Source organism: Xiphophorus couchianus, chromosome 12 (genome assembly GCF_001444195.1).
Source record: "Xiphophorus couchianus chromosome 12, X_couchianus-1.0, whole genome shotgun sequence".
Classification (NCBI taxonomy): Eukaryota; Metazoa; Chordata; class Actinopteri; order Cyprinodontiformes; family Poeciliidae; genus Xiphophorus; species Xiphophorus couchianus.
The window spans coordinates 12,524,846-12,813,203 of record NC_040239.1 but is presented as its reverse complement, the minus strand read 5'-3'; the positions used below and the strand labels follow the sequence as shown (position 1 = coordinate 12,813,203).

General features: G+C 38.1%; 11 protein-coding genes across 15 annotated transcripts in view; 4 read left to right on the top strand and 7 right to left on the bottom strand.

Annotated features, from left to right (window-relative positions):
* Positions 1–114,882: 114,882 nt before the first annotated feature.
* gadd45ga (growth arrest and DNA-damage-inducible, gamma a) lies at positions 114,883–116,399 on the bottom strand. The gene is made up of 4 exons (XM_028035009.1): positions 116,283–116,399; positions 116,075–116,176; positions 115,751–115,961; positions 114,883–115,631 (listed from the first exon to the last, which is right to left on the bottom strand). Exons 1-4 carry the CDS (start codon positions 116,333–116,335, stop codon positions 115,518–115,520), a joined length of 480 nt encoding a protein of 159 aa, XP_027890810.1. The 5' UTR covers positions 116,336–116,399; the 3' UTR covers positions 114,883–115,517.
* Positions 116,400–121,122: 4,723 nt separating this feature from the next.
* creb3l3l (cAMP responsive element binding protein 3-like 3 like) lies at positions 121,123–126,933 on the bottom strand. Its single transcript, XM_028034279.1, has 10 exons — positions 126,780–126,933; positions 124,757–124,897; positions 124,266–124,671; positions 124,046–124,155; positions 123,784–123,876; positions 123,406–123,512; positions 123,199–123,267; positions 123,029–123,113; positions 122,845–122,935; positions 121,123–122,709 (listed from the first exon to the last, which is right to left on the bottom strand). The coding sequence occupies exons 2-10, from the start codon at positions 124,895–124,897 to the stop codon at positions 122,306–122,308; spliced, it is 1,506 nt and encodes a 501-aa protein (XP_027890080.1). The 5' UTR covers positions 126,780–126,933; the 3' UTR covers positions 121,123–122,305.
* Positions 126,934–127,953: 1,020 nt separating this feature from the next.
* nim1ka (NIM1 serine/threonine protein kinase a) lies at positions 127,954–138,063 on the bottom strand. Of its 3 annotated transcripts, none has more exons than XM_028034831.1 (7): positions 137,965–138,063; positions 133,774–134,276; positions 131,918–132,245; positions 131,630–131,742; positions 130,512–130,633; positions 130,284–130,430; positions 127,954–129,586 (listed from the first exon to the last, which is right to left on the bottom strand). In XM_028034831.1, exons 3-7 carry the CDS (start codon positions 132,202–132,204, stop codon positions 128,828–128,830), a joined length of 1,428 nt encoding a protein of 475 aa, XP_027890632.1. In that variant the 5' UTR covers positions 132,205–132,245; positions 133,774–134,276; positions 137,965–138,063; the 3' UTR covers positions 127,954–128,827. The 3 variants fall into 3 exon arrangements, with proteins under 3 accessions (XP_027890632.1, XP_027890629.1, XP_027890630.1); XM_028034828.1 differs by having other exon boundaries at positions 137,915–138,034; XM_028034829.1 differs by having other exon boundaries at positions 131,918–134,276; positions 137,915–138,034.
* Positions 138,064–139,139: 1,076 nt separating this feature from the next.
* On the bottom strand, positions 139,140–146,154 carry znf131 (zinc finger protein 131). Of its 2 annotated transcripts, none has more exons than XM_028034757.1 (9): positions 146,031–146,154; positions 144,695–144,842; positions 144,168–144,269; positions 143,695–143,836; positions 143,487–143,589; positions 142,120–142,278; positions 141,655–142,027; positions 141,386–141,516; positions 139,140–139,975 (listed from the first exon to the last, which is right to left on the bottom strand). In XM_028034757.1, exons 2-9 carry the CDS (start codon positions 144,825–144,827, stop codon positions 139,451–139,453), a joined length of 1,668 nt encoding a protein of 555 aa, XP_027890558.1. In that variant the 5' UTR covers positions 144,828–144,842; positions 146,031–146,154; the 3' UTR covers positions 139,140–139,450. The 2 variants fall into 2 exon arrangements, with proteins under 2 accessions (XP_027890558.1, XP_027890559.1); XM_028034758.1 differs by lacking the exon at positions 146,031–146,154 and adding an exon at positions 145,804–145,997.
* Positions 146,155–148,996: 2,842 nt separating this feature from the next.
* Positions 148,997–152,751, top strand: selenop (selenoprotein P). The gene is made up of 5 exons (XM_028032794.1): positions 148,997–149,128; positions 149,616–149,846; positions 150,606–150,818; positions 150,929–151,046; positions 151,139–152,751. The coding sequence occupies exons 2-5, from the start codon at positions 149,644–149,646 to the stop codon at positions 151,817–151,819; spliced, it is 1,215 nt and encodes a 404-aa protein (XP_027888595.1). The 5' UTR covers positions 148,997–149,128; positions 149,616–149,643; the 3' UTR covers positions 151,820–152,751.
* Positions 152,752–155,706: 2,955 nt separating this feature from the next.
* Positions 155,707–191,171, bottom strand: ghra (growth hormone receptor a). 2 transcript variants are annotated; one of them, XR_003597463.1, is made up of 11 exons: positions 190,849–191,171; positions 179,516–179,634; positions 166,782–166,911; positions 166,519–166,685; positions 164,787–164,965; positions 164,059–164,212; positions 163,447–163,537; positions 162,442–162,511; positions 161,403–161,623; positions 160,394–161,300; positions 155,707–157,311 (listed from the first exon to the last, which is right to left on the bottom strand). XR_003597463.1 is itself a non-coding variant. In XM_028032793.1 (10 exons), the coding sequence occupies exons 2-10, from the start codon at positions 179,628–179,630 to the stop codon at positions 160,565–160,567; spliced, it is 1,863 nt and encodes a 620-aa protein (XP_027888594.1). In that variant the 5' UTR covers positions 179,631–179,634; positions 190,849–191,171; the 3' UTR covers positions 158,540–160,564. The 2 variants fall into 2 exon arrangements, 1 of the variants encoding a protein (XP_027888594.1); XM_028032793.1 differs by lacking the exon at positions 155,707–157,311 and having other exon boundaries at positions 158,540–161,300.
* An 8,806-nt stretch (positions 191,172–199,977) lies between these two features.
* On the bottom strand, positions 199,978–204,181 carry fbxo4 (F-box protein 4). Its single transcript, XM_028034242.1, has 7 exons — positions 203,911–204,181; positions 202,934–203,208; positions 202,623–202,843; positions 201,698–201,773; positions 201,403–201,575; positions 201,118–201,311; positions 199,978–201,032 (listed from the first exon to the last, which is right to left on the bottom strand). Exons 1-7 carry the CDS (start codon positions 204,064–204,066, stop codon positions 200,949–200,951), a joined length of 1,179 nt encoding a protein of 392 aa, XP_027890043.1. The 5' UTR covers positions 204,067–204,181; the 3' UTR covers positions 199,978–200,948.
* Positions 204,182–204,271: 90 nt separating this feature from the next.
* rimoc1 (rab7a interacting mon1-ccz1 complex subunit 1) lies at positions 204,272–208,811 on the bottom strand. The gene is made up of 6 exons (XM_028034243.1): positions 208,659–208,811; positions 207,936–208,045; positions 206,406–206,552; positions 205,953–206,084; positions 205,372–205,483; positions 204,272–205,287 (listed from the first exon to the last, which is right to left on the bottom strand). The coding sequence occupies exons 1-6, from the start codon at positions 208,750–208,752 to the stop codon at positions 205,052–205,054; spliced, it is 831 nt and encodes a 276-aa protein (XP_027890044.1). The 5' UTR covers positions 208,753–208,811; the 3' UTR covers positions 204,272–205,051.
* Positions 208,812–210,369: 1,558 nt separating this feature from the next.
* On the top strand, positions 210,370–255,338 carry oxct1a (3-oxoacid CoA transferase 1a). Its single transcript, XM_028034376.1, has 17 exons — positions 210,370–210,749; positions 211,936–212,044; positions 212,707–212,797; positions 213,072–213,207; positions 213,387–213,536; positions 214,203–214,309; positions 215,333–215,393; positions 229,847–229,954; positions 230,186–230,300; positions 231,896–231,990; positions 232,602–232,650; positions 233,671–233,743; positions 235,279–235,354; positions 244,556–244,645; positions 245,953–246,033; positions 254,314–254,415; positions 254,795–255,338. The coding sequence occupies exons 1-17, from the start codon at positions 210,645–210,647 to the stop codon at positions 254,828–254,830; spliced, it is 1,584 nt and encodes a 527-aa protein (XP_027890177.1). The 5' UTR covers positions 210,370–210,644; the 3' UTR covers positions 254,831–255,338.
* A 4,247-nt stretch (positions 255,339–259,585) lies between these two features.
* plcxd3 (phosphatidylinositol-specific phospholipase C, X domain containing 3) lies at positions 259,586–278,585 on the top strand. The gene is made up of 6 exons (XM_028033444.1): positions 259,586–259,688; positions 271,159–271,415; positions 271,640–271,813; positions 273,615–273,790; positions 273,874–273,975; positions 275,034–278,585. Exons 1-6 carry the CDS (start codon positions 259,586–259,588, stop codon positions 275,194–275,196), a joined length of 975 nt encoding a protein of 324 aa, XP_027889245.1. The 3' UTR covers positions 275,197–278,585.
* Positions 278,586–282,987: 4,402 nt separating this feature from the next.
* Positions 282,988–288,358, top strand: part of c7a (complement component 7a) — a 7,838-nt gene continuing 2,467 nt past the window's right edge. The window contains exons 1-13 of the mRNA XM_028033443.1: positions 282,988–283,105; positions 283,246–283,304; positions 283,427–283,505; positions 283,600–283,741; positions 283,824–283,968; positions 284,311–284,449; positions 285,878–286,021; positions 286,145–286,388; positions 286,891–287,004; positions 287,096–287,262; positions 287,344–287,572; positions 287,677–287,851; positions 287,993–288,080. Of these exons, the coding sequence (XP_027889244.1) occupies positions 283,070–283,105; positions 283,246–283,304; positions 283,427–283,505; positions 283,600–283,741; positions 283,824–283,968; positions 284,311–284,449; positions 285,878–286,021; positions 286,145–286,388; positions 286,891–287,004; positions 287,096–287,262; positions 287,344–287,572; positions 287,677–287,851; positions 287,993–288,080 (1,761 nt within the window). The 5' untranslated portion in view covers positions 282,988–283,069. The remainder of the gene's footprint in view (positions 283,106–283,245; positions 283,305–283,426; positions 283,506–283,599; positions 283,742–283,823; positions 283,969–284,310; positions 284,450–285,877; positions 286,022–286,144; positions 286,389–286,890; positions 287,005–287,095; positions 287,263–287,343; positions 287,573–287,676; positions 287,852–287,992; positions 288,081–288,358) is intronic.

Genomic DNA, 288,358 nt, shown 5'->3' with positions numbered 1-288,358 from the left:
GTTCCAGCCCTGGTCCCAGAGATGGACCAAGAGATGGTCCCAGCCCTGGTGCCCAGAGATGGACCCAGCCCTGGATCCAGTGCTGGTTCCAGACATGGACCAAGCCCAGGTTCCAAGCCTGGTCCCAGACATGGTCCCAGCCATGGACCCAGCCCTGGTTCCCCGACATGGACCCAGCCCTGGTTCAGGAGATGGACCCAGCCCTGTTCCCGGACATGGACCCAGTCCTGATTCCGGATGGACCAAGCCCTGGATCCAGTCCTGGTCTCAGACATGGACCCTGCCCAGGTTCCAAACCTGGTCCATACATGGACCCTGCCCTGGTTCCAGCACTGGTCCTGGCAATGTACCCAGCCCTGGTCTCGGACATGGACCCAGCGCAGGTTCCAAGTCTGGTCCCAGACATGGACCCTGCCCTGGTTCCAGTCCTGGTTCCAGCCCTGGTCCCAGACATGGACCCAGCCCTGGTTCCGGAGATGTACCCAGCCCTGGTCTCAGACATGGACCCAGTGCAGGTTCCAAGTCTGGTCCCAGACATGGACCCTGCCCTGGTTCGAGTCCTGGTTCCAGCCCTGGTACCATACTTGGACCAAGCCCTGGTTCCAGTCCTGGTTCCAGCCCCGGTCCCGGCCATGGACCCAGTCCCGGGTCCGGACAAGGACCCAACCCTGGTTCCGGAGATGGACCCAGCCCTCTTCCCGGCCATGGACCCAGCCCTGGTTCCAGCACAGGTCGTGGCCATTGACCTGGTTCCAGACATGGACCAAGCCCTGGTTCCAGATATGGACCCAGGCCTGGTTCCAGCCCTGGTCCCAGAGATGGACCAAGAGATGGTCCCAGCCCTGGTGCCCAGAGATGGACCCAGCCCTGGTTCCAGCCCTGGTCCCAGAGATGGACCAAGAGATGGTCCCAGCCCTGGTGCCCAGAGATGGACCCAGCCCTGGATCCAGTGCTGGTTCCAGACATGGACCAAGCCCAGGTTCCAAGCCTGGTCCCAGACATGGTCCCAGCCATGGACCCAGCCCTGGTTCCCCGACATGGACCCAGCCCTGGTTCCGGAGATGGACCCAGCCCTGTTCCCGGACATGGACCCAGTCCTGATTCCGGATGGACCAAGCCCTGGATCCAGTCCTGGTCTCAGACATGGACCCTGCCCAGGTTCCAAGCCTGGTCCATACATGGACCCTGCCCTGGTTCCAGCACTGGTCCCGGCCATAGACCCAGTCCTGGTTCCAGCTCTGGTCCCAGAGATGGACCAAGAGATGGACCCAGATCTGGTACCCGGAAATGGACCCAGCACTGGATCCAGCGCTGGTTCCAGACATAGACCAAGCCCAGGTTCCAAGCCTGGTCCCAGACATGGTCCCGGCCATGGACCCAGCCCTGGTTCCAGCACAGGTCGTGGCCATTGACCCAGCCCTGGTTCCAGACATGGACCAGCCCTGATTCCTGAGATGGACCCAGCCCTGTTCCCGGCCATGGCCCCAGCCCTGGTTCCCGGACATGGACCCAGCCCTGGTTCCCGAGATAGACCAAACCCTGGATCCAGCCCTGGTCTCAGACATGGACCCAGCGCAGGTTCCAAGCCTGGTCCCAGACATGGACCCTGCCCTGGTTCCAGTCCTGGTTCCAGCCCTGGTCCCAGACATGGACCCAGCCCTGGTTCCGGAGATGTACCCAGCCCTGGTCTCAGACATGGACCCAGCACAGGTTCCAAGCCTGGTCCCAGACATGGACCCTGCCCTGGTTCCAGTCCTGGTTCCAGCCCCGGTCCCGGCCATGGACCCAGCCCCGGGTCCGGACAAGGACCCAACCCTGGTTCAGGAGATGGACCCAGCCCTCTTCCCGGCCATGGACCCAGCCCTGGTTCCAGCACAGGTCGTGGCCATTGACCCAGCCCTGGTTCCAGACATGGACCAGCCCTGGTTCCTGAGATGGACCCAGCCCTGTTCCCGGCCATGGACCCAGCCCTGGTTCCCGGCCATGGACCCAGCCCTGGTTCCCGGACATGGACCCAGCCCTGGTTCCCGAGATAGACCAAGCCCTGGATCCAGCCCTGGTCTCAGACATGGACCCAGCACAGGTTCCAAGCCTGGTCCCAGACATGGACCCTGCCCTGGTTCCAGTCCTGGTTCCAGCCCTGGTCCCAGACATGGACCCAGCCCTGGTTCCGTAGATGTACCCAGCCCTGGTCTCGGACATGGACCCAGCCCTGGTTCCACACATGGACCCAGCTCTGGTTCCAGACATGGACCCAGAACTGGTTCCAAATATGGAGCCAGCCCTGGTTCAATTCCTGGTCCCGGCCATTCTTCAAGTCCTGGTCCCGGTCCTCTTTCAGCCCTGGTCCCGGCCATTCTTCCAGCCCTGGTCCCGGCAGACTTCCAGCCCTGGTCCCGGCCTTTCTTCCAGCCCTGGTCCCGGCCTTCTTGCAGCCCTGTTCCCGACCACCAAAGAGCCCCTTCAGAAATTACAAACTTGAAAAAATGCAACAAGATTCGCAACTTGGTCCCAGCCCTGGATACACACATGGATCCAGCCCTGGTTCTAGTCCTGGTCCCAGAGATGGACCCAGCCCTGGTCCCGGAGATGGACCAAGCCCTGGTTCCAGCCCTGGTCCCAGAGATGGACCAAGAGATGGACCCAGCCCTGGTGCCCAGAGATGGACCCAGCCCTGGATCCAGTGCTGGATCCAGACATGGACCAAGCCCAGGTTCCAAGCCTGGTCCCAGACATGGTCCCAGCCATGGACCCAGCCCTGGTTCCGGAGATGGACCCAGCCCTGTTCCCGGACATGGACCCAGTCCTGATTCCGGATGGACCAAGCCCTGGATCAAGTCCTGGTCTCAGACATGGACCCTGCCCAGGTTCCAAGCCTGGACCCATACATGGACCCTGCCCTGGTTCCAGCACTGGTCCTGGCAATGGACCTAGCCCTGGTTCCAGCACTGGTCCCAGCCATGGACCCAGAACTGGTTCCAGCCCTGGTCCCAGAGATGGACCAAGAGATGGACCCAGATCTGGTACCCGGAAATGGACCCAGCACTGGATCCAGCGCTGATTCCATACATGGACCAAGCCCAGGTTCCAAGCCTGGTCCCAGACATGGTCCCGGCCATGGACCCAGCCCTGGTTCCAGCACAGGTCGTGGCCATTGACCCAGCCCTGGTTCCAGACATGGACCAAGCCCTGGTTCCAGATATGGACCCAGGCCTGGTTCCAGCCCTGGTCCCAGAGATGGACCAAGAGATGGTCCCAGCCCTGGTGCCCAGAGATGGACCCAGCCCTGGTTCCAGCCCTGGTCCCAGAGATGGACCAAGAGATGGTCCCAGCCCTGGTGCCCAGAGATGGACCCAGCCCTGGATCCAGTGCTGGTTCCAGACATGGACCAAGCCCAGGTTCCAAGCCTGGTCCCAGACATGGTCCCAGCCATGGACCCAGCCCTGGTTCCCCGACATGGACCCAGCCCTGGTTCCCCGACATGGACCCAGCCCTGTTCCCGGACATGGACCCAGTCCTGATTCCGGATGGACCAAGCCCTGGATCCAGTCCTGGTCTCAGACATGGACCCTGCCCAGGTTCCAAGCCTGGTCCATACATGGACCCTGCCCTGGTTCCAGCACTGGTCCTGGCAATGGACCTAGCCCTGGTTCCAGCACTGGTCCCGGCCATAGACCCAGTCCTGGTTCCAGCTCTGGTCCCAGAGATGGACCAAGAGATGGACCCAGATCTGGTACCCGGAAATGGACCCAGCACTGGATCCAGCGCTGGTTCCAGACATAGACCAAGCCCAGGTTCCAAGCCTGGTCCCAGACATGGTCCCGGCCATGGACCCAGCCCTGGTTCCAGCACAGGTCGTGGCCATTGACCCAGCCCTGGTTCCAGACATGGACCAGCCCTGGTTCCTGAGATGGACCCAGCCCTGTTCCCGGCCATGGCCCCAGCCCTGGTTCCCGGACATGGACCCAGCCCTGGTTCCTGAGATAGACCAAGCCCTGGATCCAGCCCTGGTCTCAGACATGGACCCAGCGCAGGTTCCAAGTCTGGTCCCAGACATGGACCCTGCCCTGGTCCCATACATGGACCAAGCCCTGGTTCCAGTCCTGGTTCCAGCCCCGGTCCCGGCCATGGACCCAGCCCCGGGTCCGGACAAGGACCCAACCCTGGTTCCGGAGATGGACCCAGCCCTCTTCCCGGACATGGACCCAGCCCAGGTTCCAAGCCTGGTCCAAGACATGGACCCAGCCCTGGTTCCAGACATGGACCCAGCCCTGGTTCCAGACATGGACCCAGCTCTAGTTCCAGACATGGACCCAGAACTGGTTCAGGAGATGTACCCAGCCCTGGTCTCGGACATGGACCAAGCTCTGGCTCCAGACATGGACACAGCCCTGGTCTAGGACATGGACCCAGCCCTGGTTCCACACATGGACCCAGCTCTGGTTCCAGACATGGACCCAGAACTGGTTCCAAATATGGAGCCAGCCCTGGTTCAAATCCTGGTCCCGGCCATTCTTCAAGTCCTGGTCCCGGCCCTCTTTCAGCCCTGGTCCCGGCCATTCTTCCAGCCCTGGTCCCAGCAGACTTCCAGCCCTGGTCCCGGCCATTCTTCCAACCCTGGTCCCGGCCTTCTTGCAGCCCTGTTCCCAACCACCAAAGAGCCCCTTCAGAAATTACAAAATTGAAAAAATGCAACAAGATTCGCAACTTGGTCCCAGCCCTGGATACACACATGGATCCAGCCCTGGTTCTAGTCCTGGTCCCAGAGATGGACCCAGCCCTGGTCCCGGAGATGGACCAAGCTCTGGTTCAAGGCCTGGTCCCAGCCCTGGTCCCAGACATGGACCCAGCCCTGGATCCAGATATGGACCCAGCCCTGGTTCCAGCCCTGGTCCCAGAGATGGACCAAGAGATGGTCCCAGCCCTGGTGCCCAGAGATGGACCCAGCCCTGGATCCAGTGCTGGTTCCAGACATGGACCAATCCCAGATTCCAAGCCTGGTCCCAGACATGGTCCCAGCCATGGACCCAGCCCTGGTTCCCGACATGGACCCAGCCCTGTTCCCGGACATGGACCCAGTCCTGATTCCGGATGGACCAAGCCCTGGATCCAGTCCTGGTCTCAGACATGGACCCTGCCCAGGTTCCAAGCCTGGTCCCATACATGGACCCTGCCCTGGTTCCAGCACTGGTCCTGGCAATGGACCTAGCCCTGGTTCCAGCACTGGTCCCGGCCATAGACCCAGTCCTGGTTCCAGCCCTGGTCCCAGAGATGGACCAAGAGATGGACCCAGATCTGGTACCCGGAAATGGACCCAGCACTGGATCCAGCGCTGGTTCCAGACATAGACCAAGCCCAGGTTCCAAGCCTGGTCCCAGACATGGTCCCGGCCATGGACCCAGCCCTGGTTCCAGCACAGGTCGTGGCCATTGACCCAGCCCTGGTTCCAGACATGGACCAGCCCTGGTTCCGGAGATGGACCAAGCCCTGGATCCAGCCCTGGTCTCAGACATGGACCCAGCCCTGGTCCCAGATATGGTCCCGGCACTCTTTCAGCCCTGGTCCCGGCTATTCTTCCAGCCCTGGTCCCGGCTCTCTTCCAGCCCTTGTCCCGGCCATTCTTCCAGCCCTGGTCCTGGTCTTCTTCCACTCCTGGTCCCCGCAATTCTTCCAACCCAGGTCCCGGCCCCCAAAAAGCCCCTTCAGAAATTAAAAAATTGAAAAAATGCAACAAGTTTCGCAAATTAGTCCCGGCCCTGGTTCCAGACATGGATTCAGCCCTTGTTCTAGTCCTGGTTTCAGCCCTGGTCCCGGAGATGGACCAAACCCTGTTCCCAGCCATGGTCCCAGACATGGACCAAGCCCTGGTTCCAGATATGGACCCAGCACTGGTCCCAGAGATGGATTAAGAGATGGACCCAGCCCTGGTGCCCGGAGATGAACCCAGCCCTGGTCCCCGGAGATGGACCCAGCCCTGGATCCAGCGTTGGTTCCAGACATGGACAGAACCCGTGTTCCAAGCCTGGTCCCAGACATGTACCCTGCCCTGGTTCCAGATATGGACCCAGCCCTGGTTCCAGCCCTGGTCCCAGACATGGACCAAGAGATGGACCCAGATCTGGTGCCCGGAAATGGACCCAGCCCTGGATCCAGCGCTGGTTCCAGACATGGACAGAACCCGGGTTCCAAGCCTGGTCCCAGACATGGACCCAGCCCTGGTTCCAGCCCTGGTCCCAGAGATGGACCAAGAGATGGACCAAGATCTGGTGCCCGGAAATGGACCCAGCCCTGGATCCAGCTCTGGTTCCAGACATGGACCCAGCCCAGGTTCCAAGCCTGGTCCCAGACATGTTCCCGGCCATGGACCCAGCCCTGGTTCCGGCCCCCAAAGAGCCCCTTCAGAAATTAAAAAATTGAAAAAATGCAACATGTTTTGCAACTTGGTCCCGGCCCTGGTTCCAGACATGCATTCAGCCCTGGTTCTAGTCCTGGTTCCAGTCCTGGTCCCGGAGATGGACCAAGCCCTGGTTCAAGGCCTGTTCCCAGCCCTGGTCCCAGAGATGGACTAAGAGAGGGACCCAGCCCTGGTGCACGGAGATGAACCCAGCCCTTGTTCCAGACATGGACCCAGCCCTGGTTCCGGAGGGCTGGGTCCATGTCCAGGTCTCGGACCAGCCGAGGTCCGAAACCTGGGCTGGTCTTGGACATGGACCCAGCCCAGGTTCCAAGCCTGGTCCCAGACCAGGCTTGGAACCCTGCCCTGGTTCCAGTCCTGGTTCCAGCCCTGGTCCCGTACATGGACCAAGCCCTGGTTCCAGCCCCGGTCCCGGCCATGGACCCAGCCCCGGGTCCGGACATGGACCCATTCCTGGTTCCGGAGATGGACCCATCCCTGTTCCCGGACATGGACCCAGCCCTGGTTCCAGAGATGGACCCAGCCCTGGTTCCCGACATGGACCCAGCCCCGGGTCCGGACATGGACCCATTCCTGGTTCCGGAGATGGACCCATCCCTGTTCCCGGACATGGACCCAGCCCTGGTTCCCGACATGGACCCAGCCCTGGTTCCCGGACATGGACCCAGCCCTGGTTCCCGGACATGGACCCAGCCCTGGTTCCCATGGACCCAGCCCTGGTTCCCGGACATGGATCCAGCCCTGGTTCCAGATATGGATCCAGCCCTTCTTCCAGTCCTTCTTCCAGTCTTGGTTCCAGCCCCCAATGAGCCCTTTCAGAAATTAAAAAATCCATGATTGTTTCTAGTTTTGCAACGTTCCAGATTCGTAGATGTCCAGAAAGGCATGCCCAATTTTCTGAAAAATCATTGTTGTAGGTGTCTCCTCCAACAACAGGGTCTCTTCTTGCGTGGCATTCTTTAAGTCCAGTGCCACCCTGGATTTCGTTCTGTCCATCTTTACTTTTAGAGCCACGATGTCCTTGTTGAGTTCATTATTTTCTGCTTCCAGCCATTTAATTTTGTCTGCCTTCTCTCTCAACAAATTCTTTGCATTTTGTTTTGAAATGTTGTATGTCCGAAGAAGGAGCACATTATTTCTCTCCATGGCCTCATATTTGGTTTTCCATTGCTCTACTTTCTCTGTGGCTGCATCCAAGTCCAGATCGAGACACCTGAATTGTTTTTTATAATGTTCGTTGCAGTTCGAAAGCATCTCGTTCACCGCTTGCCAGCTTGTGGCATTATTGTCCTTGCTAGCTTTTATCCTCTGGATTTTTCACCTTAATGATTCCACCATCTGTTTAAGCTGCTCATTCTCTTTCTGGAACTTCCCACAGCTCTTCTCTAAAATATCTATTTTTTCCATCAAGAAACGCTTTTCCTCCATTGTACTTGTATTCATCTCTCTGTGTCGAACCTAAAACTGCAAATGAATTTCTCTGTGGAATCTGGGAATACAGAGACAGTGACCAGTGATGTCACAGAGAGGATGAGTGACATCACTGTTTCACATCAAAGCTACAAGAAGTCTGTTGGATGTGGAGGGGGAGGGGGGCTGTTTTTTTTTTAAACTTTATTCACAGAAACATTTGTTATGCCTCAAGAAAAACAAATATAAACAGTATTCAAGAAAAAGCTAAGGGGTTTTGGTTCCCAACTGTACATTGAAAGTAATACAGATTTCAATTGTTTTAGTGGCTATTTTTTGTCAGTCTTTGATAGTCGGGATATAAAACTTAACTTCATTGTAAAATGCAGCAAGGCATGGCTTTCTCTACATGGAACAATGAATATGATATTTAGCTAGTGACACCACAATTTCAGCATTTTTCAAGACATTATTTGGAAGTCAGAGCTGTCTGAAAATTTTTCCAGGTGGGTCAAAATTGTCAAATTGAAAATACTCCAAGGAACACAATTAAAACTAAAAATATAAATGTTTTTTTTGTTTGTTTTACTTACAACTAACAATTATTTTAGTGATTAAGTGTTCTATCGAGTATTCTGATAATTTAATCAGATTTTTTTTTTAAATGGCACATTCTGCACATTTTTCACTTAACAGTTAAAGGCTATTTTGTGCAACAATAAAAAAGCAAATTGGGGCGTGCCATGGTGGCGCAGGGGATAGCACAACCCACGTTGACGTGGCCATCGCGGGTTTGATTCCCGGACCCGGAAATATTTGCCGCATGTCTTCCCCCTTTTCTGTCCCCCTTTCCTGTCAGCCTACTTTCATATAAGGGACACACAAAAGACCCCTTGGAGGGGAGGGGAAAAAAAAGCAAATAAACGAATTAATTCTCTTTACAAATGATAAAATAAACATTTTATTGCTAAAATGCACTACCAGCATTCCTTTAGTGTGCAAAGAATGAATATGTGCAACAAAATACTTCAGCTTTATTATGTGACAAGCTCAATGCTTTCTGCTCGACTTAGCTTCTATACAGTGTATGGCTGATTCTAACGTGCATAAAAGAAACAGAGTGGGTTTCATCTCAATCGTTGCTAATTGCGGCTGAGCCTTGCTTCTCAGGTAAAATGTTAGAAATTTGATGAGAATCAAGTACTGATTTAAAAGTGAAAGTAACTAAAAAAAAAACAGGAAAATTTCAGTTTTAGGGATTCTATGCAGGAGGTCACTGCAGTCTTTGTGGCAAGCTTTATGATGATATGCAGGAATTTAGTAATGTATTACTTTTTAAAAGTATTATTTATTGAATCAAATATAAGAATCATTCAAGGGAGAAACATAATTAACATAACTTTAAAAAAAAATTGGATATGAAAAAAAGTTGTAGTCTTTTGTTTTACTTTAATCTAATTCTGCCTGCTCACTGTCAGTCTTCATTTCTCTCTTCTCCCTATGTTCCTGCAACCTGATTACTTTCAGAGCTCTGATAAGAGACTGCTGATTTTATAAAGCAGGCAAAGACGGACTAAAGACAAAAGGAAGCCCTTCATTGCCGGCTGACCTTTTGCTGCACAGAGTGTTTCACCTTGCCTCATTTCAGCTGTGGTCACATTAGGAACAGCACTTTATTCTGACGTGGAATTCTTCACACACAGACACAAATGCACATTCCATGGTCTGCATGGTGGTTATTAGTTTGGCATGGGGAGCCAGAATGACATCATGATGCAAGGCGGTGGTAAACAGCCCTGATTGGTAGACAGCTGAGCCTGCCAGGAGAGTGGTTGTCTGTGTTGGTGGTCCATGGTCTACTGCTAAAATCCTTCCCAACGGTGACGAAGCTGAGTAAGTGAGGCCCCCTGAGGTTAAACGAGCTTGTACAGGACCGCTGGGACTGATTAGACCATGTGGGTTTGTTCTGTTTGTTTGAAAAGAATTACCTTGCATCTTTTTCATTTAAAAGCATTGTCTTGTAAGGGTTGACATGCGTCATAAATATGTGTTTCGGAGATTTTCGGTTGGCTTAACTGGGATTAAACTGTTTGCTGCTCTTATTTAAATAAATTAATGTGTTCATCTTGAGAGCTGTTTTGTATTGGGTAATCAGAATGCTGTACTGCAATATTTAGATAGGTGAAAGCAGGATTTTATTTCTGCGTGGTGTTTTATTGCATTGTCAATTTTACAAGCCTTACCTGCAACATTGTCTGGACAAAGACCAGAGAAGGTGGAAAGAAAAAACTGTGGACTGCTCAGAGAATGAACACTGTAACACTATATTCATACACTCCTGAAGATTTTACATATTTAGGTATTTTCACCTTTCATCTAGTATGATGTGCAAACATAAACAATCCCAGCTGCTAAATGTTCAGCTGATAGTGTCATCATCACAATGACTTAGACCAGAGCCTCAGAACATACAGATTGAACAATGTTGCATTCTGGTAAAGCCTAATTAACTTAAGCCAGGAAGAAAATTTTCTCCTTCAACTTGGAAATTTAACTTAATCATTAAACTGACTAATAACCTTATGAAATTTCTTCAGACATCTTCAACTATATCTTGAGAACATCGCCAGACTTCTCTTGATCTCTAAAGCCAGCATGACAAAGAGTTATATGTTTCTTGGGTCAAGTATTTTTTTTTACCATCAGCAGTGATGACTTCATGAGCTTCTTTTCAAATAAAACTGCTTCTATTAAAAAGATTTATGGCATTCTTTCAAATAATGTTGCTGCTATTCCATCAGATGTGGTAGGCTTAATAATAGCTCCTGCACCTGATTTCCCTTCAGACCATTTCAGTCCTGAACAGAAACAGCAGCAGCAGGAGGAAAGGTTCACAAGAAATATATAATTTCTGAACTTTTGAAAATCCACCAGCTCAGTAGAACTTTACTGTCTGCTGGTCAGTATTTGCTGGAGGTACCTTGCTCAAAGTGCAAACAATGAGGAGATCAGACTTTTTCTGTTGCAGGCCCATCAGCATGTAACACAATCATCTCCCTACAAGTTGTGTGCCATCTCTGAACTGGTCCTGTTCAAAGCCAGACTTAAGACATATTTATTTAAAAGGGATTTGATGTTTAACATTTACTATTTTTATATTTCTTTTCACCCTTTTTGACTGTGGTTGTCTTTTTAAGTAGCCTTGTTTTATTGTGCAGTGTATTTGTTTGATCTTCTGTAGCACTTTGGTCAATGCAGGGCATTGATGGAAGGTGGTATATGAATAAAATGCATTATTATTATGATGATGATTAGCCACTGAACAGAACAAATTCTTTACTAATCGTGTGTAAACAACTCTTAAGAATAGTCAGTTTTAGAGAGCAGTTAACCATTTTGCACTCCACCCCATTCTGTCCCTGGTTTCATTTAAATGATTTTTAAAATGGTATTGTAAAAGTTACAATATTTAATTTTTACTTTTACATAACAAAAATAAATGAACTGAAAACCTTGAGTCATAAATCCAGATACCTCTGACAAATACACATTTTTTTTAGGCACCTAAGTGTCTGTGCAGCTGTTGTTTGCTAGCTTGCTTATCCCTTTCCATGCCTCTGCCTTTGGAGCTTGCAGATTTTTTACCATTCAGAATTGTAAGACTGATTATCATGCTCTTACCTGTTTTGTGTTAATGAGGTCCAATTGAATTTCTGCCTGTTAAGGCAGTGTCTCTCTGCTGTCTTCCTTCCAAGGGTTTGGAGTGAGATCTTCAGCAGGTGTTTGTGGTTGGCTTGATTGCTGCCTGCTGCCACACATGCAGCATTTTCTTTCTCCCTCCTAAGAACCTCATTTGGTTTGGGTTGTATAGTATGGTTTACTTTGGTTTGACATGAGTTTTTGATTAACCCGGCTTCAGTTTCAGATTTTATTTCTTCAGTATGATCAATAAATTATCAGTTTATTACAAGTGAGGCAATCCTTGTGAATGAGTTTGGTGGACGCAACAATGCCAGAGTCATGCAATTGGGCTTTTCTGATCCTCCCAGGCAGGATGACTGGCAGTTTACCTTTTGTAATGCATTGTGGAGATCTAAACCCCTACTGTGGGGCTTTGTAGTTCAGAGAATTAAAATCAGACTAAAAGGTTGTGGAAAAAGCCTGGGAGATTGCGCTCTGTGGTGCACTGACAAAAAAAAAAAAAAAGAAAAGGGTGAAAGTTGCTCCAAATTCACTTTGAGCATTCTAGCTTGGACAAAAATTCAACTCTGCCTACCTTACAAGACTACAAGACATGGATACGTAAACTCTGAGTTTTATCCTTGTACGTCAATTTGAGTGAATTATCAACGCAGATCATCTGCATGCGTTTCAGAAAACTCATTAAGTTTTTGCGGAGACATTTGAGAATCGGTGATTAAATGCAGAAACAGTTTTGTACCTGTATAGTTTACATAGTGTGTGAGTGCTACAGTTGCCATTCCATAACATTTTTTGACATGTCCTAAAATTCATTGACATTGCTGCACAGCAAAGCAATTAAGGAACTTAACTGGTTTGAATGCTTGTTTAGTTTTCTGGACTAATCTGGCAGGGTTCTGTTTCTAATTAGTAACAAAAATGTAATTTAATATTTTTAAACTGGTTTGAAACCTGTATCTGCATCAAGAAATTCATACTTTTGTGTAAAGTTTGCACTGACAAGAGCAATGGAAGTTTAACAACTTATTAAAAATAAAAATAAAAATACATTGTGTGCATATATACTTATTCATACTTATTTTGGACAAGCAACAGACTTTCTGTCCTACTTTCATAATTATCTCTAATTAGCCCCCGCTCTGATGCAAATATCAAAACTATTTCCTGAAACATTAGACATACAATATAAATATGTTTTAATCAAAATCTGGCCACACTATCAAGATGCAGTGTTATTTTAAGATAAGAGTTTGGCCTTTTGTTTGCCAGATAATAATAGAGTAGATAATGAATCCAGCATGTCTAGACAATAAATGAAAGCAAATCTTTTAAATCCAATATACGATTCATAATCCAGAGAATGATCTATTGCTTATGTTTCTTTCAATTATTGCTCCAATAGTTTATGAGACCTAACTTTATTTAGCCAAAGGGTGTGATTTCATTTTTACTCAGAGAACAAACTCCTGTGGATGAAAGTCAGTTTTTAAATTCTGCAGCGTTTTAGTGCACAACAGTTTAAAATATGTCACAGTATAAACAGATTTTTTAAAAACGCATCACCCTGAAAACATCTTCCCCTTTGTGAAAGATTGTGATGGCAGCATCATCCTGTGGAAATGCTTAAAGACAGAGGTAATCAAGATTAATTGAAAATGTATATATATTTTTGGAGGATTGCTCTACGCTTAGCTAAATCTGTCTTCCAGAGACTGCAAATGACAGAATGACTACATTTACTCACGTACAATTAAAAGACAGGTTACCAACTTCTAGTGAGACCTTCCTGTCAAAATACACTTTCTACTTGCAGCATCTACTTTAAGGGGGGAGGGAGGAAAGTTTTATTTAATTTGTTACGTAAAACAAATACTCAAAAGTCTCAAGTACCTGCTTTGAATTTTTCTGTCTTTGCAAGTGCATTTTGGGATTGGATGCTCAGCAACCATGGGCTTGTAATAGTGTGTGATCCTTACATTTACATGGGCGTGTAATTGTTGAACTTAACAGTGTGTTCATTCATTAGTGAGTGCTTACCTCCTCGGTCTCTCTCCTCATCTCTCTACATTAGCTCTGACAGTAATGACTTGCCAGGCCTAACCTCTTAACTGGCTTGATGCATGGTTGTGGGAAATGCACTCTCACTGCTTAGTTAAAATGGAAACATGCCGGTTCAGTGTTTAATTTTTTCCCTCTCCAATCTTTCCCTTAATTTCCTTTCCATTTGAGCATTTTGTCCTTTGCTGCAGATATCTGCAAAAGTTATGGCAATAGCTAACTCAGGATTTTAGCTGCAGATAACAATTTATGTTATAGTCCTTAACTGATTGTCTAAGAATAATTGTACCAACACAAGTGATTATATGCTGCTTGTTTTAAAACTTAAAATTATCAAACATAAATACAAGACAGATGGAGATGCAGAAAGGAAAATCTTTTTGTTAAACACCCTGCTTTGTCTGAATACATTTCAAATCCGACGACATGGGATTACTACCTGCCAGTCCCTAAACTGTAGCCTAAGCTGACCATCAATGAAAAAGAAATGAGATTACAAAGTTTTGTCTAGTCATTAGGATTCTTCAGTCCTCTTTTAAAGTAATGCTGACGCTAATGTATGACATATGCTACAAGAAATCCAGGAACACGTTGCATGAGCAGAAGCAGAGAAAAAAGATATACTAAGCCACAAATTTATGAGAAAATAGTGTTTTGTTTTTTTTGCAAAATATACTGCTTAAAATCTGACCTCTGCTATTTATGCAGAGGTCATAGTAGTTTCAGAGGTCACAAATGTTAAACTCTGCGTTTGAATTTTACTTGTTTAGATAATACATGTGGGCTGTTGCAAAGACTGAAGGAATCTCACAGCTAATTAACACACTGGGCTGTATTAGCTATCCACACACTTTTGTTACTGGTTTCAGCCAATAAGATGAAATTTTGAAAGAAACACATGACTTCTTAATATTGTCATTACAAATCATAGCACGCCACTGGCACGATCTGAACCCAGCGCTGTATTGCTGCAGCTGTAAAGAGTATGACGGTAACCTGGCAGGTTAAGTCGCCACACTCACTAACTGATTTTACATTTAGTAGCTGTAACACCTAAAATAAAATAATTATTTATGTTGGAATTTCTTGTTGCTGAAAGAAAACACTAACATGTTATATCTATGATTATCTTTCACTTATCTGGAGTCAGATTGTATTTTTCTTTTTATTAGTAAAGTATTTTGAGAACCATGAATAGCTTTGTTTTCAGTTCAATATGCAATAACTTGCTATGCCTTACATTTTAACTGCAGTGGAATCTCGAGATTTATAGATATCCTTTAATATTAGACATATGCTGCAGAGTCAATCATATTCATTGTCAACTTTCAGCCTTTAATGCAATTTCACTTTGACGGATTTTATAAGGTGGGAAACACAGGTTCTGTTTTGTGATTTCTGACTGGACAGCAGAGATAAGAGAGCCCAAATAAATCTCCATCCCCTAGAATGGGTTCCAGTAGCAGTGGAAATAAAGAGGTTTTGGTTGGTCAGCCAGATGACTGATGTCTAGTGCTGTTCAAACCTCAGTGCCCAGTAGATAAACCCAGGATTAGGGAGATTATTAGTGCTGCACACGTGCATGCATACACTTTAACAAACATACGCATGTGTATTTATATAGTCCCATAAATGTACGCAAAATTAATACAATATTCACTTAATGCTCCAAAATACACATTTTAGAACATACTGTATATGTGAATGCTAACAACGCTAAATAAATGAGCATTAACGCCTGCAAAGTTGTAAATGTGAATCTAAACGTAATAACCTCTTGAATTGAACACAATGTGAATCTAAACGTAATAACCTCTTGAATTGAACACAATTCCCCTCTCCACCTTAGAAATCACTGTATTAAAGACATCCAACTTTTAAAAGGAGTGGGTTGCACCAAAACAGAGGGAAGAAGGCTAGGAAAACAGAGCAGTGAAGATGAAGGGACAGCCGGAGCAGAGGGTGGAGAGATCCTATCAGAGATCAGAGATTCCGTCTAAGCTGCAGATCTTTGTGCAATGTGAACTCCAGGTAGCCTGACCTCAAATGATTCCAGTCCATAAGTGACAGAAGGAAGGACATCCAAAGAGAGATAAATACACCATATGACTTCATAAAGCATATACCTCATTCTATATACTAAGGAGCAGCATGTTTCTACAGGTTGGTCTTATAGGATTTATGTGCCATGAAAAACAGAATAATAAGAGGATTTAGAAAAACATTTCCAAAGACAAACTCAAAACATATCTCTTCGACATATACCGTTATAAAGCTTACATTTGTTCCCATGTCCATCTGTCGCAAAGCTAAAGCAAACCACACCAGGGCCAGTTTCAGTTCTGTTAAAAAAGGAAAACATGTACTAATTAAATTTATTCAAATTTCAATCTAAAAACAAAAACACAAATCTGTTCTCCACAGATGTCACAAAAGCATCATTAGGAATCAACAAGCTCCTAAAGTACGCAACAAGCCTAATTATCATTAATTAAAACTACCCGGTTTCTCTCAAATGAAAGAGCCCTATCAGACTCTTTCTTTTATTTGTTAAAGAGTCTCTCACAAATAAAGTATTTGGAATACTTTATTTTTACTAAAAAAATTTTCAAACTATTGGATCAGTATCCATGTATACTAAACAATATAGCAAGGTATTATTCTGTGTGCAGAATGTTGAAAGTGGAAGTCACCAGACCAGTCAAAGTTTTTTTTATATATGTTGGTGGGTAGTTCTGATGAGCCCATGGGAAATGTAACTTCAGTTTCTTATTCTTAGCTAACAATAGTGGTTGCTGGCCTGGTATTTTTCTGCTATAGTCCACCCACTTCACCATATTATGCACTCAGAGGTGGTAATCTGCAAACCTGCGCTATTTTTGCCCTTTTGTCATATCAAACAAGTCTCTCCATTCCCCTCCCACCTGACATGAACAAAGCATTTTCATCCAAACTGCTGGACATTTTTAAAGCCTTCTCTGTAAAAACCAAAATAGTTATGTATTAACATTCTAGTCAATTAAATTATTTTTCTTTCTCATTCTGAAGCTTGGATTGATTTTCATTAAGTTATCTTTACCACATTTATTTGCCTAGCAGCTCTATTTGTGGTAACAAGCAATTGTAGAGGAGTACCTTAAAATCGCAGCTAAAAGTGCCTACAAGGTGGTTATTGAAAATAACCAGTACATTCAGCTTTTTAAATAATTTGATAAAAGTTTTCATACTGGCTTTCATAAAATTAGTGTAGTGTTACAAAACCTGTAAGCATCAATTCCTCATAAAACAAGCACAGCCCACCTTCTGCTTCAAAGTTTAAGGTTCTTGTGAAAGTGCAGCGGTGCACTTTACCCTTACAGGTAATCAGTCCACTTTTATACTTATGGTAAGTTTAAGAATACATAACATATTGCTATGATAATATTATGCAGCATGTTGCCTACTAATAGGGTTTACCAAAACAAAAATGAAGGCCAGCCTCAAGTGCTACTTGATCTCTTTCAAGCATACACCCGTTTAAGGACAGCTCTTCCTTTCACTATGATTTGCATGATATTGCTGCTGGCTGTTGATTATCCCTTGAGGATAATGTGAAGCAGTTATGCGAATGCTGCACCCTGGAGAATGGCCCTTATCGTCAATGGCTCTGCAAAACTCCAGCTGTTTTTTAATTGGTTGCCAGGGTGAGTGAACAACAAGTACCTCCCAGCAGTGCTCTGTTTGGTGATAGAAAGGGAGTAATGTGTGGCGTGTGGCCAGAAACTGTGAGGGGGCTGCCTGGGTCAGTAGACTCAATGCCTGCTACTGTTAGTTTTCAAACTTTTTCACTAGGGAGCAAAGATCTACATTAGAAATGTTGTGTTTGCCCTAACTGAATATGTGGGCGAGCAGAATATAAACAGAAATTATTTATATATTTCTTGCTCTAGGATTTTGGCTATCAACCAGCAAGTTCAAGAGTAGTCTGGGTTTCACAAAAGAAGCACCAATTCAGAATTTCAGGGCCAGTACCATCAAAAGATAGAAAACAAGATGTTTTCCCAAGTATAAAATGAATATTGAACATAGTTACTTGAATAAATTAGTGAGGAAAATCGTAGTTTTATATATATATATATATATATATATATATATATATATATATATATATAAAATTCCCTTCTCACCCACCGCGGGTGGTTCTTATCCTCTGAGCTCGGGTCCTCTACCATATATATATATATATATATATATATATATATATATATATATATATATAAAGAGACCCATTCAATACACCTCAATACAGTATATTAGAATACATTCATTTGTTTTAACATAGATTAAATACAGATCCCAAGCCTTTATCTCCATTAATTATGATTTTCAACTTACAACTAATGAAAACACATTTAAGATTAGAATATGACATAAGACCAACAGAAAAAAACTAATATTTTTAATATATACATTTGGGTAGTTTGCTTCTTTTTTTTAAATATGCATTTTATTAATAATAAATGTTCTTAATACTAATCATCAATATTAATAAATCTATAAACTATGAAAAGTTATTGAATTTATAAGGAATGTGTTTTTTGGAGATTTTATACAGAATATGACCTAGATTTAGCTCAAGCCAAGCCAATTCTGGCAAATTAGAGGTGTACCTCAAGGAGCCTTGTAATTAGAGACATATAAATATTGCTGGGGGTTGGGTAAATTGTTCACCCACGGCACTGAATGGGCTCAAACAGCTCCTGCTGCCACAGACCAGTACAAAAAACCCTGAACAACACAGAGCAGTGCCATGTTTGTTATACGTGAGAGTGTAACACATGAGGGATATAGAACTATGATATAAATTCAAAAAAGACTTGCAAGTACACACTGAAACATGAAACTGACCTTCTGAAGTTTTTCTCTTGTGAATCTGTGATCACACATGATGGCGCTATAATCGGTGCCTCACTTGGTTTCACCCCTAAAGTGTGCTAAGTGGAGCCCAGTGCTAGACGGTGTATCTGTATCTGTCCTATTTGTATGACTTGTAACATTTGATCATTTTTGGCATTAAAGTCTGTTTTTTTTTTTTTAATCTGAGCCAAATGTGTGTATCTGCTCATTATTTCTCAAGGTAATGACTCTGAAGGGTTCTGGTGGGGTCCCAGAACTGGTAAATGGCTTGCACAGAAGGGGAAATGGGTTCACTACAACAAGATTGATAGTGCAGGGTAAAAAAAAACTTTGCCCTATTTATATAAAACTCTATTAGTTGTCTGCATAAGCTGAAGTTGATTTAAAGCAGTTTTTGCACTGTGAGATTTGACACACTGAGATCTGCTAGAATAGTCAACCTGTTTTTCTTGAAGGATTATCTGCATGGCCTGGTGGGAAGCACTGATCCATTCTTGCCCTGACATTTGGTTCACTGTCAAACCTGTAAACTGAAAAGTCACTTTAACTTTCTAAAAGCACTTGTCACTTCAGGACCAGCTTTGTCGCTGGGACACAACTGCAGCTTTCATACACTCTGATGTCAGAAAGCCTATTCTCCCTCAAACTCACATTTGAATCTTATTCACCTGTCTGCCATAATGTGCTATTCCCGTTGCTTAGACGAGTGGGAGTCAAAATCGACTCAAGGGATAGCAGAGACAAATCGTGCTGCCCTTAGATACCAATACACAACTGCTGAGCCAAATGTGTGTATCTGCTCTGTGTGCACTTACAGACACACCATCTTCTGGATGCTAGGTAGCTAATTTCAGGAGGCTTGACACCTACAACCACTTTTGCCTTTAACTTCTCTCCCTCTCCCACTCTATTCCCCATTCTCTCAGTTCCTTGTTCTCCTCTTCTGCTTTAGCTGTCAACCCACAGAAAGAAAGTCATTCACAGTGAGGAAAAGGACCATTTGCAGGTGTGGAAAGAAGATCCCAGCCTGTTACCTTCTGTCATGGGAGCGATTGTAATTTTCCTAAGAAAGAAAGAAATAAATAAAAAATATGAAAGATTTGGACACAAGACATTTTTGTATAAATTATGTCTTATTTAATATCAAAAGATTCTGCATATTTCCTTTCATGAGTCAGCAAAATGCTGGCTCTTATGTGTAGCTGAAAAAGTGATGATCATGTCATATGAACATATGCCTATTTCTGTGAAAATGTTTCATCTTGCTACTCAGTAACCTTAAATAGACTTTCTCAACTGCATCAGTCTGTGCAGCATATTGCAAACATATGGCGAGTTTACGATGACTGTCCAGTCGCAGCCACCAGCCAATATCAACCAGTTTAGAAGTGAGGACAAGCCATCTGTCTCAAAACTGATAAGTGTTGCACTAGACTAAGCTTTTAACAGCCTTAGATGTTGAAACACAGTTTGTGTCGACTGCATAAAATGTGGTAAAATATGGGTACTATGTGCAGGGATTTGGCAGTGGGGTTGACAAAATGTGCCTAGAATAAATGTTAAAGCTGGAAGGAAAACAACATTAACAGAGGCAACAGAATTGTGGGCCTTATCACAGAAAAAAAATCTGATCTTCAGGAACAATGTTTGGTATCAATATATGTTGTTTGTCAAGTAAAATGACAAGTTTGTTTATTGAGTCCAATCACCATGGAGAAAAAAAAGATATAATTTAAAGGTTTTAAAGATTGAGGGAAGGAAAGCTAGACTTCTGTCTATTGCTTGATAGTTTTGGTTCAGTTATTAAATATATTAGGAGATTTTGGGCCTGCTAAAGCATGACCTGATACATACCCAGTGATAGTTGTGATTTGCTCCAGTCCTCCCACAAACAGTGTGTGCTGTAGCGTGAAGAGGATCTACAAGCAATTCCTTTTACTGTCCTGGTATAAATGCATCTAACTGGTTTTGGTATTTTCTTCTATTCTTTTTGTGTTTGGTGACTATTTGTTTTTTCACAAATGGAATAGAGAAATCATTCATCCAAACCACTATTTTAAAGAATTCCTGTTAAGAGTAGAATAATCCAATTGACATTGGCTTATTCTCATATTTTAGATGGTGAGTTAGAGATAAACAAGAACTTCACATTTAATAGAAACAGTTAAGTAAAACAGTTCTTGAGCATTTAGTTCTGTACTTCAGCATAATCAAGTCCATCATCGACCCATGGCACACGATTTTTCTTTAGGTTGCATGTCCCAACTATGATTTTTTTTCTTTTCTGGAGCACTGGTGTCCCTCCATGATGATACAGCACACTGGCAGGGGGGGCATGTCTATTGTGAAATTTCTGTAAAAGAATGGAACTCTCCCTTGTGTTCTCCAATGAAAGATAAAACAGGATAAAGTTATCAGGATTAGTGACACAAGTATTGTACAATTGTAATGCAGGTAAACTCAAACTGGAAACAAAAGAAAAGGTATGACACAGTTTGTCATGGAAGTCTGTATTAAAAAGTGCTCTTCCTCTGTCTGGATTGGACTTGAGCACAAATACACACGGTTACTTTGCTGTACAGTCTTCGGCCTTCCTATTATCTTCTGTAAGGATTGCTCCCTCACAGTCTGAATAAATCATTATGTAAAAAACGGAGTTCTCAACACTTGGTAAGAGCATCTACTCTGAAGACTGCCATCTGTGGGCCGATCGAAGTTAACATTTTTTACTTCACCACCCAACTGCTCAGCACATCTATGATCAACTCAATCCTGTCTTGGTGCTGGCATCAGATGACGGATCAGAGTCAAGATTATGGAACACCTTTTCCAGAGAATGAGCAACGTCTAAACTAATAGGAATTTTTAAACATAAGACCACTTCACTTGAAATAAACAGCACACACACTTTTTAATTCTAAAACAAAGATTTTTCTTAACAATTATGGCAGACACAAAATGGCAAAACACTAAAAATAAAAAATTGAGAATAAAATGAAATGGGTACACAAAAACACAACCAATAGTGCAAGAAAAGTTAATAACTGTAGATAAATAGACGTGGGAGTATGCCTTACTGCAAACCTAATAGCTACATCTGAGTATGGTTGGCACTTTAACTCTTGTTGTGGCAGACCAGGGGGGAGGCTCTGTGCTTAATGAGTTGTGTCTAAGGTGTAAATAAAACATTGTCCGTCTCACGCTGCTGAACTTTCATGGCTTCATTTAATCCTTATTTTCACCTCTGCTTGCTCTTATGGCCCCTTATCATGGCAAAGAGGGGATACTCTTCTCCTTCATCATCAATCATCACAGCCCATGCCCTGGCACCCTGGAGGCAGAGGTGCCCTATTGTTTTGTTCTGTTTTACTTTGCTGTCTTTCGCTGGCTCTATTTCTGGTATTTAAAGGTCTTGTGGCTTACAACACATAACAGCTCTGCAGCAAACTAGATTAATGTCTAGACTGATACACAGCACAGCTCTGGAAGTAAGTGGCTTTGTTTTGCCTTTAAAAGTCTAAAACAAGAAATAAAATGAAACATAAGATGTCATCTCAATGCAACAATGACAATCTCAAAGTCATTGTGATGGCAAGCCACACCGCATATGATCCACACCACATCATAATTTGGTTTCACTTTAGTTTGCTTTGTAGTCATTACTTTAAAAGTGTTTCTTGAGATCCAAAATCTTATCTTAATCTAGCGCAAGGCAAGCAGCGGATCCAGCAGTCCCAGGTCTTGGGTTGAAACCTGGAGCTCAACGTATCCAGTCCAGGCCTGCGGTGGTGTGCAGCTGGACAAGGTTCAGCTGCTGCACATCAATGGGGTTCTAAAAAAAACAACAACAAAAAAACAACCTGCATATATGTACAGAACTTAATTAACTATTAAAGTCCAAATGTATGCAGGAGCAATAAATCCCATTTAGCAATTTTTTTAAACTAATAGCAAGCTTGCAGAAAACATATCACACTATATGGCAACCATTATAGGTTTGTATATAGCAAAAAAAAAATGCAATACAGTGAAAATCATTTTATTGCTCCGACGTTACACATTTCTCCAATTGGTTTTATGTTGTTTGTTAGCATTAGCTTCTTTTCAAGTTGCAAAAACATATTACAACACTCACCAGAGAAAATCACAGCAGAAATTAATTTAACTGCAAGAATCACGTCACTTCTCTTCTTTTCTGCCAACCATTACCGGAATTCATCAGAGTTTATCATATAACGTGCTTTCTTTTCTCTTTGTATGAAATAGCTTAGCACAATATTTATATGCTGCAGACAGCAAAGCTTTCTTCTTCTGTCTTATTTTTCTCTGCTGTCTAAACCACACAGTGTAAACCTACAGGCCACCTACTGGCGGTTTCTGGTAGCAAATAAAAACACAAAATTAAATTACAAGACTAAAACCAAAAGAAACAAAAAATATGAAATACTACTAACAATAATATCACACACATATATATGGGGGTTACATGTCACTATGCCGTGACGGTATGGTATGACACAGATAAAATCAATCAGGTCTGCCACCTAACTAGAAACCAATCCAACCAATCAGAGCCTGGAGGCGGGTTTTAGCGTTTGTCAATCACAATCTTGTGTGGTGCCGCTCAACTCAATATGTTACACCTTGTATCTGTCAGCAGATCCTGTTGTGAATTACCATAAGAAAACGAAATTGGTAGAGAGGTTCTAAGTTTTATTTATTTACTTTTTTTTTGGAGAGGGGAATATATGGCGGTAATGCACATCAGTAAGTTGCTTGCCAACCGCCATAAAAAAGAAGAAGATCCTGTTGTGAATGATCAGGCTTGTTAGCATGGCCACTGATGACGAAGGTTAAACGGTTTGCCTTTAACGGTAAGTTGTTCCTCCACCATTAGCACATTGAACATTGAATATATGACATTGAGTGACAGCGGTAATTCCTTCTGCCTGGCTCTGATTTCTTCAGGCAACAGCATGTATATGCTAGTTTATTGTTTAATAAAAGCAAATTTTCCCTTGGTGGTCATGATACAAAAAGATATAAAGACATCATAAATAAAACGTCCTATTATTATTATCGTTATTATTATTATTATTATTATTTTTATTGGGTGCTGTCTTTCATAGTGGTCATTACAATAGCTGCATTGGCATTTATAATTCAAACATATTTAGACAGTAACCGTCTGAGTTTTGATAATGGCAATATGGCTTCCCAATTAAGGCTCCTTTTTGTCAGGAAGAATCAAAACAACAAAGATGCTATTTGTCCAGTGTGCCAAAAACAGGTTTTCTATTGCCCTAGGTCCTGTTCAGAGAGGATTAGCCAGCCTTCTGTGAGCTGTTATAAAAATATGGGAATTTGGCGGAAGGAAGCTAATTATGCTGAAGTTTGGCCTAAATAACAGTTTTACTGTTTTGTTTTGTTTTTTGTTGTTGTTTTTAAAGGAAGGTACAATCTCTAGTTCAGACTGGTAAACTCTTTTATTGATCTAACCATATCACAGCATTATAACAACCTTCAGAATCGCTGACACATTCAACCAAGAAGTGCTACTGACACTATCTAGCAGAGGTGTGTCAAAAATGTTTTATTCTTCAAAACATTTTTAAAAATCTTTTCATATCTAACATGTACAATTAGAGCTATTCTAATACTGTAAAACTGGACTGTTTTACACATATATTTCTTTGTCCCTGAATGCTCAAATTTACATCATCCTGCTGAATTAATCCAGAGAAGTTGGTAAAACACATGTGAACAAGTTCTGTGCTCCAAAAAACTTTTCTTCAACATGAGTATGGTGTATATTTTATTCTTTTGAGAATATTGTGAACTGACCTAGATCTGGCCTATTCTTAGAGGTAAAATCCAAGATGATCTTTTAAACTTAGTTCCATCTGAGAAGTTGGCAGTTTCGTGTTTAAAAACCCAGAACACTGGACATGCCTGGAAGGAGTCTTGAAGGCATGAAATCCTAATGTTACTGTTCCTGTTACAGTGTACAGACATGGCCCACCGGTCATCTCTGGCTCACCAAGATTAATGGCTTGTCTCACAGGTTGGATTCCCATTACATAGTTTGTCTATCGCCACCTCGTTACGGACACATCCCTCACTGTCAAAGAGAGCAGAAAAACACGGTCGAATGGTCATACCCTGCGAACCTAACTCACTTAAACCCGATACACTCTGAGCAGCACATGGGAAGACCGAGCAAATAATCACCCCTCCCTACTGTACTTCTCGCAAATGGTCAAAACACAATATCCACCTGTGAAGAACTGCAGGTCTTCTAGAAAGAAGAGAAGTTTGGTTAATTAAACTTTGGGTCACTTTACCCCAAAAGTATCTATGTAAAACCTCCTGACGCAACATAATTTTATAATCCTAGATGTAGTAATCTATCTTGAAGAGGTGATCTTTTCTGTTGTGTTAAAACATTGTAGCTTTCCTTTTTTTGTGAAATTGACCTTCATTTTGCCCCACTTTTTAAAATGCATTATAAGGCTAAAAACTTTCTGGAAGAACTCGACCTCTCATATCAAGATGAGAGACTGTAACGAATGGCCTCTTCTCACGCAATGGATAATGAATGGCCCCACATTTGCTTGGATAAATAGGATATGTGTGGGTGCATGTGAACACTGATGAATGATATGCGGTGCAAGATGGTGATGTGTTGTCATTTGTACTAGCACATGTGTTCTTGGCATCTAATCCTATGATTGGCTAGTCATGTGTGTAAATAAGGATGCGCCATAAAGATATTTTTCAAATATCCAATATATTTTTTTTGCCTCTCATTGCAGATGTATGCATCTCCTCTTATATCATACAGATGAGAGTAGCCCTGTTAATAATTCATCAAGAACTCTACACGTCCTCTGGTAAGTTATTGTGTTTTTGGCTGAGCCATTTGTCTTCATAGTGACTAATTTGCCCTGTGGTGAAATGGCACTGAGGGCTTAGTGGCTGTAATGGGAGTCAATGATATTTTCAGGGGATGTGAATGACCTAGCTTTTCATTTTGTCTCCCCACACAAATGCACACGCACATGGCACACTGCTGTATAAAACGAGTAGGGTTATAGCATTGATATAGTATTGTGAAAAATATAATTGGTTGTTTGGTTGTTTAATTCTGAGAAATTATAAATAAAGTATTTGAAAAAAATCATAAAAAGCTGAATTCCTATTTGAAAAAGTCTTGGTTTAGTTCATGGCACATGTGAGTCTTTTATAAATCTACTGGATAAAACGGTTGTTTCTGGTCTGAATTAAACCACCCCCATTTTTTTCAAGGAGACTGAATATTCTTTTTTTATTTCTTGTAAATACAACAGTTAAAGTGGTTACTGGAAGTCTTTCAGAATTTAATTGCTTTTTAATTCATTTTCTGTCCAATATCCGTATACAAACACAGCAGCATAATGTACAGTGTGTACAGAGAGATGTAAATTTCAAGAGTTACTGGAAAAAGAAGGTATTATTAGAGCTGAAAAGTAATTTGTTCAAGAAAATGGGGAGAGGCAGAGCGAGTGGAGTAAAGAGCCTGCTATGATTCTTCTGTTAGTCCATGACAAGGTTTAAGCTCAAAGATTTTCAGCAATCCTTTTTGAAGTGCTCAGTTATTTAAGGTTAGTCAAGCAGGATGTTCATCTGCCTATTCATTGTTTTTTGCTTGTTTGAGATTGGGTAGCAAAAATAACTGGCCAAACCTAAGTCTCCCCAGTGTTAGGTTATTTCAGTAGTTTGGATTTTATTATTATTTTGGTCATGATTAAAATCGTGTGATCTTGACAAGCCAGGAAAAGGACAGCTTTGCTTTTTGGCTCAGCTCTATTTTTATTATTATTATTATTATTACAACAGGCTGAAGATGACGTCAGTCAATCTACCCATCCTCTGCTCCATCCTATGATTATGCTGTGAAGGCATCAACAAAACCAAATCATCCTCAAAAGCAATGAGCATACGCTGAAGTTCAAAAAATAGTCACCATCATCTCAGTGCTATGCCTTGACATCCTTCTCATGAATCTGTATCCCAAAGGATTGGGGAAAAGGTACAACTCACACTCGGAACAAGGTTGACTTTGTCCCAGGAATTCAGTCAGTTCTTTCTGGGCTCTTTGTGCTTGGATAAGTCAAAGATGAGACCTAAATGAAAGTATGGAGGTACTGTTTTGAAAATGAGGAGCAACACAACTAAAACCTATTTTTTAATATCTAAAGAAAACCCAGGAGAAACACAGATTAAGATTTTATTTAAAAATTACAGCAACATTTGATTAAATAAAGTAAAGTCAAATAAATGAGGGAAGACTCAAGATCTTTGCACAGCATTGTAGTTTCAGATTTTTAGGCAAAACATTGACTCATAATGAAATAAAGTCAGGAAATGCTGACAGATAAAAATTAATTACATTAAATGACTATTTTGATTTCATTATTGCACACTAAACATAAGTATAAAGAAAATAAAAACTGATTTAATTATGAGGTCACACTTAATTTTTGAAAGCTTGTTGCAATATCTGCCGTGCGAAATCTTAACCTTAAACATAATTGGAGAATAAAGCCTTTAAATAAAGTACATCATCTTCAGTCTGGAAGTAGACACAGAAATGAAAATGCCTATGTAAAGATTAAGTAGCTGCTGACTGTATTCAACGGCGATGCTTAAATAAATGCACTCAGCTATTTTCAATTTATTTCAAGCACAGATTCTGTCCAGATTTGCAGGTACTTGGACTCAAAGTGCATAAGGGGAACTAATCTCCTTCTGTAAGCTTGAGTGAATGCAGGTACCCTATCCCTCACGTCCGTCCACCTATTTATCTAAGTAAGTTACATGTAAGCTGTTATTTATGATAAGACTCTACAGAATTATGTGATCTAAGTAGCTTCCTTCTCATTATAACCTTAATGTGCATTAAAGCATTAAAGTGAGCTGTGTGTTCTCCCCTGGTGTTTTTTTTTTCATCCATATTCATGAAGATGGGAGAATCTGGGGTTTTATAGGTTGTCAGTATATTAATCTTGGACACCTCTGTCTCTCACACACAGATCAGATTTGGAGTGAAGTAATAAACAGATGTCATGGGCTGTCATATCTCTATAATGTCTCGCTTTTTCTCTGGAAACAATTGACCCAGATGTATTGCAGTATAAACAGGAGGAGTGAGCCTGGAGAAATACTGAGCACAGAGAAAGGTGACATGAGGAGCAAGCATTTATGAGATCTGAAGTGCGTGATGCACAAACCCTCCTCCGATCCAAATTTGAGTTGTTTTTTTTTGCAAATGTAAATATGAACACCAAAAAAACAAAGAGAACTACAACATTGACAACTAGGATGTTTGACAAATCAATCAATCAATCAATCAAATTTTATTTGTATAGCACATTTCAGCAGCAAGGCATTTCAAAGTGCTTTACATCATTACAAACACAGAAACACAATGCAACATAGAATCAATAATCAAAACATGACATTAAGTCAAGTTCCATCATTAAATTTGTAATTGATTACAACAATCCTGTAATCAATATATAAAAATATATAAAATATATAAAACAGCATGCACCCAATGCTGCACCGATATCTAAATATATACATAACAAATAGGTGGCACCACAAATATATACAGATCTAAAAACTCAATATTGTGAGAATGTTCCATACTTTTCACCACTCATTTCCAAACGGGAAACTCATATAGGTTCACAACCCATAAAGTGAAATATTTTCCGCCTTTACTTCTTTAAGGACCGTGGCTTGCAAATAATAAAAACCCAACATTAAGTGTTTTAAAAAATTGGAATATCACACAACCAGACAAGATCAATAAAAAAGGATATCTTAATCAGAAATGTTAGGTTTCTCAAAATTACGTTAATCTATGTGCACTCAATTAGGTCTGAACCTAATTTGCAGGAATTACTGCATCAATATGGTATGGCACGGAGATGATCAACCTATTCCTCTTCTGAGATCTAATGGAAGCCAAGTTTGCTTTGATAGTTGCCTTCAGGTCATCTTCACTGTTGGCACTGTTAGCTTTTGGTACCTTTGGAAATGTGGGCAGGTGCCAAGTCCTGCTGGTTAATGAATTCATAATGTCCATTATGTTTGTCAGCAGAAGGAAGCATGAAGTATGCAAAATGTTCTGGGTAGATTGCTACGTTAAATTCTGTGGCTCTCTGTCTTCCTCCTCAATCCGGAAACAAATACAATACAAACTTTTATTTAAATGTGAAAGGAGAACTTTGGACCACTAAGCAACAGTCCAGCTTTTTTCAACTTTACCTCAGGTAAGAGGTTTCTGATTTTATTGTCATGTAAATATTTTGGATTTTCAATATTTATGAGCCATAAGCAAAATTACAACTTGGAACTAATGATAATTTCCACCCTAAATGTAATGAAACTCTAATGTCTTTCTTTGATGAAACAAAAAATATTGAACTTTTTCTCAATATTAAACTTTTTGGGATGTGCCTGTATTTTTTCTTGCACAACAGTGTACCCTAGTCAGTATTCAAGCTGTGTGTTTTCTCTGACAGTATTTATTATTTTAGGTATGTTTAGGAATAAGCAGCTCCCTCCCCAAACCTGTTTGAGGGGCTGTTTTGAACCTTCCTTCAATAGAGACTATTTTCTCTTTAGAAAACAGCAGTGAAAAAGCACGACAGGGGACGGATCTGCAGTAAAAACATGCACAAAAGGGCCCAACATATAGACTGTGTGCTGCCTCCCAAAGGAGAAATCAAATTTTCTAAAAGGTGTGAATTCAACAAAGGGACCATTTTATGGAGTTTGTGGCTCTTTCTGCTTTTTGACAGGCTATTTGCCCTCAAAGATTCCTTGAAATATGTTTTCCATAGAGAAAGATCACAACAGAAAGCTTTGAAATCCAAATGTACTCTTGTTTGTAGGCTTTTCTCTTGACACGAATTAAGCGTATATATATATACGTATATAGGATAAGCAAAGTTCCCGAATAAGTTTCATCTATTGGTATATACATTATATTTAGCCTTCAGTGGTAGATTTTAGCCCTGTGATGAAATGGCGACTTGTCTAGGGTGTACCACATCTCTTGCCCAATAAACCCTGGAGATAGGCATCTCAACCAGTTTTCTGGGTATATTGCACTGGAAAGAGAACCAGGGCACAACCAGATTTCGCTGCAGGGACTATATACAGTATATCCCTTTATAAATCCTCAGGATTCTCCAGAGAAAGATGAGGAGTGTTGAAGGGGTGAGGAATGTCTGGAATGTCCCTGGTCCTGTTACTTTCAAGATCTTTGGTATCTCCATATTTTGCTATATATATTTTTTTATCTTGGCTTTCTTTCAATCAAAATAAGTGTAATATATTGGAATTTTTTAAAACCTGGGAAACTGATGCAAGAAAGCAAACTACCTAAAAAAAAAATTATAAAACATTTTGTTTGATATGGAACACATTATAGAAAATAACAGACCATAGATTGAGTTGGCTACCTTAGCTACCTCAATGTTTCAAATTGGAATAGATGACAGAGATATCATTCACCTCTCACCTCCATCCGCCTGTCCCTCTCCTCTATCCCCCATCTCTCCTTCTTGCTGACAGAAATACATTAACCAAGACCCGCTCTCCTTGAAGTTCCTCCCTCAGCAGCTGCTGTCTCAAACACTTTATTGAATTATCGAACAGAGAATATATATGACAAATGGAGTCAACAGACTAGCTTTTGGTTTACATCCTTATCCAAACAGACCATGTTTACTCCAGGAAATCAAAGTATAAATCTGTTCCCTGCTTATGTGCGGATCAATAGCTTGCTACAGATACCTTCAGGTGTCTGTCAACAAACCTAAGAGTAACATAGCACTGGGCATAGAGACTTCTCTCCTTTTAGTTGCTTTAGCAGAAAACTCAAGGCTTTGCATAATCAACAAACTGACCTTACTGTCATTGACTTATGAACAGATTAAACGCCATTCTACTATCTTCTCTCAGATTAGCATCCAGATGTCTCACATTAGTAGGAGGCATGGAGACATGGAGCAAAATAAGGAGATGAAGGGGGTTTCACAAGCATAACTAAGGCTTTGATAGCCCCCCAAGTAATTGTGATAGAAAATAATTATGGTGCTAGTAAAGTAATTTGTATAATTTCTTTCATTTCGTAAATGTTTCAGATCATCAAAATCTTAAAGATTATCTAAGTAAATACAGAATGGTGGTTTCAAATGATAACAGGCCATGCTGTGGCATGCTAAAATATCTGCTAATATGTCTGAATTAAAGCAAAGTACCAAGCAAAGTGGACCAAATTTCCTTTCCAGTTAAGGAAAAATACTCATCACTCATTTTCGCAAACTCTTGATGCTGTTGACGATGACACAATCATTTATTAGGTTAAGGGGGAAAATAATATTTGGCCAGGTTCAGAAATGTTTTTCTCCTTAGTAAATTTAATATTTATTTAAAAACTCCATTTTGTATTTACTTACATTATCTTTGTCTGTTTTATTTATTTTTTATTAATGATCTGCAACATTTGGGTAGTACACAAGAGCAAAAAGAGAAGCAATGATCTGTATATTTTCCAAGTTATCTGTTGTCATAAAGTGTGGTTTAAAAGCTAAAATATAAAATCCATAGGGAACACAGGGAGCCACATCTGAACAAAAACAAGAATCCAGAACAAAAAGCCAGCAGGGATTAAACAGGATTTAGTAGGAGGAACCAGCAAAGAGTGAGAGGAGAAGTCTTAAAGTACTGAGATAGTGAATGTGAAACAATGGACCTGGGCTGATTTGCCAACTGGTTGCAGGTGTGAGGGGAGAGAGAAAGAGTAGGAAAGTGGGCGAGGGAACTAGGAAATAAATTTAACAATAAAGTATGAGTAAACATAAGGAACATAAATACTCAAAGAATAACTAGACACAAGAAATACACATAAACTAGAATCACTAAGGAAGAGCTGAACTAAAGCAAAACCAGAAACCAACCTGATCTAATCAAAGAACGAGACTAAGGAGCATGGAATAATAATGAAACTAGAATCAATAAAGCAATCCCCAAAACAACCCATGATCCTAATAACTGTATGTGATTGCTAATATTTTCCTAATTTATAATTTTGCCAACATTAGCAACCAGAGACTATTTTCTTAATGAGCTGAAGTTGAGTACTTGGGTGATGAACAAGGGGCTACTTCACTTATTTAACTGCTAAAATGAAAGCTTCAAATCTGATAGCAGCATCACTGTTACATTTTCCCACCTAAAACTATTGTGAACTGCTTTTAGAACAGAGTGATGAGGGTAGTTTTTAGCTGGAAAAACAGCTAAAGATTGCAGATTTTCTTCCTATATAAAAAGTCAATCCCCTCCCAGTTGTTGCACTATTAGTGTTTTCAGTATTGCACGCACTTAATGTTGAATATGGGCTGGGGTTTGTGTTGGTATTTATCTATTGAGCAAGCAGTGGTCATTTGAGGAGGTTTGAAACTCCTAAGACTCTCAAATCTGCCAGAATCTCTCAGTCTCATCATTCCTCAGGCAGATTGGAAGTCTGTCAGCGCATTGCTGCAATTTTCCTCCTCTGTCCAGAGGTTAAAGGAAATTCTGAAAATGGAGATATGAAGGTTTGACTTGAGTAAAAAAAAAAGAAAAAAGAAACAGTTCATTTTTCACACAGCAGGTTGACAGCTGCATCTTCTGATTGTGCAAAGTTCTGGTTGTTTTTATTCACTGTATAAATGTGATACCTGCGGACAAAAGGCTCCCTTTGTGTCATTATACCTTTCGACGAGTCAGCATGTTGTTTACTGAAGTTGTCTTTGGAGCAAATATGGCGTCTTGCACTCTTGAGTCCCAGCGTGCCTCATTAGCTGCTGCCATTTCAGCTCTTCGTCCCTTGTTAATCACCTCAGTCGATCACCTCTCTGCAATCAGTTAAATTTAATGATTAAGTGGAGAAAGTTGAGAAATTCATCTTAGTTAAGCAGTAACATGGGGAGTGTGAGTTTGCAAACAAACATGCTGGTATTAAAAGTGAAGGATATTACAGTAGTCGTTTTTATTAACACTGAGTCTGTGTTTTGTACTTACCTTTAGCTGCTTGAGTGAATTCATACAAAAGCAATCTGGAGGAAGGAAAATATACACAGAAAGTGTCTCATAACTGTAGCAACTTGCAAAGGTGTGGGAAAAGGATTTTCCACCAGCCAGGTGATGCAGCTGTGCAATTCTGCTCCAGCTCCTTTCCTTCCAGAGGTACAGTATATCAGGACAATACTTTTTTGTAAAATCTCTGTGGCAATGGACTTATTGATTTTAAACTGTGCTCGACACAAGCAAGAGCAGCAGAGGCATGAGGAGCACACTTTACAAAAGTAATGACTTATGTTGCAAACTTTATTGTAATCATGCCACACTGGTCTCAGTGGTCAAGAAACTTAACCTGACTGTGTGCTTTAAATGAGGGGAGCTTAGTATAGAAACAGGGTCAGGTCAAACCCTATTTCCATCATGAGAGAAGAAGTGGTGATGGTGGAGGAGTATAAATACCTCAGTCTTTATCTGGACCACAGACCGGACTGCAGACTCAACATTGAAGCTGTCTATGTTGAGGTTGTCAGGAAGGGACAGAGCAACCTTTGCTGCTTGAGGAAACTAGGATCCTTCACAGTTTGCAGCAAGATGCTATATATCTTCTTTAAGTCTGTTGTTGAGACACAACCTGATAAAGAAATTGAAAACTCTTAAATTATGGTAACAATTTCACTCCTCTCACTCTGTATCAACTCATAAACCCACACAGTTTTAGAAGATTCTGATCATTTAAAATGTGTTTCTTTTCATAAAACAATGTCTTTCCTCATTTGCATTGTTGTGAAGGCTTATTAAAGTTATTGTTATCACTTTTCTAAAAATAATAAATATGACCAATTGAACATTTATTTGGCTAGAAAGGTCTCCAGAAGAGAAGTCCACTTATGAATTCACTCATTTGAATCGATTTACTGTCCTCATAATGTCGTCTGTTTCAAGAAGTGTACCAGTTCCTCATGCAGCAAAACAGCCCCACTACATGACGCTGCCAACCCAGTATTTCACATTTGGGATGGTGTTTCCCTTTTTTCTCCTTTTTCTTTCAAATGTAGCAATGGTCATTATGGCTAAGCAGTTCTACTTTAGTTTCATCAGACCACTGCACATCTCCAGTGAAGGTCTTTGTCACTGTGTACATTTGCAAACTGTAACCCATTTTTATGCTTCTTTTGGAGTGGCAACTTCCTCTTTACTGAGTGGCCTTCCAGTCCATGTCAGCACAGCACATGTTTAACTGTGGATAATAACAGTATCTTACCAACTATAGACATTATATTTATACTTGCATATAATTGTTTGAACAGATGAATATGGTACCCCCAATCACCTGGAAATTGTTCCCAAGAATTAACCAGACTTTTCCAGTTCCACAATTCTCTTCCAGATACCCTCTTCACTTCCCATCATGTTAAACAGGATAGTATTGTGTTCCAGATCTGGCCTTAAGATACATCCATACATGGGTATGGATGTATAGACATACATGTGTACATCCACACGTACATGTGAATGTAACTGAATTGTCTAAGTTAACCTATTAGACATATCCAAAGTCATGACATCAACATGTGGGCTTTCCCTTTGTTTACAGATCATAATCTTTCAATATGCAAACTTCTGATTTTGAAGACATTAATAAATAGATATCTGACATATTCTCTTATTTTTGCTGCATTTCACAAATAAAAATAATTTGTTAATTCCAACTAGCCTAAAACAAATAATGTTTGATTTAACTTCAGACAGTAAGAAGTGTAGGCGTCTTTTTATTCATTGTACGTAAACTTCAGCTTTCAACTGTATGTACACCTCTAAAAATAACTACATACGGTAATTTTCAGTTCATGTTGTCATCTTTCATGTTATCTCTAAGCAATAATCTTCAGTTATTGTGCAGCAAATTAATAATCTGGCCAACTAGACTGAATAATCAGGATGGTTGGTGGCATCTTTCCTTTTTTATAAACATCGTATTTATGGTAAATGGTGACAGGGTATTATATCCAAATCACATTTATTTTCAGAATAACAATCTCCATTTACTTTTGAGGTGGCATTCTACTTTGCCACAAATATATTTTAGCATCCTGTCGAATTGTCTGATTCAAGGACAACCTGCTCACCTGTGTTTCTTCTCTGAGCACACATTCCCCCCAGCGAACAGAGCTGACCTCAGTGCAAATGCAGATGAACATGTGGCCGACGCCAACTCAAGATCAAGACCTTTTCACCCTTTGGTTCAAACATGAGGGGTTGTTTTAGCATCTAGTGCTGTTTTTTTTTTTGTTTTTTCTACGATTATAATTATGTTTGGGAACAGTTTTCAACTTCTCATCTGTCTTCTATCAGCAACCTGTCAATCACCAGGTGAATGTGGCAGTTCATGAGTCACACTGACCTTCACAAGAAGAGCTTCCTACTGATTAGCATTTCAATATTTTATGTTCAGGTTTATAGTATATAGAGTTTGATATGTTGCTTGCAGGTACAAATTTTAAGTGAAGTTTAGATTTTTATGGTGTTAACATACTGATTTAAGCTTTCATTTAAGCCCTGTCAGTCCCTAGTAGAGTTGCATTTTCTAACTTCAGCTGTTGTACAACCACTTTTGAGATTCAGATCCTCTATGGAACATTAGCCCTTCTGTACTCTGTGGTATTCATGTTATCTTCTTATTTAGACAAGCACACTAACCTTTTCTCAGCACAATGAGATAATACTGGACTTAATGTCACACGATCACATATTACAGCAAGACAGGGAACTCTTTTGGGGGCTACATAAAAGATTAAATTAAATCATTATCTGATAAGTGTCAGGAAGCTGATTAGAAAAAGTGCATGCTAGAGATGACAATGTACATATTTAAGAATGCCAAGGTACTATGGCATTAATGTGAAAGACAAGGCAGTTTGGAAGAAAACTGTTAGACCAAACCAAACCCTGCAAATGTTGGTGGAAATGTACTGTACCTTCCAACATCCTCCTGTGCATACAGCAATGCTACAATGGAGTGTTTTAGATAAAAGCATATTCTATAAAGTTTTCTTTACTTACTGTACTTAATAATTACTGCATTGTGGGTGGTAGGACTGTGGTCCATCTTCAGTGGTCAATGGACATTAGGCGACACCTTGCACATATCACCAGGCAATCAGAGGGCAACACAGAGAAACAGGGCCAAATTTCATGCACACACAAACACACGCCTACCCGCTGTTTAGCCTTAGGAGTCTGTATACAGGTTTATCGGCTCTGTTAAGCGATGTCATAGGCTTGTTCTGAGATCATATTAAATAATAATTTAACTTGGTGCATGGCCAAAAAATGTAGAAGTGCAGGTATAATCTTGGTGTATTTGTCCATAACACCAAGAAAAGAGAAAAAGTCAATGCATTCTGATTTGGAATATATCACGTTGGTAGATATTTAAATTTAGATATCAATATGGGATCGAAACTCAAATGTCTTGCATTGGCATAACTCCAATTTGGAGGACAAACAGACTCTTCTTTGAATTGGATCAGGATTTAAACACAGGTGAAAAGTGTAATTGTTTACCTCATGAAAGGACCAATTTCCTTCATCACATTTCATGGAGTAACTTCTTGCATGAGACAAATCAGCTGAAGTCTTAAATTAGGTGGGTCTTATGTCAGGTGGGTATGAACTCACAAACTATTCCAGCAAGTGTGTGGGTGTGTGCTCACTGGCCAGCCAATAAGTATCCATCCATCCATCCATCCATCTTCTTCCGCTTATCCGAGGTCGGGTCGCGGGGGTAGCAGCCCCAGAAGGGAGGCCCAGACCTCCCTCTCCCCAGCCACTTCCTCCAGCTCCTCCGGGGGAATCCTCCTCGGTTGCCAATAAGTATGTCAGTTAATAATCCAGGCTAGTTAGCATAGTGAATGCAGATTAATATCAAAAAGTGAATGAACGATTACATGGATCTGTAGATACAATTTGACGAGACGGGACCAAAGAGAAAAGCTTTTTTGTTTTCTTTGTAGTTCATCCCTTGAGGTTGTTGACTGGCAGCTGAGCAGGACAGACAGGTATAAATTGTTCTTAGCACTGGGATACTGTGAAAGATAGAGATGTGCAGAGAATAACTTAAGCTCTAAAAAAGAAAAGGGAGTTGAATAAGGAGAAAGACGAGTGGAAAATGTGCCTGCTGAAGCGTAAAATTAGCAATTACATTGGGTGTCATCAGTAATGACTATTTCAGTCCAGATATAGGGAGGGGGTTAATGTCCAACAGTGAGACTGTAATTCAGCTGTTACACCTGTGTTCAATCAGCCGGTCAGAAGAGACTGTGATGGAGCACAGCCCAGCACAAAAAAAATAAATAAATATATATATATATATATATCCTACCTGTGCACTAATAAACCAAGATGAGTGCCATCTGCTGGGAAAGCTTTCAAATGCAATTTATTTTTTAAGAGCCATATGCTGACCTTGGCTGCAAAGACCACATTTGTGTGCAATTTTATTGCAGATTCGATCATGTGTGTGATCATGTGTGTGTGTGCTTTACATGCTGAATTCTGCTATTTTTTCTCTGAGCTGAGTTAGGAAATTTAATTGGCTGGAAGAAGAAGGTCAGATATGTTGTGCAAGTGTGTAAGTTGAACACGACAGGTGGAGAGACAAATTTCCTTCAGCTCAAACTCTCAGTGAGAAAAAGAAAAACATACTGATTAATCCACCCACGTGAACACAATTAGTGTTTCTAAGTTCAGCCTGTTTGCCAAAGTGCATACCTAAACCTTGTTGCACGTGCATGTTACTGGCATTTCAAATTTCATATTCAAACAGTTGCTGTCATGTCTACCAAAATAGGCCCCCTCATTTACTTTGATTATTCTGCTGCTCCCATAAAAAATAACCATCTGTCCTTGGTTTACTGAAAAAGTGGTTTTTAAAACCCCAACACCTTCATTCATCACCATGATGTCACATTTATCACCGCAGCAACGGGAATACAAATGAGGTGGATGCGCACTCAGTGGCCTGCTGTAAATAATTTACTGTTATGTTTTATTGGAAACAGAGACACAACATTATTTTCAGCTAGCACTCCCCTTGGCCAAGGTCTGCGCACGCATTCATCCAGGGTGCATCACACTGAGAAAAACTGAATCTCATTTTATGCTCTTTATTACGTTTAATCACTAACCATTAAGGAAGAGTCTCTCTCAAGGCCTGGATGCACACTGGAGTGCCGTTAGCAAGATGGCATGATGTATCGCAGCTCCTCAGAGCCATATGGCAAAAAGTCTGACTGTGATGTATTTGTTATGCTTTCATACACCAGGTTTAGACGTCTTCTGTTGTCTTTTTCATAGATTTGATGTATTACATGTTTTCTTACGAACAAAGACGCCCTGTCACCAGAGAACTCACAAAACGCATACAAATACACACTCTTGCATGGTTGAATCTATTCAAACAATCAGCATGCACCATCTTCATCACCTCACCCTGCTGCCTATTCCATAAGTCACTGTGCCTCCATTAAACTGAACTCAAAAACATTTCTTTGCAGAACGTGTATTCAACTATTTGGAGTGTGTGCCTCCAACTCCAACTGATAATCCTTGCATGTCAGTTCACCTATCGTCCTGATTATAAAAGCTTTAATTGCACATGTATTGCAAAGTAGTGACAGCTTTAGAATGCTCCACTTCAGCTTTTAGATTTGCCAGTCAGAAGTAATCCTGTTGGAAAGGTGACATGGAGGATTTGGCTGGGCTCATTCACCGCACATTATTAACCAAATCCTCCTACGGTATAACACACAGTCATTATGAGTCCTCAAAATCCCAACTTTTATTTTTGTGATATTTCATGCTGTCCAAGTAATTAGTTTATTCTTAGATTTTTTACATTACTGTGTAATTTATAAATATACAATACATTTTAGACCTTACCCTGCTATTTGTGTCGTTTTAAAACCACTGGCCATACTTTTTATAAATTTGAATAAACACAAATTAGATATAGCTTGTCACCTATAAAACAGCATGCTTTAGTATTTTTTTTCTGTTTGGCTGCATACATAATTTTTGTTTGTTATCTAATCAAGATAAAATCTACCCTCCCAAAAATAATCTTCACCCTACACTTTGTGTAGGGTGAAGATGACGTCACTTAAAGGCATACAATTGGTTGGAGTTCATTTGAATATTATGTGTAATTTTCATTCTCTTTCTTTCATTATTATCAAGGCGTTTTGCACACTAACAAATTTTACCCTGGTGTCATAAATGTTTAATTTTTCCTCATAACATATAACAGAGCTGTAGATGAGCAATGCCAATATTTGGGCCCTTTAAGGTCCATAACACAGAAAACACGGACAGAATTGCATAAACAAAATGGAATTAAGAGCATGGAAACATGGAATTCTTAGTGTTTTGGCTGCTGCAACTCTCATAGCCACCATTACCTGGTTAGGCGGGGCTCTGATCTGCATCCGCTCAACTCTGCTCTCCACACAGACAGCATAAACCGGTCAGCAATGACGGAAAAACTCCTTAATTTCTTATAAAAAAAAAACCAAATATGCCAAAACTTAGATTTTAGACCAGCAAGTTTTATTACATAGCAAAAAACTTTTCTTTATGTTTTAAATAAGTTCGTTTTACATAACCCTCTCCCTACCTTCCCCTCCACACACACACTCAGTGCACCCAAATGAGTGTGTGTGACACACCAAGCGTGAAGAGGTGACCTTTCATCATTTGGTAAATCCAGTATCACTTGCTATGTGGTGTTTCATCTGCCAACAGCTTCAAGGAGAGAAATGTCAAAGTGTAGTTTTTAGTTTTTTAAATACAGTGAACCCTCGCTATATTGCGGTTCACCTTTCACGGTCTCGCTGCTTCACGGATTTGCATCGTGCATTGTGTTCTGTATTCTGATTGGCTAAACAGACTCTCCGCTTCTTCTCTACCTGCGTCAACAACGTTGCGGTTTAAAATGTACACGTACGTAAAATAGCTTGCCAAATTTAACATAATCGATGGTGGCATGTGGGTTTATAAGAATTATTTTGCCCAGAAGAAAAAAGAGCGACAACAACTACCGATAACTATGTTCTTCTCTCGAAAAAACACATCTGCACCGCGGGCATTGGAAGAAAAAGTAAAAACACTACAGAGCGGAGTCAGGATGCAGCGGCTCAGTCAGAAGAGCAGTGAAATATACACGAGTCACTATTTGTCCTACTGTACTTTGGTTTTTTTTTCATAATCATTTTTCATTTTCTCCCGTTCTAATCCAATGACTCAGGTCGCGGTGGGGCGGCGCCGATCTCCGCAATTCGAGCATGGGAATCCTCCTTCAGTTCGTATTGATGATTAAAATTATTATTTACAGTACAGTAGTTATTTGTAAAGAAAAAAATATTTATACAGTACTTTTATTTGTTAAACCAATGTTTGGGCCTGTAAAAAGGTTTTGTTCTTTGGTTTCAATGTATTATGGAGTAATTTATTGTATAATAATTGTAAAAAAAAAAAATAAAGGTTACTACTTCGCGGATTTCGCCTATCACGGGTTCTTTTTGAAACGTAAACCCCGCGAAAAACGAGGGTTCACTGTATTACTGCGGCTTCAAGAAAATAATTCTCCAAAGTGTCTCCTCTCAACAGAGCCTGAGCTTTCTCAGTTTCCCTGCAGTCAGAGTTGAATTACTGAAAAAATGTCAATGTACTTTTTCAAAATGAAAGTTTCAACTAGCCTTTGGTTTACAGTATTACCCATCTGCTAGTAAGATGAGTGTGCACTGATTTCAGTACAACAGATTCATAATAGTCTTTTGGCCTCATATAAAATCTAACAAAATTGATTTTATAGTTTGCCTCAGCAGTTCTCACAAATATTCTAACATGTACTGCTCCTTCTTCATTGGGGCCCTGTTCTGGATAAACTTTTACAAAAACACAATGCCAGCAGCTTTATGTTGCTTTGTTTTAGATGGGCTTTCAAGATGGCCTCGGGTTTAATCGCCAGCAGTGATTTTATTATCCAGAGTTTGTGTGTTTTCTTGGTACAAAGAACTTCTGTTTTTCCCTACATTACCAAAAGAATGTATATAAATGTTATTTTGACATTCAAATTATTCTCTGGAGTGTCTACTTGAACTGTCAAAGTTGTTGTCCCTGTAAGTAACAAGGTACACCATGTCACTTGACCTTTGAGTGCTGAAGATAGAAATCGGCTCTGAGCAGGAACAAAGAGGTGTAGACAATGGATGAACATTATTTATGTTATGTTATTTAGTAAAATTATGACTTTGCTGTAGTCTAACCTTATTGAGGTAAAGCAAATAATACTATTGGAACTGGATTTTAGCCTGTACTAACTAAGCATACACTCATTGGTACAATATGACCACTGACATGGAAGTGTGGATCACGTTTTCTCTCTATATCATGGCAACTATATGTAGGTGTAATGCATTGAAGAATTTAATGCTGGTTCTGTTAGAACTGTGTCAGAATTTAATAAACCTAAATCTGAATGAAGATCTATAGGAAACTAGATTGGACTGAATGGAACTTAAAGGACCACATTCACAGCTAACATATTCAGGAAGATACCTGAGACCCTGAGTTGATAGGGCTGTTTTTACAGTAAAATGGGAACCAAAACATTATTGGGCAGTGTTCATAGGCTGTAGGAGACCACTGGTCCAAGTGCAATTGTGCCTTCTCTACCCAAAGAAGCCACTATTCTAAAATTATCCACCCAAAGTAAATCAATTTGTCTTCCTCTGACGCATGCTGCACATCCATCACTCTAAGCTCAGAAAGTCCATAGGAGATTTTAGCAGCCTGAAGCATGAGGAGGAACTGGAGTGTTGTCTGTGAGCTAATGAGCATTCTGAAAGGGGGAGGCCAGCATGACCCCAGCTAACAGGCAGCACAAGTAAAACATCATTCGTAACAATTGTAGCAAACCGAAGGGGACAATACCTTGAACCCTGAGTTGTTTCTGTGGCAGTGAGGCAAAGACTCACAGAGATGTTCATGTTAAATTTTTGTTTTTTCATTTTTTCTTTCTGTTGATTAAATAAGTACATTTTAAATTAAACGGGAATATTTTCTTTTGTTTTCACTTACCTTGTTGCAGGATAAATGGCAACATGGCAGAAATTTATTTTTAAAAACTCACTGGTGGGGAACTGTCATTGTTAACATGCTAAACAAATAGTGATAGTAACAACAATAAGTAAAAACCAGTAACCTGAGAAATTGTTTCACTCTAAAACTACCATAAATATATAACAACATAAAAAGTAAATTCATATGATGATTTTTGAGTATGAACATATATTTGTCTTAAAAATCTGTTATTTATTTTTTATTTATTGTTACTCAACGTATCCCTCAGCTGATGTGTTTATATGATATAAGCCCCATCCTACTACTTAGTAACATGTTCTCTTCATCTTCAATAGGAGCTACACTGTCACTGTTATTATGTCAGGTTGTTATTGTATTATTATTTTTTTACCCCTCCAAGAGGGTCTTTTGTGGACTCTAGTGTCCCTTATACGAAAGTAGGCTGACAGGAAGGGGGAAGGGGAGGGGGGAAGACATGCGGCAAATATCGTCGGGTCCGGGAGTCGAACGGCCGCGTCGAGGATTCAAGGCCTCCAAACATGGGTCTCGCTATCCCTTACGCCATCACGGCACGCCCAGGTTGCTATCGTAAAGAACTCGTTAATTAGCTCACCGGATTAAATAAAGGTTGAATGAAATGAACAATCAACACTTGAGGAATAAATAAGGAGAGTAGGATGGAGTTTCAACAAAGATGACAAAAGTGGAGGGACACATGTCTTTTGTTATGTCTAACACAAAGTAAATGAAAGTGTTTGACATTTTAAAATAAATTATACTGCAACATTTAGCATCAACTCCACATCTAACCAATATATCAAAGCTGTGTGAATAAATTTGTGGAAATACACAGCGTTGTGGGTACAAAAATGCAGGTAAAATCCTATTTCACAAATGGAGCATAGCAGGCACAATGTGACATTGGCATCACCACAGCTAAGACTTCGTCTCACAGCTTAAGCCATGCTCTAAATATGAAGTCTTAACTAAATCTCCCAGCTTATCTGATGCCAGACACTTCAGGGAAAGTGCTGTGGCTATGAGTTTTCATCCCCACTGTTGCTGATTTGTTGGGGCCACATTCACCGCTGACACTGATGCTCTCCTCCTCTCTCCACTGAGCTACCTCGCCTTCCTTCCATCCACCCACATCTTCTCCTCCTTCCCTTCTCTCAATCCATATTACCATGGTCTGCTGCTTCCCATCTCCTGTGGGGATTAGCAGGCTAAACACAGGGAGAGGCTCAATAGCATATGGGAGTTGGTCCCCCCTCGGATCGTAAATTCAGCTATGATTGAGGAGACTAAAGTCACGCGCCTACTGGGCAAGGAGGAGTTCTAAGGCACCATATCAAGCAAACTGACCTCAAACTGACATTAAAGTGACCTTGAGTGAAACCTAATGTGTCAGCTGGAACATGATGATAAGGCTGCAGATTAACAGTGGAGACTTCATGGAGGGGTGACACAATCTTCTTGCAGTACAAGAGATTAGAGAAGAGAAGATGCAAGATGCACATGTTGCCTGCTCATGCACACATTCACACGCAAAGTTAGGAGCAAAAAGTGTTTGGTCAGCAGCGAGGCTATCTGCTGATTTACTTAAGGTGATAGTATATTCTATTTGTCACTAGCAGCTCATTAGGCGAGGTGACAAATGAAGGTGTAACCCTGAGAAAGATGGTTTAATCTGCCTAATGCAAAACCACTATTAAAGCCTTTCTTCAATGTGTCACTTGGGGCCAGAATTTGAACTTTATATTTCCCTCGTTAACAATAGTTGGAAGATCATCTAAGAGGAAAGTTTTGTAACTTGCTTTGCTTTTCAAAAAATAGGGGAAACTTATTGGAATAAGATAAATAGTTTTCATATCTACAGTAAATCAGTAGCTCTGCAGGATCTACATTTAACAATTTTACTGAAGTAATGCAAGTAACATAATTTTAGACCATCAGGTGCTCTATCTGCTTTTATCAGTTGTTTTAAAACTAATGCAGATAAAGCCAGCCAATGACAGGACCTGAGATTTTCTTTACACCAGCATTTTTCTGGTTTTCAGAGAAAATCTCCAGTGAGTCGATGTTGTGTGAACAAATATATCTCAAATCTCGGTGTCAGGGTAGAATGAGCCAACTAGTTCACAACAATAAAACAGCATCTTTGAACTCACACTGCATTGAACAACAACAGAAAACTGAATTGTACCATTGGAGAACTGATGATACAATTCATACAAGCTCAACAAAATTGGAAACAATCTAGAAAAATGTCTGACATGAAAAGTCTTGTTTTCAGCTGTTAACATTAGGCTTTCAGGGTTAACAATAGTCTTATGAAAGCATGTGCTCATTCTGCCTTTTATGAGCAGTTCAGGATGGTAGTAGTAGAGTTATGGTGAGGGGAATATTTTTTGGCCCAGTTTGGGCCTTTCAGTACCAATTGTTTAAATACTATAACATACCTGAGGTTGTTGCTGACAAGGTCCATTCCTTTGTGACTCCATCTACTGAAGGCCACTTCCAGCCAGATAATTCACCATGGTAGAAAGCTCAAATCATCCTAGCTGCTCTTCTTATGTGTGAATTTTTTAGAGTCCGGTTTTAGTGGCTTAGAAGGAAAATTGTTTTGAATGAGCCATATTTGGAGAAGAGATCACCTTTATTTATTCCCACAGCCATCTGAACACATAACTATTACTACCAGTAATTAATGACCTGGCTGGTTGTATTGTACTGTTTATTGTATATTGAACATCTAGTACTTTATCACATTTGATTTTATTTTGTTTTTACTGTATTTACATTTTTATTATTTTATTTTTGTGTTGCTTGGACAACAAAGTAATCTTGAATATTGAATTATTGGGAATCAATAAGGTAATCTTGAATTGTAACTCCCTATTGAGAATCTTTCTCTGAATATTGTTCAACTACTCAATGCAAACACATTGATATATAAACACAATGCATTTCTCTCTTCTGTCAAAAGCTATGCAATATTTGTGTATTACTTACCTCACATAAACATCTAAAGGGCAATAAAACGCTCCTAATATTCAGACTTTGACACATCTTTTTTTAAAAATGTGGAATCAATTTTGAAAAGAACGTTTGTTATATATTACATTTCTGAGACTATATTTCTACTTTCTTTTTAATATATTTATATTTTTACCATTTTATTTTTGTTTTTCTTGGACAAAATAATTTCTCTGTGGGATCAAGTCTTGAATCTTGAATCTTAACCCCCCATAGAAAAGTTCTCTTCATTTTTCTAAATACTGTTCAGTTACTCAATGCAAACACGTTGATATATAAGCACATGTCCCTCTTTCTTTAAGGAAAACTACCCACCATATGTGTATTGCTTACTCCATAGCAACATTTAAAATATAAAAAATATATTCCTAATTTTCAGACTTAGGCACATCTCTTTTAAAATGTGGAATCAATTTGTCTTTGTTTGATGCAGCTTAAAGGGAAAGCTACTGGGCAACAGTTAGAGGCTCTCATTAGAGATTGCTCCTTTTCTTGTTACATTTGTCTTGTGATGCTGTAGCCAAGCAGAAAAACATGCCCAAAGGAGTTCTCATCACTCACGTTTTCGCTGTAGCAGGACTGGCAAGCGGCAGCTCCTTCAAGGGTGCTCAGCAACAAAACATTTTTATTCCATGTTTTCCTCTGGAAACACAAAAGAGTTCCCCTTCACCTGTCAACATGATTACTGAAAGCAGTGTTTTCATCTGAATCTAAACTGGTGGTCTTACTTTCCCACATGGAGCTGTGTGGAGTCTTAAGATGTTGGACAAAGGAGAGGCAGTCCTGGTGGGATTACCTCATGCCTTTGGTCCCTGAAGTGGGCAGTCAGTCTTTTTCTCAACTCCTCTTAACAAACAAGCGACGAGTTGTAGTAAGTAAGTAAGGAAAGGTTAAAGCATCTGTTGGAAAGGAAGAGCAGAGCGTCGAGTGGGTAACAGCATAAAAGGTGTGGGTAGAGAAAAACAGTTCAAGGTCAAAACAAGGGGGCAAGAGAGGAGGGGTACTAAGTTTAGTATTCATTTGTGTTTGTATGACTAAGAAGGGCAATTAGTCCACTTTAAATAAAAGAGGCGGGGTGTAAAGTGTGGGACCACTGATTTGCATAATAGTTTCTTCAGGGAGCTGATGTGAACCTAGTTCATCCAGAGCTGATCTCACACACTTTATGGATTCTCGGACACTCTTCCTTTATGCAGTAATGTCACATTTGCTAAGATGACTGAAAATGTTTCCACAAAAATATTCAAAACTTTGGAATTTTAACATCTTATTAGGTCATATTGACAAACTTGAGTATGACCTGGGAAAGTAACTGGTGAAGTGGAAAGTAAGGGATGTGCGGTCTTCAAAATTGATTTACAAAAATAGGTGCATTGTGCATTTGTTCTGAGCCTCTGTGAGTTTAAACTTTTGCTGCAATTACAGCAGAATGGTTCACTCTCAGTCAGGTTGGTGAGCTGTTGATTAATTCCCAACTCTTGGACAACATTTAACAGGTTTTCATTCAGGATTGGCCTGTAATTAGCTTCTCCCATCTTCCTATCAGTTGTTACCAGCTGCCTTGTCCCGGTCAGAGAAAAGCTTTGCCACAGCATAGATGCTGCTATTGAGGGTATTTAACTGCACAGGGGTCCATGATAACTCTGACTGAGCTGTGGAGAGCCATAGCTTAGTTGGAAAAAAATCTGTCAACAATCAATTATCTGTGATCTTCTCCATAAATCTACATTAAGTCTTTATGGAAGGGTGACGAGATAAAGCTGTTGCTGCAGGAAAGTTAAGTTATGCTAACAATTTGTCTCTTACAGGGCTTGTAAGGACAACAATGCTCTGGTCAGATAAGATCAAAATAAAACTTTCTGGCCTGTATTGAAAATTATATGCTTTGTTTTATCCCAAACACAAATTCCAGACCATGAAACATATCCAGTGCCTTTGCTAGCCATTCAGGTGCCTTTAGTAAAACTGTTTTCTGGTGCATTCCCCCCCAGAAATTTACAATTATTCTCAATTTGTGAGAGCACAAGGAGACTGGGGATAGGAAATTTGTATTTCCTATAGAAATTTTAGTTTTGTATTGAATTTATATGATTTTTTTATTTTTAATATGTCATTATGAAAGAAATGTAGGGTTTGGGGTAATTTTTATTCTAAATTATTCCAAATTGTATGGTTTTCTATTTTTATTAAAGTTAAAATTGCATAACATTATAAAAACTTCCAGAAAATGATCAATCAACCTAATAACAGAATCAACCTGAAAAATTACACAAAATTTCGGATTTGTTTCTATATACTTTGATAATTCAGAATGTAATATCAACACAAAAATTTCCACTTCATTTGAAAAAAGTAAGAAATAAAACCCATAAAACGACAAGAACAGACAACCAATAAATACCCCAATTAAATTTATTAGCTGAGGAGAGGGGGGTACAGACACTCAATGAATTGATAATTAAGTTTAATAAAAGTTATTTTCTGAGTCTCATTTAGAGAAAAAAAGCACTTTAACTTGTGCTTTTATGCACTCATTTAATAAACTGAGCAATAAAAACCAAGCAAGTCTGCAGAATCATTAGGTTTATTTATGTAGGTGTATTCAATAATTTATTTATGTGGATATTTATACTCACATTGACAATGGTGGTGATGGTGGTAGGATTTGTCACTCAATTGTTGGGTGCAGGTTTGATTCCCACTCTGCCCACTTCTGTCATGTCTTTGGGCAAGACACTTCACCCGCCTCGCTTGCTCACCTACTGAGTCGGTGCATGGCAGCCTTGACTCTGTCAGTGTGCCAGTGCCTTGCCACCATCAGTGTGTGAATGTGAATGTGAATGACTGAATGTAGTGTGAAGTGCTTTGGGGTTTTCTGGACTTGATAAAGCGCAATACAATTACAGGCCTTTTACCAATGATTAATTTATAACCAGTCACCAGACAAAAATGCGACTATAGTCAAGACAGTTTGCCTCAATCCTGCTTCACTCCATATGGTGTTCTACAGCTGATTTAACCTAAAATTGATCAAAATAAAAAAAAAGTTAAGTTTTTTTTATCTTTTTTTTTTAACATGTTATTCTAACAAAATCTACTGTTCTGTCCTATAGTACCACATAATTTCTCTTTGGAAATTGAATATTTCCTCCATAAAATGTTAAAATAAGCAAAGCTGCTGGATTAAGTTAATGGAATGAATACATTTCTTCTATTTATACATCTGTACATACATGCATTAATTCTCTCATAATGTTGATTTATTATACATCTCCATCAAACACATCCTGTGCATATAAACAAATTCCGCACAATAACAGCAATTATAGTGCTACTTATTCCTCCCTCCTTTACTTTTTTTTTGCTTTAGTTTGCATACAGTTGTCTTCAAGTTATATTCATCAGTTTATTTTTTTATATTTGTTTAGATCCATATTTATTTCTATTGACACGTGTGAGTCCAGTCCTTCCCCCTGTGCCTCTGAGTTACTCAGAAACTCACTGGAGCTGCTTCCATCCTCAGTGACATCTGCCATCAGCAGTGCATGACTGTGGAGAAATATGCTTAACTCTATGGGGTTACTGGATTCAATGGTTCCCATTGATCTACATTTGCCTGACACTGTGACTGACAGAGCCAGTAAGCCTATCACGGCCCTGGAGACGGAGAGACACTCATTTTACAGGTGAGATGAGGTGGGATGGGTTTGATTGATTGACAGACTGTCACTGAGTCACTGGGGCATTACTAACCCCTCTCTATGCAGCGGGAGAAGCAAAAATGTGTTTGTGAATAGAAGTGGGTGCAAAATGATGCTTTTGCACCGATGCACATAAAGGAGGTGCTTGTGTATACTGGTGGTCAGATGTACAAAGATTACCTGTTCCACCTTGAATGTGGTGACAGCTAAAGAGTCATTCTGTCAAACTGGCCACGCCTACTTCTTCACAGACTGACAGAACTGAATAAACTATCAGAGAGACTCTGACAGGAGGCTGTTAGACAAAAGTCATATATATTCTAACACAGGCAGAGACCCAGGAATGTAAATCTGCCAGCAAAAGAATCCCTCTGTAAAACCAGCAGCCCCTCATTTAATAGCAGTCTCCTTCCGTTTCTTTTCCCTTCCTGCCTTTGCTCTGTGGTTTGCTTTGGGATTCAACAAAGCCTTTTGTTTAAACACATGCCATCAGGACTGCTCACAGTTGTTTGTTGTTTAATACTGTGCAGAGAGCTAAGCAAAAAGCTAAAATTATTTGCTTTATACCTTATTTATTTTTTATTTTTTTATTTTGTTTTAGTTTTTCAAAACCTTGAAGAACAAAGTCAATCTTGTTTAAATCTTCATATTAGCAGCTGGAGAGTATTTTTTTATATCCTAGAAAACTATGAAATACATTATTCAAAATGTTCTAATTACTTCAGAAAAAACATTTAAAAAGTTTGGTTTCATCACATTTAAATACCCAATAAATACCCGTTTTACAGCTTCTGCTTTCATCAAACTGTTGCTTTCTTACTTGAAAGGAGGATATTTGTTCTAGTTTGTTATACGTTGATGGAGCTCATCCCTGGATTTGTACTGCCCTCATGTGGCCTCTGTGTTTAGGTGTCTTTTTATGAGGGCAGTTCTTCTCAAGATTGGGATCATACTGGAAAGGGGAGGTCATAAAAAGACAAACATTTTTATTTTTTTTTATTTTTATTATTTCCTTTGGAAATCGTTTTTGAAGTGTTTAAAGGAATGTAATTCAGGCAAATAGGTTCAATAAACCCAAAAGACAATTTTTACTAAGAAATAATTGCTGCTGAAGGATGTGTCAAACCTTTTATGTGTAATTGGTACCGACCAAGAGTATGTTTTGTACCAACTTTGAAAAATGACATTAAGAAAACAATACTCCAGCTCAAAAACAGTTTAAATTACATAGAGTTACTTTGGTTTGATAATCTGAGAATTTACATAAATGAGAGCGTCATGCAAGCTTTTTATGTGACGTAAATCATACTATTTGAAACTTGAGAAAAAGAGAGAAAACTTTTCTTGCAAAACAACATAAAGGCTTAAACTCAAATTTTATATAAAATGATGAGACAGCAAGGACAAAGTTTTGCTGACTCTGTGGAGGTTTTTAAAAAGCAAATCAAAACACTTCCCAGGCATTTCCCCAGGCTTTTATGTTATGATTTTATTCTGTTTGTCATGCTTGTTTTATTCTTTGTACAATTTAACATTGAATTTTACTGTACAGGTCTTTGAGATTTTATATCTGTGAAAAGCACTTTATAGAAACTCAACAGCTTTTCCACCTACAGTGTCACATACGTTCTGTATAATTCAGCTAAAAACCACACAACAGATCTGTTGGATCCCTCTGTGCAGGTTATCTGTCTCATCTAAGGGTAAACATTTTCCATGATCAAAATTATTTGTCATGTCATAAATCTGACTTTTTACCAGGAGTGTGTAGACTTTTTATATTTCTTCAACACATTACCACCATCTGATTTGCTTGCATTGCTTCTTATGTCCCTGAGAGGTTGGCTACAGTCCCATTAAGATTATTCTTCAATATAAAACTGTGATATTCTTTGAGCTACTCAGTCAGCATATTGGTCTTCCTAAAGTAGACCAAGTGGTTGATGAAAGGCACCTGAAATTCATCAATGCTCAACAGCTAAAATGGTAACTATGATGCAAGTATTAATCATCTCTTTTGGGGTATTTGTCCATCCTCTTTTAGCATATATTTGTAAATAAAAAACATGATTTATTATCAGAAGTTTGTTTACTCCCACATACTCAAGATATGCTTGTCCTTCTGAGACTATTTCCTTTAATTGAATCTCTTTTTAATTGTTGTTTAAGTTAGCTGGAAGTATGTAAGCAGATTTCTCCATGGATGGTTCTGATTTTACAACTTACTTAAAGTCTTGTGTTTTATTTTTTTATTTTTCCAAAAACCTCAGATTTAACTTTATATAAGCTGATGGTGGAGACAACTACAGTCAAAACCCTTTTTGTTTTAAATTTGATTTGATATCTGCAGGACCTGTGAATATATAACTTTAGTATACAAATATTTATACAAAGCTTAAATTAATGCAAATGAAATAATTTGATTTAACTCTCTCTGCAAGTTTGTATCTAAAGTGTTTTCATCATAAATCATCTAGATACAGTAGTATGAGACTGGTTTAATGAAGAAGTCTGGTCTATAGCAGTAGTGCTGAAGTCGTGTTTATTTGCAGTGTCTCTTACTGGGTGGTCAGGTTCAGCGGGAGAGGAAGCTTGTGGCGCTACAGTTTTTTTTGTCTTGTGAGGTTTGTGTTGCGGATGTGTTGCTGACATTTCGCTGTCAAGGCAGCGGAAAAACGAAGAAATCTGAGGAACTCTTTTCTGCGGCGCACCTGTTGCTGACACTGACAAAATGCTCATTTCCTCTCTTTTCAGAAAACGGCAGGAATTACAAGGGGTCTAAATATGTGTTTTCCCCACACCTTACTTTTTCACACCTTCTTTCATTTTGCTTCTTTTCGCAGTAAAAACAAAAGGAGCGAAATCAGAAGTTGACCTTGGACATATCATAGCTGTGAAAAGAGGAAAACAGGCCAGCAATTTTGCCATTACTATACCACAAGGACCATTAGCCAACTGACAGATTTTCAGCCAGCACATATATTCTCCCTCTTCTGTTATTTCTCCCGTTCAGACATTAGCAGACAGGCCATCATGCATTTAGATTATTTTGGAACCCAAGCTGTTTTACCAAGTGTGCAAGCCCCTAAATGAGCTTCCCACCTTGACTTTGGCAGACAACGTTTCCTGTGAACTCCCCATGATATTAACCTCAGCACCAAGAGATAGTTATGTATCTTGATAAATAGATGTCAAATAGGAGGGAAAAAACTGACTAAAAGACAGAAGAATGTGAGAAAACTTCACAGCTCTTCTAAATGTTAAACCCACTGACACAAGATAGCATTAAAATGGAATATTTTTTTCTTCAACAAGACAAATTACTATCACTGAGTAAGAAGGCAATGAAGATTTGGTACCAGTAGATGGCAGTAATAAGTAACGTCTTGACATGGGAGGTTCTTCTCAATCTAAAATCCAACATTAACCTGTTTTTAAAGATGTATGAAGAAAAACTGAATATTTGTCAAAGAAAGACAATCTCCTGGCTTTTGATTGAACTTAATCTTTTTATACATGTGTGTAATCAGGCTAACTTATTTTTCTATGTTTTTATTTTAAAATATAAAACATGACAAATTATGTATTCGGTCTTCCATTTTTATATTTTTTTATTGCTGTACTTTTTATATTTTCTAAATGTGCTAAGATATATTAATTGAAAGGGTAATGTAGGTTTTGTACCTCATGACAAATAAGACAAAGTGAGACAAAAATGGCTCTTTGGACAGCAAATGTTAGGTATTAATGCATGATTGATGGCCAGTTGCTGGCAATATGTCCAGCTATTGTTTCTGGATGAAATATAATCTATTTATGCCAATTTGGCAGGTCAAACCCATGATGAGGTTTTGACCGACTTTTAGAATTTTTTTCTTCCAAGAAAATGAAATTACTTTTTACAATATCTATTTCTTATGTACGTATATGATTTACAGTGTCTTTGTCAAAACTGAAAGCAAAATAATTAGAAGACAATCAGATGTGGAAGTATTTTAATATAACAGAGTTTCCCTCTTTTTAAATTTATAACACAGAAAAAAAATACTATATTTCTAAAGCCATCTTTGACAGTATTTCCAAGAAAAAAAAATTCACTTACTGGTGCATTCACACAGTCACCACTAAAACATGCAGCGCACAGAGAGAGGAGATGGAGGAGCTCGATTTTTTCACAGATTATTTGTCTCAGGTACTGTCACGGCTTAGTGACAGTTTTAACAAATATGTCAAAAACATATTTTTCTAAAAGTTACATACTGCAGCTTAAAGCATAAATATGTAAGCTATTAAAAGTAAACAGTTCCTTCTGACCTGTGTTCTCACACATTTTATTTTTCATTTTTTGAGTGACAAAGTCAAAGTTTTTTTTACCCCTCCAGGGGGTCTTTTGTGGGCTCTAGTGTCCCTTATGTGATAGTAGGCTGAGAGGAAACAGGGAAGAATACATGCGGCAAATGTCGTCGGGTCCGGGAGTCGAACCCGCGACGGCCGCATCAAGGACTTAAGGCCTCCAAATACGGGTCGCGCTAACCCTTACGCCACCACGGCACGCCCAAAGTCAAAGTTTAGCTAGAGGTATACCAACAATAGCTGCAGATAATCTTTCAAAGATTTCACAAATCTGTGAATTATTCATCTGTTTATAGACTTATCCTCTGAACTCCTCCGGTTCACGTTAGGTTTTGTCAGCAAGGAAACAGAATGAAAGTAAAAACTGAAGTAGATGAAGGTGTATTGCATTGTGCTGATAATAAAGTCTTACAAATTTAGGAAAATTGTCCACAGTGCTGTCAGATTGCTAGAAAGCACACCAGATTCATATAAATGAGTAAGAAAAGCAATGTGTTTGACTATCAACCACTAAGCATTATGTTAACTCCTTCATGTAATAAATGTCTTGCTTAGATAATGTGATTATAAAACTTTGTCTCTTTTTTATTTAATCCTGAATAGTTTACCAGAAGACCTTGTAGTTCCTGATAAAAGCTGCTGTATAACGCAAAGGGGAGGAGAGAGTAGAAAACACATCGGCTGATCCATAGCGAAGATGCTGTTCTGGTCGACAATTGGCTGCTCGAAAGTTGGCAGCTTGCCATGAATCAACATTTAATGATTAAGAGGTTGGAGGATTCTGGGAAAGTGTGTGACAGTAATAGACAGGAGAACATCTTAAATATGCTGCAGTTTGAAGTGGATGTCTTTACTAGAACTGCTCTTTGGGCTGCAAATTCAACAAAACATAGTTTCATGATTCTGGGAAGGGAGCTAAGCAATTCACTTCTGGACCTGTTTCCATCAACACCAGTTACTGTAATAGCACAGACCGTGCTTTTTGAGGCAATTAGTTTTGAACCTTTTTGTTAAAACAGTTAAGAATTCTTAGAAAATATAATGAAAATACAATAAGAAGTATATTCACACCCTTGAGGTTTTTTTCATATTTTGTCTAATTACAGCTGCAGACTTTACTGTTTTTCATTGGAATTTCAGGGCATAAATCAATACAAATTGTGCATAAATGTGAAGTGGGAAACAAAACTAAGAAAAATCTAATAAGTGCATCGTGCATTTATATTTGGCCCTAAGTGAAATGCAGGACAGCCAATTTCCAGTCCCATGTTGGAATGGCTTAGACCTAAGTGATGTACATCAATGTTTCCATGACAATCTGAATACGTTTGAGCTGTTTTACAATAAAGATGTATGTCAGTCAGATGTATGTAGGCGGACACCCCCCCTATACTTGCAACTGAAAGCAAACCTTCAAAGGGCATATCCATGTTTGCAAGGCACCGCACAAATATATTCTTTCAAACAGAGCACATTCAGTCCGCATTCATAATAAGTAATATAGCAATCAAACAATCTGAGCATGCAACAGAGCTACTAAATGTTTGCCAGCAGAGGGCAGCAAATGCTTGGTACACGAATTGATTTCCTCTGACGGTTTCTTAATCAGTGCTCTTATCACAAGACACTACATCATGTTCTGCTCTCTGACTTCCACTTGTACTCATATGTTTGATAAACTGAAAAGATTAGCAAAGTTAGGAAGCCTGATACATTTTAAACAAAGCTTATTTATGACTTTCTCCATTAAATAAAATGGAATAAACATAATCGATTATTTAATTAGGAAATAAACGCAAATAAAATAAATTGTAGCAAAGTTTTTACATTACAAAGCAATGATGGAAATCCAAAACAGTAAACAAAAACGTCGACAATGTGCTTGTGAGAAAGTATAAGTCAAGTCAAATTGATTTATAAGAAACCATTCATACTCATACAGTGAAAATAAGTAATGTAAGTATCTTGTATAAGAAACATTAAAGTGCAAATATAAAACTGCAAAGCAAACTGTAATGTCTTCATGAAAATTCCTATCAAAAGTTATATTACTGCAAAATAAGTATTCCTCAAAAGTTGTTGCAACTGTGAAGAATCCAGTTTTTTACTTTTATTTACAAACAGAAAGCTGTTCTATAAGTAAAAATGGAGAACATATTTTTTGTCAGAAAAGCTGAAAAATGTGATATCTAACCTGCCTTCTGCATAAAACAGTGGACGACCTGTCATGCTTTAGTGCTTCTATGCTGGCCTAGTACTCTGGGTACACAAAATAAACAAACCAATTAGAAGATGACCACAAGATTTTGAGCAAAATATCTAATGTTGTGAACTTGTAAATATTTACAGTTGTGAACTTGTAAATATAGCAGCTATCAAATTCCAAAGTGCAGATCAAATGGTAAAAGAACGAAACTCAGAAATAAAAAATTACGAGGCTGTCAGAAAACTACAGACCGAGTCCTGGAAAACTTTTAAAATGTGCTGAAATTAGGCATTGCAAAAACGCATTGAGCAAACTTATGAAAACTGCAAATGATCCAGACACTTTCTGAAGACATGTTCAAGAGGATTTCCATTGTTGCAATAGTCCTGCAACCAAATTTCACTGAGCTTTACAAATAACTGTGTGAAAGGTGAAAGTGATGTCAGCCCACCACTGTACATCTTCTTATAATGGATTTTCCATATTGTCCCAGTTCTCCAAACTATGAAACGCCTCTCTGTCTAAAAATAACTGCAAACTTCGCTCTAACTGTTTATCTCATTCAAAGTGATCATGTCAGGATACAAATATGATCTACATCACTGCGTGTTCAGACAGCTGAAATTAGTACCATGATTGACAGCATGTTGTGACATGTCTTGAATAAGTATGGTAATTGAGGATTCTTAGGAAGCAGCATGCACGTCTTTCTTTACATAGTCAACATGCAAAGAATAGAAGAGAGAATTGTTAGGTCACTTGACCACAAAGACCAGATGAAGCAACATCAGGTACCTTGTTAGGGTATGATATTCTGCACTGCTCTTTAGAGCTGGATCCTCTCTGCATTGTAATGGTCATGTGGTGTTGGTATGCAGAGCAGTGCAGTCACTCACCAACTCTGGAGCACAGTGACATGCCTTTCTGTGACGTCAGTACGCTTAGACTTATGGCTAAAGGCGTGACTCTGTTTGGTGCTGCTTGAAACCAAATAAGGTAGAGAGAAAAAAAACTCATAAAAACCCAGAACATTTTGTGAGCTTCTGTGGAAACATGAGTGATAATTCCTGACATATTGCATAATGCCTCATGTGGCCTGTTTGCATTCCCAGCACCATGTAGTACACAATATTCTCTGCTGAATGAAGGGCAGCCTTCTGCCCTTTGTAGAAGACACGTGCATATTGTCACTTGTACACCTTCCCAGGCTAGGGTTGACTGAGGTCAAGCTAGTTTGCAAAATAAAATAAAAATACTGCTGAAAATTCCAGTCTCCAACAGCAGAACTTTGATAGAGACTATCATCAAAAGATTTGCAGCTGCAACTGCAGCAAAAGGTAGATCCACAAAGTATTTAATCAGGAAAATTTTTGTTTGTAAAAGACATTTTGTTTTGTGTTTTACATAAAACAAAACACATTGACATTTGTGATTTTAACATTTGTACAGCACCACACACGGCATCTTCCTGTAGGACAGAAACATCCAGTAATATATGTCTAGCATGATGTGAACATAGGTGACATTGCAACTGTTTGCAGTACGTGCATGCAGTCTTGGAATGTGTTGCTGAAACATACTGTGCTGGTACACTGGAGAGAATGCAGCCTTTCAATAAGGGTTGGTGTCAAACCAAAGTTCATAAGTGAGTATGTCAATTGTATAGCCTGAGTTGCACCTTGTATCAGTAAAGCAATGCTTACTTTTGCAAACGCTCCCTTTCAAAGATAAGAACTGCAAAATTCTTACTTGGAACAGGGAAAGTAGATTTCAATATTCTGGTTTTGACTTATTCAGTCACTGGTGACCTTTCGCCGCATTAAGGTCCCTCTTTACAGTAAACTCCATTCTGTTATCTACATGCCCTTTACCTTTAACCCTTTTTGTTGATGCATATGTTTTTAGAGCCCTTCATGGAACACTCACCCAATAACTGTGTCTTGGCTTCCAAAATCCCCTATGTCATTTACCAACTTTCACCTCCCCCACACAGAGAGTGGGTGCCGTACTCTGACTCACATTGGTGGGCTTTCATTATTGTTTATTGTTTATAAGCATATAAGCCCTACTTTTTAATCATCAGGGGTAGGTAGGAATCCCCAAAGACTAGTGCATCTCCAGAAATTAATATATTTGTTGTGCACAAAAGAAACATGTAACTGCAGGGAGCAGAAGAGATAAACATGTGAACAAAGAATTTGGTGCAGGACATTCTGACCTACAGGTGAAAAAAAAGCACATGACTGGAGTAGCAGGGGGTACCTCATTATGATGAGTGGCCTTTATGAAGGTGCTTTGTGCAGATTTTTGTTTGTTTAAAAAAAGCACAAAAAGTTAAGGGACTGAACTCATACATGTTGAACTTTTGCATTGTGAGTACACATAATGCAAATCTGCTTGCAATGTGTTGCAAGCAGATTTAGGCATATTTGAATTATCGCACATAGAAATCTACTCAAGTTTACACTGCTGGTGATTCTCTCCATAGAAGGCAGGAAAGGAGATCAATAGGTCTTAGAAAGCACTCTGGGATCATATTTCATCAGCTTCCCTGCAATGTCGGCATGCAATTGGTGGTTTCAGTAAAAATGCACTGATATTTATTTTAGTTCTAACACTTCCCAACACAGAAACAACTAGATATTACCAGTAATACATTTTCAGATTCTGCAAAACTATCAGGCAACAATATATCACGTCAAGTGACCAATGGCCAAGAAAAGATTTTCACAGCAGGGCAACAATGAGAATGTTTCTTTCACTGATTTTATGCAATCTTGAGCTAAACAAGAATCACAATTGTCTTGTGCTGGTAGAAAGATACAACTTGTCCTTGTGACCCCACATGCCTCACTTCAATAACTGATTTACAGAGGAGGCCTCTCAAAATAGCCTGGTGGAACAAGCTGTCTCTTCAAGGCATGTGCCTGAAACATATGTTCAAAAATGACTTCATTGAGATGCATCGTTTGGCTTTAAAAACAGCCCTGCTGTAACTGTTTGAGCAATTATTTCTAAAAGGAGACATATTCAGATATTTTATTTCTTTTTTAACAAATAGCTTCAGATTTCAGGGACATTATTGAAATGTTTCAGACATGCTTCAATCAAAGTGTTGATAAGGTTGTGTGCAACAGCCTTTGAAAAGAATCCTGCAGAGCAACAGCTATGTTTGGAGGTGGAGTGGGACTGAGTTGGTTGCGGAGATAAGTACTTACTCACTCCACCAGTTACTCCAGTTACTTTCTTTCTGAGGGCAGTGCTAACGCCCTCTTACTTTGCTTGCAGTGCTATTGCACATTTTCAGCAAGGAGCACTGTGTGTCCTTGCAAGAGTATTTCTTGAACTTGTGCACATTTTGTCATGTAACAGTCACAAACTTTATTGTAATTAGTTTATTTTATATTGGACCACTTATACAAGTTATGCAGAGTTATGAACGACTGTGAAGCTGAAGGAAAATTAAATGTATGGTTTTCAAATATTTTTACAAATATGGAAATTTGCTTTCTAATTTCCTTTAACATTTACACAGCTGACAGCTAAAGATATTTTTTTTAGATCATTAGAAATGAGTACATAACAGAATTAACAGGACAGTAGCTCCTTCTTCCAGTGTTAAACACAAAAAGATAGAATCAGCTGTATTGTCTACTGAAAGAGAATATGAGATTATTAACAGCAATAGCTCAGTTGCTTATTCCCTTCAGGAAGTTATCGGTGATTTTCATCAGGTTTAATATTTAATAAATATGGATGCTGTTTTAAGAACTATGGATAAACATCACATCTCACTGTTAAAAAAATCCTTTATTAAAAGTTGAAAAAAATCAGAAGAGCAAAAATGCATTGGTATCTAGAATGTCTCAGTAGATTTAAAGAGTTTGGCTCCTTGGTGAACGTGTGTATTAAATGTTATCACATTGTGTACATTTAAAAAAAAGTTATTCTACTCATTAGCACATTGCTTGGATTGGAGTATGCTATTTCTGATAATTCCACAGTATTCTTTGTTATACTTTTGTCTTTGTTGTACAGTATGTTATTCTTAATTTGTATGTATAAATATTTTAATACCTATTTAAAATATAGGTAACTTGGATTGAGTTATAATGTTAATTAATTCCAAGTTTAACAAAAGTGTCATAACTCAAGTAATTCACTGACAGTGCTCATGAAAAGATTTTTTTTTCAAATAAAAATGGAAGAAATGACAAAATATAACAAAATGTCTCAAGAAGGTCTGCTATGCCATTTTAGACATTCATTATTTTCCAAATGGTTCTAGAGACATTCGAAAGCAGAAAGCATGCAGATGTCCTATATCCAAGGTATGTGTTTGGTCTGAAGACATTTTCCTCTCAGCTCTGTGGTGAAATGCTGAGAAAAAGCAACATTTATTGCGAACATATAGCAGCAAAATCTACCAAACCATTTAATGTATGTCAATAAGCTGGTTCATGTGCATTTCTGATGGTTTATTTTCTGTAGGCCTTGAAATATAAACATCATAATTTATCAACACAGGAAAGGAATCAGACAGTCTAATTCAACTGCCTTGGGGAGCCGTAAAGGAAACTGTTACTTTCGCACCTTGTTTTCAACATTTTACTTGTCTTGAGAAATGCTTAGCCATAAGCCACCTCCAGGAAAGACTTCAAGAAATTCAATCAAAAATCTCCCAGATTCAATGTGAAACACCTTCAGTCAACATTTCCTGTTGTGGCAATAGTTGCATTTTTTTATCAACAGGAAGATAAAACAAACCTAAAGTGAAACTAAATGTAGAGATAAATTACAAGCTCATCTAAGTCATAATCCCCTAGAAATCCGACATCAAATAAAAACACCCACTTAGAATATTTGACAACTGAATCAGAGTCAGAATTCTGACTCTATTCCTGATTATTGTCTCTTGGGATATAAAATGACTATTGCAAGGATCTTTCTAATTGAGAAAAAACCCAAAATGATTCAAATCTTTACATAATTTTTTAATATAATTTTATTCAGATGTCGACCTACATTGAAAAGTGTTTCCATAGTATCTTGTTACATTGGTAAACATAATCTAATCATAACACAAATCTGAATTTTAATGGCAAGTATTAGATTAATTGACTTTACTGTTGTGCTATAACTTCCACACAGGTTTGAATGTAAAACTGCAGCAGTGAATGCTAAATAATATTTTGGGCAGTTATTATGCTAAGTAGTGATCTTCTACTCAAGTCTCAAGTCTTTTGCAGCTCTAGCATAATTTCTAATAGTTTTCTGTTCCATCCATCTTACCGTAAACTCCAACCAGCTTCCCAGTCCCTGCTTATTATAAACATTCTCACTCCATGATACTGCCTATTGTTTAAAAGCCCCATGGTGGACAGTCAGCATGAGGTGAATGGTTAACATGTAGCATGGTGACAGGTCAGTGGGTCAGAGGTCAGTCTCTGTATTGTTACTGTGTTTTCCCCTGGGCTGAGTCAGGGAGGAAAAGACAGCTGTCCTGCCGAGTAAAGGGACATTAGCAATGGTATAGCTGAACGTAATTTGGCTCTATAAAAATTAATCAGACTTCTACTGCAACGTTGTAATAGTATACATACATAAAATTACAAACTGAGTATAACTCTTTTTCCAAATGCACACAATCTCTTGTCCTATAGTCCTGATGAGGCATCAAAGAATCCAGTGGATGGTGGAGCAGTTAAAGGGCGGTGCTTTCTGTCCATTGCAGCTGCTGTCTCTCCCCATGGGCACGAGGAGAAAAAAAGGGACAAAAGGAGAGGATCACCGTCTTTTTACTGTCTGTATCGTGCTGCTGCTGCTGCTGCTGCTACTCCTTTTCTCTACCCACTACTCAGGTTTCACAGCCCACTCCACTGAATCATCCTATCACCCAAGAAACACACATAAGGCCCATTTGCACGCAGTAACAACAGGCACTAAGTCATACCCTCAGGAATGACTCACGGTTACCCCACTCACTCTCCCCTCGGGGAGCAGTGACTAAGGGTGAGAGGAGCAAAAAAAAGAGGAGAAGAAGAGGACAGGACAAAACACAGAAGTAAAAAGAGAGAGTGTCAAGTGCTGTAACGGTGAGCAGTTTGCTTCAGTGCTTTGAGGAGGCAGCAAGCAGACATAACTTCTGCTGAACATGAGCTTCATGATGCACAATGCCTGTCTTAGTCACCACAGCAACTGCTCAGCAATGCAAATATCATTCTGCAAACATAATTATGTGCTTCTAATTGTTTTATAGTGGCTGAATTCAAAAAGATCTTACACTGAAGGGCTTTTGTCTGGTTATAGTTATATAGTTTTATAGTTATAAAATATTTTCCTGAGTTTACAATAACAGTAACAACTAACAAGTAATCTTAGAAGGAATGTGCTGAAGAATCTGCCAACTCAAATATCTTGCCATGAGAGTCAGAAAAAAAAAAGATTCATCTCTGGAGAAAATTGGATACGATACAGTTGCACAGATAAGCACAAAAGACATTCATCATTCAACACTAAGTAGTCTGAAATTACAACAAGCAGAAAAAAAATTAAAAGAGCAAAAAAATAGAAGATAAAAATTATTTATTGTCATCATTACTGGAGTTATCTGCATTAATTCTGGATATGAGGTGGCAACATTAAGCGGAGTCTGAATCTTAAAAACAAACCCAAAAGTAATCAACTTTCAAATCTTAAGAGCTACTGAACATCTAGGTAACCAGGAACACTGTGAACCAGATAATTTAAAGTAGATGACTAGGAAAGAATGTCTAAAACAGTCACCACCCCTTAGTGCTATTCAATCTCATGCCAAGCTATGCCATCTGGAAAAAGACACATAAATACTGTCTCTTCTCTTCATGCAGCAGAACACTGTGAATTTCACGTTTGATCCCAAAAGACCTGCACTAATTGGAACATTAAACATTAAAAAATGCACATATTTCAGAAGCATGACAAGACTTTATCATATTAAAAATGCATTTCTTCAGATTTAGATCCACATAACCTACTGTACTTTCTTCAGTATCCCATCAGAAATGGTAAGATAGGGAACAGAGCAACTCCTGAATAAAGAGTGAAAATGATCAAGGTCCATATTATCATAAAACATATTTATACAGTAGATATTGGACAAAAGCAGCTACCAGTAAATAGCAACAACATTGCATTGAAAACTAAGAAGATACACAAATGCCATATTGTAGAGGTAAGCAATTATAATTTGGGTTGAAAATGTAAGTCAAGATCAGAACAATGCATCTTTATGCTGAAATGTATATTTACTCTGGACGGATGATTTAACTGGCTATCGTAAAAAATTCAGCTAATTATGAAGCCAGAGACTTCAAAGTCCCAAATTTATATTGTGCATAATTCATTTCAAACATGCCAGTCACAAATATGCTGCATGCATCTGTAACCCAAAGAAAACACTTCTAAGAGAAGGTTATCGGAAACTAAAGTGAAGACTGCTTCTCGTCTATTAGCTTTGCTTTCACAGTAATGACAAAAGATCCCTTTAACTCAGTGTTTCCTAACCCTGGTCCTCAAGGCACACTGTCCTACATGTTTAGAGGTTTCCCTGCTTTAATGTGCCTGATTCAACTGATTGCAGTTCAACAAACACCTGTTAATCAATCATCAATTGAAATCAGCTGGACTGAACCAAGGAAATACCTAAAGCATGCAGGGCAGTGTTCCTTGAGGACCAGGGTTGGGAAACGCTGCTTTAGCTGATAAGAGCTGCAGCACATATGTGCCAAATGGTCCCTGCTAGGTGGTATAGTTTTCTATGAACTTTGTGACCTTTTTAGGAAGATAAAGAAGATGAGTCACAGTATGCACACTGTACCATCCAACAACATGGCTAGACCAGATAGCATGGAGTTGTGAGAGAGGGAGAGAACCTCACAGCAATGAGGCGTATGACTCACTGAGTCTTTGTGAGACTGTTTCAACCCTTGCGAGTGCGGGTGGTAGGTAGGTGTGCGTATGTGGGCCTGTCGTTGTGCGTGGTGGCATGTGGTGAGCCTTTTGGTGTGAGGTTCTGGACCAGGAGGTGTGATCATCATCATAAACTATAATGCACAAGTTGCACGGCAATGTCACAAAATGCAGCAAAAGCGTAGACAATGTTAGTGTTTCACTGTGTTTAACAGTCGCTGTCATTGGTTTGTGAAAGTTTCCAGCTCATGGCGCCATGTAGGATGCGCTTACAGAAAAATAAACAACCTCCGCTGGAGAGCCCGTGATGTTTTGCCGTGCAGACTTGACTGAGCAAAATGGAGTTTCCTTCACGGGAGGAATCCCCCCAGAGTGGCGACCTGGTTTCTGTCTCTGTCTCACACATATCGCTCATTCACGCCCACACATGCCGTACGAAACACAGTTCAGCTGTTTACCCTTTGCTGTATGCAAAGGGTAAACAAAATAAATAATTTAATTTTCATCTTTCAGCAACTCTTAAGCAGCTTTTTAAAAAGGTAGAATTCTAATGTTTCACTTTTTTCTGTAAACATCTGTCAATTAGTTCAGCAAAAGGAAGAATTGAGATGAATCAGTAAATGTCCATTCACATTAACTGTAAAATTGCTCTCCTTTCATCTTTTGTCTCAAAAAACCAAGTCAATGTTTAATTCAAACAACGAACAGCTGCAAGTGGTGAAATGGCTTTAAGTATTGTCAGATCAAAGACAAGATGAAAGGCTGTTCTGAAAGAGTTTTATGAAGTATAACTCTTTGAAGTACTCAAACTCAATTCAAATGTTTAGACATTTTGAGTTGATTTAATAGACAACAAATCTACCTACTGCCATCGTCTCTCTATACATTTGTGGGGGGTTTGTCAGGTTTATTAGCTTTTCCAGAAGAAAATGTTTTAAAAATATTTTCTATAATAGTTCCCTCATCTTAATTGCTCTTGTTAAATTAATCTTAAATATGTTCTTTAAGTATAAGGTGCATTTGTAGTTATTGTTTAATTGGAAGCCATATGTTATTTGTGCATTTAGAAGAGGAGTTCCTCTGATTTCCTTCAAATGCACGAAATCAGTTACGTTACGTACCATATTTTGGTGTTGATAATTTACCAAAACAAATACAAGCCCTTTTGCGGAACTACTGTCAAGAGGGCCTCTCCCAGATTTTAATGACATAGTGGTGCCTGCACCCGTTAAACAAGACAAAGGTGACCCATAGGCTTGACCCCTCTAATGCAGTATGATGATCTCTGACCTGGCTGCTCACAGCCAACGCAAACTATGAGTCAGCTTGCACCTAATTGCTTCACCCCTGTCGGAAAAGTGAAAGCTGGTCCTGGCTGGTCCTGGATCAGCGGCTGTCACTGTGTTAGCCTCTTTGCCCCACAGTCACCGAGGCTGGTGGTATGGAGGAAGTGATTGTGGTGTCTGATGATCATCTGACTGACAGGAAACCCTTTTGTATGGAGGGTTATCTGGCTGCCTGCAGAGGAGATGACGTGAGCACTGGGGTACAGAAAGGGCATTTCTCCAGCGCTGTGTGTAATTCGGGTCAACTTCCTGCCTACGCTGCCACAACCAATCATGTGTTGACATATGACGTTTACACAGAATACTGATATCTTTTTATTGAGTTTTGGAGCTTTCAGATGAGCAGACAGCTAATAGGAGTCTTACTTACAGTAACTGATGGCTGGTGTCACTTGTTGCTGAGTTTCACCTGAGATTTTACAAAAACACAAGCAAATCCATTACCAGGACCCACCATGTCATGTCTTCTTGACTATTTTAGTTTACCTTTATGAGTAGTCTTGCTGTTTTAGTTCTTGTCCCTGTTTTTTTTTTTTTTTTTTGCTTTGTTTTTTTTTTTCACTTGTCCCTCATTATCTTGTTGGTGTTCTTTAGTGCAGCTGTTGGTACCAGGCATAAACTTTCTCAGAAGTGAGACCTCAAGAGTATGTAGTGAAAGCACTATTGTGGTCCAGAGCATGGGAGCCAATCCAGATTTTACTTCTGAGATCGTGTGTTTCAGCTTTGGTTTAGCCAAAAACAAACAGGAATAGTGCCTAAATGTAGATTTTTCACTTGTTACAAACTTTATGTAAATTTCCTCAGGGTTGGAGATTAAAGCAAAAAATATCTCAGGTTTATATTGGTTGGCATTTTCCAGTGTCTTTGTAAATGTTATGTCCCTGTGAGGATTTTCACATGTTGCCATGCTACAGCTACATACTTTAACATAATTTTATTATGATTTATTTTATGTAGCAGAAAGAAACACAATAGAAGTTGTAATTATATAAACAAAAATCTGAAAAGTGTGACATGCATTTGTATTCAGCCCTCCTGAGTAAGTTCTTTGCTGAAATTAGAGACACCAGTCTACATCCATCCTGACCAGCCTTTACATGTAGGTTTTATGCTCTTTATGATTTGTAAATTGTATGTTCCATTTTGTACAGCATGTTTCAACTATGACTGTAAAAATAAATAATTTATTTATTGTTGTCTCAGCTTGAATAGAGAACAAATTGTTAGGATTAGGGTTAAACCTATGTAAAACACTCATCTATTATTTTTTTATTTGAAGGCCAACTTCTCAAGCACCTGTAAGATCAAAGCTCTCTGGAAAGAAACTCATCTGACTCGCTACAAAGGATGACTTTTTTCATAGTAATGCAGCTTTTTAGAAACACTAAAGAAAGTGTTTGTGTTTTGCATCTGTTTACAGGTGTTTCTGTGGGGTTTTTAGTCAACACGTGAGCAATTTAGTCTGACACATACACTTCTTATATTTACTAGTCATGTTTTATGTGGTAACTGTGGTTTTTGTGCTTGCATACACACTGGACAACCAGGCTTACTGAGTGACAGGACAACTAGCATGTGCAGATGAGATTTTACTCATCTCTGTTTTCATTGGCAGGTGTGGTTATTATGTGGGCTGAGCAGCTTAGGTTTGACTCTCCCCACAAACAACACTGCATGTGATTTCAATGTTAGACATACAGCACCCACAGGTACTCAGGAAAAGACAGCAAAGCTTCCTTCTGAGCAGCGGGGTGGGCTAGTTTTCAGAAAAATCCCACAGCTGAGAGGTTGATTTGACCACACATCATTGCAAGCAGCTGTTCTGGTGAATTTTTCTTGAGAAAACAGATTGTCAGTTCAAGATGTTAGTCGTACACTCAATAAACTTTACCATTGTGGAAGTGTGGCAAGAAAAAAGTATAAGTGCTGCTTTCAGTTTGCCACAAGTCATGTATGGGCCACAGCAAACATCGGAAAGAAGGTGCTTTGGTCAAATGAGACCGGAATCAAATCATGTGTTTGAATGTGGCAGAAAACTAACTTTGCAGATCACTAGGAACACACCATCCACTATGCTTAAATGTTTTAGCAACATCATACTGTGGGGGTGCTTTTGTAGGTGAAAGAACAGGGGATGGCTGGACTTCGGGTGGCAAGTGGATGAAACTAAATACAGGAAAATTCTGCAAAGAAACCTGTGTGAGGCTGCAAAACACTTAAAACTGTTGTATGTGGCTTACATAAAAAAAATATGTTTTTAACATATTTGTCAAAACTGTCACTAAGTCGTGACAGTATAATATAGACAGATGATCTGTGAAAACATCAAGCTCATCCTACCTTCTCCCAGTGCTAACTACAAAAATTCACAGCACTGTATTTCTGTAGTTAGCACAGAAATACAGCGCTGTGTACAACAATCTGTCAATCATGCTCATTGTATGTTTTGCTCACACTCGTCCTAGCTTTGATTGGTTGTTTAGTCAAAGTCAGACCTATATAAGTCTACGTCCAGTTCTGAATCTGTGGCCGAATCAGTGACTTGAAAATTGCTGTTCACAGATACTGTTCATCAAATCTGACTGAGTCTAAGAAGATAAACAAAAACTTTGGTCTCTAAATGTAAACGTGAAGACTCCAGCAAGACATGAAGTGCTGAGAAGCAATTTTGATAGTAAGGCCAAAGCATTTAGGTTTGTGGCCTTCATCAGGGTCACAAGCCTTGACTGCAGCCAAGTGTTGCTGGAGTCCCCACCTTATCAGATCTTTGACCCTCTGCATGCGCCTTGGGAGTCAGGAATGTTGTGCCAGAAACATTTTGGATTTCAGTCTCTAGAAGTGCAAGCAAGTAGACAAAAAGATTTGCAGTTGTAAGTGCAGCAAAGCTTCTACAAAGTGTTGTTTCAGCATGGATTAGTACAAATACACACTGCACTATCCCATAACATTCTGATAATACTCAATAAAGTTTGTGGTTCCACTTGACAAAATATGAAGGAAAGAAAAATCAAGAGGTGTGAATTATTTTGATAGGAACAGTAAGGGCCTATTCATTCTAGTGTGTGCTGCTCTTGGCTTTAACTATTGACCTTTATGAAAATGTTCTCTTAAAGGTTGTGACAGTGGATGTATAATTTGGGTCATCTACACAGTTTATTCTGTCTTTCTGTTTCATGACTCTAACTTATTAGTCACATGGAAGCAGACATGCACCACCAGCCTGGTTTTACTTAAGCTAATGAAATGGAGATGTAAGACTGCAAGATGAGATGGGCTGACCTAAAAGACGTGCTTCTTTTCACCCATAATGCCATGGCAGGTTTAATGGCACACCTATTTCATTAACACATTTTGTTTTATCTTGTCAATAAGAACATATGTAATATAAGAATAAACAGAAAACCAGAAAAAGGCCATAGGTTTTGACTGGTAAATGAAACCAGTCCATTAACTGGTTTCATTTACAAATGCCCAACCAGTCTACATGTGTTTTGTGGACTTGGAGAAGGCGTTCGACCGCGTCCCTCGGGGAGCCCTGTGGGGGGTTCTCCGGGAGTATGGGGCACCGGGCCCTTTGATACGGGCTGTCAGGTCCCTGTATGACCGGTGTCAGAGTCTGGTCCGCATTGCCGGCAGTAAGTCGGGCTCGTTTCCGGTGAGAGTTGGACTCCGCCAGGGCTGCCCTTTGTCACCGATTCTGTTCATCACTTTCATGGACAGAATTTCTAGGCGCAGCCAAGGTGTTGAGGGGATCCGATTTGGTGGCCTTAGGATCTCATCTCTGCTTTTCGCAGACGATGTGGTCCTTTTGGCTTCATCAGATCGTGATCTGCAGCTCTCGCTGGATCGGTTCGCAGCCGAGTGTGAAGCGGCCGGGATGGGGATCAGTGCCTCCAAATCCGAGGCCATGGTCTTGAGCCGGAAAAGGGTAGAGTGCCTTCTCCGGGTCAGGGGGGGTGTCCTGCCCCAAGTGGAGGAGTTTAAGTATCTCGGGATCTTGTTCACGAATGGGGGAAGAAGGGAGCGGGAGATCGACAGGCGGATTGGCGCAGCGTCTGCTGTCAAGCGGGCGCTGTACCGGTCCGTCGTGGTGAAGAGAGAGCTGAGCCAAAAAGCGAAGCTCTCGATTTACCGGTCGATCTACGTTCCCACCCTCATCTATGGTCATGAGCTTTGGGTCATGACCGAAAGAACGAGATCGCGGATACAAGCGGCCGAAATGGGTTTTCTCCGTAGGGTGGCTGGGCTCTCCCTTAGAGATAGGGTGAGAAGCTCAGTCATCCGGGAGGGACTCAGAGTAGAGCCGCTGCTCCTTCACATCGAGAGGAGCCAGTTGAGGTGGCTTGGGCATCTGGTCAGGATGCCTCCTGGACGCCTCCCTGGTGAGGTGTTCCGGGCACGTCCCACCGGGAGGAGGCCCCGGGGAAGACCCAGGACACGCTGGAGGGACTATGTCTCTCGGCTGGCCTGGGAACGCCTCGGGATTCCCCCGGAGGAGCTGGAAGAAGTGGCTGGGGAGAGGGAAGTCTGGGCCTCCCTTCTGAAGCTGCTACCCCCGCGACCCGACCTCGGATAAGCGGAAGAAGATGGATGGATGGATGGATGGCATTTACAAATAACTATAAAACAAATGTAAAATTGCTCAAGTTCCAGTTGTGCACCTTGCAGAAGATGTGACATGTATTGAACATGTAACATATCATAACTGTAAAATAACTTGAACATTTCTTAACTTCAAAATGTCTGCATATGATATACGTTTCCGGAGCATTCTAGGGTGCAGAGATGTACGTTGTAAACAAGGATTGGTTGTGTAAGGTTTGTGTCAATCTACTGAAAAGGTCAAAGCAGGTCATCTTCCTTAGTACACACGCTCTTAAAATAACAAGAGTCAGCTGAGGACACTCTATCACTGCAGCTTAGATCTGCCTTCTTTAGTATGGCCCCGTTGTCTGCTGGAGTCTGTGCAGGGATCTGGAGTAGAGCGTATTTGTAGTGTTTTTGTCAGATTGCGTGTCTGTAGTTGAACATCATATGTCTGCCACGTGAACACATTTTCATATGCATACATGCTCATGCACCACCAGCAGTTAAAAAAAAAAGCATAAAAGTTCATGGATTTGCATGTCTGCATGCCAGGGTGTCTTGTGGATTTTGCATTGCCTGTTTTGATATTTAGGGGATGGGTGATTTACAGGTGTCTAGCTCATTGGAACCAAACTGATATTTTGTTCTTCACACACACCCGCAAACAGACTGTTCACAAGCCCGGCACGGACACAGACACACACCTACACACACGCACACACCCACATACTCTATAACAGATGGCTCACACACACCCACTGATGAATTTCCATTCACATGCACACCCTTTGCTCAAACAGCATGTTCAACGAACAAAACGTATAGCATATCCATTGTCTCCACACCCAGAAAAGATGTTTCTGTTAAAAGCACAGGTAGCATGTTTTCTTGTGGTTAGTTTTTTTTTTTTTAAAAATGAGTCTTTCTGTCTGAATCACAACTGTCCTCCACCCTGAAAACCATCTGAAGTGTCTACTCAAAGTCCAACAAAGACTCATACAAGTATCTGTAAAAGACAAAGTTGAGTAAACAACAGAAAACTAAAACTTTGAATCGGAAGAGTTGCAGACATACAGTCATACTGTTAAAAGGTGACAACTGACGCATCCTGAGCAGTTTTGCCACACTGAGCACACAACAGTAGCAACTCAGATGTACAGAACCTTCAGTTATTATTTGTAGCTTTTAGTAATAAAAAGACTATTGGTCAGGGCAAATAGTTTAAAGTTTTTAGCAAAACAAACAAGATGCATGTGATTGACATTAACTAAACCACATCGGCTGCATTATCATTGACATGTCCCCAGAATGACTCCTGCTGCATAACTAAATCACATGAGGACTCCAAAACCAGCGCAGAGTGGATTATACTTTTACAGAATTAGACAGTGCTCCTTTTAGAAACTTGGTGAGCCAGAGTTGGAAACTCTGTGTTATGTCTGTTAAACATAGCAGCAACAGTCTCTTTAAAAGGAATTGAGACTCTAAGAATAAACCTTTCCAATCCTGGTCAGGATAATCTCCCAGGAAAAGAACATATGGAGCAGCAAAGACATTGTAGAACATATTTACTGTTTTGTCATTGACTTAATGCACATGTGCCTTCTCAGACTGCCCTACATTCACAGTCTCTCGCCTTGTGCTGTGCAGACAGCTAATCTTGTATTCAGGTAAGGATTGCTCCCCTAGGATCTAGTTCTTTCTGGTTTGATCTGAGCACAAGCAGTATCCAAAGCTGGCCTGCAGTTGCAAAAGAAACAACAAGCAAAAAGGATTTTGCTGCTAATCACAGTGTTACTGTATGTACATGAACCTGTGTAACACGTACCTGTGTGCAGACGTGAATGTGCTTGGGAACAGCAGTCTTAAACATTTTTTACATTTTTTTGCTACCAGTAAAAAAGTAAAAAAATGGGTGGGGTTGCAGAATAACACTTGCTTAGATGCAGTGAATCAGCACTTTGACCACAATTTCTTTACAACTGGTTTTATTTATCCAGTTTAACATGTTAAGTGCAAAAAATTAACTTAGCAGAAAACATTTCTGCTAAAGTAACAGTTTTACTTTTCTCCAGTTAAACTGTTCTAACATGAGTTAGCATGTTGGCATGCTTCACTATGGTGAACATGTTTATTTCACCATAGTGTTCAGGAATGATGTGCCTTTGCACACAGTCCTAAAAAAGTCCCAGAACTTTAGATCTAAATTTAACTACCTCTGGGGTGGTAAAGGAACAAAATATGAATATTTTTCTGAGGCACAACAAATAAAAATGCTCTAGCCTGCATGCATTAGTGGCCGCTACCAATGCACAGCAGTTACTTGAATACATCGGGCCCCGATTCTGTCAAACTTTGATCAATGTAGTGAAGCGAAGCCTATCTTTGCAGGAACCAAACAATTATTGAAGGAGGTTAACACTCTCCTTGTGGAATTATGCAAAACAACGTGCATGATAATCTGAAGCTAAAATTCTTATCTATATATCTTCATCAATGCTTCTCAATATTCTCTTATTTTTTTCTGTCTGCCTCCAGGATCTGTTCTGTCTTTTTCTCTGCACTGAAACATGTTCTGTCCACCTCAGACAGAACATGCGGGTTCTGTCTGTCTTGAGGGACAGACATCCCTGAAGAGGGATGTTGGGAGTGTCAGTGGGGTATTTTGTTGTTAATCCATTTTCACCTGAAACATATCCTTTTCTGTTTTCAGTTGCACTCAAACACAAAGACAGTCATAACCCACACACACCCCCATAAACCTGAATCACTCTTTCAAACTTCCAACGCATCTAAAATGTGATTGTGTGTAGGTATCGATATTTGGAGTCTGGTTGTGTGCTTTGATAACTTGCAGCATAGGATATTTTCGAACTCAATCTTGCCTTGAGACTTTTCTTCAAAGAGGTGGATGACTAATAGCTTCACCTGCATTTAGCAGTATCAGTTTAAAATCTGCTCTCTTGGTAGTTTCGACCATCCGCATATAAACACTCCAAGCAGCTGACTCACCGAGTCTTTGCTCTCGTATTGCATATTCCGGATGCTTAAAAATGGTAAACACAGCTCAAGGCTGTATCTCCCGATTCTTGTCAGGCTACTGCATCTCCTAATGTCTCATTTCTGTGACATATGTGCTGCTTGGTCATATGTAGGTCAGAAAAAATCCAGAAATGGTGTCAAATCTTGATAAGCACGAACATGGAAGCAGGTTAGTTGTACAGTTATATATTGGCCTAGATGTTCTAACCTATTTTTTTCCATCAAAGATGGGACAACAGTTAAATTAAACAAACTCATTCAGAGGAAAGTGTGCTTTTGCACTACATAAATTTTGCACAAGATTTTTTTGACTATTTCATCCACAGAAAGAGCTTCAAATTGCTCAACATCCTTTGTTGCACAGTTGCTATGCGTTGTAGTGCATGATATTAAGGGGTGACCAAGATTGTGGTTTAAAGGAACTACTTGAGAAAGAGCACAAACATGATTTGAAAAAAACATTTTTGTTAGAATTAAGTCTGATAAATAAGTATTGAGTAAGTATGGCTAAGGTGTTTTTGGACGTAGCAACCTAGTGGATACCCAACTCTCAAAGCAAAGCAGGTAACATAGCTCCCTTTTTGCTTTCACAAATAAAAGATTCACTAATCACAAACTCATTTAAGGTATTTGTAGTCAGTGGAGGTGTAACAAGATATTATGGCACAATGTCTTACAATAAAGTTGCAACAATATTTCTTGTCAAAATGATGTCTGTCTTGGGAAGCATTATCCAGTTCTTGGCAGCAATGGATTTTAGATAAAATATATTTAAACCAGAGATGTCAAACTCCAGTCCTGGAGGGCCAGTGTCCTGCAGCTTTTAGATGTGCTGCTGCTGCACCACACTTGAATAGATCTATTAGGTCATTAACAAGGCTTTGGAGAACTTATCTACACAATAAGGAGGCAATTAAGCCATTTGATTCCGGTTTTTTGTACCTGTGACACATCTAAAAACTGCAGGACAGTGGCCCTTGAGGACTGGCATTTGACACCCCTGATTTAAACTATCACTATTTTCCCCTGATCTAGAGCTAAGCGCCTCAAGCTTGATACAATGCTCTAGCTATTTTGGAAACATATTTTGAAGTGCAAAAGAAAGAAACGTATGAAAACAGTGTATGTGAATAATCTTTATAAAGCTTTTCACTTAATGGATTGAGTTACTGGAATAAGTTAATTTATTCTGATGTATTAAATGAGCTTGCAATTAAATGTGGTCCGGGTTCCTTAATAAACTGCTATTGATCATTAGCTTAGCAGTTACAGCAATCTAGTGAATTTGATGTTAAGTTGCTACTTCAGTGTCATGAGTTACCTGGAGTGTAAAATATTTTCTTTTCGCTAAATTGTAAATCTTTTCTTTTTGCTGGAACTTACTTCTTATATTGGGAATGTTATTGGCCCAACACACAGTAACGTTTTGCTTAGCTTCCTTTTAGATCTTTTCCTATAGATTCTAAAGACAGTGAAAGCGCTAACTGCAGTCTAATGCTGGTAAATTAGCAGAGAAGAGGTTAGCACTGTTGTCCTGCAACAAGAAGGTCCTTCTGTATGGTGTTTGCATGTTCTTCCCTTGTATGCATGGCTAAACCAGCTTCCTCACAAAACGTCCTCAAAATCTAAGATGCTCTAAGACAAGAGTGCCCAAGTCCAGTTCTCAAGAGCTACTATCATGCAACGTTAGATACAACCATGCTCCCACACACCTGAATCAAATGATCCGCTCATTACCAGGCCTCCCAGAGCTAGAGGATGCTGATGAGCCATTTGATTCAGGTGTGTTAGAGAAAAGTGTCACGTAAAACTTGCAGGATGGTAGAGCCCGAGGGCTGGACGGGGGCACCCCTGTGCGTGTGGGGGTGTGTTCACTGTGATAAACTGCCGATCTGTGCAGGGTGTATTTCTCCTCTGACCCAATGACCACTGGAGATATGCCCGCCCAGCAATGCTGCAAGGATAAGTGGGCAAGAAGGTCTGTGCAAATGCGCTGTACCTAAGGAAGATCTATATGTTGTAGCTTATGTGGAAGGACACTTCTTGTTTTTGAAACACTAAAGTTGAAATGTGCACTGTCATCTTACATCCACAACTTCCCCTTCTGTTGCAGTTTTCCCTCCAGATTTTGCAGAGCAAGATCTTGGACAATTAATCTTAAAATAAGGTTTGACAACTGTTTCATCGCACCGTAATCAAGAACAAAGAAAGCAGCAAGTGTTTCAAGCCAGCTCAAAGCAAACAAAGTTGAAAACTGAGAATTATTTGACTCCCCTATAATACATAGACGATGTAATTAGAGAGAAGATGGGCTTTTAGATGCTGAATTGTCTTTTGAGGTTCTTCAAAGGCAAGCCACAGCAGCTGCTTTCGAGGTAAGTGGATACAAGCCCTGTTGTACAGTTGTTTGCCTCTGTGATAAATCACATTTGTATTGCAATGCTACATGATATGCTGTGACATTTGAAGCAATAAACCAACTAACATAAATCATTCCCTGTTGTATTTTACTTCAAAGACAAAGTTGAGGGGAAAATTGCATGTCTGAATGCAATGAATTGTAAACAAAATGAACTGTGCATTTGCAGTGGCTTAGAAATTTTTTGCAAATTAACATGACCGCTGGCGGGTTTCCTGTTGACACCAATACCTAACTTTTTAACCTTTCTTGTTGCAAATGCAATCTCATGCTTTGTTTGATCTTCACTCATTTTTGACATTCTTTTAAGATCAACCACACAAAAATATCAAATCTGTAATGCAATTATCTGTCAACAAAGCAATCTTTTTTTTTTTAAGTACGGTAACCTTTATAAAAGATAGTTGTTTGATAATAGCAACAATGCAGCTTTCTTTTCAGAACACATCTTTGATGACAAGGCCACGCACAGACATGTTTTAGTTGTTTTTGACCATCCCGCTTTCTACACCATGCGTTTGCACGTGTGGCAAACCCATGGTGCTTTTGGTGCATGCTTCATATCCACTCTAGGTTTCTCCTCTCCTAAAAAAAACGCTAATGATATGTGTCATTATGAAAGCTTTTTTACTAAAAGGGGAAAGTCACGTTGCAGCTTCGGCAGTTCTGAGAACACCTCACTGTGCTTTTACAGAATCAGATTGCTCAGCTGTTTCCCTATATAGACCTGAGCTTCAGTAGACCTGGATAACCACAGAGAACTGAGAGAGAGAAACAGCAATTTCAGAAAAACAGTGGTTCAACATGACATTTCTGTGGAGCTGGGAGGATCATGGTACCAGCAAGTGAGGGGATGCATAAGGCCTTTCGATTTTCTCAACAATAGTCGTGACACAAAATGAGACACATGCTGGTATGACTGGTCCCGATAGTAATTTACATGTGAGTAACAGCGTGCAGAAATGCCTCGGAGCATTATGACTTTATGTGTAGTCAGATTTATGGGTTCTGTTTAGAAATAGCTGGTTACTGTTCTTGATCTGAGAGTGAAAGTGCAGGTGACAAAAACTGAACATTGAATCCCCTAAACTTTAAACATTCTGATAGGTACAGTGGGTGGTGAATTATCAATCAGGAAATAAAAGATAAAGATGAAATATTTCTTCCATGTTTTTTGCATGTTCTTAAATACACTGTAATGTTGCATTTTTTTATATTTACAATGAATAGGTCAAAATGTTAAAAAAAAATCTAAAAGTTGGGTCACAAAGCCATTTCTATGGGATTCTTAATAAATCACAATACAGAAAACTGTGCATAGTGTTGAACCTTCCAAGAAGAAGCCAGTTTACCAAAATAATGCCAAGAGTGCATCAATGACTCATCTAGCAGGTCACAAAAGAACCAAGAATATCTAATATTTTCTAGGCCTCATGCCTTAGTTAAGGTTAGTGTTCATGATTTAATAGCAACAAAGACATCCATGGCAAATTTGAGGCTCTTGGCACAAGAAGATAGAGAGAAATATTGCTCACTGTTACTATTCAAGACCACAAATACAGGTCAGGGTATTTTCATTCTACCATGGGATGGACTGACAACCTGTCAAGGGTGTAACCCGCCTTTTGCCCGTTGACCGCTGGAGAAAAGCACCAGCACCTCTGGCGACCCATTAGGGATAAGCATGTAAGATAATGGACGAATGTTATTTTTATTTTGGCCTCTTAGAAACTTCACTTAAATGTTTGAGGCTATTGTCAAAGTCTAGTGAGAAACCTTAAAGGTCAAATCACCTTTTATCTAATCCTCTTATTTTGAAGTTTGATCATGTCAAGAATTTAAAAATTCAGATGCACTTTGATCTGGACTTCTTTTTATCTACACAGTTGTTCCTCTTGCTTATGCTGCAAACTGATTACTGATGTTTTCTTTGAGTGAAAGCAAATTCTTCATCATTGCAAATAAATGGACCCATGACACAGCAAAGATGATTTCTTACTGTCTGTGTATTGTACTGAAAAACAAAGAAAGTTAATTGTCAAAGTTAAAAATAAACAGCTCAGTGGATTTGCTGATGACAAAGTAGCCACTATAAGCTGTAAATTGGTATGTTTACCTACTTGCAGCCACTCTACCTCACTGCTGACACGAGCAGCGTCAAACCTGAGCACACAATACTGGACTTGTGATTTGTTGGAACTATTTATGTCGCCTGAGCTAAAAAAAGTGAGCTGCTGCACTAAAAATAGAGTGTGTGCCATAAACAATAGAAGCGAGGCTCCTGTTATTACTGAGCTTGGGTTCCATGAGCACAGCTAAGATTACTGGCTTTTAACACAAGAGGAGACTTAGAGGCATTATTAGTGCTGACGTGGTGCTAGCTGTCACAATGACTGCGCAGAAAGCAAGAGTTGGACACTATGCGGACCTGACCTTTAGCTCAACAGGAAATCCCGCTGCAGCTGGGGTTTTAGTTTGCTTTTCAAAGCAGCTTGGATAGATAGGGAAAGCCTGTCTAAATTTAGCCGAACAGACAACAACATGAGATGGGCCCAGCTGAGATTTGTTCTTATAACTTGATCAGAAGTGAAAGTAAGAAATGCCATGGGCTCTGCTTTTCAGGGGATTTCTTCTTGGGGGATTTCTAACTCTTCCAAGTTAAAAGATTTGTGTGTGTGACTTTTTACTGTGTATCCTGTTGCAGTTAATTACAGTTTTATACAACACGTTTCCTTATTGTGCTGTATGTTCCATCTCATAGGATTTAAGTCTGTATTTTTTTATTTAAAATCTAGTCCTCTTCTTCAGTACATAAAGTTTCAAACCTCTTTTGCTTGAGATTGGTTTTATGTTTCCTTTTTCCAAGTGCTCCTTGGCTCTTCATTTAAGTTATGAAATATATTATTTAAAATTATTTCTGTACAAAATAGAAAACATTTAAAGAAGGACATGTTGCATCAAATGTTTCAATTTTTTTATCTACACGGGTTCAGTACATTCTGCTAGAATTTACAAATGTAGCAGGTTAACTGGAAGGTAGCAGGCATTGACCTTTGATAAAATCATAGAATCAAATAATCCTCTTTTTTGGCATCAGAAATAAATGTTTCACAAATCACAGACTGTTTTACAGACTCTGTCATCAGAGCAGAATAGTTTGTTCATACATTGAGATTTTTATGCTTGTCTAATTTTAAAGTTGCCCTAACACTACAACAAGGCATTCACAATTCTGTTTTCAGTGCTGCATTATTTTTTGTTGTTGTTGTTGTTTCTTTTTCAAACAGAACGCAGGTTTTAGAAACCTCAGATAGTGTTTTCATGAATCTCTGGTCTCTCTGGAAAAGTGCAATTTGAGTTTTAACAGTGCAATTCATATAAGTTTGAAGTAGAAATGACTGAATGCAGCCCAGACCTTGATAACCCAGCCATTGAGCTTAGGAAGCAAAAAGAGAGATGTCAACATTAGTTATTAGCTATGGTTGGTTAGTTGTTTATTCTCCAAGTGCTTTTAAATCATTTGTATCCTTTGTCATTTGTCTCTTTGTCACCATTTCATTTTTTCCTAACTAGTAGGCAAAATGCTGCAGTTCAAAAACTCTTCCCGCTGTAAGAGTTCTTGACCTCTTACACTGATGGGCCACACAGTTTCATATGCATGGCCCATTTATCAGTTTACACTTCACCAGATGATGCCAATAAGAACTGGATATCAATGACTCCTATTAAGCCAGACTTCTGTGCAACACATTTGTTTTGTAGTGCAATATTAATAAAGTTAACCCTCATAGGACCAATAGTGGAAGTATTGGGGGCACTGAGATGAAATATGACTTTTAATTAACTTGTAAAAGGAAGAATCTTTTGGAAACTCATAAAAATATGTCTTTAAATAAGACCAGAATTCCTATTTTTGATAGCATCTGTGGATTAATCCTATTTGATCCAACTTGTTGTTATTTCTTTCTATTCTCATCTATTCAAATCCTTGATTAATGAGTTCAAAGAAGTCAGCATATGGGTGCTCAGATCAGATAGGGCCATGCTCACAACAAAACACACGTACAATCTGATAAACAGGATTTCAGGGTTAGTCTGTGTCCAACAGGATTTTAGTAGCAATGGCCTAATGGAGTGATTAGCAGAGTCCAGATGTTCCCAGCACTGGCCTTTTTTCTACTGTCAAAACAATCATGTGGCCTCTTAATGCACAGTTTTTAACCGTATTTGCAAGTTGTTTGAGTGAAATGGGATCCTTGTTTTGGTGTTAGATATTATCTGATGTTTTTAGGTATGTTTCTTGGTGATGATAAAAAAGGTTTTCCAAAATACCTGACCTGAAATTGGAAAAAACAAAATAAAATTTCAAATTAGATTTTACGATGCTGCAGTTGTTAGCATTGTTGCCTTGTAGCAAGAAGATAAAATAGTCTTAACTCCTACTCTGGATTTTTTCATGTCTGTGTGGTTAACTGGCTTTTCTAAATTGACCTTAGATACTGTATGAGTGTATGCATACATAGTTGTTTGTTGATGTGTCAACAGATTCTCTTATTTGAGCTATAGATCTTTGAAGCTCCTTCAAAATTATTTTTGGCTTATTTGCTGCTTTCCTGAATAATGTTCTCCTTGCATTAAGGAGCCATGACATGGATAACCATGTCAATGTGGGTTTACAGTTGTGCCATGATCTCCAGAACCTATAATATTGCTTTTTGTCATATTTCAGCTTTTCCACAGATTAATTGTTTCTCATCTTATAATGATGTTTATACATTAGTGTTGTCTGGATAAATATGCAAATCAAATGACAAAGATGTGGACTAAATGACTTATTAGGGCTGTTTACTTAGGATATTGAGTTTCACTGGCTTTTATTTTGGCATATCAGTGTAAAGTGAGGTGAATACAATGCACACCTCACTTTTCCTGTTTTTAATTCATAATAAAATGAATAACATATTTCAAGGGGTGTGAAAACTTCTGCGAGATATTGCATTTTACAAATTTAATATTAAAATGTAGTATAAAAATGTCCCTATCCTACAGATTATGATATTCATGACTGGAGCAGTGAGAGTTCACAGAGTGCATTGTGATCAGTACTAATCCACCTAAACCACATCAAGGGTTCTTTATTTTCTTCTCCCACATCTCTGGATAACATATCCCCTTTTCATCTTTTTCATGATTTGCAAGATCCAGAACACCTACCTCTCTTGTACATTCATTCTCCCTTGTTTCATGTTTTATTTTTGTGCCTCCCATATAGTGTATATGCCTGAGTCACACAGCCCAGGGCGTTGTGCTCAGCTAACGTAAGGTGGAAAAAAAAGAGGGCGAGAAAAGAGTGAGGCGATTCTGAAGAACAAAGACTATCATTACGAGTAACTCCACACCTGCAAGTCAATGACGGTGGCAAAGCAAAATCTGAGTCAATCTTCAAAAAGCATAAACAATGCAAACAAAAGATGATAAAGGAATGTTGGCTGCCATTTTACAATCAGAAAAATCACAAACTGAGTTTAATGAAATGCTTACATGATTAATTTCAAAGTCAACTATTGGTATGTGTGGAAAAAATATTAGATTAGAAGTCTATTTCTTCATTAAAAGTGTAGAGCAGTTACATACTCCTCAAAGTAGCATGTTGAGCACATGGATTCAAAATTAGGTCACTGTGTCTTAACAGTGAAGCCATTGAGCTTGTTGTGGCTTCACTCAAAAAGTCCAACTTTTATAAAAAAAAGAAAAAAAACTAATCAGGTGGAGTCACCTGATATCTGATTAATTCTCACCTAACAGGTGAAGAGATCAGCTGCAAAAATCTAAACACATCTGTGGCTGGAAAGGAGTAATCAGGGGAAATGCAGGAAGGGTTCCAATGTGATGCAGCAGAAACCCATTCCATCCATCCATACAGACAGCATGGATGCACATATAGACAGACACTTTTAAACTAATAAATCTTGTTTTCAAGTCTTGTTGTTACTTTAAACTTTGATTGTTGAACATGTTGCAGTAACAACAAAAATTCTGTTTTTTTTTAAAAAGAGAAGTTCTTCCAGTGGTATTAGAGGTTTAAAAGTGTAGAAATAAAGCACATTGCACAAAACTGTCTCTGTTTGCATGCAAACATCAGGTGCAAACACAAAACCACCCTGGGATCACCCGTCACCTCAAACCTAACCGACATTAAGATAGGGGTCCCCACTGTTTGTGCTGATAAGAGGGGCCTAATTGCACCACTTATTGCTCCTACTTTGACTAATGGCAGGAGTTGTGACCAAACCCAACTGAATACTGGGGTCATGGGTCAAAATGTGAGAGATAACCACCTGCTGGAGCAGGGTTTTTTTTTTTTTTTCAGTTTTGTTTGCCCCAGCATACATCACGTAGTTGGCAGGGTGCGGTTCAGTGGGTTCACTGATGTCATCTGGAAATTCTGATGAAATGTGTCTTTTCTCAAAATTTTAAAAACAAATAACCAGATGTATGGTTTGACATAATAATGAGCAAAGGGGTAAACATACCAAATATATCAAAAAATAAAGTGAGCTTTCAAATTCTAGCATTAATTGAACAAACACCAAAAAATAATCAACACATTGAATTTGAATTGCAATAATTTCTTTTTTTTATTAGTTTTTTCTTCTTTTTCAGGCTTTTTTCTGTATGTTTAACATCTCAGAGCAGCACTTTGTTTTAATAAGTACCATCACCAAGCTTTTCTATTCAGTCTGTCTCATACTGACACTTTTCCAACAATGACCATGTGACCGCCACCCAGTTAATACAGGAAGCGGGTGTTAACTAAATTGAAGGTTGGAGATAATAAAAACTTTGAAAACCCCTGGAGTGGGATGACAAAGACAGCTCTCACCTTGTCAATACAGATAACTTTGTGTCTAACTCCTCCACATAGCAAATGTCTTATCAGTCTGTGCTTCTTCCATCTGGGAAAGACATAGCGGAGCTATTGAATAAATGTGGTGTACTTTAGTTCCTGTAGCATAGTGTAGTAGTGTATTTCATGGATGTTGCTTATTATTATTATTATTTTTTATTTCCTTGAAATATTATTAGCATTTGGTACAGAATGTACAATTTCAAAGCATGAAAAGGACTTGAACATGTCCTAGACTACAAGCTTGGCTTTATAAAATCTCAATATGCCTGACTGTGAGATGGAGCAGCAGTACTTCTTACTGCTGCAGAAAAATCCAATAGAGATTGCAGTCCAACAGCGACTGGACAGCAATTTACTTATGTCAACATTTTAATGTTAGAGTCTGGCTCAGTAAAAAAGAGAAAGAATGATTAGGAGAAGAGAGAAGTATTGGCACTAGAAGTCACACTTCACCACTTTGCCAGAAAACATAAAAAAAATGGCTACCAGTTGTAGATCATATTTGGTAGAAGGGAAAACTAAATCGGTGGTCATCAAGACTGTCACAAACAGAGAGTTCACCACTAATTTTTCTTATTATCATTTTTTAATCTGCCACAACAAAGGTTTTATCCAAGACTGAACTCAGCTTAAGGTCACCTGCTAACCTATTCTTTGTGAGGACAGAGAATTTTGAGGCAGACAGTTTTATTCTCCCTTTTCTAGAGAGGTGCTTAGAGACACAAAATAATTTGTACAAATATCCTCACAAATAAACTGACTCCAAATGTTTCACTTACCACAAATTCTGTGCATTCTTTGAATTATACTACAAATGAGAGAGGGGGTATGTGCTATGTATTCTTGTTTTGAGGTCGGACCTAAACCAGACTGTAGTTTGGAATGAATGTAATGTATTTCATTTAAACAACTGCTGAAAATGTCTGCAAATCAACGCAATGACATCAGTATCATCATCAGTGGAGGATGAGTGCAGACAGAAGAGAATCAGGTTATGGATTACAGCTATGAAGGGAAGCAGGTTCCCCTTCATAGCTCAATGATAAATAGCTGGACTGGGACTCAAAGAAATAAACATTAGTAAAGGTGAACAAAATCCAAGAAGCACTCAGAACTAACAAATAAGAAACTAACATAATGTTAGTTGTACTAAAGAAATGTACCAACGTACCAAGATCTAAGAAAGTAAAACAAAAAAGAAATGATCAAAAACAGAAACACAAATAAAACCCAAAGCATAGATCATACCATTGTGTCCATTAATATTCCTGTAATTCAAATGATTTGATATAATTGTTTTCAGTATGTTGTTTTTCTCAGAAATCAAAACACCTCACCTGGGTTGGGGTTTATGTATATTTCTGGAAAACATATTTTTTGTTAAAAAGTAAAAATCAAGGGACTTAAAACCTTGACGCCATATTCTACTGTCCCTGTTAAATTCATTAAGAGGAGATAACATAAGAAGAGTTGTCATTCAAAGTGCATGGTCTGTTACATAATAAAGACAAAGGTGAATTAATTACTTGATATGCTAATATTCTGTTTAACAGTGGAGTTCTAAGAATCTCAGATGAATTAAAGTAGCTCATAAAGATACTCTGCTGAGAAAAACACATCACCAGATGATGCCAATAAAAGGGGAAAGTCACTACCAATATAAATAATTGAGAAATCCTTTTTTAATTACACTTGTGATGAAACTCTAAAAATCACGGCATTAAAATTGAGCAAACTAACAATGAGATACTAATCAGATGTCTCAGATGGGGGTGTAATTGCTTGGTCAGTCTTCTCTCATCACGACGGTCTGAAGATAAGTTGGAGGTTGGCTGCACAGCAAAATCATCTGTAATGCACAACAAGCTGTTATGCAGCTCATTACTTTGAGTGGGAGGCTGAGAAGCAAACACACACTGAGTCTGTCCTACACTGAATTGCTGCTCTCTGCACATAAATTTGTTTTAATGTTATGTTTAAAATCCCTGAAGACTTTATCATGTGTTATGTCTTGCATGTGTTTCTGCAGTTATACACCCAATAAGCTCTTTGATTATGGAGGAATTTTTCCTGGTATGTTACGCTAAACTCTGCACTGCGGACGTCAGGCTTTTGGGTTTGAGATGCATGCCACTGATTCCATTCATTTTACTGTGCACACATGGCCAGAGAGGGAATGAAGTAAATGAATCCCCATGAGGGCTCCTCTTCTTTGGGTGGGTTCTGACAGTTCAATGCAACAGCTGCAGACACAAGTGGGCAATGTCAAGAAAACCTGCTGCTGCAAATCAAACAACTCAAATGACACATTAGATAAGAAGGTGAAGGGATACTGTTAAAAAAGTTAAAGTGCGGGCTCCAGGCATAGAGTGCCATTTTAACTATGCTACCTTCAGCTGTTGTAAAAATGCTGTATATATCAAACATAGCTCAAAAGGAATTCTATTTTGCATTTATATATCTTGAAATTGGCCTCTGTCTCTTCAAGAGGCTCCTGCTATTTCCAACACTCCACCTTCAGCACATCATTATAACAATGCTTCTTATTGTGTAATTTATAACCATTCACCAGGTGTTTGCCAATTGCTGCTGCCGCTAGTCTGGTGGAACAGGGTGGGGAAGCTGGTGCTCTGTGAGGCGGTAGCTGAGAAGGACGCAGCTCGGAGGAGGAGCTTTGTGGAAATAGGTGGTGCTTTTTTAGGCACCCCTTTATGGTTGCCATGGGAGAATGTAGGGGTGCCTCAAACATGCATGAAAGAATCAAAGCATCATTCCAGCTATGGTTTTGATGAGGGAGTAACATGATAACATGATATAAAGCTCACAAAAGTAGATTTTACATAGCCTCTCCTCACCCACTCCCACTCTTAAAGAGGTAAATAGATAGCTCAGGGTTTGTCAATGAAGGTTCAATGAAAAGGTTTCAAGCAGGTCACATCTTATAAACAGTAAAAAAAATCTTTTAGTTCATTTGACACAGTGCATTGTGGAAGCAAACCACACCAGCTGGAAACGTAATAAATTGGGCAATTTTGGTCCCCAGTTGAACTGAGTCTACTGGACTATCAGGTGTGAAAACACCCTTAAAAAGTCCTAAAATAATTAAGCATTGAATTTCTTTGTGAGAGGAGGGAAAAAATAAATAAAAGGAGACAGAACAGTTTAGGTTAGGTTAAGTCAACTTCATGAGAGCTGTCATGAAGTTAACATAACATTTAGAAAAAGGAAAATCTCCTTTCTCAGGGTTAAAATGAAGTCTAAAATATCTTTACATATACTCACACACCACTGAAAGTTTACCTAACTTTATCTGTGGTAATTGTGCGACGACTAATTTTTCCAAACACACAAACCCATCTCTTTCTTTGATAGATTACCGCTCACACATTGAAACAAACACCCATTTTTAAATCCTCAGGGGCTGGTCATTTACCGGTTCTTGCTTTGAAAAACATCCTTTGGGGATTTCAGACAGTGCTGGTCCTGTGAGATTGCATATGTGTCGATGTGTAAACGTGTATATCTGGAGGCATCACTCTGTTCTGTTCTTTTCTGACAATGTGCCATATTATAACATGTGGCTTTTAATGTGGTTTGTAAGATGTTGACGACCTCATGCTGCGGTTATGCTGTGTCCTTCTGGGGGCTGAATTAATTAAAGGATTGTCAGACTGTGCAGAGCAGAGTCAGAGGATTATGACAAAATCCATTTGTGTTTGAAATACATACAATAATAACGGTGTGGGATGTTTACACTGTGCTTGAACACAGCATTTGATGGTGAGCCAACTGTTGTCCATCTATCAGAAATTTCTGTAGCTTCATGACAACAGTGAAACAAAAGGCAATGAAGGTCCCAAAATTCTGAAAAAAAAAAAAAAAAATCTGAACAGTCATCATTAATATCTTTTAGCATTTTTGTGTCCCTCAGCCACCTAAATGTTGGGAAGGATTTGACTAGATAACTGTGCTATAACAGGCATGCTAGGCTTCAAGGGATGCTCTTATATTCACCAAAGTCTAAACTTTTCCTTACCTAAGCGTCTGACTGTATGTCAGAATTTCTTTAAGACCAGCCAGGTCATACAGCATTGCGTCATGAAACTTCCCCTACATCTGCAACTCCCACCTTTAAATATACACTTTTTTTTCTACCTGTTGGTACTTGCTGGTAGCTGCATAGGTCCTGATGGCTGTGCAAGCTCAGTAACAATCATTGCTCAGTTTAACTTTTTCCATCAATTATCTTTATGCAAAACGTGGGTGCTTGCCTATGTTTGTACAAAACTATTTTTCTTCGGTAAAGTTTATTTTGTCTGGCCTCAGCCCGTTCTACAATGATGGTGGCCTTGGCAGCAGAAAGTATTTTTGTAACTTTTGATTCGTGGTTGCTTTTGATCTAAAAACAATTTTGACACCACTAGTGAGGCAAACCGGTCAATTGATTTAAGATTATTAATTTGATACATAGAGGATTCTGTGACACTAACTTGATTTTTTTTGTTTCTTATGTGCAATTTGCAAAACAATCTAATCAGAAGCAAAAAGCAATAAAACCATAATATAAAAATCTATTTTTTTATTAAATTACTTGTAATAATGTGTATAAGGACACCTCCAAGTAAGTACAAACAAAAATCAAAGACAAGCACAAATCAGTACGTGTACATTCTTTTTAAACATTTTCCATTTCCTTAATAGTTACATTGTCACTGAAATGGTAAAGAGGATTTTTTGCAATAAGAAGCAGAAAAGTGCAATATTTTTTAATGCAATAAAAAGCTCTATGGCTGTACATTTTCCTAGACAGATTGCTTTGAATATTAAGTAGCAAAATCAGTGTCCTGATCCTGAGCTCACCTACTGTAATCTCCACAAGTGACCCAGATCACATTGCCCTACATTGGTCTATGTGAGAGACATGCTGCTGATCCTGGAGTCCAGGCCTTGCTGGTGCTATGCAGCTTTTTGCACCAAGCATACAAAGACATACTTGTGCTGATGCAACAAAAGGCAACAGAGAACATCAAACACATCTGTGGAAAGAACTCCCCCACTAGAGGCCAAAGGCAAACCACCTACTGTATGTGCGTATATCCCTCTGTGTGTAGCAGTTCATGGATGCACTTATTTTCATTGCATTGCCAGCTACAGTGTCCCTGTGCAGGCCTCACAGAGGGGTGGGTTGTTCCCCTAAGGATAATCAGCTGGTGAAGGTCTTGATTAGCTGTGGAACTGGATAAACTTTGCCTGGTTTCAGCTGCTTGTTCATGGCCCATTCTGCGTCAGAGAGCACATACTCTGGACCCAAAACTGGCATGATTGCAAGGCTGTCTGGATGGGGTTCAGAGAAAGGAATGGGCCTGTTTTATAGGTTCAAGTTTGCATAAGGCCAAAGTCATCACTCCCCTAAAATCAAGAGAGAACCAAAATCCCCCTTCAAAGATGTTGTTTGTTCTTGTTGCTTTTCACAGTCCTGACAATTCTCTTCATGTCACTCCCCCTCCTCTTTCATAATCTTCTGTCTGCTCACATTCAGCCAAAGGCTTTTTGAAGAAGTAACGAAAATGGCATTGCTCACGAATACATGGAGTTGCAAAGCAAATAACATAGTTTTGTGACTCAGAACACAAAAGTGTTGACAAGGTCGTCCTGGTATAGCCATAGAATATCCCTCATGTGAGACTAGCAGATTTATTATTGAATGAGTCATGTCATTCAGGTGCTGATGAATTTCAGTAGAAGCTGAGCTCTCGGGTGGTTTTCTTTCTGAGGTTTAACGGTGTGACAACAAGGTGAGGCAGCAACAAGCCACTTGTGGTCCAAACTAAGAGGTTTACAGAGGTATAAGCAGCTGGATCTAGTGTTTTATTAAGTTATTTGATATGCAATTATTCATAAGAATGGAGATCTAATGAGAAACTGTGGAAATTCGTGACCAATATCTTACACATATGCTTCATATAATAGAGATTAACTTAAGGAACATGCTTTTGCAGACAATTATAAAATTGTTGCTTATTCTTATCATTTTCTCTGTTCATATAATCACTGTTTTCCATAAAATAAAAAAAATCTAATCAGTTTGATTTTGCACTATGTGGCACAGAGACAACATGCAGAAAACATTAACAGCAGAACATCAGGTACAATCATGCTTACTACAGTCAACACCAGGATTGTGTGCTCAGCCCTGCTGTTGTTTGCTCTGCTCATTCATAGCTAATCACAACATTTTTTGATGATACGACACTCCGCATTAGGCTAATGCAGAGTGGAATCTAAAAGGTGCCAGACCAGCAACATGTTTCTAAAAGTGAATACGTTTAAAGAGCTGATTAATCTACCAATCACAAGATGTAATTATCAATGGCTCTTAGGTGTAGAATAACATTCTAGCCAAGTGACAATACTATTGGTTTGACCTATTTGATAAAAATAAGTAATGCTCTGTTCAAAATCATTTTGGCTCAATTAAATTAAGTTTGATTAGGTTTTATTCAGTAATGCAATTAATACATTAAAGCGTTTGCACAATTGTTGTATTATAATTTCATTTATCCTTTGTGTGCCTGTAAACTCCCAAACCAATCCGCCCTGATATTCTGAAAAGAGACATAAATCATGTGTCCCAAATTGGAAAGTCCCCAAAAGGAAGCTTTTCTTTTATTACACATTTTTGTTTCCTATGATAGAGGAAATACAAATATAGCACAAGTATTCACAAATAAACAAAACATGTGAAATGTGTGATCGGAATTTCACGTGTTGCAACCATCTAAATATTTTCTTTGAAATTTTTTTTAATAAATTGTGATCCTCAACCTCTTGAATGTAAATGGACCTTCCTCCATGCAGAGTACAGATTTATTAGTGGCTCAATCACACTTAAAACAATTCAAAAATTAAAATGTGTCATATCCGTATGTTCATACTTAAACATCAATTTCCCAGTGTATGTTTGACGCAAGTTTAAACTACTCATTTTGATTCTGAAACCTGACTGTTTCTCCATCTTTATTTTTTTTTTATCTCTACCAGTGGCCTGGATTTGCCAAACAGTTTATTTTGAGACAGATTGCTTTGCCCCAAATTTTGCTTGCAGGCAGGTGCTGAAGCTCTGGGCATAAATGAAAACAAACAAGCAAAACAAATTCAACATGCTCTTCAGCCCAAATAGGAGAAAACTTTTAGCCTTTACCCCACAGGAACATATTTTAGCCTCTACATGGAAACACCACTGTTAACCCTCTGATGCATAAGTGGGTCCTTTTGGACCCGGTGAGGTAATCTTTTTGCAATATCTTTGTAATGAAAAGTTTTCATCACTTCATACTCCAGGTATTCAACAAACATATTATTGATGTCATGCAATTAAAATGTTTTATTAGCTAACACTAGTTATCTAACCAAGCTAGCTAATATTACTGCCTATACTTTATTGTGCTTGTGTATTATTTGTATGTGTGTGTCTCTGTGTGTGTCTGGCACCCTGCATGAGTAAACCAAAAGAGAAAATGTGTTGAATGACATGCAAAACCTGTTGATCAATATGTTCAAGGTTCTTTCTTATGAGTCCTATGAGTAATAGACCATGAGCAGTACATAATAAAAATAGGAATCTCACAGTTGATTAAAAATTCAGAAACTTTTTTTTTAATGAAAATGGCATACACAATGACAGTGATGTTCAGACATAACTATCCAAAACATAATATTACTTTATTGGGGGGGCAGAGGTATTTTTATTTATGCATAATGTAAATGGTACATTGCTTAAGCATTGTTTAAAAACAAATCCAGTTGGGAGAGGAGCAGGTGTTAATGTCAAAAACAAGAAACATTTCAGTGAAAACATGTTGAAACAAGCTTATGTAGGTAGTATAATATGGTCAAACTTTGGGCATTACAAGGTAAAAAAAAAAAAGCAGCTCACCACATGAGCAGCTGATGTAGATATTCATCAGCAGGGGATTTCTTTGCACACGATGCAGACGGGAGAGTCTATAATGGATGAAAAAGGGACTAAACTGTATATACAGTTTAATTATTCACATTATGAACATTTTGCTGTTTTTTTCCCCACAACAAAGCAGTGAGCCAAGCTAAATATGCAGTAGTACTAAAGACTAAGAACACATGTGACTTCATGGACTCTACAGCAATCACTCCACCGCACCCCCACTGTTTCAATCATTCGATACGAAAAGCTGCACACTAGGGAAGATGTTACGTGTAACAAAGGAGCAGTGCTGTCCTTTGCAGATGCCATGTGACAGTTCAGATTTTCTTTATATGGGTGCATGCACAGACATGGATGGACACACTGCCAAACTGGCAGCGTGATATGTCCCTGTGCTGCTACAAAGTTACACAACATACGATCGGACAGTACATTGTGAGCAGGTTACAGGAAAACATGTGCTCTACAGTAAAACTGTCATCAGACCTTCGTAACAAGAGCTTTATCTTACAGTTAGTTAATAGCTTTCAGCTGCTGTGCGGTGAACAAATCTGCATGGTCAGACAACTGGAAAACAAGGTGCTGTGCTCTGTTGCACACACAAGCAGAGGCAAATCTGTCTTGTGTAATAGTTACAATGCTCTTGCATGTTTTTAAAGGGTTAGCTGCCAGTCATTTGCATATTGTGAATAGCTGCATTCTGTGTCTGAGATGTTTATGAAATTTAATGTAGCTTACATGAAGCACACTGATTTTGGAACAAATTGTCAATTCACTTTTGCAAGAAAAAAAAAACCCTGTTGGATTATTTATCTCTGATGAAAAATAAAAAACTTTGGTTAACATCTGAAACAGTCATGTTTCTCTTTTTCCAGTCTCAAATGTAACATATCCTTTAGTACCTCTGTTGCACTGAACATAAAAGTAAGTGTAGTAATATAGATTTCTACTTGTTTGATCTTTACTGTAAACAAACTAATTCAAGAAAAGTCATGAACTATCTCAAAAGTCAACAAAACAGTAAATCTGTACGTTGCAATCTGTTTATGTCTTTGTTTAATAAATTCTTAATGTCTGTGATAACCAACACATTTGGTCTAAATGAAACATAACTCATTGGATGCACATTGAAGTAAAGCCATTACTGATTATTTCCATGATCTATCTGTAAAAATACATCGAAACTGCTTTTAAAATAGATAGAGCAGGTTAAACATGAAGTCTATGGCAGGAAGCCAACCGATGTAAATGAACTGTACCAATTTTATAAAGAACATTTGTCGAAAATACAGCCAGCATTATTAAAGAAACTCTGTGCCCTGTTACAAAAACTGTGTGATCGGGAGATCAAATTGTTAACACTCCAGAATTGTTATAACATTATTGCCCAAGATAAGTGACAATTTGGCAGGGACTGTAAGTCAATAGTTGCAGTTTGTCCATAAAGTGATATAAGGGAATAATCCCTTGCAGCTGTTCTCTATTTACTATCCATGAGCAAAGTGGACACTGTTTGTCTTAAGTTGCAAAGTGTAGTTTAAGTAATTGGAGATGGTAGAAAAGCATTTTGTGTACAGTACATCCTTTGTGAATATACTGATGTCATTAATGTTACACCCTCAGAGGAGACATTTCTGGAAGCTGCAGTCAAACTTGCAGCTTCTCCTCTGATTCATGATTTAAGGGGCTATTCCTTGCAGATGATCTTGATCTTTATACATTTAAGTTCATTGTATATATAAGCCTACGTGAGGGTGATACATGCTTCATCACTATCTTCATCTCTACCTTGAAGGGAAGCATTTGTTCATCTCAATATAAGATAAAGCGAACAGCATCATACTGAACAGAGGAAAACAAGAAAACAAATTTCATTGTCTTCAATTTTGCAATGTCTGCAATCTCCCTCAACAAATAGCAACAGAAATGCTCTCTATCTGCATGGATCATATATCTGAGGTCTCCTTACATAAACCCTCAGAGCTCGTCATCTCCCTAAATGAATCAGCTATTATCTCAGCACCAGCACAGAGCTCTTTAACAATGCTTCATTCTCCATGCATCTGTCTCTCTGTTAAAGGAGAGGCAGGCACTTAAAGTCTCTACAAACAGTCCGTTCTGTGGAAGAGAGATGATTAGGTTGTTCTTGTGTATTGTATTCATATCAGATGAGAATGACTTCAGCACAGTATGTTGTTAGGACGACCGGTTTTCACTTCTGCATTTTCATGTCCAAGAATGCTAATTCTTTAGTTTGAGTACTACATAAACTTAAATTTCCAGAGAAAATACATTTAAGTAAAACACCCATAATGTGTCAGCAGAAGAAAACAACTTAAAAGCTGAGGAGCATTAAACCGGTGAGTCCAATTTACAGAATGTGGTACAGCGATGTGGAAAACCGAAAGTGGAAGATGGTTAGGAATGATTTAACTAATAACTTAACAAAACATGACTGACTAAAGGCTAAGGATGAATATCAAGTCAAAACCCAAAGGAAGAACAAAATATAAAATCAATGCGATCACAACTGAATGTTTCTGGATGCCATGAGAATCTGTAAAGAGTTTGTTTTTGAGTTCAAAGAAGTTGATAGAGCTAAAATAATGTTCCTCCTGTTCCTGACAGTCAAACTGCCCTTTACTCATTAGATGGGCTGTAGGCGTGTATGTGTGTGAGTGTGCATGTGGGTTGTTGGGTGGGTGGCTAACTATTCCTGAGTTTTGCTGCACATCTATCACCAGCTGTACAAAAACCAGAGGAAACCAGATCCTTTTTCCAGGCAGCTGTCGCGTGCAGCTGGTAACCCGAGCCAGGGCCCTGCGAGAGGCTTTTAATTCCATACATGTGGCGCTACCTGTCCAGGGAGGAATTGAAGATTTTATGTGTGAAGGGCAGCTGCTTTGGCCCAAAAGCCTAATGATGCTGGGGAATGGCCTGTAGGAGGAAAAGTGCTTCTTCATCTAAAACTTTGTATTTGCAATCATATCCATCCATTTATCCATCTATTAAAGCACATAGTATGTACGGGGCGAAGCTTGCATGTTTGTCTTCCTATACCTAAAAACTTTTTGTGTCACTATTATTTTATTGCTTCATTCTAATTAACATCCCCACTGGACAAATGGTGGAAGCATCAAACTTTGGGGAGTGTTTTTGGAAACAGGGACAAAGAAGTATGGTTTGATTTGATGACTGCGGTGGGAGACTATAATTGGTAGTATCGGTGGAGTAAAGCAGGCATATTTTATACAACTTTATTTTTGAAAATTTTTGAAAATCTTATATTCTTTCCTCCCCACTTCACAATTATGCGCTGAAATTCCAATGGAATATAACAAAGGCTTTGACTGTATCACCACGAAATCTGAAAAGGTTCAAGTGGTTTTATAAGGCACTGGATGTTCTATTTATGAAATGTTAACTCCAACTTTTGATACGATAGGTCATTTAGGGATATCACACAGCACAGATGCCAAAATTCAGTCCTATGCGTTTCCCTTTTGTACAAAGAGTTCAATGAAGGAATTTAGGAAACAAAGAAAATAAATAGCTGAACTCAAGTGTCTGAACTCAAGTGTCATGTCTTGTTTTGATGTCTGTTTTGAGCATCATAGACTGGAAATATTCACTAATCAAAGCGTCTGGACCTTTTTCAGTTCTAATTTTCTGCTCTTTCACCTCTCAGGGGTGCCAGCCTCTGTGTTGAGATGTTCTTACAGCTATGATTCAGAGGTGTCCTCTGAGGGTTCCTGACAAAGGGCTTCTATTCCTCTACTGTCAGAAGTACAGAACTGTTCCAACGGCTGTTGCGTCTGATTTATCCAGCTTTTTTGCTGTGATCCAAAATAACACCTAAAAAAGTTTGAACCAAGCTTTTATTATAGCTGTGCATTCTTCTATCTTTAACTGTCATTAAGCTTTGGTGATGCAAAAACTAATTAAAGGATAGCAGGTATTTCTTTGGCGATAATTATTGCTTTAATAAAACCCTCCTCCTCAGAGATCGCAATTCTCCAACTGTCCCATTTATTTGGATAAGGAAAGCCTCAGAGAGAATAAAATTGTCCACAGATGTGTTATTGTTTTACTTTGTTCTTATTTGACATCCAATAAAGATTTTAAAAAATCATCCGGTTTTTGTTTCAGCATCATGGGCATCATACAATGAAGATGTTTTGTGCGCAAAAATGATCTATCATGTGTCTAGATTGCAGAAGGTGCTGAAAGTAAAAAAAATATATACTTTCTCACCATAAAGCAGGTTTATTTGACCCCCATCAGCAGAAGGTAAACAAAAACATGTGACCAATTGGATTTCCAGAATTTTTGTTCAACACTGAGGAACATGTTGTTTCTTTTGTTTTCTTCCCTGGAACAGTGAGAATTTGAGTACTTGGAAAGGAAGAGACACTAAGCACTACTGAGAAAGTAACCGTATTCTCTTTGGAGAGCTGCTGGGCAGTGACTTTGCATTTGTTTACAGGAATGAGCACAGTTCTGATTCTTTGCAGGCTGTTTTACAGGAACCTTTTGTGTCTAACATAGACATTTCTAAGGAGGTATGTTCAAAGAACAAGTTTGTTTGTCAGAGCTATTGATTTAAAGCATTCAACTGAATTTCTTGTGCAATTTTGTCTTGCTGTTCTGCAGAACTCATGGTCTGCAGCTGGTTCAGTAGTTGGACTCAAGTTTCCATGTCCTTTTTTTTCCCTCTCAGCCCAGTTTACAGGCTGTTGTCTGGCAGAAACTTCAAACAAGCTTCCTTTACAGAATGCCTGTAAATTTGTTTTGACAAGATGAGTCCTGACTGTCTTTGTACATGTCCCGCTGACATTATTATCTTTCTGGCTAATTCATATCTAAATTACATCTAGGAATAAAATGACTACACTTGTTCCAATAAACAATTAAATAATAACCAACTTCTAATATAGGTTAACTCTCTCTGATTAAAAATGTGGAACTCCTTCAACTTCTGACTTCCACTACTTTCAAAGTGTATGATAATGTGTGATTAATCTTATTGATCAGCCATGGAGTTTTCTCAAAGCATCTCAGTGGTCCTTAAAACATTTTTGGACATTAACTTCTTTTAATGTTTATATGCAAAGGGAAGCGTGAGCTACTGTATATGAAGTCATGTTTCATGCTGAGATTTTGTCCCACGGGCCTTTTTTGCATAACAAAAAGATCATGTAGACAGTTGGTTGTTTGTGGTCTACGGATCAACAAAGATTAGGTAAATTTGTCCACTGATGTGTGATGGAGCTGGAATTAGATTCATGTCAGAGTTGTATGTCTGTGTGTTTGTGTGGCGCAGCAGTGAAACCAAATAATGCACACAGGAAGCTGAGAGACAATTGGACATGATGAGGCATGTCTTCTCCATAACTGAGACACTGCCCTGCAGAAATGTTACTGCTAGTTGCAATTTGCAACTTTACAACTTGCCAAGTGCTAACTTAGAGTATTATATAGTACATGCACAGTACTGGTACCTTCCAAAAGCATTCATCCCTCTTCAACTTTTGCTCTTTTTTTTCAATTTACAACTGCCAACGTCCGTGTATGTTATTAGGATATTATGTGACTGATTAACTTAGATTTGTGTTTTGCAATGAAAATGATACATTGTTTTCCTATTTTTTCTAACCCTTTCTACCCTGATGCCATTAAATAAAGTCCAAAAGACTCTTTATTGGTAAATAGAGTCATTTATATTTAATTTAATTTCAGTATTAATGTTCTGTTAAGACATCAATGGTTTGTTAGAGGACTGCACAGTGGTGCAGTGGGTAGCTCTGTTGCCTTGCAGCAAGAAGGTCCTGGGTTTGATTCCCAGCCCGGGGTCTTTCTGCATGGAGTTTGCATGTTCTCCCTATGCACGCGTGGGTTCTCTCCGGGTACTCCGGCTTCCTCCCACAGTCCTAAAACATCTGGACCTCAGGTAAATTGGTCTCTCTAAATTCTCCCTAGGTGAGAGTGTGTGTGCATGGTTATTTGTCCTATCTGTCTCTGTGTTGCCCTGTGAAAAACGAACACTGCATCACCTTGCACATATTATATTTTTAACTATTTGGAAAGGTAACATTTTAGACAATGGATCATGTTAAGGTACATTAATTCACACCCGTGTTGGATTCAGACCTAAATATACAGTAATTGACAATCTGTGTAAAGTCTTGAAATACTATGCTAACAGCAAACGCTCTCCAGCCAAATTGATTGAGTTTGAGCAATACTGAAAAGAGGAATGGGAGGAAATTTCATTGTCTAGATTTATTAACTTGTCATAGATGCATATAAAAAGACTTGCTGCAGCTGTGACTTCAGCAGAAGGTGGCTTTACAGTGAATGCCACATTTTCTAAAATCACTTCTTGTCACATTCTTTGACATAAAATAGCATGAAAGCAAATTTAAATGTATGGCTGCATGGCCATAGATGCTTTTGCAAAGCAATGTGGGCTTTTTTTTTGTCTTCTCTCGTAGGGTAGACATTGCACACTTTGAACATGCCAAGAAGTGAAGTTTCAGACGAAATAAGCCATGCAAACATTTGTTTTTTATAGACAATTTAAACACAACAGTTTCTTTTCTTTTCCAAATAAATGCTGACCTCCCTATAATCTGAGAGCAATGCATGTACACGTCCATGCTTTAGAGGGGCTCTTTTGTGCTTGCCTGCAGGTCCAGCCCCCACAGTCAAAGTGCTGGCTAGTGAAGGGGAACAGGATGTAGGTGCGTTGTCTGGCTCGCATTAGACGGTGTCTGCCTTGTCTGCAGATGATCACATCAAAGAAAAACAATCCCACTTTAGTCAGGTCTCTGCTAAAATATCAGTGCAAAGTTTCTTGGGGGAAAGTTGAGACCATTTTAAAAATAACATGAATCATTTTCAAAATATATTTGACTCAAAGGAGGTCCCTATATGTGTGATGATCTTCCAGCAACTGTAGATTACTTTCCGTATGTGTTATGAGGCTACTCAGGGGTCTTCACCTTAAACTTGATTAATTTCTAAGTAAATATGCTGTTTGATTATTATCTCTCTCAGATGTTGCCACGGTCAACTGCATCAACTAATCTATTGACAAAAATCAATAGATTATCAATAGAAAGCAACTCATTGACAAAAATCTCTGTTTTCCTTGTGTACGGACTTACATGACATTAGGTCCGTGAAGTTATTCTAACTCACTCATCACTTGAACAAAGACTTAAACCTCCCTGAAACATGATCAAAGCAAGTGTTCATCTTAAGATCCTTTTTTTCCTCTGTCTCTCAGACATCAAAGCCCTCTAACATCTTACACTTTTTGCCTCGCAAAGAAGAAAAGGAATGGAGAAAAAAAAGTACTTGATGTTGAGCGGCTCTGAGCCGCAGCAGCCGACAGAGTAGTGAAAACTACCAATAAATACTCCAACTTCATTCTTTCTCTCTTTTTTCTTTCTTTCTTTCTTTCTTCCTTTGTTGTCTTTTATTTATTTCTGCAGGTGACAGTATCGTGAGTCAGTGTGGACTTTCCAGCTTCTCCTCTGATCTCTCTGAAAATCACCTCACTAGTCTTTTCCTGGCATCTGCAAAAAAACACACCCATACACACGCCAACAATATTTCACACAGGCACTTAACATCTCACAGTCTCTCTTCTCCTAAGCACTTCCATTTCTTTTTCTCTATTCCTTGAAACCACACCTGGTTACCCCTCTGAAAGGTGAAAACCGCTGGAATCCCCCTCCCCTTCGTTCTCATTGAGGGTGTGTCCTGGGCGGCCCTCATGTCTCAGAGGGGTGTGAAGCTGATCTTTCACTTTTTCTCTTCTCTGTCTTGGTCAGGATCCAAAGGGCATGGGTTATGTCTACTGTTACTTAAGTGTGACAGTGTGCCCTGTGTGTAATCCAGAGTCCCACCTGAGTCCAAATTGAAGCTGAGAAATATTGAGGGTCTTGTTGATATGGCAGAACAAACAGCACAGTCTAGATGTGAATGTGCAGCTCTTAGCTCAGCTTTCTCTTTCTATTAAATTCCAGTTACCTGATTTTAAATTAAACTTACCTTAATTTCACTTTCATCTTAACATTGGCACTGGAGCTAAGCGTTGTTTACACAATGTATCTAAACTATAATACCTATGATTTAGGATGGAATTTTTTTTTTAGCTGGATTTGCTCCAAAATCTTGACTTGGCAGTAAAAACAAAATACAGTTCAGAAAGTATTCACAGCAGAATATGCAGAATATTTTGAGGGTAGAGATTAATATGATTCAATTTGGAATACGGCTGCAACACAACCAAAAGGGGAAAAAGTGAAGCAATGCGAACACTTTACGAATGCACCGTATTTCAGTTTTTCTTGCTCCAATTTCCAGTGAAGACTGCGTTAAGCAGCTGTGAACTCGCTGAACTCTTGAGGGTTACAGTTATGCCTTTGTGTGTGTTCTGTGAAGTGGGGCTCATTTTGGGATTCCTGTCTACCTATGAAAATAGCATGATAAACTGATGAGAACTGAAATTTGTACGAATGTTGCTCAATTAATCGATTTTGTATCAAACCATTTAGGGAAAGTTGCTTTCTACAACTTCTTTAAAAATACAGAACATGGACACAGTTAAAGTTTAGTGAGTTCAGGGACACAGAAAATAATTAGTTTCTCTTTTGTGCACTGCGTGTAACACAAGCATTTCTGTAGTCATAAACATAATTAATACATAATTTAGGAAGGCATGAATTGCATCCTCAGAAAATTAGATAGCACAGCACATTTCTGAGTATGACGAGGGTCACCAAACCAATAAGTCCCTTAAAATGTTTTAATCCTCACTCTTTGTAAAACTCTATGCATGTGGTTCTATCAGGGCTTCAGGAAGCAAGGTGGTCTGACGATGAGTCTGCATTAAACAAGAGGGCAGGGCAGGTAAATGCAGGTCCTGCGTCAGATAGCAAAGAAAACGGATCCTTATCAGTCGTTCACCAGCATGTGTTGTTGCTAGTGCACACAGTGGAGATAGGACAGGAAAAGGACCAAGAAACAGCTCAAAGCAAATTCTTTTTGCATTTACACACATTCAGGACCACACATCCTTAAGTGACTATTTACATGCACAACAGCAGCGGGGTGCCTTTTAGTTGACATAAACAGGTGAGTGTGTGTTTATGAGTTCTGTTATTTTTATTCTCAGACCTTTCCCCAAAATAACTTGTCAGAAATTTAATTCAACGAATAAAGATGACAGGAATTTAATTAACATTTCTCTTTGTAATAAACACTCATAAAATGATGAACACAATTGCTTTGGCTTATGTAATTTCTTCCAAAATAGGCAGAAAGATGCCAGAAGCTTCCCTGAAAGCTGAAAACTTCAGAAAAAATATGTTATGACATAATTTGTCACCAAGATGAATGCATCATTTTTCAAAGTAAATTTGTTTTTACTTTGTTTTGATATTATGTGTGCATGTATGCTACCATAATGAGTAGCACAATATCTTTATCTAAATGTAATGTATATTCATGAAAGATTAGAAAGAAAGCTATTTTAAAGCTATAGAATTTATCTGACAATATTTATCATTGTTATTTTATTTCCATTCTGCTTGAAGCCCTCTTTTACGCACTTCCATACTGCTTTTTCTCCCTGTTACATTCTGCAAGCTACTTGTGCTGCTTTTTCCGAATGAAAAATGAAATATGAATTTTAAAGAGACCTTACTTACCCAAGAGGAAGAAACTGATCTTGTATTCCATTTAAAACTAAGCAAGCAGTGTGCTGGTATGCATGCGCAAGATACATTTTGCAACATTTGTGTATTGCTTCAGCTTTAACAATTTAATCTACATTTCACCTACTTTGACTGCTTGTCCATTAGACATAATTTATCTTGCCTTCCCTTTTTAAATCTGATTTTATCAGCTCTGAATCTCACATAACTAGAATCCTAAAACACAAAAATATGTTTTTACTTATTACTAGTTTGCTTACTACTGAGCAAACTAAAGAATGTCACTATGCTTAGTAATAAAATATTTTCGTTATATTGCTTAGCAGTTCTTGTGAGTTTTTCTGACACAATTCCTTTTCAGCTCATCCCAAATAAATCTCAATTTTAGAAAATATATGCAAATCTCACTACATCTTAGTCAGTGGAAATGGGAAAAAAAATCATCCATCAAGTTTAATTTTTAATTACCATGAAAGTGGTAATGAGACTGATTCATCATCAACATCGTTTAAAGTAGCACAGCTACTCTACATGACTGTTAACAATGTGTTACAAAAAGACTTGAAAACTTCTGCCTAATTGAATCAACCGTTGTTCTAATTTTTCTAGGGCACCCCTCAGCCTAATTAGGGATTAGTCATCAGTTGTCATGAGAGACAATGACACAGAGAATAGAGCTGTCGGCCTGCATCAGACTGACATGTGGCCGTAGCAGCAAGGGTCAGCGGGTCCGCAATGCATGGCAGGAGAAAGATAACTGGGGTGTGGAGGTTGAAAAGAGATACTACATCTAAGAATCCATTTAGAATCAGGTTTGTTTCAGCCTTCTATGAAAACAGTTTAAATAAAAGCCCTTTAACCCACTTTGAATCCTCTCTAAAGGTCAGTTTTCCTATGTGTCATATACCACCCCTCTGTAAAGACTTAATTTATCCTAATTTATCTCCATTACCTGGATTTTGCAAACAAATAAGTCAGCGCTGAGGCTTTTAGGCAGTCAATTTGTGTACTTTTCATGATGTTTTCAAGGTTAAGGCTGGATTGCACCAGAATGAGCAGATTTGCATACGTCTTTTGATAGACCTGTGCAAATATCATGTTGTTGTTGAGCCCCAAATGACTACCCTGTGTCAATTCAATAAATCATAGCTCTTTCCCAGAGATCCTTTCAGTAAATAAGCATGAATGAAAACAGGTCTATAAATGGGCCTTTAGGGTAGTAAAATCAGTACATCTTTCCTCACTGTAGTTCATGTAGTGTGAACAATCTTGTCTAGACCATGCTATTATTAGTTTCTTGACAACATTCCCATTTATCTCATAAGCTCTTTATTTTTGGGGGACTATTGAACTTCTTAAGGTTTTAATTTAATCTATTTTGATTGGCACTACTGACAAAGAATTATGTACTGTATATGTAAAAAATAAATCACTAGTAGTTAGCTCATAAATTAAGTTACATGTGATAGGTTGCAACAGGGCAAAAAAAGCTAGAATCCCATAAACGTTAAATCAACATTGTCTGGTTAATTCCTATTTGATAAAAAGGTTTATAATTATCAAGAAATCACGCAATAAGTATTTCATGGCGAGTTCTCTGATGGCATTGGGTACATCTTCACAAAAAACAACACACCACCAAGATTTGAAACAATTTTTGTGGAAGAAATAAACCAAAATTACAACATTTGCATGATCCAAACATGACACATGTTTTATTTGTCCACTTAAAAGACTTATTGAAACTGACAAAACTAACACAGTCATTTCTTCTAAGTATTAAATGAGTTTCATTTAATGTTATTATAACATTCAGATTTATTACTCTTACCTTTAATGTAATTTGTTTGAATTTCTTTGTATAACTGGATTACTTGTATTGTTACCAGCATGTTGTGTACATTTCATGTCAGTAGGTCCATTAGAAATAGATTTATTGAGAAAAACAAATTTCCCCACTGTACACAGCACTTCAAATCATTATGTTTTTTTAATTTATTAATTTTTTCAAATTTTCATAGCAGTTCTATGAGCTAGGAAGGGTCTGGCTTGAATATCTTGGCAAGACCAACAGCTGTCACTAAGCCGCTCAGACTTCAGGTTGGCCCCCACATTGCACCCAAAATTCTGTCGCCGTTTCCATCCTGCAGTTCTGCTCTTGTGCTGGCTACTTAAACTTATCTGTCCATTTAGCCTCTTATCATGTTTTCATATAGAGAAATATTGTTTCTTTCTGGTTGTTTTTAGATGAAGATGCAAGGAGACAAAGTGGGCCCAGGAGGGAGGACAATGAATGAAGAGAGGCCCCCATTCATTCAGTGTAAGACCACTGACTGGCCCACACATACCCTCTAATCTGCACAGTTCCACCCTCAGGGCCTGAGGCTGGGACAGCTGCTGCTAATGGAGCCAGAGAGCCAGCTGTCCCCCCACACACTCACCCCTTCACTCATTCACCAAGAACAATGGAGCCAGGACAGGGCTGTGTGTGTTTGTGTGTCTGGCTCATAGTTTTGGAGTGTGCCATGAATATCAGAAGGAGGGGGGTGGGTGTCACAGTCTGTAAAGTGTTTTTTATGTTCGCTTTTATGTCCAAGCAACAGTTGGCAGCACGTGTGTCGATGTTATGCTTCTCCCATTTATTGTCCATGAAAAAGGGGGTTTAGGGTGACCGAGGGCATATCCACTGACACACACATAGAACACACACACACACACACCCCTACACACACACACACACACACATATCCACGAAAACAGAAGTAAGCTGCACAAAACTTTTTTTTTTTCAAAACAGAAACAGACGTAAATATTGTTTGCACCGATCAGTTGTGTAATTTCATCATCTTGCAACATCTTCCACAGACCGATGTGTGCGTTCATGTTCATCCTTGGAAAAAAAGAAAAAAACTGCAGGATTTTCCCTCTAACGCATTAACTGTTCATAAACTAGGTTCCCTCTATGTGGTAACAGCTCCAAAGTTGGGATTATTGAGCAAGGGCATTAAGATCTTGCATGCTTAACCATAAAGAAAAAGTTCAAAAACAACACATCAATGGATTCAAATTCAGCCTCTGATTGGTTTAACTCTATCTCCAACTGCTTGAGTGTCTGTCTCTTTGAGTCATTGGCCATCCCTGACTCTGAACACCGGATTGGCTCAGACGCTGACTAGTTTTACATTGTGGTCTCCTGATTGGTGGAGAATCAGCCCACTGTCTGCGCTGATTTGCTCTTGGTCATGCATTCTTCTGAGTTTTCTGCACACCACAGCTGCTTGGGAGACAATAAGAAAGCAAGCGCGTGTTTATTTGTAGACAGATTCACTTGAGTGGATGAATAAGGAGGTTTAGGAGTGTAGTTTGCAACTAGAAGGGTGCCATATGGCTAATGACACATAGGCACACACACCTGACGGCTGCCTCACACCTGCTGCACTGTGTATAGTTGAGTAAGATCCAGATCAAAAGGGAGAAACAAGCCCTCAGGGGGATTGTGCGTGCGTGCATTCATGTGTGTGTTTGCATGTGTCTGTTTGAGGAGACATTCACTGCTTCTGAATCTGTTCCAACAAAGAGAACTGGATTTGAATGAGAGGCGACTCATGTCTGGCTTTGCAGAGAGGGGTGGAGGGGGAAGAGGGAAGACAAGCAGCAGTATAGCATACTCTGTACTAGACACTGTAAAAGGACCTAAACAAAGATTTTTGACACAATTTGCAGGCTTAGAATGACAGGAAAATGTCAGCATGAAAAAATGGATGTACAACTGTAAGTTGTAAGTGCATCATTAACTGTGTTTTATTTGTACCTAAATCTGTAATTTTCTCTGGATATGTATCTAAAGTTGGAGAGCACACAACTACTTTCTTTTTATTTTTTTCGTTGCCTTACACACAATGGCTACAGAGTCTGTCTTCATGAGTTTCTAAATCAGACGTCACTGAGTTGTTTTTCACTGCGTCTTGTGAATAAAGCTGGCCTACACTCAGTCCCCCATGCACAGTACATCTCCATAATATTACCCACACCCACACTGCACACAGTCCCTTTCACTGTATTCCAGAAATGATTATTAGATAGGAATGGACTATAGATTAGGTACTTCCTAATTCCACCTCCTTGCATTAATGCAGGCATGTGCACAAAGGGCAGGTTCATTTACACAAACAGCCAAACACAATTATTAAAACTTACAGACTTGCAGGATCTTCGACTAACTAATAGAATTGAGGGTTCTATCCCTCTGTGCTTAAGTCATATTTACCATCTGTTTGAAAGCAAAACAATTAATAATAAAACTAAGAAGTCTATTCTAGAAAAAATATACTTTTTTGGTTTAATTAATATGCAAAATGCTGTTTTTTTCCCTTTTTTTTTATACCTTTTTCATGCAGTAACAGTTAAGCAGGTGGAATTTGATTTATCGTTTCTGCATATACGGCTTTATTTAAGACACTGAATACCCAGAGGCTTGCTCCCTAGTAATTTCACCTCTTAGTAAAAGCATAGACAATGATTTATTTATTTATTTTTGCTTTAGGTAAATTAACTCTCATTTACTCGATTTCTGTTTTCTACTGATAGGCAAATGTGATTGCACTCACATGCTTTGCAGCATTACCCTTACATGTAAGAAAAGCTGGGACTCAGTGGATTACCTCTTCTCTTCCCTGAAGCCACAGTGAGCTAAAGAGCTGATGGGTGTAAGACAAAGGAAACTGACAAAGAGGCTCTGTTTTTTGGGGGGGAAAGGGTTAGTAAAAGGCACATTTGCACAAAGACGCATACACTCAGATGTGAAGCAATACACTACTGAGCATCTATTGTTTACTTGACGCAGCTGCATCCTGTGTGGCAGGTTACACATGGCTCTGGCTGCAGATCCGTTTTCACTCACTCACAAACACAACACAGAAAGCATGCACAGAAACACAGACCACAGTGTAGTCTTTATCATAATAATACCTCAAATGTAAATTGTTTATCATATATTGTTAGTTATCTAATGCTTTACATGTGATTTATGTATGAGAAATTACATTTTGTATGTAGTTAAAATTCATGTAAGTATTTAAAACTGACAATAATGTGATATATGTGAGAAATGTTACATCTTTTATCTCACTGCACACTGCAACTTTGTATTATATGTATGTGGTCATGCATGTAAGATTGCTATATCTAATAAGCAGACAGATAGCAGAGCTTCTGTTTTTGTGTACACAGTAATAAAGTTAGCATTAACAGGAAGAGAAAAAGATGTTGATGGTAAATGAGCTTTAAGCAGGTGCCTGACTCAGTAATCAACCTCTGTCAAAACAATACCAGCTGCACAAGACACACATGACTATATTCACACCCCTGCATGTGCACAAGCAAAAATAAAAACTTTTAGTGCCACCAGTGATACTATAAAACACAAAAGTAGTATCACGCTGATCACAGTCTTTCAATTAGGGCTTTTTAATTGGCTTAGCGCTATGCTAGGTTGATCCCAATGATATTGCTTTGGTGGTGTTAGGATTTTTTTTCTTCCCTGGGTGATCTGATTAAAAAAATCTCCCCGTGTCAACATGCTGCAAGATAGGATGAAACAGCTTGATTAATTCACACACACAAAGGCACATGCCTTAATCCGTGCCCTCCTATTGGCTGCTACGGGTTCCCTGTTTCCAAAGCAACACCGGCATGCCACTCATGTGGAGCCACCCCTTTCAGGAAGGAAGCGGTTGTAAACAAACCCCACATGTACCGACAGCACTATGCGCTTCATCTGACTCTGAGGTAAACAGAGTGTGACCCTGTGTGTTTAAGAGGGGTGGAGGGGAATATGGAGGCTGACTTCTGTGAATGCATTGTTTGTCTCTTCAAGGACTGTGAGGATTTTTGGACATATTTCCGGTTGTTTAGATCATCAAACTGGTGCAAAACAATGAAATTTGGGAAAACACACAAAACTCCATATGGATGAAACATACAAATCAATTGGCAGTGAACTACTAATCCTATCAAAGAAGCTGCAGCTCATTTCTCTTTAATGTGTTGCAGTTTGTAGGGGGGAAAAAAATGGAATCGGTCATAAGTGAGCAAGTCAGTCCTCAAAGAAAAACAAAACTCTTTATTGGCCAACAAAAGCCTGACAAGTGCATCATGATATTTAGAATGTGGTGTCGGGATAATTCACGTATAAGCAAGAGTAAAACATAAATCTAAATCAAGAAAAGCAGGTGTTGATACATCATGGAACAGTGTGATTGAGCTGTCCTCACACTCTGATGTCATTTACCCTCCCTCTGTTTTTTACAGCATGTCCAGCCTGTTGTTTTTCTGTGTATTTACTTGTGCAGCCCTGATAACATAACATGGCCTTTCCTTTGCAGATCAACAACTGTAGATGAGCAAAGTACAGCAGAGTTACAGTAATCCAACACGAGGTGAAAACAGCTTGAGTGCATCTAACAATAAAGTGGCTTTAGCTGTTTTTTATGTAAAGTCCACCTCTGCGAATGAAAACAGAAGTGGGAACAATAACAAAGTTATTTAAGAACATACCATCACACAAACACATTCATAACAGTAATCAAAATACCCACACGTGGAGAGACCTATCGCATGGAGCAGGAACTCCTGACCAATCACATTTCTGTTACCAACAGCAACATTTCATGTTTACGCTGGCCCGGGACTAATCCTGCCCTCTGATTGGCTGCTCCCAAAGTACCGCCCTCTGCCCCGTGTATTTTTTTTTCTTGTTTTCCCTTTTTACTGGCCCCACCATCCCAACAGATTAAGTGACACCGGCAAAACAAAAAGCTTATTTTTTGTTTTTCATCAATGACAGCGTATCCACACAAACACACGGCTTGTTTATATGTAAAGGTATCTGATTCATAATTGCTTAAAGGCAGAGGTGCACAGACAGGAGCATGTGAGGGAAAGGAGGAGGGAGAGAGGGGAACGCTGTTGCTATGCACCATCTGTGTTACTGTGTTACTGGGTGAACTATGGTATGTTGCTATGAAAAAAAAATAGTGTAAGGAAGAGGGGCAATTGCATCACTCCCTTGAAAAGTCCTTGAAAACATATATTCCTCTGTTGCAAAATTGTGATCATGCTTTCAAGTCATCTCGAGGGAGGGATTTCAAATTGAAATGCGGTGTGTGAAGCTGCGGGGAACAACCCTGCAAATGTTTTCCTGCCCAATAAAGACCCTCCAGCCTGGACTAGTTTCAGTAGTTTTTCTTCATTGTTCTTTTTCTGCTTAGCAACAAACATGCATGGTGTGGTTTTCTCAGCTGCCCTGAGTTCCACAGTTCCTCCATGCTGCTGCAACTGAAGTCGGTGTCTGAACAAGCTGTTTGGATCTCTCAGGTTGTTGTTATGATTGAGGCACCATTAGATAAGAATATAGTCAGGCAGTCCAGATCTGAAGCCATTACGCAACACTCCGGTGGTTCAGGGAGCAGCTTCCGAACTTCCAAAACACGTTGTATCACATGCATACAAAACTGACAACATGTTGTTGTAAGTTTCACATTTCAGTCTTTGAGTTTCCTATGAGGGGAAAAGATCCGTCACATGCTTTTCTGTTTGTCTGTGCACAGTTTAAGAGTTATTTGGGATCAATGATTGGCCACTTGCTCAAACTCTGGCTCACAAACTTTATGAAACAAAGTCAAGTTGTTTGTGCATAATGGTGACCCTGTTGTTGTGAACTTCTGCGTCATTGTTCCTCTAATAGCCCTGAACTGTAATCGAGTGACGACACGGCACAAGCAAACAAGCTTCTGGGGTCCTCCTCCGCCATCGCTGCTATTTTCCTATCCCAGTGTTTGCAGATTTTTCCCATTAACAAAAGGCCTTTCACAAATGTTTTCACATTTTGTCACAATAAGGCACACACTTTGGTGTATTCTACTGAGTATAATTCTGATATGTGGATTTGTGGTTTTAAAACTTTTTACAAACAAGCATTTGTGCTTTTGAGTCAACCATCTTTCGCTCCTTTTACATTTGCAGGCCCTTTGGGGTACGTCTCTACAAGCTTTGTATTAAGCTAATCCTAAAATATTTGTGTGTTCTTTTTCAAAATAGTTCAAGACCCAAAGCATTTCAATGGGTTGAACATCAATTTTCTATTTTGACACAGATTTTTAATTAGATTTGCATCTGGAGTTTGACTGGGTTATTCACACATTACTATACTTCAATTTAAAGCATTCCATTTCAGCTCTTGATGTACAGGTTTAGACTCCTACTGCAGGAAGGGGAACTTTCACTAAGACTCAAGTCCTTTGCAATCTCTAACAGGTTAACAGCTGAAATACACGGCTTAAAACCCATCTGCTTAGAGTTGCCTTTGATTAGTATTAAGCGAAACATTCATTAACATATCTGATGTGTATCGATCACATATTGATTTTGATGGTACTTGACAAAATGTAATGTTTATTCCTTATTTCGTAAGTGTTGACTATATGATTTTTTTGGGGATGTAAAAAACTTTGAACTGTAAATAAACTTGACTTTTCTTCCAGACGTGTCCTGTCTGCAACTTTATCCACCTTCATGTCAACTCTGATGGCCTTCCCTTTCTCTGCTGAAAAATGTATCAACACAGAATCATGATACGACGATTGTTCAGTATTAGTTCTCCACCTCACTTAGCCTAAATGTCCGATTTTGATCTCATTTACTTAGCTCACTATAGTCCACTTTTGCTGTGTCCCCAAATGGCTTGTAGCACCTGAAAATGTGATTTCTTATGGAATCTTCCTTAAAGGCCACATTTGAGTACAAGTAATAGTTGTCATAGCAACAGATTATTTACCAGAGCTGTGAAACCTCCAGAGTAATTATGGGTATCCTAGCTACTTCTCAGATTAATCCTTTACTTATCAGTTTAGGTTTTTGACTGTGTTTTGGTTGGTTTTATGGTTGCGTCACACGTTTCTATTGTTAGATAGTAGTTATCGAATTCCACACGGAATGAGTAAACTTGGGATATCTAACCCTGCTTTAAACATTTAAATAATTTTCTTTCATTTCAGGACATTGGGTAATAGACTGAATATAAATTCATGACAGGAGTTTACATTTTTACTTGTAGATATATTTTGAAAACTATCCTTTTCCCGCTGCTTTACAGCTACAGAGTACTTAGTGCTGGCCTGTCATGTGAAATAAAAAAACAAACAAAAAAAAACACATTAAAGTTTATGGTTGCACCATGACCAAATGTTAAAAGGTTCAAAGGGTAGTTATACTTTGCAAAGCACATTAGGTGCACTAAAAATAGAAAGATCATTGGGCACTTACACTGTTTGCATGCTGTCTCTAATCCCTCACTGCTCCTGCATGGCCAACAGATACTGGAATCTGTGACTCTTCATAGGTTTTTATTTGGCAAACTTAATTCTTCATTCCTCATTATTGCTTCAAACTTGTTCCTGAATCAGACAAGCACTATGATTAAGAGTGAGTGTTGTTGCTTCAAATCCTGAATTAGTCTGAAACAATCATTGCAATGGAATCTGGAATTCAAACACTGCCTGTAATGTAAATATAACCAATCTTTCCTTGATTCAGCAATACCGGCATGTCTGCTTTTTATTCCTGCATGCAATGACAGAGCAGATTTTTGTTTATCTTGTGAGGAAACAAGTTGCAACTTCCCCATACTTCATTAAAATATCAGAAAGTCTATTTGCAGATAGCAGTTTGTGAGCATCTCTCCTCCTCCTTCTCCTTTTTCTCCAGCCTGGGGTTCTGTGGCCAGGCCTTCTGGACCGCTGCTCTACTTGGGGACTGCATGTTATGAGGCAGAATTCCTGGCATGGCTTACAGAGTACATGTGCTTCTGGGAGGATAAGCTGAGCAATGTCAGTAATGTGTCAGCCCCATCGAGGTCACAGTCTGCTCCCCATATTTAGCAAACCACTCAGCATTGCGCCCATCTCAGCCAGACAGACGGAGAGAGTAAACCTGAAAACATGAGCAGAATTCAGAAACAGACTGGAGATAACGGGAGAATGCCTGGCTTAAAAATAGGATGCATTCTTACATTCTTCGAATGCCAGTTTCCTTAGTGGATGACAACAAACTTTGAGTTATTAATTTAACTATTTGTTTATTATGCTGGTTTTCTCATCTGTTTTTTTCAGTCTTTTTTCTCTCATTTGCTACTTCTGATCAAACTGAATCACAAGGCCTTTGGTTCAATAAATGGTTTATTCTGGTCCCCACTAGTTATGTACAAAATAAAAACAAAAGGTCAGCTTTGGTTTGGTCAGTTAACAGGTAAGGTCATTTATTTTTCATGTTGTTCCAGGCAAATTTGGACGGTTTTTCCTCCTTAATAAATAAAAAAAATATTTGAAAAATACACATTTTATTTACTCACGTTGTCTGATAATCAAATTTGTTTGATAATCTCAAACATTAAATCGTGGAGAAAAAAGAAACAAAAAGAGAAGAAATGTATGTTTATATACATTTTCATATTTCAGTACCAAAGGTTTTTACAACTTGAAAAATACTGTATATACAAATCTAATTAAGACACACAAAAAGGCTTATACTGATTTTTAAATTGAAATTGTACAAACAGTTTAACCAGTAAGTCTATTCAGATGATGCTGAACAAACACACTGATGCAATCCTGCAGCAATTTCAGGCATGCCAATATGCACATCACTTTGCAGGGCAAAAATAATAGAAGAAATGCATTTTAAATGTAATTGATTTCTACCCCAGTGTTTTTCAGATATATGTTCAAATCAGCATATTTATTAGAATCTACAGAGAGATACTTGGTACTAACTGCAGTTATCTTTGTGTCATGACCTCATATCCAATGACCTGCAGCTTGCATGTCACTCTATCTGCCCTAAAGGACACAGTGAATCTGAAGAGTGTGGGCAAGGTTTGTGTGTGCATGTGCTTCTAAATCAGTTGTCCTCTCATTGGCTTACAAACACCTGTTTGGCTCTTTTTGATTATGGGTTCTGCACAAAGACAACCACGATCGTCACCTGGGAGCTGAGAAGCCTGGATTTTGCGACCTCATCATGCAGTGCAGTCATGCAGGAAGCCCAGGTGTGTGCACATGTGTTTGCTTCAAAATTCACCTCAGTCAGACCAAAACCATAAAACTCCAAAGCACCTCGGTGAAGTCATGCTGACACAGTAACAGTGACTCTTGACAAATGAGGGTTATGTACACATTATTGACATGGATTCACCTCGGTGGCCATAGCAATGAGAAATTCCCTGTATCATGACTCTAAGAACTTTTTAAATTTGCATGCAGTGCAGGGTTACCACAGCGTCTGAGGACTGAGCTCACCGTGAGCAAAAAGCAGCAGTAGAAAGGGTGTAGCTCATCTCTCTGAGGAGTGACACATACCCTGTACTTAGGTTAGAGACACCCAACACCCTCAGCCAGTCCATCTAGTTCCCTCTACTCTACAGCCTGCCAAGACAGCTGAGCCATGATTTCATGGTACCAGCTCAGCCACGCGAGAACAAGTGCTGGGTGGGGTGAGAGCGAGGGGATGCTGGCTGCCAGCTCATGGTGTAATCTTATCTCTCGGCGGTTACAGTAAGTGAAGTAGAGCAGGAATGGGAAGAAGGGCCTATGAAAGTAATGACTCTGGGAAGTGCAGAGTTTCTCTCTACCAAGCATTAAACATTTACAATTAAACTACATTTCTGGGAATATTTCAGTTTCTCAATGTGGAATCACACTATGACCTGGAAAAAGTTAAAAATTAGTTGTATCCGGCTTTCTGGTAGAACCTCAATATTTTTCATAAAATGACAGTCTTCCCTATTACACTTAATTATTAATGATTATGCTTAAGTGTATACTTAAGTGCATATTATGTTGTTTTAATTGTATGTCCAGCACTTCAGCTAAACAAAGCTAGAATTCACAGAATGTGACATGCTTTAAGACAGAGGCTGTGCAGCAAGAGCTGTTTGCTGAGCATGGCTCAGAGTGTTTGCCAAGAGAACTGTACTGTGTGACAGCTTTTTTTTAGGAGTTTGGCAAAGCCAATTAGTTCCAATGACAGGAACTTTTAATGCTTCAGCACATCAAGAAATTTCTGACAAACTAATCCTTTCAACTTTGTTGGAACAGTTTGGGGATGACTCCTTAAAATTCCAAAATGACTCTGCACCAGTATCCAAATAAAGGGAAATTTGTGTCAAAGAACCTGACTGGTCTCCACAGTCTTGATTTTAACCCACAGACCAACTAGAGCGGAGATTCAGAACCAGGCTTAATCATCTAACTTCAGGGTCTGTCCTCACCAACCTACCAGAAAAGCTGTAGGTTTTATGACTGCAAAAGATGGGCCAACATTATATTAATGTATATATTATATCATATTATATTATGGAATCAGCATTTGCTTTAAGAATGAGAAATCATTTAAGTTTATCTGTGTGCAAAGGCAGATGAGTAAATATGTAAGATGAGTAAATAAATATGTATAGTGCACATATTTTGTATCATTTTGCAAATGATACAAAATGATACTTGGAAGGCAAGTGATTTACAAGTTCTGTAAGGATGATTCATAAATCCGTTCACACCAAAATATGTCTCTCAGTATTAATAAAAACAGCTCTGACTGGTTTACAGAAAACAAGTTGACATCTTTGTGATGTCTGAATGTTATGGTAATACAGTGAAAATGTTTGAAACAGACACACACAGGTGAAGTGATCAACATACAGATTTACAATCCTGCACTTTAAAATGAATACAATTTAAGTAAATACGCTTATTCAGCACTTTGCTGAAACTTTTCTTAAATCATTGTGTAATTGCACACCATTATCACATCCACAGTTCTAGCCAGGAAGCAAGGCACATTCCCAACCTAATCATTTTACACTCTTTGAACAAAACCAAGCAGCTCCATTTCATTTGGTACAATGTGAGCGCATCACTGATCCATCCTAATCATGCAAGACAAATTTAAATGTCTGCTTAAATGTTTCAATCTAAATATAATGTATGTTATTTTTTCCATTTAGGTCTGCTGTGGAGTTTTTTTTTCATCTTTTAACATCTTTTAACATAAATTGTGTTTTTGATCCTATTAATAATGACCAAAGAATTTAAAAAAAACAAAAAAAACAGATCAGTTGTGTGACGCAAGATTTAAACAGATAGAAAAAGAAATAGAACTATCACCACTACATGTTGTTTACCAATGTTCCAGGCTGGAGCTGAAAATGGTAATGTTTCAGAGTCACGGCACACATCTGTCTGGTCTCGCTCCTTCACTTTCAGTCTATCGTAGCTCTAAATCTCTGGCTCAGACTTTGCGCAGACAGTCAGCTGCCTCAGCAGTCTGTACTGTTGCTCCAGGCTTTGGCACCACAGCCAACATGGGGAGAAGATGTTTGTTAACTCTGTGCAAACAGCAGCCACAGCAGAGGCTGGGGCTCCTTTCCACCAGACACAGTGAAATTTGCTGTGTGTACACCAGCAGCCAAACTGATAAAAACAGGTATGTTATTGTTCGCCAGTCTTGCAGAAGGGAGGCTAAGTTAAAGCTCAATTGAATACAAACAAATCTGAATCATCACAACAAACATCCGTGTGATATTTCTGAAAACTGGGTCAAAATTGTGCTAAGCAATACAGCTCCTGCTCTGCTGTAATCACAATATTATACAGATCTGTGTTTACTGTATAGACTGTTAAGAGTGAAAACTTTAAACAACATGCTCTTATCTCAGACTATTACTATTGCTTTCTTTCCAAAATCAGGTCAAAATTAGAAACAACTGCTGCAAGACAGTTTAGTCTCATCTGAACAGGTTGAGTTACCTTAAATCTTTTTTTTTTTTTTTTTTAGGTTTGCATCTAAAATATTTTTGAATGCCTCCTAATCTACAATAATGATTGGATGGGACTTTTACTAGTAAATATGTGTAGTAGATACTGTGTTTCAGCTTTCAGTCATGTTCCAGTTTCATGTTCAATCATCCCTGTGTTCAGAATGCCACAGAATAGTATTAGTACCTCAACAGACCAGTGGTTCTGTTTATCAGACTGAAATCACCATCTGCAGTTTTCACACTACTATGAGAATGATTAGGTTGGTTTTTTTCAGCAGTTATAGTAATTTAGAGAGATTTTAGTGCAGGTAAGCATTAAAGTAAGTGAAGAGAGTAAAACCCATGGAAATTCCCTCTAGTTATTGTCTACAAGTTGCATTTTAACATAATTCTGTCTAAGAGAAGCTTCCTCTGTTCTTAGAATGCTGCGCAGTTACCTCCATTAGTCCCAGCTGTCTCTCTCTCTTTTCTCTCTCTCTCTCTCTCTCTCTCTCTCTCTCTCACTCTCACTCTCTTTCGTTGTGTGTAGGCGTGTGTGTGTATTGTTCAGGGTTGGCCATGGGTGCACATACAGGTGTAAGTACATGCTTGCTCATGTAAGTGCACATGCAGATTAGAATGCCCAGCAGTTGGATGGAGGCTGAAGACCCTTGCCAAGAAAATTGCAATGAGTTCCTCTAAGGGCTGCCATGGCTTTGATGTGGGCCATGAGTTACTGTCAGCCTCATGTCTGAGGCAACCACAACAGGCAAACACCTTCCCCTTACTCTACCTACCACTAATGACCATCATTCTCTCACCACTCTGCTGCAATTTCTTCCCACTTCTTAGAACGTGTATGTATCTGCAGCTGCAGAAATGTTGACAATGTAAGCATGTAGATGGCTTGTATTTTCTTAACTAAACATTTATCAAAGTCTGATATGCAGTTGAGTTTGCTTCTTGTTCTTCAACTTCTTGGCTATTTCTGTGCCATTACGAACACACATTTCAATATATTAGGACTTTATGTGTAGAAGACGTACACATGCTTTTCACATTTTGAAGTTCTATAAAACCTACTAAGACATGGTCATACCAAAGCTCAGGTGGAACAATCTACACGATTGCAATGATTCGTTTAGTCCACAATACAGATTTTTATGCAAAAGTGGCAAGAAGACAGAAATAAAGGGTTTGCGGTTTTGCTACAAGCCATGTGAGGGACACAGCAAACATGTGGCAGAAGGTGCTCTGTTCAGATGAGATGAGTCAGATGCACCAATTTGAAAATGTAAGTCAAACATGATGGTGGCTGCATCATGCCGTGGGGGTGCTTTTCTTCAGTCGGGACAGAGAAGACGGATGGAGCTATGCCAGGCAGCTCTTTAAAAAAAGCTGTTAAAGGCTGCAAAAGACTTCATTTTGAGAATTTCACATTCAATCAGGGAAACAGTCAAATAAGAAGCAACACTTGAAAATTTCTCTTCGCAGACACAGCAGTACATCAAACTTTATTAGGCTTGGATGGGCAAAAGTAATTTTCTAGATGTGCAAAGCTTGTAGAGCCGTGAGGTGGTCTGATGCTTGTCTTTAACGTTCACAAAAATGTTGAAAACTATTATGTTATTCCCCTTTGTAACACTGTAGTACTTTCTAAGTCTTATGCACAAAACTTGAATACTTTAAGTTTTCATCTGTTGCTTAGTAAAATGTGAAAAAGGTCAAGGGGTGTGAATACTTTTGCAAGTTACTGTAAGTCAGTATCTACATGCACACATCATATTCTGTCTGATTCTCAATTTTCTTCACTCGCTCCCCTTTTAAGTCACCAAATCATTTGATCTTTACTTTTCTGCTACTCACATTTGACTCCTTCACTCAGATTGTGCAGTAATCAGTCATGCAGCACTTCCTGACTTTTGTGTCTCTGCAGTGTGGTGCAGGTTCCCACATTCTGCTGCAACTTATGTCAGCTCTAGATACCATAGAATAGACTGATTGTGAAGACATAATGCGTAAAGAACTGAAACTTCTGAGAAGAGAGGAAGTTTGATCTCAAATGTTTATTCAGAAAACATTCAAAATGTGTACAATTCAAATAGTTATTGCATTGTTTTTATGCATATTTGAAAGTAAATACAATTAGTCCATGAATGTCTTGCTGGACAAGATGCAGCTAAAAAAATAATAACAATCAGGATTTGCAAGCTGAACAATTGCTTTTCCCAAGAACTTCCTGATTAATATATAGCTGCATTAAACAAGAAAAGTCCATGTAGACTCTTTTGGACACCATCTTCAGAACCACGATCTGACTAGCTCCGATGTAATCAGATTCAGTCCAACTTCCACACTTTCACAAGTCCACTGTATCTTTTCTCTGCAACCTGCTGCCCAGCTCCTCATACAGGCTCCTAATACCAGGCAGCGCCAGGTCACCACTTAATGCAACATCCAACACAGTCCAGCTCCTTCTCAGTGTCCACATGATCCAGTCAACACCTGACCTCTGGACTCCAGTCGTTGCCACTGGGTGATCCAGACCCAACATGCTGACCCAGAATGCTCTGGATTGGGGTGCAGTCACAGCCTCTTAATCCAGACAAGTGACGCAGAAAGGCTTGATTCCATCAACTGAAGGTTGACTTTTCCGTTCCATCATCCTGGGAACTGTCTCTTCAGCGCTCTGGGAGTGTGATGGTTGGCACCCAGTCATAGGCGCTGCGGCTCTCCTCGCAGAACAGGCTCAGCTTGTCCAGAGCAGGGTCTTTCCACGGGTTTGCACTGGGGCTCTGGAATAATGCACAAATGAAGACATTTAGAATCCTGACGAAAATGAGATAATTTACTGAAAAGTGGTGCATGCATGACTAAGTGGCCGCAGTGCACAGCAAGTCCGTGGTGAACGTACCGTGACGAGAATGCAGTGCGCGTCCTTAGGCTCGCCGCTGTCGTCTGCGCCCACCAGGTCGGCCAGACGATCGATGTCGTTGACCCGCACCACGTTGATGTCGTTGTCAAAGCAAAAAGCCTGGATGAGGGTGAAGTGGATCTGGAGCGCGATGTCGCACTCGTACTCCTCATCCGTGGCGAGGACGCAGAATGCCACGCTGTCTGGGTCGCTGTGCGGGGAAAAGATAAGACAGGTGATTAGTTGCACATCCTTGCACGCTTTTCAGCTCAACCCGTTCAAATTGCCATTTGCACTTTACTGAGAAAGAGACTGGATACTTACACATTCATGACTTTTGCAGACTCGTAAACTCCAACTGTGAGGTAGTCTTGCTTCTTAGCGGCGATCAGCAGCTCCTCTAGGGCTGCGCCTGCACTTTGCACCCTTGAAAGAAGAACGCACATCGTCAGAACACTGTGTACGACTAAAGAAGCAGTACACTCAGATTAAGCAGCTTCAATCGTGTTCTGTAATATAGTCAAATATTTACCTATCAGCGGTATACATTGTGTTTTCTTGTCCGTGGATTTCTTCCAGAGTCATAGTTATAATAAATCCAAGTGTGATCGAGTCGTTCAGTGATCCGGTAATAGTGCTGTGCTCTTCCCTGTGCTGTCTCTTGTGTTATTCTGAGCTCGGAAAAAGCCTGTGGGTGGCTTTATAGCCACGCCGGCGTAGTTTCTCGGCAATGGGCGGTCCTTCAGCCCCACATTACCTCTGTGCTGTTCCAACCATTGGGTCGGAGCAACCGGGGTAAAGCGAGGGTAAGGAGAGCAAAAGTCCCCGGCCAGTAATTTTTTTTTTTTTGTGCTAGAGCTGTTGAGTTGGAGCTGTTAACCCCACGTGGGCTAGATTTCACAGTTTCAAGAAATTCCCCACTCCCCCTCCCACCGCCGATTCCCTCCACCTTGGCTTGTCAACATCCAACATCACCAGAATGTACAAAAACTAAAAGTCTTGTTTGCAGAAGACTGATACAAAGAAGTCTGAATCATGTGAGTTCAGTTTGGGCACAATGCCATTAAAGAGAATCCTAAAATATATAAGACGCATGTCAAAATTACCTTTCTATATTTTGCTATTCACTAATTTACCTACATTATCAACATTATGTTGTACCCATGACGAAGAATCATTGGTTGCCGGTTTTGTAACGTTCTGCAGCAGCTGATGTTTTTCTATGACTATTACGACACCAGGGGGCAGTGCGGGGTACATTTCACACGATTAGCAGGCAGACAGTCAGTCCTGTGAAGAGACTGATCATGCATCCTGTCTGGTTTTTGGTTTGGGCGATAGCAGGGCTCACCGCCCAGGGTGTTGGAGCCTGGTGGGTTTTCAACAGAACTCAAAATCAGTTTCAATTCCCCCTCTGATCACACATAATTAGCATATTTAGCAGTGGTAAGCTAGTCCCAGAAATGTAATAATAATGTCATATAATTAGAAGAAGAAGAAGAAGAAGAAGAAGAAGAAGAAGATTGGATGAATGCATGACTAACTTGGTAAATAAATAAATAAAAATAATAAAAAATTATAAATCACAGATTTCATAATGTTTTCTAAAAACTTTTATTTGCAAAATCCTTACGTTTATTTTTGGCTCCGATCCTCGTTTATGCTAGTTGAGTCTCACAAAATTTGACAAATAAAAAATAACAATAAAAATTGTACTGAAAATATCCTTAAATTCAATGCAATGTACTGACGGAAGGACTTGCTGGGTTAAAAGGTCAGAAGGAAAAATTTAAATGGACAAAAGCATAGGGTGTGTGAGATGTCTGCCCGGAGGGTTCATTTCTTTAAAATATTAAGATTTGTTCCAGAATGTTTAGTGGGATGTTAAATAGGACAGCTGGTGTCAGCCTTTTTAAAGTTAAAACATATTATGTTGCTACAGGTGGAATGCAGTGAGTGATCACAGTAGAGAAACAGATATCTTCCATGATAAACATTGGAAGTGTATTTCAGGGTAAGTACTTTCCCAGCACGGGGAATCACTGCTAAGGTTTTATATAGCAAACTTTCCCTGCCCGCCCTCCATTTGGCCCTAATAAACAGCTTTCGATTCTGTTACTCAACCTGCTGCACTGTTTACAGTCAGGCAACAGAACCCTCCAGTAAGACCTGACCTGATCCTAATAATGAGGCGAGACTTTTTGAAGTCTCTTAAAGGAGTACACTCTCTGAACTTCTGGGTTATTCATTTAACCCACACACAGTCACAAGCTTGATTGGTTTAACCAAACATTGATTGAGTCAAAAACAGTGAATAAGTCTCCTGGGTCACGTCTGATATGAGAAGGAGAATCATTGTTCTTCACACAGTCATCTGGACTTTGCTAATTGTACTGACACAAGCCATATAAGTAAGCTGTAGCATGTTTCTATGCATTTTAAGTGACCAAACACAGAAGGAACATGCTCACAATTGAAGGCTGCATTATGTGTCCCTGTGATTTAGTAAGATAGAAACCAAGTGCTGATAAATACTTCATACTTGTAACGTTTGCTATATTTTCCTCCCATTATAACACATTTTTTATTTTTTTATATTTGGAGAATAAAAATCATAGTAATAATACTATTTATATGTTATATCTGAATTTTGTTATCCAAATTTGCTTGTCAATAACAATGTTTTTCTGTGGTCATTTTCATTGCAGTCAAAAAAAAATCATTCATTTTGGGTTTGCAGGTGTTGTTATAAGAAAGTTCTGGATTTTTCATGGCTAAAACACACATGTTGGACTGACTGGCCACTCTAAATTGGCATGAGTGTGTAGAGATACATGGCTCTGTACTGGTGCCTCTAGCTGGTGCCTCTGCATGATTGGGATTTCTGCATAGAGATGTATTAACTATACTACAAATTAGTTTGAGTGTGTGCACAGATGTGTGTCACTGTGTTTCCCTGTGATGGATTGTGACCTTTTGAGGGTGCATTCCATTCTTACCTAATGGAGATTGACGCCAACGCGTTTTTGCTCATTGTTTTATTAGAACTTACACCATTCTTGTACTATATATATCTATATATATTTTTTTTTTTTCCGTTGTTCCTACTTTGTGTTTCTTAAACCTAATTCACCAAAACAACCCAGATCAGTTCATGTTTAGCCTTGCAGTTTTCAGAGTTTAGCCCAAGCAGCCAATTGACGGCACACGTCACATTTTGTTCGCACTTTTTGAAAGAGTGGTAGGGTGGAGAGGGGGGATGGAGGGGCGCCTTAATTACAGCTGCCTGGCTCGACGCGTGTCGTGTCCCCACGGACAAAAGGGAGGCTATTTAAATCCCTCCTCCACTTCACCTGCCCCTTGTCTTTGCTTAGTGCAAAAGCATGGAAGTGTTGCATTTCTCCATACGTGCATGCGCCCTTTGTGCGCCCTCCACGCACACAGCGACCAGCGACAGATGCCTGACAGATGTGCGCACGACCCCAAAAGGGCACGTGCCGCGGTCAGAAGCCTTTTCAGGCCGCTTTATCTTATCAGTGGTATAGCATATGTTTGACATTAAACACCATTCTCTATTTTGAACAAATGCTGCCGGCTGTGTTTACCCACCGGGGGGCTACTCCTGTCGTAACTTGAAATGCTGTGCCTAAAACACAATGAATAATCATTTTAAAGTATGCGTGCGTGACTCAAACTTGGACAAAACATTAACGGGAAGATTGCGACCCCTTTACTTTCTGTCAATTATCACAAAGTATATCTACAGGTGTAATGCTCCCCGTTAAATGTTTTCATTTTAGATTTCTTATTAAATGAGTCAAAAATGTCGTTTGACATTTATCTCAATGCAAATAAGGTTGCCTACATGATAACTGGATGACTTTTCACCTGAACCGCACAACCACCCAGAGCTGCACAAAAACACTTGCCCCTTATTGTCAGAAACACAGGGCAACATCGCCCTCTGGCGGTCACTAGGGGATTGAACTTTCACCCACTACGACAACAAGCCTGAACATGTTGCTGGGGCTCATGACTCATGATTCTAGCCTCACACTTGTGACTCACTTTCTGTCCCGTGTTATCCCCGCCCAGCTGAGCTCGCAAAGGTCAGACAAATAGCTCCAGCCTAAAGCTTATTGAGGAGAAATGTGAGCAACCTAATTCCCCCTGTTCCCACACATGGACACCCCCAAAAAACAACAAACTGGAGCTTTGTTTTATGTAAAAGTAGATAATTGAAATGAAACGACACATAATTGCATCATCTTACCACTTCAGATAAGCTTCAATGAGTGAAATGAAATCAGGATTCTGATTAAGCATGGTAAAGTACAAAATGTAAGCATTTCTTGATCAATATGGAACTTTTTAGCATTTCCGATTCAAATCCATCAGTAATGAATCCATCAGCCCTCCTCTCATCTATTGGTTTAATCAGTCCCCCATCCAAGCCAAGACAACTTTATTTACACGAATTTCAATGACAGCACAACAAACCAAAGTGCTGAGCAGACATTCATCTATTGGTTCATCTAAGTTCAGGCAGAACCCTGAAGACCTGCACAAACAGGCTACAAATCAGTTCATTTCCTGTAACCTGTGAACATATTGCAGTCACGCCAACACAGATGACTGCACAGAATCAAAGGGAACCCTGGACTCTAACTATAATGTTTTACAGTGATCGGTGCAATATTGACAATCTTATCTTAGCTTTCTTTTAATCATGGTGTATGGGTGTGTGTTTAAATGTGGGTTTTTTTCTTACTTTTAAATGCAGTGGTTTTCTATGTACAGTATTTGCACATTATTAAATTCAAGCTGCAACTGGATCACTTCAAACAGTTTGACATCATACAGCGTGAATATAGGTTATCATCTATCTATCTATCTATCTATCTATCTATCTATCTATCTATCTATCAGTTTATCAGGCTGATCATCCACCCATCATTCTGTCCAGTTATCCATTGGTGAATTTTTTTTAACTAAAAAGCAGCTAATGGACATTCAGTTCTCAAAAAGTGTGATATGTTGGTTTTAGAAATGAGTCAGCAGAGGGCAGTAGAAACCAGACTCGGGGAAATCTCGAATGATTTTGAAAATCTTAGTGGAGAACCACCTAATTTAGAAAGCATTCTCTAAAGTGATTGCAAAGAACCTTACTAACAGTAAAACAAAAATGAAAATAGCCTCTCTTTGAGCCTTTGCTGGTAAGTATAATGAGTCATTTGCCTGTTGTGTTTGAAAATGGTACCATGCAGCCAACTGTGTCACTTGTAGCTGGACAATAGTAATCATTAAAGCTAAAAAAAAAAAAAGCTTCTTGTAAAGGCAGTGTAGTCGCAAAGAAATAAACAAAAAAAGTGTGTTCTTATTTATAAAAAAAAGTTTATTATAATAGATATTCAGACATTTAGTTTGTATGTACAGAAAAAAGTAACAATCATATATTGTATTTACATTTCATTCTCGGACTGTCAAACGTCAGTGCATCTGCTTTGACATGACTAATGTTGAAAATCTCATTTCATGAGAATTATACCAAAGTCGTTCCAGTACAATTTAGATTCCATTTGTCACTGACAGTAACAAAAAAATATATACAGAAAAAGATAAAATAAAATGTTTCACTGACAAAACAGATCATTACATCTTTGAGTATACTTTACTGCAAATAGTTCACTGAGCAAATATTTATTAATCCCCTTCTTAATACACATGAGTGAAAAGGTATTTTAGATTTTTACAAAGAAAGACAATTTGACGAGCTGGTAAAACATTTTACAGCAGACTGGGCATCACTAACAATTATAAACTAAGGAGCTCATGGGCATTTTTTCTGTATTTCCTTTTGCTTTACTGTACAAAAAAATATCAAGAGCATTTTAAAATTATAAAGCACATGGAATCCCTTGGTACAAGGGAAATACTAACACACTTTACTAGTCTTCTAAATGGCCAAATGTCCTGCAATGGCTTAAGCAATAGATACAGTGGTCAAACAACCACTTTGTTCAAGCTTTATGAGTCAAGCAGCTTTTCTTCTACAATACAATCTATGATGGAGGGCTGGACTTTTATTCATGGCTTTGAAGGAGCATGTCAATACCTGCTGAAGGCAAAATTAAAAAGTATCTCTGCTAAATCTTGTATACATATAAAAAAAAGTATCATTGTTCCCCAGTTTGCAAATTTAGATCCATTACTTTTGGTCATCACATTGTAAAACGAGTTAAAAACCCCTTGGGGCTACTTCAGTAGCATGTGGCCTGCAGTAGACCAGAAATTTATATAATGGCATCACTGATCCTTTGTCATATAGAAACATTCAGTAGTTTATACTGTGAAAGTTTCTTCAGTTCTTCAATGAAATCAGATAAAAAGTGCAAAAAACCTGCAATAAATGAGAAAAGCAATGAAAAACAGGGCGTACCCTGTCTGGACAGATGGTAGTATTTTTACCTTCATTCTTATTTTAAGCTTAAGATTCCCTCATTTAACAGTTAAAAATAATGTCTCCCTCTGTTGGTTCAATGATTAAAAATGCACCTACATCTCATCAGAGCGGTGCTGCTGTAAAATGACAGACGAGGGGCTTCGGTCAATCCAGTTCTCTTTAGATCCCGGCACGTCGTTCGCCACAGCAGTCGCCACCACGGGATCAATGGATCCTTCCTTTAAAGGACCCACACTGCCAGGGGACCCCGGCTTCATCTCTGCCGCCTGAGCGGGACTTGGGAAGTCTGCTGAGGAGTTGCTGTTGACGCCAGTCTCAGAGTCAGATTGTTCCACCCTCTCGTAATCGGGGGTGTGGTTGTTCTGACCGCCTGAGAAGATGGCCTTGGTGTTCTCCACTACTTCTGACACCAAGACAAGTGGATCATCCTCCGTCTCCAGGTAAAACGTAGGATCTGTGTTTTCTGATGGCACTGAGCGCAAGGTCCGGGAAATGCCTACAATAATGAGCAAACGATATTTTTCAAAAACAAGCAAACAATAGTGAAAAAACAGTTTTATTTTGGTAATATGACAGAGGTAAAACATTTGCTTCAGGCTCAAAAACAAAAAGGAGCCATAGTGCAACTCACCAGATGAAGGTGTGTAGGACTCCTGCTGAGTGTTTCCACCAAATGGATTAACGGACGGAAAGATGATGAGACAGAACGAGAGTAGGAACACCTGAAGGAGGCAAAGACAAACAAAGTGTGAAAAAAATAGCAAAATGTTAAAGCGTAATAAAGATGAACACAACGCATTAGCAGACAAATTTACCATAACACAAGTGCTGGTTGTGCTGGCCTTCAAAGTAGACATCTTCACTATAGACTGGAGTTTCCTCAGTTGCTCAATCAGAGACCTATAAAAAACAGAAAGGACACATTTAGAGTAATGAAGCTTGTCGTTAAAAAAGGAGCAAGGGGGGGATGTCCAAGACTTCTTACATGTTCTGTTTCTGAAGCAGATGGACTTTCTTCTGAAGTTCCATGTTGTGTGCAGTGCAGACAGCAACCCTGTGGAAGAAAGTAATTCAGTAATTAGTCCCATTAGATTTGTATCAACACTGCACAGATATAATTTGAGCCTTGCACTTATAGCACCTATAATCCTGATTCCCCCGCCAAATTTGTTCAATTATCTTTGTAGCTTACCTGTTTTCCAGTCCATCAACATACACCTTTTTCTTCTTGCGGCTCTCCTGAGCAGACTGCTTGTTGCGGATCTTCCTCCTGATCCTCTTCAAAGTCCTCTCCTCTGCCTGTCAACCAAAGTAAAGGAGGCTTTCAGCACAATGCTGGCATGACTGCAGCAATGTGCCTGAAACTGCTGCACCACAGAAAAAACAAAAAGAAGATTTTAATGTTTTTGCAAACCCCTGCTCCCCCCCCCAAAAAAAACAAGGTGTCACTTCTGTGAAATAAAAGAAACATTTAGAATTGAAAGAGGTATGAAATGAAATCCACATGTGGTCAGAAATATTCAGTGTTCTGTGAGTGGACAATTATACACAGATAGAAGCTCACAATTACCTTAGTGAGAGGCATGTGCTCTGGAATGGTGGATCCTTCTTTTGCCAAAAGCCGCTTCTCCTCCTCAGTGAGAACAATCTCTTTAAACTGGAACTAGGTGGAGAAAAATCAAAGTACTGAAACATTGTTCATTTAAACAAACTTAAATACTTAAATATCATGAATCAGTGCTTTTCTAATAAACGCATAAAAGCATTTTTAATTACAGTTATTTTAACTGCATTATTGTTATGCTAAGTATCTGTAAGCATGTAAAACCAACCTGGTCTACTTTGGTTAGCTGAGCTAAATCATGTGCAGAGTTCTCTATGGCCAAAGTACAAGGCAGCTCAGTGGTGAAGTCCTCCTCCATAGCATCACTCACCAAGTCGTCTGTTACAAGAGAGTCGTTTTAAATAAATTTAATCTGTATGTTTACATAAGTTCTTGCCGTTAGGTTTTTTATTATTATTATTATTATTTCAAACCTCCACAACACCTACCCAGATCAATGAAGACATCTGTATCTGGCTTCTCTGCCCTGACACTCTCCAGCACATCCATATCTCTGACTCCGCTCTGCAGCAGAGAGTAGCTGTGATCCGCATGGACCGACATGGCCTCAGGGCTCTCTGCTTGCAGCTCTTCTGAGGTAAGGGTGGGGTCAGAGTGCACAGGGCTGGGGTGAGAATAGCTGGGACTGGGTACTATGTCGCTTTCACTGCCGCGTGGACTTCCCAGAGTGTTGTTGTTTCCAGCGCCCGTGCTGCTGTCGTCAGAAATGCCGCTGTCGCTCCCCAGCGGGGAATGAGACGGACAGAGGGAATGAGACGGACAGAAGGCCTCCACGTTGTCATCTCCATCTAACAAGCTGGACAGGAAATCTTCAGTATCCATACCTGTCAACATCTACAAACAAAAATCAATTCCATTGGTTACAATTGAACATAAAAGTAATGCCTTGGATAGCTGGTTGTAGTGCTTGAAGCCTTACTTCTTGCTCAGACAGCCAGGATTCAATAAGCCCATCTTCATCCTGAAAGAGGGGCTCAGTGCATCCATTGTTGCCGTCTTGGAACAGCAGCCCGATGAGGTCTGCCCCATCCATATCTGGAAGGTCCTCAGTGGCTGACATCTGTGGCAGAGCATCAGCAAACATCTTTTATCATGTCACAAAAGATCAAATAATATTAGAGTTTGGCTGATGGCTGGTTGGTGTGTTAATGAGGGCTGCATTCAACTTTGAGAAACATCTGCTTTCACAAATAGTTTTTTATTGCATTATCAAGTCTTTATAGCATCTGAATGGTTTCACATTTTCTCACATTATTGCCACACACTTTATTTTTATTTGGATTTTATGTAGTAATAATCCAAAACAAAGACACATGTGCTTAATGGACTGAAACAAACAAAAAACGTAAACATACTATCGTATAGCTGTTCAACTAAACTGATAGGTCAGACATTGATCAAAGAAGCAACTAATTCAACAAAGGCGACATTGCAAAACTTATTGGCCTACATCCAACATACACATAACATATGTGAGGCAGATAACACAATGAAATATGGAGGTGGCAGCATCATGCTGTGTGAACATGACTGGACTAGAAATCAACAATGCTAACAGACATACAGAGCCACCCAAAAATTAAATTCAAAATCTGAAGCACGACTTGACAACTGCTGCAGCAAATCTCATCAAATCAAAATGAGTTTAATTCATTTTGCATAAAGAACTAAAAACTTTCAGTCCGACAACGTACAAAGCTGATACGGACCAGCAGTTGGATTTGCAATAAGATGTGGGGAGAGGACGGATAAATACAAACACAACAGAGATATATTCATAATTTTGAAAACCTTATTTCATTGTTCTTCCACCTAGTTTTTCAATTCTTTGTGTTGTTTTGCTCACATATAATCTCCACAGCTCCCATCAAAGTTTTCAGTGTTAATAGGAAAAAAACATTAAGATACTCAAGGGGTATAAATACTGCTGAAAACCACTACCTGGAGTCAAAGTGCCTGTAAAAATATTATTTGTGCTAATTTAATGTTTTTATTAAAAATAATTAGCAATTTCATTACACCATTTCCGTGATAGGGCTTGATAATGAGTAGTTAAGTTCAGCCAAATCAAAACATTTTACTATTGTTGCGCAGCGGCAGCCACGTGGGCATTCACGCTTTTCAAAAATAAGTTGTATTACATATTTTTGCTGCATGAACGTGTATGCATCTGTAGATAAAGATTTAAATGCGCTTTAGATGATAACGTTTGGTGATATTTTTGCTATCACAACAGCCTCACAATTACAACAATGCGCCAGAACAAAGGGGGGCGTTCTCTGAATCCTCTCAGCCTATGCTGCATTTGATTTCACATGTGGCCTCTAGGCATAGGCTGAAGAAGATTTTCTCAGATCAGTAGCGACAATTTTAATTACGTTAGTTAAAAGTAAAGGGATTTTCTCTTCTGAAGCAGGTGACAACGTGGTACAGTGTGTCTGTAAACCGTCTAATGTTGCATCATCTTAAACATTTCAGCATGACCTCATCCGACAATGTGCCCCGCCCCCATACCCTTCTCACAGGATCTGATGCGGTATCAGATGTCAAAACAAATAACGTCCATAACAAATAGATTTATAAAAGGAAGGTGGTCAAAAGGTTAAATCAAAAACTGATTCGGCTTGCTTAAGAGTGTTTTTGCTTTGGTTTTAAATCGCACCAATGCATTGCAATATATGTCATGTTATGTTAAACTAAGATTAAAACGGAAACCGAGGGCGCTGTTTCAAGGAGATAAAGCATAATATTTATTAAAAAAATACCACGAAAATGCAGCTGCGTTATTAATTCCAGCAAAAAGTAAGGAATATTTTCGGATTAACACTTGACTTCTCTGAGCTGTTCTAAGCATTATGTCAAAGGCGTGGCCCCCTTTTTAAACATAAAAAAACACTACAAAACATCCTAGTATTGGTGGCAAAAGAAGCACATTTTCTTACCGTTTGATAACAGAAGATGATATCAACTCAAACAAGCTCGTTCCAATGCGTTTTGCTTTCTCTACTCAGCTTTTTTCTTCCGCTGCCGTGAACAGCCCGGAGCTTCCTCCTGAAAACACCTTCCAACGAGGCAAAAAACGCGTCATCACGCAAAGGCGGAAGCGAATTTGGTACGTAAGTTTTTTGGGGGTGTTTATGGGAAATGTAGTCAAATGCGTCATAAGCTAGTTTGCACTACTGACCTATTTTGATGTTTTGTGAATATGGAACCTTATTACACGAACAAAATACTAAAAATATCACATAAAAGAAGTTCTACAAATAAATTATGATATATTCAGTAAAGTGACAATTTATTATTAAATACAAATATGTAGTATATACATAGTAAAATGTTAGCCTTTTTTGCAAGATCTAATATGGTGAAGCTACTGTATATTCTACTGTCTAAAATTACAAAAAATATAAATCATTTTAATAAAAAAAAAACAATCATTTAAAATGCAGATGAATGCACCTTTTATTACTATTGTTATGGATTTACAGTCCATTTACCATTAAGTAAATGGGCTGTACATTAAGAAGTAATAAAACTTCTTAAACTGCATTGAACTTAGTCAAGTTCAAAGACTAGATGTTTGTGTTTTTTCCCTATAGCCTATACTTATTGATAAACTATATTTAGCCACATAAAAAAACTGCCTGTACAGTTTATAAAGCAAAACATATACACATTTTAGCAATGAGGCTTACAATTATGTTTCTTTTTTAATTTAAAGCAATATTATACTGAATAACAATTCTCAGAATTATAACAATGGTCTTGTGAAAAATCTCTTTCTAGTAATGTTAATAATAGTCACATAATAAGGTTCAAGCAGCTGATACACAGACTGTGTACTGTACAATTATTTAGAAAAATAAATTATTAAAAGTTCTTGCACTACAGAAAATTAATATACGTTTTTTCATTACACATACACTAGTATATGTGTAGTATATATTCTAACATAACATATTAGAGTAATTATAAACCAAAGTTACCTATAAAACTAAACTATTTGTCAATTAAAAAACCCCAAAAACCTAAATATACATAAATTACTTATGGAGTGATAACGCAAACTAATCGAAGTTTTCTACATGAAACTCAATCAGATATAAAGAGATTAGCTTATTTGTTGTTAGCATTTATTCTTCAATGAACAGAAGCAGTTTAGTTTTCATTTGACATTTATTTCAATCAGCACATTGACATGGCATTGCATGATGTAGCGAATCTGATATTCAGTCTTAGACCTTGAACCTGAAAGTAATGTTTTACCACATTAATTAATCTTCTGTTAGTTGGTATATCTGTAATGAAATTGTATCTTAGTGTACCAGTACACACCTTGTTTTTGTCAAAAAGTTAGTCAACAAATTGAGGTTAATGAAGTAAATATTTGGAACATCTCATAGAGATACATCACATATAACCCTTTCACCTGTATCATTACTGAAACCAATTTGATTTCAAAACAATGAAAAATAAGGCATTTCAGAAAATTGCACTTAAACATCAAATATACCACGTTTAATGCACTGAATGTTTTTGTTTTCATATTACTGATATCGAGCCTTTTTTAGGGTGTTTCTGTTAAATTGGTGCCTTTGTACCTGGCAATAATTCCAATAATGAGCATAGAGCTGATAACTAACAGTGTATTGTCTATATGACCCAAATGAAATTATTAGCAGTCTAACCATTATGTTGGCTTTTAATTATTTACATTCCATACCTTGTTAAATCTGATAAAAATTTCATTTCAAAACAAAAAAGTATATAAACATAATAAACTTTCTGCAGCCTTCTCACAGAGACTAGATTTAGAAGAAAAAGAAAACATACTAAGTAAGAAATATCAAGTTTCAGCAGCTCAGTGAGGTTTTAGTACGATTACTTTGACATATACTACTGGACTGAAAAACTTTGCTAATGCAGTCTGTGCAATTTAACCCCAGGCTGCATAATCATTGAATTTCCATAGTAAAGTTTAACATTTTTGTCACAGAACCACACACAGTTTAGATGTGTGCCGCAAACTGCGATACACTTTTAGTCGCTCCTTTTTACTTGTTGTAGTTGGCCCGACTTTCTGTGTGACCGCTGGTGTCCTCTCAACCACCCGTTTCTTCTGAGCCCGGTGTAGCAAAATCCGATAGACCCCAGTGATGGAGCTTCTGCAGTCTTTTCCCTGGTTGTTGAATATGTGCTCTGAAGTGATTCCTAGAGTCTCTAATGCAGCCTTTACCTCCAGCTCTTCCTCCAGCAGTTCAGCTGGTTTGCTCTCAGCAAGGTGAGATGGATCTAGCTTACAAGGCTCCATGGCACATGGGAATTCCACAGGGAGCAGCCACTCACAGCCCACCATTTGCTCCACTGTATAGCGGTCCGATGGGACTGGCTGTAGAATCCCCCTGATGAGCCTCTGGCATGCCTCAGGGACCCATGGGGGAAGCACATAGGCTCCCTCCATGATGCATCTCTTCAGTTTGGCCACAGTGTCTGCCCTGAATGGCATGGTGCCGGTCACCATAAAAAACAGCATGACCCCCAAAGCCCAAATATCTACGTAAGCTCCTACATAATGCTCATCCCGGAAGAGTTCTGGAGCCGCATAAGGTGGAGAGCCGCAGAAAGTGTTGAGTGTCTCATCGCGGCGGCTCAGTGTGCTAAATCCAAAGTCCCCGACTTTGACACAAGAGCTGCTTGTGTAGAAGACATTTTCTGCCTTTAGGTCACGATGGATGATGTTATTTTCATGCTATGGGAGAAGAATAGAAATCACAGTCATAAACGTACCATCTACCTAAACAAGATAAGTAACTAATGTCATGTGACGCCAACTCACATTAGATTAAACTGGATCTACAAAAGATCTTCTATTCTGAAATCAGTTTATAAATTTAATTAAAAATGTACATGTAGATTTGAAATTTGAATAGAGATTTAAAAAGGCGATGCCAGGTTATATCAACGACATTCCAAGGTGTGAAAAAAAATTACTATGGTCAGAAAAATTAAACATATTCATATCCCTGGGATATTTAGATATACATGTATTTCTATCAAACCAAAAAGTTTGTCACAGGAATCTTCCAAAGCATAATAGGAAAAAAAAGGTGCACCATTAAAAAAATAAAAATAAAAAACAAGTTAATCTGCCAAGGTTATAACAGATTTTAGGCAAACGTTAATCTATTTGAAATATTAAGGAGGAGTTTGAAAATAAATTCAAGTGGGACAAACCTCCAGAAAGGAAAGTTTATTTTATGTTTAAGTTTAATTTTATTGCATACTCAGACATGCGTACTGTTAATTCTGAGAGAAACACAGAGAATATCAATATTTTGGTGGCACGGCTATTGGGACTCTAAGTACATTACAGAATGTATTCACAGTACAATTTACTGTAATTCTACTCAAATATATTCTATTAACATATATGAGTAAGTACTCACCATGTGTTTAACAGCCGAGAGGATCTGAGCAAAGACAATCTTGCTGTCAGTGTCAGAAAGTTTTCCTTCTGTAGTGATCTTAGTGTAGAGCTCCCCTCCACCTGCATACTCCATCACCAAGTGTAGCCGTGACAACGTCTCCACCACCTAAAAAGGATACAGACAGAGGCATAATGATCAGGATGAAGAAGGCTGGTTTTAAAAAGGAAAAGGAATCTAAAGACAAACCTCATATAGGCGTATGATATTAGGGTGGTGTAGTTTTTCCATGCTGGAGATTTCTCTTGAAAGCAACCTCTGAGTCTTCTGATCCAACTTAGTTTTGTCTAAGATCTTAATGGCCACTTTGTCTGGTTATACCAAAGAGAGAATTAATAATCAACCAGAGCTCAATCATGTGACAGAAAGAAATCCTTTTAAATTCTAATTTAAATTAACAACATATATAAAGAAGAAATTCCAGGTACATGCATAATATAAAAAAACAACAGACACTGACAATCTACTCATATTAAGAGTTTTAGCTGCCCTTTAAAACATTTTTTATTTTATACATTCTCATTTATAGTGCCATCTTAAAATTAAATTTACTTTTACATATCATGGGAACTTCTTTTTGAAACAGCAGCAACTTGAGGTGTAAGCATAATAAATTTACAATCCAAAAAAGTAAGATTAAAGATCTAAAAACTTTAGAAATATTTCATTTAAATGCCCCAGCTGTTGGCTATATGCCTTTAAATCATTAATAGAGATCCTTAAAACAACTCTCAAGTAACCGAATCCAGAAAAGTGCTCAAGCAGCAAAATGGTGTTGAGATATCTCTTTGTGCTCCAGCATGAATTATTAAGGCGGGTATTAGGCTCAGTTTCAGACGCAATATAGCTGTCAATAGGAGCATTCAAAACGCAATCCAGCTCATAATGTTTTAGCATCAGAAATGCAGTTTAAATCCAAAAAAACACTCATAACACAAAGAGGCATGAAGTAGCAAAATATACTAAAACACCCACAGTCTGACAGAACTACACATTCATGGCCCCATCTGTAGTATTTGATGAGGCATGCAGCAATTTTAGCTGTCGCTAAGGAAACTGGAGATCTCTAATCAATCCTTTAGGTCAAGTGCAGCAGACAGTAACTCTGTTTGTGGATGAATCAGCCTCCTCACCAGGAAAAAAACTGCTTTATAAATTATTATGAAATAAAAACCTCTTGCTCATCGATCACAATGACTCACTCCTGAAAGAACAGAAAGCTTACTTTAAAGTTTTCTATACATGGAGCTTTGTTTGTATCTGTCTTAGGTGTTGTCATATGACATAACATTATTTGCACTAATTACCTTTTGTAAGAGCATGAATTCCTAGTTTGACATGGGAGAAATTTCCACACCCTATTTCGCCACGAATCTTGTAGAAGGCAATTCTTCTGCCCACTGTCAGCTCACGGACCACCCTGTGACCAGATTATGTAACACGAAATGTGACACTGATATTTTTTCCATAATTTAACAAACTCACACAAGAAAGGATTGCAGTCTAAGGCAAGTCAATCAAAAATGGAAAAAGTAGCTCAAGTCCAAAGAAATGTCAGACTGTAAAAAATAAAGACTTTTTTTCTGAAATCTTACCTTTCATCCTGACACATATCCAGGTTCAGCCTTTCCAGAGGAGTTAGGCGACGAACAGTGGCTCCCTCATCATCTGTGTTGATGTCAGAGCTATCCTGCCGGCTCCAGCGGCTATACCTTTGTCCGCCAGAAACCACAGCTGTCCCTACAGTGGACCCTTCAACAGAGTCTCCATTAGACTCCCTGGAATCTGCTCCTGAGACTGAGCTGTTCCCAGTGGTGCCTGCTGTCCCAGTCCCGGCTTCAGCTCCATCTGGGCTGCTCTCGGAGGGGCAGACAGCAGTCATCCTGCGAGGAACGCTCAGGGAGGAGTGGGCTTAGGCCATAGCTAGGAGTAACGCAGAACAGGATGCAGAATGGAAGAAGTAATTTTCTACTTTACTTCCTTTTTCATTTCTACTTTCCTAAACTTTGAGTGCCTGAAAATATTCTTTAAGTTGAATTGAAGACATCTCTGACTATTATCACTAAACAGGAAAATTTTTATGAATTAGAATAAAATTAAAAAGTAATTCTAACATTTCAGTGAATAAAGTGAAAATCATGGAGATTCAATGCACACAGAGTGAAAGAATAAAAAATAAAAGACTAGCAAAAATCATAAGACAGACATGTTATGTTAGGGGCAAAATAATCACAAGAAAGATTAAAAACTAGACAGTTGTAATTGGAGTCCCCCAAAAGGAAGGTAAGCAACAAAAACACATTGCTCCTTATGCTGACTATTGCCAGACAGCAGAATAAAAGATATTATTTGAAAGTTAAATAGAAGGGAAAATTGTGGTAGAAAAATAACCAGGATAAATAAAAAGCCAAGTGTTTGCAGGTGAACAAAATTTGGATTGTGGCTGAAGTCGACGCTTCCAATACCAACCTCATGATATAGGATACAACTGTCACATTCCTTCTGTTAAGTCACTCCTAAACCAGAGTGAATTGTGTTACTTAATTGTACTTACTAAAGTACAAAAAGAAGTCCAAAGTCAATTTTGCAGACAAAAGTAAATTTTATATTTCATTTGGAAATCAAAATCAGGATTTAGGGGAAGAGTGGAGAGGAACATAATCCAATCTGAATGAGGTCCAGTGTAAAGTTTCCACATTCTGTAACGATTTGGGGATTCATGTCTTCTAGTGTTGGTCAATCGATTGTAGTTTAGCAAGTCCAAAGTCAAAAGCAGCCGGAAATCATAGGGCACTACATGCTACCTGTGCTGACAAGCTTTATGGAAACATTGATTTAATTTTCTTGTATTATTTGGCATTTATCCACACTGCCAAAAGTACCAATAAAAGGTTATAAATAATTGACCAGCACATTGTTCTGACCAAAACTGCATGTATAATCCATCGAGTACCGTCATGAGGAAAATGATAGACACCATAACCAACATTGAAGAGTCACAGACTGATCACCTTCATACCAAGCTGCACTAATGTAGCAATTCATCAAATAGGACCCTGATCAAGAAGTAAGTACATATGCTGCACTGCACCTCTGGGTCAGAATTTATTTTACTGATATTATGTAACATTATTTTTTTTCTGAAAAAATTACATTCTGGGTTGTAAGCTATAATCATAGGATATATAAACATTATAAATAAATCACTGAGTAATGAATCTACATTGTGCATTAGCACACAATAATAATAATACATGGTTTTAACAAATTATGTTAATTATTTTGCTGTAAAATAATAAAAATCTTCATAGATTCAAAAAACAACATTTGAATGTAATGAGATATAAAAGAAGGAAAATATAAGCAGGTACCCATAACATGGCTATTATCTGATCCAAATATACTTTTACTAACTTCAACTATGCAACAAACACAGAAAAAATAGACTTACCTTCTGGTGTGTGATTCTTTTTCAAGATAGATTCTTTCAGATTTGTCACTGCATCATTGTTGTATAGGCACTTCTATTAAAGAAGAAATATTCAGTTTCTTTCTCTATATCAGCTCAACACTTCAACACATATTTGCATCTAAGAGCCCATGTTTTATCCAAAATGTCCCAAGTAAGCTGCACCTGAAGCTGGCCACAAAAGAATAATATGATCAGATTGTCACAGGATGCTTAAAGCTGTTATGCTGTTGCATTTGGGGATTTCCTCTGTCAATCTTCCACTTTCCCTCGCTTATGGCCAAAGGTTCACCAAAGCATGTATTATCAGATTCATGCTCCCTGCTGTCTCGGAGCGGGGACGTTAATGGAGCCTTTTGTGTCTGAGTATTAATAGGCCATGAGGTGAGGAGGAGGGAAGAGGAGAAGGACGCGAGAGGTTGAAAGAGTGAAGATGAACAGGTGATTGTGTCAGGGTGCAGCCACAGGGTGACAGCCAGGACAACCTGTGAAAAGAACAAAGACAAACAGATGCACAAATTTGAATTGGTTTTTAAGCCTATTCAGCTGCTTAGTTTCTTTAGGAGGTTTCGAATTTGAAACTTGTACTTTACAGCATAATTTAGAGGTTTATTTATAGGTTAGTACATATTTTATGAACCGTATATGACGTTTTTCCTCAAATTGTCTCATCTTGATAATGTAGCAGCAACATTACCATATGTGCTTTTGTTTGAAACATTAATAAATCGTGAACACCACTAAACACATTTTTGCACCACTTGCACGCGAAGGCCAATGCGCAGATCTTAAAAAGCAGTACACTTGGGCTTTCTTCGCTCGAATGTTCTATAATTTGTATTGCAATTCATAATTAGGAGCTCACTCATAGATTCAGGTTGCTATGGCAGCTGGGGTAAGCAAATCAAGATTTGGTAACAGAAAGAAAACCTTCAAAACTACCAGTATGACTAAGCAAAATCATTTCAATTGCAGAGTGCTCACTGTCAGCTTCTTTATCTGTGTCTGTGAATCAGTGTGGTTGAATAAGCATGGAAGAAGGTGATAATTGCATGCTGTTCAGAAAACAGAGCTCTAACAATGCCCCATGAGGAAAAACAGAAAAAAAAAAACACATTAGAGATGAAAATTAACTGGGCTTATGTAAAACACATATTTTTTCTTAAATTATATGCCAAGTTTGTTCAGACAAGACACTGCACTTATCAGTTACCTGAATTAAACTTGCATTATTAACGTACAAAACCATCAGAAACTAATGCACGGGTCTGCAAACAGTCCGTCATCATTAAACACAATCTGCTTTGCCAAGTATGAGGCCTTCCTTACTCACTGCACAATTATTGCTGCAAGAATCACTTAAGGTAAACATCAGGCTGTGCTGCTCACTCTCCCGCTGATTGTTCTGCTGCCATCAGCAGCCTCTTTATGGTTTCCAGCAAAAGAGAACTTAAGCAGCTCATCCACAGCAGTTGTGGATTAATTATTGCGCTATCCACCTGGTACGCTTCCCATCACCGACAAAACTCATGTTGTGTGTTTAACAATACAAAGAGGAGGCAGAGAGGAGAGCTCTTTCTGTATAAATACAACCCTTTGCTTTCAATAATTTAAAAAACATTTGTCTGGTTGTGTTTGCATCCCAATTCCTATTCTTACCGAAAATAAAATCTTCATCATACATCTGTACCAGTTAGTGCAGAAATGACTCTTCACACAAAGTTTTCTCCAGTGTGTTAGTTAAGATGCACACTTGAAAATAATAGAAATCTCAATAGTGAAAAGGTGTAACTGTAAAGACATTAAATATCCCGGGAACAGAGGGACTGGCCTCCCTGGAATGTCTTGGCAAAAATGTTATTTGTTCTAAAGAAATGAAAGAAGAAGAATATGATCTCTAAATCCCTCCCCACCCTTTACAGGCAAATGAAAGCAGTTTGAGGCAAAGATGCATCAGCATCAATACCTTAAATCCATGGCCCTGAAACTGTTCTTTAAGTACCACAGATGGCATTTGTGGTACTGATATAGGTTTCTGAAGATGAAACCTATATCAGAGAATGACATTAAACCATGTTTCAATTCCAAATTCAAAAATGCCAATTTTTGCCAATTATACAGTTATCAAGTTTACTACTGTTAAAAGTACAACCTGCTAATGGAGACACCACACTTCCAACATTTCAGCAATTTGTTAGCTGTTCCACAAAAAAAAAAATAAAACGTTGGGATTTGTTTTATACAAATGACAGGGACTCAAAAATCTCCAAAGTAAGAGCTCCTTTTGAAAAATCAGATCACAATTTTGTTTTTCTTTGCTCTGTGTGTAACATCCCATGTTCAGAGGCCACCTATATTCAAAATAACTGTAAAAACATGTTCACGGAAAGCTAAAGAAGCTCTGTAGGATATTTTGAAACTGCAGACTGAGATGAACTCTACTAGTCACATGGAAATGACATTAGTGGCATGATTGACTGTAAACCTCTGTGTGGAGAACAGCATCCCCACCAGCCCAGTGAAATGCTTCCCCAAAAACAAACCATGGATCACCAGTAACCTAAAGGAACTGCTAAACAAAAGGAAAACAAAATAGTCTTAAGCGAGGGATTCAAAATAGATGGCATTTCAAATGGTTAGTTGAAAACATTCTACTACCTATAAGTCTAAGACAACTTACAAGGTTTTTTAAGTTGTCATAATTTAAACCCTTTCTGTTATTTTTTTAGGAGAACTGCACAAATGTGGTCAGCTTACCTATGGCTTCTCACATCTCTCTACTTCCTATGAATTATTATTTAAACATCTTACCGATACTGAAAACTGCTAATTTCCATAATAATACTGTTTACACCAAATGTCTGTAGCTATTGTGGTGCTGTCACCAGTTTGTAAAAGATGTGATTTTTTTTTTTTTGTTTCAGACTGGTCTGTAAAAATTAGAAAGCATGTGTTTTGAAACTTAATCAAGAAGTGAACCTTGAATGACAGATTTGCACAATGTGGGGAACTTTGAATCTCTGACTCTGGCTCTAATACTAATAATGTTTGGTTATACAAAACACGTACACAAACAAGATGAATGAGCACTGTCGAGGGACATATATGTCACTGGGGCCTTAATGAAGTTACCATGACAATATAAACAGGAAGCACAAAAACAAAATTATGGTGTAGAGCAGCCACTGCCAAGCTTACCTCTGCTGGTTCACAACAAAATCAAATTAATTTCTTCCAGCTTTAAAGAGCTGTCTGAGTTTGCATGTCATTCCCAATCAACACATCAAAGAGGTTTGCATCAAAGAAAAATCACATGAAGCAAAATGTTTTATGTACTCTGATTAATTGATCATCAAAAGAATAAAATTGGGAAAAAGATTTCCTCCAGGTGGACATAAAAAGAACCACAAAAGGGGTCATTTTTGTTTTAACAATATGGAAAATTATTCACCAGCTTACAATGTAGATGAATGACTGAAATTTCCTCCTTAATTCGTCACATCTTCTGCCCATTTACTTCTGAAGAAAATACAAAATTTTCTCCTTGTTTTGTTTCTCGAAAGATTCATCTTTGGAGCTCCTAACAGCTCCATCCATTGAGGCGTAATTGAACAAATTCTTCTGACATGCAAATTTGACCTCATTTGTTTACATCTAAAAATTGTCACAGGCGAACACAGCAAACAAAACGCTTTGCAACAGGTGCCTTTGCACCAGTTTAGTCATGCGGTTATATTGCGCTTCAGTCTTTCAGCAACGGCAAGTTAAGGTACCTCAAGGTGTGTTTTTTTTTTTTTTTTTTTTTGTGAACCCAAATTAAACGACATGAGCTCTCCCATCAGAGAAAACAATTAAGCGGCACATCTCACCTTGAATGGTTCATGTGTTTACATTAAACGCGCATATTTTTCAGTGACAATATTCTCAAGGAAGGCCTCTTTCGAAGAAATACATCTTGAAGTGTGTCTATTAAATAATACACCCATCTCTGTTCAATCATAGTCAACAGTTAGCCAAAAATGCCCCACAGTAGGCCGTTTTCTGTGAGCCAAAACGCTTTCTATCACAACCCCACAAAATATATATATATATAGCTGAGCCTACACATGGAAATTGATCTTACTTGGATGTGTACAGTATCTTCGTGAATCCGTGACAGCCATGTTTACCAACCTTGGTGCCAAATCCATCCTATCCCCACTACCCGGTGACATTGGGCGCCCAGGCTTTCTGCAGCAACTGCTGCCCAGCTCGGTCTGTTGTCAAGGAAATCCACTTAAAGGACGGGCGGGTGGACCAATCAGCGACGGCAACAGCGCTACACCGTGTCCAATGAGAAGGAAGGATTGGAACTAATTTTATTCTAGGAGCAGGAGAGCCGTTTAGCACAAATAGCAGGTGGCAGGACGCAGCAGGTAATTGAAGCTGCATGTGTCACGCAGCGTGATCCCATGATGACTGTAGGGGACCTCATCAGAGGTACAGCGTGGGGTGAAGGGACCAGGAGCTTAGAGAGTTCTTTATTACTTTAAATTTGACTGGCACAAGAGATGGAAGTGTCTTAAGACCCTTGTTAAATTTGTTGGCAACCTTGCATGTGTACGTGACATTCATAATATTTTTAGAGACAAATTTATTTTCTTTTCACTAAAACCCTTTAAGCAAATTTGATTCTGTTTGGGGGTAAAAATCCCACTTTTAGATATAGCTGAGGGTTTTTATATCTCCAATTGTTCTTTTATTAGTACCCCAACCACTTTAAATGTTTTTTTTTTTTTTACTTAAAGGCATTCAGCTCAGTTTTAACCTGGTAAAAGGCGATGTTGTTAATAACACTGATATATATTAATATTAACATATATCATTGGTTAATGAGCTGCTTCAGTAAAGTAAAAACAATCAAAAAGGAAAAGCTCGATGTCTTTGTCCATGTTTTGACCCACAGGTATTGTTGGGAGACGATATATATATAAAACATGACAGAGGTGCTGCCAAACACAGTGAGGATAACTAGAAAAGAATTCAAAGCGAGTGGCTATTCTTCTGCTGTGGAAATAAGACTTTTATTGTGGCTGTTCCTAAAGCTTATTCAGTTTCAATTATCCTTTTGTGTGAATTATTTCAAGCTGAAATCTTTGAGTTTCACCCTCTGCATAAAAACAGAATACTTAGTAGTGTATTAACGTAAATTGTAAGACTTAAGTCCAAGTCCTAAAGTACAAAAATGTCTGATTTTTTATTTTCACTATGGAGGTATAAAAAAAAAAAAGCACTGGCTGAAAATCAAATTCCTAATTTACAAATATTTACCAACATCTCTGAAGTTTCCCAAAGCACACTGCGAGTGATCTGACTTAACATCAGCAATTTATTGAGAAAAAAGGTTTGCTGGAGTCCTGAAGACTCAAGTTATGGGGTGGAAAACACGTTTAGAATAAATACAATATTTTAAAGAAATCTTGATATTGCAAATCTCTCAAAAGATTCAGAGAAGTTCAGACATGGACATTCAATGTGACAGGTGATTATACAGATATGTGGTATCTCCCACATGCAGGATTCCATTAAAAAAATAAGTTGTCTGCAGTAGAAAAGTTTCTTCTGCTTGATTTGGAAAGACCTTTTTTTAAGGTACATTAAGACAATCCTTGTTTTATTCTCATACAGCTACTGTTTGTTCAGCTTCCTCTAGGTTCACAATTTCATCCTCAATCTCTACTTCCACCTCAGAGTTGACCACTTGGTGCTCATCAACTGAAGCTGTGTTCACATGGACCACTTGGATCTGCAACCCAGCCTGCTTTAGTCTCTCCAGGTCCTCCTCACATATCCCCCCCACTCCTCCATCTTCCACTACGACTGTTGTAGTCTCCTCCATTTGCATTACGTCCACAGGCTCCACCGTAACATGTTCGACGTGAATGCCATCGTCCAGCAGGACGGTTTCAGTGCCTCCTATGCTTTGTGTCGCTATGGTGAGAGCGGCAGTTGCAGCCGAGTCGGTGAGGACCACCTGCTCCATAGACTTATCCTCAATAGAATGTACGTCTTTGAGATGCGTTTTAAGTTCTTTGGCGTCAGTGAACCATAGGTCACACATGGTGCAATGGTTTGGCTTGTCCCCTGTGTGGCACATAAGATGCTCCTTGAACTGGTCCCAGCTTATAAACACGCTACTGCAGACCTGATGGGAAAAAAAGTTTGAAGAGTTAATGATAAATTAAAGATTTGAACCAATTAATACTGGCATGTTCTGCATTTCTGCTGCAAAAGCAAAGTATAAAGAACACTATTCAACTTGTTTACACCGCAAAACAATGTTTTAGTATGACCTGTATTTAAAATCTAAATGTGTTAAGGTTAGTGAACACTTGCAGCCATACTTAATTATATTACCGTACAATAATACTGGTGCAAAAAAGATTAAAATATTTTGTTTTTTTAACGTTTGTGGATGTTTGTACACACAGCCGATTTAACTATATTCACAAATGTGCATTAGCAATGCTAAAATAATAAATGAGAGATGCACTGACAAATGAATGAGTACTGAATTTTGTGACAATGCCCCATGGTTACTGAAGTTGTACAGACAGAAAAAAGCTATTTTCAGTATTAGTGCAGTGTTAATAATGAAGTCTGAGAACACAAATCAGTTAAAAGTTCTAAAACAAAAACGCTATCTTCTACAGGAGCATGTTTACTGTTTCTTCTGGCCTCCATTTTTGTGAAACTTCAGGAGAAACCAGGAAGCTAAACTCACAACTGCAATGTTGATGTATTTAAACTTTTTGAAGAGTATTTTTTTTATTGAACATGCTGTATCAGGAAATGCTGTCAATGTTTTCCAAAAAAATTGACAGCAGCTAACTGCTAACTGGTAATTGGCTAGTAACACTAACTGAACTAACAATACCAGTCTTACTAAACATCACTATGAAATGGAGAAGGCAGTTTGAAATATCAATACTGTAGTCATTTTGTATTTATTCAAATAATAAAATCTTGTTATTCCTGTGTAACACTGACTGCATTGTGGTGATGTCTCTGATACTAATAAATTCAATTGTTTGAAGCTTTCAAAGAATTGAAAGGGTACAACAAAACTAAATTGCACCTTTATTGTTTATTTTTTTGAATTAATCTCATTGAAAATAAAAACAATAAAAAGACATGTTATTGAAATGTCTTTGAAAAGAGTTTTCAGTTGCGTTTAATTGTTGATATCTCAGATCCTAAACATGAAGGATTTTATTGTGTCTCTAGACATTGTGTGTTGAGACAGACGACTCTGTAGCTTTCAGCCGTTTTAGAGAAAAATCTTTGTTCTTTTTGATTAAATGGCTTTGCCATTAAAACGTTTTATTGAAAAAATAAACATTTCCGATTTCTGCCAAAACTAGGAAAAAAATAATTCTAAGAACTATAATTAATAATAAAGAAAGATTTGAACCAGCTAAAGATCTGCAACAGCAGATCAAAGATTTACAGATTCAGAGGTTTCTGCGTCAGTTGTATGAGCATTATTTCCTTCTACATAAATAAATATTAAAACATTGTTTTAATAAAGGAAAAAATAATTGGCACGCTGTACCTGGCATTCGTAGAGCTTCTTTCGTCCTTTCTTGGCTCCTGCTCCGTTCTGACAGGCGGCCATATGGCACTTCAATGTGCTGTTCCTTGCAAATCGCTCATGACAATCTGGACACTCATAAGGCTTTTCACCTGAAAATATAAAAGCCCAAAAATGCTAAAGCTGCAGATATAATTATAGAATGGCTGTATAAATAAGAAATTATGAATAGAGTCCAGGTAAAATTAGTAACTTAAATTGAGCTTTTTTTTTCATATTTCAAATCTCACCAGTGTGCTTCCGTAGGTGCTCCTTAAAGTGGCCAAAGTGGTCAAAGTGCTTCTTACAGTATTCACAGATGTGCACTTTCTTTTGAATTTTCTGCCCTCGAGACAGTTCCTCTGCGTCAAAATGAAACGTATTGATGTGCTGCTTCAGGGCGCCCTCCCGTGTGTAAGCTTTGCCACAGTGGTTACACACATGAGGCTTCTCCATAGAACCCAGGTGAGTTTTCAGGTGCTGCTTGAGATGATAGTACAGCTTAAAACTACGGTCGCACTTGCTGCAGCGGAAGATGTCTCCTTGGGAGATCTGGACTTCTACAACTTCAACGTTCTCCAGTACTTTGGAGGCTGTCACGGTTTCCTCCTGATACAGAACCTCCTGTAAAGTAAACACTGATATTTGTAGAGAATGCTTTCCCAAGGACAAGTATATGCATATTTAAGAAATTAATAATAATACAAAATATATACCTCTTCATCCTTCTTGATCACATGAATTGTTGGCTCCCCCTGCTGGTATTTGCTAGTTATGTCAGCTAGAAGAGCCAAAGCAGAGTCATCTGATGCAGCTTGAGCAGTCTTTCCATCCACCACCTCCTCCATTCCAGTCTCCACCACTTCAATCTCCACCTAGAGGACAACAAAACATTTAATTGATACCTTTAATTAAGGTAATCATCAGCTTAAATGTCATACGCTTATGGCTTTTATTAATGTATTTGTATTTCCAATGTGAAATGATGTCACAAGCAACAACTTTGGAGACTTTTGCAAACAATAGCTCATTGTAAAAAGTTGAAAAAACTATAGATTTACTCTTAACTGCATAACAATTGTATGTAAAGAATCAAATATTCATAAACAGCATGCCCATTAATATTTGATTAAATATTCTTTAGCAAGCTGCCACTTGACTACTTTTTGTTGTTTTTGGTATATTTTTGGCTAGATATTGGCCTACTCTTTCTCAAAAATGTCAGAGTTCATTTAAACTGGTTGATTGATTTGGAGAGAGCAGATATTTCCATTAGAGTTTAGGTGAAGGCCATTCCATAAGCCTTATGTAAGCCTAAGTTAACCACTCGAAATCCCAGTATTTGTGTGTTTGAGAATATCGTCCTTCTGAAAAGTTTTGTAAAAGGAAGTTAGTGAGGGTGTTCAAAAGAAAATCTCAGGTACCACTAATTGTCTCTAGTGTCACTGTCCACATAAAAAAAAAATTCAGTCAACACTGTCTGAGAAGATGCCGACCAAGAAAATAGGTCTTGCTCTAAAGTCAGCGTCTTCCAGCTCTGATGATCTTTCATTATCTTTAATGCCTACATTAGTGACACAATGCTAAAGCACAAGGAGAATGACTAAGTTATCAAGATGATGTAAAAGAACAAGAAGTGTGAGAATTTGGGTTATCACAACTGATATTGCAATATTCAACAATAATATTGTGATTTGCCATTTTTCTAATGTTGTGTTTTATAGCCAGATCAGACCCCGCCTCTCGCCCGGAACTTTAGCTGGAGATAGGCACCAGCACCCCTCCCGACCCCTCTAAGGGACAAGAGTGTACAGAAAATGGATGGATGGATGGATGGATGGCCAGATCAGATATTGAGCTATTTGGCACAAAAGCAAGAAAAATGTTTGGAAAATCAAGGGGAAAAAATTTAAACTAAAGCAGGGTAGCATCATTACCTATTAGTGGACTAGTTGTTTTGCACAAAAAGGATAAATTAACTACATTACAATCATATTTAACAACATCACCAGTAAATTTGTACTTGTGCACACACTGATGAATGTATGCACACCTTTAACCAGAATTACACATAAACACCAACCTGCTCTCCCTCTACTGTCGGTAAGGTTTCTGTAATCACATTAGACGTCTCTGCAATCGTCCTCTTCTTAGCAATGCTCTTTGTTGTCGTTGAGGAATTTATTCTTCAAAAAGAAAAAAAAAAAAAATCACACTGTTATTTAATGATCATCACTCAGGCATGAGAGTCTATCAGTACAAGACGACTGGTTATTCTGCTTATGTTTTACTTCTTGAGTGCTTTGATGGCTTCCTGCATTTGAAGGTATTCAGCAGCTTTCCACACATCGAGCGCCTCTTCCTCCCCAGATATCGCTAGTGTGGCTGTGTACGTGAATTCCATCAGCTGGCGAAACGCTGTGTTGCTAACTCCTAAAAAATGTCAGAGGACCAGTGAGTATGTAATACGAAACACATGGAATACAAAACATCTAACTGCATTTTTGTATCTTATAAAAAAAAGATACATTTTTGTTCACCTAAAGGTTTATAATAGGAACAAAAATACTAGCTATTGTTTTCATAGTTAGCATGCTTTTTTACCTCATTTACAAAATGCTATGACATCATTTATCTACCAGAGCAAAACCTGCAATCGTAATAATAACATACACAAAGGTTTCACTTTCAAAGTTGACTTTGCTTCTATGTGAAGGCATGGCTGCTCATTCTTTAACTGGGATTTAACAGAAACACTGAATACCTTCGATCTCCACCAGAGGTTCCTGGGTGAAATCCTGAAAGAACTTGTGGAAAAACTGACTGCATGCTGCCAACACAGCTTTATGAGCTCTGAAGTGGTGTCCTGCAACAAGCAACCGATATGCAAATTAACTTTGCAGAATAATAGCGTTTTACCATACAAATAATTTCCAGGAAACACTTGGGTAACCACGGCTGGAAGACGCATTTTATAACTTTTAGTTGGCTTTCAATAAGATATATTTTGGAATAGTACCCATGCCCACAGAACAGATGACATGCAAATGTGACTCAAACACAAAAATACAGGGGTCTGTGTAAAGCCCAACAATGACTATACAGCTCAGTTTTCTTCACAGAACCAGAATAACAGTGACAGTTTGATAAAATGCTAGCAAACTTGACTTTATAATAATACAAAAACAGCTTCAACTGGACATTACAAAATAAAGCTACAGCAATTTACCTTTTTGAACTGCATGGCAGTGTGGAAATAGAAAAAAGATATAAATCTACAACTGTACATACCATCCACTATGAGAGTGATATCTGTAAACTGATCCAATTGTCGCTGTTCGTTTAGTTTGTCCATCATGACTTTGTAGAGCCCCGGGTACTCGCTGCCTCCATTCACCTCCACCTCTGCCCCCGCCGCCATCATTCACCTGACCCTGCCCTGCAAAAACAGAGGCACGTGGACAGACAGTTCTGAATGTGGATGTCAAGTAGCTACACAGTTACTTGACATCTCTTACAGACAAACGGTACTGCTAAAATTTGTTTTAGGAAAGCAGACACTAAAAACTAGAGCTGTATTGGGAAATTGGGTAGTGGCAATCTTTTGTAAATCTCACAGTTAACATATGAGTCTACTAACTCCATAGGGAACACACACTAGGACTGGCTACCAGTAATGACATTTGTCTAATAAGATTAGAGTTGAAATATGAGCTCATCATCTCTCCTAGATGAAGCCACTCCTTTGTCATCAAAGGACAACAAAACAAAACAGCTTAAATGCACCTTATTAAAATGTGTAATTAATAACGTGAATCATCTTATATTTGCCTATTAAGTGCCTATCTATGTCTGCTCTCTCCTTAATGTGAAGTACTGACTTTGTCCTAAAACTGACATGTATATCTCATGCACATAACAAAAAAAAGCACTGTGAACTCTTTCCATAGAAAGAACACAATGGTTATAAGTTAGTTCTGGCTTATTACCATAAAAAAGTGTATTGGCCTAAAAGCTAAGCTTTGCTTTCCTTACTTGGATATTACACAAAATATACCGTAGAATGTTTAAAGTAGATTTTGACCCTGGCATTACGTGTTTTGTAATGTTCTGTTTAGCAAGTGTATGTCTGTTATAGAACAATTTTGTTGTTTGCATCCGACTAATGACATGCTATTTGTTAGTAGTACGTCTACTAAAACATCTACTACTCTGCCAGGTTTAATTTCGTAAAAAACTTGTGTTCTAGAAACAAATTGCTTTCTTGCTGTTGACACATGGATCTTATTTAACTAGCTAAACATCTTTGCTAGCTTAGATTCGTACACTACCCCTCAGAGATGAATAAAATAGACATTTATATACACACATCCACCGCATACAACTACCGCTGAACTTACCCAGCGTTGATAAAATGCAACAACTGTCTCCATATGGTAAGTTAAAAAGTGTAATAAAAATCCTGTTTTCTGCTGCTAACGGGCCTCCTAGCACACTCGCCATTTCGCGTTTGACAATCAACATTACGTCATCAATCCGCGCATTAAAATACACTTTTACCAGACAGATATCCTGATTTTAACTACTGTTGGTCGAAGAATGCGTCGAAAAGCATCTCTTGACATACCTCAAGTAGTTGTACACTGTTTTAAAAAGTAGCTTTGCGATTATATTTCCCACGGCGCTGTTCTACTCTCGTTGCTCGAAAAAGGGCGGTCGTTGTGGCCCACAGGCCTCAGTTTCCCAGAAGCCTTTGCAAACAAAAGAAGGACGCCTTGTACGTTGCTTAGTGACAAAGGTAAATGCCAAGAAATCACAAATGGGAATCAACATTTTCTACTGTAACTACTAGTTTTAGTAGGTGTATTATATATATATATATATATATATATATATATATATATATATATATATATATATATAGATAGATAGATAGATAGATAGATAGATAGATAGATAGATAGATAGATATCTCTCTCTCTATATATATATATATGTAAAACTCTAGTTTTTAAATATGTGTTGATTCTGAATTAGTTTTATAAATTATGTTTTTATTTCATTTATTTCACCTCTTTTTTTATGGTTATTCTTTGAAATACTAGAATTCACAAATGTATTTGTCTGTTGAAAAGCTAAAACAAAATTGACTACCTGAGCATAAAAATGTGCAACAGCAACATGTAAATATTTGCCCACTTTGCCTTACAATAGTTCTCCAAATCTGTTACTGATTGTGAGGATATAGCTTATCCACAGCCCTCGGCAAGTTGCTTGGGACTCAGGCTAAAACAATTATGCAATCACCATCATGTGTAGGATGTATCACTGTTTCTGTTTTTATTAAACAAAAATCTGCCTTTTTAATGGGATTGTTTATACATTTGAGATGTCCTGTCATTTGAGATATTTTCTAAAAAGAAATACACAGTGCAAATATGTTGATTTTTTTTATTATGAAGGAGAATTGGAATGAAAAAAAACTCATTAATGTGGGTGTAAACACTATTTTAGGCTTCATGAGAATTATGTATTCAAACTCAGCCCACTTATGTGCACACAAAAACTTAGAGTCTAATGGAAAGCTTATTAGACTGCATCAGGTTTAAGATTACACACTTTACATTTTATTTAAGTTTAAATAAAATTACTTACCACATCATAATGCTTAATTTAAAAAATGTTTAGCTTGAGATCTGATCATAAAAACATTCTTTTCAGAATGTAAAGATTTTATGAATCTAGAAGATCAAAGGTTTTACATCTTTATGATGGACATGTAATCAGTTTGCAACTCAGTTCCACACAACAGTGACGTCTTAACAGTATATTGAGGCCAGCTGAGTACTGGATTACCTGTATCTGACCCTACAGAACCAAAGGTCCTGATATGGAAGGTACATACAGAGTTCTTTTAACATCATGAACTTTTTTGAGCAATAGTACTTGAATCACAAGGTCAAGTTGCCACATGTCTCTAAGCTGATCAAGTTGCATTCATAGGTACTAGTCACAACAGCACCGCATTTGCAAAACAAGTTTTCACCTACTCTGTACAGTTTCACTACAGCATTACTTAAATCCTACAAATTGCACTGAGTAACATCAATCTGGCTTTGCATTGTGGGTGGATGTTGTAGTCACTCGATTTTAATATAAAATCACTATAAATATAAACCGCACTGTAACAGCGCACATAGTTCTGTTTTCAAAGAATACTTTTTACTTTGCATCTTATGCAATTCTTAACAAGCGCCAATGGGTCTATAAGAACATTACACACACACTAAATCCACTCATAAAGAAACATAAGGGGCCAAAACTCAGCAAATTTTATAATTATTCCATTCCTTAATCATTAAATTGCAGTGAATTAAAAGAAACAGTGTGCAGGCTGAAATATATATATATACTCATTGACACTATATACATTATATATAGTGTCAATGAGATTACTTGTTTGAAAATATTGGTGTTTTTGTCTACATAAAATGGATTGTAATCAATTAATTTCAGACCCTCCAATTATCTTGATTAAAAATTATATGTGAGGGGATCCATTTAGTTCTTCATTTGGAGCTAAGGTTTCACTAACTGTGCTAAGTGAAACCTTTTCACAGTTTGGTGTTAGACCAGTTCAGTGATCCTCAAAACATGTAAACATTGGCTTTGGAAAGGTTCTGTGTATAATTCTCAGTCATCCGAGTCATGTCTACTGGATTTTAAGCCAGTTGCAGTGTCTTAGGATTGGTTAATGTTTCAGACCACTCAGTTATTTAAGTTTCCAGAAAAAAGTTAAATCTAAACTATTGTAAGCTTTCAGTTAAGATTACGCTGTTAAATTGTTCTTGTCTTCATTTATCTCCAAGCAGTGTTCTCACTTCCACTGTCAGTTGGGTGTCCTTCATAGGTGGGGGGATGAAATTGCCTGACTGCATAGTGATAGTCTTTACAGCTACTTTATATAATATTATCTTTCAGTGTCAATGAGATTACTGCTTTGCATCAGTTTATTGCCTTGATATTCTCTTATTAGCCTCCATATTAAGCCTTACGTAACAAATTTTCCAATAAGTAAAATGTGCAGTTGAGTTCTTCACAGACATCTAGCAGTCTGTGCAATTCTATAAATGTATACTTTGTTTACAGGCTACATCTGTGAATTAAAGTGAAGCATTTGTTCCAGTGACAGCTAAAGCAAAGCAACTTGTGCATATTGCGAAACCCCCTTCCACTTGTGTTTATCTGGAAACATTCTGGACGGCCTCCAGAATGTTCTTTTCACTTCTCCACTGCTGCAAGAAATTAATATATGATTCCTCAGGTCTTAATCAAAATTTTATTTTACATTCATTTAAAAAAAATAAAATAAAAATACAATTTGATCCCTTTTTCTTTCTTTAGAGCTGATATAGAATACATTAACAAGTCAAGCAAAAATGTTTTTTCTGCACACACATTTGTTTCCTCAAAATTTTCAGTTGCCGCAAAATATTTTTCATGCTCTGTTTCCTCTTAACTAGAGGATTTCATGCACTGTGACTTTTTTAACCAGAGAAAAGTGTTGACATCAGCAGAGAGAACTGAACTTTGTCCTCCATCTACAGAGGAAAAACAACAGGCTGAGTATAAAAGGGGGGGAGCAAAGGAGGAGGCATGTTTTTGTTCGAAGACTTGCAGAGAAAGCAGAGCACAGCAGAGGCAAAGCATTACTTTAAACAAAGGGTAAGTGGCCGATTCCTCCCAAAAAAACAACTTCTGGCTTGAGTTAACTTTGATCTTTATCCTGCATGAATAGAACAAACTTAACATAAGGAATGTATTTCACATTGCAAAGGTTTTGCTAAGTGCACATAATTTAGTTTTTTAGATCTTGTCATTTTTGCACTGATATAACTTTCAGACGATCGTGTACGTAGAAAAGAAGTGAAAACTTGACATTAGAGATAGATTTTTTTTCTCCTTGTTTCAGTTTAAACTTCATCTATAAACATAGAGGTAAAGTGAAACTTTGAGGAAATCTTTCAGTGCTTTTAAACGTTTTAATGCAATTGAAGGGGGTTCAATTCAAGGGGGAAAAATTGTTATCCACATGAATTTTGATTTCATATGCATTCATCTAGCTTTTTTCTGCTGAGTTTGACAAAATTGTTTCTTCTCATTTTGTTTTTCACTTCCTTAATTTCACCCCTCCTGCCTTCTGTACTTTCAGACTGGGGCAGGGAGGAGGCGCCAGAGGGATGTGGGTGCGCCTGAGCTTGCTCCTCACGCTCTGCCTGCTCCATGGGGGCGGTGCAGAGAGTGAGGGCGGCGGGCCTCGCTGTCAGCCCCCATCGACATGGATGATCGGGGAGGTGGAACCGATGAAGGGCACAGCAGGCCAAGTAACAGTGGTTGCCCTGTTACAAGCCACCTGACTGTTTTGCTTGGTGCAGGCCTCCAGGTATGGATCAGCCCCAGTTTGTTATGCTCTATTTACTTTCACTTTTAATTAAAAAATACCAAAGTAAGCAGCGAAGTACAACTCGGGAAAAAAAAACACTCAGACTGAAATCCTGACTGCTGCCACATTTAATTTATGTGGAAGGTCAGCAATAATGAAGAAGTCACTTAAGTAGAACCTATCTTATATTAAGTATAGGTCGAAAGATCTCAAAAAGCAACATGTGACCAGATCTAAAGTAACTCAAGACCAGATAAGAAACAAAGTCAGTGAGATCTGTCAGTCTGGAAAGGCTTACAAATCCACTTTTAAGATGGAAATACTAGGAGAACACCCCCTGACGCTGTTTGGCCGGGTGTACAAGCAGCCAGTTCAGTAGGTTATCATGGCTGCCGCAAAAATAAGTAGCAGGTATAACCTATTTAATACACTTCTAACAGTAAGACTACAAATCCTATCAAACCAGAGGTAGATGATTCCATTAATACATACCATTATTTGAAGACATGTTCATTTAGTGTTCGAAGGCACAATTCTGGATAAAAGGGGTTCAATAAAGTTCTGAAATAAAATAAAATAAAATATTAACTAAAGAAATAAAATTACACCCCTCTGAAAAAAATTAATAAATAATCCTTTGTCCAAGAAGTGAATATTCAAGGGAATGAATATTCAAACACAACTTTCTTACGTTCTTAATAAACATATTACTTTCTAATATAAATCAACTCTACGTTCCGTTGTGCATTTTCCACACAGAATTGATGGTCTGCGCCAGAAATTGGAGGCTCAGGGACTGAATGACGTGGTTTACATGGTCATCAACCACCAGGGGGAGCAAGCCCAGCGACTCCACCCCCTACTGGCTCAGAGGCTGTCAGATAAGATCTCACTGTACAAACAGGGTGAACAACAACCTGATGTTTGGCAGACCCTGAATGGAAAGAAAGACGACTTCATCATCTATGACAGGTTTGTTATGTGCTTCAAATGTATTTTACAGAGTGGAGGAGTTTGGAGTTAAACACTATCCCTTGTCTCACAATGTTTTTTAAAATTTTTTTTTATCTTTGTAACCTTAGGTGCGGCCGTCTTACTGACCATATTTCCCTTCCTTATTCTGTTATTGGACATGGCCATATTGAGAGTGCGATCAAAGAAGCCTACTGCAATCGCAAGTGTGGCGCCTGCTCACATGAGGTAAAAGAGATGAAATGACTTCACTGGAACATGTTGTGAGTACTGGAAATTAAAAGTAAAACCCTTTTTGCATTCTCTAATTTTTTTCGCAGACTGCTGAGACTCCAGAGGAATGCAGAGCAACACCAAATGCACAGCCTGATGCAGATGCACCCGCAGCTGTAGGAGACAACACAGAACCTGACCACAGTCGCCATCATGGTCATGGTCATCATGGTCATGGTCATCATGGTCATGGCCATCATGGTCATGGCCATCACGGTCATGGCCATCATGGTCAGCATGGTCATCATCACCATAGGCACCACCCTGATCATCATGGTCATCACCATGGTAACCACAATGGTGATGGCTTTGGCTCTGACTTGGAGCAAAGTCAGCAGGGGGTTAGGCAGGATCATGGTCAGCATGGCTTTGACTCACTGCAGTTACAGCAAGCAGTGGACACAGAGCAGTTATTACAGCAGGCCATAGCAGCCCCTGTTAGGCCTTGAGTGGCAGAAAAAGGAAAGTGAAAGTCAAAGTTCACCTGACAGGGAACCGCAGGCTCCGAAAACGAAACTGCTCCCAAAGCCAGCTGATGCTGACACTGACGCAGGATGTTTGGCGAGGCGGGAAGCGAACAGTCGCTCGGGCTCTGACACTGTGAAGGGGGACTGCTGGCCTCCTGACAGTGACAGGGCCTCACGAGCGAGGCAGCCGCCGATGTCAGGGAGACCTGACAGTGACGCATGCCTTCTGCTGAATGACAGCAGCCTCAGCCAGACCAATGAGCCTGACCCTCCGGCGTTGGGAGCTGAGCATGAGAGCAGCTGTAAGCTGGAACTTATGTCAGCTATCAATGCTAGGGCCGAGTGTTCTTATTACCAACAAGTATTTCCCTGGGAGAGGGGGAAGGTCAATCCTTGATTTAAATGCTGGAAAAGATCAGAACACGAAATGCGTCCAGCTGTAATATTCAAATTTGTAGATTTCACATTTGATAAAAGTATGCTGTTCCAACTAACTTGCCTTGTTTTACCATGGATTGCCTCCCCCTCTCTCTCAGGTGGTCAATGGGATATTATGTCCATAAACTGACTCCTTCATGTTGTTCTCACCTTCCGTTATGAAACCAGATGCGTAAACTATGCTCTAGTGGCGTCTGTCTGATGTTTGGCAGGTGAGAGAGAAGGAGGTAGTTTAAGAACATTATAAACCTTTTACATTTCAGAGAAGAAAACATCTGCAAGTAGAAAAAAAAGCACAAAATGATAATTTAGAGATTACAAGAAAACAAAACAACATTGTGGAGTTGCTTTAACAGAAAGCACAAGTTAATTTCTGGAAAAACAAATGCTACAAAGCAGTCTTATTGTTTAGATTTTTGTTATTGCTCACTTCTGAAAAGATAACAGTTACTGCCATGAATTTCTTTCTGTTTTGCTCTCACTAATAACATCCATGATTTTAACATCCCTTATTTTAAATATTTCAGACTAACATTTATTCAAGATATCTTAAAAAAATAACTATATTGTTTGGATGGAGAGAAAGGGATAACAAGAGTGAATTGATGTGATGAAATGTGCTTAATGACGGTTTCTGTGGGAAGATAACAGTCACCAGGAAATCCTGATGCTAGCACAGAGAGTTGCATTGTGTTGGGGTTTTTGGACATGATACTATAGAAAGTTTAATAAAGATGGTCAATTTACTTTTGTAATTTGTGTTTATGTTCTTGATAAAGAATATTGTGAAGAGCCTGTTCTTGACAATATTCAAGAATATGTAAAAAAAAAAAAAAAAAAAAAAAAGCATTACATTCATTTAGGGGCATCAAGGAAAGGGGGCCCGATTATGAATGCATGCCACACTTTTCAGATTCTAATTTGTACAAAAAAACAAAAAACGATCTCATAAAAGTAATTTGAAAACATAAAATATAAAATTGTGTGGCTTTGTTGTGACAAATACATAGAAGTTCAAGGGGTGTGAATACTTCAACAAAGCACTGAATGCATTTTTTAAAGTTTGAGATTTTGTCAGTAGTTCTGCTCTGCAATAACAACAGATTGACTGCAGCACTGTTGTCTCCAACATTTTACCTCCTTTTCTATTCACTAATGTAATGATTTTGTTCTATCCAGAATATATTTGAGATATGTGTGTAAAAGAAATGATGCCATTTCCCAAATTTATCAGCAGATGGCATTGAGCATCTGCTCAGCATAAAACCACCTTGTTCGTTCTATTTGCTGACCTGATCCTACCACAGTTATTATGAGCCACACACAAAATTACTGTTTATACAGAGCCTCATCATTTCAGGTCATTACCCAAAGTGACTCATTTTATTTCATTTCAAGGGTCACCTCTGTCTTGCACAAACATGTCACGTCAAAATTCATGTGGAAAAAATAAGAATATTCACGGTCATTGCTTGCAGTGGTGTCGGATGCAACACCTTATCATTTCAGAAAACTGCTACAGGTTTATGGAAACAAATCTGTATCAAATATGACCAGTTGCAGCTTTACACGTTTGTTTTTGATCAACATAACGGCTGAATATTAGTAAAACCTCCTCATGAATTTGAGAACTCAGTCAGAAAACCATCTTCCTAGAATAGCAATTTAGGTTAAAATATATTGTCAGTATTTTTATTTTATTTTTTTTAATGGAGTAAAAACCATCATGATGCCAGATAGAATGAGCATCTTAAGCAAATTTGTTCCATGCAATCACTAAAGCATTGATATCTGTCTGTGAGTGCAATACCCTGTGTTCAGTGTTATGTGGCTGGACTGCCTGTTGGGCTGTATGTCTAAAAAGGTCAACAAGCAACCGGAGGTAATAAATGAGGCAGAGCTTGTGTGGGCGTAATTGGACTGAAGATCCAGTACAGAGGAACGGTGACTTATGGGCAATTACCTGCAATGTCCTGAGACAAAGAGCTGTGAGTGGCCACCTCTCTGATTCAATCAACCCCACACAGAGAAGCGCAGTACACAGCTTCTGTCTTAATTGTCCAATATGCTTTCCCCTCGGTGCACAACTGCTTCTGCAACCGGTTTTTCCTCCCTTAGTTACCCCATCAGAAGCAGCAGACAGAGAATCACATACTTGTGAGCTAATTCACATAGAAGGTCCTCTGTATGGCTTATGAGCGTGCAAACATCCACCCTTCAGTTATCGTACGCATGCAATACATTCTTCAGGCACAATCTACATCAACTGGACTGGATTTGAACTCCAAAAGGGCATATTTGCATGAAGAACCCTTTTCTGAAACTGTGTGTGAATCTTAGTGCATGCTGCTTGTGCGCTTTTATGAAAGTAACAGTACATAATTTGAAGAGTCCTAAATTGATTCAACTGTCAATAAAGGACCAAAAATAATGATATATATATATATATATATATATATATATTTACAGTTAACTTAGCTAATATTTCGTCACCTTTCTAAAATAATGGCCTAAGTAATTTTTTGGAGAAAAAAGGAGGGATTTGTTTTTTACTTAAGTCATTATTTAGGAAGGGGCTATGTACAACAATTAACTTAAACTTAAAAGTGGCTTAAATGGCCCTTGTACCTTGGCAGTGTTTAAGCCTGCGTCATGACTGAGGTCTTTGACACACCGGGACTTGTCATTCATGGAAGTAAAAAAAGTGAGACAAGTTTAAAAATGGCATTCAGTTATATACAGTAAAGGCTTGTTATTATAAAGCAGCCATTTTTGTATATATTTCTTACATTGTTTGCACTGTTTTTGGAGTTGGCTTTAAGCTCATTTTACATGTGCACAGTGACAACAATAAATCAAACAAAAATTCAAGATCATGTGAAATTTGATCTTGCATTATGAACATAAATCAACTTCCCCTTTGGCAGCAAAGGATTGGTGAGGACTACAATCTAGAATGGACTGTTTTTAAAAAATTCTGCAAGTTGCTTTGGATCCAGTTTATGCAGCGTCCAGTGAAAACTTAATGAATATCTGTTTGGAGGAAGTTTTTTTTCTCCACTGTTAGGGATTGGTGCAAAGTCAACAACAAAACTTTTAATCAATATTGCCTACAAAACTTTTAATCAACATTGCCTTCAAATATGTAAATTACTTTCTTAAGAGGCCGAGTTTAAATTTTTAGCGGGCCCAAGTGAGTTCACAAAATGTCAGCTTTGATCCAAAATAGCAAACTTAGGCTACCCTAAGACGTTTCTGTATGTTGTTCAAGCTTTTGATCACTTTGAATCAGCAGTAACCTTTAGAATATACAATGAAGACTTTAAGTCAGCCACAAACATATATAGTGATTGACTCACTGTTAAATTTACAATTTTTATCAAATTTCCACAAGAAACTCATCTCGATGGAGTGGAAGTTTAGGGGACACTGGGGAGCCATTTCAATGTACTACTGCCCCACAGACCTTTATTTGTATAAATATTAAAAGTCCCTAACTGCCATGTAAAGTGTAGAGAGTCTTTTGGGGACTAGTGCAAAAGGCAATTTACTTAGAACAATAAGTAGAAGAGTCAATAAATAAAAAAACAATTGCACTTTCAATGGCAGTAGTATAATAAAATTAGAATTCAAAGTTACAAAGAAAAGTGTGTTTATTTAAGATAAACCCCCCCAAGCCATTTTTAAAGGTTACCAAAAAATGGACAAGATGATGTTATATTTATTTTATTGAGAACTTATTGATCGCACATACAACACCAAAAAGAGAACAAAACAGACAAATCCTCAAGGATCAATACATTTCTTGGCCCTAGGGAAAGCAGCAGTTTTTACACAAGAACATTGGCTCTCGGATGCAAAAAGAAAAAAAAGAACTCAGGTGTAAAAAAAAAGACAACAAAACGGAGTCATAAGAATTAATAAAGCCAGTATCGACCGGTTTATCAACTTAGACTACATTATTATTTTAATTTGTCGTTTGTTTCCAGTTTGCTGGGGGATGAATGACACATGGCAGAGGGCATACAGGAAGTAAGACAGACAGGAGCCATGGAATATTGTAAAAACTAAAAAACAGGATTGACTCAAATCAGCATTTGACTTGAAGTAAATCCTCAAGTCAAGTGGAGAATTAAGCACTTTCCTTAACAAACTGAACGGCACAGGGTATGGTGCTGATAGCTTCAAAAACATTAACTGACGAAAAAAGACTCCAGCAAAATTACTTCCAGGCTAGAGAGAGTGACAAAAGTCAGCCTTCAACGCTGCAGGCCAACATGCATCATTGCAAAAATAATTCACCCCTGTCATAAAGTTCTTTGTGGTCATGAAAAACTGAAATCACACAGAGATACAAACAGGAACATAAAGTTAAAAAGATGAGTATATCACACAACACATATTTAATATGACTTTATAAATGTTCTATCTGGTTTAATCGCCTATAAACTCTATATGAAACATTAAATACTCCATTACAGTACAACAATCTAGCAATCTGTTAGTGTGAAATACGCTTTTTTTATAAACATAAACTCTGTATAACAAAATCAAAGCTTATTCATTTTGAAGGTTCCTCAAAGTTTGATTTTTGTGCTGACCAGAAAACGTAATGCTTTTCTGTAGTAACATAGAAATCACACACTTGATTTAGCAAAAAATATAAAATCTAAATACCATTTCTAAATATCACATATATGCTTTATGTGTACAAAGTGCTTCCTCTAAAGTGTCCTTGACATTTATAACCTTCAAATAAAAAACTACCAATTCTGCCATTGTGAAATGAGCGATATGGCAAAAAGAACAATATATACTTAAGGTAGTAAACATCTGCACAGTTGGCTTGAAGAATAAAAAGCACCTCCTAATTTCTTCATCTCACCACCACTATTACAAACACTGCTTAAAACGTTTCCTCAGTTTTATGATTGCATTGTGTATTCCAGTTACACATTCACAGTTTTACCTAAAAAAGAAGTCCTTCAATCTCTGTTCTTGCTATGTGAACATAATGAGAACCTTCTGTGATCACTGGACACTGTGACAAACAAGATACCTAAACAAAACCCATACTTTACTATCACAAAAATTTGACACTGATTACTGCTCTTTCTTGACTTGAACTCAGCCATAAAAAACTGAGTAAAAGAGAAATACATGCACCAAGCAGCATCACCGTGTAAAAGTATAATCCTCAACATAAACCTTTTTATTTGCACAGCACTAGCAGACATATTAAGACATTTTGCGACAGCACAAATTTTGCTGGTATCATCCACATAATGGCAGGAGCAGCAGAGAACTGAGTATTTCTGAAAGAGAAATGGCATATTGTCATCAAATTCACATTTTAAACTTCTCTTTGTAGATCCGATTGATACAAAAAAATACATTGATCCATATATTCAGAATATTTACGTCCAGAAAGGCAAGAAAGCAGCATAAATCACAGACTGGTTGTGTTTTTTTTTTTAACTGTTAGGAAAGTTTTGTTCACGGTGAAGTTCCAGGTGCAGGTTAATAAATTTGGATATCATTAAAAAGGTTTATTACTGTAATTTAGTTCAAATGTATCTGTCATTTTGAGGCTATCAGTCCTGATGTTCTTTTGTCTTGGCACAAAGCAATGTTGATTGGACAGCCACTATAGTAAGTTACAGATGTTACATAAGTACGGTACTCATATTATGCTTGCGATGAGCATGTTGTTGAATCATTAAGTCGAGACATGGGATGAAACATAAGAGGCACCTGATTTCTTTTCAAGAATCCCATTAGGAGTAGAACAGAAACTGGTATAGCCTTTACTGTCTCAAAGTGGGGGAATTACTACGTTAAACATTATTTGTGAAAACAAATAGAAGATGCTGGATTAGGCAAAATATTCTTTATAAACACTGCCTTAAATATTTCATCTACAAAAAGCCTGAAGCTAAGCAAACAAGATTCCAATTTGTTGAGTGTCTACAACTTGTTTTTTATGAATGCCAAGCTCAAAATATGCTGATAAGTATTTTGAATTTGAAAATTGTAGTAAAATGTCAAATAATTTTCAGCACACAAAATGAAAATCTTTTTTTTTCTTAAATGGAAACATTAAGGACAGTATCTTATTACAATAGGGAATGTTCTTTTATGTACTGCATGCATGTTTTGTAGGGCTGCACAGTGGCGCAGTTGGTAGCACTGTTGCCTTGCAGCAAGAAGGTCCTGGGTTCGATTCCCGGCCGGGGTCTTTCTGCATGGAGTTTGCATGTTCTCCCTGTGCATGCGTGGGTTCTCTCCGGGTACTCCGGCTTCCTCCCACAGTCCAAAAACATGACTGTCAGGTCAATTGGTTTCTCTAAATTCTCCCTAGGTGTGAGTGTGTGTGTGCATGGTTGTTTGTCCTGTATGTCTCTGTGTTGCCCTGCGACAGACTGGCGACCTGTCCAGAGTGTACCCCGCCTCTCGCCCGGAACGTAGCTGGAGATAGGCACCAGCAACCCTCCCGACCCCATTAGGGACAAAGGGTGAACGGAAAATGGATGGCTGGATGGATGCATGTTTTGTGTTGATTTTTAACTGTTTGTTGGCACAGAGAAGATATAAATCAATTCATCTATACATAGCAAACAGAGGTACCTTTTGTTAACTGATATGCAGAAATCTAAACCACATTAGCATAGTACCATAGCAATTAAACAAACCATAATACTCCAACAAGCATAGGTTGTTACATAGTGAATGTGGCAGATAAGTACTGTGTAAGCTAGTAACATCTATGGTACACTTTCACAGTCAACTTATTCCAGTTGCTGTCTCTGCAATAACAATGTAGAAAACAGTTCCTCTGCAGAAAGCTTAAAATGCAATAATTTCATAACATGAATGTTCCCTTACTTTTGTTTAATGAATCAAAACAATGTACCGTCAAGCAACTTGGGGCTGCTGCTGGTTCTGTGACACATGTTGAACCACCTTTTGCCTTCCATTAGCAGAAGACTGCCCTATGAAAACTAGGATATCAAATAATGTTTGGATATTATTAGGTTACCGCAAAATAATATTTCAGGTTGAAGTCATGCCCCACATTTGGGGCATGGAGAAAACAGCTGAGGTACTCTCAAGCTATATCTACTAATGGGATGTTATTCTCATGCTATTGCCCTAGTGCAGCGTGAAGAGGGACGCTATATAGGCAAAAGGTTGGTTCCCAAATGTAAGGAAAATCTGAATAAATAAACCCTTACCCTTAAAGTTCTGTGTTGATGTGAACATATAGTTTAATTACTTTTTTTTAGTTAAAGTAACTTCAACAGTGTAACGAGTCCAACAAAATCTATTCAAATTAATCTTGGAATTATTAAGTCAAGTATTTTAGTTTCCTTTTCATGTAAATGATCTGCATTTGTTTTTGCAAGTATTTCCCTGCATTCCTAATTGGAACCTAGTGACCCTTAAAAAACCCTTAGTGGTCAACCTAACTTTGGTTTAATTCTTGACATTTGGTGCAGCTAAAACCAAAAACTATAAAAGATAAAACTTTTATTTTCTTAAAGAAACAAAGACAGAGACTCAAATCTGCATTGCTTTGTTCAAACGTTTCGTGTTCTGTATAAAAATATATCTCTTGTGAAGTACTATCAGTATAACATGGTGAAATAGGAAACTTTGGAATATAGTAAATGTGATAGGCATTAAACCTCAAAAAGACAAGTACTGTCAAAGCCGAATTACTGTGTAGTTAAAAACATGGCTACTGTGTCTTTCTCTTCTCCTCATTGATATACTGACTTCACATTCAATATTAAGACTGTAAGGCAATCTCAGGTAATTTTTCACACATACTGTATATATAGGTATTTTGTCACTTACTACAATCATGCATTGATACAAACTTTGCATTTTGCTTGTGATGTTTTTGTGATGTTATTACCCTTAGTGTGTTTCGGCCAAAAATTCAGCGATTAAGTGGGGACTAATGTAAGAGTACAGTTTTTAGTGCATCTCAATAAATTGCTATACTGTTAAGAAGTTAATTTGTTTCAGCAATTCAATTTAAGTGTACCTCATATATTATGTACATTTATTACACACAAAGAGACATATATATTGCATTTGTTTCTCAAGTTTCTCAAGTTTGATTAAAGGCAATGACAATCCAAAGTTTAGTTTGTAAAAAAATTATTACATCAGGCCAATAAATAATGAAAATATAGAATGCTAACATTTTCAGGGAAACCAAATTTTTGACTTTCAGTAGCTATGACATAATCATCAAAATTGACAGAAACAAATGCTTGATCAATATCATTCTGTGTCAAATCAAACTATTTAAGTTTTTACATTTACTTCTTAAATAGAATTGCTGAAAAAACATTTTCAATTACATTTTAATTTGTTGAGATGTACCTGTATATCTCCCCTCTGTATCATCTGGTTAATTCACACACTTATTCATCCAGTGCCCTGCAGGTTTTTAAGTTTTTTTGGTGGTTATCAGGAATCAGGTAGGGTGACTTCATATTGACGTCCTGTCCAATAAGCCTGTAACTGTAGTTAAAGTCTAATGGTCCTGTCCACTCATGGTGCGAGATTCCCCAGCAGGTCTGGGGTGACGTACCCTACAGGCATTGGGACTTTGAGAGGATGCTGTGGCTGGCACAAAGAGGGAGATTGGCTGTGAGGCGGGTTAAGGAGCAGACTGCGATGCGTGTCTAACTCCTGCACCACTGTGTAGTCTGCAACAGGGGTAAAGAGCTGAGACTGGGAAGGCTCGGGGAGAATATAAGGGGACTCGTTGGTGTCTCCTGTGGCTGCAGGTTTGGTCTCCATTGGCTGAGGCTGTATGGTTTGGTACCCTGCCCCAGGCACCGAAGTGCTGGGAGGAGTGCTGGTCTGCTGGGTGTTGTTCTCGGCGGTGTAGCCACTTCCCTCTGGAACCAGTACAAACAGCTGAAACTGGGGCTCGTTTCTCTTCTGCTCCTTGATGCCCTCAACATCTTCATTTTGCTTTCCTCCTTTCTGTGTTTCCCTCTCTGAACTTGAGGTGTTCTCCTGGATTTTAGGTTGTTGGCCGGGGGACAGCACAACCCCCCCAGATGGCATAACATTGCTGACCTGGGCATATAAGTCTGTGTTGATCCAAGTCTGTGGTCCTCCGATTTGAGTTTGGATGAGGGGCTTTTCACCCGTCTCTGAAGCTGGGGCATCTAGGCAGGTTTTGTTGTCCTCAGGTTGGCCTGGCAGCAGGGACGCCAAATGTTCCGGCAGATCTGTGTCGTAACAGCTGGCCCGGCCTGAGTCATCGTCAGGGTGGCTAGATAAGAAACCCAAGGTGAAAACAATGAGGAAATAACTTCAAATCTATGATACCAGTTAGCATGAAAACAATCCATTCACATGAAAATTTTTAAATTACCTAATGGCGCTGAAACCCTCTACATTCCTGTGTGGGAGACCAATGAGCCTCTGAGTGTCTGAATTATAATTGTCTTCTTTATCTCCACCTTCTGCATCCTCCTCATCCACCTCAATGAACTCCACCCACGGCTCTTCTTGGTAGAAATCTGTTGCATAGGCTGGCAGGCCATCCACACCCCCACCATTCAGGATAAAATTCAGCTCCTCCAGTTTCCCCTTCTACAAAAGATATAAAATATTGATAAAAGCTGTTAAAGCTGCAGTATATAACTCTTACTTGATATTTATCCTGCCACGACATAATGATCATTTTACCAAATATGAAGAGTAGATGTTTTAGAAAATTTACATGCTGTTGCTTTGAGAGCAATCTTTTTCACTTCAGAATATTAGAGATGACATATAGACACAGTGTTGCATATCATTCATTATATTCCCATATTTTTTTTCTTTTGTTAGAAGGTGGATTTGTTCTGTAGCATCTCATGGTATATCATTTATTTCAAAGCTTATCCTATTTTCCTACTTTGACTTTCTTTGTATTTATGCATAAGTCAATTTTTTATCAAAGTAACAACAAAGAGAAAATTATGCAGCACCTTAAATACAGTAATCCATCCATTTTCTAACACCCTTGTCCCTAGTGGGGTCAGGAGGGGTGCTGGTGCCAATCTCCAGCGAACATTTCGGGCGATAAATACAGTAATCACTTCATTAAATAACAACGCATAAATGAATGCCATCTCTTTCATTAATATTACCAATCTCAGATTGGTAATACCAATGGATTTGCTATTATGTAAATAAATTATGCAAATAAATAATAATATGCACAAATAAAAATGGCCATGTAAAAATGTGGATAGTATCGCAGCTTTGACAACTAGCAAGTGGATGAATTTCACTTTAACAGAACACTATTTAAATTTGGCATCAAAATTTGTTGGCAAACAACATGCATGGTATTGGAAAAAGGAAACAGACTTAAATTAAACCAAAAGAGTAAAAAAAAGAAAACACAAGAATATATGCGGTACCTTCAACAATTCTGAATCAATGCCTTTGATTTTGGGTGCAGGAACAGGTGGCAAGAGAATCATCATTATTCTGAAATGACAAAAGAATGTGATAAAGTTAACAATGTTGACAGGAGCATCTTAAAACATAGGGTGACTTTTTTATTTGGATTGGTGAGTGCGGTTTATGATTTATACCTTCAAGAAAAGTTTGTTTTGTCTTTTCTTAGCTGTACAACACCAGCTTTCAAATTTCATAACAGATTAAATTTTCAAGAGTAAGTTTTTGATTGGAGGATTTGTTTGTAAATTTCCATGGCCACTGTGTTTGGAGGCAATATTTACAGAGTGTTTTGTAAAAGTATGTCTTTGCTATATTTTAAATTGGATAAAACCCTTTGAATCAAAACCCTACATGTTCCACTGATGTATGTTTTTCAAAATTAACACAAACCTCTTACAAAAGGTTTTTCATTCTCATCTGTTTGTGGTGAGTTTTATTAAAAAAATCCACTTTGATGATTTTTATAATTTTTTAATGAATAATGATAGATTTACCTTAAATCTGGTCATTATTGGTTTTACTATAATTTACTAAATATTTTATTTTAATTGTAACTTCAGTTTTTTAGTATTAGAATGGATATAAAATATGGATATGTCAAAAATCAGACTGACTATAGAGTGTTCAAATTATTTCACATGACTGTAGCATTTGGTTTCCCTTTCAGTAATCAGTTAGCTTCAAAAAGTATATAAAGAGTCAAATTTTCTATGTCTCTTTTCCCCATTTTCTCAGCTTAAACTTATTAAAAATAAACCGATACATAAGTTTTAAAATATAAAAAGTGGAGTGTAAGATGATTAACACCATGCATTCTGGGGGGAAAAGTGTGGTAAAGATGATGCATGTTTTTTTTGCCGTGCATGAAAAAAAAAAAAAAACAAACATCTTAATATTGCACATAAAGTATTATTGGACATTTCTAAGGTGAAAGCAGAAGTAGAGAAAGAGAAGGTTCTTACCTTTGCTGCTGAGAAATGACTATCAGCATGATGACAATCAGGACCCCCACAACCCCAAAAATGAGAACTAAAGTGAATGGGACAGTAGAATCTGAAAACAAAATGTAGCACAATTTCTGATTAAATTTCTTATATTTTATTTTTGTGAATTCAATAACTTAGCAAGTAATAAGGCAATTATTAAATGGAATGTCCATCCATCCATCCATCTTCTGTTCACCCTTTGTCCCTAATGGGGTCGGGAGGGTTGCTGGTGCCCATCTCCAGCTACGTTCCAGGCGGGAGGCGGGGTACACCCTGGACAGGTCGCCAGTCTGTCGCAGGGCAACACAAAGACATACAGGACAAACAACCATTCACACACCCCTAGGGAGAATTTAGATATACCAATTAACCTAACAGTCATGTTTTTGGACTGTGGGAGGAAGCCGGAGTACCCGGAGAGAACCCACGCATGCACAGGGAGAACATGCAAACTCCATGCAGAAAGACCCCGGCCGGGAATCGAACCCAGGACCTTCTTGCTGCAAGGCAACAGTGCTACCAACCGCGCCACTGTGCAGCCCTAAATGGAATGTGAATTTAATAATTAAATTAGAAAGGCTCTCTCACCTTTACTGGAAATTTCTGTAACTTCAATGAAGATGGAGTCACTGAACTCTCCAAACTTCACAAAGGCCTGCATCCTGGAGCGGATGTGCACTTCGTATTCTTTTCCTATTTGCAGGCCGTAGATCGTCTGCTGGGTGTGTGGCTGCTTCTCCAACTGAAAATGGAAATTTCAAAGAACTCTTTAGAGCATTTTAGCAGAGCAGACAAATGTCCTGACACGTGGAGGGAGAAAATAAACACAGTGGCTAACTTGAAGCAGCACAATGTGCCAAGAGGTTCTTACTTATTTTTGGTATCTGTAACTATGACCTTTTCAAAGGTGGCAAGACTGCCCAGGCCTTTCACATAAATATGATAGAAGACATGTTAACAGAGACATCTGTTGCTATTTTGAAGTTTGCATTTGTCAAACTGGGTGGCCAGGCAATAATAAACAAGCCTATACAAGGTCCCATGCCCTCTGACCCACAGCTCCCTCCCTTCTCTTCCTTCAGAGTTTGTTTTCGCAGAGGGTCCTGCTCCTGCTTCAGTGGGCTTGCCAGCAAAGCTACGGTGCATTTCAGCCACAAGAGTTCAGGAGGGAGTCCAGACGGTGGAAAGGAAACAAAACATGGTGTCTCTACAACCTACCAAGAGTTTACTTTCAAAATTATGTGTAAGTGCTTTCATTTGTGCAAGCTCTCGGGTGTTTTGTGCAGTCAGAAAGAAAGTTTGACGGGAAAACGTACTGCTTCCCAGTTGGTGGCGTTCCTCTCTCTGTACTGGATTTCATACTCAATGCGCATCCAGCCCACGCCAACGTCTGCAGAGGGCGGGGGCTTCCAGCTGACTAAGACATCGTAATTGAGGCCAGAGGGGCTTATGTTCAGCAGGGTCCAGTTTAAAGACACGGGCGGGTCAGGACGCACTGTAAGTGGGGGGAAAAGGGCAAAAGTTTAGATGTGAACATGAGAGAAAACATGCAGCTGTTTACGTCTTTCAATTTCACTGCACTCTCTTGTTTGCACTCTAAAATACTGCTGTGCAGCAATGTTTACGGCATTAGAACATGACTTTTGCACTGTGCTGATATTTTGAGATCTTTCAAATTAGCAAAACTAATATGCTTTCCATTAGCAAAAGGTTTTAGGAAACAAATACAGTGAAGGGAGCAGCATTTTTACAATGTGGTATTTTAGTGGCATTAACAGAAACGCTGACACTGGTAAAAAATTTAACTCACAAAATATGTACATTTATAAGAAAGTGTGTAGAGGAGAAGATTATTCTAAGTTTATTTGGCATGCTGTATTGAAAAGAAATATTTTAGGTTTGGTTTTTATTTTTTGGCCTTTTGGTTGGATAGAACATTTGACCACTGCTTTTAATTTGTCTGTCAAGTTCCCATGAATCACAGGGTGCTGGTCTCGGTCTTTAGCTTCACTGTCTGGCAGACAGTCAGTTTATCTAATGTTTGTTTCAGCCAGCAGCAAAGGCTTATTTTTTTCGTGGCACACAGACTTTCAGACTAACGAAGGTTCCAGAAAATTCTGTGGTGATGACTAAAGCCTTTTTTGAAGACCAGTTTCAAAATTATTGCTTAAAAGCTGAATTACAGAAAATTTAGCACAATTTGAAGTATAAATCAACAATATATATAAAAAAACATTTCTTAGCAAAATCTGAGATCACTGTAAATTGCTTGTCAAATATAAAGTCTTTTTGACAAACAAAAGTACATAAGTCCTTACAGAGATGTTGAGAACTTGCTATGTTGGTATAATGACACCCTATATGTTAAAGATTAAATATTACACACTTTCTTTAATTATGTGGTCAGTTTTCTCTGGCCAAAAAATGTAAGGTGGGGGATAGATTGTTTTGAAAACATATTTTCCCAGAAAGTCCGAATTTCAACAATTCAGATATAAAGTTGGACATCAACATGCAAAAGAAAATAAAGTCAGAAAGTCAGAGTAAGCATGAAAATAAATGATGTTTTTAATGTGACACTTTTAAATAAGATGTTGAACCCCTAAAAATAATGGCACCATAGTCTACAATACTTGTAGTTCATACATTTGTCAGAATTTTCCATAGTGCTACATTACCAATAATAAATGAGTTGCTCATCAAACATAAAGTCTTTATTTATATAACGATTGCCTTGAGTTTTATTAGTATATTCTGTGCATTAAAAAAAACTTGTAAGGAAGCTAAATGCCCAAATACATATCTGTAATGTGATGCTCAGGTAAGTTCTCCTACTAGGACAGAAACACTGATTTTAAATGATATGACAAAGGCAGTTTGAAGTCCCTCAATAGCTTGCCTCAAAAAAAACCAATCCTGATTACAGTTTTTGTCATCAACAAAAATGTCCACTTCAGCTCTGAAGATGATTTTCCTAATGGTTTGTTTGTAATAAAGACAAACAAACAACAACAAAAAAATATTTGTGCAGACAGATTGACTACAAACCTATATTTTCCACTGTGAAGCAGTCGTCTTCATTGAAATAGGTGACGTTTTGGCCACGAAGCTGAACGCAGTAGGGGATCCAAACGGATGTATGGTTGGCATCAAAGAAACACTCTCTGTTTTCATGGATGTATTCAGGACATTCCTTCCATTCACTGGTGGGGGAACTAAACAAAAGAAAATGAAGATAAAAGAAGAAAGGGTAGCTGTAAAGTAAAGTTTTACGACATGCACACATAAATCAGTGTTAAAGCTGCACTCACTCTTTCTTTAGGTAAAATACTCTCAGTGCTCCAGGAGAGGACAGGTTTTGGAGGCTGCCTGGACTCCACCAGCAGCGGAAAGTTTCCTGGTCCCTTGAGATGCAGTCTGTGAAGTGAGGTCCAAGGGTAGCTGTAAAATCAGTGAGACAAAAGCCAGTGTCAGGAAGGTTGGTGGTTTATTCATTTTCAAAAAATGGTTCAGAAATCCCACAATTAAATTAAATGTTGCTGGACCAAGACTTTCCAAAGAATCATTGTACATGCTGATGGTTGTAGCCAGTATGGAAGCAATCCAGTTTATCCCCTCCTTTTAGTTGCATAGGCATTGGAGGCTATACAACTAAATAAAGTCTAAAGAAAGAGGCAAATATTAACAAAGGTAAATAGTGAAGCTAGACTGAAGTTGACAACTGGAGCAGAAAAATGTAGGAAGCCATATCAACTATCCTGCTACAGTAGATATTTAGCTATATATAAAAACATAAATATTATGCAAAACTACCAGAAGTAAAGAAATTTGCACCCTGATATACTCTTGTTCACACAATAAAGAAATGTTTTGTAAGCAGACCCATGTTTGATTTGAAGCCCAATTTATTTTAGTATAGAATGATGCTTTATTTGTCATTTTAGAAGTGAAACTTTAACAAAATCAAATTGACAGGCAAATGGAAGTACACAGAGGCTTATCTTTATTAGAAAAGACAAGCCTATCATAATAAAGTAATGACTAATGGTACAAGATTTCCTGAAGTACAGATTTCTCAAACAGGAAAGCGACACATTTAAATTAATTAAGTTTTCAAAAGAAGGACAATTTTTTTTTGCCCCCATTTATTGGTTTTTCCATAATAAGTTAATTAAATATTGTGATATTGTAATAAATCATATTTGCTCTTAAGTAGAAAAGGCCCTGTACCTCCAAAAATGTTGCCACAATATAGAAAATGGCATTGAGTATTGAATATTTTTTTAGTATTAATATTGAGTTTGACATTTTTCTAGTATCAATATTGAGTTTGACATTTTTGTATTGGGTTTGAGTACCCTAACCCAGTACCCAAAGCTTTTATCCAATACCAGCCAGCGGCTGTTCAAAACATGAGGAAAAAGATAACATGTTCAATCCTACATAAGAAACATCAATTTAGAATGCTTCTTTGCATGCCATCTAGTATTTAATGTGAAAGTGACATATCAGAATCTTTCTCTCCTTTGACATGCTGGCATTTGGACTGTACATCAGCATCTTGTTTTCATTGACTGAGGAAAGCCAACAAGCATCTGATGAAACATGTGATGAGGCAAACAGTAGGTGAAAAGAGCGGAACACAGAGGGTAAATCTACCCTCCAAACATGGATGTGCAGGAATACAAACTGCTGATCTGCAAGTAGGATCAAATTTCAGTCACCAGCCCTTGATCCGTCCACACAGACCTTGAGGTCCTTACTCAGCCTCTTTCATCTCTCCCTTGGCACCTCATCACTCACCATCAACAATCTTCTACCCACTCCTGCCAGAGAACCAGTTTCTCATCCAGCTGGGAGCCTCAGGGCTTGGTGCAGTCATAAATAATCTGCTGAGTGTATCATCGATTTCTGCTCTACTCATTCTATGCTCCTTCTGCTAACTCTGCGCAGAATTATAAATCACAACTAAAATTGGAACATTAACTAGAAATTAAAGACAGACTTCTGCAGAACTTTCTCCACATGTTTGAAGCTTTTCAACATAAAACACAAGAAGACGCTAAATTGGGTGCCAGCAGTGTGTTTACACAACAAATATAAACACACAAACACTTAATCCCTGGGTTTTACAACAAAAACACTCCTCACTAATAAAAATCAGCGCTTTACTACTTTTACTACTTGTAATCCAATGTCAGAGTAACCTCAAAATTCATATGCATTCCCAGTTTTCCTTCACATCATCTTTTTCATGTGGTTCCAAATGGTTCTCCGAATCATACTTTCCTCCTTCATCCCTGCAAATTCCAGCTGATATCAAGAAAACAGCTTCTACAGCGACTGTGTGCAAATGAGGTCCTTTCAACAGAAATGGTTCAGATAGAAAAATAAGCATGTTAATATACACAGAATATGATATTAGGTTTAAATACTTCAAGACAGGCCTACATTATTTTGTGTTACATCACTCCTAACTGTTTGTCCATGGAGGAAATAAGTGAAGGCTCAAAGGTAAACAATATTTTTTATAAGTTAGCTTGAGTGCAGAGGCCAAACGGTGCAGTTATGCTTTGAGAATCTTTTTTTCATTTTTTAAGTCAGCAGTGTGTCCATATAGTGTGTAGTATGCCAGAGATAAAACGTTATGCAACAACACCTGGAAAAACTTACAAAATAAAGCCTCAATCTAATTTCCAGTGCCTCTCTTTTGAACCCCTTTATTGAATTAGTTTCCAAAGATTTATTGTACTGCATCCGTCATCCTGTTTTGGAGTCAGAAAACTAACAAATCTTAAAAGTATGAAACACAAAAATGTTATTGCACATCTTTCAGACACAAAAATAACTTTTTGAGTCACACCTTCTATAACAGGAAGTATGTCAATTAGTGGGTGCATCAACAATGTATACTGGGAGAACGATAAAGGGATTTTTTTGATTGGTGGCACAGAATTTTTTTTAATTTTTATCAAGTATGTAATTTCTGCACACTTCCTTCAGTGAAATAAGGTTTGCAAGTACCATGCTGAAAGACATCCGACCCCACGAAGTTCCCACTTACAAACCTCAATTTTGGCATGTTGGAAAACTCTTCCTCCAAATATGTGAGCAATAACATTAAAAAAAAAAATCAGTTTTGCCTCATCTGGCCAGATTATATTTTCCTAGTATCATTGGCTTGTCCAAATCATCTGCACACATTTTAAACAAGCTTCCAACATGCTTTTTCTTCAGCAGTGGAGCCTTGCACAGAGTGTATGTAGTAGAGGTCATTACAGTAAAATCATTACTTACTGTTTTAATGTGAAAAAATGATATCTGTTATTTCCAGGTCTTTCTGAAGCTGCGTGTGTTCTCCTTGAAACTTGAACATCTCTTCTGATTATTCTTTTAGCCCTCCTACAGCTTCAGGCAGTGGTTGGTTTCTGATAAAATTATGTCATGTGTCATCCTTTACAATAGCGTGGACATTTTTCAACTACATTGTCAATGATGAAGCACTTATACTGGACAAGAAAGAGTGTTAGAGTGTAAATGTAAAATATATAATATCTAGCCTCGCCATTGCCTTCCTACTCAATTCTAATATCTCTTCACTGCTCAGCCTGGGCTTTCTCCCATTGACATGGATTTCTCCAGCAAAATTCCAACCAGGCCAATCAGCGAACAGCAAGCGAAGAATTGTTGTTTGCCTGTAGTTTTAGCAATGGCAGCAGAGGTAGTGAACAAAGCCATTCAGTTGCATCAAACTGCCACATTTCATACAACACAGTTAAATATTAGTGACTGGGTAAAATTTAAAACTTCAACAGAGTCCATGTCTCGAGGAAGCAATCGTTTCTCAATAGCCGGGAGTTCAGACTCTTTGCACGAAGCAAAGCATAGAACAAGGGGCTGGTTTTTAACAGCCTTCATAACAGCCCTCTTTAAGATCTCTTGTGTGGATGACTTATGCTGTTAGTGCCATTTGCTGTGAATTTTTGTCTCTTGAAGCATGTTTTTTGTGCGCCCTTTTTTCTCTCTGTCTTTTTTTTTCTTGATTTTGATCACAAAGATGATTTAAAACCTTTTGAGGTACAAGAAAAGAAAAAGCTGTAAAAGAAGATACATATCTTTTAAAAATAACCAACACTGTACGAGTGAAGTAGTGCAGTAAGGCTTTAGGAGCCAGTTCATTTTTTCATGTCAGCTGGATGTCAGTAAAATCTGAAACATACCAGAGATAAAAGGTTATATAACAACACATGGAATAACTTCAATAATATCTGAGTCTAATTTCCAAACCCTCTCTGCTCATTATTGCACTTTATTATGCTGTTTCTTCAGGCTGTTAATTCATTTTCATGTAAATGAAGTTTTTATCTTTATTTTCATTCTTATTTTTTACTTCTTTTAGCTTGGGTTTGTTCACCTTTTACCAGCAAAATGTAGGATTATTTGTGAGTTTAGGTAATGGAAAGCTAAATTCTGTCTGTTCTTGCTAGTTGCCATTAAATGATTCACAGCTGAAAGCCCTCAACTGACGGAAGACGGCTAATTTTGTCCAGAAATGTGTGTGCAGCCCCCCATCCTATCTGCCCATATGTTTCTGCCTGTTATTGAAGGCTTCACAGACTGATAAACAGCTCTCAGCCTCTCCTCTACCAACCACCAGGTCATGTAGAGGAGCTAGGAAACCATCCACTGAAAATGATGCAGGCCACAGCCATTAAGACTTAAAAATCCAGTAGGAAGCCAAAATTGGGCTTTCAGTCCCAGTACTATTTGGAAAATAGTACTAAAAAGATGGGGAAATGTGAATGGACTTATCCTACTTTACCCTTACCCTACTTAATAATATTTACCTGCAATGAGGGACTGAATGAGCCTACGACACATTGGAATACTCACATTTCCACCTCATTTGCAGAATTAAGCTGAAGTTGGAAGGGAAGAGATGGAGAGCAAAGGTCAGATTGACAATGTGTGCACAATGATAGCCAAATGTAAGAAAGCATGAGATTGCACAAGAGAATAAATTTGTCATTGTGCAACACACACTGTTATACTAAAACAGAATTGTTAATGGTCTAGAATAAAATCCAAGAAACTATTTTGTTCTTGACTTTCATTTTAAAGGATCTAAAAATGCAGATGTATGTTGTTATGCAAGAAATGTTTTTATGTTGCACTGAATTTAAAACTGTACTTTCAGTTGGTATTTTTTTAAGTTATTTAAAAAGGTTCACATGAATAACGAATCATGTGATTTGTTGTCACATGTTATTCATGTGACAACGTATTTAGCCAATATGGTAAAAATTGATCACAGATGAAAACTGAGGCCATAAACAGTTCACCAAAAACCCATAAGATGAAACTATAAAATAAATAAAGCAGAGAGCAGATTTGTTATTCCTTGACAATTTGCACAAGCCTTAAAGCTAAGATATTTAGAAGACGCTTATATGACAGCAGACTGTTTAATATTTACAAACCTTCACCAACAACAAATTCAGCCATAATTATTTATTACAATGGTTACACTTCAATGTATAAGAGAAGAGCAGTTAGAGGTAGCAGATTCTTTCTAAGCTTTGCTCCTTACTTAATTCTCACTTCATCTGCTTTTAGTTCCTCAGTTTGTCTTCTAAACTGAGTCACAAACTCACTTTATCACTGGAGTATCTGCAGAGAGTACACTGGACTCAATAATTTGGCAAAATCTTTTAACTATTACGGCAATGGGTCCTAAACATTGTAGTAAGGTTTAAAGAGAAGGGATTGAGTGTGCACTATTAATGGAGTCCTTCCATCAATAGAATAATACTTACTGCCGAATATGTATTATCAGCTTTGTTCAATTAAAGGTTTGCAAAAAAATATCATAAACATCTTGATATTAAAATGTTTGTGCACAAATACTGAATGTATATTCCCAACATCAACTAAACTAAGAAATGATAAATGAATCAAGACTTTGCAGAACCATGTTGTTTCTACTAGCTTTACACATCTGGAGACGTTTTTGTCTAATCTTTAAAAAATAGATCAAGCTCAGTGAAGCCGTACAGAAAGCATCTTAGTGCTAATTCTTTATTAGATTCAGATGTGGGCTTAGAGTATTCCAGCAGAAACAGGCTTCGTTCTTAGCCATTCTTTTGTGGTTCTGGACATATGTTTATGTTTGTTTTGTGGCTGAAAGATTAACCTGGTTGTCGTATAGTGCGGTGTAGAGGTGGTGAGGCAGATGCTGTAGACCCAGGTAAAGTGAGAAATGATGAATATCCAGAATTTGCACAGTCCAATAATGTCCAGAATACCGGGCAGCACGGCCGAGCGGAAGCCAGGGCTCGATGGTGGTAGCAACCGGTTACACAAACGGACATGACGACGGACTGGATACACAGACGACAGACTAACAGCCAAATGAGACGACGACCCGACAGAGACACAGGTGACAGTAAATACACACGGGGTAATTAGGGAACGAGAAACTCCTGGGAGTAATTGAGGGGAGAACAGGACAACACGGAGACACAGAGACACCGAAAACTCGAAATTAACACACAGAAAACACAGAACATGACACTGGTCTGATCTGACCAGAGCCATTTATTTAATTTATTTTTATTTATTTATATAGCACATGTTCAGCAACAAGGCAATTGATGTGTTTCCTTTGTCCTCAACAGCTTGTACCACACTGAAAACTAACTAAGCTTGGTTAATGGAGTGTTAGCCATAATAAATTACAGAATATAAAGTTAAAAGTCAATATCTAACAAATGCTAAGTATATTTCACATTCTACTACTTGAAGTACGTTTTATTGTTCCACACCCAGTGGTTATTTCCCTAAATGGTCTAGACGAGCCAGGGGATGGTTCAAACATGAGGTATTTGGAATCTGCACTGCCACCACATCATCCATGCCAGATGTTTTCATACTTCAGCCCTTTAAATCTGAGCATTAATATCAGAATTTAGCTAACCAGATGGAACAATTGCCAGCACAGAACAGCGCTGTGCTAAGAGTGTTTGTGACCAAGGACAGGCCAAGTGCTGTGTTATTGCACCACTGCACATATGCATGTTTTGCTGCAAAAAACACAACAAAAAATAACAGGGAAAAATGTTACATTATGTGCACAATTTCTTTTTCATACTTCTTCAGAAAGAAACATTCAATAAACTCAGAGGAAACCAAACTATACGCCAGCTGGGAGAGAGAAGAGAAGGTCAGCGAAAGAGGAATTTAATTTCTTCTTCAGAGGAAAGCTCAAAAGAGCCGTCTGGAAACTACATTTGTAGCAGAAGCTGTAGTTATAGTAAAAAAAAATCTACCAGGACTTTGAAGAAGGCCAGAGTAAAGGGGGGTAAAGGTGACAGAAGGGAACATGATATAATAAATGTATGTCAACAGGGGATATAAATAACTGGCAACATTTGCACATAGCCTCATGCTGAATATACATCTTCAAAACAAAAACAGGTAAAGAATTTCAAAGTGCCATTGTTTAATTCGGTGACTGCATCCTGCCTTTCTTACCAGCAATGAAACAGGACCACCAGATAACAAGCTGTTGCCGCCATTGATCCTCGATAATTTCCAACAGTGCTCTGAGCTTTGAAGTCAAGTGCAAACTTTGCTCTATTTACCTTTACAGTGTCCTCCTTAGCTTTTAAAGGCTCAAGAAATATATTAACTGGAAATAATTACACTTCTTCTCTCCTCTAAAGTCATTAAATACCACGAAACCAATATAGTTACTATCTGATTTCTCTTCTCATTATAAGTTTGGCTTCAGATATTTTAGCATAGTGACAAGAACTGCGTAAAATTCAGCTTTTTAAGACTGTGGCTTCACACTCAGCATGAGATCCATGACTCACAAATGAGTCAACAAGACTTTGTGACACCCAACTAGTCATCCCAGGAAATTAAAAAAGAATACATTGATTCATGCCATGAATCATGCTCTGTTTAACTCAATATAGTGTTTTCTTCCTCACACCTATTTTTAGATTTCATTAAAAATACAGTGCACTGATTAATTAGTGCACTTGCACTAATTAATTGTACTTACTTGGTGTAAGTGCAATTATAAAAAATCTTAAAATTGAATACAAATGTTTGTTTGTCTTTTCTCTTGTTATTATAAGCTGTATATGGAGAAACAAACAAAAAAAACAGAAAAATGGCTCTTTCTCTAAAAATGATGTAAGCTGAATTTGTCAGAAAGATCAAATTAGCAGTTATTGAAAGGAAATATCAAAAGACTAGAAATTGCAAAGAAATTTCTTCAAAGGTCCAGGAACAGTATTAAATAATTTTAACATCTCATTTTTTTCTAAGATCTAGAACAGGTGTGGGTCACACAGCAATGTCAGGGCCCATTCCATTGGATTAATACTTTACTTATAAGCAGAGTTTGCAGGCAGGGCAGAAAATTTACATCCAAACAGTCGTTTGCAACTGAGATACTGCACTCATTAATAAAATGATGAAAACTAAGATTATATGCATATATTGTGTAACTTTAGGATTGTGCATTCTAACGTGTTAGAGTACTATTTTGGTGTCTTTGGCTAAAATCTGTAATGATCAGTTAAAGCTGTAAAGACCCAAAAATCTGCCTCCAGATGGCGTCAAGGAAAGACCTTACAACAGTAATGAAAATTCAGTAAGACAGATAATACATGTGAACCATCAAGCTTCACCCTTTTTGCAGCATCACAAAATGGACAAAAGATTGCAACCATTAGTTTAGGTTTAACTATATTTTTATCCCATCCATCCATCCGTTTTCTGTACACCCTTGTCCCTAGTGGGGTCGGCAGGGATGCTGGTGCCTATCACCAGTGAACATTTCGGGCGAGAGGCAGGGTACACCCTGGACAGGTCGCCAGTCTGTCCCAGAACTATATACTATATTTTTAACTTTAAGTTGCACTCTAACATACTCATAACACTACTACTCTCAAGTGGTGCTGTAAATATGGTTGTACATTAATAAATTGCTACTTTACAAAATTTAATTGCTTACTTGTAATCCATAATGTTCCACACTGCTTAAGAGAACTTGTGTTTAGCTTATCAACTAAATTTTATTACCTATTAATGACTTCTATTTAATTAGGTTTTTTTTTTTCATAAGTATTGAATGGACGTTATCTTCTAAACTGGATTGTTGATTTGAAACTTTCTCATATAATATATATTTTCCTGGCTATAACATCCAGCTCTAACTTTTTTGTTGTGTTTGTTCGTCACGCTCATGGCTCGTTCTTGAAGCTGATGTAAGAGAAGGTTTTTGTGAAAGAGCCAGAAACACCAAACCAAAACCTCTGCACAGCTACCACTGATTACCACCACTGTAGCAAAGACCACAGCCTCACTCAGTGGGACCAGTATGGGAATCCTCCTGAGACACTCAGACAAGAAAAGATCAGGGAAGACACACTAAGGAAAAAAAAGTAGACCGTGAAGACAGAGACGAACACTGCCTATAATTACTCTGGTAAACCTTTAACTGCATAGCAGCATCTCCAAATATCTACTCTTTGCTTGTTTTGTGGCTGATATGACAAGAGGCACAGTCCCAGGAAAACCACTGTGGTTGACAGGTGAGACAAAAAAAAGTGTTATGCAGACATGGAGACAGAGATAGAGAGAGACACAGAGAGAGAAAGAGAGAGTGAACCTGAAGGCTGTAAATGAATGTCAGGATAGGATGCTGTTCTGGTAGTTTGAAAAAGACGTAGGCTGTCTGTGTTTGTTCTTGCTATCGCTGGCTGCTTTGTGTTTACAAATGTTTTAACGGTTGTTGAGGAAGACCAGGACTGCATTACTGCCGTGCTCTCTGGAAACAATTTGAAGAGTGGAAGGGGGTGGGCCGGTCAGGCCATCAGCAGTGTGTTTTAGAAAAAGTTAAGCTAACTTTGATATATAGCAATTTTTATAACAGCTCATGGTAATATAGTTGCTTGACTGTGCTATGAAATAGTACTATGTGTGTGGAAAATACATAAGCTATTGACTAATTTTTAATTTTTGGGCATTTTTTTGTGTGAGTTTCTTTTTATAGACCAGGTGGCAGTAGAAATAATCAACAACTGATATAATTATTTTAATTTTTATACTTTCATCACTGTTGAAATATGTTACGCTAAGCCATTTAACATAAACACTAATAGGGTACCTATAAAATTATACTCTTTTCTACAGTGTTTCACTTGAACTATCCTGAACTACTGTAACAATCTGCAATCAGTAACCCTTTGGAATGGAGAACAGCTTAATTTCTTTGAACAAAATCTGCAGGAAGACCAACACATTGAAGTTTATTTTTTTTACTATGGGAACTATTTGAGAAAAGTGAACTGTATCTGTCAGCAAATTGTAATAATGATAAAAACACACTTATGAAACGGTGCCCCACTAAGGAGCTGAATTATAGAGTGCAGAAGAAGACCAAAAATGCTGGCTATCTCCACTGGATTCCAGTGGTATGTCTGCAGCTGTTTTTCACTAAACCCACACAAAGAACAAAGAAGTGTACTGGTAAAGGGTTGTTTTCTTGTCAGATGCTGCCATGAAAAATATGACCAAATCACCAATAAAAAAAAACAAAAGACCTGTTTGCGTCCACCAACACAACTAGATTTAGATGGTTTTTATGATCTTTTATATTTTCTTTGGTTGCCAAGTGACACTACAAACCAGAAAACACTACTACAAAACACAATGTTGTAATAGCTTAACATAAAAAACAAAAAAACTAAATTGCACTGTGTTGCCAACAGCACTAGCCTATTAATAACATTAACAACCCCTGTGGCATGCCATAGCTTTCTGTAACTTTAATGACACATGGTTTCTTTTGACACTTGTGTGCTCTTTTCAAAGGGGAACACTAGACAGATGTTTCAGCAGCAAAATGAGAAATCATTTACACGTGATGAGCACAAATCAATAAAATCAATGATCAGATGCACCTAATGATATACTCCCTGACTTCTCTGAATGCCCGTTCAAAGAACAACTTTTGTTTAGCTGCTAAATGCTGTCGATGCTATTTACTCAAAGGAAATGCTGATCCTTCAGTGTAAGACAAAGCTCTATGTTTATGTTTGGCAGAATGAATCTAACATGTAAAATAACTAAAATATTATTTCTGAGGCAAACAGAGAGAACTCTGTTACTTTTTAAAATCTATTTATTAAGAGAAAATTTTGATTTTACTTGTAAATAGATTTTACAGATTTTAGTTTAAAAGGAAGATTTAAAGGCTGTGTTTTTTAGTAGTAATGTGAGGAAATCAAGTAAATGACACCCATGAACCAGGCTCTTTAAAGATATAGGTTAAAAGAGAAACTGGTTGGTAATCCTTATTGAACAAGTAAGCTTTATACTGTAAGTATATAACAAGTCAGAAACAGCTGCCAACTCCATTTCCATTCAAGAAAGTAATACAGACAACCTAGAACAGATTTATATTTTGCAGTTGCTGCTTTTTGGCTGTGAGAATTGCTGTCCTGGCAGAGGTGGAGCTGAAATAAACAAGTGCTGCCAAAGTTCTAGTGTTTTACCCAATTTCAACTGAAGCTGCTTTAGCTGCCAGGGGCAGATAGCAGTTGGTAATGTCAATGAGATAATGGTAAATCTTTTCGATCACAATTTCCACATGTAATGTAATATTTATGCAGTAAAACTTAACTGAAAAATAAAGCTGTTATCGCAATAGCCCTGGTTATATAACAAAGTACTTTTGGATTAATTTTCACCGTTCAGTTTTCTTTGGTGGAAATCTGTCGTCATCCCACATCTTGATGTGGCAATACTTGTGAAGTGAGCCTTGTAAATGTTTTTCAAATTTATCAGACATTGAGGACTACTCAAAGTCTGAGAACTTACTTTCATATTCGGTCACATGCAGATGACAAAATCCTTGTTGGAAGTTCCTCCAGTGCCGATCAGTTCCTGCTTTTTCAATGATTTTAGAAAAAGGTCCATTGGACATTACCTCACTTTTGTCCTTATTATTCTGCAAATATTAGTAACTGTCTTCACTGTTCCATGGTATGCAGATAATGCTGCATAATACTTTGCACCCTTCTCCTGACTGATATCCTTACAATACAAGATCTTTTGAAACCTTTATGAAAACATGGCATTTAGCTAAAGAATGCAAATGTGGATAGTCTGGAATCAACAACTAAACATTATTCGACGGTCATCAAATTCTATGTAAAGGTATAACTCAATATAAATGAATGCTAAAAACTCAATTATAAAATTCAAGTGAGTGTTTCAACATGCAAGAAAATAGTTGGACATTTTGTATGAATTGTTTTCAGTTGAATGGTGTGAGACAAATGTCACACACAATTTTACCTCAACCAAGTGAAATGATTTGTCTTGGTATCACATTTTTTTTATTTTCACAAAAACAGACATTCCATCAAGATGTTTTTCTTGTTTTGAAAAACATCCACTTCTGAGACCCACTGCACTTTTTCTGTTCATGTTGCATCTTCAGTTTTAAAAAGCCATAAAACATAGTTCAACATTCATTTAAAAATTCTAATTGTAACAGTTTTGTGGCTTTAAAGATCGAAAGTGGAAAAATACATAAAATCTGGTCTGCATCTCTAGCCAGCCCCAGCATTCTTGAACCTAATTATTTTTAAATGATCCAGTGACAACTAGATTAGTTGGCTGAACATTGTGCATTGCTCTGTCCCTGAACTTTGACAGCACAGCTCCAGCCATGTGTTTACTCTAGCACTATTGATCACCAACAAGTCGGGAAAGTGCAACGTTTGCTCAACAGTGAACTTTTCCACATGTATCCAAGCAAACACATCATTCTGCAACTGATGTCTGACATAAAGTTTGATAACAGGTGTCAACAGCACGTTGAGCACAAAATCGAATCTCATTTGTTAATATATGATAGAGCACACATTGACAATCTGATGAACTGACTGAAGAACGATTCGTTCCAACATCGTACCATTTCCTCCTGAGTATTTAAGTTGGAACATCAGTAACTCACCTGATGATGTTGTGCGATCCCAGTCAATGAGAAATGCAGATGCAGGAGTGGGCAGCCAATCCAAAGCAGAAACCAGGAGTATGAGAAATAGGTTGGAGGAGAGCAAGACAGCCATGATACTGGAAAGAGAGAGAGGGAATTGAATAAGAGAGGGACAAACACAGTGATTGTAAATATTAGTTAAAAATCACGATGACACGTCTATGTGAAACGAATCTTCCTTTTCCCACTTGCTCTCTCTTTGCTGCTTCCCTGAGAGTGCAAATTGTGATTGCCTTTTTAATTTTTATTTTTAGCTGGTGTAACCCAACAGGAGACAGGAGTAAAAGTATTGGTTTTGTTTCTTCAAAATTTGAAAGATTAATCTATGATGCTCGACGCATGGCTCTGGTTCTGGAACCAGTCTCCTTGAGAGGGGCTGGACATACTTCCACTCTGGAGTTGCCCAGGGAGAGAGACGTCGGGCAGGAGTGGGCATGCTTGTTGCTCCCCATCTCGGCGCCTGTACGTTGGGGTTCACCCCGGTGAACGAGAGGGTAGCATCCCTCCGCCTACGGGTGGGGGGACGGGTTCTGACTGTCGTTTGTGCTTACGGGCCGAACGACAGTTCAGATTACCCACCCTTTTTGGAGTCCTTAGAGGGGGTACTGGAGAGTGCTCCTCCTGGGGACTCCCTTGTTCTGCTGGGGGACTTCAACGCTCACGTGGGCAACGACAGTGAGACCTGGAGGGGCGTGGTTGGGAGGAACGGCCCGCCCGACCTGAACTCGAGCGGTGTTCTGTTGCTGGACTTCTGTGCTCGCCATGGATTGTCCATAACGAACACCATGTTCAAGCATAAGGGTGTCCATATGTGCACTTGGCACCAGGACACCCTAGGCCGCAGTTCGATGATCGACTTTGTCATCGTTTCATCGGATCTGCGGCCGTATGTCTTGGACACTCGGGTGAAGAGAGGTGCGGAGCTGTCCACTGACCACTACCTGGTGGTGAGTTGGCTCCAGTGGTGGGGGCGAAAGCCGGTCAGACCTGGCAGGCCCAAACGTGTTGTGAGGGTCTGCTGGGAACGTCTGGCGGAATCCCCTGTGAGACGGAGCTTTAACTCCCATCTCCGGCAAAACTTCGAACACGTCCCGGGGGAGGTGGGGGACATGGAGTCTGAGTGGACCGTGTTCCGTGCCTCCATTGTCGAGGCGGCCGATCGGAGCTGTGGCCGGAAAGTTGTCGGTGCCTGTCGCGGCGGCAACCCTCGAACCCGTTGGTGGACACCTTCGGTGAGGGATGCCGTCAGGCTGAAGAAGGAGTCCTATCGGGCCTTTTTGGCCTGTGGGACTCCGGAAGCAGCTGATGGGTACCGGCGGGCGAAGCGGCATGCAGCTCGGGCGGTTGCTGAGGCAAAAACTCGGGCGTGGGAGGAGTTTGGAGAGGCCATGGAGAAAGACTTCCGCACGGCTTCGAGGCGATTCTGGTCCACCATCCGGCGTCTCAGGGGGGGGAAGCGGTGCAGCACAAACACTGTTTATAGTGGGGATGGTGTGCTGCTGACCTCTACTCGGGACGTTGTGGGTCGGTGGGCAGAGTACTTCGAAGACCTCCTCAATCCCACCAACATGCCTTCCACTGAGGAAGCGGAGCCTGGGGACTCTGGGTTGGGCTCTCCAATCTCTGGGGGCGAGGTCGCCGAGGTGGTTAAAAAGCTCCTCGGTGGCAAGGCCCCGGGGGTGGATGAGATCCGCCCGGAGTTCCTTAAGGCTCTGGATGTTGTAGGGTTGTGTTGGTTGACGCGACTCTGCAATATCGCATGGACATCGGGGGCAGTTCCCCTGGATTGGCAGACTGGGGTGGTGGTCCCCCTGTTCAAAAAGGGGGACCGGAGGGTGTGCTCCAATTATAGAGGGGTCACACTCTTAAGCCTCCCTGGCAAGGTCTATTCAGGGGTCCTGGAGAGGAGGGTCCGTCGGATAGTCGAACCTCGGATTCAGGAAGAGCAGTGTGGTTTTCGTCCTGGTCGTGGAACACTGGACCAGCTCTACACCCTCGGCAGGGTCCTGGAGGGTGCATGGGAGTACGCCCAACCAGTCTACATGTGTTTTGTGGACTTGGAGAAGGCGTTCGACCGTGTCCCTCGGGGAGCCCTGTGGGGGGTTCTCCGGGAGTATGGGGTACCGGGCCCTTTGATACGGGCTGTCAGGTCCCTGTATGACCGGTGTCAGAGTCTGGTCCGCATTGCCGGCAGTAAGTCGGGCTCGTTTCCGGTGAGAGTTGGACTCCGCCAGGGCTGCCCTTTGTCACCGATTCTGTTCATCACTTTTATGGACAGAATTTCTAGGCGCAGCCAAGGTGTTGAGGGGATCCGATTTGGTGGCCTTAGGATCTCATCTCTGCTTTTCGCAGACGATGTGGTCCTTTTGGCTTCATCAGATCGTGATCTGCAGCTCTCGCTGGAGCGGTTCGCAGCCGAGTGTGAAGCGGCCGGGATGGGGATCAGTGCCTCCAAATCCGAGGCCATGGTCTTGAGCCGGAAAAGGGTAGAGTGCCTTCTCCGGGTCAGGGGGGGTGTCCTGCCCCAAGTGGAGGAGTTTAAGTATCTCGGGATCTTGTTCACGAATGGGGGAAGAAGGGAGCGGGAGATCGACAGGCGGATTGGCGCAGCGTCTGCTGTCAAGCGGGCGCTGTACCGGTCCGTCGTGGTGAAGAGAGAGCTGAGCCAAAAAGCGAAGCTCTCGATTTACCGGTCGATCTACGTTCCCACCCTCATCTATGGTCATGAGCTTTGGGTCATGACCGAAAGAACGAGATCGCGGATACAAGCGGCCGAAATGGGTTTTCTCCGTAGGGTGGCTGGGCTCTCCCTTAGAGATAGGGTGAGAAGCTCAGTCATCCGGGAGGGACTCAGAGTAGAGCCGCTGCTCCTTCACATCGAGAGGAGCCAGTTGAGGTGGCTTGGACATCTGGTCAGGATGCCTCCTGGACGCCTCCCTGGTGAGGTGTTCTGGGCACGTCCCACCGGGAGGAGGCCCCGGGGAAGACCCAGGACACGCTGGAGAGACTATGTCTCTCGGCTGGCCTGGGAACGCCTCGGGATTCCCCCGGAAGAGCTGTAAGAAGTGGCCGGGGAGAGGGAAGTCTGGGCCTCCCTTCTGAAGCTGCTACCCCCGCGACCCGACCTAGGATAAGCGGAGGAAGATGGATGGATGGATGGATGGATGGATGGATGGATGGATGCTGTTTTTTGAAATTCCTAGTTAAACTTGTGCTGACGAACGAACAAACATAATGTACGACCTGGTCTACCGGTCGTACATTACCAGGGGACGAAAGCAAGAACGGGTGGTGGGAGCAATGCGGGATATTTACGGCACCTTCCGTCAACACACTCGGAGACTCATCTACCAGCCATGTACCACCACGATGATTTCTGCCACCCGTTTGTTGAGACTGGGATGATATAAAATTTATCGTGTGGTTCGTTTATAAAGCTACACTTACACTGTAACCATCAACTACTCAGCCGCCCGCCGTGTTCAGTCTATCTGCTTACCTGTATAAATACTCCTGCAGCGCTCTTCCCGCCATTCGCTTTCAATCTAATGTACAGTTCAATTTAATCTTATTTTTTGGATATTTTTATATTATACCCAATATTGGTAGTGGAGCTAAAGATTAGTGTTATGTCATGAAGACCGTCCAACTTAAGAGTTGGAGCTCATCATAAATCAATACCAGTTGACAAAAGCAAAACAATGAATGTAGTAGACAGAGAATATTATTTTAAAATACAGACACTCAACGTTGGTCAAATATAGGCACAAAACATCCCCACTTGTGGATATTAATGGAATTATAGTTGGCAAATGATAAAATAAATAAATAAAACATCCAATGACCTTCTTGAAACAAGTACCTGCAAAGGTACAAAATGGTCACAAGGCTGAAATGGCAAAAACACATTGCAGTTAGTAATGTGTAATTGTTTGCAGTTTGAGTGGACCAAGGCTAAGAATACGACAATTAAAATTTAGAAGACATTTTTACTCTACTTTTTCTAGGTTGACAAATTGCAAGTACAACTAAACCTATATTTTTAGACTAATTTTATAAGCTTTCATAGTATTAGGCTCTGTTTTAGTGTAAAAGGGGTTGTGTGTCTTTTGACTGCTGTCATGCAGCAATAAAGAAACAAATCTACAGGATACACTTGTTGTAAACACTCAACTCCCCAGACTATTCTTTTCAACAAAACTAATATTTTTTTCCCCCAAATGTTCTTAGTGTAAAACATCAGATAACTCTCCTTGGTCATTCAGAATATTCTGGTGGACAACTTCTAGAAGTTAAGTCCAACCTCTAAATATAGGCCAAACCTTCAGTCCACACCCTTAGCTATTTACAGCTGTGCTGCACATTTGCTGGGCAGCCAGCTACCCTGAATGTGGAGTTTATGCCTCTATATGTGTTTTTCCCAACTCGGATGCTGGCTGACACTCCAAGCTTTCTTCTTCTTATTATGTTCTCCTGTTCATTGGACATCTTTCACATGATTTAATAAACAATGTAATTCTAAGTCATAAAAAAAGGTTTTATCCAAACTGTGGAGAAAAAAATCATTAGACACATTAAAAAACTGAAAATGAATGTTTGCAGGAATGTTCAGACTTTCACAGTAAATCAAAGTTCTGGGCAACAACTTTATTCTTTATATTAAACTTTCAGGCTGACGTGTGTGTGCCTGTGTATGTGTGCATAAATTCCATGTGTTCAGAGGCCACAGAAGGCCAAGTTATACAAAGCAGGAATTCATGGCAGAAAGCTGTCAAGCAGCAGGCTCATCTGGACTGGGTAGAATATCCCACTTACTTTATGTGTTGCTCAGTTTCTGCGTTGGTCTACTTCGTCTAATCTTTAGAATAATTTAGTCTCCCCCTCACTTATGATTCATGCAATTATTCTCTTAATCCTCTAACTGAAGCACCGCCATTAGGGCAATTAGGACGATCAAACCATTTTTCTCTTTGTTTCTACATTGTCTCTTCCTTCAAAGTCTGTTGTGTCATGAGTGGAAGAACCAAACTAAATTAACCCCGAAGAGCTACTTGACTGACATTTCACTTCATGTTAATCTTTTGAAAGTGTCTGCGAAAGCCCTGCCAGGGCAGTACCTTTATCCCTCATTTCCCTAACTCTTTAGGCCAATGACAAGCTCCCAGATTTCCAGGAAGAGCAGCAGGGTCCAATAAGAAAAGAGGGAGGCTTAGCACAAGTCTCCCGGGTTTCCTTGGTAAACATATGAGGTCAACCCTTTTCCCAAAACTGCTTTCATAAAACATGCCTGCATGTATTCAATATGAGCACATCACTATCACACACACATACATACACAGGCGTTATGCACACTTTGACTTGTCACCTCGCTGCCAATAACATGCCTCTGCCATGTTTCCTCAAATTTCTATTAATCATCTCTGTTTGTTCCAAATCGGATGAGAGGTGAGGTGGTGAGGGAGACAAGAATAAATAGCATGGAGGCATAAGGGTGAAAGCAAAGAAAATCAAAAGGTCAGGGGGAGAGAGGTCATCCAATCTCTGTTAAGATTCTCTTAACTGAATAAAAGCACACATAACCACAAACACACCCAAAGAGCAATGTTGCAAGCCTGAGTTCAATTTGAGGTTCCTCTAAAGAGAACAGAGGGCACATGTAAACTGCAACCTCTGTGCATACTGAACGCTTTTCAAATATCTGAAGACACAGAAATAAAATGACTAAGTGAACATGAGAATGGACTTTTAATCAGTTCATACGCATGAAGAGCGCAGCTGTTTTCAAACTAAGTACTATTTCCGGGTATCAACATATATATTCTCATTCGTCCAGTACCAGATGATCCCAAGTGCGTAAGAAGAAGGTTCTGTACTTCTTGTTTCTTGAAAAGAGAAGAACTCCATCTGCGTTCTACTTAAGCAGAAGGGGAAACTATGAATTGTTGATGCGGTAATGCTGTGCATCATAAGAGACATTGACCTTTCACTGTCAAAGTTAGATATTCCAAACTCAGGCACAAAATTTTAATAAAACACGTGTGGTTAGGCAGTGTGGTAATTAAAAGAATATTGCCACTTCCTATCTTATAAATCATCATTCCTTTAACGTTTGGGGTAATATAAGTAGAAAATTACAATACACCTCTGTATAATTCTACAACCTACTTTTTCTGCTCCGGTCACAGAGATTTGTGTGTTTTATCCATTATCTTTTGAATGTATGATCGTGTTCAAAACAGAAAATCTTGAAAAAGTGAAATGTAAGTAAATTGGCCTTTTCATTAGTTTTAAAAGCAGGTGTGTAATTTTGATGCACACTTTTCTGAAATAAAGTCTTTTGAATCACACATACCAAAAAAAGAAAGATACCGAATAGAGAATTATTATTATATAAAACCATTACACTTACATTACATACTTTATATATTATAAAGCTCAAAGTTTGTGATCAGATCTTGCTGTATTGATAGAAAATATATGAATTAATTTTGCATGACCTTGTTAATTACTTTACCAGTCCAGTGAAGCCAACATTTCAAAATCTCAAGCTATTTGAGGTTTGAGCAAAGCCTGACAGAAATGCATTTAAATGTAATTATGGGATGAAGGTCATTTAAATGGGATGCCATAAAGCATCTTAAATGGGTGAAATCTTGGATGAGAAGTAAGACATTTTGGCTGCCAGGTTGAAAAAAGTAAAACTTGTCAATCCCACAAAATTTTAAAAAATCTGAGGTGTGAATTGTTTACATGGAAGAGAAAATATTCAATGTTTTTCACCAAACACAGATAATGACAGCTTGATCAGCCTCCTGTTATCATGGCTTAAGGCTGCTTTTCAAAAATACATTTAAAATATACCTGCTGATGTCATAGATCAAAACAAAATTATCCAAACAACACAAACTCATCAATACACTCCAATTAAATAAGTAAAACTTTCCTTTGACCTCTTCACCTTCTCACCTGGCCTGTTTTCTTCTAACAAGACAAGCATTGAAATTAAAATGACAATCTTTACAGAATCTTTTGTTATTTATAAGCAAGGTAAATTTTCAATTTGGCTGACCAGGCAGCTTATTCTACTGTGTAGCTACTTCACAATCATGGCTTAAATTATATCAAGCACAAATAGGCATCAACTAATCCCTAATATTTTGCCAACATCTATACTTGTCTCTTAGCCTATTTGTTATCACTGATCTCTCACTATCTTCATACAGCTCTATGCTCAACCGTTCACTTCCCTACAATTCAAATCATGAAAGGCCATGTTCTGAAAAGACTGCAGTTTTTCTCTTACTCTTGTTTGTGTTGCCAGTATCTCACAGACTCAGCTATCATTTTGTAAAATGGTCATTCAAAGTATATATACAATGAAGAACTTGGGAGAATGAATCTACAAGGTAGAAATTGGGTATAAAAATAAAATTGAGAGCAAAGATTTCAGTGCATTTAAAACAGGCCCTCAAAATGTTTACTTGTAAACAGCTGACATTTCTGCAAAACCAATACCAAAAAGGCAGGGGGCAAGTACACCTAAAGATTGCAGAGGTTTTGCTGTTACATCAATGCTGTGTAAAACTGTAAAATCATAGAATTTTGGTTGATCTTCTGACATCAACAGTGACCAGTGTGTTAGATGTACTGGCATTTGTTCGTAAGATAGACACAGACACTGGTGATGCATTGTTGGTCTTGCTTGATTTTGTATCAAGTAGCTCATGCTTTCTAAAGGACATGCTAGGTTGACCTCAGTGTGTGTAATTTCACCTCTCATTCTTTTTCCTTATTTATAAAAAAGGGAGGTGGGGGAAGCTATTATTTTCAGGGAAATATATATTTAACGTCCGTCAGATTGTTCAAAAGCATCTGTGAAGGGCAAGTATCAATTCTTGTCAAAGAGTCTTAATTAAACTTATGACTGAACTAGGGGCCACTCTGACACAGCAAAATGCTTTGTTCTAAATCATTTCATAGTATCTCCAACTACAAGTTTAGGGTTGTGGTCCTTCAACAAGATGATTTAACTTCCCATCAACTCTGGCCTCCTTCCCTCTCCCTGCTGAAGAAAAGCATCACCACAAACAACACCGTGGAGAGGGGATAAGCATTTAATAAATGAGACTATTTATTTCAGCGACTGAATTCACGAAGTGAAACACATTATGTAAATTAATTACGAACAGGCTGATGTTTTGAATCCTTTCTTCCACTTAATCATGATTTTCCGCTTTCAGCTAATCAAAACAGGCCATTTAAGATTAAGATAATATTACATGAGGCCAATAAATATTTTAACACTGAAATTTGGGCTTAATGAAGTTTCGAAAGGTACTTTTAATTTGACAGACAAACTCATTGAAACATTTATTCTAATTTGAATTTATTCTTTATTTATACTGACATCAAATCACACACACATGGATACTCTGGTGATTTATAAATGTTGCACAATTCATTTTCGGAGAATCAGACTAAGTGGGTTGAAAGCAAAAGCACTCCACACCTCAGATTTCTATCTATAAAAATGATTAAAAAAAAAACAAAACATGTACCTTTTTTTCTTTCCTACCAGCTGCTTTTTAAAAAATAAACATTAGACTTTTTGTTTGACTCAAACAAAAGACCTACAAGCTGCAGCTGCTCCTTTCAGCCTATGGACTGTTTGACGTATGTTTACCACCCACTGTCTGTGCACTTATATTTGGATATATAGGTGGTCACGGTGAGACCATATGGCCGTATGCGTACACTTTCAACTTGAACACGTCTACATGTGTGTGCTCTAAAGCCATTCAAGCCTGGCTACTGGATGGTTCTAATGTCTCCTACTCCTATTTCAGAAGAGAGTGTGGAAAACTTAGAGTCAGCACACTGGCATGAGATGAGCCTCGGCTGGAAGCGGATTGGGTCACACATCTGCAAACCACCACTCACGTCTGTGTGTATGAAAAGAAGGAGAGGAAAAGAGAGGTCGGGGACATATGCATATATGCTGGACAAACAGAAGACATGTGCATTAAACACATAAAAAACAGTGAGTCCAGCGATGAGGAAATATGTGCTGCACAAATTATAACATAGCAGGAGAAATGCACCATTCCAGACTGTGTTCTTTGCACACAGCAAACAGCTGAGCAGTAAAAACAAAAATCAATGTTTTAATAGGTCTTAGGCTTTTGTACAAATTAAGAACAATCAATGGTTAAACCTGCAGAATTAAACCTTTATTGAACAAAGAAATCCCCTGTTTCCATAAGAAAACACAGGTATGCAGCTTCTTTAATTTGCTCTAGAGAAGCTGTTTCTCGCCACATTCTGGCAACCATTCTCTGACGGCGAGGCGCAAATTGACATATGTAAAATGTAATGGTTTCAGAGAGTTGTTGAGCTGTCAGATGTAGAAAGTTACAGATCTACTTTTGCAGACACAGAGACGGATGGAGCACATGTCTCATAAAATTCCTCGCCTCATGTATTTAAACAACTCGTTGGTGACCTGGTGAGTGCTGCTGTGTAACTGCAAGCCTTATTTTCTCCTGCACAAATAGTTGCAACAAGTGAATGCATGCACTTCAACCTATAAGATAATAACAAATTTGTCTGGATAAAACCAGACATTAGACACATAATACAAATTGTCTTTTTTTAAATATTTCAAATAAATATTTCAATCTCTAATTTACAGTAAAATACCGGCAGCTGTGGTTTGCCAATATTTTACCGTATAATATAAAACAGACTTTGCCGTGTTTATACAATAAAGTTCTGGCAACCACAGAGGCCGTAAATTTGAGACTTTTTTATTTCTTTTTTTTTTACAGTGTACCTATGCTATTTAGATAAACAAGGTATTCTATGTGAATTTGGATAAACAAATAATATAATAAAGCACACTTATTAACATTACAACATTCTGTTTGTATGCAGTTTCACAACCACAAGAACTCCTTGTATCATTTTATAGGATGATGTATTTCAATTGTCAAATGTTAATATCGGGCTGCACAGTGGCGCAGTTGGTAGCACTGTTGCCTTGCAGCAAGAAGGTCCTGGGTTCGATTCCCGGCCGGGGTCTTTCTGCATGGAGTTTGCATGTTCTCCCTGTGCATGCGTGGGTTCTCTCCGGGTACTCCGGCTTCCTCCCATAGTCCAAAAACATGACTGTCAGGTCAATTGGTTTCTCTAAATTCTCCCTAGGTGTGAGTGTGTGTGTGCATGGTTGTTTGTCCTGTATGTCTCTGTGTTGCCCTGCGACCGACTGGCGACCTGTCCAGGGTGTACCCCGCCTCTCGCCCGGAACGTAGCTGGAGATAGGCACCAGCAACCCTCCCGACCCCATTAGGGACAAGGGTGAACAGAAAATGGATGGATGGATGGAAATGTTAATATCAGTCATATATTTGGTCATGTGGAGTAACCCTAAGTGCCCTTAATGTCTGCTACGTATATTTTTAATGGTTGAGATGCTAGAACTCACAGAGGCTGGTCAAGATTTTATTTTATTTTTTTAAATAAAGAGACAAGAGTACAATGTGACCACAATCAAGATCATAATCACAAATTTCATGAACAGTATTGCAACAATTTCTCAATATTATCCAACTGCGGTTTTCAAAAATGTACTCAAATGCAAAGGAAATTTGTCCATTTATACTGGCTCAATTAAAGTCCAGACTTACAATTGAGGTAATATGCCAAGACCTTCAACTATTTTGCAAAAGAAAAAAAGGAGGGACAAACATTTTAGTGATACATGTTGAAAGGTGGTTCTACAATTTATTGACTCAGCGGATTTTAAGATACATACTGTATACCTATATATATGTATCTCAATCATGAAAATGTTGTGTTAATTTCTTTACATTGTCTCATTTTGCGTTGATCTATCGCATAAAAATACGTAGACGTTTGCGATTCAAATGTGACAAAATGTGAAACTATATGAAAGGCTATGAATAATTGTGCAAGGCACTGTAAACACGCTTCAGAGGGTAACAGTCTGCATCCATCAAATCAACACATGGCTGGTCACTTTTGGCAAGAGTCGAATCTTATTTAGTCGGCTAATCTTCTATTTCAGTGTCCTACACATATGCTTTTACTACTAGTGGATATTATTCTCTGCAAACTGCAGGAGGTTGTCCGCATTCATGTAGGAGTGCTTGAAAAGATTTTGTAACAAGCAAAGAAAAAAGTGTGACAATTAATACTTCCAAGACGTGCATCAGCATTTAAAGCATGGCCGCGACTCGCTGTGCACTTTTTCAAAACGTGACCAAACTTACTTGTTGCGAAGCTTCGAGCTGAGAAACTGCAAGAACAGCCCAGATCGACTTTTCAGAAGTTGGTCATTTGATGGTCAGCGCGAGCTCCAACAGGCACGAATCCTGCAGTTTTCCCTTCGGCCCGTGTCCGGTAAAGATCTCCTCCACTCGAGGTTTTCACATCACCGAAAAACTGAATCGGGAGCGAACTTTTTTCCTGTAGACGGGTTTCGTCTTATTTGGCGCTCATCATCTAGTCCGGTTCAAATGGACGCGCAGAGAGAAAGTATGTGGGTGTCTAACGGCGGTGAGGCGCCCTCATCCGCCGACTATAAAAGTCTGCTGAGAGAGGAGGACCACCGAGGGGACAGACTGCTGGGCCAAACCTCCAAAATAAGATGCTCCCTTAGCTGCAGGCTCGTGGCAAGAGCCAAAGATTGAATAATGCTGTTTCATTATTATTATTATTAACCTTATTATTAGAGTGACCGAATGTTAAGGATTCTTAAGTGTTTAGATTCTTCTTAAACTCCTAAAACTTGATACAAAAAAAGGGAGGACATTTTATTTTTAACCTTTAAAAGGGTTTTGTGTTTGGCACCAAATAAATCAATTATAGCAAACATACTAGACTGGTAGAGCAACTTTTGGACTTAGCCAATGAAACTGCTGCACTTTATTCATGTAGGTTTCTGAAGCTGGGCTTTGTAGCATCTAAAACACTCTTTAAAAAATCTGTTACATTACAAGTACATTTTAAAATGCAGTCATTTAGCTAAATTTTTATAAATAAAATTTTGTTAAGATCGTTTTGCATATTTGGTTTGTCCTCACAAGTTGAAAAAATAATAATGCACTAAAATGAAACATTATTGAAACTTTTTCAAATTAATTCCCCAACAACTGCAGCAAAGATGGACCTTACCTTTGCAATGACTGGATAACAAAAATGTCTTTGTCAACAATTTTGACTTTAGCATTAGCATTAGCCCTGTTGGGTAAACTATTGGTAAAGTTTCATCTTTTCTGGCGATGTGCTGAAAACTGCAACTGTATGTAGTGCTAAGAATCTCTTCTTGCCAGCCGTTTTGACTTTAGCAATGAGCACTGTCACTAAACTATATAAACATGGATACAAACTGAAATACTGCTTCAGCAAAGAAATTTCCTCAAGAATTGGTTGTACAACACTTCCTAATTTTACCAAGTTGATGGGCTAAATATTCATTTCTGAGACAACTCAACATATTAGTCTTAGCGTTCCCCCGCAGGACCAAAAGTTACATTTCACAAAACCAATGTTATCAGTTGAATTGTAATCAAAATATTTAGGTAGACAGTTACAGAAGTGCATATGGTTCTGGGAATATTGAGCATTAAAAACTAATAAGCTGCTTTTCTTATTAATAATTTTTATGGCTACTACTTATACCTTGTAAAATAAAATTTTGCAGTGTAACGCAGTTCAGATTTGTAGCTATAGAGACAGCCTTTTCTTCTTAGAAAACCATAAAAATGCTCCTTGCAAAACACGGTGGCTTGTAAATGGAATTAGTCGGCATTTAGGCTGAGAGGATGCAGGACAAACTACTTGCTCCCTGGGCTCATTAGAGATGTGAAGTCTCTAGAGGCTCGCCCATAATTTTAGCTTTCAGCAGCTGTCCACCCCCTGACCAACAGCCACCGGTCACTATGGAGGTCCGGCCCAAACACGTGAGCATATAAGAAAAAAAAAATGTTTCTAGCTGTTGCTTGCTGTTGACACACAATTGTTAGTTGTATTTGTCAAGAAACAGCATATTTTGTTTTGCATGGATCTCATGAGTGTTTTTCTTACACAGTTCTGTAGGTTCAGTCAGTCTTTTGAGGGCAAACATCTATCAGTATTTTAAAAAATCAATGGCCTTAATGAAGCTAGAGCAAATGAAGTTTGCTTTATTAATGATATATGTGACCTATAAATCTGACTTCATTTGAAGTCAGATAGTTGCCCAAGGTTGCACACTACCAGACCATATCTGAAGAGCAGTGGAAACATACCAAAAATAATGCAAGACAAATTCAAATACCGACAGAGAGGCAGGGAGGCGGGCTGGAAGTATGTTTTGATCTCTTCATCGCCTCCACTCCAATTTCCAATGTACAGATTCTGTGTTGACATAATTTGTCAACACATAATTTGTTATGTGATGGTGAGGAAATGCAATTACCCTGTCTGCACTTAGAGTCATCTTTTTTATATACCCTCCACCCCCCTTTCTCATTTACAAGGTCCACAAGTTATGGTTTGACATTTCTGAATCCTCCAACTGTACTGCACATAAAACACTCTTTATGAGAGACAAAACAACATAAATACTTCAAATCTCCAATTAAAACCTACAGTAACACAACAAGCCCCAAGTTATATTTTGTGGTTTTTCTTTTAATTGGCTAAATCTATGATTAAATGTTTATGTCAAGTTTTTTTTCCCCTCATTATTCTCATTTGATTTCCAAAAGGTGTTTGACATTCATATTGAAACTAAGGAACACTTGTTATTTATCTGCACCCATTAAATGGCCAAGAATCCCCTTTTTATTAGGGAGTTATGTGACAGATAGCTCCAGTTCGAGGAGAATGGGGGCATGCAGTGAACCACTTTATCCGTTACTGAATCATGTGGACTTATGCTGTATTGAATGTGACAAGAGAACAATGCACCTGACCCACAGACCAATGCCACTGAATTCTCTGGAGTGGAGGAATTATGTTTCACTAGAGCTGTACTTTCTGTGGGATGGTTGGTACTTGTTGTTACTACAGTACCAATCAAAGGGAATCTACATGGTAAAATAATGTTCAGTGCCATAAAATATGATTTACCTCACTACAGATTTCTTCTCGATTGTATGTTTCAGTTTCAGGTCATCAAACAATTTTTTATATCATACAAAGACAGCCCAGTACAAATAGCAGATTTTAATCAACACTTTTATTTATTGTTTTATCTATTGAAGTTTATTATCTTTCCTAAAACAATATTGCTCAGAGTGAAAATGTAATTTACATGATCAAAAAAGTAAGAGAAACTGTTTGAGAATATGATGTAGGCTTAAAGATTTCAAAAAGCAATATCGTCCACCAATCTAAAGAAATTAAACAACAGATGAGAAGCAAAATCATTTATATCTATCAGGCTAAAACATATTTCAAAGCCATTTTTAAAGCTACGGAGCTCCAGTGAACTACAGTGAGAGCTGTGAAAAAAAAGCATGGAACAGTTGGGAATCCACAGAACGTGTTGTCCTACAAAAATTAATCTAAAAGCTCATTCAGAACTCATCCAGCAGGTCATAAAAACCCAGAACAACCTCTAAGGCACTGCAGGCTACACTCGTCTTGATTAAGGTGACCAGAAAGAACACAAAGACCTGTCTCACATTTACCAAAATAAACCTCGATGACCCTCAAGGCTTTCTCTAAAAGCTTTGGGGGGTCCTCATAGTTTCCTGAAGATAGCATAATTTGTTACAAGACTGAATCCCAGTCTGAATATATGCCTTAATTAAATGCAGATTACAAATGGAGTGTTTTTTATGTGTTTTGCTAAGATGTATTTGTTTGGTTCTTGTTACCTCCTTATGAGAACCGATAACCAAATAAAATTTTTTGGATCATGTTTTTGAATGTGATTTGGTTTAGAGACTCCAAGCTACATAAGCAAGATGCTTCAGGCTTTACAAGTCACAACCATATTTTCATTATTGGTTTTCTGCCAAAGCATGCTTTTTTTGCAGCAATGTAATTTGTGCTAGGCTGTCTGTTTCTTCTTCCCCCATAACAAAAGAGTGTCCTCTGTCTCAACCCCATCAAATCACCTGTAATGCATTTAGGGCAGTTTCATGTCAAAGTGTGGCAATTTACATCTGTGTCAAGCCCTCGCTGCCTATTTGATTAGAAAAGGGAGGTGGTAGTCTCTATTGCACACAGATAAAGAAACAACTGAGAAAATCAGGAGGGAAGTGTGCTTCACGTTGTTCTTTAGCTGCTGATAGACTTAAAATCATTCACAAATAAATTTTCTGAACCGTAATCCAGTATTATACCATTACCTATCCTGTCATATGTATGCCAAAGGTAGGGTTGTAAACTAGACAAGGTGAAGTGGGCAGGAAATTGAAGCAAATTGGTAAGATTTCTTGGTATGAATGGGATCTACAGAGTATCACCATGAGAGCCCCACCATGTGCAAAACAACACAATTAAGAGGGACGCTTAGCTTAATCGGTGAAAGCATCATGCAAATGATGCTGTTTTTTTCCTCTATGCCTACTTTAATCTTGACTGTTATCTTGGAATACAAATCAGGGACTTAAGTCTAATGAAAAGAAGAGCTTAGCAGAGAAAAAGTGAAGAACAGAGAAGGCGGAGGTGTGAAAAACAGAAGTTGTAGAAGACTGTGATCTGCTTACAGCCAAGTTCATCAGATTAATAACAATCACTTCTTTCTTAATTCTGGACTTGTATGTTCACTCATAGCACATGTTTTGTGCTTCTGTGATATGTTTGCACAATAAAAGCAACAATGGAGCTTTATTACCACTGACTGTAATATTGTCATCATATTAAAACTAGTCCAGCAGAAATATTGGATTTATATTTCTAAAATTTTCACGTGTATTATGTCAAATTTTTATTTGCTAGACTTTCTAATTTATTTGTAAACAATTAAAATTTCTTATTTTAGTACCGTGGTGGGGAAATGTTACTACAGGCGAATATCTTGTGACTTCATTAATCTAAATGTCCTGTCATGTTATGTTTTATTTTAATGCTCATGAAATTTCACAGCAACAATCTGGTGAAATATTTGGCCGTACTTGTCAGACATAAGACATTGAAGATTATGGTCCTGGAGATGTTTTCTGCACGTGTGAAGGGAGTCAGTCTGTTTCCATTTTAATTTTTTTATTTTTTCTGAGCTCGGGTATAAAATAGACGTTTAAGAATCTGTAGGTCTTAGCTGAAAATAATAAACCTGGTGATTTTCACCTTAACAGTGCTTGGATACGTTTTTTCCCTCCCTAATAGTTTTTAATTACTTATCTAATGTCAGAGTATACAGAATAGGGACTGAGATGAGCATGAAAAAGTTACAGTTTGTCTATGGTGTTCTGTGTTGATTTGGCCATATGTTTCAGTTCATGATCTTGTTTATGACTCCCTTTCAGTTTTCCAGTATAGATCATCACATTTTTTTCCCTCCCCTCCAGGGGGTCGTTTGTGGGCTCTAGTGTCCCTTATATGACAGTAGGCTGACAGGAAAGGGAGAAGGGGGAAGACATGCGGTAAATGTTGCAGGATCCGGGAATCGAACACGCGACGGCTGCGTCGAGGACTCAAAGCCTCCAAACGTGGGTCGTGCTATCCCCTACGCCAGTGGTTTTCAAACTTTTTTCAGTGATGTACCCCCTTAAAAATATATTTTTAGTCAAGTACCCCCTGACACGGGCAAAACATTTTTGGAATAAAAAAGAGGTACAGTGCCTTCTTTTTCACTTTATCTGTACTTTCAGCAGCATTGCTGCTACGCTTTAGCCACGTCTCCATAGTTACAGTGTAATCATGGTAACGACAGGTCATTGACGAGTGCCCTGGGTCCATGGTCAAACTAACTTGGTGGGGGGGTCCGTTTTATTTTAAAGGATATTGAAACTAAATACTGAATATAAAATTCAGTGCATGAACACACATTTATATTTTATCGAACTTTTTACAAAATAATTTTCCCCAAGACTTATTATGAGGAGCCCACTGATTTTTTAAAAATATTTTGAAAAGCTTCACGTACCCCCTGCAGTACCTCCACGTACCCCCAGGGGTACGCGTACCCCCATTTGAGAACCACTGCCCTACGCCACCACAGCACGCCCGATCATCACATTTTTATTTAAAATCTCAGAGTAATTTAAGAGGTTCATATTGGCTGTGGTCTGTAATGAAGTTCCCAGGGGTTCTGGAGTAGAAACAGTCCCAAAACATAACAGAAGGTCCTTTTCCACGAATTGATCCATCTTGCACTTGGAGTGTTTTCTGTCAAATTTTACAAAAGCACAAAGCATCTGAAGGTTACTATGGAGACTTGATGACTTTGTATTTACGTCACTTGCTATCCTTACTACGGGAAGAAAAATATGGGTTGTCACGGAGCCTCTTTGTTACACTTACTGTTTAATCATTGCTCTTATTGTAAGTATGGACAAGTTGGCTATTTTACAGCTGCAATTTTCTGCTTCACTTGAACATAACTAAATACAACTTTTTTTTTTCTTTTTTAATAGCCTTTACGAGGCACAGCATCACTTACAGTTTAATTGTAAGTTTGTGGAAGTTTGTTCCACAAACATACAATTAAACTGGAAAGAACCAAATTAAAAATATATAAGAAATCATGGTATGAAATCCTGATTGAACTCTGTGAACCAGTTGGTTCACAAAGTCAACAACATTTGGTCTGAAAGGTTAATATTCCTCAGCTTTTCGACCTCAGTGGAAAACGTGTAGACTATACCTAAAATTTAGCTTCATCCTGGCTATGCTGAATAACAAACAATTTAAATGAGCTCTGTCATTTCTGATTCAAAAAAGGTCAAATATTAAAATAAAAACATTATAGGCTCATATGGATGGCTAGAAAAAGCTTGTAGTTTCTTTACAACTTGCTGAGGAACATTTATCCAAACATTAGTTAGAGAGCATGTGTATAATTCAGCCTGTGTGTATAATTCTAACACTGTGCGAATTCAGAATAAATTCCAACCTATGCACGTGGTACTCATTGTTAAAACTTTCTGAATTTTTAAGTTGTGTGATCAGTCCACCTTGAAAAAACAACAGCTCAAATGCATGAATAAAAGTCCAAATTTGATTACATCCATGTAAATGTCTGACTGCACTGTGCATTTGGACTGCACTTTGTCGTACTTTTTCAAAGTCAGTACTTGCAAAACTTTATATTCTTACATTCCTTACTCCCTAACATATTTCTATAAAGTGTCATCTCACTAATCTGTGGCCTGTTTTAAATCAGTCAGTCAGGGTATCTTCTTCCCTTCCTCTAATTTTAGAGGGCCCCAGTGACTTAAGAAGAGAAGATGCAGCTGAAGGTCTGGTACTCATTCAACAGTCCGAAACATGACTGAGCCCCTCCCCCACCAAACCTACATCTCACTGGTTGAGAATTGCTCATGGTTCACAGACTTTAGTAGAAAGACTTTAAAAATATCTAGATAAGAAGCTGCAATACTAAACAGAGTTAACCCACCATAACTCTGTTTCGTATTTATTTATTTAAAAGTAGTTCAAAATCAACCTCAGGTTAACCTAAGAATTTCTTTTATTTGTTCAGATGACTGAACAAACATTACAAAATCATATATTTATCCAAACAGCAACTATTAGTGTTAGTCCCTACTTGGCCAGCAAACAGGTTGACCGTTATGAATGACTATCTAAATGTCATCCAAGCTGATCGTCCAGCCCGTATAAACTATGAACTCTCTCTTATACACAAACACATATACAGGCAGACAAAACGAGACAGAAGGTAAGGAACCGCAGAGTGAGGACCAAAGACAAAACATCCTGTTTACACAGAACAGAAGGTAGAAAGCACACTAATTGCATACAGATGCCCACAGTTAGCAGGCTGAATTCACCATCATTTCCTGAAAATTAAAGATTGCACGAAAAAACTAAAACAAAAAAAACAAAACAATCTCCGCTTCAATGCCGTTAAAGTTTGCCTAATCGACCCAAATGGAAGCAATCATGATCTTGTTCTAAACCTACACGTGTATAAAAATGACTTCTGAGACCAGTGACGTGCGGTGAGGTTCATAGCTGGTGAGGCACTGACGTCATCAGAATCAGATTTGCAAATAGATGCATAGACTGACAGCAGTTTACAGGTTATGTTTCACTTCTGCATCCTTACACATACAAACTGTAGCTCACAAAACACACATTTCCTTAAAAAACAAAACAAAATAAATGTTATTACTGTCTTACCTTTACTTATAAAGGTTATTATCTCCTGCTTCGATTGAAAGTCCACTTGAGAAAACTTTTTTAGTGTTGTAATGTAGTCATCCATGTCGAAAGTCGGGATAAGCGAGAGGAAAAAAAATCACTATCTCTATTATAATCTATCGCTGCACTTGACTTGCTTCCCGAATCGTTTAGCCTAGCTCGCTGTCACTTACTCGGCAGTTGAGGAGTGAACAAGACGAACGTCTGGGATCTTGAGCGCCCCCTGCCATGAGGCAAGAGAACTGCCTGCCTCACCTCGAACCTGTTCTCTGCCGTTTATAATCGCTCATTACACGAAACACGTTACACAAACACAGTTGGTGACAAAAAGCACTGTACATTATATACATAAGCTAAATTATTGGAAATAAGTTCACATATTAAATTTGTTTAAACCATTTTATTGACGCCGTACAGCAACATGCTCTCTCCGCTTAGCAGCCAGCGCAGAGCCAGGGGTTGCGCAATCCAAGGTGAGGCAGAGCTCGCTGCTGCCTCACCGGCATCGCTTCCAAGCATTTGAATGGGAAAATAAGAAAATTCAGCGATTTTGAACAAATAAAAATCGAAATTGGTGAAGCTACATGAAAAATAAATATTTTTTAGTACAAACCACCGGATGAATATAACAATTTAAATTACTTTATGATTATATATTTTCTTTCTTTCCATGATGGCTGGTGAGGCACTGCCTCACCTGCCTCCCCTGACCGCACGTCACTGTCTGAGACAGAGGAACCTTTTGATGGAAGGGTTGGTTAGAGGAAAGAGCATTTGCTGACAATTTAATGTTACTAAGGGGACCAGAATAAAAGAGAGTCAGCGAAGCATATTATCTTGTCATACCTAACATGCTGGTGAATTGATCCTATTGTTGCCATTAAAGCGTCTGAGCTGCGCTATTATGGATGTAGAAAATGGAGGTGAACCAGGTTAGGTTGCCATTTTCTATTCAAACACACAACTTTAAACACATTAAGGGGCAGGCGGTGGCAATCTGAGTGACGCAAATGTGCAGAATTTAGAATTTAAAGAAAATTCTGCATCTTTTAATGCAGAGCATTAAAAGATTAAAATATTATTCATGACACTTTATGCACAATAATAGACAAAACATTTTACAGATGTTGACTGATATAATCTGCAGTGGGGAGCGGTGTAACACGTATAATAGTCAAACAGAAGGTCTAGGGATGTGAATGGGGCAAATGTAATTTTTAAAAGTCACTGCATATTAAATAAATCGACAAGAGTATGAACTGAATAAAAAGGGTAATTTTTTCCTGCTCTTAAGAAATAAAAACATGTGTATTCAACAAAAGCATCTTACAAAATGTTTCAAGTATCCAATGCTCATCAAAAGTTCTAACTTTTTATTTGTTTTTTAATAGATTTCTTAGATTTACCTATGTAAATCTAATAGATTTACATTCATATAATAGATTTCATAGATTTACCTATGTGTAAACATTTTATTTGAAGACTTAATTTTTTCCTAACATTTTTATGAAGACACTTTCACAGGACAGTTTCTAGTAAACATTCATAATTATGAAATCCAGGGGTCAAGAAATGATACAACATTGGTGATCATATGGAATTATAAAATAACCAAACAAGTAAAAAAAAGTGTCACCAAATTTTCTTCAAGGTGAAACGCTATGTTTTTACAGCAGGTATACATTCCCTGATTTGCAAAGAAGTGAAAGAATCTCAATGCAGCTTCAGCATTTTGTTTTCTTGCAGTTAGTGTTAAATAATTCAGTTTGTTCGGTTTCTACGCTCTACACCCCAATTGGAATTCCTTCACTTCCACCACTTAAAAAAAGATATCTCTACTAGCTCATTCACATGAGTCCCAGTTTTCCTCTTTGCTGCTCAACCTTTTAATTAAACTCCACTTACTTCCCTCAAGTAAGATTTTGGCAGATCAGACAGCTAAGCTTACAAGGTGAAAATAATAAAGTGGTGGATACTGACATCAAAATTAGGTGGCAGTGTGGTCAAATTCTCTTTGATGGTATTGGGGCACACCAATATATCATCCCTAAATTTTGACCCCAGAAGACTTCAGCAGCCAGGCAATCCCATCTAAAACCCCTGTTAATGATTCTGCCACTGTATCCTGCACCTGAAAGGAAAAAAGAAACATTTTTTGAAAATTATCTACATGGTTAAGTAGAAAGTTTGGAATTAATGACGTATGATATAGTTACCATCCAGTGATTAGATAGCTGAGGAAGGCCAAGTCTCTTTGCCACATAAACGCAGGGTGTCCGACATTTGGCTCCTTCACTCGCTTCCTCTGGTTCCCGTGAGACGCAGGAGAGCACCAGTAGTGGCTTGGCTGTGGAATCCCCAACAAAATTCAGCACAGCTCTAATCTGGGCGGCCTCAGACGCCCCATCACCTGAGAAATAAATGTTTTCATGCAGTTATTCAAAAGTCAAACATTACCAATGGCTGCAAAAAAAAAAAGAAAAGATTAAATTTTCCCTCACCTTTTCCAGGTTCTGCATTGGCAACATAAATGAAGCCATCCACCTCCTGGCACACCTTCTGCACCTGAGGAGCAGGAGTATACACTGGATAACCCGCGTCATCAGTTCCTTCAAAGATAAAGAGCTTATTGCTGATGCTCTGCTGCTGCAGTCGTGCTTTTTCTCTCTCGGCTCTGCAGACAGAAAGCAAAGTTACTACAGTCGTAGTGTAAATCTCCGTGTGCTCACAGAGATTTAAACAAAAAACGATTTGTGAATAACTGCAACTCTGTGACATCTTGAATAAAGATCTTACTTGTTTGTGGAATATAGCGTTAGGATGTTAAATTTGTGTTGGTTGTTGAACAAGTAGCTGATCCCAGAGCCAATACCTAGAATAAAAACGGTGTCTGGATTTAGTTTGGTTTACTATTTTAGTCTGACAGTAACTAGTAAAGAATGTAAATACTGCCATCATGTGGTAGACCATAAAACTACAAGTAAGATGGACAGATAATGCATTCAATGCATGCAATTCTTTCACACTGTCTCATATTTCAACCTGAAATTCTACACAACAAATATTATTGGGATTTTATATGGTAGACTAACTCAAAGTGGAAAGAAAGGGATTCAAAGTCTTAAAAATTTTATCACAGTAAAACCACAACTACTTTATTGAGGCCTCAGATGTTTATCGGAGAACAATAGTAAACTAATGGTGAATAGAGTGGCCCTTCTGCAAACGTAGACATGGCTGTCCACCAGCCCCATAAGACATCCACAGCTCCTGCTGACAGGCCAGCTATTACATCCTGTATGAATCTGATTTTCAAGGAGGAATTGAAAGAAATAAAGCCCTTGCTGAAAAAAAATTCTTAACGTGTTTTTTAAAAGTTGCTACATGCCATGGAGGGTCGAACTGTTGCAATTGATGTTCACAGATGCTCTTCATCCAATCTGACTGAGATAGAGCCATTTATAGAACAAACTAGTAAAAAAGCAGTCTCTCTGGCAAACCCAGTAATATACATTAAAGTTGGGATTGTAATGTGGTAAAGTAGAACAAAAAATGAAGTGGTATATAGTCTACGGTTTTTTAAGCTTTTTAGATCGTATTGCATAAGTCTTGGATTCAGGATGCAATAATAATATGACAATTGTGTTTTATTTATATTTGCAGAAACAGAACTATTAGCAAAAATAGCAATAACAAAAAGGAAAACTTAGCATTGCCTTACCATTTATCTGCCTGTGTGGAGTACCTGACACAGGTAGCAGATCGGGGGCATGCATCAGTCTTGTGACCAAAGAGACATCTAGCTGCTCCGTGCCAGGCCCAAACATTGCATAGCGAGGTTCGGATGAGGGCACCAGATACTGAAGGAATGAGGTCAGAAGTTCATATGCTGGTCGGGAGGGCAACCACTGCTGTCTGCAGGATGGACAACCTTTCAGGTATCTGGTAAAACAAAACAGTAATTAAAAAAAAAACACATGGAGGAAACTTTTACAAATTGGTTTTAAATCAATGCATTAAGAATATACCTACTCGGACATGTAGTCACATTTCAGTTCCCTATTTTTCTCTTCCTCTTCTTTTCTGTCATCCAAACTTTCACGCTCACTGACTAGCGGTGCATCCAGCAACTCCAGATCTGGCATTGTCAGATGATCGATGGATGACCAATGTGGCATGTCCCGCAACAGGAAGAATTTCCACAGTAACGGATCTCTCACCATGGCCCTCCAGTATCGACAGGTGGCTCCCAGGTTGCAGATATCCACAGGAGAGAGAAAGGTCATGATCAGGAATTGCACATCGACCTTATGAAAAGAGGGATATGTTTAATTTATACATTAGCTAAATACTGAATACTGGTCTGCTATTAAAAAAGGAGACAGGGAAATGAGTTTTAAAGTGACCAGACTTTTCCTGACTCTCAATAGTGGTTATGATAGATCAGGGTCAAAAGAACAAGATCATGATTACAAGTGCTTGAAACAAGCTTCTGCTGCAGGATGATTGGCCCCCTCCTCCGCCCTAGAAACAGAGTGAGCTTTTCCAACATTTAATCAGCATTTAAGTTGCAAAAACAGCAATCACCTTGTTTTGATGGAATAGAATCAGCAAGATGTTATTTTTTTAAGCCTTAGTGTCTAAATGTTTTAATGCAAGTGGTGAAACTAGTCAGACTTTATTTTTTTATGAGGGCAATATGCCATGATTAGACTGAAGATAAGATCAATGTTAAGTGTAAATGTCGGATTTTTTCAAATCTCAAAAACCTTCTGATTAACAGACCACAAGGATTTAAATTAAATATTAATTAGTAAACTGTAGAGTCAATTCTATCAGAAAAACAAGCATTCCTAAAAGAAATAAAGTCTTTAAAAAAATAAGCCATACCTAACAGATGAGGGAATATATAAACTTTTTTTCTAATTTTCAACTCTACACCATAGGAGTTGAGCACACTATAACTACAATTGTTGTTTTTTTTTTTGTTTTTTTTTAAAAAGCCTTACAGGAAAGCTGTCCAAATATCCCAAGTGCGACGCCTCTTCTTCTTGCTCCTTATCTAACATCGAGCTTCTGGCAGCTTTCTCTGGAAAACATCGCTCGCTGAACCGCCTGAAGCTGCGAATCACCACGGACTTCAGCTGCCCATTTCTCTCAGCCATGGCTTCAGATGTTAAAACTCACTGACAAACTAATAAGAACTTTCATCCCAGTGAGACGCGGTCGGCCAAACGATAACAAATCTGACGTTTCCTTCTCTTTCACTTCCTCCTTAGTGGCAGTCCTAGAGCATTGTGGGTGGTGTAGTTTTGCATGGAATGAAACGGATTCGTAACCAAACAAGTACAACACAATACGAAGCAATTTCTGAAAACAAATCATATCTTTATTGTCAACAAGGACATAAAAAAAACAGATTTTTTTTCTTCAAATAACAGGCTCTGTATTAATGGTTACACTGTCAACGTTATCCAAGTGGAGTGGTAGGAAATGAATATTATGATACATGGGAGAACAGGCAACACATTAGAAAAATGGCATCTACACACTTAAACATACTTAAAATTGGTCAAAATTTCTGAAACATCTTGCTTTACTTACAATGTGTATATTTTATACACACGTTAGCCACAACTCTATCACATCTGAAACACATTAAAAATGGCAACAAAACAATAAATAAGATGTTATGTGCAATGTCACACATCCAGCTGGATTATTTTCAAATCTGAAACAATTGTAAAAAGTAGAGACGGCCATCTTATTTAAATAACACCCTCTGAATATCAATAATAAAGTTATTATAACATCTTTAGAGCAAACAACTGCTCCAAGCACTATTCAAGATGAGATCTGCGCAATGAGCAGAAAAAGACAAACAAAAAACAAAACAATTAAGCTTCCTGTCTTTTCGTCTTTGTTTTCCTCCAACGTTCTAAACTCTCACATGCTCTGCCCGAGTTCTTCTGGACTAAGATAACCCAAAGACACCTTTTCATCACATACACATACAGGGTGTCCTGCTTTTACACCTTCTACAACACTGCACCTCTTTTGTGGAGTTCCATATTTATTTGGGTTTGACACATTTGAACACTGAACTCAGATCTCCGCCTGATGGTAACTTTTACACATGAGCAGTTTATTTCACTGTAAAATACTAAGGATTTCCTTGGCATTTTCTGTATTCCAGCCCTGGCCCTGCAGAGGTCCCTCGCAGGCATTCACATATTTGTTCAGAATCTGTGTACCGATGTCCCGAAACTGGAGGCCGTCTTCTTTGTGGTCTGTAGAGTCAGCGCTGCAGTCCTCATACTTGACGGCCCAGAAACACATTTCCCCAATGTACATCATTGTCAGCAGGTGGGTGTCTGAAAAAATACCTGTCAAAACACACAAGCAGATAACAGGCATGACAAAAAGGAAGGCATAACAGTGTTTTACTATTCAGAGATGAACATATTTACCCTCAGATAAAATGCTTGCTCCACCGTCATGAAGCACCACTCCATCACTGAGCTTCACTGTGTTTCTAACTTGCAGCATCCGCATCAAATACCGAACACCTTCTTGAATACACTGGATCAAAATGTGCATGTATGCCAAGAAAAATGTTAGAAACTTTAGACACTTTTTCCAGCCAACATGGTCAAAATTTATGAGACATGACATTTCACAAATGCTTCAACTGTAGTTCCTTGAATTCATACTGTTTGAACTTTTGTCATCTAATCATATTACAGCAAGAAACGTCAACATGCTGTATTTTATTGGAGGGGGGGGGAGGGTTCTGTTATGTCAGCTCACAGTAACTGTTTTATTAAATATCAGCAATAAAGGGTGTGAATACAAACGAACACCAGAAGTTTCAGATTTTATTTGCAATTTTTTTTTCACAACCCATATGTCATTTCTTCTAATTATGCATTAGTTTGAATACTTTTATCACATGAATTTACAAATACAATCCATCTTTATTTGTGGTTACACTGTGGCACAAAGGGGTATGAATCCTTCTCCAAAGCAAAGTATATTTACAGTGTGGTACCTTAATGAATGTGTCCTTGTTCTTCTTGATCCACTGCTTTCGCTGATGAAGGGTGTGGCAGTACATGTACAGCAGAGCTCCACGTCTCCAGTAGAGACATTCCAACAGCTCTGTGCCCAACACGCACTGCACCTATTAAACACCAAAATAAACCAACAATACAGTTTCATGATGATAGACCACTATGTAAACAAATCACACACCTGACACACACCCATGTCAGGTAAGAAAGTGCAAAATGAAATCAATAACATATGTGGAAAAGAATTTTCATCAGTTAACTGAAGAAAAACACAACAGAAAACCCTGATGGATATACTGGCTCTTAGAGGGGAGGGGAGGTATATCTTTTTCTTCAGTGTGCCTATATTCAGAATTTTTCAAACTGAAATCTCTAAGAGAATATTTGAATAACAGACTCTGAAATAAAACTGTTCATAGAAACATGCACACCTCCTGTCCTGGTGCCAGCCGTGCCACCAACACCTCTGGCTCAGTCAGGTCCTGCAGCAGCTGCTGTATCTTAAATGGTGAGGAGTCTTCGGGGAATTCCTGATCTACCAATTGATTCTCTTCATAAAAGGTGATGTCAAGAATCACCTAGACAGGAAAAAAAAACCAAATACAGATCAATACATAAAACAAAGAAATAAAAGTTCAAATACTACTACAAAAATGCAATATACCCTGAAGTAGCACACAGATGGCACAATTACTGAAGTCTTTAATTGAGAGTGCTTTTAATTTTGAGACTTGTCATTTGCTTTAACAAAGCCCCTCTTTGACTTCTTACTTTGTCTCATCTAAATGTGCATTTTGAGCTAAATTACCATCGCTGTTGATGCATCATCAGCAAAAAAAGGAGAGTTTGTTCAGACTGAAATTCAAGGGGATTTGCTTCCTGGTAAAAGGTTTGAATCATGGTAAACAACCATGGCTCTTCACTTTAAATCCCCTTTTAATCACACACTGATTTTGCTTGGATTGTTTTCTTAAAATAGCTGCAAAATTAAACTAGTTTAACACAAAGTAAGCATAAACATGAGAGTCTGCAACTAAACCTTTTTATGTCTGAACGGGAATATGATCAACTTCAAGCATTTAGGCTGCTTAGTTTAACACAACACACAGAGGGACATATTGAAAAGTATCTGCAGTGGCTAAATGTAGGCAAACATGTGTTTACAGGAAGTTTTAACTCAGAAATTAGACTTAAAGTCTGAACTCCTCCTACAACACAGATCGGTCTCTTTGAACTGATGCAGTTTACCCAAATGTTAATAATGGATTATGCATTCATTCATTTGGGGAAAACTCCACACATATTTATGTATATTTACATATACTAATAGAAATTATGCATGCTGGGTTATGGGGAAGCTGATACTGATTTCCAGCAGTAAATGAGTGAGAGGAGGATAGACTCTGGACAATACAGATACAAGCACGGGACAAATAACCATTCTATCACACCTAATAGCAATTGAGAGAGTCCAGCTCCAGTGCTTCTCAATTCCAGTCCTCAGGCCCCCCTGCTCTGCATGTTTTAGCTGTACCCCTATTTCAGAACAGCTGATCTAAATGATTGCATTACCTGTTCTGCAGCCATCAAGTACTGCAGAAGCCTGTTAATCACTCATAGATTCAATCCAGGTGTGTGGCAGCAGGGAAACACCTAAAACATGCAGGGCAGGGGGGCCTGAGGACCGGAATTGAGAAGAACTGAGCTAACCTAACATTCATTTTTGTGGGTGACACAAGCAGATATGAGGAAACCCCACTTCCACCTAAGGGACGAAACAAAGCTAATGTGCGCCACCTTGTGAAATGGATCTCATAAAACAAACAGCAAAGAATATGCTGGTTGAAGGTGATAAATACTGTCAGGATTCCCATTCTGAGATATCAAGCACTCCGACACATATTTCGTTTTACAAGAAACTCTTTAGTGGCAGAATAATGGATCGTTGAGTGAAGAAAAACCTGTGTGTAATCCTGAAGCAGCTTGGAAAAGTTCAAGCTTTCTCCTCCATGTCTGTAAAAGCCTTTCAACTTCTCTAGTATTGCAGACGCATTCTGCAAATAGTCATCATCTATTAAAACAGAAAAAAAAAATATCCCGTTAATATTCACACCATAGGCGTAACATTAAAAGTGCATGAAAATTAGAAACAACTTCTAAAAGGCTTTCTTAGCATTGAAAGCGCAGTGGTTAGCTTTTAGGGGGTCATGTTGTGGTCAGACTAATGATCGTAGCTACGTTGCTCAGTGGTTGGTTTGCAGTTACGTCGCAATGGAACGCAATGCTTACATTCTGCGGCAAATAATTATTCCAACTGTTTATTTTTAAATCTGGTTTAGCGTCAGTTTCTTAAATAACATTCCTCAACTGTATTTAAGCTAATGTTTCACTGTTCGTCATTAACTATATATATATAAACAACAAGTACAAAACAAACCGCAACTTAGACAATAAACGTCATTATGAAGCTGCTGAGCTACCGGTTGGTTAAAAGTTAAAGTGAACGAGTTGTCAAACCGCATAGTTTTAGACATCAGTTGTTGCTATGGCTGCAAGCTAACGTTCGTTAGTTAGCTTCTCAGCTAAACAACCCAGGAAAAAAAATTATTTCTCTTCTGAAAAGAAAATATTCAAGACCGTCACAAAACAAAAAAAAATAATAGAACGCTATGGATAATCGATACCTTGCTTTTCAGCCCGGAGACATGAGCATTTGTTGTCTATCTCAAATATTCTCCTCTCCAACTCAAAATCGTGTCGCCTGTAGTCGTCTGCCATGACTACACAAAGTATACGTCACGTGAGCAGGTGGTAACTGAGGTAGACGTAGAACGAGTAGACGCTACTTTGGCTGAGTTGGCCAGTGAGAACAAAACGTCAACAGGCATCTGGAGTCAGCGGATGCGCCATATTGGGAGAGGCAAATTCACATTTCATTTGCCTCTCAAAAGGACTCAAAAGGTGCCTGGCCACCTTGTTTTCACTGTGAGAACCGGGACAAAAGAAGATAGATCCGAGATTCTTGTAAGCTACAAATCACCAGATCATAGCAGTACTCCATTCATAATTAACATAAAGATACATATATCTCAGAAGAACAGAATATTGTATAAAAATTTAATTAGTCACTCATTCTTGTTATAACCCTCACATATTATGTTGATTTGTTGCTCAAGGAGTGAAGTATGTCAAGCCTTGTGTTGGAGCTATTTATTCTTTATTTCTTTATGCATTTAAATTTTGTTAGTTTATTATTACATTTCTAGTTTTTGTATTATTTGCAGGTTAATAATTGTCAATTCTATTTATCTTTTGTTTTTATTATTTGTTCTTATTTATTTGTTTTCTAAAGACAGGAAGTGAGGTAGATCAATCCACTTTCTATAAGTGTAGGGGCCTGGTAAAGGACCAGCAGGCATTTGGGTTTGGGGCCTATGGTTTTTACCAGAGCAACAGAGCAACAGAAGTAGACAGAAGTAGACAGGAGCAACAAAGGAAAGTTCGAACGTTATAAGTGTTTTGCTGAAAAGGAAAATAAAAGCAACCAAGATAATCAACAAGTTTGGACATTAAATTTTGTGCCTGCGTGAAGAATCTGGACCCCACTACCTCATAGTGGCGGATGGAACCTTTTATTGGATGTTTGGTTTGACAAACAATCGCCATTACACCTTGTTTTCTTGAAATTTTTATGAATATAACTTACATATAAATTCCAAATTCAGTGTCTGTCTTTCTGACAAGGTTATCCTTTGTCACCAATTCTGTTCATAACCGTTGTGGAAAGAATTTCTATAGATGCAGCCAAATCATTAAAGAGATCAATTTTAGTGATCTAACGGTTGAGTCTGCTTTTTGTGGGTGATATTAGCTTCATCAGATAATGATCTCTGGTTTTCACTGGAGCACTTCATAAAATCAGCACCTCAAAATTTAAGGCCATGGTCTTGAGGGTAAATAGTCATCTCTAGGTTAGGGACAAGAATGAATCATCATGGTTCAAATAGTATAATGAGAGAAAAATTGAGCAGGAGATCAACAGGCGTATGGTGTAGCATCTGGAGTGATGGTGTACCAGTTGCAGAAAGAGCTGAGCTAAAAGGAAAAGCTCTCAATTTACTGGTCAATCTCCGTTTTTATACCATCATCATGGTCTCAAGCTCTGGGTGACCAAAAGAACAAGATCGCAGATACAAGCGAAAAATTAGGTTTCCTCCACAGGGTATCTGGATTTCTACAAAAATGCCACTCACAATATGGTGGCAAGGCTGCGTAGGCTCATGCAAGTTCTATTTTTTCTAGGTCTAGGGTTTCCTCAACCTTTTTGACGTACGTTATTCTCCTGATCTTAAAGTCGCTTCTCAAGACGAAGTTTATAAAAACCAAATAATTTTTTGGCTTGCGTCTTGTCATATGGCCTTACGAAATTACGTCGAAGAATAATATATGTTATGTTATTTTTACCCTGCATAAAGCTATAGCAAAGCGGTGGCGAAAGGGTTAAAATTAAATGAGCAGGTCATGCCTTTGAAAACATCTCCTTTGTGAAGAGTGTTTAAGGAACTCCGACACATGTCGTCGAGCTTTTAGGGGAGGGCACCTAGCTACATTCAGCTGTCTTTCAGCCTGCTGCATAATTAATTTAACCCTCGTGTGTACATCCAAAAAAGATGGCGACCCTTACAGCGTTTTGCAGAGCCGAGGGTTTAATCTTCAAAAACCTCGCAGGTCATCGAAGAGCCAGAGTAAACTTCGCTGGCCACCGCCTCCTAAAGGTCTGTTTTTGAACTATGGCTCAAATGTGTCTTAGAAGGAATAAAAGTTGTGGTTGACGTGCCTTAACTATCGCGAAGGAGTTTCTGTTTGTTGGCTGCAAAACTCGAGATCACATTAGCCTCTCGATACCCAAGGACGAACCTTGGAAGTACAACTAAAAGTCTGCTATTGCTGAGAACACAAGGAAGCAGTACTTGATAAATGTTGGCGCCCAGCTAAGACCCTTCCCATGGTTTTAATAAATGGCCCATTTTTACTCGGGTATTCATATCTATAATAGACAATAAATTGTTAAGTTGACAGATATCAAATATGCATAATCAATTTAGTTTTAATTTATCATCATCATCAGGTAAACTCAAGCCTAAAATACATACCTAAAACAGATACAAAAGTTTTATTTTAGAAAGAATGCATTTATTAAAAAATACCCCCCAAAGACCTGCTAAACAGCCGGCAAGTGCAGGAAATTGATTCTGTGACTGTCTAATCATAAGCAAAGGAGTTGATGGCAGGACACGATGGGGCAAGAGGATAACTAGGAGCTTGAATGCAGGGAAACTGCATGCAAACCTGCAACCAGTGGTGCAGCAAGCTTTTCAAATTGTGGGGGGTGTGAAGCAAATTCCAATAGGTGAATGGAGGGAAGGAGACGCTACCTTGGCTGAATCTACCTCTAAAAATGTAACATGTTGTTTTTCTGCTACTGCACAAATTGAACAGCCTGCATTTGAGACCCTGAAAACACAGGGTTGCTGTTGGTCGCTGCATTGGTCAGTTATTTATATGTGGAACAAAATTAAATAACGATTCCAACCTGCAGGCTAGATCTTCTAAATAATGTAATGTCTGAGATTACTGAGCCCCTGATTACCATTACCATTGTTGATCAGGATTTGTTTGATTATGAATAATGAGACAATCCAACAACTATCAACCATTATGTGTGAAGGTATAGGAGAAGGTCATATTCAACCTCATCAATTAAAAAGCCTAACCTTCAAAATGAACAGCAATAAACAACTGAAGAATGTATATGAGTGCAAGTTCTGAAAGAAATTTCCTTTTTTGATTTAAAATTTTTGAACTATTCTAATATTTGTATTATATTGGTTCAGCATAATGTCCAGCTCTACTACATGTCAGTCCATGTACCTAACTCATTCCCTCTTGTTCTTTCTGCAGACTTGTGGTTGCTATTTTTCCACATCCAGTCCGAGAAGTTCGCAGTTTTACTCAGATCCAATAGAGGCAGTGAAGGATATTCCTAATGGTGCTACTATTCTGGTTGGAGGTAATATTTAGCATTTTCTAAAAAAAGAAAAAGAACGTCTACGTCACCAGAATGGCTTCAGTCGCATAGAGCTAATTGCACGTTCAACACAGAAACTATCTGTGCAGTGGCAACTTTACTATGAAGAGGAGTTAGCCTGAGCATGCTGGCTGATTACAGTTTAAACATTGAGCACGCACAAATTCCTTGTCTCTTATTTATAGTCAAGCTCACAGGGACGTTGTTGAACATTTTCCACTGCGTCATATTCCTGTTTGAGGACAGTCTCATGTAAAGCAATAATAAAACATTAACCTCTCAGTGGTTTGGTCAAAAGATTTCACTCATTAGACTCAAAAGCCTAGATTTCTAAAGCCTTTTGTGTGTTTATGATTGTTGTACTATCATAAACACACGACATTCATGGTCATGATCATCTGATCAGTGTGTCATTTAAAGAAGTTGAATGTCCAATGGCGTCATCCATGATCCTTGGACTTTGCGGTTTTGTGTGTGATTTGTACTTGTCATGTGCCTATTTGCTCTACAAATTTGACATGTCGCAGATATACAAGGTAAAAGTTCAACTTGATCTTGATGTGTCACCTTTCACACAGTGATTTTGTTTATTATTGCTGTTTTATATCATTTCATTATTATTTGTCTGGTATTTTCCAACACAGGCTTTGGGTTGTGTGGGATTCCAGAGAATCTAATCAACAGTTTGCTGAAGACGGGCGTAAAGGGCATCACTGCAGTCAGTAATAATGCAGGGTAAGAGTGTTCATTTTTTTATGTCAATGTGGAAATTAGGAGGTATGCTGATTCTGTGTTTGTAAATGCAATAAATGGCTTATAATTTATTAAATTTGCAGAAGTAGAGGTATTTTTTTCCAGTTATGCTAACAAAAATGTAATCTTTGTAGCTTTTTACCTTGTGATCCAAAACTGATCCAAATTAATTTAGGTGATTGATACATAAGGATTCCAAAAATATCCTAAAGATTCTTTTAAAATTTTTTATGACAATTTTTTCTATTTTTCCTAGAGTGGATAACTTTGGCCTGGGCCTCTTGCTGCAGACCAAGCAGATCAAAAGGATGATTTCCTCCTACGTAGGAGAGAACGCTGAGTTTGAGAGACAGTATTTGTCAGGAGAGCTGGAAGTGGAGCTAACTCCACAGGTTGGTGTAGAAATGTTATAATACAAAACACACATTACCAAGCATAATATTAATGTTTTCAATAAGTTAAACTTTATTAACACCCTGTCTTTGTTTATCAAAATGTAAATTCTTCTGATCATGGCTCAGTTTACACACTTTATTGCATTTGCAATAAATTTGTCTCTTCCTCACCACAGGGGACTCTTGCTGAGAGGATCAGGGCAGGAGGTGCTGGGGTTCCAGCCTTCTTTACTCCCACTGGCTATGGCACTCTGATCCAAGAGGGAGGCTCTCCTATTAAGTACAACAAAGATGGCAGCATTGCTATTCCTAGCGAGGAGCGAGAGGTTAGACTGCTCTTCCCTCGGCTTTTGGTTGCTTCATACTTTAAATTCAAGATTCCATTTTCTAAAAAATCCTGGGGGCAAATAGTTTTTGCAAAAAAAGGTGAGTTTCTGGTGGGTGAGGAGAAAGCCTTCTTCCCTGCTTCCTTGTCTTCTTTACAGAACTCAACCACTCGCTTTGCAAGACAAGCACTCGCTACATCCTGCTTTTTATTGTAGCCAATAAGTTTCCTCACATTCATTTAACACTTTCTTGTTGGGATTCTTTAAATCCAGAAATTATCCGTTTTGTAAAGATCATGAAATACAGTTGTGTACCATAGTTACAACATTAACTTTACTGATCAGTTCTCATGGCATAACTATATTTCACTTAACTACTGAAGTGTACAATTTTGCGCAATTGTACACTTCAAAAATTGTCCTATAATTGCCCCCCTATATGTAGCTTCTGCAAACCCTTGTCTCCACAGAAAACATATTTGGTTTTGAACATAAATCAATGGCGTCAGTAAAGCAAGTCGGCATTTCTGGCTAGTCAGGACTAATACTCTGTGTTAAACCTATTTATGATATTACAGTGTTAAGATGTGGGCTTTATTTGCAGTTGCACTGTATGATAGAGTCTGAATTTCTTTCTTTTGGATTTGCTGTGTTGTTTATCTACAGGTGCGGGAGTTTAATGGCAGGCACTACATTATGGAAAAAGCCATCACTGGGGATTTTGCTCTGATCAAAGCATGGAAAGCTGACAAAGCGGGAAACATTGTTTTTAGGTATTTATACAACATTTTGAAAGAAAGGAAAAACTACTTCATCTACAGACTTGCTAGAATGAACCTTTTCCTTCTTTTGACTAAACTTGGTGTAAATGTGGGAAATTAAGTTTCAGGAGAAAATTTTAACCTGTTCACATCATTGTATTAAACTTGTTGCAGGCATGTCTCGTATCTTGAATACGTTGTTGTTCCCACACAGCAGCCTGCTTTATGTTGATTTTTTTTCATTCTGGCAAGTGCAACAATATTTGTAAAGTGTCTGGATCTACCTTGGTGTTGCTGACACTGTTCATTTATTTTCTGACAGCCAGGTGGCAGGTTGTCAGCCATATCTCAGGCCCGTTTTGCTGAGTATGTTGGTCCTGTTTATAGACAAGTGCACATCAGCACATTGCTGTAAAAAGTATTTTTGTTATTTAGTAAAATCTTTGGCCCTTAAAACAAGTTTTTTCACTGCTTTTCTATGTGGTGTTTTTGCAACAATGTAATCCTTCATAGTTTCTATCATGAATCTACTTTTCTTGCATCCTTTTATTGTGGTTTGGGAATATTCCAGTGCTTCTAACCCAAGGAAAGCTAAAAGGAAGAAACACTTTAGAAAATTCTTTATAAAATGCTTTGTTCATATGTAATAGTTTTGTTATTGTTAATCTTACTTGATCACAGATTAAATTAAACCTTGGGTTACTATTTTTTTTTCCGTATGCACTAGTTAAAATAATGTGTATTTTTAAGTGTTTTACAAGTTTTTTTTGTATAACTTGCTCACAGTAATAGTGATAATAATTTAAACTTAATTTCATTCATCAAATGCACTGATCTTGACCTTTTGTATAGTTATTTTTTTATCCTCAAGAGGGCAGTGTGCTCCAGTTCAGCATCAGCTGAATTGAGAGGTTGTATAGTAGACACTCCTTTCAACCCTTTTTAAAACCCCATTTTGTGTCCAGTTTTGGAATAAAAATCTTCCCAGCATAATAACTTTCTAGAAATCATGTGCGCTGTATTTGTGTCTTACAGGAAAACGGCAAGAAACTTCAACCAACCCATGTGCAAGGCAGCCAAAACCACAATTGTTGAGGTAGACATAAATGTTCATTTAATCTGCTAGGAAGCATTTAGATTTGTGTTATTATTAAAAAATAACACACATTTTTTTGTGTTATCAAAACAAAAGAGATAATTTAATATTGTTAAACAAAGTCTTTATAAGTAGTTTTTTTTACAACTGTGGCCAGGCCAGGTTGGAGAGTGGGCAGCAGTTTTTAAGATCCATTTCAAGATAGATTTTGGGTCTAGACTTTGACCAGGTCATTTTAACTTATGAATACGCTTTTACTTAAGTTACTTAAATGACATTTCAGGGTATGCTCAGAATCAGAATGCTTTTATTGTTATTGTACCAAAGCACAGCAAAATTCATTTCATTACAACCCATCCAAAGAAGACAATAAACAGACAAACACAAGGAAGACTGATGCCTGGGGCTGCAGCCATTGAAGGTGCTGCCCTGCCATTTTCCAATGACAGAATCAGTTTTATTGGTCAGAATTGTGAGTATAAAAAACAAACCTTGGTTTCACACTCTCTCAGCGCACAGACAATAAGTATTGATATATAATATGTAGAGGAAATACATAAAAGATTAAAGGACAACCAGTTTTTTATAAAGACAAGTGGAAATGCAGGTTGTGGTAGTTCAAATATCCTAATTTTATTTTACAGTACAGTAGTAAGTAAGTTGGGCTGTAAGATGTTCATTGTGTTCATCAGAGAGACAACCTGGGTAGAAACTGTATGTGACTTTTCAAATAGGGCTCTGTAGTGCTGAAAAATTTAAATAGTTTATGTCCAGGATATGGGGGGTCTGCAGAGATGTTAGATGTCCTTTTCCTGACCCTGTTCCTGTAGAAGTCCTGAATGGAGGGAAGGTCAGCCCTACGATCTATTATAAAATGAAGGGGTATGAATACTTTTGTAAAACACTGTATCAAAACATTTCCATATAAGATGTCTGTATAGAGGCTAAACAACTCAAACTACCTGAAAGAGATTGCAAGATATTTGTAGGCTGGAAACTGAGAACTGGTTCTCAAACTTTTTACCTGATAAAAGAAAGGCTCAATAATAAGATTCTGGCTTCATGCAGAATAAATAACCAATATAAAACCAGGCTCTTTTACGTGTCAGATAAAGTGTTAATAGTTGCAGCTTAAAAATGTCTCAACAAACTCCAAATTTATTTATATTTCACTGAATTGAACTCTGACATTAGGTATTATTTATAGATAAGGCATAATACTCTGTGCAGAAGGCTGTCCATGACATGACTGGTTTCAATCTAGTTGGTCTCCTACTTGTCCAGCATTTGACAGTTTAGAATTGTCATCACTTATCTTTTCCTTATGTGTCTCCCTCTCGGCTCCACCAACACACAGCTTCACACCTCCGATGTAGACACTGCTCAAAGAAAGTGTGTGTGTGTTAGGATAAACCTTTAAATGCAAGCACTTTCTCAAAATAGAAAGCTGTGGTCAGCTTTTGTTTAATACTGTAAATATCTTGAGAACCAAAAGCATATTTTTAATTATTTTGCAATTGCTGGACCTGAGATTTGGTTTACTGTTGATTTTAGAAGTATTTGAAAGGGAGAATAAATTGAGTCACCATGGAGCTGCTGTGGGCTTAATACGTTAACTAATTTGTTCCAGTCGGTGAGCCATAAAGTTTCCTGCTTAATTAAAAGTACTTCTTGATTTCAGCTGTATGTCGTCATGCAGATTTGTTGTGGTCGCAAACAGTGATGACTTATTAAATAATGAAGAGTTGGTGCAAACAGGAATTCTTTCTTTTTTTTCTTTTTTTTTTATCAAAGAAACACCTTCAATAATGATAGCTTTTATCTAAAGTAGCACTCATAACAATAAAAGACTGTAATTTGCAGATAATTAAGTTTAATATTTAACTTTGACTATTATCTGTTTGAGGGTTTTTTTGTTAGTTTTTTTTTATGAATAAAAATGACCCACAGTGTTTGTAGACCCAGTAAGCATTGGGTTTTGCTTGGAGCTATTTTTTTTTCAGCTACATCCAGCTGCATTTCTAAGATTGTTTTGTAACAGTTCTTCTCACAAACGGTGGCAGATGGCAGGAATGTTGGTTACAAAAATGGAAAGTGGATGGTATGAGTTGAAAAATATTTTAATCCAACAGTATTACAGGTTTTCAGGATTTGCCTGACATATTCCAGTTAACAAGGTCTGAGGAAAAAAAATGATGGCAAACAGACTCTGCAAAGTTTTGTGGATGGAGAAGTAGTTTTCTTACTTTACAGGTGTTTAGGTGTTTACCTTATTAGTGTGTAGAGGTGCAGTTGTGTTTAATGGAACTGTACATAAACCAGTTACTTGTATCTGTTGCAAATGAACCATTGTAATATATTCATTTGGAATCATTAGATTTTTTTTAAATTCTGTATAGTTTTAATTACCCTCTTAATTTCAAACGCTGAGGTTTAACCCAGAAACACTGATTCTGATCACAGATGTACTCTGTGCTGCCCAAGTAAAATGTCACAGTTAAAGTAAATTTGACTTATTGCACCAAGTCTAATTTACTTTAACTGTATCACTTAAGAGATCACTGAGACATTTAAGTTATATGAATTGCGAATCTTACTTTATAATGATCGAGTGGATTGAACTTTATTTAATTTTAGCCTCCTATGCAGAGCGATTAGTGGGTTCCTGTCTTTGAAATGCATGCAGCAGATGTGCTATAAGTGCATTAGTACATCTGTCTGTACATAATATAGTTCCTGCTCTTGTTATACTTTGTAGATGGTTCATGTATAAAGTATAAAGTTGAGTCTGGATGCTTTCTTTTTGAACACGCTAAATGTTTGTTTTATCTCAAAATGACACACAAAGTTTGCTGCTCCTTTTTTTTAACCATAAAAAACCTTCATGCAGGAAAAGGATTTTCTTGGTTTAACTCACCTTTGTGAAACCTGTGGGAATATAATGTTATTAGAAGGCCTGGATTAACTTTTTGTTTTGTAAAATGAAAAGATGGCTTGTTCCAATACCCCTAAAGAGCAAAGTGAGCTGAAGGGTAATGATGGACTGGACACAACTAAATTACAACCATGAACAAAATGGGTCCAATTTCATGTTATTACAACTGCCTCATGTTGGCTCTCAGCTCTACTGATTCTACATCTTATATATACTCTTTGGCATGGAATTTAGGTAAACTGTTGTCAGAAATTACGGGCTAAACATAAATAATTACTGGTCTATCGGCTACCTAGAGAGATGGTTGCCTCTCATTAAATTATAATTTGGTCAAAAAGTTGGATTATTTAAGTAGTTCAGAAGGTTTAATGGCCATGTTAAGCTTTCTTAAGTGATCATACAACACTTATGATCACTGTGCAATGATCTACACTTATGCTCATTGCACAGTGATCACAAGTGTTGTATTTCTGTTCGTTTTGATGATTATGACTTTTAGTTTGTACTCTGCAACACAAATCAAACCTTTTTCCTTTTTTCTCCCCACTATCTATTAAACATGCACACTCTTTGCTCTCCTCATGAGAGAGCAAGATGAAACCTGCTGTTTATATTAGTTGTTACAGGCGTACAACCACGAAGCACTTGTTCAAGTTTATAGTACCTTTTTTATTGCACCAGAGGTAACATGAACGTTATCTGTGACAACTTCTTCATGATTAGAAAGTAATAGACACATGTTGCAATGCCATTTAAAAACCTTTTATCTTTGATAATGATGCAATTACTGTCTTTGTGAAAATAGATTTATCTCCAGGCTTCGAGCCAGACTTAGTCATAAATTCAGTGATCCGTTGTCATAATCAACCTGCTGTCTGGGTGCACTTGTTAAATAACCACCAGACCTTGTCTGTTTTTATGAAACTGACTTTTTTACTTCCAGCTCAGCTTCCAAGTAGCTCATTAGTAAGGTCTTCTAAAAACACGACAACCTTCTGTTGGGTCAAATTTCATAGGATGCTTTAGTTTGTCTGCAGCCAGGTAACCTCTTAATGTTTTAGGAACTAACCAGTTAATGGTTGCTAAGGGATAGTAAATTTCAGGCTATAGCAGATGGACTCATGACAAACGGGAAGTTGTAAAATAATAATTTTAACCCGAGGTTTGCTTCAATGTTGGTAAAAGGACTAATATATACATACATACACCCTCCACCCCCACACACACACAAGAATTGGCCTTGACCAATACAAGAGCCTTACTCTTCATCTACTGTAGTAAGATGATTGAAAAAACCTGCTGAGTTTCTCTGAAGAAAATCAATGTCTTTCTCAATTACATTAAACTTTAAGAATTTGGAAAACTGTCAGAAAATCAGTTGTCACTGAAGAAAATTTCTAGATCAACACCAGCTCCTGCCATGGTTGCTAGGCAACCAGATCTGCTGTTTGATTGTTCACAGGTCCATGGTATCCAGCTGCTCAGGTTTTCTCTTATTGCAGGTACAGCAAAACACCCCCAGTGCATTATGGGAGTCAGTGTAGTAAATCACAGTAGTTTTTGCCATAATTTGACAATTGGTCATCAGGTAAATGACACAACAATATTTCAGTATAGTTCAATAAATGTGTGTGCTCTGCAACCGCTCATGCAAGAATTTATATCTTTGCGTGTTTTGTTTGTGTAACTGGAGGAGAGTTCTAGATGGATATAAATGACCGAGTGACTATTCCCAGTGATTTATCAGCCTCCCACTTTACATTTGTGTGGAAACAAAAATAGCAGTTGTTCTTTGCACCTTAAGCCAGATTTTGTTTTTGTGCTTGAGGTTTGTTAAATGTTTTAAAATGAACAAAATATTCATAAGAATGATTTGACTTGGTGATTGATTAATTTCTGCTGCCACTAACTGGTAGCAAATCACAGTTTTGTGTGATGCACAGGGCTGTTGTAAAAACATCATAACCAATATACCCTAAATTAAATAAGGCTTTGAGCTTCTTTTAGAAGCAAGCTAGCCCACACCTATATTAATAAAAGCAATCTTAAAAGGACTACAATTCTCTAAATCTGTTGGTTGGTCATAACTATTGTGAAATATTTAAAAATTCCTCATTAAGGCTAGTAGTTGATATAAAATATAAAAAGAATATAAAAAGAATGGGTTGAGGAACGACTCACTGTACTTGTGCGAAAAAGAAATAATTCCATAGTTCTGTGCTGGACTGATATTGTTGCAGAAGATCTCCATGGTATGGTATTGACTAAAATTCCTTTATTGCTGTTGTACATTGGGAATGCACACCCTTTGAAGGTATCAGGATTTCATCCTGAAGTACTTAACATGAACATGGCCATTTATGTGATCATCATGGCATTGTCTAGTTTGCAGAGGTAGGTTTAAAATTTTCTGTAATACTTCCCAACTTAAAATACCTTTTCTAATGTATTGACTAATAAGATACAAAACTCACCATCCGCTTTAGTAGGGCTACTTGGCTAGCGTCAGACTAGATCATCTATTGCTATTAACATTCATCCTGCTGCCGATTTGTGGACTGAGAGAACTATTTGAGCTTTGTGACATGGTGAAACATCCTGCAGGAAGTTGTCAATCAAATTGTCCTTCTGTTCTATTCTGATGTTCAGTTTGAATTGCAGACAGCTGTCTTCACTACAATTAGGTGCTTGGAGGCATTGAGTTGCCCCCATATGACTTGCTTATTCACTTAATTTGTGATTAATTTGCTAATTTGTATTACCAAGTAATTGGATGGGTATATGTAATAAAGTGGCTGCATGTGATGCACAGTTTTCATTGCAGACTAGTATTTACTAATTTGAACTTTGTTCGTTTTGTCTTTTGAATTTTGTTGGTTTGCTTACTCCAGTTTTTGCTCCTGAAATATTAAATCTTATACTGTAGTCTTCCGATACTGAATATCTTGTGTCTTGTTTGCCCTGTTGCTGGGATTTCAATTACAGTCAACAACCTGGGTCTTATTTGTTACTGCTTATTTTGTCTCCTTGGGCTTCCTGGTCTTATTTTTTTCTGTCTTTGTCTTTCTTTCGCTTTCTCAACAAATCCAATTACCTTCCTGGCAAAACAAGTTGATCAGACTTTGTGGGCATAAAATATGCAGTGCTCTCATTTTTACATAACCTTTAGTAAGGGATGTTATGAGGGCTCTGTGTGATCACTGTGAGGTTTTTGTCACAGTAGCAACCCTTGTTGTATTATTGCCCGGATCACTGAACTGCCAGCTGGAACTTGGCCGATAGAATTGTAGTCACAATAAACTATTGAAGTAGTGACCAATACATTTTCTCTTTTTTTCCCCCCCTGTTTTAACTTCATGCTGTTTAGTCAATCATTGTACGGTGCTGCCATTGAGTTAGAACTGTCATTTGTTGCACGAAATGTTGCAAGTTTTATGGAGCTTGCTTTAAATGAGCATTTGAAACAAGTTCATATTATTCCACCTCAAAAACACTGTACTTAAAAAAGTGCCACTTTGTACTCAAAGATACACCTCTCCAAAGAAAACTGTAGTAAACGCAGGTCTTGATAATGTGCAATTGCAGTAAAATCAAGGAAGATGAGTATCAAAACACATCCATGCCCCATTCACTTAAAGTTTAAGTATTTACTTGTCTTCATGTAAAAGAAGGAAGAAAGTAAATTGGAGTTCTGCTCAAATATACTCATTTAGCTGTGAAATGACACATGATACATTTAATGAGGAACCTCAATCATGGTAAATTTTCTTTATTGTAACCCTGAAGGGAGGATGTATGGCTCTTTTTAAATACTTTTGTCATGCAGATTCAAGTTTGAGGAGAAGGGAGACACTACCACAAAGTCATACCCATTCACATCTACAGAAAAGTTTTTATCCACATTTAATTTTTATTTTTTTATTTAAGTAACATTCTTTTAATTAAAATTGCTTATAATGTGGCTTTGAATTCCAAAGAGAAAACAGCCAAACATCCAGAAGCCTTGAAGCCACTGAGTAACCTCCCTGGGCGGACAGCGACTGCTGGCCCAGGCCAATGATGACTGAACCATGAGCTGAAAATAAATGACCAAACCGGTGGTGGTCTCTTCCAGCCCTTTTGCTAATTAGGTTGTTTTTTAATTGGGACCTGTCCTACTTCAAAGCCTTACTCTGATCAAATTCCTCATTCTTCTAAAAGTTTCCGTAAAGTAAAGAAGAGTATTTAAAATCCCAGCTTGGCTTTGTAAAAGAGAACTGGTTCTTAGTTATCTTACTTACCTGCTTAAATAAATAAATAAATATGAAAATAAATAATTTAGTTTTTCAAAAAGACAGGGATTAGTTCTAGATCCAATATAATCATTCAATTTAAAACAAAAGTGTTAATTTTGACATTCTGAGAAAATATCATGTTTCTATCATTCCTTCTGCAAGGTGGGTTCCTTGACATAAAGCATTTACCCATCAGAGTGAGAAAGGGGTTTTGGAAGATTGGATTCAGACTGTAAAAATATCACACAAGTCTCTTTTTTCACAGATATAATTAAGTAAACAGTCTGTTGTTACAGTTAATGTTCTCTTTGACGCATATCCTCTCTACTCAAGAGGTTCATTAATAGGTTGTCATCTGAATTTGTCTTGGACAAAAATGCATATTATTCAAATTCTTTTCCCCTTATAGTTTCTTGTGAAATATAAATCTCTGTGATTGGTCTGTTCCCAATGCGCAGGAATGAATATGCGTCATTTGGAGAAATATATTTTTTGCTTCTTGTGTTATCAGGGGTTGCCAATCGGCTGGCTAGCTTCTGTTTCCCAGGTACTATTGAGGCAATCGAGTTTCCACAGAGAGGAAACAGATTGCTCGCAATGCCTGTATTTTGGGTTAGAGGATGGAGTCTGCACTGATCCCAGAAAGTGACAACAGAGCATGGCCAAGTGCCCACACAATGGGGAGAGGATGGAAAGACTAAAAATACACACATTAATGAGAATGCAGTGTCGTATTCACTTTATTTCCTGTAGCTATTTCTACTCATCTTCTTGCTGTCCAGTTTTAGTATTTGTTCTTGTGAAACACTTTTAGACCAAATATGAATTCGAATAGCTTCACTATTACTACATGAGGTACTTAATAATTTATAAGTACCTGTGGTTTATACTGATATTTTAAAATTCTGAATCACTTAATCTTATTTTATCCTGTTTTAAAAATATGTAAATATCTGAGCTCCAGGGTGCATAGCACCTTAAAGTTCTTGCTTATAACTTCTACGTTGCAGCATGTCAGCCATATTTGTGTGATTGTGTGTGCAGGCTGCAATGTATTTGTAGTTTTTGTGAACTGTGAAGTCTGACACTCTTGTCATCTTGATGATTTTGGTTTGTCTGAGTGTTTTGTTAAAAGAACTCTCATAAATAAAATACCCTAATGTTAAAAATGACCTTTTTCCATGTTCCATAGAACAATCTGTATCCACTAAAGCTGAAGTGCTAAAGGCTGGGAGTTGTCTGTTTTCCCAGACAAAAATATGAGTAATACTGCCAAAGTTGTGGTTTACTTTGAAATCTCCAGACATACATCAGAAAGTGTACATTTAGCTCAGTTTTTTGAGTAATTTCAAAAGTTTGCTGACTTTCAAACTAAAGGTTAATTGACCTTAAATAGCATTTTAGACAAGTACTGAAATCTAAAACTATCAAATTCAACCTAATAGCTTGTTTCTTATAAATGTTACATTGATCATCATCTGCTGGATAAAACAATAATTTCAGTCTGTCCTCTTAAAACCAGATGTAAAATGTGTCCATTTGAGTACTCAAAAAGTCATGTTTCTAACACTACAACTGACATTGTTGAAATTGCTTGCTTGAATAGTAATCAGTACTCCAGATTGTGCATGACAATTCAGAATTCCCCATCTGTTTGGTGTAATTGCAAAGACTGTTTCTGTTTATGGGCAATATTTATTTAGTCAGTTAATATCAAGCTATTGTGGTAGGCAATTTTGTTTAGTGCAGAACATGTCTGCTTCTCTTTTGTCTGACATTTGATAAAGGAATAACATTGGTAATTTGTTTTTAATTGTTTGTAAACCTGTAATTTTGTTTATAACCAGACAAAATCCCATTACAAAACAAGTCACTTCATTCTTTGACTTGGCGATTGGGAAATAATGTGACCTTTTATCCTGTTGCGCTCCTGTCAACCAAATAAACAACATTCTTTTCGTACGTTCAGAAAAATGTAGGTTAATTTATATTTTTTACATTGTCTCTTTTGGATTATATGTTTTATATCAAGCTTATTATATTACCATAAGTTTAAATTTAATTTTACTATCAAAATATTTGAGAGGTTCACAGCATCTTTCTGGTTTTCTTTAAAATTGCATTGGGAACACTTGTGTAGTAACACTTGGCTGCAGGATTTGGTTGGATTGTAAACAGATCCATGTGAGATTAACAAGATTTGACAAAGCTTGTGGGCTAAAAAAGCGCACCCTCTCAAAAAAAAAAAAAAGAAACACAAAAAAAAACCTTGCTGTGTCCCCAGAGGGCACTTTGATTCCCTGTGTCCCTCTGCCAGCTCACTTCATGCCTCGCTTTGCTCTCATTGATGTGAAAATCTGTCTACGAATACGGGAATATCAATCTAAATGCATGTGTCTATTTACTTTCTCGACACACCTGCTCAATTGTGTGTGTGTGTGTTTTTTATTTTATTTTAATGTTTTATCCTTCCTTGTCCACTGAACCTCCTGTGCATTCGGGACACATCACATAGATGAAAGGAACTGAGGCTTTTTATCTGTGCGGCACATTTAAATTGTATGAGCTTCTTATTGTGCTGTGATTTAGCTTTGGAAGTCTAATTGAAAATGCTGCTAAATTCGAGGTCTGTATGTTTTAGAGAGCGCAAAAAAAAAAAAAAACTGTATGAAAAAATCCACTTCTGAGGTGTGGATTTATTTGTTTGCTGCTTCTCATTCGACTCCCGTATTTTTACTGAAGAGATGAAGTGCCAGGTAAATTATTTTATCTTCGGCCTTGAAAGGTATGCAAACTGTTTATTGTGATTCTAGTCTTAGTATTTTGCTACAGTTTCCGTCTTGATAAAAATGTCATAAATTCACTACTATCAAAAAACTCAGACCGAGACCCCTGGGCAAAGATGAGTTAAATATGCTAGACTCCTGTTGCTGTGCTTCCATCAGTCTCATTCTTTGTCAGAAGTTTACTACAAACCAGCCTAAAGAGCCATAAAAGGGGTCTAAAATCACTTTACAATCCTAAGTGGCCTTAGCTCCTGAGAGACCAAGGCCTTCGTATCCATGACAACACAAAGATGGGATCCACTCCTGGCCATTGACTCCTCTCAGTCAGCACCGAGAACTGAGGGAGAAAAGCAGAGATAAGGAGAGATTCAATTCAATTTGCTCTGAACGGCTGCCCCTCATGTAGATGGAATAAGTAGGTTACACAGTGAGCTGCACAGGAAGCAAAGCACTGAAAAGTAGAAGTGAAGCAGAGAATTGTGCTGTTGTGGTTAAATTCTCTTTCAGTCACTAGAAACATGATTGCTTTTGTGTAAAGCTTTTTTTCCCCTTCATATTACATTTTCACTTTTTTAAAAAAAAAATGTTCCCCACAAGAATCATTTTATAAACCATGTGGAGAACACAGCTAAAGTAGGAGAATGCTCTCAGGTCAGATAAGACAAAAATGTAACTTTTTACGCTGCATGGAAAATGCTGTTTGGGAAAAATAACAACATTGCACTTTATTGAACATGGCAGTGACAGCATCATGCTGTGGGAATGTGTTCCTGCAGCAGGGAAAGAAAGCTGGTCAGGTGTGGGGAAAATGGATGGAGCTAAATGCTGAACAATCCTGTGGGGAGAAGAAAACGGTTGGAGGCTGCAAAAGACTTGAGACAACCTAAAAAACACACAGCCAGATTTAAAATATAAGAGTTTAGGTCAGACTGCAGCATTTTACGGTCTGCGTACCACATCTGGCCCTTTGAAGACGGCATTTTATTTATCAGTAGGAACCAGACCCAAAAGACTAGCATTGTAAACATGTCTAGTACCAAGGAAGATCAAGAGATTCATAATTGGTTGTGAAAGAGTCAGACTTTTTCTGAGGATGCACTGCTTAAATTTTGAAATGTCAAACAAAACAGAGATATGGAAGTTTGCTACTTTTAAGTAGTTTTTAATATCTCTATACTTATCTTTATTTGTGGATTTACATACGTGTTTGTATTTATGTCTGTATCTCAAGTCTTGCATTCCTTTTGAACTAAATAGATCAATCTGTATATGCTTGCCATTTTTCTATATCTTCAATTCAAAATCATCATGTTTAACATACTACCATTGCAATTTGTTTGTATTTTTAGTCATTTCTTTTTGTTTAACAAGCATACATCCAAAAACACAATTCTAAAGTTCTCTTTAGAATTGTGTTTTTCATTTTTCCAACTATAGAAATTTTAAATACTTCATAATATTGCTTTTTTTCCAGATTTCATTTAAAAAAGGTTTTAAAAACAATTTAATATTTTCTTTCCATTTCACAATTATACAGCCGATCACTTAAAATCCGATTAAAATACAGCTTTGGTTGTAATTTGACAAAATGTGAAAAATTCAAGGAGAGGTTTGCAAGGCGTTTGTTTCATGAAAGAAACAGAAGTTTTTAAAGGTTTTGAGCAGACGACTAACGGCCAACAAGATTAGTGGAGCCCACACATGCTGCAGAGCTCCATTTTCACACCTGTTAGGGAGTAGGCTGCTGGGAGCCTGCTTTTTAGCACATCCTAATGTTACCTAAGGAGAGAAGAAGGCAGGTGTATTTCTTGTGGGATTTTTATACCAGTCATGTTGACCGAGCGCTGTTTAAATCAATACCCATTTCCATCTCCGACCTGTTAGTCAGACAGAAATAATCCCTTATGTACACTTCTCTGCTGCACACTTTCTTCAAAAAGGTGATGGATGCACTTGTCTGAGTCTAGAATACAATGTGGTGTTCATTGTGGATTGTATAATTAACCCGTTAAATCCCAAATTTTTTCCTGCAATATAAGTGCATGCATTTCAATCCTTGGACCTCCCTAACACCAGTTAGATGAACAATTTCATATAAACACAAACTTTCTAAAACATGAAATTTTTATGTTTTAGAAACATAAAAATTCAATGCCACATCCTGCAGAAGTCATTGTCTCAATGTGCCAAGTAACCTTTGACCTCATTTGATTATTTCACCAATTAGGCAAAATCAGGTGAAAATGTTAGTATGAACAAATCTGCATCTGAGAGGACATAGCCCCTGTTCCACCAGACCAAGGACAAGACCTTTGCCTTGTCCTGAACTAGTTTCAGGCGTGGCATCATCTTGTAGTCGTCATTCAGTGCATAGGCCACACTTTGTGGAAAGGTCGGCTTTTGGGGGGTGGAGAGTGGGGAGAAGTTCAACTGTGGGAATGACAGTGATGTAGAAGACATTATTTTGAGGTTCCTACAGGCCTAAAAAATCTAAAACATTTTATAGTTTAAGCTGTGTGGGAACAGCAAGACATATAGAATAAACAGCAAAGCTCTGGACACATAGCACAGAGCTGTCTATGTATTATGCTAACGGCAACAATTGTTGCCACACTTACATTCACTCTTCTTATGATTAAAAGATGAATGAATGGATAATTTTTTTTATATATATATCAGTAGAAGACACTTGAAAGAACATATGTACAAAATATTTTATTTATATTTTTTTATTAAAGTATTTTACTGACTTTCTCTTGTACACGTTTGTAAGACACATTTACCTCCAGACCTCTTTTAAAGTAAAGAGGTCTGGTCATGTGATCTTTTACACCAGATACATGAAATTGATGTTGCTTTGAGTAGATACTCTATCATTTGATTTAAAAACTTCAACTTGCTGCTAAAAGTCAAAACAATTCTTTTACAGCTTCCAGAAGTTAGAAAAAATGTCTGGCAACAATTGTTGTTGGTGAGATTAAACGAGTTAATTTTTAATTCTATGTTAAGTGTGAGAGTGGTTGAAACATTAGGTTATATTTAAACTGCGTGTTTATTTTTTAATATGGCTTATTTTTGCAGAAGGCAGTTGTGTTTAGTCTTGATACACCGATAGTCTTTCTCCTATGCACCTCTACTCTTCTCCTCCTCTGATCCCTGGATGTATTCTGTGCTTGTTGCATCAGATGATCCTTTTCTTTGTTCATGTAGCCAAGCTGGATTTAGGTACACAGTCAGCTTTTACCGGCCTCTGTGGAGTTGCTAAACGAATAGCTAGAAAAACCTAGACTCCTTGTCTAATGCTGGACCTTTTTCAATGTGAAATTCGCAATTTTAGCCAAAAATGGAGACTTGCAGGATGTGATAAAGCCAAATATATGATTTCACACTACCTTTAAAAGAGTTGTGTTGACTTTTAGTTTGCCTTGCATGAGTATTCATACCCTTTTTTTTAGTTACTTTACTGTAACAAACCTCATTTTTTAACTGGTATTTTATGTGTTAGACCAACACAAAATTGTGCTTATTTGTAAAGTTGAAGGACAATAACGTGTGGTTTTCAGTTTTGAAAGTGTGGTTTATTTTTCTCCCCTCTTTTTTCTATGGTCTTGCCACAGATTTTCAATTTGGATTCATTTTTGAACTTTGACAGACCCAAAAACCAAACATTTTTGACTTATCTACTTGTAGCTTTGACATAGTTGAACTTGGAAAGCAAAATCACTGCTAGAAATGAAAATGGCGGATTGGTTAGCCGGAAGTCCATGACCTTTTTTAGCATTTGTGCAGTAAATATTGTGATGCATCTACCCCCTGTTTGTGGGATTCCGCAATCGACAGCATTCAACTCCTGCGACTGAAAATGCTGTCGATAGCTGTCGCTCACTAACTGCGCTTGTATATGGGGTCTATTATGCCACTTTTCGTGCAGTGAAAAGTTCAAAATAGGAAATAGAGTATACTGAATGGACTGAAAAAGCTAAAGTCCACAGAATTGTAACAAACTGGACTATACAAAACACATCCAATCAATTTTCAGTGTATTGATTTATGTCAATACATTTATTTATTTTTTTTGAAAACCCATGTCATATTTTTTCCACTTCACAATGGTGTGCAGCTTTGTTGAAAAATTTAAGACTGTCAATACTTTGGCAAGGCACTATAAATTTCTCGTTTAATTCCATGTTTGGTATCGGTAATGATATATACAACCTAAGAAATCAAAATATCTGGAGATAACATTATCTTGATTGCTAAACATCAGCAAAAACGCAGCAGTTTTCTTTTTCTTTTTTATCAACTTAACTTTCTGAATTTCATAACCCGTTGGACAGGGGTCATTTTCTGGTACTGTAATTCCAACACTGCATGGTTTCTCTATCTGAACTTTCAATCTCAGGGATCGTGGGTCAATTTGGAGATGAAGCTGGTGCTCATTACTCTGTCTCTCTGCAGGTGGAGGAGGTGGTAGATGTCGGGACATTTGCTGCAGAAGACATACACATACCCAGTATCTACGTCCACAGGATTGTTCAGGGAGCCAGCTATGAGAAAAGAATTGAGGTACAAAAATAAGACCTGTTGGAGTTTACATAAATGGAAGGATCATTTGACAGTGGGATGTTGTTACAATGTCTATTATGGGCATTCTTTCACAGTAAGAGCATTATCGCAGGGTTTCATTGTGTAAAACCCACAGATTTCATGTTTTATCCCTGTGTCATTGCGCTTGCTCAGAAACAGACTCCCAAGATGCCATCTTGCTGTTTCTCATCTATTTCTGTATGCTTCTAGAAACGCACTGTGAGAAAAGGCCAAGAAGAAAAGCCCAAACCAAAGAAGGATTCAGACATTGTTCGGGAAAGGATCATTCGCAGGGCAGCACTGGAGTTTGAAGATGGCATGTATGGTATCCTTTGACATCCGTTTGGTTTTAGGCTGTGTGATTTTGTAATAGTAGACTGAAGCAGACAAGTATCAGCCCATAGCTCCTGAAAAAAGGAAACTTCTCCACAAAGACTGAATAATAGTAGGCTCGGTAGCAGTTGATTGGAAGTAATTGAAATTAGGCAGCAGTAGTTTATTTAACATTTTATATTATTTTCTAGCAGTTCTTCCTTCTAATGGACACAGAGTGCTTAGTCTGTATTTAATTATATTTGGTTATAATGAATCCTGATGTGACATATTTAGTCCCTTAGAAATGTATGTCTTGAATATATAGTCACATTAATGAACTGCTGGTCCTAGCAGTGGGCATAAGGTACTTTTCCACATTTTCATAGACCCTGGAAAAACTGTGCATGGCATTATCAGCTCTGTGAAACACCAACCAATCCTGATCGAATCTTGTCGCTTCCATCAAAACATAAAAGTTGGTGCTTATTTAGTATTTTAGCAGGATTATGATGGGATATATGAAGTCAAATTGGCAGTAAATTAATTATGTTTTTATAGCCTTATAAGTCTCCAGACCTAAATCCTATTTAAAAATCTGTGAGGTGTGCTGCAGACAAGAGAGAATTGAAGAGGAACCAGGACTAGAACCTTGGATCTAGAGGTGGGGAAAAGGTAACAATCATAGATCTTGCTCTCACTGTAGGCTGCAATTATGTAAAATTTCATATCAGAAGACTAAGTGCTGCCTTGTTTGCAAAGACAGGCCATATTGGTTTTGACAGCAGGGGTACCAATAATTGTCCCTTAGGGTGCAATGAGTGACTGACCCAACCCTCCGATCCTGTTCATTACATCCCTAACCCATGATTAGAACGGAAGAAGCCTTTTGAAAAAGAAGTTAAACATCTTCAGGAAACAGAAGCAATTTTTGATTATCTCCCTACTGAAAAAATGACAAAAATGTTTCTACATGTTCATGCCGTTACAAAAAGAGATATTTTGCAAATCATTGCCAGGAACTCCAACAAACACAAATAACACTGTAATAAGTACTTGTATTTCTGTACAAGGTAGTGTATGGTATTTGATTTCATTATTTTCTAAGTTCTGGTAAGCATAGAAAAGATTTCTGACAAATATTTGTATTTCAACAGTTTACTCTTTTGCCCATCTTTTAACAGTCTTTCCTTCCTTTGTTCCTTCATTTCTTATTTTCCTTGTCCTTTGTTCCCTTATTTTCTTTTTCTTCTATCTTTTATAACTTTCTATAGTTATCCTTCTTTTCTAGCATCCCTCTAGTCTTTGTCCTACCCTCTGTCCATCTCTTCCTTGCCACCTTTGATCATTCTTATTTCCAGCTGCTTATTTGTGAACATTACATATATAAATTCTGCCTGCTGCAGAAATATTTGCCAAAAATAAACTTTCAAATGGAATATTTTAGGTGAATTCAAGTGACTGAAAACGCTGAAAAGTTGAGTCTGAAAAAGTCTTTTTACTTAAATGTGCAGGAGCCCAGTTTGCAGTGTAACTGTAAATATATCATATTTGACTTTTATCTCATGAATATACATCATAAATTTTTCTTAACTTAAATAAAAACAGCCAACCTTGGTATTGGTATCCCCATGCTGGCCAGCAACTTCATCAAACCAGACATCACTGTACACCTCCAAAGTGAAAACGGACTCTTGGGACTGGTAAGAGTTTTCCTCTCTGCATTCAAAGACATCAAATTGAAAGAATGGTCAATTTCACACAAGTGACGGCTTTAAAGCAAAATTATGCTCAGAGTGTACGGGAAGATAAATAGTCAGACGTTAAACTTTATCTTTGCTAGTTTGGTCCCTAATTTGAGATGTGCAAGGTTCATTATATAACGGATTGTGGCAGTTTGACACTTTTTCCTTCCATTTTTTGTTACAGTCATTATTTGCTTCCTGAGTCTTTTAACAAAGGCTGCTGGAGCTCCTGTGGAATGACTTTTCAATTGGTTGTGTTTGCAGAAGTGTGTGGGTGCCTACTGCCTATGCAATTTTCTTTTTCAAAACTTCCTTTAATTAAAAGCCCTGGCTTTTCAAGAGGTATCCTTCTCACCTTTCTTCTCTACACCTTTCATTTTTTTGGTGAAAGAATTGCTCCCTTTGTTGTACACAGGGGGAAATAAATCAATATCTTATCTAATTCAGAGATGTGATTGTATCTGTCTCTGTCTTGAAAGATTTTAGCTGGGCAGGATGAGTGACGTGTGTGAGTAGATGTATGCTTGTGCGCCTGTGTGCACACTCATGTTTCATTTCTTTTTGGACAGGGGCCCTACCCCACTGAGAATGAAGTGGATGCAGACCTTATTAATGCTGGTAAAGTTTATTGATCAATGCCTTAAAAGATAAATTTATATTTGAGAAAAAAATTCAAGTAGACATTTCAACATTTTGGATAGATCAAGAAGTGTTTGGGGTTTACATACATTCTTATACATGCCTCTGCATTGCTTGATTAATTCTGTCACTCAAGAGTTGGCTTTTCTTTCTCCCAACCATATGCTTTTTTTAAAATCTTGCAAAAGAATTCACACATATTTCACATTTTAGAAACTAAACAGGAATAATATATACTATGTATTATGTATAATTGTCATATTATATCCTCTATAATGTAGGATTTTATGTGTTTGACCAACACAAAGTAGAATATTATTTTGATTGTCTGGAAGCGAAATGATGCTTTTTTTTTTTTTTTTTACAAATTACAATCTAAAATGGTTGCCATGCATATATTTTAGCTACTTTTATTCTGAAACCCCGGAACATAATAATCCTACTTACTTTTGAAGTTACCTAAAAAATAGTGGGTTTTCACCTCCCAATAGGACCATGACCCAAATCACACAGCTAGACTCACAATGGAATATTTTATATCAAAGCATATATATGTATGTAGTCCAGATATAAATCCAATTCAGAATTTTGGCGAGACTTGGAACATTTTTGCATCTGCTCTCCATCCATTTTGACAGAGCGGGAGCTCTTCACGTCAGCGGTTACCACAATAAGACAGTTGTTCAAAGCATTGGTTCTAGGTTCTGAGAACATTTGCAAGCCAGGCTTTTCAAAATATTAGCTGCACAGATTTTGAGAGCTCATTTGCTTTCTCCTTCACAATTATGCCGCATAAGGTTTAAATAAGGCCACTGTCACAATTGCAAACATAATTTTTGCAAGGCGCTGTATGTATTAGCATCTTTTCTTTTTTAATCTTGATTCAAAAATTAACCTACTATATTATCATTTAATATTATTGCTTTTGCAAATGCCATGTGCTGTTAAGTCTATTGCTGTAATGTATTAACCCTTGCACTTTGTGTCCCTATTCTGCAGGGAAGGAGACTGTCACTGTACTCCCGGGGGCTGCCTATTTTTCCAGTGATGAGTCATTTGCCATGATCCGAGGGTAAGACCGTGACAAACAAGCTTTGAAAACTTTATTTGCAAAGCGAAAGTTGGTTATGGGTGACATTTAAATGTAATTGCACTATACAAATCCTTAAAAAAATAGGTTTCATAATATGGTGACTCAACCCCATGGACTGAGGGTATTGTGGAAAATGGGAAGAAAGTGCCACATTTCCTCCAAATCAGAGACTTATTTTTCTTCCAAACCACCTCCTTAAAGCTATAAACATGATTGACCACAGGACACCAGGATGTGAAACACTGGATAATAACAAATGGCTGCTGTCACCAGCCCAACTAGACAGCAGCCTTGTCAATATATCCTAAGTCTCTTGTTTTATTGATTTGCCTGCTGACTGATATTGCCCACCCGTGCTCCCTGCAGCATTAGTTTTGTTTGGCCACCCAGAGGAAATTCAATAGTGGTCATAAACAATAATGTCCAGTCACACTGTCTGAGACTAAAAGCAATCAAGCTGAATTTGTACTCACTTTGGTCTCCTGCTGTGAAGACTCAATGGAGAGTTTAAGAGATTCTGAGATGGATTGCTAGTTGCTAAAGCATACACAGTTAAACAAGCTAAGCTGCTAGCCTTTATCATTTAACTGTAGCTGCTGCAATAGCTGCAATAGAAAATTTACAGTCCAGCTGCTTAAAATTTAGTTCTACAAATGTTAGAACTACTCCTTCTTAACTACATCCATTGTTGAGACTGTCTATCTGTTATGTTTGACGTAAAGTTGTTCAGTTAGTTATTAGGCTTTTTTAAACAGTTACCTTTTATTTCACTTCATGCATATCTTGGCATAGGAATATAAAATAAAAAATTAAATGTCCAGAGAAATCAGTTGATGACCAGTTTTTCAGCTTGATGGGGGAAAAAGTGTTGACTGACAGGTTAGAAATTCAAGAATCATATATTTTTCCACAGGTTTACACTAACTGCACTAATCGCAAAAATTGGATCCATAAGGTTTTTAAAAATATTTTCTCCAAATTCATTTTGTCTTTGATATAAAGTAATAGTAAAAAAAATATAGAAATTGCCTATTCAAACACAGCATGATTCTGCTCATACTATAAATAAATTCTAAAAGTAACAAGTCTAGAAATATATTTAAAGCTTCTCTTATATTGATATCATATGGTTATCAAAGATAAATTCTGATTTTCGAGAATTGGCATCAGCCAAACTTTACTAAAACATGAGATAAGAAAGTGGATATTTCCACTTCTACTTAACAACTTGTGAAAAGGTCATACCAACAAAAACAAGACGTTCTGAACTCCACTATGTGGAAATTGGATCTTCCTGCCTATTGGATCAGGTATTTATACTCTGTGGGCATCAGGAGAATGTAGATACAGTATGACATGTTTTTTTGGGGTATGTTTTTCAATGTATTAAAAGGTTGGGATGTTGATATTTTTAAGATTCTAACTAGTCTTTCTCCTATGAATGGACCTAAGTTCATAAGTTTAACTGATCCCAAAACTGACAGCTGTCCTTCTGTGTTGTGTCATCTCTCAAGGGGTCACATCAACCTGACAATGCTGGGAGCCATGCAGGTGTCAAAATATGGAGATCTAGCCAACTGGATGATTCCTGTGAGGTTTACTTTAATTTAAATCTATTACCATTTCTAATAATGTCTTTTCTACTGCATTTTTATTGTGTTGAATATGACATTAAAGGAAAAAATGTTCCAAATGCTGCTTGCAGAACTTGTGGTGACAATTTGTGACATGATTGTACAGAAGTTTCTGTAGCACCAACTTTTGTCCATGCACCCCTGAACATATTTAATTTGTCAAAGGATGCATCCGAGTTTGTCTGTCAAGTTCAAAAATAATGGACACAGAAATGTAGGCAGACACACAGTTTCTGGCTTTCAGTGCACAAAACTGTATGTATTGTGGATGTCCAGTTTGAAAATATCTCAAAAATTCAGACAGTAATTTAGGAAGCCATTGCTATTTTCTGAGCATTTGAGGCATGTGTGGGGGTGTATGTGTATGGAACAGTGGTGAAAGGAAGCAGCTAAAAGTCTCACTGTTCATAAGTTTTTTGTTTTGGTACATTGAGTTTTAGATGCTGTAGTGAAGTTGTTTAAATCAAGATTCATGTATTTGTCCAGGTGAAAGTACTCTCAATTGCCATACCACTTATTTTTTCATCCTCATTTTAAGTCATACCAGATTTATTATTCAATTACAAATACATAAAATTATTGCATATTCACTTAATAATTATTTATTTGTAAGTTTGATCCTATAAATAAGAAACACTCTTTGATTTAATAATTATATTTCAGCTAGTGAAAACATGCAACAAGAAACAAAATCATTAATTCATCCTTCTGGCTTTAAAGGGCCAACACCTTTATGCCGTAATTATGTAATTTGAAATTATAGTATGCATAGAAATGAGGATTGACCTCATCCAATGTTTTAATGTTCAAATATTGCTATTGTTTCTTACATGCAGCTAAAAGTAAGTTAAATAAATGAGCTTAAAGCGTAAATAGTAAAAATATAATACAACATAAATACAGAATATGTAAGCAAAATTAAAGGTAAGCTGGATCCTAATTTGTTGCTGCACTCAATACTACTTGTGTGATTTTGTTTTTTTGGGTGGCATGTCTTCAAATTTGAAGGTAACTACTGCTTAAATATTCAAGGTTTTTCACAATGGATGTTGATTATAATTGCAACAAACTGCAGACATTCTTGTCTTGAAATCAAGCCTCATTTTTCCATTAACAAAGTGTCTCACAGTATAAATATGCAGAAAAACCTGTGTGAAAATTCTGAAACATTGTATTTGATCTTTATTTTCGGGTGAAATTGGTCAATTTTTGAAAAGGTTGGAAGCTACTGATGAAGCTTTTAGATAAATCGATTTCTTCTTAAGAAATATAATGATCCAGAGATTGTCAACCAAATTAAGACCTTTATTTGTCCTGACGGCAGCCTTCTAACTATGACAACATCTGCGAGAGAAGGGCTCAAAGAGCAAAATCAGAAACACTTGGCGAAGTTGTTGAATGACAAAAGATATTGTTCAAAGCCAGGTCTCTTCCCACACCACAAATCTACTTGTTGTGACTTTGCAAGATAGTGGTAACTATGCGACATCTAAAGCTGGAAGGAAGTTTTATTCATCCAGATAAAAAGGTTATCAAGACATTTTTCATGGCTTTCAGCATTACTGACATGATAAGGAAATCCCACTGGAGATGTTTTCCAGACTGCACAGTAGAGGAAGCCCCATTATCTGAGAACTTTTTCCTTCACTGGAACATGGGTTATTCTGACTATACAAGGGGATAAATAGCTGGCTATTAGAGGAGTGCTTGACTGTTGAGACTTGTAAAAAACTGTAAAATACTGTAGCAATTCTTGCACATATCTTACCCTAAACTATGCTTCAATCTTCATTAGCTCCTCGTCTTAAAGGACGGATGAAGAGAATTACATTTCCTGCCTACTATGATAATGAAGTATTCACCATCTAAAGATGGGTTCATAGCGTGAAATAAGAAATGTTTTTACGTAGGAGTTTTTGTTGCTGCACTCTCAGCATGATTGTAGATTTCTAATGTTTTAATATGCAAAATGTAGATGAAAATTTTCCAGCTCAGGGTTTTGAAATGCTTTCACATCTTCACTTGTGTGAAACATCAGAGAAAAGCAAATGGATCAAAACAAAAGGGCAATACAGTAAAAAAACATTTTGAACTTTATCATGTAGTTGTTAATGTATAATCTATAATTTTTCCTCATAGTGAACTGAAAAAATGTAGACCAAAAACTCCTCTTAAAAGTAACAAAGTAAACGCATAATTTACATAGTTTTAACAAAAAAAGCTATTTAACTGATATCAGAAGTTTAACAATGTATTTGAGAATGCATATTTTTAATGAGTTGTAGAAATGACCACAAATCTATTTAAAAAAAACTTTAAAAATTGGATCATAAAACATCAGATGTGTCAACATTTTGAAGAGGTAACTTTACTTAATGTAGGGTGACCAAACGTCCGTATTTCCCGGGACATGTCCGTATTTAACGTCCTGTCCCAGGTTTTTTCTTTTAGAAAGTGAGGAAATGTCCTGTTTTTTTAAATTTCCTTCATTGGGCAATTAAATTTACATGCACTAGGGCACTGCGCACTGCGCTGCGTGTGACGTACTCCCTGAGCCGCGTCAGTACGGGCAACCCTGTTCTTAATCAGAAGATAGATAGCGTGGCTGTCAGTACGCCAACAACATGACAAAGTGCAAATGTATGGAGTTTCCCCGCTTTTAGACCCCCCCCCCCCAGGTTGTAGGGGTATGATCACCCTACTTGCTGCTGCCATGTTCATGGATGAAATTAGTTTCAAGGCCTTCTTGTACTTTTTATAACAATCGTATTGCAGTTTCCTTTGTGTTGTATTTGGTAATTTGTGTTAAGTCATTTTAACCTTTCTTTATACAATCTTTGTTTGTTTTGTTTAGACACATTTTTCCACTGTCCAGCGACAGATAAAATAGTCATGACTAATTCTGGCACATTTACAGAAATGTTAATTAATATGCATTGTTCCTTCCAATTAAATCTTAAATTTCAAAATTCAAGTACATTCACTTAAACAAGGTTCCCATTACTTTGATTTCCATTTTTTTAAGTCTCCATCTTTTCTTTTCCAACACATCTGCTGCTTATTTAAAATAATAATAATTTGTCTTTTAAGTTAAAATCCTTTTAAATTGTAAAATCACAGAATATTCATGTCACATGTAGGTTTAGCTGTTGTTTTTTTGTTACTTGGAACACAGTTTCCTTTGTCTTACTGTCAGTTCTGTCTCTCTGATTCTTGTCATTAGTTGTCTGGGTAACAAAGCATTGTAGCAGTCTGTCGCTATGTTATTAAATAGAGAGCCATTTGTATCAGACAGTGGAGACCGTCAAGAGAATTGGAGGGGGAGAATAAAAAAGCTAGTTGGTAAGTGGGAACTCTTGCATTGTGGAGGGGGTCATTTTCTGTGGTAATTCCACCATAAACCGAATCTTACCACTTCCACAATAAATTCAAGTGTTGCTATAGCAACTCAAAAAATGCAGCAAGCCCCTAAAGTGTTGTAAGATGGAGCTTCAGTCAAAATATGCTTCTGACAATGCAGTTCTTCAATGTTATTGTCACAGTGGTATAATTCAATGCCATTGTCTTTTGTTTCAACAGTTTTGTTTTTATGTTTTCTGGTTTTTATTATGGTCTTGCTTTTTTTTTTGTTATGGTTTATATCAGTTGGATAGAATTTATTACACTTTGGAGATCATATGTTAACATCACATCAAACAGTTTCTCTTATAAATTGGCTCTCAGGGAAAATATCCGTTGTTCACTTAGTATTTAAAGCCCTTGAACATTTGCACTTTTTTATGTTACAAACTAAGTGTTTTAATGGATTTTTTTATACGTTAGACCAACACAAAACACTGTTTGATTATGTTGTGAAGAGACAAGGATATCTGGCTTTATCCAATGCATTGGATTTGCATGATCTGATTTAAGCAGATCATGCAAAAAATCATATTGTAAAAAAAGATATTGCTTTTTTTGATAATTGTTTTTTCGATCTTTCACTACTTAAACTGAATTTGATTAATTCATTTCATTTGACAGCCCCATTTAACCCACCAGAATCCAAATTTTGTAGAGCCAGCATTTTCTGGAGTTACAAGTCTTTTATGCATGTCTCTATTTGTGTGCATCAGGGATGCACAACTGCCAGCAAATAGCTGAAATCTGCAAGTACTTGAGACTCCAACTAGAAACACTCATAACTGCCCATTTTAATAGTTGAAACACCAAAAATACCTTGATGTGCATTAGTACACTTAGTTGAAGCCATCTGAGCACAAATACAGAACCTACTATTTAGTCTTCCTTATCGCCTCGCTTGTGTATACAGCCAATCAGCTCCAAGGAAAATGCAGTGGATTGTGGACTGTTTAGCAAATGGCAGCCAATAGCGTGTCAGCATTCCACTTATGTATTCCTGCTGGCCAGCTGCATTTTCTTTAAAGAAAAAACATCCCTGCAGCCTGATCCCACCACCCCCAACTCTCATCTCATGAAAATGGCATCAAAACATAAGAATGTTCCAATGGTATAAAAACTCTTTCAAAGCACTAGATAGTATTGTTTCATCTGGATTTGATACTACTGACATGGTCTCCAGTAGTCTACGCATACAACTCCCACATTGCATTACTTTGAACTGAACATACTTTATTATTCTCAGAGGGAAATTCATGAAGTATCTTTCTGATTTTACAGAGCAGTAGGTAGAAATTTTTATTTAATCTTCAGTGGATGTAATTGTATTAAAGAGCACTTTCATTTCCCATTTTATTTCTAAATTATTTAAAAATTAAAAGGAGAAAATCTCTAGCTTCAGTGTCTGTTGCACTGAATGAAGTCACTTGTGCTGTTCAACTTTGCAAGGTCGAAATGAAAAATATATTCTAAGAACTGGGTTCAATTATTAACAATTATACAAAGGCCAAATTAAATTTTCAACTTGAAATACATATATAGGCCACTGCAGGTTCCTCTGGTATTATGAGTGGCTTAAGCCTTGAGCTAAATGAAAGAATGTCTTTAAATATTCTAACCTAATTTCTTTTTGACTCTATTTAATCATAAATAGCTTATCTGTAAAAACAAATTATGCAGCTCTAAGAGTTCAGCTGAGACAATGAGTGAAAGTGTGTTCATCAGAATTGTAAGTTTGCAGCTAAAGTCTAGTTTTCTCTTATTAAAAGAAGAGGAGTCTCACAGTAAATGTACAGTTTTATCTATGTTTTTGCTAATGAAATGTGTCTGGAAACAGGCTTTTGATGGACCTGCTCAGATTGCAGCAGCCAAATGGACACAATCAGAGCGTTGAGGAAATGAAAAACCTCTGGGGCCTCAGTCTGACCAGCAAGGTCAATAACATCAAGGCTTTGTTAATTAAATGACTAAGTTACCGAGCTGTTGTTGGTGGCTCTCTCAGAGGGTATTTCTGTGAACATTGTTAGAAAAATATGTCCGTTCCATCTGAGTGACCTTGCACATGCTCCACTAGTCAGAAGTCAGGTGACCCATCAACCTCTTTTTGATACAATGACATTGATTTTGTCGAAATGTTAATAAGATCTGTCCTGCTCTCCAAGGTGTTGCCTTTTGTCTTCTTTTTAGACTCAAAACCAAAATCTATGTATATATTGAACAAACCTATCAGAAACAATGGAGCAAGATGGAACAGATGTTATCTTTTACAAATGTTATTTTAATCGGCTTGATATGTGTGCTTTGTCACAGAGACACGCATCATTATAATTACTGAGTTTGCCAAACAGAACAGCATGTACCGGTAATTAAATGGTGTCTGCTTGAAAGCTTTAGTCTGATTCTATCATTGTTGTATGCATTAGGTCACAAGCAAAATAATTAATAACTGACCAGTTATTAAAATCAATGTCACTGTGTTGATCATATTTAACCACTGTTTTTAAAGCCAAGTATGTTTTAGACCCCTATGTTCTCTGTACTTTTGTCCCTTAGAATTCCAATGATTTGCTGCTATTTTTCTTCCTAAGTGTTAGCAGCTGCTTTTTTAATCACTTTCCTGTTTGTAATTTAGGAAACTATTGGGTGTGCAGTACAGTATGCTTTGAATTCACTTATAGTCTCAAGGTGCTGTTAGGCAAATAAATGACATCAAAAATACACTAGAACCTCCAATGTTCATTTGTTTGGTATTTTTGTTTTACTTTTTTGAATATAAAATGGACCCTACCTGTGGGTTGCAAACCTAATTATTTTTTAAAATAATACTAATGCTGATATTCAATATACAATGTGGGCTAGTTTCTTAAAAAAACAAACTGATGTAATCTCTGTCAAATTTATGAGCATAGTGACGTTTTTATGTTTGGTTAAACTAAAAATCAGATTGTGCATCTACTATTAATTAAATAAATAAATAAATTTTCCCAAACAGCTCCAGGTTAAACCGAATTCTCAGTCACTGGAGTATACAAATTCTCTCCGGTATTTAGATAAAAATCCATCTGTCCAAGTTTCTTCCTCTGTCTTCCTGGACAGTCAGTGACCGCAGGTGTGAATATTCTGCGTTCAGCACATTGGCAGGGCTCTTTGCCTACTATAAAGCTAAGTCCAGCTACCCTATCAATGAAGCTAATTTCAGGCTCATGACCTCAGAATGCCGTGATCCATATCTGATGACCATAGCTTAAAATCTGAACAAAGGGAGACCAGTAAACAGAAAGATTTGCTTTTTCAACCAGTTGTTTCTTCACCACAACAGACTGGTTCAATGTCCACATTACTTCAGATGAGGTCCCAGTCCATTCTTTAAAGATGCCAACACAGACCCACACCATTTGCAAAAAGCAAAGATGGGACCATGTTTCCAAACCAGGCACTTCTCTCAATCATCACAACTTAAAATCTTATCCAAAAGCATCAGAGATCAGTGAGAAAGGGAAACCTTGCTGCAATCCAGCCTTGCAGGGAAACACCTTAACTTTGTGCTCAGAATGTGGACATGGGACTTTCTTTAGGTTAGCGTAAGACTTAAAGGTATCTTCAGAAGACCGTACTCGTGCAATGAGATGAATTTGCAAATTCATCTCATAAAAATATTAAATACTAATTTATTTAATATTCTTAATATTAAATAAGTTAGATTTATTTAATATTACTGTGGTCATCTTAAAAATAGTAGCAGATGTCCAGCACAGAAAATAGGCATTTTCACCATTTAGCTGCCGTCTTCATCAGTCTCATCTACAGCTTTTATACTCACCCACCACACAAACTGCCACAGATAGATTGATCGAAGAAAGATGGATAACAAAGATGTTTTTGAAGATCAGAAGGGGGAGAAAAAAAATGACTAAAACAGATTTTCATGATTTCATTTACGGATGTTGATAAGCTGCTACATCAGTCAATGTTCAATTGGCTATACAGGATAAAATGCAAAGCTTATGCTTTCCCGTCACATCTCAAAAGCACCTTGTGTCTCCCGAACCTCTTTTCTGCTCTCAGTTGATATCTTTCCTATGCAGCTGGCTGACAGTATCCTTATGATGCACCACACTTGGCATATATTTTCTTGGGTTATTGAGCAGAGAGCAAAACAGGCTCTTCACATGATTGATGAGGAAATGGGATTTTAATTCAGTTACTGAGCCGTCACCCTGTGGCCATATCTGCATGTCAGCCTTCCACATTTGGAAACCAGTTTGCTGGGAACAATGGGAGACTGAGAAATGATTTTTCACCCATCTGACAAATTTTCTCGTGGTGATGAACTCGCAGATTGCTCTTCCCATTTTAAAACACCTTTCTTGCTTCTTCCTTACAAGTGAAATGCTATGTTTTTATAATTGAAAAGACAGCAAATTTGTCTCTGCTTCTTGTAAGATGTAACACTATCATGTATTTTCTTTTCTGCATTTCCACTTTCTGCTGTTATGTGACCTTACTAATTTGTGAGCCTCTACAGATTTCACTATTTGAGGTGCAATTTCTTTTTTTTTCCAAAACTGATACTCCTTTTCCATTGTTTTATTTTCTGAAATGCTTGTATCATTACCCATCAAACAAACTTCTTTCATAAAAATAGCTGTTAATATATAGCAGGAGTTTAAATAATTTTGGACTTAGCTATACATAGTTGTACATTTTTAAACCTAAAGTTTATGTGTGTTTTAAAATCTTCCCCCAGCCCTCTGCTCACATTTCTTTTTAACTATTGCTTCGTGTCCACATTGTACTTTTTAAAAAAATATTTAGCAAATAGTGTGCCACAGTTTGTTCATTGAGACCTCCATCTGTTTCTATAGAGTTGAATGGAATACTAGAAACTCATGGCTGCCCCTTCTGAATGTGTTCTTTATTACATTTGACCAACAGATTCAATATGGCATTATACCATCCATTATATAAGGCATCTGGATTTTGATAACATTACTTCTGCATTTCGGTCTATGGGTCCAAATTTAGAAAAACATGTTTTTTTTGAGGAAGGGGGTTCTCTCTAGTGGTTATTTATATTTGGATAGCTTAATTCCGTGTTTGGAGAATGTCATTTTTTCTTATCTGTGCCAAAATATACATTTTATTTGAGCATTTTTTTGTGTGAAACTAATAAATGCTATTGCGATTTATATTATAGCAACTTGCCGTTTTCAGTTGTTTTTGATCAGAGCTTCTTTTGACAGATGCATTGATCTTAGTATAATCAATTGAATGTGCTGAGTTCTGGTGTGCATGTTTCAGTGCCTCCAATTATGAGTGTAAAGCTATACTGTTGTGAACTCCTACAGTAACCTTTAGGAATAATAGCTTCATAGAATCCATATTATTTCTGGGTCACACATTTCATTCTCATTATTTAGAAAGCATTTGTAGTTTTTCTACTGTCAGCTCACCATATTTGTTGAAGCTGTAGATTTGTAAGCTCCTTCTGCCATAGTCTCACTGTGAAGGTTTCCATCTTCTCACAAGAAAAGGGATAAAATTAAGTTTTGCTGAGAACAAAGCATTAGAAGATATCTTGGCACCTAGGACACAAAGCTCTTTTGTAAACATCTGGGGGGGGGGGGGGTTCTCTAAGAAGGATTTGATTTAGAGACTTATTTTACAGTAAAGGAATGCATATTGTTTTATTTTCTGGGTAAAAATTTTAATTACATTTGATAACTAAACTCAAAATCTGCTTCCCTTTTTTCAATAGGGCAAAATGGTGAAAGGGATGGGAGGAGCCATGGATCTAGTAGCTAGTGCTGGAACTAAGGTGGTGGTCACGATGGAGCACTCGGCAAAGGTGTGTATGCGTAGCAGTGTAGGAGTGTGTGCTTTTAACTTACTTTCAAGTCACCTCAGCTAAAGGAGTAATATATTTGTACTTTTCTAACATTGTTTCCGATCTGGTGACGTACTAACTCCAGTTCAGCCCGCTCTTCCCATTTTGTCTTATTAATTTAGTCACTGGTTTGTTTTGTAAGGTTGATCATATCATAAATAAAGTTTTGGCTCAGCTGTCACTGTGCTTATTCTTATTCCAGCTCACCATGTTGTCTTAAATAAATTCCTACCTGTGCCATGTTTGAGTTTGCAAATTAGCTTGAAGATTGTACCACATCCCAGCTAACACATGTTTCCAATCAGTACCTCGCTGGCCAAAACTTAAGTATGTATTGGTTTCAAAAATGCAGTCCCCCATCCAATCTGAATTAGCAGCTGTTGACAAATAAATTGAGAAAATGTTGTGAAAAAATAACTAGATGCTGCTTTGAATAAATAAAACACCCTTAGCAAATGTGAGTCAGGTTTCTCTGTTGTAAAAAGTATTATCAAAATTTCTACTTAAGTACTTTTTCCTTCTGAGTCAAACTAAATTGGCAATTCCCTTTTCCCATTCTTGCTTCCTTTGGCAGCTTACTTTGTATTTGCTTCCTATAATAATGACTGTTACTGTTATGGCTGATTAGGGACAAGTCGGTTAATAGATTGCCTAATGCCTTTTTATCTGAGAATGCCAGTTCATCCTAATGAGGTTTTGCTCAGATGGCATCCCTTCTTCATTTGTCTTGAGCTAATTTAAAAACAACTCCAGAATTGTAGTTAGTCCAGTTTTTATGGGACGGGGAGGCATTTGGAAGAGCTGATTAATAGTTAAACATGTTCCAGCTACAGATAAACTCAGTTTCTTTTTCTTTTCAAAATGCATAGCTTTACTGTTAGAAAATCCAGACTGATATGCGACAGAAGCCCATTCTTCTGTATGAACAGAAACATGCTGGGTGCTTTTTTTTCTTTTTTTTCTTTGGCTAATGGGACTCTGTCTGGCACCCAGCAAAGGTCCAGATGGTGCAGCAGGTGAACATAAATGTACAACCCTGAAGGCTTTTTTCATTCATGACAGGGGAAAAAAGGTGAATCATGACAGGAATTTGTCTTCTTTTTTTCTTAAAAATTGTCAGAAAAGGTAAAAACTAAGACTGAAAGAAAGGAGTTTAGTGCATACTTTTTTAGGATGTGCTTGCATAATCAGGAAAATCCTGTTTATTTGACCAACTTGTTGAGCAAGCGATGCATCTTTGCTTATAACATGTGTCTCTTTCCTTTCAGGGAGGAAAACACAAGATAATGGAGAAATGCGTCCTGCCATTGACAGGGAAGCAGTGCGTGGATCGAATCATTACAGAAAAGGTGCAACTTTATCTTCATTTGTGGACATAATATATGCAAATGTTCCTTATTCCACTTGAATTCAAGATAAGAGTCAATCTACATACCCGGATGAATGAGCCATTAACCATACATTTTTAGTGCTTAATCAATTTGGACTGTGAATAATTTAAATGTTCTGATGTACTGGAAATGTTTTTGAAAGTAATTTTTCATTGTAGAAAAGAGCCTTTAAAATGCAGGACTTATGGTGCATGTTGCTGTGATGGACTAAATAAAAAAGCAACAAGAGCTAGAGGGCTATTTATGATGCCACATGTAGTGCATACCTGGGCCACGAGTTATGCGATTATGTTTTTACAGACTTGCCTTGGACCTGCATCTTTGGTTAATTGGAACAGATGACACACGAACTTGTCATCTCTTACCACAGCTGACCTTGCCATAGAAGTGGTCTAAACCATGTTGCAATACTGTTTTCTTATTATTTTACTACGTCTTGCATTTTAATTTAATCAAAATCTTGAAACTGAATTGGTCTGAATTGTAATATAAGGAATTTATTTGTTGGAGTGGGTAAAAATAAAGAACCAACTACCCAATTCTTACACATTCTAGCAAATTAGCATTTTTAATGTCCAAAATAGGATCGGGTTATCTTCCTTTTTTCTTTCTTTTTTTTTAAATGTCATATTTTATTTCAGTGAGTTCTTTATGGACTACTTTTAAAGTATAAATGCAAAACCTCACTAAAAATATATGTCTGCAGAATAAAATCAAAACCTGCAGAGGATTAAAGGATGAATAGAGGGGAAAGAGGTGCACATATGATAGGACTGATTGAAAGGTAGAGGAAGGGACAGACAGGAGATGAATGGATGGACTGATTGATGGTATGACAGACAGACAGATGAATCGATGAATCGATGGATTACATTCTTTATTTAATTCACATATTTCTCTAATTTGGCTTAATTCAATTTTATTTTTGGTCTGTGGTGAAAAGGGAGATCTACTGCATTTCATAAATATATTCTCATATTTTGATAATTAGAAGCATCAGGCTTGGCATTTAAAAAGTCTTCATGTCCATGAAGATTTTTTTTTCTTTCCATAACCATAACCTTTTGTTATAATAATGGTTCTAAATAAACATTTTCTGAATTTATTTATTTTACAATTATGGTTCAGGTAGCTTGCATCTAAGCATGTTCTCCTCACAAACATGATTACCTACTCACAGGCAGTGCTCTCTGTACACTTGGAATATGTTGAATGCTAGATGGTTGCCTTTGAGACTAATTAAATTGTGCCCAGAGGTCGCTAGATGAACTTACTGTACATGTGAAATGGAAACCACAGGGCGAACTGTTTTTAGAGAAAAACATCTAGATTTGTAACCTTTGTTGTAGTAGAAAGTTAAGATTCATCGGGGTGGCTAGTCGAATTCAAATGGAAGAAACCCGCAGCTTTGACTACTAAATGTGAAAAATTGTCGAGGAGATGTGGAAATCAAATCAGTAGAGATGTTCTTGTCTTAAGTGGATTTTGATCCAGATGTAGTGTTGTGCTCAGTTTAGATAATCCTTTCCCCCCTTCTAATAACTGCCTTTAAAACTTTGTTCACTAAAAGCAAGACCTGTCTCTATGACCCCCACCATCTGCCCAACAACCCACTCATTCCTTTCTGCTCAGCTTGTTTCTGTTGTGATCTCACAGCTTTTCTCAGCAAGCAGTTTTCTGTTAACATTTGGAAAAGGTTACAGCCCTTTATACAGAATTACAAACTACAGCTGCCGTCTCCTCCTCTCCATCTTCCTCATTTAAGCCTCGGCTTTCTTGCTCCCTAAACACTCGCTCCTTGAATACATTTCCAGCTTTTTACTGTCTCCAGCCTGAATTCTTACTCTATAATTGATGACCTCATTTTCTTCTTTTTCAAAACATATTTTTCTCTTTTTTTCTTCATGCTTTGTATTTTACTAACCCCCTCCTACCATTTTCAGCTTTGTCTCTTGTGCTTTGAATGGATTTGTTCTTTGCTTTATTCCAATGAACTACACAATAAGCTGACATATGTTGACCTAATGTGTGAGCATTTTGAAGGCAGTCTTTGACAGTGCCACCCCCGTTCTTTGTAGTCTGGGCAAAACGAACTGAACTTTTCAGAAATTCTAAAATGTGGTCGTCAGTTCGTCATCACCTGAAAAAAAGCAGCCTCAATACAACTGCCAAGAATATATCACCTTCAGTTGCTCTTTCAGTGGCTGTTATGAAAAAAAAAAAATTTAAATGAGGTCAGCAGTAGGATAATTTTCTAACTATTGGTAAATTAAATGTGACTTTTTTTCTTGTGACAAAATAATTGACTGCAATGCCAGGCAAAGCTGTTCACGTCTTGGGATTTTATGTGGTAGAACAATACAAAGCAGTGCATAATTGTGAATTGGAAGGAAAGCTGCCTTCACAGGTCTCCTGATTACTAAATGGAGTCACTTTATATGTAGGTGAAATCTTCATTTGAACCAACAATTGAACGTGTATGACACAACTTCTAACCTATAACTGCATGGGTGTCCACCTAAATCTACAGGTAGGACAAAAAGTGTTACCGAGGTCCTTAGACTAAAAGTACAATTGATCAATCCTAAACATACAGCAAGAGCTACTATGAATGCTTTATCAGGGACCTCTAACTCCAGTCCTTAAGGTCTAATATCTGATGGTTGAATTACCTCTTCAGCGTGTCATCAAGTTTAGCAAGACTTGGCAATGAGTTATCCATTCAGTTCAATTGTGCTGGAACAGGAATGCATCTAAAAGCTGCCGGACAGACCTCCAGTCAAGGACTGTAAGGCCCCTCGTTTAGGCCAGAGGTTCTAAATTCCTCAAGGTCTGATGTGTTTCAACTTTTAGATGTGTCCCCTGTGCAACACAGGGTAAGAGAAATACTCTTCTCCAGTGCATTGAAATACTCCTGAGACCTGCTAATGACCTGATTGTTTGACTCCAGTGTGTTGAAGCAGATACACATCTAAAAGTTGCGGGACATCAGCCCTCAAAGCCTGGATTGGAGAACCGCTGGTTTAGACATGGGATAGATTAGCTTAAAAGTCAAAGTCCTGATTTAGCTATGTGTAGCACCACATGATATGATGCTTCAGTTGCTTTATCACTTACAGTGCTAAAAGTATGAACTATTTTCTACGTTGATTCCGGTCCATTTAGCCTCCTGTAATTTATTTCCAATAAAACACATTAAAGTTTCTGGTCGTGATGTGATGATATACAAGGAAGTACATATATTTGCAAAGCACTGTATTTACTGACACATTCACTTTTTCTGTCATAGAGCATGTTCCGAGTGTTGATTTTTATTTAGCCAATCAATGAAACAATTTTGTTCCAGTAATAACTCTTATTGCTCAGTTATGTAGGGGGGAAACAAACATGATTAATCAAGTTCCAGTTAAAATTGTTAAATAATAAACATAAAAGAACATAGAAGTTGGTTTCTCAAGTCTGTGCTATGAACCATTTTGCACCCATTTTCAATGAAGGAGCCTTCCAGTAACTTGTAGTCTGAAAAACAAACTTTTTTGTCTAACGTCATGAGAACTTTCTACTTCACTTTAAGAGAATATATCCCTGGTAACAGTTATATGCATAAAAAAATATTCAACAAGAAAAGCTTTCTTGTTAAATATTTATAGCTATATTTTATATAAATATAGCTGAGGCAGATTTTGTTTAAACTTAACTTTTTTAATAAAAGTTATTTAAATTTAGGAGGGCCTGACATTAAACCTTAACTGCATAATAATGATTGGTCTGCATGCCTTTTTTATGCACATTTAATAACTCATCTGAGAGTAATGTGGATTAACAGGAAAATAAACTTGGAAAACTGCTCAACCTATTACTGGGATTAAGTAGCAGCTAGAAGTCAAAGTATTTCTTTTCTTGCAGTGTAAACATTTTCAAGTTATCCTCTAAAAGCAACAAAATGAAAAGAAGTGTTCATGCCACTTATGAGAAGTTGGTTTTTATATATAGTCTCAGTGGTGGAAGTCTTAACTTTGAAAGTGAAGCAATAACTTTGTCTGCTTCCATCATGAAAACAGAGAAGAGGGAAGCTGCTTTATTAACCCATTAAGAAATTTTATCAATATAAAAAGCTCTTTAAAATGCTATCAGAAGAATAGTTATTCCCCCTTTTATTGTTTCAATATTGACATTATGTGATTGTTTTTAACAAATTGCTTCCATGACAACATCCAAAGATTTGGAGTAAGTCTTCAGCCAGTGTTTTTTCATAAGACTTCCCACCAATTAACGTCTGTTATTTAGTTGTTTATTGTCAGAATAATACAGTGTTGCAGTTATTTCCACTGTGATAACAAATAACTCTGGTTACGACTGCCTGTGGGCTCAGGAAATTATTGTTATGGTACTACCAGTAGTGAATCATTAGCTTCATATTAAGCACCCTAAATCTAATTTTCAGCAGGTGATACAGTCAACATTGTTACAAAGGTCGCACATTCCAGGTCTGGATAAAGTAACATTGTTTAAAACAGGGGTGTCCAAACTGCGGGCCGCAGTTGGCCCGCAGTCCATTTTTATTTGACCCGCAAGAAATTTTAGAGATAGAATAGGATATGGCCCACATTTCAACTTTTGCTTGAGTGTATTGCACTTCTTAGTTTTAACACCAGGGGAAGCTACTGTAAATCAAGGCAGTTGCTCCACCAAAATGGACAATCACAGAAGAAATTTACCCCAAGTTACTATGAAAGCATTTTGTAAGTGGCCCAGCCCCTTCTATATTTTTATGTATGTGGCTCTTAGTGAAAAAAGTTTGGACACCCCTGGTTTAAAACATCTTCCATCCATTCATCCATCCATCGCTTCTTTGATCCGTTTTTCTATTCATCTGTCCATCACTTCTTTAATCTGTTTGTCTGTAAATCTACCACTTCTCTGGTCTGTTCATCCATCCATACATACATAGCATCTCTGGTCCATCTGTCCATCCCTTCGTTGGTGGGACTGTCATCTATCCATCTGTCCAAACCTTCTTTGCTTCACACATCACTCCAACCTTCATTAATCTACGCAGCATTCTTTCTTCTTCCTTCCTTTGTTTTTCTTCCTTGCTTCAGCTTGACAAGTGGCCTAAAATGAATAACAAGTTAATGTGTGTTTGCAAAAGTATTGATTTTAACTTGAAAAATGGTAATAGTTGCATGTTATTTATTTTTTAACAAATGGTTTTTCTACATAAAGACAGAAAAAAGGGTCATTTTTGGATATGCCTGCAGACACATGAACAGACGGTGACATGTGCAACATATTCTCTCAAACACATTGTCCTTGTTGGCTCTTGATAACCTGCAGGGATGGTAAATTGAGTGTTGTCCTAAATAGTTATGTTTTGATTTGTAGACTCAGGGTGGTGGTAAACCTGTTGCCTCAGGCTGTTTCTGCTGCTCTTCTCTATGGATGAATCATCTAATGTTCCCATTTTTATTTTTTAACCACACATGCTGTTTAATTGCTTATTTATGGTACTTCTAATGGTTTTATTGTATGTACTTTAACATACTGCGAGAGAAAAAATCAGAGCACCGCTGAAGCCCATTTTCAGCTTTAGAGTCCCCTCCTATCTCTTAATAGTTAAAATTACTTTTTGTTTTGTTCAGAAAAAAAAGCATTTGTCTAAATCAATTGTAATGTCTTTAGGATAATTCAGTCATAATAGTTCCAGAAAAATGTCACCTTGTCACTTTGCATAATGACGGTAACACCAATGACAGCAATTATAACTGCAGGAGCCAAATTGAAATTCTTTTATAGCCCCACGTTGAGCTTTTTTGTAAACACATTTCCAAATTTGCTAATCGCATTTGCTGAAATGTGTGGTAGAAATAACCTTTGACTTAATTGCTCCTGTTGCTTCAATTACATACTAACATCTTGTTTCCTACAAACATTACGCTTTCTATTTTTAATTGACATTCAGCCCACTTCCAGCCAGACAGCGCATCACGTCGTCTACCAGCCTCTTCATTAATAACTTTCATCAGTCTGGTTAATGATGATGGGGGATTTGAAGACTGTGAAGAAAGGTGACCCAAAGTTTTCAAAACAAGGAGATACTTTGCAAATGGAGCACAATTTAAACAAAGTGTGATTATTAGAGATGAGGACAGGAGATAATGTACTGACCTACACTGCCATGTGTCGTACATTTTATAGCAGAGTCGAAGCTTACTTTCACTGACTTATGACGACACGTCCCACGACACCACACTGTATTTTTAACCCACAGCTCTGGCATATTTTGATAAACCTTTTAATCCCTTTTAATCACTTGTGACAAAGTGTCACAATTAGAGATGCATGTCGTTGTCTGCGTTACCCATAGACCCTAGGTCCTCATGACATTCCATCTGTCTCGCTATATTGAAGTGAGATATCTGCCTCCTGCCCTGTCAGTGTGTGGAGTTCTAATGAGCTGAGAGTCCTGACAGGCTTTACATGGCCGTGGCTGAGGCTTAGCCTGCTAGTCCCTGTAGAAAAAGGCATCAGGCCCCGGCTCTGAAGAGTTTGCCTGAACTGTCCTTAAACTAATTTTATATTGTTTACCAGAGGAGGGAAACTGGCATTTCTCTTGATTCACTTTTATGCATGTTTTTTATGAAGTGGATAGTACGCATGGGGCATGGGCCTGTCTAATCTCCTCACTATACAACTTTTGAATACGACAATGGTTTCATAGCACATTTTATAAACAAAAATGTATGAGTTGGACTTACTGGTTTCATTTAAAAAAGGGAAAAAAACAATGACACCTACTGCTACGGCTTGGTTGTAAAACTGTCAGCACATTATTTTTCATGTATCGACAGAAATATCAAAGCGTCCTTAAATAAAGTTGTGGTTTCAAATGTTTTTCGTGCAAAATATTACCTGTTTGCCATTGTGGTTTATCTGGCAATGATATTAAGACAAATATTTGCTGGTTAATTAATCAGACTATCTGCATAAGCAGAAACTACAGTCTTCTCTAACAACTGTGTGCCTGGAATAGTCTTATATATTTATATATATATGTATATATTATAGTATATTCTAATATATTTTAGCAAACCAAGACACTCTGACGTTTTTTCCACAGTACCAGTCCATATTTCAATCACAAGGACTTTCAAGACACCTCAATAATTTAGCTGTAAAACTGTTTTTGAGGACAGTGTCACACCACTGAATTTCTGTCAGTCAGTCTGCAGTTCATTTATCCGTGGTGCTTATTATATCCTTTTTTTGTCCCCAGTAAGTAACCAAATATTCATTCAAGGTATTCTCATTAAAAAGTTATTGTTGCACATCACATCCTCTGCTTACAGCTGTACACAGTGACGAACTCCCTGATGTTTCAGATGCTTTGTCATCATTCTTTTAAGGAGGTACAGTACCTTTAAAGTACTGGAAGGGTACTTTAAAGTAACTCTTAAAGTAACTTGAAGTTTCTTGAAGTAACTCTTAAGTTTTCTAGCATTTGTCAAATAAAAATTATTTTATTATTTCCATTCAACCTAAAACAAATCTAGGTTTCTTTTCATTGGATGTGAACCATGTGATCTCTTACATCATCTGCCACAAATACCAACATCTCATTAAAGAAAATGAAAGAAATAAAATGCTGGTTCTCATTATTTTCTTCTCTTTTTTTTTGCTTTAAAGGTCATGTAACATTTGTAACAGAACAAATTTTATTTAGCTGCACTGCAGACCAAAATGGCTCTCAAGACTAAAAAGGTTGCAGACCCCTGGTCAAAAAATTTACTACTACCCCTCACTTAGAATTAATGCTAAATTTGAGAATGTTGAGTCTATTACCCAAAATGAATTAAATAGATTTTTTGTCATTCTCAAACTATCAGAAGTACTCCAACAATTACAGTGTAACTGTTCACTGGTTTGTAGGGGTCCGGATTCAGTGAGTCAAGGGCTCCTCTTTGCCTCTTCTGTGTGTGTCAACAATAATTGCAGCTTTTTTGTCATCTCCTGTGTGGATGACACTAAAGTGCTACTTTGGCCTCATGCCCAAACTGCTGCTTTTTGATTTTTTTAAAGTGTGGCCTCATTGTACAGTTTATGTCTGGTTAATATTTCAGTTCCTGAAATTGTCTCTCTCTGTACCTCACTTTAGTCCCGGCATCAACCATCGTCTTTCTACTCATTTTTCTTCTTTTTTTTATCCTCACATTTTTCAACCATCTGTCTCTTTACCAGGCTGTGTTTGATGTGGATAAGACAAAAGGTCTGACTCTGATTGAAATATGGGAGGGACTGAATCCTGAGGACATCAAGGCATGTACCGGCACAGATTTTGAGGTGAGCGCTATAACTGTTCAGTTATCGGCTTCCCATTTTAGATTGTGTTTAAAGCCTCAAAATGAATTTATCTTTTACTGCTGCTAGGTATTATCAGACTGAAATTATTTTGAGTATATTTATGAAAGATGTTCAAACATTAATATGTTAAGAAATTAGCATTCTTAAAATCAACTGTAGCAGAAATATTAGTAATCCTGCTGTTAAAGCACAGCTTCTCTACAATGTTGAGGGCCCTAAGTCCTCTCTAAAGTTAGACTGGTGTGTTCCCACAGTATGCAAGTTAATCGGGCTTGACAGTAAATGTCAATTTGTTTGAATATTTTTTACACATCTTCACCAAATATCAATAAGCATTTCTCTTTGTGTTCCTCTCCAGGTGTCTTCCAACCTGAGGCCTATGCAGCAGATTTAAAAGCGTTTCCAGGTGTTTGGATGTTTTTTGGCTTGTTAGTTACTCTGTGCTAAGAAACTGCCAATAACAGAGGACGCTCTGTGTCAAATAAGGTTACAAAACATATATCTGGTTCAGTTATCTGGCAGTGAGTGTTCAAATATCAGGAATTACTCAGCATCACTGACCAAGGAGTAGGACTCAACTGGAGTCATTGTGCATGATTCTTATGGTGTGATGTGGATATTTCACTGTTGGGGTAATAATTACATGTGTGCAGCTGTAACCAAAATGTTCCTTTAAAATGTTCTTGAAATAATTTGTAAGAAGAAACAACCATTACTACCTTTTAACAATTAAATTCAGTTACACATACTGTAAGATTAAAACCTGATTGTACCGTAAAAATATAAAAAAATGCAATACAAAACGGTTTCAGATTGTATGATTGTAGATCTGCAAAGTTGTCTATTATGGATATAAGTATGTGTCACCAGAATTTGAATTAAAAATGCCCCTGAAATTTTAATGTTGTTTATTTGTGCTTACCTTTTCAGTGTTAAACTATATTCAGAATACACGTTTAACCTAAAAAGAAAATGTTCATTATTTCTACCAAAACTGTAAATACATTTTCTGAGAATGTTACATTGTTAGGTTATGAAGCAGCAACAGAAAGTAAGTAATATAATACACTGTATCAATACATACATACAGTACATACATCCAAGTGTAATTTTGGGAAACAAATACAGAGCTTTAAAGTTCATACTTCAAAGCACAATTTACCTTAAATAAAAGTTGTCATTTACCCTGTCATTTCCATGTGGATGGATGGTGTTTCAGTTCGAGGCAGAAAACTTGCACTTTGTCCTTTTTCTCTCTGACGTCACTTCTTACTAAACTTGGGTATTTTGGACAATGTTAAGTTGGATAACTGGCTGACTGAACCTCATCATCCTGACTTAAAAAAACTAATATGCTAACCCACCCCTGGAAAGTTTAGCTAACTACATTAGCGTTAGGATCTTCTGCAAAATTATTACTTTAATAAGACTGCCTGCCTGTTTTTTTTTCAACTCACCTAAAGCAGCATACAAACAACCCAGAAAGTCGTCACCCATCAGTTCTCCATAGAGATGCTAGACTTGGCGCAAGTGGTATACAAAATAAAAGCACTAAACTCACCGTTGAGTTGGCGTTCATTCAAAATTTGGTGATATGGCCATGAATTTTGAAAAATTCTCATACATATATAAGCGTATTTATTTTTTTTAACACTGAAAAGTTAAACTGAAAAACAGATATTGAAAATATGTTCACTTTGAAATAGAAATGTGAATTTTTAACTTGAAGTGAAAATAAATCAAAACTCAACCATGTAGAAATAATGAAAATGATTTTTTTTTTCTAGATTAAAAATGTATTCTGACTGACACTGAAACACTGAAAAAGTAAGCACAAATATGTAACATTAAAATTTCAGGGGCATTTTCAATTCAAATCCTGGTGACACATATTTACTTCCACAGTCTTAATCAATTAACAAAAGCTTTTCATATTATGCATTCGCTGATTGAGCCCACCTTTTTATTATCCATCTGGAAAATGAAGGATATATCATAAAGTGAATCTAATCGAGACATATTTGTAATAATCACCTCAAAAATGGAAGGAAATTGTCTATTTGGTGTGTAACTCATGCATTTCAAATTAAAAATAAGCCTTTTTTAGTTGTTTTTTTTACAGATATCTATACAATAAATGAAATGAAGCCTGTTGTGCAGAGTAATGTAAATGAATTAGTCTCTTTTAATATGTTTTTATATTTTATAAAAGTGAAAAAACAGCAAGACGTAGATGAGACAGAAAGGAAACGGCACACAGGTTGGCTCTTTCTCCATCAACATGTTGTTCTTGATGTGATTTCTCTACTCAACCAAAGATGCACAGCAATTACCTGAGGGGGCTTACATAACCGCAGAGTTAAGCCAGTGGGTTTTTTGAGCTTCAGGAGGATCAACCAGGTTGGATCATCAAGCAGAAAAATGGAAGAAAGTGACAGGGACTCCTGCTACCGGCTGTTGATGGTAATCCAGCACATCTGTATGAGTCAAACTTAAGTGGTTCCCCATAACGCTGCATTTTGTAACTCGTTTCTCATAGTGGGTAAATGGATTTCAGAAATATGGCTGGATTTAGCTGAAACAAATGTCACTGAACAGCAAAAGTAAACAAGCTTATCTTTTTACAGTGATTCATCTGAAACGGGTTTAGTTAGGTAGGAATTCCACGCTGAACGGAAATGACTTTCAGGGGAGGGGCTTGCTTTTTTCAAAATGTATTTGTTGCAACAAATGTTAGAACTGAAGAATTGTTGCTATTTATATTTAAAGTAAAAGGCTAAGCATAACCGTTGTGACAAAATACAAAGAGGAATGTGTAAAACATTTGGTGTCAAGATATACACAGCTGGTTGAAAGCAAAAAAAAAATGTATATATAGAGTATTTGCATTATTGTTGTATTCCCAAGCATAATGTTTTATACATTTAAGTATAATGTAGCCATACGAGAGATTTTAATAGATTTATTCTGACATGTTAGCACACTTATCAAAAATTGCTTTAACACCAACAATTACAGAGTCAAGATAGTCGCCTGATTTAGTCGTGGGATGTGTTGGTGTTGCAGTTTGCATATGAAAAGGATTCAGGTCTATGTTCTCAATCTTTATACCACTGTGACCTATTTTTGTGAATGACTCATGTGAAGGTGCCTTGCCAGCTGATTTTCATCACAGATTATGTCAGATGCTTAATTCTAAATTGCCTACCATTGGAGGTCTTAGAGGGAATATGAATGCATTTAAATGAACACCCCTAATCTCTTCTGAATACGTACAGGAAATTCACAAATGTCTCTTCTTCAGGGAAAAACTGAAGTGTCAACTTTAGAGATGTTTGATTCTAAATATTTATTATGTTGCTACTCTTAGAAAAAGTCTGTTTAAAGCTACCAACCAAGACTTTTCAATGAAAACAAACAGCGTGTTTATTTTCTGTTAGCAATAATTTTAATCTTTTATAGCACCAGTAATGCATTCCTGTCATAAGATTCAATCCATATAGTACAGTTTAATACAACAAATAAAAAAAGAAATTTTAATGAATAAATGTCAATTAAATGAAATTCACTAGAGTGTATCTACTTAGAATGAGTTCCTTTTGCATGAATTATTGCAATACTGGACTACTTTTCCCCCATATTTTGAACCTTGATTTCCAAATGAAAGAAAAAACTTAAATTCATCTAAATAAAGGGTTTTAAACAACCAAGTACCAGAAAAGTAATTTGGGGTTTTCAAAAGATGTAAGCCATAATAATGACAACTAACAAAAATTAAATATTTTTATATGCTATATTGCCAAAAGTAGTTGCTCATCTCCCTTCACACACATGAACTTGAGTGACAGCCCATTCTTAATCCTTAGCGTTAGTATGAAGGAAGGTTTTCCACAATCTTTAAGACTGCATTTGTTGGAATTTGTAACCTTTTCTTTGTCAATGCCCATCTGTGACGTCACACACTGGTTTTGGACGAGCAGATGTGGCTCTCGGCTTCCGCTGTAATTCATCCCTCGTTTCCTGTATGGGTCAGTCAAGTTCTTTCACACCAACCTCACTCATTTATGCCTTATTAGACTTTGCTTTGTGCAGTGCTGTGCAGTCATATTGGAAGAGGTCATCCCCAAATTGTTTCCACAATATTTGTTAGTAAAACATTGTCTAAAATGTGTGTTTTGCATTATTAAAAGTTCCTCTACAAGAGATTAAGGGGCTGATGAACTCAACTCCAATCAGCCCCACACCATAAAATCATCTCCACCAAACTTTACCCTTAACACTGTTCACCCAGGCAGTTGGCTTCTGGCAACTATTAAGCTGTCCAGTGACTTTTTGATGTAAGACTTGGATGCAGCTGGAACCCAAACCCAATAAACTCTCTTGGAGCATGAGGTTTGGATGGAGTTCTGTAGATACTGACACTGCAGAAACTTACCGATCATCTACAGTATATAATCCACAACATCCACTGACCCTGACTCTGAGATTTTACATGATCAAGTCCTTGACTTTTTTTTTTATCTCTTCAGATTGCTATTATGCCACTGACATTTGATTGTTTAGTAATTAGCAGGGAGGAAATTTCACGTCTGGACTTGTTGTAAAGGTATCAGGTTTTCTATGCTGGAATTCACCAAGTTTCCAAGAGTCGCCCAGTGTTCTACAAATCGTTGATGGAGTCTGCATGACATGTGGAAGTGATGAGAACACCTGTACTCAATGATTTGGATGGATGAGCAATTTTGTCCACTGATTTTAATTGAATTCCTCAATTTGCTGTTCGATATTTAGATGAATTAAGATGAAGCTGTTCTTCGTTTGACAGATGTGTTTTTATTTGTTTATTATGTTAGGGAGAGAGAATCATCCACTGGATGGTGAATTTCGCGGAAATGTAATTCACTGGTATTACTTGGTGGTTTACTGGACAGCGTGCTGAGATCCGTTCAACCGCATTTTAACATAATTGTTCCATCCTTCCAATGTTGAACCGGGCGTTGGACACGCTAATGTGTGTGTAAGAGAGAGGGAGCTGTGTGGACAGAGAGAGGAAGAGAGAGATAGTGGAAGAGGGAGAGACAGCGAGCGCGCAGTCCAGGTTGGCGCAGGCACCGGTCCCGGAGAACGGAGCGTTGTGCACGGTGGCAGCATGGCCTCGTCTCACGGGAGAAGCGACCTGCGCTTCGCAGACTGGATGGCAAGTTTACCGCAGAGCATGCACACCGTCCCGCTTGCCAACATGGCTATCCCCGGTAGGTTTGTTATTATGTATTTTATTTTCACCAGCCCCGTTAAATCACGCGTGGATAATGGCCATTTGTTTCCATCAGCGCGCGTCTGATCCTGGGCTAGTAAGATGACAAAACATTAGGTTATTTTTTTTAACACCGTGGCTTTGCAAACTTCTGTGTTTCACTTTGCCTTTAATTAAAGTCCATTGGGCAGAAATGGGCATGACTTTAACTGTGCATCACTAGAACAAAGGGTGAGACCTGTTGCGCAACGGGATATGTGCCATCTATTTGTTTCACTTCAGCTTGCCCGCGATGTACCTATAAATAGCACATGGGTGACATATCGCTTTTATTTATTTATTTCGCACCCGATGAGTATACAAGAAGCAGAATTGCTGCTCTGTTTTATGTTTATAGCGGGGTGGTGCCCAAGAGGGGATGGGATGAGTTCTGTCAGTGCACTCAGATGATGATGGTGCTGATGATAGGAAATGAGCTGTTAGACCTTTAACCAATCAGTGCGCAGATCTCTTTAACTCCATTCAAATTAAGACACTCTGGTTGTAAAGCCCAGCGCAAAGCTGGACGATAGAGGGGCTTTTATTTATTTAACAAATTTTTTTTGGAGCCCATTAATTCACAAATCTGCTATCTTACGATCAAGAACAGCTCTACAGATCGTTCTTTCTTTTTCTCCCATCTCACTGTGGTCTTGCTGCCTCTTGGTTGAACATGAACAATCGCTTGCTTTTTTTTTTTTTTAAACGGTTTGCATGTAGAGTCATTTTTACATGCAGATGGATTAGTGCTCAGTATCCAGTGAGGCGTGGCAATTTTTTGAACCAGCAGTGGCCACAGCTCTCAATAATACCTAAAATCCACACGCAATCATGCATTTCTTCATGCATTTAACCTGTCACCAGCAAAGGACAGAGCCAGCAATAACGCGTGCTTTACATGCAGCTGAATCATAATTTTCCACACCAAAGTAGCGTGAGAACATGTTCTGTTTCATTTAATTAGGTGTCATTACTTCTCTGCAGCTCTGCTGCCCTTTGCCTGTCCTCCAATTGGACACGGGATTTAAAAAGGCTCACTTAGTCTGGCTTTTCGCGTTTGTTTGCACACACTTCACATCATGTATGCCAAGATAATTCTCAAAAATCCTCAGGATTTTATGAGAGCTTATTTTAGCAGGAACCACGTGTTCCTTTCAGTGCGCAGTTTTTGATTTCTTTCAAAAAACTCATCTGACATCACTGTCTTTGGTTTCTTCTTCTTGGAATAAATAAGGCTTTGTTGAAGCATGATTGGAACTGGAAACATAATCTTTTGACCTTAGATTTAAATATCTTTGTAAGATGTGCTAATAAAGATTTCACCATACTACTGATGATACCTATTCAATTCCCCACTGCTTCTATGATACAGGTCAAAATAATTTTTCCTCCCAAGAAACTCGAAAGGATGCCTGTCTGTGTTCCAAGCATTGCACAGCAGTAAGCTTGCAAACGCCTTCTGTGTGATGTGGAAATTGTTTCTTTTGAGGTATTATGCTGCAGAAGGGATTTTTGCAGAGGAGGGAGAATGCTCTCTGTATGGCTTTTATGGTACAATAGATTCTCAGAGAAGCATCAGAGTTTGACTGACACACTGCAACAACTGTCAAATGATAGGTTATACCTGCAAGTGTCTGCTGGTGATGTCTCACCCGACTTGTGTTATTCTAACCCTGAAAGCAGGTCTAAAGATGCCATCGCCGTGGTGCAGTGAATGCCCACCCTGTCTGGATGATTTGCTGATTAAATGGTTCATCTGCTGGTTGCTCTTCTTGTGCTTCTTGTTGGTTTGTTTTAATTTTAAATAATCAATCTTGAAATGGCACACTCAAAAGATTAAGAGGTTAATAATAGGCAAATGGAAAATCACTTCAGTCGATAATTGAGCCTGAGGTGGTGGCTGTGGTGGAGCAGCAGCTAATCTCAAAGTGACCCAGCGCTACGCACTATGCTACAGTGAATCTCGCTTTTTATGTGAGCAGATATTTAAAGTAACTGGATAAAATGCAAAAAAAATAAAAACACATGAAGCTTATAGTCTACACATACGCTGATGAAGCATTTCATTATGACTGCCTGTTTAATAGTGAACTTGTCCTTTCATTTGCTACCAAATCAGCACTGATCCATAGACTTAAACCTCAATAGACCTCTGAAGGTTTACTGTGACATCTAGTACCTAGAATTTGGCAGTAAATTCTTATTACCTCTTAACGTTGTGAGGTGGATCCTCTATTTGTTACAGATCCTTGACTGGATTGAAATCTCAGACAAGTAAATCCTTGTTTAAATTCTCACTTAATTCCCAAACCTTTTCTTGCTTCAAAGTACTTTTTAAATTTATTTTGCTGAAAGAGACCACAGTCATCAAAGAATACATTTCTTTGAATGATTGCACATATTCTGTAATGCTTAGACAAGTTGTTTACGTCAAATTAACATTATGATGGATGGCAGAATAAAGGTTTTCTCAGGAGAATATTGCCCAAACCATCATAATGGTTTGGGCCTCCACCAGTTTGCCAGTTGGGCAAACTGGTGGAGGCCAGACAAACTGGCCTGCACCAGTTTGTCTGGTTCCCATAATGCATTTTCAGGTAGAGGAAACACACCTGGTCATCCACATAATTCATCAGGCTACAGATCCATTGCTCTATGGTTTATTTCTGATACTGATGTACCAGTCGCTGATATTTTTGGTGGTAAACTTGAATCAGCAGAGATGCCTGCTGCATCAGGACCCATGTGTTTTAGCTGCAGTTGGTTGTCTGTAGGATTGGATCATGCAGCCATTGCTCCGTACATGCATCAACAATCCTATGCCCTTTCTTGAAACTCTTTTGATGGATTCTGACCACTGCAGACCAAGAACACTCAGGTTTTGTTACACACTCAAGTGTGATAGAACCAAACATTTCTTTTAAGTCTGACTACTTAGGTCGCCCTCTGTTTTTGGAAATTGTTTGACTGAGGCTCACTTGACTTTTTCCTGGGTTTTGCCTCCTGTAGGCAAAGATTTATTTTTGCAGTCACATTGGTTGTTCATGGCTTCAGTATTTTATCTGACCGAAAAAAGATGCTTGCAGCTAAAGAGAAAACACTACTGTTTTCTCTTGGATGCTCAGCATCAAATGCACTCTGTTTGAACTGTACGTCATTCCTTCGTCTTCACACTCAGCACCCGAGACAAGTTACATCACCAACTAGAGGCTTTTATGTTGTACACATCTAAACAACAATAGTACCCATCAGTGTATAATATTAACGCATGCAAACCAGACTTATCAAATTTTGAGCCATGAAGAAAAAAAATAAATAAAAAGTGTAACTTATTGACCAAACTACATGCAAGACATGACTAACCTACTGTCTCCCACTAGCAATGAGTTACAGTATTCAAAACATAAAGTGATAAAAACATGACATTTCCCTATCCTGTAATCAGCAAAGATGATTTTATGACATCTGTACATTTAATTAAGTGCTGTAAAGTGTTGTCAGTTGACCCATAATAATAAATAGATTTAATTTGGTTAATCATGTTAGAGATGTGCGCTTAATTCAGAAAGCTTATAGGTGGTGAACTATGAAAGCTGGTTTCTTAATTTATTCTATTTTCTCCCAAATAAAGTCTTAATATATATATATAGGAAGGGCTGCTCAATTTATTGAAAATGTATAATTATTTCAAAATCACTATGTGCAATATTCATATTACTGTTTGTATTTTTTCTTTTTCTTTTTGCAGTCCTTGCATGCATGATCAGTATGAGGTGTTGCTGCAAGGTTAAGGACTCGATTCAAGTGATTGTCCACTGTTGCCAGATCCAGAAGAAGTGACTGCAGCGAGTCAGTGACTCATTGCAATCTGTTGGGTTTCCATAGATAGAAAACGTTTTAACCAATTTGAATAGCAAATATAACTTTACTGCATTGTTTGAAAACTATGATGAATTTGGAATTTATCTACTTCATCTGTATGATCGGATTAAAGGGACGTGTTTTTTGTAAAGTGCCTTAAGACAATATTGGAATTGGTGCTATGTAAATAAACTGAGATATATTTAATTGCAATAATCTCTGAGTGAGTATGCATCTGTTCCAGTTCAATAACATATTGCCAAAATAAAAAGACCAAAATGGCAAAAAGTGAAATGATCACCATTCATAGAAAATTTGCTCTTTTGCAGCTGACCGAGTGAACAGCCGACCTGCTGCTGTGCCAGCTTTTGTTTTGTCATTGACTTCGTTTTTTTACGCCTCACTGCGAAACTCACTCTATTTCCCGAATTAACAACTTCCACACTGAAGTAAAGAGCAACGCTGATACTGCGACATATTGTGGCATGTCGATATTGTGCTTTCAGTTATTTGAAAAGAATTCGATTTTTCTCATTTTTACTAGCTAGTCTCTGATCAGGAGTGGTTAAGCCTAAAACTGTGTATTTCCAGCGACTAGCCAATTTCTGAGTGCATTTTGTTTTGTGCTATTAAAAAATCTTCTAAGGTGTGTAGAACAAAATGAAACAATCATTTAGTTCTAGGTTACAGAAAAGCTTTGGGAATCATGTTGCGTAATATCCAGAATATGGTTAGAGACAATCCATAAATAAGAGTTTACTATTTTTGTCTATATTATTGGGTCCAACTGTTTTTAAAATAGCAGGATTTCTGCAGTGCCCAAAGACACCAGTGACTCATTTGTCACCTAGAGGAGAGTTGACTCAGTGCTGTTGTGAAACTTGATTGAAAATGGGCCAGAAAAAAAATAGGAGTTAGTGAAGAACAGCTTTTTCTAGGCACATCCATAAAAAAAGCAACACAATTTTGAGATTGGAAGATTTTGAGTGTCAGCGAGGAGCATTAATATTGACCGATAATTTCTAATTTACATAATTCTGGTACTGAGCTTTTTGTAAATAGTGTAAAATAAAATGCTGTGACTCATAACTTGACACAGCAGCATTGGTTTTGTGTTATTTCTAATAGAACATCTTTACATATCTTTGTAAGCATTCTGCTGCTTTTCTATTTCTCCCGTCTACCATTAACACTTTAGTGTTGGTCACAATTGCAACTTTTGTCCAACCAGCAATTATGCATGGAACCACGCCTTCTCTGGCTTATAGACAATCTATAAGACTAGATGGCTGTCCACATCTAGTTGTACTTATGGTTGATGAAAGATGGGTCACATAAAGGAAAAAGGGCTTTAAATTTTCTTTTTCCCTCAAGCTATTCAGTAGGGAAGTGGGTAAGGCCGTTTTTCAGCAGCTATTACTGGATCTGCGAGGTGAATGCCACACACTCCCCGTCTGCACATTATTCATTGAGTTGGTCAAGAATGATGTGCCAAAGATGTTATGAATTAGTTTCCCTGGAGTTTCATCACTTGCAGTGATAGAAGGAAAATATGACACACTATAGTGTCATATATATGTGTGCGGGCGTGTGCGTGCGTGTGTGTGTCACACCCAGCAGATACATGCAGAGTAAGTTTCTTCAAATATAGTTTTCAGTATTTCAAAATTTAGATTTGTTGATGCCCAAAGGTCAAGTTGTAGAATGCTATTTTAAAGCTAACTTTAAATCCCTTGAGTGTGTATGACCGCCTTCCCATAATCCTAATCTTTAGTTCAATTCATAGTTTCCATATCAAAAGTGAGGACTCTGACTTGGCCATTTCAAAATATGAATGCTACTTAAATTCAGAAGACACATGTTTCCCAAAATAAAGGAATAATTGAAAAGCTGAATAACTTAGATAACAGAATGTGCCTCGAAAACAGAAATTGCATAATGAAATAAATAAATTATGTCGGCTGACAAAGGAGTTGATATAGAAATCAGACTGCATACAATTGTCTAAAAGCAGTGGGATTTACATATAGAAAAGCTAAGCACCCCACAGCTGTCTTGGACTGTAGATGATTGGATGAAAGTGGCATTTTGAGATGAATTCAGGAACTGCATCAGCCAAGAATTGGATTCTGCAGTTATCTCAATAAAACATGTCCATTTGTCCTTAGTACAGTAGCATACATTGATGTGTTTGACACTTTTTTCATTTAATTTATCCAAACTAGGCTTGGTGAGATTAAAACACAATATCAGACCAATAAAAAAGTCATTTTTAATACAGAAAATAGGCTTCATGAATAGTTGTTTTATGCCTAACTAGAGGTATTCTTTTAAAAGATACTTTTAATCTGAAAATTAAGCCTCATCGAAACCCACATTCAGATTTATTGAATATGACTGAAAATGTGTCAAAGTTTAAATTTAACATAATTAATAACCATAGTACTTGTATTTTTTATACTAAAGTAATACAACTTAAAACATTAACTTTGTAGTGGTTTTATTTTATTTAATTAGAGAAATACTCTAATATTTCTTTCTATGTTTTTCTCTTTCTAAAAAATTAAGCAACATAGATTTGTTTTTATTAAAACTTCACATTTAAATAGTTTTGTGGGGTTTGAATGTTCAACAATTAAAGTGATATTTTTGTCATTTTATTTTTAATATCAGTACCCCATCATACTATAATGTGGACACTAACTTTAAAACTGCACCGATCTACTCTGCTCTGACGTACGTTTAAAACTTTTTAGAATTTCTAAAATTTCTAAGTTCCTTAGATAGATATTTGTCTGAAAAAAAGTGGGGGAAATAATTTATAATGATTTCCATGTATGATTCTTTTACTTCTCCATTTGTCTACAATTCAGTTCAGGTCAGAAGGACCAATAAATCTAATTTTACATATTTTTGCCAGAAATTGAATCACACTATGTGCACACTGGAATAGACTAGAATAGAATGAAATGCTACTGTCATAAGATGATGGAAAAGCAGCACTCATGAATGACAGTAATACTATATGTAAAATCTCAAAAGGTGAAATATAACCGAAATAATTAGAGACCTGTAGGTTAAATTAATTTTTTCCATAACATTTTCCTGTACTGCATCCTGTCACTTTCCATTTCCTTCTCCCTTTCCCTTCTTCTCTCCTGTCTTCAGCATCCAAAAATAGATCTGAAAAGGATTCATGGTGAGCTGAAATGCTTTTTCTCTCTCAAAAACCCCCGGATTCGAACCAGCAGTGGTCCTTTCTGAATGCTCCGCTCTCATGCAGGGAGAATCACTCATTTAATTCCGGTCAATTTTCAAGACAACACTGCCATCATAATGGTCAATAAGTCTCTTTTCAGCCAGTTTCAGCTTTACTTTTCTGCTTTCTGTTCTTTGGCTCCTTCCCCCTTGTTCCAGTGTGGACGTGACAACTTCATGTCTACACCTGACATGTGATTGCATGGTTGACTGTCAGAAGAAAATAGTTCTCACTGCTTCCACAATCTGTTCTGCTGTCGGACTGGTATGAAATCCATGTAGTGTTTAAGACAAGACTGATTTCTACTAGTCTTTTTTTATTACATCACTTTTTATGTTCGTATGCAACAACATTTAAAAGATCCGTACTCAGGCAAGAGAATCTGTCAATAAGATTACCAATAACTCTACTCTTTACAAAGAGTAGAGCTACTGCATTTATAGCATTTGTTGTTGAGTAGAAGCCCAAAGAGGGCCCATTTACAGCCATAAGAACACAGAAATGCCATGTGATACCAAAACTGAACTATTTCGGGTACATTAAAAAACTAATTGCATCACCATGAAAATACAATTCCTTTGGTGACCAATGTGGTGGCAGGACCATGCTATAGGTACACAACAGGAACAGGGAAGCTGGTCTGAGGTGAGAGGAAGATGGATAATAGCTAAACATAGCAATCCAGGAAGAAAACCAGTTGGAGGATGCAACAAGACTTGAAACTGAGGCGGAGGTCCATCTTCCACCAAGGCAACTCTAAACCTACACCCATAACTATAACACAGTTGTTTACATCAAAACATATTCATGTGGTGTGATAGTTCAGCCAAAGTCTAGACCACAATCCAATTTAGAATATGTGGCAATCCTTCACAAAGGCTGTCCGTCCAGCTTGATGAAGCACAAGCTTTTCCAAAGAAGAATAGGTAAAACATATTAAAGTCTCCAGATGTACAAAGCTGGCAGAGACATATCCCGAAATCTTTAATTGCAGTGTGACATATTTCTACAACATCTGGACTCATAGATACACTTCTTACTTTTCAGGTTTTTGTTTGTAAAAGACGGTCAAGACGGTTTTCCTTCCACTTTGCTGTTATGTGCCACTTTGTTTTGGTCTGTCAAATAAATACATGTGTTAATAAGTTCAAGGTCTAGGAATACTTTTGCATAGACCTTGAACAACATACTCGGATGTCATGCACATCTGAATATATTATTCAATCACACTGTTCAATGTGTTTTGTTCTTTTCCTTAGTATACTGTAACTAGAAATTATATTTTATCAGACATTTGTCAATAAAGGATCTAAAAAATTATAAGAATTCAAAGTCTGCTGATATTTCAGGATCAGTTGTGAGTAGGATTTACTGTTTTTGCTGTAATTTTTGTCATTTTAAGTTTGCAAAAGGCAACATTAAACTGAAGCAAACAGGGTTATACTGTAGTTTTGGGAAGAATTAAATGTGACCTCTATCATTTATTTTAACACATTTAGATAAATCTTTTAGGTGTGAGACATCACGCTAGATATGGGTGTAACTGAACCACCCATAACTTTATTGTGCTGGATTGATTTCTCCACATTTACACATTTCACCTCAAATAACTGAAGATTTTCTACATATTTGGATAAATATTTTGATCTTAATTGCTTTGACTTTTTTTGGGAAGCCGTTTCTCTTTGCAGTACAGCATGAGCCACATGCTTTTCATCGTACATATTTAAAGTATTTTTCTCAGCGCTCCACAAACAAACCTTATTATTTTTGCCCTAGGAGCTCAGATTTAAAATAAATCTCAAGAGTTGTAATCTTGCCGAAAAATCAAGGGACTTATAACTTAGATTTTTCATATGCTATGTATGTTTTCTTTAGTATGCTAATCACAAAAATTTTAGATTGCCTGGAGTAATAGTTCTGAGTTGTACTCATAACTAAGTCCTCCTAAATACATTATCAACTGAACGAATCCTTGATTTTTAAACTTTATACTGTATAACAATTAATGTAATGTAAGTTTGCTTTTAGTCCAGAATGATCAAGTTTGGAAGCTGCAATCTCCGAGGAGATGTTTTCTATCAGCAATGTTTGATTAATCACAGTTCTTATTTTCCATTTTAAAGAATGTGGCAGAAAAATCTTTCTTCCCCCAAGTAGCTGCCTACTGAGATGTGGATACACATTTTCCAAAGTCCACTACTGATTAGTTAATCAGCTCCTCTTGACAACTCCTTCCACAGAAGCTGCAGGCTCCCAGTGCGGCTGAGCACAGAGACTCAGACGGAAAGAGATACAAACCAAATATAGAGCTAGGAAAAAGATGCACAGCTGAGTCAGAATGGTGGCCTCATCGTGCTTTTAAGATTCAGTGGCAATAAATGGGTTTTTGCATGTGCTTTGTTCTGTTTTTCTTATCTTAGTGTAAATTTTTTTGAAAAGCTATTTGTTATTTTCCTTTCACACCTTTGACTCACTGAGGGCAGAGGCACAAAGCTGTTAGCATTTGCCAAATGTTTGCAAACTTCATTTTGAAAGACACAAAAGTAGATCTGATCTCCCCAGCATAAATAACTCTATGCTATGCTGTTGCAGTTCCCCAACATTTAAATGGGGTTTTAAGGTTAAACCGGTTCATGTTTATATATATTTATGAAAGGTTCAACCATTCTTGTTGTCATTCTCAAAAACAAAAACTCCTTGCTTTTGCAGATTTGGTGGGGGAAAAAAAGTCCGGAGTTTTTTTTTTTCTTTTACGCAACTAAAAATCTTCCATGGTAAGTGATTATTCTGGTTAAATCAGTCAGTTTTGAGCTGAGATTTTACCTTCAGCTGAGCTGAATAATATAGAAATGAAGCGTCATAAACAGAACTCTAAGTGGATTCCTTATGTGGGCCAACAGTGTGATTATAGTGAGCCTAAAATAGGCTCTCTCTTGTCCAGTTCCACATTTGTGTTCTAACCTGGGAAAACTGACTTGTCCAAGTGGTGTGACAACTTCTACATATCTCCCTCCCTTTATCAACGGCATCTAAATTTGTGTTAGGCATTATAACTCAGAATTTTAGTTAATGAAACAATTTATTTAAATAACTGAGAGAGCCACAGTTGTTTTCTTTTTCCCCTGTCACATTGTGTGTGAAATTAGTTTTTTGTGGCATAAGTAACCTTTATTCACTAGTAGATGGACAGGAAGAGGCTGAGAATTGAACCGGTTGAGAGCTGTAGCCTTTTCATATGGAGCCCTGCTCTTTCACTCAACCATGTGGTTCTCCTTCAGACAGAATTTTGATATTTTATCAGATAAATTATGAGACTAAGAGTGATTTTTCTTTTTACATGCTTTGATGTTGATTATTGTAGCATATCAGATGCTAATGATATTTGCTTCCAGCCTCCATTTAATATATAAATGGAGGCAACATCAAAATATCACGTTGAAAAGGTTTTTGAATTGTCATATGTAAAGAAGCAAAACTTCCTGTGCCAAAAAGGGAGAGACAAAAACGAAATAAAACAAAATATAACAAAAAAATAATAATTCAGCGGTGCAGCTGCTGCAGCTGGTTAAGGTCACAGCATGTTACACTGTGACCCTAATGGTGCAGCTCAGCCAGCAGTGATGCAGTTAGCTCCACCGCCCCGGGATTCAGCTGTCCACCCTGCTTATGGTCATTCTTTGAGCTGGCTGTGAAGACCTGGGTCTGGTGCGTGTAGATAGTTGAAGGTCAGTTCGTGCTGCATGTCAGCTTGTTGATGGAAGGGGTGGGTAGTCCTTCTGTGTGCCTAAAAAGCAAGAAATGGGATTTTGTGGCAGGAGTGATTGCAATGGCAAGGACAGGGCCTACTAACATTTACAATTATCACAACATGTTTACCTTGTCAAGCAGGCATGGAATGACATAACTTCCATGTTTAATAACTGGAATTAGCTTTTTGATATGTTTTAAATGAATTCAAAGATCTCTGTTTTTCTGTATTTTCACCATCAGACAGCATGTACCTTTGATGTACCTAAGTGATTATAAGGGCCACAGCTAATTGAAAGTGAGCCATGGAAATAGGAAAAAAATGTTTACCAAAAAAGTTGGGAAATATAATGGATGAAAAGTATTATTATTACCATTCACCATTTTCTTAATTCGATTGAAGTTTTCAGAGTTCATGGCACTATTATTCAGCTACTTGTTGCCATGGCACCCTGGTATTTTACTTACTGACCCCTTTCTTGCCAGCTGGCTTTCACCAGAAATAAAACCTGCAACTGACAGTACATTTATGCAGACTCGTGTTTGTGTCCTCCTTTAGGTTCTCACGACTCCTTCAGTTTCTACATTGATGAGGCATCCCCAGTGGGTCCCGAACAGCCAGAGACAGTGCAGAACTTTGTGTCTGTTTTCGGTACGGTAGCCAAGAAGCTAATGAGAAAGTGGTTGGCCACGCAGACTATGAACTTCACTAGCCAGTTGGAGGCTGGGATCCGTTTCTTTGACCTGCGCATCTCCACCAAGCCCCGTGACCCCGACAACGAGCTGTACTTCGCCCACGGGCTCTTCAGTGCCACGGTCAGAGAAGATGCAATGACTTTTTGGTGATACTTGTGGTTGCTAAGTGATGTTATTTCATTTCCTTGCACGTGGCAGTTTATTTAACTCTATGATCCAGTGCAGACTGAGAGCCTAATTGTGCAAGGTACTTCAAGAGGTTCAAGTGGAAAGTCAAAGTTTTTATGTATTTAGATTTTGGCGTCAGAATGTCAATAGATGGATTTTCGTGTGTCTGTTTTCAGGTCCGCGAGGGTTTAGAGCAGATCAGCAGCTTCCTATCAGCACATGCCAAAGAAGTCATTTTCCTGGATTTCAACCACTTCTATGGTGTACAGAACCTGCACCACGAAAAGCTGGTGGCCATGCTGAAAGAAGTGTTTGGAGAAAAACTCTGCCCAGTGGTTTTTGCTCAAGAGGTACAAATGCATCTACATTTCAACAATGCAGCCCCCTGTAATTTATTTCAGGGTTTTTGTAACTTTAACAACTTGTGTCCATGAGGATATAAAAGTTTTGTGAGTGATCTCAGCCCTGCACTGCACAGAAGACTCTCTAAGTTTTTATCTACGTTTTGATGATTGTCATTTCTTTAATGATAGTTTTTTATTTTTTATGAACATTCCATTTTTAGTCGGTTTTGTTTTTCAGAAGGTTTTATTTTCAGTCTACTCGTAATCATTTTGCAGCCTGACTTGTACTAAAGCACTTTCTCTCCCCGTCTTTCTGGCTTATCACATGTAGAAGATACTCTAATAAACCATTGCTTTGACGTCTTCTTATCTCACAGTCACTCTCTTATCACAGTGGGCTCCAATAAAGATTTCAGTCTTGATTTCCCCATGGTGAATTGGGTGACGGGCAGCTGGAATGTCGAAGAATTTTCTCTCTTCACTTCTCCATATCTTAGCTGTTGCTAGAACTGTACTCATCTGAGATCTCAGAGGTTTTTTCTGGAATCTGCTGCAGCCATTCCCCCAGTTTGGAGATCACAGCCCCATGTGCTGCAGAGGCCTTGACATTTCATAGCTTTTTTGTTTGTTATTTGAACCTATGGCATTTTTTGTGCTTCTCATATTACCTTGCTGTTACTTTTAATCATCATTTCGATCTGTGATTCTCTCTGTTCTGTTTTGTCTCTCACCACAAAGTCTGATTGGCTAGTCATTTCTTGTTTCTCAGGCTGAAAGTCCCACAGTAGCAATGATAGTTCATATAGCCTCCCTCTGGATCTGATACTAATACTTTTATTTTTACAAGTGGATTAAAAAGGTCACATTTCAAATCTGTTTTAAGGAATCTGTGACCAGCGTAAAATAGTTAAGCCCCTGTTTGAACTGTCTTTAAATTTTGGTTTCCATATTTCTCTCTTTTGTTGGCCCACGGAGCCAACAAATAGAAAGCCTTTTTACAAATAGAAAGGCTTCACAAATGTCAGACTCTGTTCACATCTCCCATTAGTGTAGAATATTATAGTTCAAGGGAACCAGTTTCATTAGTTTTTATTGGAAATTACCAAAAGTAGTTACATATCTTATAAAACAAATAAAATTGCCCTTTTAAGGCCAATTGCCAATTTATATACCAGCTTTTTCTAGCTTTAACCTAAAGCCATTTTTCTCACAGTGCCTAAATTATAAGAAAACAGGGTGCAGTCGCTCCCAAAGGGCTGCAAGTGCAAGTAAGCTAATTGTGAGACTACTCACACCAATTGGCTGGACCTCTGTTTATTTAGATCTGTGTCTTTAAAAGGCGATGAATATTTATGCAATTATTTATTTTATGTCAATTTTTTTTTATTTAAATATCATTTTGTAGAAATCAGTATTCTCTTTAGCATATTTTTTTTTACATTTTTTTTTTAAAAAGCCACATTGTTCATCATGATGGATTTGGGTAAAAAGGGTAAAGCATTCAAGAGGTGAATACATTTTATAGGCACTGCATATGTCACAGCACTGTACAATCTTTCTGTCTTCCTGCACTCCTCAGATCTTTATTCTGCCAATATTTTCTTCTCTATTGCACACAAATGAAATAAAACATGCAGATTAATGTATTTTTCCAGTCAAATTAAATGGAACCGAGACCCATGATATTAAATTTTTCACTTGTTAGGATGCTTCTTTATGCACAATTCATCTGGTTGAACTCACAATAGAGGAAGGTTCATCTCTCATTAAATGATCTGTTATCCTGTAATTCCCTGACTATGCATAGGTGACTCTGAAGTATCTTTGGGAGAAGGAGTACCAGGTGCTTGTCTTCTACCACCACCCCATGGCCCTGGAGGTACCCTTCCTGTGGCCTGGCCAGATGATGCCTGCTCCGTGGGCCAACACCACCGACCCAGAGAAGCTCGTTCAGTTTCTCCAGGCATCTGTAACTGACCGCAGGTTTGCAACCACATCTATTTCAATAACCAGCTCTCATCCTATTCTGATCAGAAGTTTACATACACATGCTCTTTTTTCTGCAGGAGGAAGGGGACGTTCTTCGTCTCCCAGGTGGTTCTAACACCAAAGGCAAGTACTGTGATGAAGGGCATGGCCAGCGGACTGAGGGAGACGATAACGGAAAGGTATTCATTCCAGAGAGAAGCCAAAAATCCCCAACAAAAACATTGTTATGCTTGTTTTCAGCATTACGATAGGGCATGCAAATCATGCAGAGTTTACACCAATTAGGAAAAAGAGTAACAACCATCTGGGACCAAAATTGCTGCTACACCCCAAGCGCCAGTGGTCTCTGAGGTGGCATAATTTACCCATAACAACTCACTGTGTGGACACACAGAGATAGGAATATATGAGCCGTTGTGGCATTAAATAACTTAATCAGCATGCGTGTTGGGTTTTACTAATGTCCCCTAGCATTTGGCCGTGACCTCATTTGAGCTAGTTTGTTGGTTTTAAAAAACAAAACCATTGCTTTTGTTTCTCTTTGTTCTTTGTGTACCTCCCCCGTGTTGGAGGACTAATTTTCTAGGTTTATCCCCAGCTTTGTCTGTGTTTCACTCCATCGTAATGTCACCAGCTTGTTAAAAGCTTTGGCACCAAAACCATCAATTTTTCTGGTATGAATTATTCATTTGATAATTCCTCTATCAGCCATTATCACCAGGCAGTTAGCTACTTTGATGTAGACATCCTTCAAAGTTCCAAGCATTCATTTCACAACACTCACAAATCAGTAGAGGACTCTGCAATGCCAGAAAACAGTTGTGCATGAGATGGGGGGTGGGAGAAAACTCCTAGAATTTTGGGGGGCCACATGGAGTGAGGTATCTGGGAAGATAACGTCCTCCCCTGTTGCTCGATATTCATGAGCATGTCCAACAAGAGCTCGGAGTGCACTTCTCACAGCCCGACACCAGCTGTGAGAAGGACACAGCCAGACATCACATGCTGTGTTAAAAAGATCTTTTATCACAGCTCCTTTTTCCGTACACAAAACTGTGTTTTATACGTTTCAGTACTGAGAAACAATACTGTACCATGTCAACGATGCCATACCTTAAACTCCCAGGGGGTAGTTAAACGATTAATGCTGATAGAGAAACATTTACCTGAAGTACCTGCCCTTTTTTCCTAACACGCTATTGTATGTGTGTTTTTTGTTTGTTTCTGTTCTTCTCAGGGCGTTACCAGGCATGATGCAGTGGATCAGATCTCAAAGACCCGGCGAGAATGGCATCAACATTATTACAGCTGATTTTGTTGAGCTCGGTGAATTCATCAGTGCTGTCATCAGCCTCAACTATCATCACCTGAATGAAGACGAAGATGATGATGCAACCTGAGAGCCCACGTTGGGACAACAGAGAGCGCAGTTGCCACCACCGGATAACGGTTGTTCTGGGCTCTGCTCTCTATCTACACTCTTTGGCATTTATTTCAGGAGGGAAGCAATGTTGCGGCTCCTTTCTCTTTATTTAGGGCTATAGTGGACTGAGAGATCAGGGAGGATGGAAAAGAGACCAAGATTAGGCTGGTGAAAAAATACACTGATGTTTGGTTGGAGCACCATGAGAATGAGGTTGATTTCCTATTTTTGGGATCAAGACGTTTTTTATTTCCAGATTTAGTGGTGATTTAAGTTACTCCGTTGGCTGTAAAAATATCTGCTTTTCCCACAAATATGCCATTTTCAGGCTCGCATCTCCGTCTAACACAAGTTTTCAGAGCATAATTACCTTCAACTGACTTTACTTTTACATCCGTCTTGATATTCTAGTGATAATAATAGTTTTGCCAGAGGGTGTTTTAAATAAATATATGTAACTGAAATCGTTGGCTCGTAAATTGTAGCTAGCTCTTGTATGTCCCGTTTGAAAAATCAGTCCAAGTGCAGTTTTTTTTATTTTATTTTTCAGACAATATGCATCCTTTCATATCACTGCAGGTGTTTTTCAAACACTCCTCCTGAAGTTTGGCTGAAGAGTGTCATAAAAATGTGGTGTTCCAGTGTGTTTATTTATTACACTGACAAGAACGAAATCATTTCCATATTTGTCCTCCAGCAGTAATCTTTCATTGAGGTTTTTTACTCAGTAGTGAAATGCACTGTAGTTGGAATTACAGCCAAGACATTTATCAGGCAGTCCTATAGGCAGCTGTGGATTGATTGATTAAAACTGTGGATTCGCTCATTTATAACCACACAGGAAGAGAGAGCCAGAGTGCAGCTTGGCTAACTGGGGAATAATATTTATGCTGTTGGTGCAGATATATTCTCTCCATCTGCATTTGACAATAATTTTCCCATTTTCATAACAAGCTTCTACTTGCTCTGTTAGAAATGCACTTAGATGCACTTATTCCCTCATTTCTAATGGTTAAACATCCAACTGTTTGTTCTACTACATGGTGGATTCTAAGTTGCGATAGCCAAGTGTAAATTATTATATTTTGGTACATGAGTGTACCCACAGTCTGCCTTTTTTTGCGACTAACTTGACCCTTGTATGTTTGTTTGTGCTTCTTTCTATACTGCAGCACGTATGAGTCATTGTGAGATCTTCTCCTTCATAATAACAGGTGATAACACTTCTTAGCAGTCACTTAGCAACATAATTCAAGTCAAAAAAATATAAGCATGATAGATTAAGCAGTCCAAATGTGGCCACCGTGCGGTACAATGAGTTTAATTGACTGAATTTTGTGTCACAGTTTGAGGCTAACCTATGGTTAATAAAAAATGGTAGTTGTGAAGCTCAGTAAAATACATTACACCTTCCCAGGATTACATTCACTCACCAATAATATTCCAAACATCAATATGCATATATCCCTTGACAATGATGTTTTGTTCCAGCTGTAGTTTCTGCAGTTCAGCCTTAATATGCTTCTCCAGCAAGCATTTACTCTGTTAAAAGGATAGTACAGATTTTTTAAGTTACTCTAAGTAAATTTATCATCAGTAATAGTACTCTATGTAGGAAAATACTATACTGCAGTGAGCTTGTTAAAAAAATTATAAAATTCGCAGTGTGATGGCAGCTGACAGCTAGATAGACAGACCCCTCTTTTAGTCATTTTAGCAATTTAAAATGACTGAAACTGAAACAGTGGATATCCATAGGACTCAGTGCTACATTACCGTATATTAGCAGTCTACTGTATTGCAAGCCAAAGTTGTGAAGTTTGTAGATGTTTTGTCTGCTAAATAATTGCAGCTGCTGGCTGCATCTGCTGCCTCAAAGTCTGAACCATGTCTTTAAGAAAGTTACTCTAAAGTTCTGACAACACATCACTTAAAACTCACTAAAAACATCTGCCACATATAGCTACATTTGTAAAAAAAAAACCAAAAACTGACATCTTGATCCTGCTGACAATTTGAAGATGAGTTTATGGAAGTGCTTGGCTAATTTTAGCTTATTTTTTCTATTTTAACATTTCTTGTTGATAATTTACTTAACGTATTTCAGAGTGGTTTCAGTTAACCTCAGGCAAAAACAAAAAAAAGCTACAGAAAACATTTTTCTAATCCTTTTGATTTAAATTCCATACACTAGAGTTGCTTCACAATCCTTAATTGTCTAAGCTGACAACTGTTTGGGAATGTTTGAGACGAGATGCACATTACATATGCAAGTCAATTTGGTGTGTCATTCAGTGCGGTAAAATCTGACATAAAAAGTTCTTCCCCTGTTTTAATAACTTTAAATTACAAATGAAGAGAAGGACAAATTCACAGAATGTCACGTTTACTATGAGCACCAGGGTAAAGGGTAAAAAACATTCACCTTGTTGAAAACCCAGGTTTTCAAGATCAACATATTAATATCCATAGCACACAGTATTGCATTGTAATAACATACTTGAAGATAGATCATAGTTTTTCAAAATTGACTGTGCAAAACTAATTTGCAATGAGTAGCCTAACCACAGGTGTAATGGTTGGGTTGGGACGTCCCTACAGCTATAACATCTCCAGGGTTTTACACAATATGCAGGAAAAGAATCATATGAAACTAATAATTATCATGGCATCGTTACATTCTTCTGGTAAAGGATGTAAGGATGTTCTGATAATGTTTGGTATTTAAAAAATGTTACTCAGCTGAATTGCTGAATGTATGTTTTGTGAGTAAATGTATTATTTCTTAAGAAGTCTCATCTGAGTGACAGTTTCAGCCTAACATGTTTGTAGTATCTGCTCCAATACTTTCACTTCTGTGTGGTTCTGAGTTATGTCAAACACTTTATATTGTGGAAGGTTTCTACATTCTGTAACTGCAGAAAATGTGCAAATTACTAAAGCATTCTCCTATAACTGGTATCATAACTGAGCTGTTGTTTATTTTCAAATCTCTTTCGTACTTCACTTTGTGCATGAATGAAAAGCTTTTAGAATTCATCCGGTTTCTTTCCATCTACATCGATTTTTACACTATTACCCTGAAGAGCATGTGTTCATTTTAACTGTAAATGTTTCTGTCCTTTAAGGTGAAAATCTATCAATTGTTACTTATTGCACTGCCAAAACCCCACTGAAGAGAAGGTTGTAGATTGTGTTGTAAGGACATTTGTGTTTTCCCCTGGTCCGAACTGTTGTCATTGCACTTGTTTTTCGATGTGAAAAGAGTCCTTTGCTGTTGTAAAAATCCAAACAATATTGCTCAAATTAAAGTGACTCTGTTCTATGTGGAAAATGGCCAATCAAATAAAGCTTCTATGCCTTTGGGTGAAGTGTCATTCTGTGAGCAGTTTGCTGAGTGCTAGCTGTTCGCTTGCTTGGTTAACTCCTTGACTGAAAACATTATTATGTTAACAAGCATAATAAGGCTGTAATTTCATTTAATGAGCAAATTGTAATTATTCAGGATCTGATGCAGACTTCCTTTCAGCTTTTAAGCAAGCATGGCAGCATTTCTCTCACTGTTCATGCAGAAAAGCATCCGAAAACTATCTTGTTTCCAGGGTGATGAGCACAGAGAGAGGGTGGGCAGCGGCACCTAGTGTGACCTTGCTGAGGTTGTGTTTCAGCATCAGACTTTCAGCAGCCAGGTGGTAAAGAAGAAACAATAGCTCAGTGTTGTTCTTTTTTGTGTGCATATTTTTGACAAAAAATTTTAGTTCTCTACTCATTCTGACGCACTAAACTGCTTTGAGAACAAATCACAGATTTGAAGTTTTAGCATCTCATCACTAAACATGTAAAGCTCCCCAATGTGTTATTATAAATAGTTGTTTTCACAATTTTCTAGATTTAATTTCTCTTTTTGTTGTTCACACAATTTTTGGTTGGTGTTCACTTTTGTTTTTTGCAGGTCAATAATATAATGAAACCGTCAGGGGAAAAAAAAAAACAAAGCTAACAAAATTTCTGTAACACCGCTGTCAAGGTTCTGTACAAATGGCTGCTTGCTGAAAAAAGATGAGAAAATGCAAATGATTTGTTAAAGAGCGTGTGCATGTTAAAATGTCTGTCTTTCTCTATCACGCACACAGCAGTGAAGAGGAGGTAGAGGTGTGGGAGGCAGAGATGGATGATGGCATTCAGACAGTTTAAAGAGGGGCAGTGGCGAGATGTGCAGCTTCATAAAAGTTTGGAGTATGTGGAGGAGGAGGAGTAATTTTTCCAGGCACTTCTGTCTCTACTTGTTAAGGTTACATGTGTGCACAGGGTGACAGCTGCTCTGCCTACAATATGCATTTTCATCACGAAAGAATTTCATTGTTTTTTGCTTACATAAACCATAACCTGTCATACATGACCTATTTGGTTGTATTTCAATACCTCTAAAATGCTGACCACTCTAAACCCCCTCACCCTCATGGCTCTTAAGAGGATTTGGTAGGTACAGATGGATGGATAAACAATTGGATACAACCATGGTTACATAAATACACAAACAAATATAGAATTAACCATAAATAAAAACATAAAAATGGCAGTCTGCAACATAAAGAGGAGAGAGAGAAGGAGACACTTAATGATTGCTTCAGAAATAGTCTTCTTTCCAAAAGAGCCACATATCAGAAGATGTCACAGGCAACAACATCACATCATGAAATCCCAAGTAAAGAAACAGCAGAATTTTGAACTTCAAATGCTGGGAAGAATAAGTAAATTGTTTGACAGAAAAATTTCACATTGTAAAATTTAAACGTTTTCAAGTTAAAACAACTAATATTTGTATGACATGTAGGGAAAATGGTGAATGGCTTTTAACTTAATTGCTTAATTGGTAAATGGAGGGAAGGAGTATGTGATTTAAACTCACAATAAACACAGCTGTTCTATGAAGGCCTTTGTGGTTTGTTGGAGAACAATTGTGAACAACGGCAGCATGAACCAAAATAACACACTGGACAGATCACAAGGGAAGTTGTAGGGGAAATTAAAGCAAAGTTACTTTAAAAATCAATTTCAACATCTCACAGAGCATAGTGTGGCACGACTGAAAACATAAAAAAAAAAAACACCATCCATATTGTGAGAAATACCAGTGGTAACAACATGTTGTTGAGGTGCTTCTCTTTAATGGTGACACAGAAACTGGTCTGAGTTTTTTGGAAAATGGATGGAGGTAAACTAAAGGCAATACTCGAAGGCAACAGGTTAGATGGCTGTTGCTGTATGCTCTGCGTAAATGTTCACCTAATAAGACCTAATAATGAAGGTCAGAAAAGGACGATGAGGCAGAAGACTGCAGGAGAGATGTTTTGAAAAGCCAGTCTGAAAAACACAAAACTAAATCTGAACATATATAATGGATATACTGGTAATCATTAACCCAAGAGACAAAAAAAAATCAACACTATTTAAAATAGGGTTAGGGTAGACAGATCTTGTACAGTGAACATACAAATAAATTCATAGAGATATATTTCTGCACAAAAGTAGCTGAAATTTCCAAATATGAGTTTGGATCCTTGACAAGTAAAACTTCTAGGGCAGATGGCAGTCAAAGATGGCCTTCTGCATATCATAAACCCACAGAGAAAGGACTAATGGAGGGCATGCTCTGGTGGCCTCTTGTCTGAACTGTTGGAAGTGCTGTTCCAGCTGGAGGCTTTGGAAATTAGCCTGCTGTTGTACATTTGCTAAGTCATGCAGCACTTGGAGGGAGTGGGGTGATATTAGAAATAAAGGAATCATTTTTGCAATAAATATTTCAGTAGATGGAGAGAATACCCATGACTCTGGATATGATGGTCTTGAATTTTCACCATGACCTGCATCAATTTTAACACACTAAAAACCAAGAACCTTTAAGAATTTTTGTGTTTTCATGTTTCTTGTACACACCTAAATCTGACACAAAAGTGATATCTGGCTGTGTGTCACTGCAATAGACAATGGAGCAGTGACAGATATTGCATGAAATTTATCAAACACATGAAAGTATTTTAGAACCCAAAGGTTATTTGCATAAAGCCAACAAGAATCGTTAAAGTAGATAATGTCCCAAATAGATAATCTTATGTAGAGACATATTTTTCATAAAATTTCCGATATTAGCCCCATTTGTGAATATCTTCAGATAAAAAGCAATCAATTTCTCATGTGCTGTAAAACATTGGTAAATCTGCATCACTAATTTTAGATAAATAGTATACAGTATAACCCTAAAATCCTTGTGTGGAAAATAAAAAACTTCCATGTGTGCCCAATGCATTTGTTTTAATCTCTTTCCTTATTTTTCTCTTCTATTTGAGTATTGAAATTGTATATCTAAATTGTAAACAAAACTCTGTCAACAGTGTACAGTTTATGAGATTTTGCAGCACATTTTTATCACCAAGCTTTACATTAATAATAATATGACATCCTAAAATTGAAAGCGTGAAAAATGGCTCTGAGAGTTACTTGTCAAAATGATGAGCAGCCAAAATAAATGCCAGACAAGACAACCTCACTGAAGAAAAAGAAATAATATAAAAATCCATTTAGGTCTGAGTATTGCCAGCTAGTGTGTGATGAATATGCACAGCATGTCACCATGACTGCACAAATATAGCCATATTTAGAGAGTCCTGAGGATAATACAGACAAATATGGCAAACAGACCAAGCTGGACTAAAAAAATACCACTGGTAGTCACATAATTAAGCATTTATCTTTTATTATTTATCATTTATAAACCTCAACAGTCTGGTTAAGCTAATTGTATGGGTCTTTTTTTTTTTGGAGTTATGTAAAATACAGAAAGGTTTTTGTTTAGCAGTGCAAGTTATTTTTAACCGCGGAAAAGAAAAGCATTTCAGACCTCTGTTGCCCTCCAGTGTTTGTTAAATTAAATCGCAACTAATAATAATATTTATCAATACAGTATTTGCAAGTTATAGTTTCTTCAAAAATATATAAATAATTAAAATGCCAAATTTAATTTAAAATAACTGCAACAAAAAAAAATCTGCAATAAAACAATAACATACAAAACATTAACCTAACTTATGGTAAAGATAATTGCTGACACACTAACATTCTTCAGCTTTGACTGGTTCATTTAGCAGCCAAGAGTCAAAACAATTATTTTAGAGCTTCCAGAAGTTCCAGAATTGTTGCCGGTGGGATTAAACGGGTTGTTCCAAGCACCCAAAATTCTGAGTAATAGAAAAAAAAAGGATTACATGTGAATAACATCCTAGAGAGCTATTGTACTTTATAATTCAAAAAGCTGTAGTGAACTGTAGCCCTAACAAAAAGTGTGAAGAGACAAGTAGCTGTTTTTCAGCTGTTATTCAGTTTAAGTGGTGCTCAGTTTGAAGAGTCAAAAACTCTTTTCAAATTTTAACCCCATCAAACACTGAGGGATGATTACCTATGGACTATTTAGAGCTACTAAGGAAACAAATCTTTCTTCAGGCAGCTATTTTATTTTTTAAAGTCATTGCATGTAAAGTGGAAAGTTAAAATAAACACTGGTTTTCTAGAGACCCTGAAAGAACATAGAGAACTTCATTTAAACAACTCCACGTTTCAGTAGTGAGATAATGTTACTGAGTAAACTCGGGATTTGGAAGGAATCTTTGCACAAGCTTTTTGGCTGGAGACTTTTTTTCATCAAATCCAAAGAAGCACACACATTCTTCAGAAACAATCCTTCCCCCTTTCTTCCACCCCCACATACTCTGCCTTATGAAATATACTGAATTCCATGGGGCATCTTCCCGGCAATGACACTCCCCTTAAATATACTTGTGTGAAAGCCTGCACACATGCCTCCTGTTTGCTCAGCTTCGAACATCATGAAGGCAAGTATGACTACAATTTGTAGTTCTTAATAGCAGTTCTTGATAAGCACAGATGTTTAGCATTTGAATGTGATCTTAACAAGAATGTGTATTCTTTTCATTTTTGTTTTTTATGATTGTCGTTTCTCTTCTCTTGTTAGTATATTGTGCAACTCTGTGCAACAGTTTCGCTGCTGCTGACCCTGCACTCTTCCAAAGTGTAAGTTTATTCTCCTGTTTCACTACAAATCCATGGTGATAAAAAAACAAACTTGATGTGTTGCAGTTTTTTTCACTTACCTTTAGTGTGCTGAATTACTAGATTTGAATTATTCTTTTCAGGCTCTGTGTGCAGCGTGTTCATTGCCAGTGGGGGCCTTTTGGAAGCTGGTCAGCTTGTGATCCCTGCACCAAATTGCAGGTTTGGAGAAGTTTTAAATACTTTTGCTAATTTGGTTCCCCATCTGGAAAGGGCTGTAACTTATAAAGCTGATTTTTGTCATTTCACATTATAGACAAGAAGCCGAGCCATGGCTGTTTATGCTCAGTTTGACGGGAACCCCTGTGATGGTGGCCGCACTGAGACCAGAGCCTGTGAAACCACACAAGCCTGTCCATTGGAAGATGGATGCGGAGACAGATTTCGTTGTCAATCAGGTTGCAAATAAACTTTACTTTATAAAGTCAAACAAAACAAAATACATTACCCCTAAATATCAGTTTCTTTGTTGATCTGCAGGGAAGTGCATTAGCAAGTCTTTGTTGTGTAACGGAGATCAGGACTGTGAAGAAGATGGACTAGATGAGCAGAACTGTCCGGTTCAAAAGTTCATTACATGTGAACATACAGTTCCCCCTCCTCAAGTAGAGCTACTTGGGAATGGGTCAGTGACAAACCGTTGCAGAGAAACATTTGCGTTTAACCATCTGAAAAAGCACATCATGCCTATGCATTCCCATCCTGTGTCCTTTTGGACATTTTGCCACTTTATAACCACAAACTTCAGGATTTTATGCGATAGACTAATACAGAGTAGAGCATTGCTGTGAAATTGAAAGGAAATTATACTTGGCTTACAAAACCATTTACCAATACAATCTTTAAAAAGTGTATCATGTATGTGCATTAAGTTGCACTTACACTAATATTCCTAAATAAAATCCAGTTCCACAAATTGCCTTTGAACATCAGAATATATACAGTATGTATGTTTTTTTCCCTGTAGGTTTGATGTGGTATCTGGAAAGAGCAGAGGAAGTGTCATCAACACTAGGAGCTTTGGGGGCCAGTGTCGATCCGCCTTTAGTGATGTCCACAAAAACATTTATCGGCTTCCCCTCAGCACTATTCAGTACAACTTCCTGGTTAGTAGAAGAATCAGGGCCTTGGTTGGGACGATGGTGGCATTGGTGGTAGGAGTTTGTTCCGCAATTGGTGGATTGCCGCCTGTTCATTTCCAACTTTGTCTGCCTCCTGTAGTGATGCCATAATCAGTGTGTGGATGAATGACTGAATGTAGTGTGAAGTGCTTGATAAACGCTATACAAGTACAAACCATTTACCTTTGAACTCGGTCTCTTTCACTCGTTGTGTATCACTGATTAGTGCTCAATGAGTAAAGTCTGGCGTCTTGTAAAAGATTCAGAGCAAAAATGATTGATAATTGAGTTTCTCTCATTCTTTCACTTTAGCTCAGATGGAATTTTATACCAACATGGCTCTTTTCTGGAATATCTTTTGAACAGCTTTATTATCCTTTCTTCTGTTGTGTTGTACAACTACTCCCTTCAGTTTGCAGTTCTTTGCAGACCTCACTTCCATAAACAAAACATATAGATCCAGATAACTTAAACTAATATTCAGATTTCTTTAAGCGGGTTTATGTGGACTTATTTGAAGCAGTCATGATCTTAAAAAGTAGATTTTTTTGCTGAATAACCACAACTTGAAGAAACATAGATTTGCAACATAATGGAGCAAATAATAATAATAATAATAATAATAATAATAATAATAATAATTTGAATTTAACTCATACAGTGTATATATAGTAGTAGCAGTCAGCAGGCTACACCAGTCTTTATACTCCAACTGGCCAAGTGGTGGTGTGGCCAGTGGTGTACAATTTAAAAGACCAAACGAATATCAACAAGAAGAACAGCAGAGAACCAAAGAGATGTGAATATGCAGGCAAAAGTGAGGTGACAAATGCTAAACAGTGATTTACTTAATATGCTCATTCACAGGTGTCAAACTTCAGTCCTCGAGGGCCAGTGTCCTGCGACTTTTGAATGGGTTTCTGCTGCAACACACCTGAATCAAATAATTAGGTCATTTTTGTTTAATTTCTGAGGAGGAAACTTGATTCAGTGTTGGACCAGTGACTCCACTGTGCTAAATGATTCACTTAATTCCACAAAACAACTGATGAATAAGAACCTACTCAAATTATAATTCTATTTTGCGCAGAATTAACAGTTTCAGTTCTAACTGAGAATTAGTTTTTTAAGGGTGAACTTTATTTACAATAGTTTTAAAATTAGAAATCTAAGTGGTTTGCCTGATTCTTTGGTTAGGACGAATATTTTATTTCCCCAAAAGGAGGCTGTTCAAACAGTTACCCACTTCAAGTAACACACTAACAGCCGACAGCAATATAACAGGACCATCTTTTATCTATCGCTCGAAGATTTAAACTATACAGAGGAATTTTATTTTTTATACATGTTTTTTTTTCTCAAATATTTGTTTATCTTGATATGGAAACATTATTAATCCTGTTATTTTCTCAGGTTACAGTCCTAAAGGATTTCAGTGATGAGATGTTTACCAGCCAATGGCACTATGCAAAAGATATTGTCAACAGAGAGACAGTAACCGGGACAACAAAAGGACATCGTAATTATGACTTCCATGATAAACATGACACGTCTCAAGTATGTTGTATTCACATTTTTGCTCTTCAACAGAAAATATTGTTGAAAACTCTTTTTAAAAACAACAACTAAACCCATAATTAAAAATTATGTTCATTAAATGACATTTTTCCTTCTCTATAGACTAAAAGGATTGTGGTGTTAAAGAATGAGATAGAAGTAGCTCAGTTCCAAAGCAACTCTCCTAAGTACCTTCCAATATCAGAGGAGTTTTGGAAGGCCCTGGCCAAGCTCCCCTCTGTTTATGACTACTCAGCCTACAGGAAGATTTTGGAGAGGTTTGGAACACACTACGTATCTGAGGGAAGCATGGGGGGCTCCTTGAACTCCATCGTTTCAATCAGTGAAGAAACTGAAAAGCGCATCAGTAAGGATTTTCAAATTTCATAAAAAAAGTTTAATAAACATATATCATTTTTCTCTGAAACCAGTTAAAAGTATGTTAACGGACATTTTGCTTTGTGGTAATTTTACGGCAGGGTTGAAACACTTGCAATTTGTTTAGGTGACTAAGTTGGTTTATATTGACTTTTGGTCTGAAGTAATCACACTTTATCTGATCACTCATTACAGTGAGCTTTAAGTGACATCCTATTATTAATCTGTGGGGTTTATTATGATGTCCACTATGGATCTATAACAACTTCAATTCTTTAGGCATAATTTTTTTTCAAGCCCTTTTCTAATTTTCATTTGCTATGTTCTTCTGAAGCAAATTAAGTTAAGTAGTCTGTCATGAATCTTTGCAGAAATTGGACTGAAAAAAATTGTAAATTAGTGCAAAAATAAACTTTTTGGAAAAAATTAGATTTAGTTTAAATTACCACAAAGGTAATTTGCATTTCCCTCTCTTTTCATCTGTTTTAAAGAGAGTCAGAGCTTCGACAATCACGAATGTGAAAGGAAAAAACGCTGGATTCTGTTCTTCCCTATCACAAGAGTGGTTTGCACAACCGCTAGAGATTCAAGCACATGGCACAGTGGTAAAACTTTTGTTAATTTTTCCAGCTCATAAAGAAATCTAAATATGCTAGATATTGCCTTTTTCTTATCCATAAAGGTGTTTTGAAACAGGTGCCAGCAGAGCTGACAATAACGCAAAAGTGGAGGTGCTGGGAGGAGGTCTATCACATATTGCAGCATTAGAGAAAATTCAACTTGATGATGCAGACAAGAACTGGGAATTGTACTCAAATTGGGCTGACTCTATCAGGTCATTCCCTGCGGTCATAAAGCAAAAGGTGAAGAAAACAATGTCCTACCTTATTTAAATAAAGGACTTTTCTCTTTAGTTTGACCCTCTAACTCTTTTGTTTTGATAGCTTCGACCTCTTTCAGAACTGGTTAAGGAAGTTCAGTGTCCTGGAGTTAAGAGACTCTTCCTCCGGAAAGCCATAGAACAATACCTGTATGAGAGCCATCCCTGCCACTGCCAGTCCTGCAGAAATAATGGCCTGGCTGTCATGGATGGAGACAAATGCAAATGCATCTGCAAAACTGGCACATCAGGGCTGGCTTGTGAGCAAGGAGTTGAGGCAGAGGGCCAACCAGGTAACTGTTTGATTTTCATACAATTTAATTTACTATTTTACAATTGCTTCTAAAATGAAATACTATGAATGCTTTTATTTTTCTCTTGCACCCCTTAAATGAAGGTGTGATCCATGGTAGTTGGTCCTGTTGGTCTGCCTGGTCTTTGTGTTCTGGGGGTCGAAGTTCGCGTAGTCGCTCTTGCTCTAACCCTTCCCCTCAGAACGGCGGACATCACTGTACCGGAGAACCAACTGAGACTGCTGGCTGCGAAGATCAAGAGGTCCTGCAGTACTTAAGGTCAGAGCTAGTTGCAATGTGATATATGAATTCATGTATTTGTAGACATTCATTAAGTGATTGTAATAAGCGAACCTTTTAGGGAGACAATATTTTTTTGAAAGCCCACTAATACAACTTTTTATTTTAACATTTCCACAGAACCATGGAGCCTCAGTGCTTTGATCAAACTCTCCCAGAACTTCAGAAGTGTTTGACTCCACCCAATTTGATCAACGGCTACATCCTGGTAAAGATGAAGCTAAATTATTGTACAATGCGGATCAAAGGAAAAGTGGAACTTGAACAAAACTCATAGTGCTATTTACATCGAGCCTAACCCTTAACCTACTGAGTCCAAGTTGGATGCTTCATTGAACCAATGTGTTGGCTTGAAAACTATTTCATTACAGTTCAGGAAAATTCAATCTGTATTACAACTCCCTCTGGAGTGTGCTCCCTCCTTTTTTTTTTTTTTTTGATTGAAACAAATATTTTGGCCCAACTGGAGTCTCTGCAGGACAGCAT

What these genes read in the sequence shown, in the direction of transcription:
- rimoc1 (XM_028034243.1), bottom strand. Translation starts at nt 208,752, where the DNA reads ATGGCAGACGACTACAGGCGACACGATTTTGAGTTGGAGAGGAGAATA. An exon ending in TCTCCGGGCTGAAAAGCAAG is followed by an intron (nt 208,046 to 208,658) that starts GTATCGATTATC and finishes CTGTTTTAATAG; the next exon opens with ATGATGACTATTTGCAGAAT. An exon ending in TGCTTCAGGATTACACACAG is followed by an intron (nt 206,553 to 207,935) that starts GTTTTTCTTCAC and finishes TTTCCTGTCTAG; the next exon opens with GTGATTCTTGACATCACCTT.
- creb3l3l (XM_028034279.1), bottom strand. Translation starts at nt 124,897, where the DNA reads ATGTCAGCCACTGAGGACCTTCCAGATATGGATGGGGCAGACCTCATC. An exon ending in CCTGGCTGTCTGAGCAAGAA is followed by an intron (nt 124,672 to 124,756) that starts GTAAGGCTTCAA and finishes TTTTGTTTGTAG; the next exon opens with ATGTTGACAGGTATGGATAC. An exon ending in CTGCTTCAGAAACAGAACAT is followed by an intron (nt 123,114 to 123,198) that starts GTAAGAAGTCTT and finishes TGTTTTTTATAG; the next exon opens with GTCTCTGATTGAGCAACTGA.
- oxct1a (XM_028034376.1), top strand. Translation starts at nt 210,645, where the DNA reads ATGGCGACCCTTACAGCGTTTTGCAGAGCCGAGGGTTTAATCTTCAAA. An exon ending in GCAGTCAGTAATAATGCAGG is followed by an intron (nt 212,798 to 213,071) that starts GTAAGAGTGTTC and finishes TATTTTTCCTAG; the next exon opens with AGTGGATAACTTTGGCCTGG. An exon ending in GTACCGGCACAGATTTTGAG is followed by an intron (nt 254,416 to 254,794) that starts GTGAGCGCTATA and finishes GTTCCTCTCCAG; the next exon opens with GTGTCTTCCAACCTGAGGCC.
- nim1ka (XM_028034831.1), bottom strand. Translation starts at nt 132,204, where the DNA reads ATGACTGCTGTCTGCCCCTCCGAGAGCAGCCCAGATGGAGCTGAAGCC. An exon ending in AATTCATGCTCTTACAAAAG is followed by an intron (nt 130,634 to 131,629) that starts GTAATTAGTGCA and finishes TGGTATAACCAG; the next exon opens with ACAAAGTGGCCATTAAGATC. An exon ending in TCTCGGCTGTTAAACACATG is followed by an intron (nt 129,587 to 130,283) that starts GTGAGTACTTAC and finishes CTTCTCCCATAG; the next exon opens with CATGAAAATAACATCATCCA.
- plcxd3 (XM_028033444.1), top strand. Translation starts at nt 259,586, where the DNA reads ATGGCCTCGTCTCACGGGAGAAGCGACCTGCGCTTCGCAGACTGGATG. An exon ending in ACGGGCTCTTCAGTGCCACG is followed by an intron (nt 271,416 to 271,639) that starts GTCAGAGAAGAT and finishes GTCTGTTTTCAG; the next exon opens with GTCCGCGAGGGTTTAGAGCA. An exon ending in GCATCTGTAACTGACCGCAG is followed by an intron (nt 273,791 to 273,873) that starts GTTTGCAACCAC and finishes TTTTTTCTGCAG; the next exon opens with GAGGAAGGGGACGTTCTTCG.
- ghra (XM_028032793.1), bottom strand. Translation starts at nt 179,630, where the DNA reads ATGGCTGTCTTGCTCTCCTCCAACCTATTTCTCATACTCCTGGTTTCT. An exon ending in TTGATTCAGAATTGTTGAAG is followed by an intron (nt 161,624 to 162,441) that starts GTACCGCATATA and finishes TATCTTTTGTAG; the next exon opens with AAGGGGAAACTGGAGGAGCT. An exon ending in GAGGGTTTCAGCGCCATTAG is followed by an intron (nt 161,301 to 161,402) that starts GTAATTTAAAAA and finishes TTTCTTATCTAG; the next exon opens with CCACCCTGACGATGACTCAG.
- znf131 (XM_028034757.1), bottom strand. Translation starts at nt 144,827, where the DNA reads ATGATGGCGGCGGGGGCAGAGGTGGAGGTGAATGGAGGCAGCGAGTAC. An exon ending in GCCATCAAAGCACTCAAGAA is followed by an intron (nt 143,590 to 143,694) that starts GTAAAACATAAG and finishes TTCTTTTTGAAG; the next exon opens with AATAAATTCCTCAACGACAA. An exon ending in CGACAGTAGAGGGAGAGCAG is followed by an intron (nt 142,279 to 143,486) that starts GTTGGTGTTTAT and finishes GTTGTCCTCTAG; the next exon opens with GTGGAGATTGAAGTGGTGGA.
- gadd45ga (XM_028035009.1), bottom strand. Translation starts at nt 116,335, where the DNA reads ATGACTCTGGAAGAAATCCACGGACAAGAAAACACAATGTATACCGCT. An exon ending in ACAATGTATACCGCTGATAG is followed by an intron (nt 116,177 to 116,282) that starts GTAAATATTTGA and finishes TCTTCTTTCAAG; the next exon opens with GGTGCAAAGTGCAGGCGCAG. An exon ending in CGCACTGCATTCTCGTCACG is followed by an intron (nt 115,632 to 115,750) that starts GTACGTTCACCA and finishes GCATTATTCCAG; the next exon opens with AGCCCCAGTGCAAACCCGTG.
- fbxo4 (XM_028034242.1), bottom strand. Translation starts at nt 204,066, where the DNA reads ATGGCTGAGAGAAATGGGCAGCTGAAGTCCGTGGTGATTCGCAGCTTC. An exon ending in AAATGTGACTACATGTCCGA is followed by an intron (nt 202,844 to 202,933) that starts GTAGGTATATTC and finishes TTGTTTTACCAG; the next exon opens with ATACCTGAAAGGTTGTCCAT. An exon ending in ACGCTATATTCCACAAACAA is followed by an intron (nt 201,576 to 201,697) that starts GTAAGATCTTTA and finishes TTCTGTCTGCAG; the next exon opens with AGCCGAGAGAGAAAAAGCAC.